Source organism: Anolis carolinensis, unplaced genomic scaffold, assembly GCF_035594765.1.
Source record: "Anolis carolinensis isolate JA03-04 unplaced genomic scaffold, rAnoCar3.1.pri scaffold_10, whole genome shotgun sequence".
NCBI classification, from domain to species: Eukaryota; Metazoa; Chordata; class Lepidosauria; order Squamata; family Dactyloidae; genus Anolis; species Anolis carolinensis.
This window is the reverse complement of record NW_026943821.1, coordinates 14,952,610-15,174,506: the sequence shown is the minus strand read 5'-3', so window position 1 is coordinate 15,174,506 and position 221,897 is coordinate 14,952,610. Positions and strand designations below refer to the sequence as shown.

General features: G+C 40.3%; 9 protein-coding genes, 1 long non-coding RNA gene and 1 other non-coding gene across 14 annotated transcripts in view; 5 read left to right on the top strand and 6 right to left on the bottom strand.

Moving 5' to 3' along the window:
• Window positions 1-8,745: 8,745 nt before the first annotated feature.
• LOC107983258 (synapse differentiation-inducing gene protein 1-like) lies at window positions 8,746-15,463 on the bottom strand. Its single transcript, XM_016996087.2, has 2 exons — window positions 14,545-15,463; window positions 8,746-9,214 (listed from the first exon to the last, which is right to left on the bottom strand). Exons 1-2 carry the CDS (start codon window positions 14,878-14,880, stop codon window positions 9,080-9,082), a joined length of 471 nt encoding a protein of 156 aa, XP_016851576.1. The 5' UTR covers window positions 14,881-15,463; the 3' UTR covers window positions 8,746-9,079.
• A 6,376-nt stretch (window positions 15,464-21,839) lies between these two features.
• LOC100563944 (uncharacterized) lies at window positions 21,840-28,859 on the bottom strand. The gene is made up of 2 exons (XM_003225071.4): window positions 28,248-28,859; window positions 21,840-22,613 (listed from the first exon to the last, which is right to left on the bottom strand). Exons 1-2 carry the CDS (start codon window positions 28,530-28,532, stop codon window positions 22,458-22,460), a joined length of 441 nt encoding a protein of 146 aa, XP_003225119.2. The 5' UTR covers window positions 28,533-28,859; the 3' UTR covers window positions 21,840-22,457.
• Window positions 28,860-45,855: 16,996 nt separating this feature from the next.
• Window positions 45,856-58,419, bottom strand: LOC103279936 (uncharacterized). The gene is made up of 2 exons (XR_507064.3): window positions 58,207-58,419; window positions 45,856-46,088 (listed from the first exon to the last, which is right to left on the bottom strand). It is a non-coding gene; the product is annotated as an uncharacterized LOC103279936 (transcript).
• On the top strand, window positions 47,692-92,813 carry LOC100567477 (neural cell adhesion molecule 2). Of its 2 annotated transcripts, none has more exons than XM_062962365.1 (9): window positions 47,692-48,219; window positions 77,238-77,327; window positions 78,150-78,365; window positions 79,995-80,141; window positions 81,244-81,378; window positions 82,480-82,670; window positions 86,739-86,832; window positions 88,706-88,886; window positions 92,289-92,813. In XM_062962365.1, exons 1-9 carry the CDS (start codon window positions 48,105-48,107, stop codon window positions 92,347-92,349), a joined length of 1,230 nt encoding a protein of 409 aa, XP_062818435.1. In that variant the 5' UTR covers window positions 47,692-48,104; the 3' UTR covers window positions 92,350-92,813. The 2 variants fall into 2 exon arrangements, with proteins under 2 accessions (XP_062818435.1, XP_008115498.2); XM_008117291.3 differs by lacking the exon at window positions 47,692-48,219 and adding an exon at window positions 76,661-76,904.
• A 12,224-nt stretch (window positions 92,814-105,037) lies between these two features.
• Window positions 105,038-124,629, top strand: LOC134293743 (B-cell receptor CD22-like). 2 transcript variants are annotated; one of them, XM_062962269.1, is made up of 11 exons: window positions 105,038-105,935; window positions 107,133-107,190; window positions 108,587-109,000; window positions 111,016-111,303; window positions 112,616-112,888; window positions 115,487-115,750; window positions 117,775-118,173; window positions 118,295-118,591; window positions 120,849-121,116; window positions 121,238-121,292; window positions 122,841-124,629. In XM_062962269.1, the coding sequence occupies exons 2-10, from the start codon at window positions 107,157-107,159 to the stop codon at window positions 121,281-121,283; spliced, it is 2,283 nt and encodes a 760-aa protein (XP_062818339.1). In that variant the 5' UTR covers window positions 105,038-105,935; window positions 107,133-107,156; the 3' UTR covers window positions 121,284-121,292; window positions 122,841-124,629. The 2 variants fall into 2 exon arrangements, with proteins under 2 accessions (XP_062818339.1, XP_062818340.1); XM_062962270.1 differs by lacking the exon at window positions 115,487-115,750 and having other exon boundaries at window positions 105,042-105,935.
• A 1,781-nt stretch (window positions 124,630-126,410) lies between these two features.
• LOC103279952 (B-cell receptor CD22) lies at window positions 126,411-155,461 on the top strand. Of its 2 annotated transcripts, XM_008117318.2 has the most exons (14): window positions 126,411-126,563; window positions 129,119-129,176; window positions 134,570-134,980; window positions 136,840-137,136; window positions 137,446-137,706; window positions 138,864-139,127; window positions 139,805-140,074; window positions 142,117-142,380; window positions 143,726-143,989; window positions 144,786-144,885; window positions 146,667-146,730; window positions 147,959-148,116; window positions 148,574-148,658; window positions 153,854-155,461. In XM_008117318.2, the coding sequence occupies exons 1-14, from the start codon at window positions 126,489-126,491 to the stop codon at window positions 154,013-154,015; spliced, it is 2,733 nt and encodes a 910-aa protein (XP_008115525.2). In that variant the 5' UTR covers window positions 126,411-126,488; the 3' UTR covers window positions 154,016-155,461. The 2 variants fall into 2 exon arrangements, with proteins under 2 accessions (XP_008115525.2, XP_062818337.1); XM_062962267.1 differs by lacking the exon at window positions 129,119-129,176 and having other exon boundaries at window positions 126,497-126,563.
• Window positions 155,462-155,517: 56 nt separating this feature from the next.
• Window positions 155,518-156,632, bottom strand: LOC134293744 (uncharacterized). Its single transcript, XR_010000706.1, has 2 exons — window positions 156,432-156,632; window positions 155,518-156,011 (listed from the first exon to the last, which is right to left on the bottom strand). It is a non-coding gene; the product is annotated as an uncharacterized LOC134293744 (long non-coding RNA).
• A 6,548-nt stretch (window positions 156,633-163,180) lies between these two features.
• Window positions 163,181-164,176, top strand: LOC100567674 (free fatty acid receptor 2-like). Its single transcript, XM_003225090.4, has one exon. The coding sequence runs from the start codon at window positions 163,181-163,183 to the stop codon at window positions 164,174-164,176; it is 996 nt and encodes a 331-aa protein (XP_003225138.1).
• An 11,288-nt stretch (window positions 164,177-175,464) lies between these two features.
• Window positions 175,465-182,463, bottom strand: LOC100567872 (free fatty acid receptor 2). The gene is made up of 2 exons (XM_003225091.4): window positions 182,135-182,463; window positions 175,465-179,765 (listed from the first exon to the last, which is right to left on the bottom strand). The coding sequence occupies exon 2, from the start codon at window positions 179,752-179,754 to the stop codon at window positions 178,738-178,740; it is 1,017 nt and encodes a 338-aa protein (XP_003225139.1). The 5' UTR covers window positions 179,755-179,765; window positions 182,135-182,463; the 3' UTR covers window positions 175,465-178,737.
• Window positions 182,464-190,839: 8,376 nt separating this feature from the next.
• On the bottom strand, window positions 190,840-192,437 carry LOC100568064 (free fatty acid receptor 2-like). Its single transcript, XM_016996093.2, has one exon. The coding sequence runs from the start codon at window positions 192,175-192,177 to the stop codon at window positions 191,212-191,214; it is 966 nt and encodes a 321-aa protein (XP_016851582.2). The 5' UTR covers window positions 192,178-192,437; the 3' UTR covers window positions 190,840-191,211.
• Window positions 192,438-205,231: 12,794 nt separating this feature from the next.
• Window positions 205,232-221,897, top strand: part of LOC100568262 (free fatty acid receptor 2) — a 19,382-nt gene continuing 2,716 nt past the window's right edge. The window contains exons 1-2 of the mRNA XM_062962754.1: window positions 205,232-205,333; window positions 220,578-221,897. The exon at window positions 220,578-221,897 is cut by the window's right edge and continues 2,716 nt beyond it. Of these exons, the coding sequence (XP_062818824.1) occupies window positions 220,595-221,608 (1,014 nt within the window). The 5' untranslated portion in view covers window positions 205,232-205,333; window positions 220,578-220,594 and the 3' untranslated portion in view covers window positions 221,609-221,897. The remainder of the gene's footprint in view (window positions 205,334-220,577) is intronic.

The following is a 221,897-nucleotide window of genomic DNA, read 5'->3' as shown; positions in this document are numbered from 1 at the left end:
AATCAGGGCAGCACTTGCCACGTTAATAAACACCTTATCATTTCTGTTTCAGCAAAGTGTTCTTTTGTGTTCTCTTACTCTCCCTACAACAACCGACACTCCTATCCCTGTTCATGGTTAAAGGTGAATAATACCTCTAGAGACCAACCTGAGTGGCCTTAGGAAGAGATTTTAAAAATGTACAAAGTACAGAGAGATTGTTGATAACTATTCAGGAACTTGAAATATGAAGTTTACAAAGGAATTTGTTAATGCTCATTTTTTTCATGTCAGGAGCAATTTGAGAAACTGCAAGTCGCTTCTGGTGTGTGAGAGAATTGGCTGTCTGCAAGGATATTGCCTAGAGGACACCAGGATGTTTTACCATCCTGTGGAAGGCTTCTCTCATGTCTCACATTGATTGTTGGAAAGGGGAGGGGGATTCCTTTGTTGTTTTTAACTGAGGATGAATGTAAATTTTATTTGTTGTGAAAAATATGCGTTCAAATGGGAAGTGGGGGGATTTTCATCATGCTTTTGCTTTTACTCAGAGCCAGTTTAGACCCAGTAAACTGTTTGATCCAGAAAATGAATCGGAGCTAAAAATCATCCACACTTGTATTTAGAGCATTTTTTGTGTGAAGATGTGATAGTGAGGATTTAATTTTCCAAGATCTTAATGGGGATCAGTATATGCCTTCCATACAGTGGCACTTATCTCCCATGCCAGTAAGGTAATGCTCAAGATCCTGCAAGGCAGACTTCAGCAATACATGGAGCGAGAGCTGCCAGATGTCCAAGCTGGGTTTAGAAAAGGCAGAGGAACAAGAGACCAAATTGCCAATATCCGCTGGATAATGGAGGAAGCCAGGGAGTTTCAGAAAAACATCTACTTCTGCTTTATTGACGACTCTAAAGCCTTCGACTGTGTGGACCATAACAAACTGTGGCATGTGCTTGGTGGTATGGGGATACCAAGTCACCTTGTCTGTCTCCTGAGAAATCTGTATAAAGACCAAGTAGCCACAGTAAGAACAGATCACGGAACAACAGACTGGTTTAAGATTGGGAAAGGAGTACGGCAGGGCTGTATACTATCGCCCTACCTATTCAACTTATACACAGAACACATCATGCGACGTGCGGGTCTTGACGAATCCAAGGCCGGAGTTAAAATTGCTGGAAGAAACATTAACAACCTTAGGTATGCAGATGATACCACTCTGATGGCCGAAAGCGAGGAAGAGCTGAGGAGCCGTATCACCAAAGTGAAAGAAGAAAGTGCAAAAGCTGAGTTGCAGTTAAACGTCAAGAAAACCAAGATCATGGCAACCAGATCGATCGACAACTGGCAAATAAAGGGAGAAAATGTGGAGGCAGTGACAGACTTTATATTTTTAGGCGCAAAGATCATTGCAGATGCAGACTGCAGCCAGGAAATCAGAAGATGTTTACTTCTTGGGAGGAGAGCAATGGCCAACCTCGATAAAATACTGAAAAGCAGAGACATCACACTGGCAATGAAGGTCCGCATAGTGAAAGCAATGGTATTCCCCATAGTAACCTATGGATGCGAGAGCTGGACCATAAGGAAGGCTGAGCAAAAGAAGATAGACGCTTTTGAACTTTGGTGCTGGAGGAAAATCCTGAGAGTGCCTTGGACCACAAGAAGATCCAACCAGTCCATCCTCCAGGAAATAATGCCCGGCTGCTCACTGGAGGGAAGGATATTAGAGGCAAAGTGGACTGGTCCATGCCGTCACAAAAAGTCGAAAACGACTGAACAAGTGAGACGACGATATGCCTTCCACGTTTGCCCACTCTTGTTGAAGTGAAAGAACAACAAGCTGGCAACCAGTAGTTAAATGTAACCAGTTTTTCTGCAACCTGGTTTTCTTCCTGTATCAGAGATTGGATCGCTTTCAGTGCCAGTTGTTAAGATCATGAGCAAGAGAATGCTATTATGTTCATATCCTGCTAGGACGCTTCCCATATGTTATCGGTTGCCCACTGTGCAAACAAGATGCTGAAGCGGATAGGTCTTTGGTCTGATCAAACAAGGTTTTCCTTTGTTCTTATGCAGGCACTCCTTAAGACCTGTTTTCTCAACAACCTTGTGCTTCCTTAGAAAAGAATATAGGTGTGACATGACTGCCATATTTAAATATCTGAAGGGATGTCATGTAGGAAATGTAGTGTTCTTTTAATTCTAGAATGCATACCAATAGACACTGGGCTTTGGTATCTGATGGGATTTGGTTCCAAGACCTTACCATGGATTTCAAAATCTCTGGATCCTCTTATGTGCTGTGGCATAGTAAACTGATCTCCGTTATATAAAATGGCAAAATCAAGGTTTAAATTTTTTGGGTTTTTCAAGTAACAGATGGCTGAATCCATGGATACAGAATGCATTGGTAGGGAGGTCTGTCTGCACAAGAAAAAGGATTCTTGCTAAACATTTGGAAAACTTATTGACTGCAAGTGGATAAGGTTACCTGTGGTACCTGGCTATGAGTTCTCCATCTTTGGAGGACTTTAACCAGACACTGCATTGGCATCTTTCAGGAATACTTTAGTTGTGTTTTCCTGCATACCTTGTGGTCCTTTCCAATTGTGTTGCTGATTCCTAGCTGTACCTCCCCAGCTCAATATAAATACATCCCACCAGTACTTGAATTATTCAGGAATAGGCTATTCAAAGAAGTACTGAGTCAACCCAGATCAATATAGTCTCCATAAATCTATTGAAAACAGTTTCCATGGAGCTATCTGATTTTTTAAATTTCTTTCTCATGATCTTACAGGAACTATTTTGTTCTTTAATAAAGGGATGAATAATTAGAGTAGTTCTTCCTCTTATCCTGTCTATAAGACCTAAATATCCTAGAGCATTGGTTCTCAACCTTTGATCCTCTAGGTCAGGGGTCTCCAAACTAAGGCCCGGGGGCCGGATGCGGCCCTCCGAGGTCATTTACCTGGCATGCAAATGCATGCAGGGGGTTAATGCCTATATATAGCAGAGATTAACAAATACCATATATACTCGAATATAAGCTGACCCGAATATAAGCCGAGGCACCTAATTTAACCACAAAAAATGGGAAAACATTGACTCCAGTATAAGCCAAGGGTGGTAAATTTCAGAAATAAAAATGATACCAATAAAATTACATTAATTGAGGCATCGGTAGGTTAAATGTTTTTGAATATTTACATAAAGCTCAAATTTAAGATAAGACTGTCAACTCTGATCAAATCAATATTCTCATCTTCTTCAATGTAAATGTGCTTATGTATCCTTTTAATAATAATAGAGTAAAATAATACATGTAATAACAATAATAATAAATATAGGAAAATAATACAAGTAATAATAAATAGAGTGAAATAATAAATGCAATAATAATAATAATAAGATCAGAGTGAAATAACAATTGTATTATTATTAATAATAAAAATAGAAATGTAATAGTCGCAACAATAATAGAGAAAAATAAAAAATGTACCATATATTCTCGAGTATAAGCTGATCCAAATGTAAGCCAGCCAGGACCCTCACCCAAATATAAGCGGAGGGGGGCTTTTTCAGTCTTAAAAAAAAGGGCTAAAAAATAGGCTTATACTCGAGTATATACAGTATTTCAGGGGGAAATGCTTTTATAAGATTAATGGGTATATATATATTCTTCTTCCTGACTTGCAAGGGCTTCTTTCCCTTTTCAAAACATTCTCTTGGTTAAGAGTGAGGAAGGCTTTGGAAAAGAAAACACTGATAAGGGAGGGTAAGATGAGAGATAAATATATCATATATTGCAAGGAATGGCCTCCAGGCTTCGGCTGCTCGGCTTATCTTCGAGTATATACGGTATATGGTGGTTGGAATTTGACTATCTCTCAATGTTTGTTTGTTTTTGCCAAAGTGTGCAGTATTATGGACCTGTCGTTCAACTTTTTTATGGTCCCGCAACTGCAACAATTAGCTGATTTCTGATCCTGTAGCTGTAATCCATTTTCATTTTGAGACTTTTGCCAGCAATGCATGTTCTTCCTCACAGAGCTCCAACTACATCAAGTTGGTACATGCATCTATTTCACTACAAAAGTATGTGAACATAGTGTTTTAGGTTTCCATGTCTGTGTGGGTTCAGCATCACAGTCTGGAGATTTTATTTAAGATAAATTTTTTCCCCTGACATTAAGTCCAGTCGTGTCCGACTCTGGGGGTTGGTGCTCATCTCCATTTCTAAGCTGAAGAGCCGGCGTTGTCCATAGACACCTTCAAGGTTGTCTAGGCTGGCATGACTGCATAGAGTGCAATACTTTTCCGACAGAGCAGTACCTATTGATCTACTCACATTTGAATACAGTAGAGTCTCACTTATCCAACAGGGAGCTGCTCGACGCATGCGCACTCCGTTGTCATCTAAAATATATACAGTAGTCTCACTTATCCAACGTTCTGGATTATCCAACACATTTTTGTAGTCAATGTTTTCAATACATCATGATATTTTGGTACTAAATTCGTAAATACAGTAATTACTACATAACATTACTGCATACTGAACTACTTTTTCTGTCAAATTTGTTGTATAAAATGATGTTTTGGTGCTTAATTTGTAAAATCATAACCTAATTTGATGTGTAATAGGCCTTTCCTTAATCCCTCCTTATTATCCAACATATTCGCTTATCCAACGTTCTGCCGGCCCGTTTATGTTGGATAAGTGAGACTCTACTGTACTTTTGAACTGCTAGGTTGGCAGAAGCTGGGGCTGACTGCGGGTGCTCACTCTGGATTTGAACTGCTGACCTTTTGGTCAGCAAATTCAGCAGCTCAGTGGTTTAATCCGCTGTACCACCGGGGGCTCCAATTCCTATAATCCACCTGAGTTCATTTTGCACTATAAGTCCCAAAGTCCATTAGCCACAAGGACAGTGAAGGATTCTGGAATTGCACCAAGACTACCATATAAACCATGAGTTTGAATTGGTAGAAAAAGGCAGGGTAAAAAAAATGCAGTAATACCAGTATCTACCAGACCATAAGATTGACAGGAAATAAATAAGATTCCTTATTTGACAGGTAATTTGACATTTTTTAGTGTAGGGAAATTTCTTCTGACCTTCGGGAGGAAGCTAAGATCTGTACATTTCTGTTGAGTTCAAGGCATGCTTGGTATAAGAAGCATGCTTTCAAAAGCAATTTAGAATAGATAATATCTCCCATGTAGCAAAGTCTGTGTCTTTCTTGCTACTCCACTTTCTGTGAAAATGAGATTATCAGATTTTCCCCTTCTTCACCTGAGAGATCGGATCCTGGAGTAATGAACATTTCTTAAGTAATTAATTTATGCTTCATATTATGCACGTCCAAATAGACTATGTAACACCAAAATACATCAAGCTCCATGGATTGACTTCCAAGGAACTTCCAAGGAACTCATATCCTAGAGAATATTCCAACTCGTAAAGGTTTCACTGCTTGACAAGCTGAATCTCTTATATAATTATGTTAAAAGGTAAGGTTGCCAACTTATCAACAGTGAACTGAAACTGCCTTTCACCTAAGTCCGATCTGCAGCAATGATAATGCTTCTCCTGTTGTAACCACAACTGTAGATAAAAGCACAAAAATAAATGTTGATAAAGGACTTAGGATGCATCTATACTGTAGATTTAATGCTGTTTGATGCCACTTTGACTGCCATTACTAAATGTCGTGAAATCACGGGAGTTGTAGTCTTTCAAGGTCTTTAGAATTACTGGTACTTTCATAGCCTTGAGCTATGTCGGTTAAAGCGGTGTCAAACTGCATTAATTCTACCGTGTAGATCAATGGTTCTCAACTTGTGAGTCCCCAGATGTTTTGGCCTTCAACTCTCAGAAATCCTAACAGCTGGTAAACTGGCTGGGATTTCTGGGAGCTGTAGGCTAAAACACACGGGGACCACAAGTTGAGATCCACTGGTGTAGATGTATCCTTAGTGTTTCTACACAGAGTAGGTGGAGGAATTTCCATCAGCTCAAGAAATTGGTTTAGAAGAAGAGGAAGGAAAGGGAAGAATATGGGATGCTTGGATCTCACAATCTATCTATATATAGAAAAGGGTAATGAAATTTAGGCCAAGGACAAAACAACAAAACTACACATCCCAGAAACATTAAACTTGGCAGCACAACCCCTCATCCATGCCTCTACGTTCATACAACAAAAAGAAGAGAAAAATAAAGTCCTAATTAGAGAGAGAGAGGAATAATTGTTTTTATCCAATTGCTGCCAGTTAAAAGGCCAAGCTCCGCCCACTTGATCTCCTAGCAACCCACTCAGCCCAGGGGACAGGCAGAGTTAGGCCTCACTTAGGCCTCTTCCACACTGCCTATAAAATACAGATTATCAGATTTGAACTGGATTATATGGCAGTGTAGACTCAAGGCCCTTCCACACAGCTATATTACCCATTTAGAATCTTATATTATCTGCTTTGCACTGGATTATCTTGACTCCACACTGCCATATAATCCACTTCAGTGTGCAGTCGGACACAAATGGACTTAATGTCAGGGGAAAACCTTTACCCTTTACCTTAACTACCACCAATTTCTCAATACTTTATTTCCCATACCACCATACTTTGCCACAGCAACGCGTGGCCGGGCACAGCTAGTCTATATATATAAAAGGGTAATGACATTTCGACCTAGGACAAAACAACAAAACTACACATCCCAGAAACACTAAACTTGGCAGCACAACCCCTCATCCATGCCTCTAAGTTCATACAACAAACAGCTCCAGCTACTCCAGAAAACAGCCAGGCTTTGAGTCTGCAAGGCTATTCACTGCTATTCCACCTGGCCAACAAAGGATTCCCATAAGCCACAGCAATGCGTGGCCGGGCAAAGCTAGTCCTTTCTATTTTCTTTTCCCTAATTCTGGCAGAGGAAAATTGGAAATGTAGAGTTTCTTTATTGGGGGAAATGTACAAAACATGTTCAGTTTTGAATTATTGAAATGCTTGTTAGACACAATATTTCTCATTCCAACAGGTTTAATAATAGATGCACCTAGTGATGATGTGGATGTGTAACAGTGCCATGAATAAAACAATGCAGCTGTTGAAAGCTTGGAAGAGTTACTTTTTTGGACTAGTAAAGGTAAAGGTTTTCCCCTGACATTAAGTCTAGTCATGTCCAACTCTGGGTGTTGGTGCTTATCTCCATTTCTAAGATGAAGAGCCGGCGTTGTCCATAGACACCTCCTAGGTCATGTTGTTGGCATGACTGCATGGAGCGCTGTTACCTTCCTGCTGGAGCAGTACCTATTGACTTACTCACATTTGCGTGTTTTCGAACTGCTAGTTTGGCAGAAGCTGGGGCTAACAGCAGGAGCTCACCCTGGATTTGAACCGCAGACCTTTTGGTCAGCAAGTTCAGCAGCTCAGTGGTTTAATCCACTGCACCACCGAGGGCTCCAACTCCTACAATCCACATAAATTGTAACTGAAGATATACTGTTTAGAGATCTTTTGGGTCTTAAATCCTACTTGTAGGCTTTCAGGTAGAATGGGTTTGGCTACTGTGGGAATGAAATGCTGGAATAGATAAACACTGATTAAACAGGGTTCTTGTGACATAAAAAAGATTGTGTAATCCATTTGCTGCCAGAGCTTGAAGAATTATTTAACCCGTTCCTGCACACTTCACTCTATGCATCTGATCGAATAGACTTAAGTCTGTGAAATATTCTTTCTCTCAGGCCCCTTCTACACTGCCATACAATCCAGATTATCAAATAAAAAATCCAGATTATCTGATTTGAACTGGATTATATGAGTCTACACTGCCATATATTCCAGTTCAAAGCAGATAATCTGGATTTTATATAGCAGTGTAGAAGGGGCCTCAGTTCATCTCATACTTTGCAATACATTGGGATACTTCATTGCTATTAATACTAACGGAATGCATATAGACATTTTTAACCATCAAGTGATTTTTTAAAAGTGTCCGTATTTATATAAAAAAGAGAAAAAAATAAATCTGAACAAATGGCGATATAAAAATGCAAAAGTACTTGGCAAAGAAACACACCAAAAAGCAAAAGCAAAAAGCATTAGCACTGGCATTAAACACTTCAAATAAAATCGCTAGGTTAGAAGCAGCTGACATTGGAAATACTCTAACAAAGAACTGCCAAAAACTGTTAAAGTTAAACTAAACAATCCTTGTTGTTCCAGTACGACAGTTGGAAAATAAAATAATAATAATAATAATAATAATAATAATAATAATAATAATAATAATAATAGGTAAAGGTAAATGTTTCCCCTGATGTTAAGTCCAGTCGTGACCGACTCTGGGGGTTGGTGCTCATCTCCATTTCTAAGCCGAAGAGCCGGCGTTGTCCGTAGACACCTCCAAGGTCATGTGGTCATAGGCATGACTGCATGGAGCGCCATTACCTTCCTGCCGATTGATAATAATAATAGTAGTAGTAGTAATAATAATAGTCAGGATTTCCAAGCAGTACGTCATCAAGAAATGCTCTGACTCACTGCCTGCATATTATACTTTATTATGCTTTATTTTATTTAATAAAAGAACCATCAAGTGATTTTGATCATTAATCTTAATTTCCACATGACTCTGGTCCCCAGTGATTGACCCAAGCTTCATGGTTTGTTGGGGATTTGAATCTATATTGAGCAAGACCCAGTCCTAAACAATAAACCACATAATCACTGACCAATCATACGCTTTCTTTTGTTGTTTATTATAGAAGTAAATTACATTTGATGTTCACCCCTGAGCGTAGATGGATTATTCCAAGTCTCTTGTTTGGTGGAAGTTTCGTCCAATCTTTTCACGTTGCCTCAAATGAAAATGCTTTGAAGTTCACATGTTCCATTGTTGGTTTTCAACGTCAAATGGATTTCAATCAGAAAGCGTTGATACAAGTGTGAAGCATCCTATAGCACATTGTTTTATGGTGTGATGACAGAAGGAAATGAAGGCAGGCGTTAGCCTCAGAACATCATAAATGCGTAGTTAAGTTCATTTTGTTTGTGAAGTCTGGTTGCCTAGTTATCAAGGATCACCACAGAAATATTGTGAGCAATATAATCCAGAGGGCCAGCCCGACACCGAATGCTGTGTTGGCCAGAATAAGTGCCATCCTGGAGTTTCGCTGAGCAGTTGTGCCATCACCACTGTGGTTGGCTATTCGGGTCTGGGGAGGAAAAAGGCGACAAATCATTAATCAGTGGAGGGAAAGTCAGAGGGAACAAAGTTGTATTGTGTTGGCTAACAAAGAACCCTTTGTCTCATATTATCCATAACTAGAAACTCCAGTGATTTTCTACTGGAACATAGGAAATGTTAACATCCAGACTTGAGCATGGGTAGTATGCTCTAAGGCAGGGGTCCCCAAACTAAGGCCCGGGGCCGGATGCAGCCCTCCAAGGTCATTTACCTGCCCCCCACCCTCAGTTTTATAATATTTTAATATCATTTTAATAATATAATATATTGTATATACATACAAGCTGTGCCCGGCCACGTGTTGCTGTGGCAAAGTATGGTGGTATGGGAAATAAAGTATCTTATATTATCTGCTTAGAACTGGATTATATGAGGCCCCTTCTACACAGCTATATAAAATGCACACTTATTTTATATATTATATTAAGGCAGGAATGAAGGGGTAGGAGGAAATGGCCATATAAGGAGGTACGAACAGGCCAGATACACAGCCGATGGGTTATCACATGATTTCCCCGAAATCATGTGTTTTGAGAGAAACGAAAGTAATGAAATGTAATACTGCACCACAAATATGCACCAATGGTTTGATATGTGGGCGGTCGTAAACCGAACCCATTGAATTGTATAAATAGACACTTGACCCTGTCGGCGAGGTTCTCCCTTTTCAGCACCTAGTTGTGCGTGGGATGAACCTCTGCAGCTGCATGAATTTTAGTAAACTGCTTTCTTTGGAAAAAAACTCCAGTTGTCTGTCTCCTACTTCCACTGCGTCCACACAGACACACGAGAAGCCGAGAAGAGGGGAAGTCTGGCTTCCGCTACAATATGGGAGTGTGGAGTCAAGATAATCCAGTACAAAGCAGATAATATAAGATTATAAATGGGTTATATAGCTGTGTAGAAGGGCCTTGAGTCTGCACTGCCATATAATCTAGTTAAAATCAGATAATCTGTATTTTATGGGCAGTGCAGAAGAGACCTAAGTGAGGCCAAACTCTGCCTGTCCCCCGGGCTGAGTGGGTTGCTAGGAGACCAAGTGGGCGGAGCTTAGCCTTCTAACTGGCAGCAATTGGCTAAAAACAATTATTCATCTCCCTCTAATTAGGACTTGATTTTTATTTTATTTTTGTTGTATGAACGTAGAGGCATGGATGAGGGGTTGTGCTGCCAAGTTTAGTGTTTCTGGGATGTGTAGTTTTATTGTTTTGTCCTAGGCCGAAATTTCATTACCCTTTTATATATATAGATAATATTGATAATAATATTATAATGTTATACAATACTAATAATAATGCCATATAATATTAATTATACATTATATATAATATTACAGTATAGTGGTATAGTTCAATATAGTAATATATAATGCTAATATTATGCTATGCTAATAATATAATATATTGTATGTACATACAGCTGCTCTGAGTCCCCTCCGGGGTGAGAAGGGCGAAATATAAATGTAATAAATAAATGTAGTAAATGAATAAATAAATAATTTTAGACTTAGGCTCGCTCAAAGTCTGAAATGACTTGAAAGGCACACAACAACAACAATCCTAATTAACTTGACTATCTCATTGGCCAGAAGCACACTTCCCATTGAAATCCTGATAGGTTTATGTTGGTTACAATTGTTTTCATTTTTAAATATTGTATTGTTCTTGTGGTCCCAGGTTCAAATCCCGGGAGCGGAGTGAGCGCCCTCTGTTAGCCCCAGCTCCTGCTAACCTAGCAGTTCGAAAACATGCAAATGTGAGTAGATCAATAGGTACTGCTCCGGCGGGAAGGTAACGGCGCTCCATGCAGTCATGCCGGCCACATGACCTGGAGATGTCTATGGACAATGCCGGCTCTTCAGCTTAGAAATGGAGATGAGCACCAACTCCCAGAGTCGATCACGACTGGACTTAACGTCAGGGGAAACCTTTACCTTTACCTTTTTTATTGTTCTTTCACTGTTGTTGTTGTTTTGCACCACAAATAAGACATGTGCAGTGTGCACAGGAATTTGTTAGTTTTTCCCCCAAATGATAATTCGGCCCCTCAACAGTCTGAAGGATTGTGGACCGCCCTCGGATTAAAAAGTTTGAGGACCCCTGCTCTAAGGCCACAGCTACACTGCCATTATAATGCAGATTGAACTGTATTATAGGGTCAATGTAGTCATATAATGCAGTTTATGCCCTTTCGAACATATTACAAAGTATGTATTTATTTATGTCATTTCTATCCCGCCCTTCTCACCCGAGGGGACTCAGGGCGGCCTACAAATCTGGCAAGACTCAATGCCAATAAACAACAATACAATAAAATAAAACATAGAGAAATTAAAAACAGCTAGGCATTAAACAAATAAAAATAATATACAAAACTTAAAACATCTAAAGTTTTAGAGTTGGAGAGATTAAGCCTTGTGCATAATCCTTGATCCAGACCATGTCAAGCCGTAAAAGCATTATTTTTACATAGAAGTATTCCTTGGTAACCTTCTGACCAGGCAACTTTTAGGTTGCTCTTCAATGAAGAGCTGCCAGACCATCAGATGTTGAGGTAGATCCACACTTGGGGGACTGGAACAGGGATATAATCAAATCTGATCTCTGGGGGCCCATCCAGACAGGCCCAAAAACTGGGATCTGTCTTGGTTTTACTGGAGGCGTCCAAACTATGTCTCCAGAAAAACCAAATTAATTCGGAACAAAGCATATTTCCTCACACCAGGAGGGTATGTGCAGCAATATAATGGCAGCCTGGGTTTGTGTATGTGCGTGTGTGGACTAAAATCCACTTGTGCCAAAGCGGGTTTAAAAAACCCGCTTTGGAGTGGATTTGAGAGCAGTTTGGAAGCATCCTTAGGTGTCTGGTGTATAGTAAGCATATGGTGAGTGGCCTTGAGTCCTAGGTTTTTTTTTTGTTTTTTTTTTAAAAGGTTAAAGTATGATTATGATTGCTGCAATCTTATATGACACATCTATATATATAAAAGGGTAATGAAATTTCGGCCTAGGACAAAACAACAAAACTACACATCCCAGAAACACTAAACTTGGCAGCACAACCCCTCATCCATGCCTCTACGTTCATACAACAAAAAGAAAAGAAAAATAAAGTCCTAATTAGAGGGAGAGGAATAATTGTTTTTATCCAATTGCTGCCAGTTAGAAGTCTAAGCTCCGCCCACTTGGTCTCCTAGCAATCCACTCAGTCCAAGGGACAGGCAGAGTTAGGCCTCACTTAGGCCTCTTCCACACTGCCTATAAAATACAGATTATCTGATTTTAACTGGATTATATGGCAGTGTAGACTCAAGGCCCTTCCACACAGCTATATAACCCATTTATAATCTTTGAACTGGATTATCTTGAGTTCACACTGCCATATAATCCACTTCAGTGTGCATTTTATACAGCTGTGTAGAAGGGGCCTCATATAATCCAGTTCTAAGCAGATAATATAAGATTATAAATATAATATGTAATAATTACTGTGATATAATAATACAGAACAATATAATCTCTAAAATCAGGACAGTAAATAAAGAACAACACTCTGAAAGCATAAGCCACAGCAACGTGTGGCCGGGCAAAGCTAGTTATATTATATAACTTTACATAACTAATGCTCATTGGGCACTTTGCTGGCTCTGCTACATAGTAATATAACAGCAGCCCTCTACTGTCTGTTCTGCAACTCTGCAATTTAAATTCCCGCAAAAGGAAATCCACTTGGAAAGTGATGGTGATGATAACAACGACAACAACAATAATGAGCAATAATGTTTTAGTATAAAATAGAAGCTGACTGCCTAACATTTGAAAAGCTGGGCAGGATATTAATGGACAGTTGTGTTGCTGAGTGGAAACATGTGCAGCAGGTATGACAGGTTGCCCCTCAGCAAAAGATGATCCATTTTAAGAAATCATATGATATTTGCAAACTTTCCAAACACCTCTTGGGTTCATTAACAGAGCAGAGGCATGTTATTGAGGCTCCTGTTAAACATTGTTGTAACCCATTGAGTGGGAGGGTGGAATGTCATAATAAACCTGTCAGAAAAAAGTCCTGATTTTTATTGAACCAGTCTAATGCTGGATCTAAAGGTAAGGTAAAGTTAAAGGTTTCCCCTGATGTTAAGTCCAGTCATGTCTGACTCTGGGGGTTGGTGCTCATCTCCATTTCTAAGTCGAAGAGCTGGCATTGCCCATAGACACCTCCAAGGTCATGTGGCCGGCATGACTGCATGGAGCGCCGTTACCTTCCAGCCGGAGTGGTACCTATTGATCTACTCACATTTGCATGTTTTCGAACTGCTAGGTTGGTAGAAGCTGGAGCTCACACTGTTCCCGGGGTTTGAACCTGGGACCTTTCGGTCTGCAAGTTCAGCAGCTCAGTGCTTTAACACACTTTGCCACCGGGGCTCTATGCTGGATCTACACTGCCCTATATCCCAGGATCTGATACTAGATTATCTGCTTTGAAATGGATTATATGAGTCTACACTGCCAGATAATCTGGGATAAGTAGACAATCTGGGACTGGATTCTGGGATATAAGGCAGTGTAGACCAGCCTCAGACGGCTAACTTTTTTCGATTGCCTTGGAGAGAACAAGATTCACATCTCTCTACCCTGTTTCCCCGAAAATAAGACATCCCCAGAAAATAAGTCCTAGTAGAGGTTTTGCTGAATTGCTAAATATAAGGCCTCCCCCGAAAGTAAGACCTAGCAAAGCTTTTGTTTGGAAGCATGCCCGCTGAACAGAACACCAGAGCATGCAGGATCAGTTAATGTACGTACCATAGAGTATTGTACATGGAAATATTGGTAGTAACAAGAAATTCTTGATAGGATTCACAGTTTGTCTGGTTATGCTGGTTTATGATGACAACTACAGTACAGTATATAATAAATGTTCATTTTTTTGTTCAACAATAAATATGAATTCTTCTTCATGGAAAAATAAGACATCCCCTGAAAATAAGACCTAGAGCATCTTTGGGAGCAAAAATTAATATAAGACACTGTCTTATTTTCGGGGAAACACGGTATAGCCAGTGCTCACTGTATGCTTTATCATTCTTTCCATTTTGTTGAATCTCTTCTCATTAGTAATGCAAATCTCACATCACTAATGCTTAAATGATGAAGGAAACAAGCCCAAAGTCAGTCCTGATTCTCCCCAGTTTTGGACAATCCCTAAAGCCATCATGAAGAGTAAGAGACCAGCAGCCCCTTCCTTGCATCGTTTCAGAACTAACTCAGTTTACATTTCTCTATTTCTCTCCCTCCAACTTACCATTATAGAGCAAACGAAGGCAGCAATACCCAGGGGTAGAAAACAACAAACCATATTAAAGATGGAGTAGCCCAAGTAGTCAGGCACACTGGGTGGAAGGGCAGTCGCGATGAAGATGGCCCGTGAAGGATAGAGGACCGCGCCAGGACTGGATCCTTCTCTGGGCAAACCATAGCAAGGCTGGTATTCGGGTGGCATTGCAGGGATGGCTTCATAGCCCAGCGTGGGCAACGTCCCAGTGGAAGGTCCCAGTGGAGGAGCTTCTTCGGAGTAGGGGGGTGGATTCAGAGAGGCAGAGGAGTGACCATCAATTTTCTCATAGTATGCATTGCTCATAATGCAGGTCTCCTTTGAGGGTCTGTAAGTGCTTGTCTTCCGTCACTTCTCCAGTTCCTTCTTTTCGCTTCCCAGATGAGATGGGGTTTGCTGTGCTCTTTCTCCTTCGCTGTTATCTTCGGTTCTTTCCCCACCTTTTGCTTTTCTCCTACTGTGGTACTTAACGGATCCTACTGAATCTTTTTTTTTTTTTTTTGCTTAGTACTCACTTTACAAAACAAGGCATTCTGTTCCATTTCTTCCCATAAGGGACTCCTAAGTATTGTACTGGCTCACAGACAAAACCGCTGTGCATTATTGCTGAGAAAAAGGAGAGGACAGACCATAGAACAAGGAAATCAATAAAAAAAGGAGGATGGACCAGGGAGGAAAAAATAAATAAAATGACTGTAGGAGCGCCTTTAAGATTAAATAGTGTTTATTTTTGCATGAGCTTTTGTGGACAGATTCATAAATGGACTGAGAATTCCAGTAAGGATTTCATTTCCCCCTTTACTGTAGGGATAGATGAGCCCTTGGACTTGGCAAAACTTGCTTCTTCCATTTCACTTTCTAAAATTGGAGTTTCATCTTGTTTAACTTATTCATGGGAGAGATCATCCGGGGTTTTGGAATTGGGTGTCATCTGTATGCAGATGACATCCAACTCTATCACTCCTTTCCACCTGCTGCTAAGGAGGCTGTTCAGGTCTTGAACCAGTGTTTGGATGCTGTGACGATCTGGATGAGAATAAATAAATTGAAATTAGATCCAGACAAGACTGAGGTACTCCTGGTCAGTTACAAGGCTGAACAGTATGTGGGGTTACAACCTGTGTTGGATGGGTTACACTCCCCTTGAAGACACAGATTCGCAGTCTGGGAGTGATCCTGGACTCATCATTGAGGTTTCAGTGGTGAGCAGCGGAGCTTTTGCTAACTAAAGCTTGTGCGCCAGCTGCACCCATATCTTGGGAAGTCTGACTTGGCCACGGTAGTCCACATTCTGGTTACATCCCAGATAGATTACTGCAATGCGCTCTATGTGGGGTTGCCTCTGAAGACTGCTTGGAAGCTTCAACTAGTCCAGTGTTTCCCAAACTTATTTGGTGTTGCACCCCAAGGCAGCGTGAGCACTGGAAACCAGACAGAGACCAATAATCATATAATATCTTTATTAAAACTATTAGTAATTCAGGAAAGAATAAGTGGAAAGGTTGTGTGGATAATAGTCCTTTGTAAAAAGGTATGAATCAGTCCAAAGAGTTAAAGAGAAATGTCCAATATTATTGTCCAAAGTCCAGAAACCGAAACACGTTCAAAACTGTTAGAAAGTTCTTGAGCGGGGAACAACAAGGAAGCAAGACTGAAGTATTAAGTCCAAAGTCACTTGGAAGTCTTTGATATCAAGGCAGGAACGAGATGAGGCTGAGGCCAAACTTGATTCAGGAACAAGGCAAGGAAGTAGATTTACTCCGGGTCTACTCGGAAGTTGCGGCTCAGCTTGGCCTCCAGGATCAGGAAACTTGGCTTGGAGAAACAGGAACTGGAGTTGGTGAATCTTACTCAGGAAATCACTATGTTGACACCGCCAAGTGTTCACGGTGCAAGACACTTTTATGGAACTTAGATCTGATCACAAGAAGGAAAGCCAAACTCCCTAAAGGTTCCCAAGGGAAAATCTTCTGTCCATTATCCCCTCGAGATGCCAAGCGGTTACTCCTAAGGAGCCCTTGCTTTTCAGATCTCTGGCGATGCAGAAACTCCCTTCTGTTGAAGGACACATTCTCTGGGGAACTAAGAACATCTGGTTCAGCCATGGGAGTAATATTTCCTTCTTCTCTCCCAATTAAGGAAGCATCCGAGCTATCAACATCTGGGAGCTGTAATTGGAAGGAGCTCTGCGGACTAGGTAAAAAGTCAGAATAAGCTTCATCCTGGTCAAAGTTCATTTCTGAATCAGGTTCAGAAACCAAAGGTGGCTGGGGTATGACATTTGGCCTACTGCCCCCTGTAAATTTTTTAAATTTTTTAATAGCAATTAAACAGAAAGATATATGTATTAATGCATATGGCAAATGCACCTGTAGCCATCAGCGCCCCCCTGGATCACTGCAGCGCCCACCAGGGGGCAGTAGCGCCCACTTTGGGAATCACTGAACTAGTCCAATGTATGGCTGCTAGATTGCTAACTGGAGCAGGGTACCAGAAGCATACAATTCCTTTGTTACACCAGCTCCTCTGGTTGCCAGTTTTCTTCCAGGCACAATTCAAATTGCTGGCCTATAAAACCCTAAATGGTTTGGGCCCATCTTATCTGTCCAAACGTATTTCCCCCTATGAGCCCACCCGAAATCTAAGATCATCTGGGGAGGCCCTGCTCTTGATCCCACCTTCTCCGCAGGCACAATTGGTGGGGACGAGAGACAGGGTGGTGACCCCCAGGCTGTGGAACTTCCTCCCCAGTGACATCAGATCTGTGCCCTCTTTCATGGTCTTTAGCAAGAAACTAAAAACCAGGCTGTGGGGCCAAGCCTTTATTCAACAGCAATAAGAAACATACATGCAATGAAGAATTGACATTATACTGGCCTTGGATTGATGCTTTCAGATTGTGTGATTTTAACTGTTTTGACTTGCGATGTTTTAATCTGTTTTTGACTTGGGATGTTTTAAATGCTGTGGGTTTGACCATTTTTAACACTATGTTCATTGTTTGTATAGTATGTTGTAAACGGCTTAAGTCAATGTGACTTAAGCAATGTGCAATCATTAAATTCTTGACATCAGAAGGTGTCACCCCAAAGGAAATTCATTATGGTGACTGTGTTGATGTGAGTACTGTGCGTCGTTGGGCAAGTAAATTTAAAGATGTTGAGATGGGAACATCTGACTTGCGTGAGAAACAAAGAGTTGGACATCCCGTGACAGCAACTACTGAATTTCACAAGCAAAAGGTTGACAGATTGATTCAGGATGATCGTTCTATCACTCAGAGAGAAATTTCAAGCATAATCAGCATTTCACAAGAATATGTGGGTCACATTATTGCTTGGCTTGGCTATCGGAAGATCTGTGCGCAATGGTTACTGTGAGACACTGGTTGCGGAAACAGAGTGTCGATGTCTTCTGTGACGGCTTTAGAAAACTTGTTCATCATTGGCAGAAATGTATCCAATTGTCTGGTGATTATGTGGAAAAGTGAATAGTGGTAGTTAAAGAGTACCTTCTAAGGATTATTTCTGCGTTTGATTTATTAAAATATTCCCATTCAAACCCAAGTAACAAAAGTGGAGGGATTACTTTTCATTCAACCCTCGTATCAAGGCTCACTTGATGAAATCCCCACCTCAATACTATAGACTCTTGAAGAATACTTGATGGCTTCAAAGATGTGGCAGGATTAGGACTATAATGGCCTGGATAAAAGTGTTTTGAGTGATCAACGTGAGCTTTTTTCTGGATCTATTTATAAACTTTTCATTCAAGTCCATGTCAATATATTCCACATTATGCAATGGATGGAAGATCCTCTATGTTAGCACTCTATCTCTTTTTATCAATGTTAATTTAGCAAGGTTTTCTACTGGGCTCCACCTACAAAGGCAAGGCTTGTGCCAGGCATGAACGAGCACTTTATGTAGTGCCCCCAATTTGTTTGCTTGCACTGCTGCTGCTGATAGGTCTCCATTGTATTACAGGATGGGAAAATGAAGATGGGCGTCTTCCCAGAACCAAATAAGAGTGGTGTGTCTGCTTGGTCCAAACAAAGTGCCACACTGCTGCCAACCATAGCATTTGGCAGCATGCTTCAACCTAGCAGGCAAGTGATAGCCTGGCTTGGTCTTGCCAGAATGTGCTGTCCCTGGGAACTGCAGAGTGCTGAGTCTCCCTAGAACTTTCTGACTTTGCCGCTCTGCCTCATTCTTGAAATTCCCTGTTCAACTGCCTTTTCCACAGATGCAGCCAATAGAAATGAAGCAACATATAGAGCAGAGTTTCTTAAACTGAGCACCTCCAGATATTTTGGACTTCAGCTCCCACAATTCCTAACAGTTGGTAAACTGGCTGGGATTTCCAGGAGCTGAAGTTCAAACCACCTGAAGGAACACAGTTTGAGAAACACCAGTGTAGAGAAAAGCCACTGGCAACATTTTAGAAAAATTGGGAACTTTTAATCACTTTTTGGAAAGAAAGGAGAATTGTAGGATTTGATAAATACAGTAGAGCCTCACTTATCCAACATAAACGGGCCGGCAGAATGTTGGATAAGCGAATATGTTGGATAATAAGGAGGCATTAAGGAAAAGCTTATTAAACATCAAATTAGGTTATGATTTTACAAATTAAGCACCAAAACATCATGTGATACAACAAATTTGACAGAAAAGGTAGTTCAATATGCAGTTATGCTATATAGTAATTACTGTATTTACGAATTTAGCACCAAAATATCACGATGTATTGAAAACATTGTCTACAAAAATGCGTTGGATAATCCAGAACGTTGGATAAGCGAGTGTTGGATAAGTGAGACTCTACTGGAGTTTCTTGTCGAAGGCTTTCATGGCCGGGATCACAGGGTTGTTGTATGTTTTCTGGGCTGTATGGCCATATTCCAGAAGTATTCTCTCCTGACGTTTCGCCCACATCTATGGCAGGCATCCTCACAATCTCTAAGGATGCCTGCCATAGATGTGGGCGAAATGTCAGGAGAGAATACTTCTAGAACATACAGCGCAGAAAACATAAAACAACTCTGATAAATAGTTGATTTAGTAAAACAGTAAAAATACAGTCAGCTCTCCACATTTGGACAGGCCCTCTATGAAAGTGAAAAACTGTGAATGACACAGGGCATAAATAGTACTATAAATAGGTACTACATTTTGGTTTCTTCCAAAAGGCAACTAACATTTTTTTTCTTTCACCGCCATCTACTTTTCCTATAGTTTTCATTTGGGTAGCCAATCTATGCGTATGTATGAATGAATTTTATTGTGATTGATTTGCCCTAGAGTTGAATGCACACAACAATTGATTCAGAGATGTCCCCACCTTTTGGTAAGCTTCTAAAACAGGTTTCCCTTGACATTAAGTCTAATCATGTCCAAGTCTGGGGTGTGGTGTTCATTTCCATTTCTAAGCCGAAGAGCCGGTCTTGTCTGTAGACACCTCCAAGATCATGACTGCATGGAGCATCGCTACCTTCCTGCAGAAGTGGTACCTATGGATCTACTCACATTTGCATGTTTTCCAACTGCTAGGTTGGCAGCAGCTGGACCTAACAGCGAGAGCTCATCCTGTTCTCCGGATTCAAACTGCCAACCTTTTTGGTCAGCAAGTTCAGCAGTTCAGCAGTTTAAACTGCTGCACCACCGGAAAGTGTTCAAGATCTTTCTGTTTAAGAAGGCTTTTAACTGAATCATTGGTGAATAGGTTGGAGTTTTAAGGTTTAATGTCTGTATATAGGTAGGGCTTGTTCAGGGGAGGCAGTAATGGATTTTATTGAATACTAGCTGTGCCCGGCCACGCGTTGCTGTGGCTTTTTTTAGGTGGTTCTGTGTCTTAGATGGGGGAATCCTTTGTTGGGAGGTGTTAGGTGGCCCTGATTGTTTCCTGGATGGAATTCCTTTGTTTTCAGAGTGTTGCTCTTTATTTTGTGTTTTGAGATGAAAGAGTGATGAGTACCGAATGGGTTTGGACCTTCAAAGAGTGGGTGTTTCCCTGTTTGGGGGGGGGGGGGGAGAATCCTTTGTTGAGCGTAAGAACGTAGAGACATGGATGAGGGGTTGTGTTGTCAATTTTCTAGGTTGGGGGGCCTTTAGTTTTGTTGTTTTGCCCGGTGGAGTGACACCATTATCCTTTTATATATATAGATATGATTTTACCATGTTTTTACCTTTGTATCTATATTTTAACATTTGGATTGTGCATTTACATGTTGTAAGCCGCTTTGGGTCCGCTTGTGGAGAAAGGCAGAGTACAAATATCTTAAATAAATAAATAAAATATTCTAGTCCACTTTGAATTTACATAGATGTTTGCATTATAGAGCACCATGGCTTTGAGGTGTGCCAGAGCACGTTCCTGTTCTCCAAAAAGGAACTACTAGACTGTTGCTGCATTTCTTAGAATAATGGAGCTGAATGAGACCTCATGGGTCATCCAGTCCAACCTCCTGCCAAGAAGCATCTCTAGTCATCTCTCTTTGGTCCCTGGAAGCAAAATCTCTGAGTCGGTATCAGTTGTGGTCTTTATGTTGTGTTTTTGTACCTATGTATATAGGTGACTTCAGAAACATAACCATTAAGGTGCCCTGTTATGAGTCGAAATTGAGAATTTTGTTATTTGAAATTTTTGGTTACTGACTGCAAAGTAATTATATCCCTCCCCAGGTATATTTTTTCACCACAAGGAAAGTATCTTGGCATTTGAAACAAGCAAACCAATCTACAGTAGAGTCTCACTTATCCAAGCTAAACGGGCTGGCAGAAGCTTGGATAAGTAAATATCTTGGATAATAAGGAGGGATTAAGGAAAAGCTTATTAAACATCAAATTAGGTTATGATTTTACAAATTAAGCACCAAAACATCATGTTTTACAACAAATTTGACAGAAAAAGCAGTTCAATACGCAGTAATGTTATGTTTTAATTACTGTATTTACGAATTTAGCACCAGAATATCACCAGAATATTGAAAACATTGACTACAAAAATGGCTTGGATAATCCAGAAACTTGGATAAGTGAGGCTTGGATAAGTGAGACTCTACTGTATTGCCAATTGAGATAATGCATCAGACAGAGAAAGGAGAACTAGAGAAAACTGGAGCCTAACCAGAAAGGCTGGAAAATAGAGCAATTCAGAGGACGTCTGTAAAATTACTGCAAACTAGAGGAAGAATTTGGAATTAGGCAGAAGGGATAGTAACACTGGGTAGGTGTTCTCTCTGTTCAGTGATTGAAAGGCATGGATCATATTTTGATTTATTTCAATTGATAGTATTTATTTACATAGATGTTCACACCATTCCATATGTGATTTAATGAATTTTCATTGGTTGGGACAACCAACAAGAATATTTTTTTTAATCTCTGGCAAAGGCATGAATATGGAGACTGTCTCATTATCGAACAAGGCAATATTTTACATGGGATCTTTGGTGCTTCCTCCTGCTTTTATGGTTTTGGTTTGTGATATCTCTGTTCCGTTTTGAAGGTGGATCATATGCATTCATGATCTGATGGGAGCAGTCCATCTTTCAGAGAGTTGGTGTTTCATGCCATCTGACAGTTGCATTTGATGCTGAATCAGATGCCATTCACATATTACCTATTTTGTTTATGGTCATCAAGTCAAGTGTATGAAAGTCACGTACATGTATGTAGCAGTTCACAGCAAGTTGGAGAATAGTTCAGAGAGCATAATCCCAAATCATGACTTCTCTGTCTTGTATATCACTGATGTTTCTGGGATGGAAGGTAAGGTATTTTAGATGGAAGGTTTTAGGACATGAACACCCGGTTGGATATGGTGGGGTTGGAGGTTCAGTTTCCTATGTGCTTGGAATTGATCTTGGGGCTGTTGATGGCTCAGTTTCCCATCTTGGTAGAATTGATCACAAAAAGAATGATATACACAATCAGAAATGTAAGGCCAATCCCTAATGCAGAGTGAGCCAGGTTGCGTGCCATCCTTGAATTCTTCTGAGCAGATATGCTGTTTCCAACACGATTGGCTTCTTGAGTCTGGGGAGATAAAAAAGATAGGTAGTGGATTAGGAGACATGAGGAATGGAAACGTTGAACAACATCTCTGGCTGGGAGAGATACACAATGATACACAATAAATCCATTGACTTGGCTGTATGATATTTGCTTCCAGAAAACCCATTGGCCTGGACTCAAACCATTGCCTTAAGCTTCTAGAAACCTGCAGGTTATGGAACTTGCTTTCAAGGAATAGATCAGGGAGAAAACCAAAGGGGGAAATCATTAACCCACCATACAACCTTGTACTAGTCTGGTTCAGAGTCATATGCCTTTACTTTAGAGGTTTGTTTTTTTAAAAAGGATACTTAGATGCATGCTTATCATAGTGTACACTACAGTCTAAACCTCAACCTGTGTATTAGGGCGACAGCTGCCTCTCCAAGTTTGCAGGTTCACATTTGCAGATTTGATTATTTGTGATTCTCTCTAGGAATCTCTAGGTCTTCCAGGGTAGCTCTATGGTCAAAGTATGCTAGAGTTATGATGGTGGACTTAGAGATTCCTAGAGCGAACACTTCTCTAGGCATTGCTAGATCCTTCAGTGCAATTCTATTGTCAATTTCTAGTGGAAGTTGACCATAGTGACATACCTTTGGTGTATTTTGACCAACTTGTGATCAGAGTTTGTCCCTGAATTTCAGTTTTCGTGGGTCATTTTCAGGAAAAATCTCTACTTTTTTTGGAGATGGGAGTGGGGGAAGCTCAGCTCAAGGCAAGAGAAAAAGCGTACAAATCTCCATCGAATACACTAGAAGCTTATTGCAATTTGCAAAAATGGATTGATTTGTTTCTGCAACTTGCAGAGATTCTTGTATCTAATTACACCCTAAGAATTTGGGCTAACGTGTACCTGCCTGTGATATTTACTTATTTATTTATTTACAGTATTTATATTCCACTCTTCTCACCCCAAAGGGGACTCAGGGTGGATCACAACGTACACATATATATGGCAAACATTCAATGCCATTAGACAAACAACACAGAGACAGACAGACACAGAGGCTATTTAACTTCCCAGCTTCTGTCAGGACCCAGGCTGCAGAGCACCAATAACCTTACACAGAGGCCAGAATCTATCTAATATCTTTATTAAAGAAATATATAAAATCAATAAAAACAAGTGAAGAATATAGTTCAGAAGCAGACCTTTCAGATAAGGTCAAATATAGTCCAGAAATGTATTGTCCAGTATAAGATATTAGAGTTCAAAGTTTTAATCCACTTGACCGAAACACACACTTTGCCAAGCAATAGTGTGGGGAAATAACAGAGTCTTTAAAGTCCAATGAAGCTTGACAACAAGGCTGGAATAAACTTGATTCTCGACTAGATCCTTGACTGGAGGCAAGACGAACATGAAGCATGAAACATAGTCCGTGGTAAAAACGTGAGACAAGGCAAGGCTTGAAACTTGATCCGGGAAGCAAGGAACTGGGATTACGAAGTCCACACACGATCTCTCTCCTCAAGCTGATCAATTGACTCCGCAAAGAATCCCTCGCGCTAAGCACCTATATTGGGTCTCGTTTTCCCGCCAACAGAACTCTTTCCCTAGAGAACGAGAAGCGAAACCCAACTCTGTCCAGATGCATGACTCCTTAGAATTTCCCAAGGGAAGCAGACCTAATCAGCCATTTGTTTGGCAGCGATTCTCAGGCTTCTGCGATTAGCCTCCCTGGCTCCCCTATCTTTAGAATAATTTTCCCTCCTGGAAAACGGGGGGGAGTTCTGCCCAAGGCCTGTTTGGCTGAATTCTTGTGGACAAACATCAACATCCTGCAGGTGAAGAGGCTCCGGTTCTTACTGAACCGGCGAAAATCCCATGTTTTCCTCTTTGTCTGCCACAATAGTACTAGGAACAGGACTACAAGGCCAATGAGTCATCACAGCTTCTGGCTTTGTGAGAGTATATTTGATTCCCGCCACAGGAGAAGCTGCTGCTCCATCCTTTTTGATGGAGTACTTCCTCATCCAGTGTTGTAAATCAGTTAAATTAGCCTCCCTGCATAAGTGGTTCCTAAATTTTCCTACTTGACAGATGCAACTGTCTTTCGGGTTGCTTAGGTCAACAATGAGCAGGGCTATTATTTTATTTTAATTGTCGGGTGCACACTCGGACTACTAACCTGCCTGCGCCACAGCCCGACTGTGAAGTTGACAAGTATTTATAGTAACTAACTATCCTCCTCCTTCTCAGGGCCCATCCTCTTCTTTCTTTGGCATCTGCCTTCTAGCTAACAGTAGGTAAGTTACATTAATTGTCCCATTGCCCTATATAGGTCAGAAGGAATAGTCCCACATTTCACCTTGACCTGGAAACAGCCCTTTGAGCTAAGATTTCTGCCTTGATGTTGAAATAGGAAAATACCTTCTTTCTCTGTGTGTGCTTGAATGGCAAGCTGTGAGAAACTTTGTGTGTTAGTTGATGCATATCACCGGTGAAGCCTCTATGTGCCAGACTTTGGTCTCAAGAACTAAGGGCCTGGGATACTGAGTGTGCAACCTTATAACTTCCTGTTTTACAAAACTGTTCATGAAGAAAGGCTTTTAATAATGTTCTGCATTGTTGGTTTTTTAAAAGGTTTGTTTTAAGATTGCTTTTACTTCCATTTATGGCTTATTTATCTCTTAACTTTTGCATGTGAATGCTTATCTGTGCTTGCTAAGATCAGTTACTTCATTGCGTCTCAAGGCTGCAGTAAAGAGGGTAGAATATAAAGAAAGCACAATAACTCACAAGTTGTTTGATTACGGACACCGAATACAAACAATTGTAAAATAAAGTTTAAATAATATTTCCTGATAAATACTTAAGCCATTATAATCTGTGGCTACATAGTTTCCAACATGTTCTAGGAGATTCCTCTATAAATCTTTTTCATTATATTTTCCACTAAGATGTCAAGTAACTCTTTTTTCAGACTAATGCTGAAAGCCGGTTTAATACCAGTAGAAAGTGAAGTTCTGCAAATCACTTATACTGGAAAATAGGGCTACTTGCCCCTTGGGAGCAAGTTCAATGGTAGTTTAATTGCTATACTGGCTATAGGATTGCAGTTGAAGGGGAACAATAAATGTAAGAAGTTAATAAAGGCACAACTAGACTTTGAGAGCCAATGTGGTTTGAACGTTGGACTAGATTAGTGGTTCTCAACCTTTTTTTTTGACCAGGGACCACTTTCCAACATTAGTACCAAAAGAATTATGATTCAATTTTTGGTCAACTTTAGATTCAGTTTGGTTATTTGGGATGCTGATGCAGACAACTGGATAGACTACATCAGCTTTAGTTTCTGATACAGAACGTATGCTATCCAGTAGTTGCCATCTGCTTGCCCACAGACAACCCTATTTAATAATCTAGAACTCATGTTCTCTATCCAAGGCAATTTTCTGAATCAGTACCCCAAATAACCCCAGAAACAGGCCTAAAGACGAAGACACCAAGGCACCCTGCTTTGGCGCCACATGGACCAGCTTCTTTCAGAGGGAGGGAGGAGGAGAAGCAGCAGTCAGGAGCCTTGTTGTGCCTTTCATGAGTAGTTGGCTTCTCCCCTGGCATCCCCTTTGCTTTGGCACTATAAGAGGGTTTCACAAGACCAGTCACTCCCATTGCAATGGTGTAGTGACAGTGAGGCCGTGGACCATACTTTAGTTCTTGGGAACCACTGGTGGTCCACGGACCACAGGTTGGGAACCACTGGACTAGACTCTGGAGGCTAGGATTCCCTGCTTGGCCATGGAAACCCACTGGTTGACCTTAGATAAGTCCCACATGCTCAGCCACAAAATCTCCCGTGGTATACTCTGCTTTGGGTCACCATAATATGAAACGACGTGAAAGCACACAATGACACAAAATGCCACAGCAGACTTCACATAGCTTGCCTGGAAATTACTATTTAAGACTCAACACACCTTAGACAAGCCATTCACACTAGATAATTAGATAAAGCTTATGAAATCATGGGAGTTTTGTTGAAGGCTTTCATGGCAGAATCACAGAGTTGTTGTGTGTTTTCCGGGCAGTATGGCCATGTTCCAGAAGTATTCTCTCCTGAAATTTCACCCACATCTATGGCAGGCATCCTCAGAGGTAATGAGATACCTCTGGGGATGCCTGCCATAGATGTGGGCGAAACGTCAGGAGAGAATACTTCTGGAACATGGTCATACAGCCTGGAAAACACACAGCAACCATGGGAGTTTTGTTTAGAGAACAACTTTTAGGAATCTCAATGACAGAACTCTAGTGCCTCCCCATACTACAAATACCAGGATTCCATAGGGCAGAGCTGCATAGTGAAAGTACTATAATAGTCTAGTGCAATAAGACCCTTGGTAAACTATTCATTCTGTTTTCTCCTGTTGTCTTAACAATAATTTCCCTCTTTATTAGCTCTTCTCCTGAATTAGATCAAATGACTACGTTTGCTGCTATATATACTGTACAAACCAGACAGTATATGGCTGTCTCTCAAAGTTACTGGGGTGAAGGTTAACTACAGGATAACTCATGCGTACTGCCACTATCTTCTTTACTCTCCATACTTATTATCCTGGGGAACATAAGAACACCAAATATTCTGAACAGTTAGTTTCCTGTGTTGTCAAAGGCTTTCATGGCCGGAATGACTGGGTTGCTGTGAGTTTTCCGGGCTGTATGGCCATATTCCAGAAGCATTTTCTCCTGACATTTCAACCACATCTATGGCAGGTACCTCACGACCTCTGAGGATGCCTGCCATAGATGTGGAATACAGAAACTGTGTCGGCGGCTTAGTGGCCATTTTATTATTATTATTATTATTATTATTATTATTATTATTATTATTATTATTTTGAGATGCCCACCCAGCACTGAATTTTGTTTCAGGGCATTGTGTTTGTGTGTGCAGGAAAGTAGAGGACTCCACCATGTGAGAAATATTCAGGCAGATTTCTGAAAAGTGGGTTTCTATCTCAAGTGGGGAGGCTGGGCATGGAGCAAAAACAGACAAACCCCCAGATCACTCAGAAAAAAGTATCTGAGAAATTTCAGCACAATAAGCATTCATAGGAGCTTATTATTACATTATTATAAGGAGCCCCGGTGGCAAAGGAGCCCCTGTGCATCAAAGCACTGAGCTGCAGACCGAAAGGTCCCAGGTTCAAGCCCCGGGAGCGGTGTGAGCGGCCCCTGTTAGCGCCAACTCCTGCCAACCTAGCAGTTCGAAAACATGCCAATGTGAGTAGATCAATAGGTACCGCTCCGGCGGGAAGGTAACGGCGCTCCATGCAGTCATGCTGGCCACATGACCTTGGAGGTGTCTACGGACAACGCCGGCTCTTTGGCTTAGAAATGGAGATGAGCACCAATCCCTAGAGTCAGACATGACTGGACTTAACGTCAGGGGAAATCTTTACCTTTACTTTAAGCATTCATAGAGTTGGAAGAGACCTAGTGGGCCATCTAGTCCAACCCCATGCCAAGAAGCAGGAAAACTCCATCACTTACCTTAATATTCTACTCCTACTGAAATAAGTCCCTAGCATGTTCCGAGAAAGTTGAATGTTAAAGTATGTGAAGGCAGGGGGTGGTGCTAGAACATAAGAACACACACTAACCTTAACAGAGTAGACCAAGGCAGCGATCCCCAGAGGAAGACAACAGCAAAGAATAGTGAAGATGGAGTAAGCCATGTAATCGGGTTCAGAGATGGGCTGACCATGAGTGATGACAATGGTCTGGGAAGTCTGAAAGACCGGTTCATTGTTGGTTCTTGCGCCAGGTGGATTATAATACGGCTGATACTGGGGTGGCAGAGGCCCATCAGAAGCATTACAGTATGGAGGTGGATTCAGAACATCAGAAGTATCATCTTCCATCCGCATGTACTTTGGTTGGCTCATGGTGCAGTGTGCTCTTCTTCCTTGGTCTTTCGGCTTTTCTGAGTTCTCCACAGCCCTCTTTAACTTCACCCTTTGTCTGCAGTTGTGTGTCTTGATTTCTGTCCTTGGTCTTAGCTTCAGTGCCTTCTTTGCTTTCCTTCTTTGACGAAACTCAGGATCCAAGTAGGGCAGCTCTTCCCCCCCAGGATGCTTGCCTTTGCAATACAGCTGTTCTCCTTAAGAGCTCAAGGGAGTCTGAAAGACTGCTCTCGCTTGTGAACAGAATGATTTCACTGTGCTTTGCAGCCTGGAGGAATGAGGGGGTAGAATGAGGAATTAGGCAATGAGTAACTCTGACCAACATGTTTGTACCGGTTGGGGGAACTCCTGCAAGAGTTTAATACACAGACAGGCATTTGTCTTCCACCACATCACAGCTACAGCAACTCAATCCTGTAATTTTGCCAAGGATAATGTTGTATATCTTGCCGTTTCTGTAGTTGAAGGCTTATCACTGCTTACTGCTTGCATTGGCCCTTTTAAGGGTAATTTCTGGTTGAAACAGAGCAAAAAGATTACAGTTTGTTCTAGGACAAACTAGAAAAACACTTCCACCCATTATCCTATGGTATCCATTCTTGAATAGAGTCTCTTAGCAATGTAAAATGTGAAAAATGGTAGATTTTGTCCAGCTTCCATGGTGCTTTAGTGCTAAATAGCCACTTCGAGTCTTCTTGCAGAGAGAAAAAAGCAGTGTAGAAAAAGTAATGGTAAAGGTTTTCCCCGGACAGTCTAGTTGTGCCCAACTCTGTGGGTTGGTGCTCATCTCCATTTCTACGCCAAAGAACTGGCATTGTCCATAGACACCTCCAAGGTCATGTGGCCGGCATGACTGCATGGAGTGTCATTACCTTCCCTAGCAGTTCGAAAACATGTAAATGTAAGTAGATCAATAGGTACCATCCTAAGCAAGGCATACATTTAAACCTGAGTTATGTTACTAACAGGTTTCTAACCATTATGTATAACTTATCCTTCCTTGCTAAGATTCCAAGGTAACTTAGGGCTCTTCCACACAGCCATATAACTCAGAATCCCAAAGCAGAAAATCCAACAATATCTGCTTTATTTATTTATTTATTTATTTATTTATTTATTTACAGCATTTATATTCCGCCCTTCTCACCCCGAAGGGGACTCAGGGTGGATCACATTACACATATAGGCAAACATTCAATGCCTTTTAACATAGAACAAAGACAAACAAACATAGGCTCTGAGCGGGCCTCAAACTCATGACCTCCTGGTCAGAGTGATTCATTGCAGTTAATTGCACTGGCTTGCTCTCCTGCCTGTGCCACAGCCCGGGCCCAACCTAGCTTTGAACTAGGGTATCTGAGTCCACACTGGAATATTCCAGTTCAAAGCAGAAAATGTGGGATTTTATTCAGCTGTGTGGAAAGCACCTAAGCCATAGTAAACATATAATAAATTGGCCGCAATGGCACTTTTCTTCTTTTACATGCCACATAAGATCAATTGCAACCAGAGCAACAAGGAATAAGGGCTCTTCCATTATCTCCTTGCTTATGAGTTTCTTAGAGTCTTCTGACTGACTGCTTTTTGGAGGAGAATTTTGGACAAGTTCCTACTGGCTTATAAACCTCTGGAAGTGACATTCTTATCTGACATGATGCAAAAGGTCTGTTTTTACCATGGCTGTTACAAAATATGTTTTTCCAAGCCCAGGGTCAAAGACTTGTGCTGTTTGCAATTTTAAACATTTACCAATCACAAAGCTCTGGAATAAAGGCGGAGAAGTGATGCTATGAGATGACAAATGAGGTTTGGTCAAAACGGAACGGTCTTTCCCCACCCCCAGATGTGGCAAGTCTGGATCTTTTCAGGTCAAAACCTGAGACTTTGAATCATTACAAGCCAAAGTGTACAACTTCCAATAGTATCTTTATAGAGCTATAACAAGCTATGCGAGCAAGCGTTCAAAGAATAAGTTTCGTTGGCTTCGACTCGGTCTGGACTAAGGTTTATGTACAAGGTTTTGTGGATGAATGGCTCAAGTATTTTGTATTATTTTAAATCTGTGTTTAATTGCTTATGTTTTATTCTTTTGTATTGTTGTATATTGGCATCGAATTCTGCCAGTTTTGTAAGCCGCCCTGAGTCCCTTCGGGTGAGAAGGGCGGGATAGAAATGATGGAAATAAATAAATAATAAATAAATAATAACATGGATAAAAATGATTGATATCAATACAGTAGAGTCTCACTTATCCAAGCCTCTCTTATCCAAGCTTGTCCTAGTTTCCAATATACAGTAGAGTCTCACTTATCCAAGCCTCGCTTATCCAAGCTTCTGGATTATCCAAGCCATTTTTGTAGTCAATGTTTTCAATATATCGTGATATTTTGGTGCTAAATTCATAAATACAGTAATTACTACATAGCATTACTGCGTATTGAACGACTTTTTCTGTCAAATTTGTTGTATAACATGATGTTTTGGTGTTTAATTTGTAAAATCATAACCTAATTTGATGTTTAATAGGCGTTTCCTTAATCCTTCCTTATTATCCAAGATATTCGCTTATCCAAGCTTCTGCTGGCCCGTTTAGCTTGGATAAGTGAGACTCTACTGTATTTTAAATCTGTTTTTAATTGCTTATGTTTTATTCTTTTGTATTGTTGTATATTGGCATCGAATTCTGCCAGTTTTGTAAGCCGCCCTGAGTCCCTTCGGGTGAGAAGGGCGGGATAGAAATGATGGAAATAAATAAATAAATAAATAATAACATGGATAAAAAATGATTGATATAATATTAGGTTCAAGAATTAGTAGAGTTATGTTTATTAGAGATGCTTAGTTAAGAAGCCCTACATGTGGTATGTAACAGGATTGTAACTAATGGGGGAACTACACAAGAAAAGAAATAAAGATTCCTTTTAAAAGAGAGGCTGAGTGGTTTTTCTCTAATAGGCCCTTGAGATGGGTGTTTTAGCTCTGGATTATCTCTTCTTTGACAACTAAAGGAGGGTATAAACAGAGATAGAAGTTGGTACCAGGCAGGAGATAACAACAGAGAAACAAATAATGGGACTGCAGCCCATAAATAGGTAGATTTTGAACTACCATAAACTAGATATCTTTTTAATGCTAAAAATCATATCGAAGAAGATTTTAGTATGGTAATGCCCACTTCACTGATTATTATGGGATGTGAACAGTAATCCACATGTGCAAAGATGTATGAGCTTTTCGCAGTGATGTGATGTAGGTGTAATAGCTATTACTGTTCCCAAAATTTTAAAAGAATATCTATCTATCTATCTATCTATCTATCTATCTATCTATCTATCTATCTATCTATCTATCTATCTATCCATCTATCTATCTATCCATCCATCCATCCATCCATCCATCCATCCATCCATCCATCCATCTAGCTGCTGTTCTGCTGACTTTATGCTAGCGCTTTAGTCTGCATAGAGAAAAATAAAAATGACGTGGATCTCCACTTTGGTGTCTTTTCCATTGAGCTAAACCAGTGGTTCCCAACCTTTTTTTGACCAGGGACCACTTTGACCACGACATTAGTACCAAAAGGGTTACAAATCGGTTTTTGGTCAGCTTTAGAATTGGTTTGGTTATCTGGAGTGCTGATTCAGATAATTGCATTGGCTAGACCACATCAGCTCTAGTTTCTGATGTGGACAGGATTTAATAATCTCGAGCTGATGTGGTCTATCCAATGTAATTTTCTGAATCAGCACCCCAATTAACCCCAGGAACAGGACTAAAACGAAGACAGCAAGGCACCCCCGCTTCCAGGCTCCACATGGAATGGCTCCATACAGGTCAGGGAGGGAGAAGAGAAGCAGCAGTCAGGAGGCTTCTTGTTGTGCCTTTCGTGGGTAGTCAGCCTCTCCCCTTCCGACATCCCCGTTGCTTGATAGAGGGAGGTCATCCGTGCTCTCCCTGGGTTGGATTGAGAAAGGAATCAAAGGCCTAAACATAATTGAAGAAGAAACATATTCCTACCAAGTTCTTTACTAACAATCGTGCAAATGTTTGATGTTTCTACACTGACTGTTCATGTCAACCTTGCTTGGTGGTTCAAATGCGTGGGACAAGGTGAGCTCCCATTGCTAGCCCCAGCTTCTGCCAACCTAGCAGTTTGAAAACATGCAAATGTGAGTACATCAATAGGTACCACTTTCGATGGGAAGGTAATGGCGCTCCATGCAGTTCATGCTGGCCACATGACCTTGGAGGTGTCTACGGACGCGACTAGACTTGATGTCAGGGGAAAACCTTTACTTTTACCTTTATCTATGTACAATTGTCTGTCTTGTCAGTGTATAAACAGCATTGAATGTTTGCTGCATATGTATGTTCTGTGATCCGCCCTGAGTCCCCTCCGGGGTGAGAAGGGCAGAATATAAACACTGTAAATAAATAAATAAATAAATAAATAACCCATATAAGCCTGGGCTGTGGTGCAGGCTGGTTAGCAGCCAGCTGCAACAAATCATGATTTCGAGGCCAGCCCGGTGCCTGCATCTGTCTCTGTTCTATGTTATGGCATTGAATGTTTGTCTTATATGTGTAATGTGATCCGCCCTGAGTCCCCTTCGGGGTGAGAAGGGCGGAATATAAATACTGTAAATAAATAAATAAATAAATAAATATGTCACCAACATTATTCTACTTAAAATATGTAGAAAAGTATACTGAAGGTGCACTAATTCATGGTACAAGCTTAGAAGAAAAGAATCTCTATTTTCATGACATGTTTCTGAGAATGTGGGCAGACAAAAGGAAGTCTGGAAACTTAGGTAGGAAAAGAGGTGGTTGGTGGAAGGACCAGGAAGGATCTGTGGGCAGCGCAAAGAGAGTGTGCAGAGAGAAAAGATGCACGTAGTAGAGTCTGATCTAACCACATATCATGATGTCATAGTAATTATTTCTGGAAAATAAGAAGTCCCCAAAAGTGAAAGAATGTGCATATTGTAGGCCCAAAAAGACCTTTCTCAAGCGTCGTCATCTTTACAGAAGGATGATAATATAATTCCATTGACAATGCCAAGCCAATCAATAGCTGTGCTGTTCACTCAATAATAGTAATAGTAATAATAATAATAATAATAATAATAATAATAATAATAATAATAAAAATCCAGTGTTCCTACTTGCCCTTTGACACCAGTCAGTTTGCCTGCACCTGTTGCAATGTTTTAGTTTGAGATATATAAGTATTTGACGTTCATCACTTGTCACCAATATTTTAAGATAATCCTATATGATCTCAAGCGCAAGGCTTGGCAGCATATATGTCCTGTTTCCAGTCCTTTTGCCTCTGGATGCGTTTAACATGTGTGGAACAGCCCTCTGCATGCCGCTTTGCTGAACAGTTCCAAGAGCATGATGTCAAACCAGCATCCTTCAGACGTGTACATTGGTGGAGTGTGATCTTCTGGCTATGAATGTTAAGGCGTGCATCCTCAGTCTGCCCTTTTAGCCACAGTCATTTTCAAGAGCAGGTACACAATCAAAACTATGACCCCAAACAACACTGCTAAGTTGGCATAAAACAATGCTCGCCTAGAGTTTCTTCGTGCAACTGTGGTGTCCCCATCACCGACGGCAGCACGGGTCTGGAAAAGAAGAGAAACACACATGATGGAGTCATGAAAAAACAGTAACTGGAGGGGATTTCTGGCAGGAGGAAAATGGGGCTGCTTGTGTCATCTAAACAAGGCCTAAATTCTGTTGTTTGGACAAGAGTATGGCCATTAAATCAATTAGATTTGCCTATATCTTGACTCGGAGCCCACGGTGGCGCAGTGTGTTAAAGCACTGAGCTGCTGAACTTGCAGACCAAAAGGTCACAGGTTCGAATCCAGAAGCAGAGTGCCATCATGTCGGCCACATGACTTTGGAGGTGTCTATGGACAATGCTGGCTCTTCGGCTTAGAAATGGAGATGAGCACCAACCCCCAGAGTCAGACATGACTGGACTTAACGTCAGGGGAAACTTTTACCTTTACCCCCTGGTGGCGCAGTGTGTTAAAACGCTGAGCTGCTGAACTTGCGGACCAAAAGGTCCCAGGTTCAAATCCCGGGAGCGGCTTGAGCGCCCGCTGTTAGCCCCAGCTCCTGCCAACCTAGCAGTTCAAAAACATGCAAATGTAAGTAGATCAATAGGTACTGCTCCGGAGGGAAGGTAACGGCGCTCCATGCAGTCATGCCGGCCACATGACCTTGGAGGTGTCTACGGACAATGCCAGCTCTTCGGCTTAGAAATGGAGATGAGCACCAACCCCCAGAGTCAGACATGACTGGACTTAACATCAGGGAAAACCTTTACCTATATCTTGACTCACAATGTAACAATTGGTTGAATTGGATAGTGTAGTCAGATTTAGGCTGCATTGGCACTAAGGCTATAACTCAGTTTTATCCCTGCTCTAGTTTGACCCTATGCCACCCAGTAGTTGCCATCTGCTTGTCCACAGACAGCTATATTTAATAATCTGGAGCTGATGTGGTCTAGCCAATGCAATTTTTTGAATCAGCACCCCAAATAACCCCAGGAACAGGCTTAAAAATGAAGAGTTTTACTATGTCAGCTGCTTTTTCTAACCTAGCGATTTTACTCGAAGTGTTTAAAGCCAGTGCTAATGCTTTTTTGCTTTTGCTTTTTGGTGTGTTTGTTTGCCAAGTACTTTTGGATTTTTATATCGCCATTTGTTCAGATGTATTATATATAAGGGAGCCCCGGTGGCGAAGTGTGTTAAAGCGCTGAGCTGCTGAACTTTCAGACTGAAACATCCCAGGTTCAAATCCCGGGAGCGGCTTGAGCGCCCACTGTTAGCTCCAGCTTCTGCCAACCTAGCAGTTCGAAAACATGCAAATGTGAGTAGATCAATAGGTACCGCTCCAGTGGGAAGGTAATAGCGCTCCATGCAGTCATGCTGGCCACATGACCTTGGAGGTGTCTACGGACAACGCCGGCTCTTCGGCTTTGAAATGGAGATGAGCACCAACCCCCAGACAGACATGACTGGACTTAACGTCAGGGGAAACCTTTACCTTTTACTTATATATATATATATATATATATATATATATATATATATATATAGACACTTAAAAAAAAAGAAGAGTTTTTTTCCCCGTTGGGCTGTGTTATTATCTGTAGTAGTAGCAGTGAGGCCGCGGACCATATTTTAGTTCTTGCGATCCACTGGTGGTCCATGAACCACAGATTGGAAACAACTGCTCTATATTGTAGCTTAGCTAAAACACCAAAGGGGATTCTGATTGACAAAAATGTCCATCACCAGGGCTGCCTGGAAGGAGTTTGTGATGTTGTCCTACATAATAGCACCTGCTCAGTTTGTGTGTACTTTTGAGCCCAGCCCCAACCCAAGTATCCTGCTTGCCAAAGCACCTCCCATTTCCACATGAAAATGACAAGGCCTTCTATGGGGAAGTTCTTTGTTGCCACCTCAACATCTTTACAGAAACCCAGCTTATGAATTAAATAATAAGTTTTATTATGAAATGCATTTCAGGCTTAAACCTTTCCAGAAAACTATTTAGATGGGAGTGCTTGGCTAAAAGCCTGTACAGCTTTCCCCTAACAACAAAGTCATTCTACAATACAAACAGCGCATAGGCGAGAGGTACTTTCCAGCTAGAAAAGCAAAGAAAACCATCAGGAACTTTCCTGCTACAGCTCTGGGCACCAGAAACCCATTGTGTACTCATAGTTTTTACAATAAACACACAATACTGTTATATTATCCAGGTGGGCTCCAAAAGGGAGCCTAGACAGAGAAGGAAAACACCAAAAGACTCTTGCTTGTATTTATTTACTGCAACAAACTCAGAGAGCTAACCCTGCAGATGGCTTGGTTGTGGTCTAATCCTACATTTTTTGCACCTTCCCCCATTTTTCATGTCAATAGACCATTTCCTGTAGCAATCCTCTGCCCTCCAAACTTAAGGAAGAGGAAGGAAGCCTCAAATGAAATCCAAAAGTTTAACTACATCCTTCTCCAACACATATTTTTTTTCTCAAAGCTGGGAAAAAGTAGGTTATCACAAGGGGTTCTACCACAATGGCTTGTGGCTGATGCAAATAAATGCTCTAGCTAAGTTATCGTAACAGGCAAAAAAGGGAGTCTCTCTTCTCTGTGTTGTTGAAGGCTTTCATGGCCAGAATCACTGGGTTGCTGTGAGTTTTCTGGACTGTATGACCTTGTTCCAGAAGCATTCCCTCCTGACGTTTCACCCACATCTATGGCAGGCATCCTCAGAGGTTGTGAGGTACAGTAGAGTCTCACTTATCCAAGCTAAACAGGCTGACAGAAGCTTGGATAAGTGAATATCTTGGATAATGAGGAGGGATTAAGGAAAAGCCTATTAAACATCAAATTAGGTTATGATTTTACAAATTAAGCACCAAAACATGTTATACAACCAATTTGACAGAAAAAGCAGTTCAATACGCAGTAATGTTATATTGTAATTAATGTATTTACGAATTTAGCACATAAATATCACGATACAGTAGAGTCTCACTTATCCAACACTCACTTATCCAACGTTCTGGATTATCCAACGCATTTTGTCGTCAATGTTTTCAATATATCATGATATTTTGGTGCTAAATTTGTAAATACAGTAATTACAACATGACATTACTGCGTATTGAACTACTTTTTCTGTCAAATTTGTTGTATAACATGATGTTTGGGTGCTTAATTTGTAAAATCATAACCTATTTTCATGTTTAATAGGCTTTTTCTTAATCTCTCCTTATTATCCAAGATATTCGCTTATCCAACGTTCTGCCGGCCCGTTTATGTTGGATAAGTGAGACTCTACTGTATATTGAAAACATTGACTTCAAAAATGCGTTGGATAATCCAGAAACTTGGATAAGCAAGGCTTGGATAAGTCAGACTCTACTGTATATTGGAAACTAGGACAAGGGATGTTTGTATATCTGTGTAAGGTCCAGGGTGGGAGAAAGAACTCTTTGTCTGTCGGAGGCAAGTGTGAACGTTACAATTAATCGCTTTGATTAGCATTGTAAAGCCTTGCAGCTTCAAGGCCTGGCTGATTTCTGCCTGGGGGAATCCTCACAACCTCTGAGGATGCTTGCCATTGATGCAGGTGAAACGTCAGGAGAGAATGCTTCTGGAACATTTATTTATTTATTTACAGTATTTATATTCCGCCCTTCTCACCCCGAAGGGGACTCAGGGCGGATCACATTATACACACATAGGGCAAACATTCAATGCCCATAAACACGTCAAACAGAGACCGAGACAGACAGACGCAGAGGCAATTTAACCTTCTCCTGAGGGGATGTTCGATTCTGGCCACAGGGGGGAGCAGCTGCTTCATCATCCACTCTGACGGCACTTCCTCATTCCAGGTCATAAATTAGTTAACCTTGCCTCCCCACTTTTTTTATAAGTGGTACCTTATTTCCTACCCTGTTTTCCTGAAAATAAGACATCCCTGGAAAATAAGACCTAGTAGAGGTTTTGCTGAATTGCTAAATATAAGGCCTCCCCCGAAAGTAAGACCTAGCAAAGTTTTTGTTTGGAAGCATGCCTGCCAGCGCATGCAGGATCGGTAAATGTACGTACCATAAAGTGTTGTACATGAAAATATTGGTAGTAACAAGAAATTCTTGATAGGATTCACAGTTTGTCTGGTTATGCTGGTTTGTGATGACAACTACTGTACAGTATCTAATAAATGTTCATTTTTTTTGTTCAACAATAAATGTAAATTCTTCTTCATGGAAAAATAAGACATCCCCTGACAATAAGACCTAGAGCATATTTAGGAGCAAAAATTAATATAAGACACTGTCTTATTTTCGGGGAAACACGGTACTTGATAGATGCAACTATCTTTCGGGTTGCTAGTTCAGCAACGAGCAGGGGCTATTTTTATTTTTTATTTTTAATTGACGGGTGCTCACCCCGCCACGGGCTGGCCTCGAACTCATGGCCTCATGGTCAGAGTGATTTATTGCAGCTGCTCAACAGCTTGCGCCACAGCCCGGCCATATAGTCCTGAAAACTCACATCAACCCAGTTTCTCTTCTCTCTTTGGAGTTTACAGTGACACTGCCTCTCTCTCTCTCTGTCTCTGACACACACAGAGATAGACACAGACACTTACCAGCATAGAATAAATAAAGGCCACAATGCCCAAAGGAACGCAGCAACAAAGCATGGTGAAGATGGAGTAGGCCAGGTAATCGGGTACATAGGTGGGCTGGACTGGCGTGATGAAGACGGCCTGCGGTGGATGAAAGAGCGCTCCCTCACTGGGTCCTACCACCCCTGGTGAAGCGTAGTAAGGTGGACACTGACTCGGCAGAGGAGGCACTGCCCCATAACCCATAGGGGGTGCTGGCCCCGATGGAGGCTTCAGTAGATCAGGTTCTTCATAAAGCTGATATTCAGAATACGGAGGTGGATTGTCTTCGGTCTTCTCACTATTTGGGTGACTCATCATGCAGGTCTGTTCTCCTCCTGCCTTTCTCTCTCTCTTCGCAGCGCTGCAAGTGCAGTGTTCCTTTCCTTTCTCACTTCTTCATGTCTCTCTTTTCAGCTGCCTGCATTAGCTTTGGGTTGCCTGTCTTTTCTCCCTTTTTGCACTCTCGGTGCTTTTCCACACCTTTGCTTAAATGCTTACCCGTTCCTGGGCTACCCAGATGCTCACTCGCAATATTCCTTTGGCTCAAAGCATCCCTTGCAAATCAGGCTACTCTGTCCTGCTTCTCTGCAGAAAGGATGTGGTTAAGGACTGCTTTGGCTCATGAGCAAAACTACTGGGCATTACATCAGAGAGAGAAAATGACTGGGTAGAATTTAAAAGCTGGCAATCAATAAACCCCGATTAGCTGCTGGATGTTCTGTTTTCTCTGTCTCTCTTTCTCTCTCCTTTGCCCATCCTTTGTTGCCTTCTTCCTCCCCTGGTGCATTCCTCTGCCTGCTGAAGCTCCTTTTTCAATTTAGATGCTTGTTTTATAATGCAGGTCGCTCCACTCTTCTGTACTTAAGGGACTACAGTATTATTTATTGCTCTTGATTTAGGCAGAATGACATCACTGGGTCTTAAAGCCCGGAAGAATGACTCAGGTGGAATCAGGAATTCACCAATGAAATCTTCAGATGAGTATATTGATACCGGATGTATCTGTTCTGCAAGAGAAGATTGTTGGATTGAGATTCTACACTGCCAGATAATTCAGGTTATCAACATCCACATTATTTATTTATTTTATTTACAGCATTTATATTCCGCCCTTCTCACCCCGAAGGGGACTCAGGGTGGATCACATTACACATATAGACAAACATTCAATGCCTTTTAACATAGAACAAAGACAAACAAGCATAGGCTCCGAGGGGCCTCGAACTCATGACCTCCTGGTCAGAGTGATTCAGTGCACTTAATTGCAGTTGGCTTGCTCTCCTGCCTGCGCCACAGGATTGAGCAGGATTGTCTTAATCTACACTGTTTTATAATCCAGTTCGAAGCACATAATATGGATTTTATACAGCTGTGTCGAAGGGGCCTGCATTATCACACCAGTGCTTTAAAGTGGGTAGCCTCGCATTTCTGCCGCCTGCAAAATTCTTGGAAATGTAATTTGGGAAGGCGAGGACCTCTGTAGCTAAGAATTCAAAATATCTTGCCCTAAACTACATTTCCCAGGATTCTGCAGGCAGAAGAAATGCAATGCTGCCTGCTTTAAAGTCCTGATGTGATAATGTGGTTAGATCAGTGGTTGCCAACCTTTTTTGACCAGGGGCCACTCTCCAACATTAGTACCAAAAGGATTACAAATCAACTTTAGATTCGGTTTGGTTATTGGGCCGGGCTGTGGTGCAGGCTGGTTAGTAGCCAGCTGCAATAAATCACTATGACCAAGAAGTCATGAGTTCGAGGCCAGCCTGTGTTGGAGTGAGCACCCGACAATTAAAATAAAAATTAGCCCTGCTCGTTGTTGACCTAAGCAGCCCGAAGGACAATTGCATCTGTCAAGTAGGGAAATTTAGGGACCACTTATGCAGGGAGGCTAATTTAACTGATTTACAACACCAGATGAGGAAGTACTCCACCAAAAAGGACTCGTCATCACAGTAGATGATGAAGCAGCAGCTCCTCCTGTGGCCGGAATCGAGCCATACCCTCACAAAGCCAGAAGCTGGGAAGTTACATAAATAGCCTCTGTGTCTGACTGTCTCTGTGCTGTTTGTCTAATGGCATTGAATGTTTGCCATATATATGTGATCCTCCCTGAGTCCCCTTCGGGGTGAGAAGGGCAGAATATAAATACTGTAAATAAATAAAAATAAATAATATTTGGGGTGCTGATTCAGAAAACTCATAGGATAGACCACATCAGCTCTAGTTTCTGATACAGAACATGTGCCATCCAGTAGTTGCCATCTGCTCGCTCACAGAAAATCATATTTAATTATCTAGAGCTGATGTGGTCTAGCCAATGCAATTTTCTGAATCAGCACCCCAAATGACCCCAGGAACAGGCCTAAAAATGAAGACACCAAGGCGCTCCCACTTCCAGGCGCCATATGGAATGGCTTTGCTCAGGGGGACGGAGGGAGGAGGAGAAGCAGCAGTCAGGAGGCTTGTCACGCCTTTCGTGAGTAGTCAGCCTCTCCTCTCCCAACATCCCTGTTGCCTTGGCACTATAAGAGGGTTTTGCGAGACCAGTCACTCTTGTTGCAACTTTGAGACCACAGGTTGGGAACCACTGGGTTAGAGGATCTAATTCTGGAATCTGACTTGAGCCAGGCACTCTCTTTCAGGGCTCTTCCAGACAGACCCTATACCCCAGGATCTGATCCCAGATTATCTGCTTTAAACTGGATTATATGAGTCTCCATTACCAGATAATCTGGGTTCAGATCTAATGTGGTTGTGCCCGTAAAGGGAAGGCATCTCTATGGGAACATTTACTTTTGGGTCCCAAACCTAATTCTTCAGGTCCTGTTATTTTCACTTACTTACGTTTGCTTCCTATAGATGGGCTTGGACCTGAGAAAGATCCTTGTGTTCCAGAAGTAAGTCATACTGGGTGTAGCTACTCCTGGCAGCAGGTAGCATTGCTGGGTCCAGTCCCAGTTGTGAAGTCAAACTGACTCATCCTGTCTTTCCAGTTTCTCTTCCATTCTCTTTTAAACCATCCTTCAAACATCTTTTGCAAGATAGCTCACTGCAGCCTCGCCCATCAACTGCTGCTGATACTGCTCAGGAGAGTTGCCTTCCCTCTTCTCCAGCATTTTTGGTTCCCCTGGGACCCTTTCTCTCTATACGATTCTTGCACTGTCATTCTGAATTGAATTCCACTTTAACTATCATAGCCAAATCTTACAGAATCATGGGATTTGCAACTTAAGGGAGCTTTCCAATTGCCAGCAGAAAAGGCTTCTTTTGAGGGTCATGCTTGGTGTGGTCTCGTGTGTATTTTGTTATATGTATTTTAATAGTATTGTTTTTTATTTCTTTGTCTTAACCCTGTTGAACTACAAGAGAGGCAGGTAATACATCATTATTATTATTATTATTATTATTATTATTATTATTATTATTATTATTACAAAAGCCTTTTAATGCCCTTATGTGATCCTAGGATTTTTTGATTGCTATATGCGATATATATATATATATATATATATATATATATATATATATATATTATTTATGTCACCATTATTATATACTAGTATATTATATTATAGAGCCCTGATGGCAAAGTCGGTTCTTGTAAGCCGCTCTGAGCCCTAGGGGAGTGGCGGCATATAAGTTTGAAAAATAAATAAAGAAATAAATAAAAGTGCATTAAAGCGCTGAGCTGCTGAACTTGCAGACCGAAAGGTCCCAGGTTCAAATCCCGAGAGCAGCTTGAGTGCCCGGTGTTAGCTCCAGCTCCTGCCAAACTAGCAGTTCGAAAACATGCAAATGTGAGTAGATCAATAGGTACCGCTCCGGTGGGAAGGTAACGGAGGTCCATTCAGTCATGCTGGCCACATGACCTTGGAGGTGTCTATGGACAATGCCAGCTCTTCGGCTTAGAAATGGAGATGAGCACCAACCCCCAGAGTCAGACATGACTGGACTTAACGTCAGGGGAAACCTTTACCTTTACCTATATTATATTATATACCATTATTATATACCTGACAGATAACCTTAGTGGCCGGAGATTACGGATATCTGTAAATGTTGCTTGCTGCAAGTTTTTTTTTAAATTGTTTTATTTGATATGTAAATTGTTTTTTTTGAATATGAGGATATGATGTTTTAATCTGATTATATATTGCAGTTGGATGTATTTGTATATATGTTGTACGCTGCTTTGAATACCACCCACAGGAGAAAAGCAGGATAGAAATAAATAAATAAATAAATAAATAAATAAATATACAGTAGAGTCTCACTTATCCAACATAAACGGGCTGGCAGAATGTTGGATAAGCGAATATGTTGGATAATAAGGAGGCCTATTAAACATCAAATTAGGTTATGATTTTACAAATGAAGCACCAAAACATCATGTTAGACAACAAATTTTGCAGAAAAAGTAGTTCAATACGCAGTAATGCTATGTAGTAATTACTGTATTTATGAATTTAGCACCAAAATATCACAATATATTGAAAACATTGACTACAAAAATGCGTTGGATAATCCAGAATGTTGGATAAGCGAATATGTTGGATAATAAGGAGGCCTACTAAACATCAAATTAGGTTATGATTTTACAAATGAAGCACCAAAACATCATGTTAGACAACAAATTTTGCAGAAAAAGTAGTTCAATACGCAGTAATGCTATGTAGTAATTACTGTATTTATGAATTTAGCACCAAAATATCACAATATATTGAAAACATTGACTACAAAAATGCGTCGGATAATCCAGAATGTTGGATAAGCGAGTGTTGGATAAGTGAGACTCTACTGTACTATCTTGGGTACCCTGCATTGCCTGGGTTATTTGAAAAAGTCATTTTTTAAAATTTTACAATAAGGTTGTGGGTGAACTACAACTCACATCATGCCAGGTTAACCCCCTGAAACTCCATCAGTAGTTAAAGTTTGTCATGTTGGGCAAGTTTGCTCTAGAAGGGCTGTCACAGAGAGAAGGGTGCAATGTGTTTTTTCCGCTGCACCAGAGGATAGGATCAAGTGTAATGTTTTGACTTTTCAATTGAACATTTTAAAGAACTGCTTGACAGTGAGAACAGGTAGGCACCAGAACCAATTGCCTAGAGGGGTGGTGGCGATGCCTCCATCTCTGGATGTCTTCAAAAAGACAGTTTAGCTAGAGATCCTGCATTGAGCAGGGGTTGGACTTGATGCTTTAATTATGGAGAAAAAGCGTCTTAATGAAATCAAAAACTTCCCCCCTTTACAATTTCCTGCAGGAATGATGGAGACAAGGCTCCTTGATGAAATTTAGAAATTCAATTGCCTAATAATTTCCTACCATGAGTCACTGTGAGGCTACTGAAACAAGTAAATGAGTATTCTTCTTCCTTCACTACACCCTCCCATATTGCTCCATTTCATTGTTTTCTCTCCTAGCCACCCAACCACCAACCCAGCAAGGCTCTCACAGGCTTACCATTTTAGAGAAAAGGAAGGCAATGCTATCCAGGAGGAAGCAAGAAAAAAGTACAGCAGCAAAAGAGTAGCCCAGAAAGTCTGGTTCCTCGCTGTCCACACTGTATATGTGTGTGTGTCTCTATCGTCTATCTATCTCTATCTATCTATCTATCTATCTATCTATCTATCTATCTATCTATCTATCTATCTATCTTCCAAGGTCATGTGGCCGAAATGACTAGACTTAATGTCAGGGGAAAACCTTAAACCTGATAGGAATTGCAAACCAACAACATCTAAAGAGCTACACATTGCCCACTCCTGTTCTGAGATGGTGATGGAATTCCCTTCCAAGCCCATGGTCAGGCAGACAGCATGCTTTCAGCATTGGATCAACATCAGTCAAAGAAACCTTGGAGGTAAGAAGGTTCTGAAAATAGCATGATAGTACATTGCTTTGATGTTTAGTCCAAGGTAGTGTTAGCGTTATCTGCATCTAACGCATAAGACTTCACTGAACCAAGGATGTGCCTTGACTTGTGTATCAAGAGTACCTACCTAGAGCCAAATCGTGACCATATATGCAAAGATGTATCCACTGCTTGTCTGTTTTAGTAATAACTAACAGTAGTAGTTTGATCCTTTTATTTATAGTAAAGGAAGAATCATAGAATAATAGAGTAGGAAGAGACCTCATGGGCCATCCAGTCCAACCCCCTGCCAAAAAGCATGAAAATCACATTCAAAGTACTCCCGACAGATGGCCACCCAGCCTCTGCATAAAAGCCTCCAAAGAAGGAGCCTCTACCACACACTGGGGCAGAGAGTTCCACTGCTGAACAGCTCCCACAGTTAGGAAATTCTTCCTAACGTTCAGGTGGAATCTCCTTCCTTTCCTGTAGTTTGAAGCTGTTGTTCCACATCCTAGTCTCCAGCAGAAAACAAGCTCGCTCCTTCTTATGACTTCCACTCAAATATTTGTACAATGACCATCATGTCTCCTCTCAGCCTTCTCTTCTTCAGGCTAAACATACCTATCTCTTTAAGCCGCTCTTCATAGGGCTTGTTCTCCAGACCTTTGATCATTTTAGTCGCCCTCCTCTGGTCACATTCCAGGTTGTCAACATCCCCCTTCAATTGTGGTACCCAGAATTAGACACAGTGTGATTCCAAGTGTGGTCTGACCAAGGCAGAAGAGAGGGTAGCATGACTTCCCTGGATCTAGACTCTAAACTCCTATTGATTCAGGCCAAAATCTCATTGGCTTTTTAGCTGCCACATCACATTGTTGGCTCATGTTTAACTTGTTGTCCACGAGGACTCCAAGTTGAGCATGATGGAGCACAAGATTTTGGTAGTATAATACAGTTATTATCAGCATTGGCCCAACTATCAAATTAACTAGTCTTTTCCAATTTACCTCTTCCATTTTTTTTATTATTTTGAGGTATTGGCTTATCACAGAGCTGCTTTACACTCAATGTCCAGCAATTGACCTAAATTTCAAATGTATCATTATGTTGAACTTTCAAATCCCCAGATGTAGCTTTAGATGAAACACTCTACAACTCACAAGTTCAGATGTGGTCAAGAAAACATAGAATACGGATGTGCAACTTTATAAGGAAGTTCAGACAGGAGGACATTGGTTCATTACTTCTTTATTTTGTGGATCAGTCAGAAGGTCTCTTCAGGCGATGAATCTCAGGGCGCAGCTTCTGAGACACCGAAAGCCAAGTGTAAAACCGACATCACTATGATAATACTCAAAACAATGAAAAAGAGCCCCACTCCCATTGCTGTGTGGGCCAAGTTGCGTGCCAGGCTGGAATACTTCTGAGAAGCTGCAAAGTCTCCCAAGCGGTTGGCTTTCCGGGTCTATAGAGAAATAAAAAGAAAGAATGGCTTCATGAGTATTTGGTATGAAGAGATAGGTGGTCCCAAGGAGTTGTGAAGCAGTTGTGCATTTGTTGGATAAACACACATACGAACAAACAAATAAATAAGTTTGTCTTAATCTTTCAATTAGGTAAAAAGTAAAGGTTTCCCCTGACGTTAAGTCCAGTCATGTCTGACTCTGGGGGTTGGTGCTCATCTCCATTTCTAAGCCGAAGAGCCAGCGTTGTCCGTAGACACCTCCAAGGTCATGTGGCTGGCATGACTGCATGGAGCGCCGTTACCTTCCCGCCGGAGCGGTACCTATTGATCTACTCACATTGCCATGTTTTCAAACTGCTAGGTTGGCAGGAGCTGGAGCTAACAGCGGCCGCTCATGCCGCTCCCGGGGTTTGAACCTGGGACCTTTCATTCTACAGCTCAGTGCTTTAACGCACTTCACCACCTGGGCTCTTTCAAATTACTTTTCACTAACTTTCTTGTTGACCATGAGTGTTCAACAAATAGAGCAACATTTGTATATTGAGCAATGTGCTGCTCTGGTAGAAACACAAAATTGACCATGGAGACATTTTCCTGTCTTCTTGCACACTCATTACCAATGTGTATGGTTACTTTATTCATGTAGATAAAAACTATCCAAAAAGCAAAATTTGGAAAAGTTATTTTTGGATTGCAACTCCCTGGGAGCTGCAGTCCCAAAAAAGTAACTTTCTCAAATTCTATTGTGAAGTTTGAAGTTTCTGGGCTTACACTTTGAAAACATTATCAACAGCCACACCAACAAAATCGAGAGCAATAATTGAACCTTCTTCTTTTTTTTTTTTTGTATCCTGCCCATCCATGGATACTAGCCCAAAGTGACTATCTACCAAATTGTAGCCTCTGAAGTCCTTCAGAGCATCTGATCCCATATTTTGGGAGGAGCCTGTGTCATTTTCTGACCCATACTCTACTCAAAATAGATCATTACAATTGCCAGGTAATGAAACTTGTGATGCTATTAATCATGTTGGGTGCATTAATGTGGTCCAGGAGGATGCAGAGGAAAAAATGATGCATTACCTCTCAAAAGATGCCAGCCAACTATTTTCATTTTGGAAAAAGAGAAAATAAAATGCTATCAAAGGCTTTCATAGAGTTTTCTGAGCTGTATGGCCATATTCCAGAAGCATTCTCTCCTGACATTTCACCCACATCTATGGCAGGCATCCTCAGAGGTTGTCGAAGTCCTTCCCTAATAAAATGTTAATTTATATGTGTAACCAACCACAACGGCAACTTTGGGGTCCACGGGCCAAAAGCTAGAGTTAATCACCTTTAGCAACAATGTTGGAGGATTCCTCCAGATATAGCAAATGAGTTGGAGGAGGTTACAGTATTTATTGCTGGAAGTTTTGGAATGTTTTAAAACGCAACCAAACAATGTTACTGTGAACTCTTTTCTGGCGATTCTTGGCACCAATTGCAACATTTATTCCCATTCTCAAGGGACTTTATTTCCAGTTCTGATATATTTCACAACAATCTGTTCCATTCTTTTTTCTCTTTCTCTTTGATTTTTAAAAAGAAAAACTATTACATCCATGATTAATGTTGTGGTATTTGAGTGGATAAGAAGAACTGAATTTCTGAATAATTTTATGCATCTCTCTGATACAGATATAGATTTAAAAGGTAGCATTTTCCAAATGGAGTCCTTAATGTTTTTTCCATTGTTTGCAACCACGTCTCTAACTCCCAAATGAGTCCCATCCTTTCAAATTCACCAACTTTTGCCTCTTGTATTATCTGATATAGTTTTGAAGCTTGCCATTTTGTTTCATTTATGCTGTCTGTACAATACATTTGAACTAGGGTTGATGTCTGTTCTGTTTAATTTGGCCTGAAAGTAATTTATCTGCATTTGTTGCAACCATTTTTTTTTATTGTGTCAGAAGCGAATTGTGAACATACTGCAAGTCGCTTCTGGTGTGAGAGAATTGACCATCTACAGAGATGTTGCCCAGGGGACACCTGGATATGTTACCATCCTGCTGGGAGGCTTTTCTCAAGCTAGAGCTGGCAAACGGGAGCTCACCCCATCTCGCGGAATCGAACCGGAAACCTTCAGGTCAGCAACCCAACCTTTAGGTCAGCAGTCCATGTTGCAACCATGATGGAGCTATTGGTTCAAGTCTATTTTTAAGTTGTTCTGATTGATGTTTTATAGATATGAATGATTCAAATATTTATTGTAAGCTATTTACTTAAACTTTTTTTTGTTTTAAAATATAGTATTACAGTAGAGTCTCGCTTATCCAACGTAAACGGGTCGGCAGAATGTTGGATAAGTGAATATGTTGGATAATAAGGAGAGATTAAGGAAAAGCTTATTAAACATCAAATTAGGTTATGATTTTACAAATTAAGCACCAAAACATCGTGTTATACAACAAATTTGGCAGAAAAAGTAGTTCAATACGCAGTAATACTATGTAGTAATTACTGTATTTATGAATTTAGCACCAAAATATCACGATGTATTGAATACATTGACTACAAAAATGCGTTGGATAATCCAGAACATTGGATAAGTGAGTGTTGGATAAATGAGACTCTACTGTATAACTCTGTTTTACCCTACCCAGAGCTTCGGGGAGAGACAGACAAGAAGTGAAAACAACAGCAGCAGCAGAAAATCTGCCCTAATCTGTATTTTTCTGCACTAATATGGGAAAGTGTAAGGGAACAGGAGAGGGTCAATTTCTACTCCTACTCCCTGTAGGTTGCATCAATGTGGTGATCAGGAGCAGGAATGATATAATTTCCATATTTAAAGTCCAAAATAGGTGTTAAAGGTTTGAGTTTACATGCAGTCAGAAAGCAAAACGGCTGCATTTTTGGACAATTTCCCAGCATTTGGGTAAGAAAAGAAGAAACAATTAGACATAATGGTTTTTCAGGGAAAGGCATTGGAAACAACAAATCCCCCATCCTGTTGCATATGATTGATTTTGGCCAAATCCATCCTTAAAGTGTTGTTAGAGCTTAGTTTCTACAGGATCTTTTCCACACTGAAATTTCATCTCCACGAAACAATACAAAAGGTAAAGGTAAAGGTTTCCCCTGACGTTAAGTCCAGTCATGTCTGACTCTGGGGGTTGGTGCTCATCTCCATTTCTAAGCCGAAGAGCCGGCGTTGTCCGTAGACACCTCCAAGGTCATGTGGCTCGCATGACTGCATGGAGCGCTGTTACCTTCCCACCAGAGCAGTACCTATTGATCTACTCACATTGGCATGTTTTCGAACTGCTAGGTTGGCAGGAGCTGGAGCTAACACCGGGTGCTCAAGCTGCTCCCGGGATTTGAACCTGGGACCTTTTGGTCTGCAAGTTCAGCAGCTCAGCGCTTTAGTGCACTTCACCACCAGGGCTCCACACACTTTGCCACCAGGGCTCCATACAATATGTGTGATAATATTTGAATTAAAATAGCTATTACTTAGCATTCCTTGCACAACTGCCTAACTAGCCTGTCCGCCTGCTTTAAGTGTCCCCACAGATGTTGTTGGGCTTCCCCCTGTCCCCATAGCCCAGCATGCCCCACTTTCCACAAGAGTCTCACCAGTACGGAGTAATACACAGCAGCCATGCCCAAGGGTATACAGCAGCAGATCGATGTAAATATGGAGTAGATCAGGTAATCGGGTGCCTCGGTGTGCTGGACAGTTGGGATGATGATAGAGTGTGAAGGTTGTATAGATGGACCTGAACTGAATCCTGGACCAGGTGGGACATAGTAAGGCTGGTACTGGGGTGGCATCGGCAGAGTTGCCCCATAGCCCAAAGCAGGAGCTGATCCAGGTAGAGGTTGTAGTGAATCCGGCATTGTTAAGGGCTGCTTTCCATACATGGGAGATGGATTCCTAGTCCACGTTTTCTCTCTTCTCCTTTGCAGTTAGGAGTCTCTCCTCCTTTTTCAGTTCTCCACGTTCCTTCTTTCTGGCCTACTAAGCTGTTGGGTTGCCCAGTTTGGCTCTTTCTGTGATTTATGCTCAGTCTTTCGTTTTCTTTCTTCTGCAGTGCTCAACCAGCCACTTCAAATCTTCATTTGGGTGGGTGCTTCCTTTAGGTTCTTCCCCACCTAATAATTGTTCTGGCTCTTGGAGAGGTGGGCTTCTCTCTCCTTCACAGCCTCAAACCGGCCCTGGGACTGATTGAATCACTTCTTTGTCCTTCACAGCCCAGGAGAAGAAGTGGCCAAGATATGGGATGAGGCAATGAATAACCCAGGCAAACAGACTGTTTTGGGGTGGCAACCCAGATAAGGGGACAAGACATTTCTGAGCAACCAAGGCCTATTATCTCACTGTCATAATCCTTTCTATTGTTCTTGTGTGCCTTTAAATTGTTTCAAACTTACAGCAACCCTAAATAAAACATAGGTAAAGAGGTAAAGGTTTCCCCTGACGTTAAGTCCAGTCGTGTCCAACTCTGGGGGTTGGTGCTCATCTCCATTTCTAAGCTGAAGAGCCATCATTGTCCATAGACACCTCCAAGGTCATGTGGCCAGCATGACTGCATGGAGCGTCGTTACCTTCTCGCCAGAGCGGTACCTATTGATCTACTCACATTTGCATGTTTTCAAACTGCTAGGTTGGCAGAAGCTGGGGCTAACAGCTGGTGCTCATTCCTCTCCCCGCATTCGAACCTGCAACCTTTTGGTCCACAAGTTGAGCAGCTCAGCGCTTTAACATACTGCGCCACCGGAGGCCCTAAAGAAAACATACAATTGGGTTTTTGGCCCATGGGAGCAGGGTGGTCTTTGCTTCCTTCTGAGGTTGAGAAAGTGTGTCTTGTTTAAGGTCAGTTAATGGGTTTTTATGGCTGAGGATGGATTCATGCCCTGATCTCTAGGGTTGTAGCTCAGTGCTCCAAATACTACACTCTACTGACTCTAATTCTCACTATGTATGGGGAGCCCCTGGTGCTGCAGCGGGTTAAACCACTGAACTGCTGAACTTGCTGACTGAAAGGTTGGTAATTCGAATTTGGAGAGCGAGGTGAGCACCCGCTGTTAGCCCCAGCTTCTGCCAACATAACAGTTCAAAAATAGGTACCTCTCTGGTGGGAAGGTAACGGTGCTCCATGGAGTCATGTCAGCTGCATGACCTTGGAGGTGTCTATGGACAACGCTGGCTCTTTGGCTTAGAAATGGAAATGAGCACCAACCCCCAGAGTTGGATACAACTAGATTTAATGTCAGGGAAAAACCTGTACCTGTACCTAGTTGAATACTAAATGATTTTTAAAAGGGCAAGGCAGACATCCCTGCATTTTGGAAGAAGTCTTCTCTAGAAACAAAGGTCTCCACCTTCTCTTCTGCAAACTAAACATTATCTAGAAACAAATTTTGTGAGAAAAAGTGATAGCCATGTTTAAATACTTGAAAAGATACCATAAGGGAGAGGGAGCAGGCTTGTTTTCTGCTGCCCTGGAGACTAGGATTCAGAACAATGGGTTCAAATGGAGCTCACCCTACTCCCCAAATTCAAACCGCTGACCATTTGGTCAGAAGTTCAGCAGGTCAGTGGTTTCAACTGCTGTGCCATCAGAGGCTCTGGCGCATTCAACTATAACAGTCTAAAATCTAAATGAATAAAATCTGACAAATCTGTTGAAAGACCTGGACTCAGTCCCTGAAAACCTGAACATTAAAGGTTAACCGACACAAACTGAGCTGGGGGTGGGAGTAAAGAAGCCTTGGGAATTCCCTGGACACACATCCTGTCTCTGTTTGTCTCTAGCTCCTTCCACTGGCAGGGTTTATTTGCCTTATGCTGTTAAGCATGTGTGCTTTAGTTCCAGGAAGGCATCTGTCAACAATTTAAAAGAATTAAATCTTCCATCTGGTCAATAGCTATCTATGCCCCAAAGCCATTTTGAAAAAAAAAAAGGAGCTTTGCTCTCAAAGCCTTCATTAACTGAGGCATGCTTGGACTTTGCAAGTCTCTTTCTTCCACTGGTGCACTTTGATGGACGCTCTTCATTTGGTATTTATAGACTGAAATAACCCAAAAATTATGGGAAAATGGTGGCAGTAGAGACAGTGGTTCGTTTAAGGTTAGCATTTGGCCTTCCAGATGTTGGGGGGGATCCAAATGGTCTTCATTGCTGACCAGGGCTGATGAGACTTGTAGGTCAACAACATCTGGAGAGCCATAAATAGTCCACCTCTGATTTTAGCATATATTAGGAAGAAGAATCCTTATTTCATATTGCTATTTGTTCATAGTTCCACTTGGTTTCTTTGACCTTTATTTTATGAATAGGAGTCCTATTTTGAGAATTGTGGCTATGAAATATTTAATCTGTGTGGAGCAGATACTGATGATGTCCTGCACTGTGGCTAATACCTGCTTTGAGTCTCCTTGTGGAGAGAAAAAGTGGGGTATAAATAAACATAAACATAATAGTAGTAGTAGTAGTAGTAGTAGTAATCAGAACAAATGCAATTAAGGCCAAGATCGAAAAATCAGCTGATTACCCAAAATGCAGACTGTGCAAGGAAACCGACAAAACCATTGATCATCTCCTCAGCTGCTGTAAGAAAATCGCACAGACAGACTACAAATAGAGGCACAACTATGTGGCCCAAATGATTCATTAGAACTTATGCCTCAAGTACTACCTTCTAGCAGCAAAGAACTGGTGGGATCACAAACCTGCAAAAGTATTGGAGAATGAGCATGCAAAGATACTGTGGGACTTCCGAATCCAGACTGACAAAGTTCTGGAATACAACACACCAGACATCACAGTTGTGGAAAAGAAAAAGGTTTGGATAATTGATATCGCCATCCCAGGTGACAGTCGCATTGACGAAAAACAACAGGCAAAACTCAGCCACTATCAGGACCTCAAGATTGAACTTTAAAGACTCTGGCAGAAACCAGTGCAGGTGGTCCCGGTGGTGATGGGCACACTGGGTGCCATGCCAAAAGATCTCAGCCGGCATTTGGAAATAATAGACATTGAAAAAATTACGATCTGCCAACTGCAAAAGGCCACCCTGCTGGGATCTGCGCGCATCATCCAAAAATACATCACACAGTCCTAGACACTTGGGAAGTGTTCGACTTGTGATTTTGTGATACGAAATCCAGCATATCTATCTTGTTTGCTGTGTCATAATAATAATAATAATAATCATAATCATAATCATAATCATAATCATAATAAAAGCTGGATTCCAATTAAAAGGACATTCAGCTGTTGACATGCTCAAGGATAAAAGAAAAGTCATCAAAAGCTGCCCTACTTATATTACAGAAGCGTTTCTCAACCTGGGGGTCAGGACCCCTGGGGGGGGTCACGAGAGGGTGTCAGAGGGGTCACCAAAGATCAGTATTAATTTCTGTTGGTCATGGGTGTTCTGTGTGGGAAGTTTGGCCCAATTCTATCATTGGTGTGGCTCAAGGGGTTCTTTGATTGTAGGTGAACTATAAATCCCAGCAACTACAATTCCCAAATATAAAGGTCTATTTTCCCCAAACTCTACCAGTGTTCACATTGTGGCATATTGAGTATTTGTGCCAAGTTTGGTCCTGATCCATCATTGTTTGAGTCCACAGTGCTCTCTGGATGTAGGTGAACTACAACTCCCAAATTCAAGGTCAATGCCCACCAAACACTTCCAGTATTTTCTGTTGGTCATGGGAGTTCTGTGTGCCAAGACTGGTTCAATTCCATCATTGGTGGAGTTCAGAATACTCTCTGATTGTAGGTGAACTACAAATCCCAACAACTACAACTCCTAAATGACAAAATCATTTACCAGTATTCAAATTTGGCCGTATCGGGTATTTATGCCATAGTTGGTCCAGTGAATGAAAATACATCCTGCATATCAGATATGTACATTATGATTCATAACAGTAGCCAAATTACAGTTATGAAGTAGCAACAAAAATAATTCTATGGTTTGGGGTCACCACAATATGAGGAACTGTATTAAGGGGTCGTGGCATTAGGAAGGTTGAGAACCATTGTATTATAAGGACATAGAATGTGAGAAGTATGAATCGGGGAAAGCCAGAAACAAGAAATGAAACATTTCTTAAATATTGCAGTAATTGGGATGAGGAAGCTAAACTGAACCCAAATGGGACACTTTGAGTCAGATAATTGCAATGTTTTACTCGGGAAATGAAAAATCTGTGAAGAAATAGGGTGACAATAATAAATGGAGGGGACATGCAGCAAAAGGAGTCAAAGAACCAAATAATATCATAAGACCTCAGGGCAAAGCTATCAATATCACTGTTATCCAAGTTAATGTTTGAACTACAGAGGAAGAAGAAACTGAAAAATTCTGTGCTGGAATTCAAGAGGAAATCGATCAGTTTGGCCTCGGATTAAGAAATCAAGCAGGAGAGCTTCTGGCTGAATTTGGTCAGGACAACTGTCTTTTTCATTGCAAACACATTTTAGAAGAGTTTTCCAACCAGTCTATCAGATATTTATGATCAATTAATGAGTTTTCTATGTAAATATAACATAGGGGTGTTTGTCCAATGCTTTGATGAGATAAAGTTAAATTATATCCACAGTATACCCACCATACACTAATCCAATCATGTAATCAAAGGAGATAAAGAGCTGTCTGGCAGCATTTTTTTAAAAAAAGATGCCCTTGTTAATTATTGCTCTGTTGGCTGCTAGGCTTGATCGATCCACGAAAAATTTGATTCTAAACTCGTTGCAAAAGTAGAGGGGGGCAGCGTTTCGTTTTTGAAGGTATTTCCGAATTTTGCCCCCCAAAAATTCGTTATTTTCGAAATTAATTCGTTAATGGCGGACGCGCATGCGCAATTCCCAAAAACAGCACAGAGGGAGAGGACTTTACAGGACTCTCCCACCCTCATTTTTTGAGTGATCTTCCTCAAACTTGGTACAGTGGTAGAACACATTTAACACTGATAGCTCACCAAAATTTGGAACGTTTCCCTTATCCTCTGATTTTTGGCGAATTTTCATAGCTTTTATAATAAACCATTTTTTAATAATTGCAGAAATCTGTTCCTGGTTTGAAAGTCTTATTTCCTGTTAAATTGGGTTGTCTTTACTGTGAAAGTCATTGTTCTACTTCAGAAACTTTGTTTTTGTGGCTGAAACTTTGTTAAATTGGTGTGTGTGTGATATATACTGTGTATATATATATAGTCCCTGCATATGTGTGTGTGTGTGTGTGTGTGTGTGTGTGTGTGTGTGTGTGTGTGTATAGGTAAAGGTAAAGGTATCCCTTGACGTTAAGTTCAGTCATGTCTGACTCTGGGGGTTGGTGCTCATCTCCATTTCTAAGCCCAAGAGCCAGTGTTGTCCATAGACACCTCCAAGGTCATGTGGCCGGCATGACTACATGGAGTGCCATTACCTTCCCGCCAGAGCGGTACCTATTGATCTACTCACATTGGCATGTTTTCAAGCTGCTAGGTTGGCAGAAGCTGGAGCTAACAGCGGGCACTCACTCTGCTCCCGGGATTTGAACCTGGGACCTTTCGGTCTGCAAGTTCAGCAGCTCAGTGCTTTAACACACTTCGCCATCGGGGCTCATGTATATATAATATACATACACATACACACAATGTGGAGAATATGTGGAAAGGTAGATAGATAGATAAGTTGGGAGCCACAGCGAAGGCACCTTCCTGGGAGCAAGGTCTAATAATAATAATAATAATAATAATAATAATAATAATAATAATAAAAAATCCCTTATAATATCCAAGATGGGTACCATTATTGGCAGAGAAAGCCAAGCTGTAGGAGTTGAAATCCAATCATTTATCCTCCCTATAGAATCAATTTTATATGCATTTTTAGCTACAGAAAAGCTAAAATCAGGACAGTAAAAGAACAACACCCAGAAAATGGGAATTCCAGACAGGAAACAATCAGGGCCAGCTAATACCTCCCAACAAAGGATTCCCCCAGGTAGGAAGCAGCCAGGCTTTGAAGCTGCAAGGCTATTCAATGCTAATCAAGGTGACCAATTGCAACATTCACACTTGCCTCCCACAGACAAGAGTTCTTTCTCCCACCCTGGACCTTCCACAGATATATAAACCCCACTTGCCTAGCTTCGCACAGACGTCAAAACCTCTGAGTATCAGGCCTGAGCTGAGGCGAGGCGGCGGCGGCCATTTCCCCCCTCCGTCTTCCTCCTCCTCCTCGGCCTCCTTCCCCCTCGCCCCCTCCCATTGGCTGAGCCCGTGACGCCCCTTTTGCTGAGGGGCAAAAGGAAAGGGCCTGAATGGTGGGAGTTTGGGTGATTTGCAAAAGCTTTTTTTTCCTAACGAAAAAAACGACGAAATAAGAAAAAACGGCCTCTCGCGATTCGAAACCGCGATATCCAGACGTGTGGACAATCAAGGCCGTATATTGCTTCAAAACAAACGAAAATAACAAATTAATAACGGGTAACGGGGAAATCGAATTATTTGAGCAAGCCTATTGGCTGCTTTATATAATCTGATCACAAATTTCGGGGAAGTTGTTGAGCTATTGAGTAAATCCAATCTTTCTTTTTCTCTCTTTCTCTCATCAATCCATTCACCTTAGAAAACATGTTGATCCAGGAAAAAGGACCCACACATCCCAGTAACAAAATAGATTCTGTCATGTAAGTGCAAAGATCCTGTTGCTCAATAGAATTTCAGGAATTAGGTTCAATCCCTGGACATTGCTAAAAGATTTCAGAATGCAGGGCTGGGATTAACCTTTGCCTCTTAGAGATAACACAGGGATAAATAAAATTTCTATCCTCTTTTGCACTGAGTTCTATAGACAACTGAATATTTTGCTACCTTGTCTTTTAATGTTGAGGGTCATACCTTGAAGAGAGGAGGAAGGCATGGAAGTCTGCACTTCCAGAAAACCCCAGAAGAGATACTGCATCTCTGCAAGAACTGCATTATATTAATAGTAATATTAGAAATCTAATAGGAAGGAACAGTATGTTCTGGGATACTGATGCCATGAGCATCATCTTGTTTCAATGAATATTCGGTAAACATTTTGATCTGGTATTCACATCACTTGTGAAACTAAAGTAATCACCCATAACAGTATTGTATACCTCTCAGGTCCTAAAGTGTTACACCATGATGTGGTGCTTTGTATTTTGTATGTATTCAGATGCTAGTTTGACCAGTGTTTGAATCCCAGTTTGGCCACAAAAACCTAATTTGGACATGTCGCACTCTCTCTGCCTCAAAAGGAAGGCAACAGCATGCCTATTTTGAACAACTCCTACGACAAACACCCATGATAGGCTCACTTTAGGACAGGGGTCCTCAAACTTTTGAAGCAGAGGGCCGGTCCACTATCCTTCAGACTGTTGAGGGGGCGAATTATCATTTGAAAAAAAAATACAAACAAATTCCTATGCATACTGCACATGTCTTATTTGTAGTGCAACAACAACAACGAAAGAACAATACAACATTTAAAAATGAAAACAATTTTAACCAACATAAACTTATGAGGATTTCAATGGAAAGTGTGGGCCTGCTTCTGGCCAATGAGATAGTCAAGTTAATTAGGACTGTTGTTGTTGTGTGCCTTCAAGTCATTTCAGACCTTGGCCGAGCCTAAGTCTAAAAATAATTATTTATTTACTGCATTTATTTACTACATTTATATCCCACTCTTCTCACCCAGAAGGGGACTCAGAGCAGCTGTATGTACATACAATATATTATATTATTAGCATAGCACAATATTAACATTATATATTACTATATTGAACTATACCACTATACTATTATATAATACGTAATATATAACATATAATTAATATTATTATATGGTATTATTATTAGTATTATATTGTATAACATTATAATATTATTATCAATATTATATGTATATACAATATATTATATTATTAAAACTGATATAAAAATATTATATTATAAAACTGAGGGCGGGGGCCAGGTAAATGACCTTGGAGGGCCGCATCCGGCTCCCGGGCCTTAGTTTGGGGACCCCTGCTTTAGGATTTCCACAAGTCAGAATTGGTTAGAAGGAACACAATCACAACAACAGCAACAAACCTTTACATTTCACGGGCTTTGTTCAAATCAGGATTACAATTGGATTTTGTTCCGTGGTGTCTGCTCTTTTTTTCACATTGTGTTATTGACTCTTCCACTCTGCCCCTTTTCCCAGGGGGGTCTTAGATCTTTTCGCAACCAAACACCAGCCCTAGAAGAATATGGGGGAAAGTGGATAGAAAAAAGGGAGTAACTGCTCTTTGGTCTGCATATTTACAGTTCTTAGTACAAAAACCTAGTGTTTGGTAAGTCTCAGGCATGAGGAATGAGCAAATAGGAAGGACAGAGTCTTTATTTCCTGTTGGTTTATGGATCTAATCTTTACAACGTTAATTCGCTGGAACATCAGAGTCTAGTCGGGGCTTCCCCCTTTCAAAGTAATGTTAATGTGCAGCTTTATGGAGCATATCATGTCAGAAGCAGATTGAGGATACAGTTATAACGTATAGAAAAACCACAAAGTTAAAAACTTGGCATGATACTAGATTTCCTTTGACCAGAAGCTGGCCACTTGGAGTGCCTGGTGTCATTGTAGGAAGGTCCTCCAATGTGCATGTGGCAGGGCTCAGGCTGCATTGTAGTAAGTGGTCTGTGGTTTGCTCTTCTCCACACTCGCATGTCATGGTTTCCACTTTGTAGCCCCATTGTTGCACCCCAAGGCAGCATGAACACTGGAAACTAGACAGAGACCAATAATCATATAATATCTTTATTAAAGCAAATATAAATTCAGGAATGCATAAGCAGAAGGGATGTGTGGGAAATAGTCCTTTGTGATGAGGTATGAATAAGTCCAAAAAGATGAAGGAAAAAGTCCAATATTATTGTCCAAAGTCCAAAACCGAAACACGCTCAAACTGTTGGGAAGTTTGAGTGGAGAACAACAAGGAAGAAAGGCTGAATAACAAGGTCCCCCGTCACTAGGCGATCGTGGATATCAAAGCAGGAACAAGACGAAGCGAAGATCAAATGCAGGAACAAGGCAGGGAAGTGAATTTACTCCAGTTTAAATCGAGAGTCGCGGCTCGGCTTGGCCGCCAGAAACAGGAGGCTTGGCTTGGTGAAATCAGGGAACTGGAGTTGGTGAAGTGTTCTCAGGAAAATGTTATGTTGACACCGCAAATTGTCTGTAGTGCCAGGCACTTTTATGGAACGAAGATCAGATCCCAATGAAGGGAGACCAAACTCCCCAAAAGTTCCCAAGGGAATCTTCTTATCCATAATCCCCTTGAGATGCCAAGCGGTTACTCCTTCTAAGCCCTTGTTTTTCTGATCTCTGGTGATGCAAAAACTCCTTACGGTTGAAGGGCACGTTCTCTGAGAAACTCTGGACATCTGGTTCAGCCACGGGAGTAACATCTCCAGTATCTCTCCCAATTAAGGAAGCATCTGAACTATCAACAGTCGGCAGCTGTAACTGAAAGGAGCTCGGAGAACTGGGCAAAAGGTCAGAATAAGCTTCATCTTGGTGAAAGTTCATTTCTGGATCAGGTGCAGAAGCCAAAGGTGGCTGGGGTATGACACCCATTTCTTAAGATTAGCTCTGCATCTCATGGTGTCTGTTCAGCACCTTCCTACTGCCTCATCACACAAGAGCATGAATCTGTTAATGTGGGATTTGTGTATTGATAATGTTTAAATGCAATTTGTGTCTTGGTTTGTATTGCATACTGATTGAATCATCCAGAGTGTACTATAGTCTGTAAAGAGTTAATTACTGAGAAGCTGTGATGACCTTGATGTGTGGTTGGAACTGGGGAGTGTCCAGACACAAGTGTTTGTGCATTGCTGATTGCATCTGTTCTGTTCTGTTCTGCTGTCTGTTGAGAAGTCAAGTCCTGTGTCCATTGTCTTCAAGTCTGTTTGTCTTTATTACTGAAGTCAGTAAAACTTGTATATAGTTTTACCAACGTCTCTGGATGTCACTTCATTCTGCGTCCCTCTGACTCCATCTACTGCTGCGTAAACTACTCTGACAGAATCCACTTTAAATCCGGTTTCTGCCTCCTACAGAATTCTTTTATGATATGCTGAGCCCCGGTGGCAAAGTGTTTAAAGCACTGAGCTGCTGGATTTGCAGACCGAAAGGTCCCAGGTTCAAATCCTGGTAGCGGAGTGAGCGCCCGCTGTTGCTCCAGCTTCTGCCAACCTAGCAGTTCGAAAACATGCCAATGTGAGTAGATCAATAGGTACCGCTCTGGCAGGAAGGTAACGGTGCTCCATGCAGTCATGCCGGCCACATGACCTTGGAGGTGTCTATGGACAACACCGGCTCTTCGGCTTAGAAATGGAGATGAGCACCAACCCCCAGAGTCAGACATGACTGGACTTAATGTCAGGGAAAACCTTTACCTTTACTATGCTGAGCATAGCTTTACCTTTACCTTTACTATGCTGAGCATAGCTTTACCTTTACCTTTACTATGCTGAAACCCTGTTAACGACACAGGGCTGTGACAATATTTGTCTTATTTGCCCCAGGCACAAAGGGCTGCTACTAGACCCTTGGGATATTATCATATTAAAATGAGAACAGAATGCCATTTGTACCCCATCCCTCCTATGCTCCCTTCAGTAGAAATGTGGCTGATAAATACACCTTCAAAAGAGCACAAATAACCGATAATTTGACCCTGAAAGGAGGAGCAGAACTTTGAAGAAGGCCAGCTCCAGCAACTCACACAAACAAATAACAAATAACAAATTAGAGCAAAATCAAGAAGTCCTATTAAACTATTTAATAACTACGGCAAGAATTGGTTATGCAAGAAATTGGAGATTGAAAGAAATTCCAACAATACAACGATGGGAAATTAAGATACTGGAAATATGAAATATGGATAAATTACGGACATTGCTATCAAGACGACAGGCCCTAGCAAGAGAAGGAACCGATTGGAGCTCAGTGAGAGACTATTTAACTCAAAAGAGCAAGAAAATAATAATTTAGAAAGAATATTTTCCTTTTTTCTTTTTTCAAAAATCTTTTTTAAATCAGGAAATATCTGCTGAACAAAAAAAAAAGGGGGGGGGGAAGCAAGAATGGATAACAAGAGAAGGATTAAATGGAAGAAACACAAACATGAAGAAGATCGGGGATGCAGCAAAACAGGGTTTGTTCTTGCACCATTGGAACACATACTCATTTATATATTCATTTTTGCTTGTTTATCTCAAACTGTTCTTGGGCTGTTTATAAGAAAAAGACAGCCAGCATATAAAAGCCAAAACTATAAAATCCAGATGTGGCAGAAAGCAAGTAAACGTAATAAAACTGGGGCAGCTCCCAGAAATCCACAACGTGTAAACTCTGAAGTTGTTTGGGAAATGTTAAACTTGGGGAATGACAACTCCCAATAATGCTCAGTCAACATGATTATGGTTGAGGAGTTCTGAGAATTATGGTTCCAAATCTTGGTTGGATTGCAGGGTTGTTGTATGTTTTCTGGGCTGTATGGCCATGTTCCAGAAATATTATCTCCTGACGTTTCACCCACATCTATGGCAGGCATCCTCAGAGGTTGTGAGGTATGGAGAAACTAAGCAAGGAAGGTTTATATATCTGTGGAAGTTCCTGGGTGGGGGGAAAGAACTCTTGTCCGTTGGAGGCCAGTGTGAATGTTGTAATTAATCACCTTCGTTAGCATTAAATGGCCTTCCCAGCCTCACATCCTGGCCTGGGGGAATCATTTGTTCAGAGTCATTAGCTGCCCCTGATTGATTCCTGTCTGGAATTCTTCTGTCTTCAGAATGCTGCTCCTTATTTACTGTTCTGGTTTTGGATTTTTTTTTCAAATACTGGTAGCCAGATTTTGTTCACTTTCATGAATAAAAGCAGCTGAAACAGTGGGATGACAAAGGATTAATTGGGTCACTTTTTGCCAAAACAGGACAATTGGAGGACATTTCTTTCTCTCCTCTCTTTCCATAACAATTGGCTATCTAGCAACTATCATCCTCAAAAGTAAATGATTCCTAGCTATAAAGTTCATTTTTTCAAGGTTTTGGCATGTGGCTCTAACGCATGACACAAACCAAAAGGTGTTGCAATATCTAAACAGTCAGCTTTTTATTGCTTTGGGGAAAATTCTTGCTCAGTCCCCTAAATAAAGTTCTCAGCTCTGCTATGCAAATGAACAACCCAATGCACAGGATCACAAAGAGGTTATGTGAGTCATTGTTTCCTTTGTGATATGTGCTGCTTTCTCCACGGAGGAGGCCTTGAAATACAAAAGTGTTGATATCAAGAAAGAAAAGGGGTGTAGAACTTCAGAGATAACACCCTTATCCAGAATTGCTGGAGAGATCCTAGACAGATCAACAGAAACTCATGGACGTAAAGGCAAATGTGTCTGCAGGAGTTTGAAAGTTTAATTGTATAAGTATTATACTCTCCAACATTCACAGGGGAAATATTTTTATTTTAGTTGATTGCACATGAAGATAGTCTGTTGTAATGCCTTTTATTTTCCTATTCCTTTGACTCAGAGTTTTCCATTTGAATCCCAGTCCTTAATAATAATAATAATAATAATAATAATAATAATAATAATAACAACAACAACAACAACAACAATATAGAGCTGACAGCTGGCACAACAAAACATTGCATGGAAAGTTCCTTGACAAAATTGAAGGAAAAGCTGATAAGGAGAAGACCTGGCTATGGCTCACGAATGGGACCCTGAAGAAGGAGACAGAAGGCCTGATCCTTGCAGCCCAGGAGCAAGACATCAGGGCAAAGGCAATTAAGGCCAAGATCGAAAAATCAGCTGATGACCCAAAATGCGGACTGTGCAAGGAAACCGACAAAACCATTGATCATATCCTCAGCTGCTGTAAGAAAATTGCACAGACAGACTACAAACAGAGGCACAACTATGCGGCCCAAATGATTCATTGGAACTTATGCCTCAAGTACCACCTCCCAGCAGCAAAGAACTGGTGGGATCTCAAACCTGCAAAAGTATTGGAAAATGAGCACGCAAAGATACCGTGGGACTTCCGAATCCAGACTGACAAAGTTCTGGAACACAACACACCAGACATCACAGTTGTGGAAAAGAAAAAGGTTTGGATCATTGATGTCGCCATACCAGGTGACAGTCGCATTGACGAAAAACAACAGGAAAAACTCATCTGCTATCAGGACCTCAAGATTGAACTTCAAAGACTGGCAGAAACCAGTGCAGGTGGTCCCGGTGGTGAGGGGCACATTGGGTGCCATGCCAAAAGATCTCAGCCGGCATTTGGAAACAATAGACATTGACAAAATTACGATCTGCCAACTGCAAAAGGCCACCCTGCTGGGATCTGCGTGCATCATCCGAAAATACATCACACAGTCCTAGACACTTGGGAAGTGTTCGACTTGTGATTTTGTGAAACAAAATCCAGCATATTTATCTTGTTTGCTGTGTCACACAATAAAATAATAATAATAATAATAATAATAATAATAATAATAATAATATAACAACAAACAACAACAACAACAACAGCAGCAATACTTTATTTTTCTATCCCACCACTATCTCCCTGAAGGGACTTGGGGTGGCTAACAGGCAGCCAAGCCCAAAACAGAAACAAAATATGACAAATTAAAACCATTATGAATAGCTAAGAAACAATGATCACAACAATCAAATAAAACAAACAATTAAATGGAACAGCCATTTGTGTATTTGTTTCTCCTTTCAGAAATATAGTCTTGAAACATATAGATATTGAATATGTCTGTAGGATATCACAATTCACAATCAGATCACTGAAAAGTCAGAAGAAATAAACAGACAACAATTTTCTATTAATTTCTCATACATTTTAGTATATTCTATTCTATTGACATTTCAAATTCCATACATATCTACTATGTATATAAATCCCTCTCCCTCGCCTCCTACCCTCTGGGAACAGTTGTACAGTATCTCTACTTGTGATATCATACATACATATTCAATAAAAATTTAAACTGTTCTCAAAGTTTGTGAGATCTTCTAAATGTTTCCTAAATAAAGGAAACCCAAGGAAACTCCAGAGCATCCCCAAACTTTTCCTAACTGATTTGACTTGGGGATGTTTACAAGAAGTGAAAAAATGTTGGGGCATTCAGGAACGAATTCAGTGTAAGTCAGGTTTATAATCCACATATAGATGAGTTCCAAGAGGATGTACATATGTGCACACACAGATGTTCCAAAACGTTTACCTTTACCTAAGTAGGTAAAGGTAAAGGTTTTCCCCTGATATTAAGTCTAGTCGTGTCTGACTCTGGGGGTTGGTGCTTATCTCCATTTCTAAGTCGAAGAGCCGGCATTGTCCGTAGGCACCTCCAAGGTCATGTGGCCAGCATGACTGCATGGAGCAGTTATCTTCCTGCTGGAGCGGTACCTATTGATCTACTCACATTTGCATGCTTTCAAACTACTAGGTTGGCAGAAGCTGGGGCTAACAGTGGGAGCTCACTCTTCTCCCCGGATTCGAACCGCTAACCTTTCAGTCAGAAAATTCATCAGCTCAGCAATTTAATCTGCTGCGCCACGGGGGGCACCTTTTACCTAAGTACATAAAAAAATAAATACACTCCAAAACTCTTGAATCCATATTGTCTCCCCTTTGAACTTGCCAAAGGTGCTGATGATCCATGATGCCAAAAGATCCTGTTTAATATTTTGTCTTGGGTGGTGGCCACAATGTGGACTGTTGAGAGACCCAGGGCTGATTTCTGGCTTGTAAATCACAATGCTCTGACATTGTAAGGATTGGCAAAGAAGGAGAGTCATTGAGAAAGTTTAGAGAAATTGAATGGATTGCTCTTCTCTCTCCATGGCTTGTCAACTCTACTTTTTCTGCAGCAGGAATGAGAGCAGGAAATTTCCATCAAAATGTGTGGCTTTCAACTTATGTTAAAAGTCCAGCAGGAAATAAGTGGCTTGTTTCTCAAACAAGCCATGCTTGAGGTCAGCAATCCTAGCATGTGAACTGGAACTCATTTCCCCAAAATTCACAAGCACATACAGGCAGAATGTGGTTTCCTGTTGCCAGCTATATTCTGAATCAGCTGCTACATTTTTCTTTAACTTTCGCTGAGCAGCAACAATTCGCTCATGTTACAGCAGAGGGAGACAGGAGGCAGGCTTTTGCTAAACTACTTTTCTCCTGGTGCTCCTATGAAGAATTTACATTCACTTTTTAAAATTGGTTATGGAGTTTACATAATATTTGTACTCTCTTCTTTCCTCAGTATTTGAAGAAGAGGAAGAGAAGGGGAAAAAGAAGCTAAAAGGGTGACTCTCATTCTAGTCCCAAGCCCCTAAATGTGTGTATATGCACCCCACCCACCCATCGCACACGTCCCTATACCCAGTCAGTTCCATTAAATAAAAAGAATCCAGAAAATAAAGGAACAGTGTCGGCAGGTTTTTGAGTAATTACATTGGACTACCGCCGATTTCTGGGCCTGAAGATATTGCACAAGATTTCCCTAGCCTAAAATGATACATTTTAATATATTGGTTTTATGGGCTCGGGCTGTGGCGCAGGCTGGAGAGCAGCTGCAATCAATCACTGCAATGAATCACTCTGACCAGGAGGTCATGAGTTCGAGGCCCGGCTCGGAGCCTATGTTTGTTTGTCTTTGTTCTATGTTAAAAGGCATTGAATGTTTGCCTATATGTGTAATGTGATCCGCACTGAGTCCCCTTCGGGGTGAGAAGGGTGGAATATAAATACTGTAAATAAATAAATAAATATGGTTCCTGTCCCCTTGATCTGGTCATGTAAGTGTGTTTTATTGTTATAATTGTATTATTTTACCTTGTTTAATAATGTGTATTATGTTGTTATGTAATGTTTGTGTTTGCTTTTATGACTGTAAACTGCCCTGAGCCCCATCCGGGAGATAGGGCGGTATAATAATAATATAATAATAAAACTTTATATATACCCCACCACCATCTCCCCAACGGGGACTCAGGGCGGCTTACATGGGGCCTTGCCCAGGACAATACAATATAACAAAATATAAAAAACAGCAAATCATAATACAATTAACCAATACAATTGATAAAATATACAGTACAACACAAAATCAAGAAAGCAATCTAACAGGGGTGAGCCGCATGAAAACTAAGTTTAAAAACTCGGGGTGAGAAAGGGATCAAAATAAAAACCTCGGGGGACAGGGACATCAGATAGTGAAACAGTCTAGAGGATAAATGTTGAGGGGAGTATATAAATAAAGCTATTATTATTATTATTATTATTATTATTATTATTATTATTATTATTATTATTATTATTATTATTATAGCAAAAAGATTCAAGAGAGGCCAAGCCAAGCCATTAATCCAAGCTGAAAAATCTAGCTGAGAGTGAGTGGTGGCAAGGCAAGACAATTGGACTGAAGCATGAGGATGCAACTGAGAAAGCAATGGAGGCGGTTGCTCATTCATAGACTCAGCTTGCGTAAGACATATCATGGCATTCTTCTATGTCAATTGGCCCAACAAGCAGGGCTTCCAGGGAAACCCAATGCAATGAGCAAGAGACAGTGTCTTTGTGTGCCATGTCCTCCCAAAAATTGGAAGAGGAGCCATGATTGGCTGCCATGTGGTCCTGTTACGGACAGGAATCCATGATGGCTGGGCCTTTGCTATTATGGCCAACAGGCCAGGCCGAAGAAGCTGAAGGAAAACAGCTAAAACGAATCTGTGCACAAGTCTACAGTACAGTATTATTGGCTGAAGATGGCAGCACTGTTAGAGAGAAAACCAAATCAAAAGAGACTGTCTTATTAGCCACTGGTGTCTGAACATTTGTGCTCAAAGCCACGGGAGCAAAAGTTAGGGCTGAACGCCAATTGACGTTAGCCACACAGATGTTTCTGTAGGGTGTCACGACTCAGATTAAACTCAGGTGCCCCCTGCCTCCTTGCTGCCCTGTTCTAACCTCTACTTGTCATTCTCTCTTCCAACATTAGTATTTGGAGCTAACTTCCTTCCCTTCTTAGGTAAGGTAAAGGTTTTCCCCTGACGTTAAGTCCAGCCGTGACCGACTCTGGGGGTTGGTGCTCATCTCCATTTCTAAGCTGAAGAGCAGGTGTTGTCCATAGACACCTCCAAGGTCATGGGCCGGCATGACTTCATGGAGTGCTGTTATCTTCCCGCTGGAGCGGTACCTATTGATCTACTCACACTTGCATGTTTTCGAACTGCTCGGTTGGCAGGAGCTGGGGCTAACAACGGGCGCTCATTCCGCTCCCGGGATTTGAACCTGGGACCTTTTGGTCTGCAAGTTCAGCAGCTCAGCGCTTTAACACACTGAGCCACCAGGGGCCCCTTCATAGCTCCCACCTTATCTATCCCCAGTTACTCACATCTAGTTCTTGTTCAAGAGTTCCCTTGTCATTGTCAAAAAGAAACACAAAATCTAAATAATTTACCTCATCTGGGACTCTGCTGTCTCTTTCCTCTGACTCCACCCATCCATACGTTATCTGCCATCCACAAAGGTTTGAAGGGAGCTGGGGAAGTAGAACGCAGTCTAGTAGTAAATGACCATGTTCCTGGAAATGCTATTTTTACTTGCAAGGCTGAATACAATGGAGAGAGCAGATGCTAGAAACAAGTGCCTCACAAACACAAATATTTAGAAAGGAAGAAGTCAGATAAAGAAGGGTCAAAGATGTGATGATGCTGGAAATGCAGCAATGTTTAGATTTGAAAAGTGAAGCAGTAGCAAGTAGTAATGTGGTTAGATAATTGGAATGACTTGAAGCATCCTCCATCTATGTCTGCCCATCCTGACCCCTCTGTTATGTAAGCTAATACTTAGAGCAGTGGTTCCCAACCTTTGGGCCTCCAAGTGTTTTGGACTTCAGCTTAAGTTGACTGGGATTTCTGGGAGTTGTAGTTCAAAACATCTGGATGTCCAAAGATTGGGAACCACTGACTTAAAGGGATGTTTCTTCACATCTTCTTCCCATGAGTCTTGACCTTCCAAGATGCTAGCTTAGATCGGCAACTGTGTAACTTTCCTATCTGACAACATAGTTCCTGTAATAAAGCATAGTTTCTCCCAGCTATTGGATTGTTTGCTCCTTAAATCAGGATGTTTCTCTATTAAATGCACTCTAATAGATTAAGACAGCATTTCTTGGAATTCAGCATTAGACAATTGTACCCATTGCAATTTTGCTTCTGCCCAAGAAAATAAAAGGTTTCTAAACGAATGTGTTTGAAGGACATACAATTAGCCCTCTACATTTGCTGGAATTAGGGGCACAAAACCCTCATGAAAGTGAAAAACCACAAATATCTGAGAAAGTTCATCTCTAAAAATTTCCGTGCAGAAATATCAATTCCTGCATTAAAAGCCATTTATTTCTGTGCAGAAAAAAGAGTGCAATTGAGGGTTTGTTCTGTGTAAAATTTGTACATGGTTGGTTAGCATTGGAAAGAACATTGTGGAGAGTGCACAGGGATCAATATTTATGTGCTGAATTATTATTTTCTGTACCCAAAAAATGCAATTTCTGTACAAAACTTCTGGCAGCAACAATGTGTGATGTCTTGACATTTAGCACACCTGTCTTCCAACAGTAAAAAGATTCTTATGTTGGTTGAGTAGGTTTCCATGCTTCGTTTTTTCGTGTCGGGAGCAACTTGAGTTGATTCTGGAGTGAGAGAATTGGCCGTCTGCAAGGACGTTGCCCAGGGGACGCCTGGATGTCTTTGATGTTTTTACCATCCTTGGGAGGCTCCTCTCATGTCCTCGCATGGAGCTGGAGCTGATAGAGGGAGCTCATCTGCGCTCTCCCCGGGTGGGATTTGAATCTGGCAGCCTTCAGGTCAGAAACCCAACCTTCAAGTCACAACGCTTTTATCCCCTAGGCCACCGGAGTCTCCGTTTGGTTTCTATGCTGTCATACCTGATTTACTACCAGGGAAAGTCAGAACATGCCACCTTATCACATTGAGAAATTTCCCAGCCGTAGGACACTTCAGCCTCTTTTCAAGCATGGAGAGGCACGGAGCTCATCACATGAATTAAACTACTTCCAGCTGTAATGCATAGGCCTCCGTGGTTTAAAAGAGGCAAAATTTCCTGAAAAGAGGGAACTCTGGCAATCGACCTCATCACATTGAGAAATTTCCCCCTCGTAGGACACTTCAGTCTCTTTCCAAGCATGGAGAGGCATGGAATTCATCACGTGTTCCGGGGTTGAAAAGAGGTAGAAATGTCCTGAAAGGAGGGAACTCTGAACATAGGCCAGAGCTCCTACTTCTTATAGTGCTTTACTCCCATGTTTATAACTGAAAAACAGGTGTGATGGGAACCATCAAAAGTTTCCCATCCTATTTCATTGCCCAACATCAGCATTCTCTTGTATCTTACGGGGTTTGATGCAGAACCATAGGATCCCATGGAAAGAAATGGTTTTAACCTGGATCACTGTCTCTTGTATCCTATGGGCTTTGGTGCAGAATAATAGGATCCCATGGAAAGAAGTGGTTTTAAGCTGGTGTCAGTCTCCTTTAATGAAAGATACTTTGGGCAGGGCAAGGGAACTCTTGGTTTTTGGATATTGTTGTTTCTCCTGATTAAAAACAAAAAAAGTAATACTGACCTTGTGATGAATGTAAGATGAATGTATTGCCAGTTCTTAAGTTTCCATGTGTGAGTGTGATGTGGAGGTAGAACACGAAACAGGTCTGCTGGCAATATAGGTAAAGGTAAAGGTTTCCCCTGACGTTAAGTCCAGTCGTGTCTGACTCTGGGGGTTGCTGCTCATCTCCATTTCTAACCCGAAGAGCTGGCATTGACCGTAGAAACCTCCAAGGTCACATGGCTGGCATGACTGCATGGAGTGCTGTTACCTTCCCGCCAGAGCAGTACCTATTGATCTACTCACATTTGCATGTTTTCGAACTGCTAGGTTGGCAGAAGCTGGAGCAACAGCGGGTGTTCACTCCGCTCCCGGGATTTGAACCTGGGACCTTTTGGTCTGCAAGTTCAGCAGCTCAGTGCTTTAACACACTTTGCCACCGGGGCTGACAATATAAGAGAAGTGATTTTCTACTCTTAAAGGGATGGTCACCCCGAATTAAGGTACTATTATGATTTGAGAAAGTCGATTGTTGAAGAAACATGGAAAAGAGGGCTAGTTGGGAGGTGACTATTGAAGTGTCCTCTTTGCCCTATTGAACAAAATCCAACTGTTCAGCTAGCCTTTGTTCATGCCTATGGATGGGTTGGCAACTTGTTCTGAGCCAGCAAAATGTTTGGGCATACTTCTAGTTGTGTTTCATGTCTCACAAGTCTGAGTGGAACGTGCCCAAGGAAGAATATAGCCATTGCATTAGGAACGCCTTTGTCAAAAGGGGGAGACAGGAGGGTCATATCTCTTTGGGATGTGTGGAAGCTATTTAAAACCACAATAACAGCAACAGATCATGACCACAGATTGGGAAAGTACAAAGGGGGAAAAGGAAGCTAGTGTTGTTTATAAGCAGAGCGAAGGAAACTATAAGAGGCAAAGAGGTTTCCTTTAAAACAGATGGGTGGGGAACGTGTCCAGCATGTAGGAGTTTACTTTCAAAAGTAATTAGTTCTAAGCCTCCCCATAAATTAGGTAGGACAATTATAGTTACATCTCAAATTAACCTTTTCCCATTTGTTAACCTAGCAACAAATGGCTACTGTTATTTTCTTTTCCAAAGAGTGTTCTTTTCCAAAATGTGGTAAGAAGTGCTTTCCATCTTCTTGCTGCATGGACAGCTACAAAAGACCACAAAAGTCAACAGTTTGAAGCAAAACATGAGCCAGCACTTGAACGATGAGGAATCCTTCATCTTAATTCTGTGACATCATACTTCTCAAACATTATAAATAAAAAGGTACAGTTATGTCACAATATATTTTGTTGTAGTGTAATATTGTTTTCCATAAATATTTCCCATAACAATAGCAATACTCAAGCAGTCAATTGATAAAGCCTCCCTGCTCTTGTCCCAGCAAAGTGGTAGGATTGCTACATGTGACTGGCATGACTGCATGGAACACTGTTACCTTCCCACCGGAGCGGTACCTATTGATCTACTCACATTTGCATGTTTTCGAACTGCTAGGTTGGCAGAAGCTGGAGCTAACAGTGGGCGCTCACTCCGCTCCCTGGGTTTGAACCTGGGATCTTTTGGTCTGCAAGTTCAGCAGCTCAGCACTTTAACACACTGAGCTACCGGAGGCTTCAATTTCCCCATCATGGATCCATCATGGTTTTATCATGAAAGTTACATAAAGTCTTGCAAGGAAAGCTTAGTGTTGTTCTCTGACATCAACAGTAAAGCATTAATGAATCTTGGGAAAAACATTAGCTAAGCTTCTTCTAAATGAGACAAGAACTGTGTAATTTGTTGACTGTAAGAAAGAACATGACTGCATCTTGATTGAGCTGAGAGAAGAAACCAAAGGGGTTTAAAGCAGGTTTAAGTTCTAAGTGAAGACTGGGTTGTGTATGTCTTTCGGGCTGTGTGGCCATGTTGCAGAAGTATTCTCTCCTGACGTTTCGCCCACATCTATGGCAGGCATCCTCAGAGGTTGTGAGGTATGGATAAACTAAGTAAGGAAATAAAAGAATATATATCTGTGTAGAGTCCAGGGTGTGGCAAGAGTCCTTTGTCACTGGGAGCCAGCATTAACGTTTCGGTTAATCACCCTCATTAGCATTGGAAAGGTTTTGTCTCTTGCCTGGGGGCATCCTTTGTTCAGTCATTAGCTGCCCTCTGCCCTCAGAGTGTTGGTTCCCATCTACTATTTTGATTTTAGAGTTTTTTAATACTAGTAGCCAGATTTTGTTCATTTTCATGGTTTCTTCCTTTCTGTTGAAGTTGTCCACATGCTTGTGGATTTCAATGGCTTCTCTGTGTAGTCTGACATGATAGTTGTTGGAATGGTCCAGCATTTCTGTGTTCTCAAATAATATCCTGGCTGGTTCATCAAATGCTCTGCTATGGCTGATTTCTCTGGTTCAGTTAGTCTGCAGTGCCTTTCATATTCTTTGACTCTTGTTTGGGCAATGCTGCGTTTGGTGGTCCCTCTGTAGACTTGTCCACAGCTGCATGGTATCCGGTAGACTCCTGCAGAAGAGAGAGGATCCCTCTTGTCCTTCGCTGACCTTAGCATTTGTTGGATTTTCTTTGTGGGTCTGTAGATAGTTTGTAGGTTGTGCTTCTTCATCAGTTTGCCTATGTGGTCAGTGGTTCCCTTGATGTATGGTAAGAACACCTTTCCTCTGGGTGGATCTTTGTCTTGACTCTCATGGCTTGTTCTTGGCCTTGCAGCTCTTCTGATGTCTGTGGTGGAGTCTCCATTGGCCTGTAGAGCCCAGTTGAGGTGGTTTAGTTCACCTTGGAGGAGGTGAGGTTCGCAGATTCTTTGTGCACGGTCTGTCAGGGCTTTGATTGTGCTCCTTTTTTGACTTGGGTGATGGTTGGAGTTTTTATGAAGGTATCTATCTGTGTGCGTAGGTTTTCTGTAAACTGTGTGGCCCAATTGTTGATTGGGTTTGCGGATGACCAGAACATCTAGAAATGGCAGTTTTCCTTCCTTTTCTTTTTCCATGCTGAATTGGATGTTTGGGTGGATGCTGTTAAGATGGTCCAGGAACTTGCTGAGTTCTTCCTCTCCATGGCTCCAAATTGTGAAGGTGTCATCTACATATCTGAACCAAACAGTTGGCTTTTTTGGTGCTGTTTCTAGGGCCTGTTTTTCAAAGTATTCCATATAGAAATTTGCTACTACTGGGCTGAGAGGGCTCCCCATGGCCACTCCATCCTTCTGTTCATAGAATCCAGTGTCCCACTGAAAGTAGCTAGTGGTGAGACAATGATGAAACAGGGCTGTGATGTCTTCTGGGAAGTTTTGTTTGATTAGTGTGAGGGTGTCAGCTAAATAGGGAACACCACATCCTTGGTGCTTAGATTGAGGTTGCTGATCTTTTCTATGAAGTGTGTTGAGTCCTTGATATAGTGTGCAGTGAGACCAATGTGGGTTTGTAGCTGTGTAGCCAGAAATTTTGCCAGGTTGTAAGTCGGTGATCCAATGGCACTTACAATGGGTCTGAGTGAGATGGAGTCCTTGTAGATTTTGGAAAGTCTGTAAAGCCTGGGTGGGAGGGCTTCTGATTTGCACAGCTGTTGGCGTATGTCAAAGTGAAGACTGTCAGACTTTTCAAACCTTGGAATTGTCCAGGGTGCTGAATTCAGGCTACACTTCAGTAATTGAAGTGGAGAATGGGTTACATGATTTACATCTCCAACATCTGACAAAGCAAACTCTGAGATGAAGACTAATAGCATTCTACTGAAAGGCTATTATAAGCTCATGGTGTCATTACAGAGCATGACCTATCCTCATGTTTACTTGCTTGATAATCTGTTTTGTTTGAGCATTTACTGGAGCAGTATGGTCAAATCAGCAAGAATACAGTTGTGTTATGCCTTATCCTTCCTCTTTCTGCCCCTTACAGTGCTAGGCATTAATTCTTCCTAGATACTAAAGATATTTGCCATTTGGCCTCTTACTGTTTAACATGCCTACAAGGGTGGGTTGTGTGCTCAACTTAGAAGGGTGGTTTCACATCAAGGATTTACAAAATCAACATTTTCCAGTTCTACCCACTAGAATACACGTAGGCAAATTCCAAATGGGATCCTTTGGGAATGGATGCTATTTGGACCAAAGTCTCGGGAAACAATGGTCTCATCTCTTCCAGGTAATGCAGATTCTCTTTTGAGCTTGGATGAAGAAACAGATTGGAAAACCATTATCTGTTTCTTTGAGCAAGGTAAACATGGAAGAGGGGACAGTGAAGATAAATAAAGCACTGACTACACCATGGTCTTTGTCAAGAGACAGAAACATCCTGTCTTGTTTTCCCCCTTCACTCTGTATTCTTGATCTTATTGTCCTGTCCCTGCATCCACACCCAATTGTAAGGGGACAATGTCATAGGGATTTCAGTGACGCAAGGAAAAAACTGCTCTTGTAAATAAATTTGGCACCACATATTCAGGACTGGAATGAAATCAAGGCTCCAAACTCTGGCCCCATTTCCTCCTCCTAATTTAGAAGCAAACTTTAGAGTTCAGAGAGCACCCTACCTTCTCAGTGATGTTCTGCAAATGCTCTTTGCATCTCAACCTCCTGTTTCTGTTGAGATAATAGTCAAGCAGCTTTAGTGCTTTTAAAAAATGGCAATATTTTGTGCCCTTATCATATTTCAAAAAATGATGAGCTAGGCTTCCTATATTTCATTAACAGCAGAAAAAGGAGAGCAATGGAAAGAAGGATGTTTGACGTGACAGTAAGAGATAAAGTCAGCACCAAGGGCTGCATCAAAGAACTGGGATACGCAACATGGTCAGTGAGATCTATGAGTCAAAAAGAAGATGGGCAGGGCATATAGCACAAACAAAAGGCAACCAATGGACATGGTGAACTGGATAGCAAAAGACCACAAGCGGCCCTTGGGCAGACCTCATACTTGATGGGATGAACCAAATAGTTAATCTGGCCAGAAATGGAACCAAATTTGGCCAGAAATGGAAAAGAAAAGTACAGAATATATTTCATATATTTTGGCAAATGATAGATTTGCATGAAGCCCAAAAGAGTGGATCAACAACAAATCAAAAAGAATAGAATAGCATTAAGAGTTCAAGTTCATCTTGTTTCCCAAGGTTAACTTGTTGGGCTATTCTCTCCGAATAAACTTTGTCCTATCCAAATACAGTCTCCCTCCTCAAGACAGCTCAGTTTAAAGCCCTCCTGATCAGATATGTAAGGTGCTTAACAAAACCATTCCCGAAGTGCAAGCCATCCTTTGCCAGAAGCCCAACTTCATTAAACTACAAACAATGGTTCAGGAAGCCAAATTGTTCCTGGTGCACCATTTCCCTTAACTTCAGTTTTTCTGTTGTTCATGTCCTTCTGTGAGATCTTTTGCTAGTTTGTGCAAATCTTTAAATAGGTAAAATAAAATAAATACAACACACTTTTGAGCATTACATGCACAAGAAAAAAGTGACCGATCTTTGGAGCTGTGGTTACTTTTCCCATTCCTGTTCATAATGCTATAACATCAATGTGTTGCTCAGAAAATTAGTAGAATGAGCATTTTTTTGTATCACAATAAATAACAGATCAGGTGATCACATTTCTGTGTCCTCCTGACTCTGGCAGAAGAACATGGTGGCTGGTAGCACCCATGGCAGTGATTCTGATTTTTCAAAAGTGGCTAATATAAAGTAATCTGAAAAGTTTGTAACAGCAGAAAAGGTGATTAGCAGGTGAACCTGCAAAAAGACCAAAAAAATTGTTAAATTTATAGAGAAACTGGCCAAAAGAAACTCAAATTCCTTATTTAAAACTAATTAATGTATAGTTTTAGTTATAGATAGAGGGCCGCAGTGGCACAGCAGGTTAAACCACTCAGCTGCAGAATGTGGTGACCAGAAGGTCGGTGGTTCGAATCGGGGTGAGCTCCTGTTCTTAGCCCCCACTAAACAAGTAGTTCAAAAACATGCAAATGTGAGTAGATCAATAGGTACCACTCAGGCAGGAAGGTAATAGCACTCCATGCAGTCATGCTGGCCACATGACCTAGGAGGCGTCTACAGACAATTCTGGCTCTTCGGCTTAGAAATGGAGATGAGCATCACACCCTAGAGTCGGACACAACTAGACTTAATGTCAAGGGGAAACCTTTACTTTTTAGAGATTTATGTTTGTTAGATAATTGTTTAAGTTATTGCTGTTTTCAAATTGCTTAGATTTTAGCTTGTTTTGTAAGCCACTCCGAGCCCTGGGGGAGTGTTTTTAAGATGCTTTTAAAAGATGTTTAAAGATGTTTTTAAATTGTTAGATTTTAGCCTGCTCTTGTAAGCCGCCCTGAGCCCTAGGGGAGTGGCGGCATATAAGTCTGAATAATAAATAAATAAATAAATAAATATGTTTATGTTTATGTAATCAAAAGTTTTGTTGCTTTTTTGTGTTTTTAATTGTAAAAAATAATTAAAATATTGGGGGGAAAACACACAAACATCAGTAGGGAAAACCAGGCGGGAATGGAGTAGTGAGACATCCTATTGGAGAACATGGCAGACTGTTTGGAGCTGAAGAAGAATTCTCCATACTTTAACAGTTCAGATCTCACTTGCAAATTGTATACAGAGAAAAGTTTATATGACAGACTCCAAAGTGCAAAATCATTGGTGACCAAGAATGTAGAAAAAGTAGTCTATACAAATGTTCATTTGAAAATGTAGATGTTCAAGAACACCCACAGACCACGTCCCCTCCTTATCTATTAGGACATGTTTACATTCAGTATTTTCTGTCTTCTCCCCACCCAGCCTAGCTTCCTCTTTCAGGCTTCTTCATGCTTCAGCCCTCTTTTCCCTACTTTCTGCTTCAACCCTATGCTTTCCCCTCCCACAATTATTTCCTGCCACAATACAGAGTTGGGAGGAGGAAAGGAAAAGTAAGATGGGCAGGTGGGTGGAAGAGAAGCTTTATAAACAACTCAAGACAACCTGTCCTCAACTGCTGGTCCTGAGAGGCAAGGACACTCAGTATATCCAACCCACTTTGTATGATGGGACCGGGGAGATTTCTCATTTTAATTTTTGCAGCAGGTAAGACAAATGGCTCAAAAGGTCCCTGTTTAGGTCTGTTGAAGTTACAGCATCCCATTCAATTAATCTGTCACATGTTATATTGATTAATTTAATGTTGTCTTCTTCAATACAATGCTTTCAATGACAACCTTTCTCACTTCCATGCAACAGTCATACTGGTTGTGAGGTTGTAGTCTATGGATAAAGGTGATTTATGTAAAATATTGTTCCCTAGCATACTAAAGAAAGAATGCCACTCTTCCACATCAGTCTGAGAGATATAGATAAAAGGACCTTACTATTTATTGGGAGCCAGGCATTTATGTTCCATATTTTTTTCTTCTTTTCTAGGGAGTGTCCACTGTTCAAGAGAAGCTCTGGAGATTATCCCAAGCAATGGGGATGTGGAGCTGGGCGATAAGATGTATTTCTTATGCAAAGGTGAACATTAATAACCACTGAGGGTATGTACAGGGATGCATAGAAACAGGAGCCAGTGGAATATTTTTGTCATTGTTTGATGAACTCAGAAGAAGGCAAAAATTTTCATGGACAAGGTCCTGGATCCAGCCTGGGGATGGAGTTTTACATTTCTGGTTTGTGTATGTGGTTTCTCATGTTTCTAAATTTAAATCTATTTTTGCATCAGTTTAAACTTTTATAAAACTAGTCAGCATGAAAATATATACATTTCTCCAAACAGACACACCAAGGTTTAACAAAGTTTTCAGTAAATGTGTTGGTCAAAACATATAGGCAAAATTGGATCCAAAGATGTATATATTTGGAGGAATGTACAGGGATGTGCATAGCATTTTTAGTGGTAATAGCGAAAGAATTCTGAAAGACAGCATCAACAGAAATAAAGTTTATATATCCCTTTTTTTTCCAGATATTTGTTCAGGATGTATATGAGTTCACATTAAAATTCAAACAAATTCAGTGTCACTTAGCATTATTAAAGAATGCAGAAATGAGGGGCTTTCACTGCAAAATGTTGCAAAGCCATTGGAAAGCTTTGGCACAGGTTTGGAATGACTTTATAAGGAATGTTAAGTTGATGTGCCTATTCACAAGTTTGGGAATATTGTAACAACAACAAATCTCTCTCTCTCTCTCTCTCATCATTTATTAATACTGCCATTAGGCACCTTTCTGTTTATCTAATAGATTATTTATCTTTATTATTTTCTGTTTCCAACCAGACTGGGCAATTTGCCATTCTCCTTTTTTTTCTTTAATAAATTCTCCTCTACTTGACAGTAAGAAAAGGCGGGGAGGCCACGTTGACATGGATTGACCCCGAAGGCACTGACATTGATGAGGATTCAGAGCCATACAAAGAGGTGCTAGTTGACGAACTCTCAAAGGGTCTGGAGATGACCCTGACCGATCCTAAACAGGAAGGCATCTTCACATGCAAAGGAGATTTTGATTCTGGAGGGACTGTTACCGTCCAGATCAGAATCCATGTGATCCGTAAGTGACTAATTCATATTCTGTGTGTAATGCATATCTCAATGAGATATGGAATTCCTGTGTGTAATAATGCCTAAAATGGATTGGAGCAGATCCCAAAGCACATTCTTCAAACCATGCTTAGGTTAATTAATTGATTGATTATTTGTGGAGCCCCCAGTAATGCAGCGGATTAAACCCTTGTGTTGGCAGAACTGATGACTTGAAGGTTGGGTTGCTGACCTGAAGGTTGCCGGTTCAGATCTAACCCGGGGAGAGCACGGAGGAGCTCCCTCTATCAGCTCCAGCTCCCCATGCGGGTACATGAGAGAAGCCTCCCACAAAATATCAAAATATCCGGGCATCCCCTGGAAAACATCCTTAAAAGGTAAAGGTAAAGGTTTCCCCTGACGGTAAGTCCAGTTGTGTCTGACTCTGGGGGTTGGTGCTCATCTCCATTTCTAAGCCGAAGAGCTGGTGTTGTCTGTAGACACCTCCAAGGTCATGTGGCCGGCATAACTGCATGGAACGCCGTCTGCAACATCCTTGCAGATGGCCAATTCTCTCACACCAGAAGTAACTTGCAGTTTCTCAAGTCGCTCCTGACATGAAAATTTTTTGATTTCACAACATGCCTTTTCTGGAGATATTCTGCATTGCTTTAAGTTCAGAGCAAAAGTGTGGTTAAAGGGGAGGGGATGGGACAGTGGTCATTTCAGTTTCCATAAGAACTCTGCTGCACCAAATGAAAATTTCAGTTCATCTCCAAATTTCTAACGTTGCAGAGAGTGAAAGTTTTTTACACTTGGAATTTGTAGATTCAAGTGCCCCTTGCTACTGGATAGCTAAACTGCCCTTTGAAATCTTTGGACTGGAGGTAAGTTTTTGGAGAGCAAATATGTCACCCTCTCTCCATAGTTCAGTGGTGTCAAACTTGTAGCCTTCCAGGTGTTTTGGACCTTAGCTTCGAGGATTCCTAGCCATGGGACAAGCTGGCTAGGGCTTCTGAGAGTTGGAAAGCCAAACATCTGGAGGGCCACAGGTTTGACGCCTCTGCCTTAGCTACATCCATGAATCAAGGAAACTTGCAATTCAGGACAACTTCCAGTTTACTTCTTCATTTTCCAATCTATTATATACACTCTGAGTTGTTAAACAGCTTGGTAGGGTGCAAAAACATAGGGATATCACCCAGAGAAAATCATGGGTCTGGGGGGGGCATGGTGTGTGTGGGATGGGATGGGAGGAGGGATATATCCGTCTTAAGTACAGTCTATGGTATTTAAATCTTATTAGCCTTGAATATTTACTTACAAAGCAATAAGGGTCTTTTGACTATAATAAAATGTTGTTGTTGTATTTATCCATTTGACTTTGGCTTGTTGTCAATATTATATTTTATTACATACTAGCATACAAGTGAGTATATGCATATATTTGTACATTGTGTATATATTTGTTATTGCTTCCCCCAATTATAATCTGGTTAACGATACTTGGAAATGGACTCTAGATCAGTGTAATCAATGTTTGGTATGGACAATGTCTGATACATTACATTTCTTATTAAAAGGATCAGGTCTCAGTTTAAGTGCCATAATTTTTTTAGTAATCCTGGAAACTGCTTCTAATTCTCATTATGATCTATAGAGAAACCCAAATTCGTGACCAAATTGGAGCCCGTGAAGAATGTTCCTGAGGGTTCAAGTGTTGATTTCAGTTGCCAGGCTACTGGGATCCCATCACCAACCATCAGATGGCTATTTGAAAATCAGGACCTCAGTGCTACCGAGGATGGTAAGTGGGAAATACAGTAATTCTAAGTAGAGGTATCCATTTTTCTAGAGTGCGGAAAGTATTGGAGTTGGCTGATGGGCTGGATCTCCAATCCATCTGGCACAACTTGTCTCATTCCTTTCCATTGTGTGGCAGTTCTTTGCTGTTGTCATTAAAATTTGACTGCAGATTCAGTATCATTGCAGTCAAATTGCAGGTGAGTACCAGAAATCATTGCTGAATCATAGGGTGCATCTACACTATAGAATGAATACAGTTTGGCCACATTAACTGTCATGACTCAAGGCTATGGAATAATCAGAATTGCAATTATATAAGGACTTTAGCCTTCTATGCCAAAGAGTATTGATGCCTTCACAAACTGCATCTACCAGGGTTCCATGGCATTGAGCCTTGGCAACTAAAGTGGTGTTAAACTGCATTAATTCTACAGTATAGGTGCATCCATAGAGTCCTATCAGTGCACAGGAGACAACAACAACAACAACAACAACAACAACAACAACAACAATAATAATAACAACTTTATTTTTATACCCCGCCCCATCTCCCCAAAGTGACTTGGGGCGGCTTACATGGGGCCTTGCCCGATACAACAATCAAATAACAATAACAGAGCAATAACACAATTAATGTGTGGAGGTAATTAATGCAATTTTTCACCACTTTAACTACATTTCTCATAATTTCATAGCATTGATCCATGGCAGTTAAAGTGATGTCCATATGCATGAATTCAACAGTGCGGATGCAATCCTGGTCTTCTTTCCTTTGAACAAAGAAAAGACATGAGACTTCTTTGTTTCTGTGGTACTGATAGTGTTGGCAGCAGTTTGCCAAAAGTGGTGGCAAATGATGCCACAAAATGGCCAGGGAAAGGGCTATGAACAGTTCCCATAGTGCCCATTTCTGCTCACTGTCGCAAGTTGCCAGTCACCGCAACTCCTTCTCCTCCTCTGTCTTTGTCTTCATCTTCTATTTATTTATATCCTGCCTTTTCTCCCAATGTTGGGACTCAAGGAAATTAATTTTTTTTTTTTTAAAAAAAAGCAATACAACAGAAAACTTGCAAATAGTGAATCTCCTCCATTTTTGTTGGCAGGACGAATCTCTGTTGAACATGGGACACTGGTGATAAAAGAAACCAGGCCTGAGGATGCTGGTGTCTACACCTGTGAAGCCAGGATTGATGAACGGAATGAAGTGGCTTCTACAAATGTTTCCCTCAACGTTAAATGTAAGATCTGCATTTCAGTCTTTGTTCTGTGTTTTATAGAAATATGTTTTAATTTGTGTATTTCACAGAAATGTGTATTAGTATGTATATTTTATAGAACGTTTACGATGATAATGTGTTTTAACTATGTTGTCACCCGCTTCGAGCCATGAGGAGAGATGGCTAAGAAATAAAATAATAATTTATTTATTTATTTATTTGTGACATTTATGTCCCAAAGGGGACACAAGGTGGCTTACGAGTTATACAATATATTATATTATTAGTATAGCACAATATTCAGGAGCCCCAGTGGCAAAGTGCATTAAAGCACTGACCTGATGAACTTGCAGACTGAACGGTCCCAGGTTCAAATCCTGGGTGCGGCTTGAGCACCCGCTGTTAGCTCCAGCTCCTGCCAACCTAGCAGTTCGAAAACATGCCAATGTGAGTAGATCAATAGGTACCGATCCAGTGGGAAGGTAATGGCGCTCCATGCAGTCATGCCGGCCACATGACCTTGGAGGTGTCTATGGACAACGCCGGCTCTTCAGCTTAGAAATGGAGATGAGCACCAACCCCCAGAGTCAGACATGACTGGACTTAACGTCAGGGGAAACCTTTACCTTTACTTATAGCACAATATAAGCATTATATATTATCTCCCTTATGGGTAAGTAGGGCTAGATATAAGTATTGTAATAAATGAATGAATAAATAAATAAATTGTTAGTAATATTACATGTAATATATAAAATACAATAATAATAGTGTATTATTATTATATTGTATTACATTATAATATTATTATCATCATCATTATTATTATCACCATCTGTTTGGTGTTTCTCATACCATCCACACTGCAGAATTACAGCAGTTTGATTACATTTTATCACCCTCTGCTCCATTCTATGGAACCCTGGAAGGCATAGTTTCTTGTGGAAACAGAGTTCTCTGATGGAAACTACAGAAACACAAATCCTAGAAGTTTTTAGTATCCTGTTTAAAGACTATATGTGATCCCAGAGGTGGCAGCAAAAGCAGCAGAAGTTGCAAAGATACAATAAAATGTGAATTTCTTTCAGCCAAACTAATGCTAACCTGGTTTGCTTTTTTCAGTCACTCCAAGGATACAACTCCCCACCGGCGAATCCTTTGTCACCCAGATTGGGAATCCCTCTCATTTCAACTTCACCATCCTATCCAACCCTTCCCCAGATGTCTCCATTTCTTGGAAGGGGAAGGTCTTTGAGGATGCTGATATCAAAAAGACAGCAGAAAGTGAGGATAAATATATGTACTTCTTTGAGGTGAGTGTGGTATGGTATACCTTAGTTTGGGGTCCTCTATGTTAGAAACACATGCACCTATAACTCAAAAAATACACACATATGCTTATTTATGATGTTCACTTCATCGTCATACAATGCCAGGAATCGAGAGATAGTGAGGTAGCACTTGTCCTGTGGTCAATACTGCTGCATACAAATGCAGGTAGTATCCTGTTAGTGAGAGATGCAGATCTAAGCCAACCATACACCTGTGTGCAACTATTTTTGCTCACTTGGGACATTGGTTTTCCTTTCCTTCTTCTGCAGTGATTGATACCATGCTCTGGACCACCATAAAACTGCTGAAGTCCTCCTTCCAGACTTTCCATACTTAGAAAATATTAGGGAGTCACAGAAATGTCTAGTTCTGTCCCTATAGCTAGATGCAAAATCATTACATCAGCTGCTGAGACTTCCAGAAGACCCTGGCATATCTCAGTAGAAGATGGAATTGGTTTTCATCTCACTACATGGAAATAGCCAGGTGTGTCTGTTATGGCCCTCACCCAAAATGTCCACCAGACACAGAATAGATGGGTTGCTATGAGTCTTTAGGGCCCGGGCTGTGGCGCAGGCGGGAGAGCAAGCCAGTGCAATTAACTGCAATGAATCGCTCTGACCAGGAGGTCATGAGTTCGAGCCCCACTCGCAGCCTATGTTTGTTTGTCTTTGTTCTATGTTAAAAGGCATTGAATGTTTGCCTATATGTGTAATGTGATCCACCCTGAGTCCCCTACGGGGTGAGAAGGGCGGAATATAAATGCTGTAAATAAATAAATAAATAAATAAATAAATATCACCATGTTCCAGAAGTTTTCTCTCCTGATGTTTCACCCACATGTGTGGCAGGCATTATCAGAGGTTGTGAGGTCATAAACTTTGTCAGGAGAGAAAACTTCTGGAACATGGCCATACAGCCTGAAAGACTCACAGAAACCCAGTGATTCTGGGCATGAAAGCCTTCAACAATACATTAGACACAGAATAGTTATGAGGAGTGGGCTGCAGTGGCTCAGGGAGTGGCCAAAGTGCTACATAGTGTGTGTAAAACTATTATGCTATGCTAAATCAGAGCCTCGGTGGTGAAGTGTGTTAAAGCACTGAGCTGCTGAACTTGCAGACCCAAAGGTCCCAGGTTCAAATCCCGGGAGCGGCTTGAGCTCCAGTTCCTGCCAACCTAGCAGTTCGAAAACATGCCAATGTGAGTAGATCAATAGGTACCGCTCCGGCGGGAAGGTAACGGCGTTCCATGCAGTCATGCCAGCCACATGACCTTGGAGGTGTCTACGGACAACGTCGGCTCTTCGGCTTAGAAATGGAGATGAGCACCAAGCCCCAGAGTCAGACATGACTGGACTTAACATCAAGGGAAACTACCTTTTTTTACTAAATCAGGCAGGATTACATCTGCAAAGTGTAATCTTCTGTTTGCACTGTTTTGGTCTGAGCTCTCAGCCAGAGACACTTACATTGCAGAAATTGGGCAGATTGATGCCATGTTAACTGCCATGGCTCAATGCTATGGAATGTAGTCTGGTGAGCACCTGCACACATTGGCAGAGAAGGATGAGACCTTGCAAAACTAGAACTCGATAGCATTGAGCCACAGCAGGGAATTCTACAATGTAGATAAAACCCTACAGCAATGATAAAGACTTTCCACTTCAATACAAATTGGATTTAAGTTAGGAACAGATACGTCTCTGGAGAGATGGACTAGTCTCAATCACAATCGGACGGAGTGACATCAAAGCTGGCATATTTGTTTTGTTGTATGTTCCATTTTTAAAACCCCTCAGTTTCTTTTCAGTAATGTGTAAATTGCTTTCTGGGAAATTGTGAAAAGTTCAAAAAGTTTTTCGCCCTGAGTTCTGGCCTTGACAAATGATCTATACATCCTGACTTCCTCTGACTCCCCACCCCACTTCCAACAAAGTCCTGCTTATATGCTATGGATATAGATACAGTTGGCAGTTTCTACTTTTTCATCCAGCCTGGTGATTGGGTTGTTGTGCACACATCGCGTCATGGATGGGACAGTTCTTTCCTTCTTGGCATTCATGACAAAAATTTAGAGAGATAAAATCTACAGTAATGTTTTCTCTAAGCATAATATACCTGCTTTTTTCATCCTTTTTGTCTTTGTTAAGTATTCTGAACTCATTACCCTCTTTCTTACTACCCTTGGCTCGTAAACATGATGCACCCTTTTGTTTGGTTATTTTTATATTCCTGTTCCCTCAATTATGCATATTAGGGCTGTGCAATGGATGAAAAAAATGTTTCAAAACACATCACAAAATTAGGCATTCTGTTTCTAAAGTATCAGTAGTAAAATGTTTGTTACTATAATGAGAGTAAAGTAATTTTTAGAGCCTCTGGTGGCACAGTGGATTAAACCACTGAACTTTTGAACACGCTGACTGAAAGGTTGGTGTTTTGAATCTGGGGAGTGGGATGAGCTCCCACTGTTAGCCCCAGCTTCTGCCAACCTAGTAGTTTGAAAACATGCAAATGTGAGTAGATCCATAGGTACCGCTCCGGCGGGAAGGTAACGGCGCTCCATGCAGTGGCCACATGACCTTGGAGGTGTCTACGGACAACACCGGCTCTTCGGCTTAGAAATGGAGATGAGCACCAACCCCCAGAGTCAGACACAACTAGACTTAATGTCAAGGAGAAACCTTTACCTTTACCTTTACCTTTACCTTTACCTTTACCTTAATGTAATTTTGTTACTTTTAAAAAGTACAGTAGAGTCTCACTTATCCAACACTCACTTATCCAACGTTCTGGATTATCCAACGCATTTTTGTAGTCCATGTTTTCAATGCATTGTGATATTTTGGTGCTAAATTCGTAAATACAGTAATTACTACATAGCATTAATGTGTAATGAACTACTTTTTCTGTCAAATCTGTTGTATAACATGATGTTTTGGTGCTTAATTTGTAAAATCATAACCTATTTTGATGTTTAATAGGCTTTTTCTTAATCTCTCTTTATTATCCAACATATTCGCTTATCCAACGTTCTGCCGGCCCGTTTATGTTGGATAAGTGAGACTCTACTGTAATTGAGCAAGTGGGGAAACTTCAGGGGCTCATTTCTCTCTCATTTTTAGAGCTTATCTGTTTGAATTTTATATACAATGCACAAGATAACCAGGGCACCAATCCCCCCAATTTTCAGAAAGAGTCACACATCTACTGATTTTAGAGGATTTTAAAAAGTTTAGACAAAAATATCCCCCCCCTCAAAAAAAAAAAGCCACAACAGCAATTCATTTGAATGTCTGTCTAACGGTGTGTCTGACACACAACCACATAACTTCAACTTAGCATAGATTTATACTATTACAGTAGAGTCTCACTTATCCAACGTAAACGGGCCGGCAGAACGTTGGATAAGCGAATATGTTGGATAATAAGGAGGCATTAAGGAAAAGCCTATTAAACATCAAATTAGGTTATGATTTTACAAATGAAGCACCAAAACATCATGTTAGACAACAAATTTGGCAGAAAAAGTAGTTCTATATGCAGTAATGCTATGTAGTAATTACTGTATTTATGAATTTAGCACCAAAATATCACGATATATTGAAAACATTGACTCCAAAAATGCGTTGGATAATCCAGAACGTTGGATAAGCGAGTGTTGGATAAGTGAGACTCTACTGTACTTACTTTAGTCCTCTTTGCAGATTCAATAATTTCATTTATTATTATTAGACTCATTGTAAACAGCTGGGTGTTTGCTTTAGCCTTCATTGGAGTTTTCTGATGCTGAACACTACCTTCCGGGAAATGTAGTTTAGGGCAGAGCCTTTTCAATTCTCTGCCACATGTGGCCTCACCTTCCCAAACTACATTTCCCAGATTGCCGTGTTTTCAGTCTCTTAGGCAATCCTAAGCTGAACGTATCATGGTGTGTTGACTGGCTCTACACTGGAGAATTAATGCAGATTGATAATATCTTGACACAATGCTATGGAACCCGTATCAGAGAAGGACATTATGGTTTTTTAAATGGTTTGATTTTAGTTCACTCCAACATCCCAAGAAGATATTTCAGAGTTCTTCATAACAGCTACCAATGAAGTGGGAAGGACAGAGAAGTCGGTTGCTCTTCAAGAAGGTGAGCTAGAAACTTCCCATCTTTATTTGTTGGGAAAGGACTCCAGATGTTTACTTTGAAATTTAAACAAGAAATAGAAACATAGAACTCTTAGATGTATCATCATTCCTACTTCTACTATTGTCCACCCTTTTCCCAGTCTCAAGCCAGCTTGCAAAAGTTCAAAAGAAATACTGTATATACCCGAGTATAAGCCTAGTTTTTCAGCCCTCTTTTTAAGACTGAAAAAACCTCCCTCGGCTTATACTTGGGTGAGGGTCCTGCTTGGCTTATATTTGGGTCAGCTTATACTCGGGAATATATGGAACATTTATTATTTTTCTCTATTATTATTGGTATTACAGTAGAGTCTCACTTATCCAACGTAAACGGGCCGGCAGAACCTTGGATAAGCAAATATGTTGGATAATAAGGAGAGATTAAGGAGAAGCCTATTAAACATTAAATTAGGTTATGATTTTACAAATTAAGCACCAAAACATCATGTTATACAACAAATTTGACAGAAAAAGTAGTTCAATACGCAGTAATGTTATGTTGTAATTACTGTATTTACAAATTTAGCACCAAAATATCACAATATATTGAAAACATTGACTACAAAAATGCGTTGGATAATCCAGAATGTTGGATAAGCGAGTGTTGGATAAGTGAGACTCTTCTGTATTACATTTATTATTTTTCTCTATTATTGTTGCTAGTATTACGTTTATTTTATTCTATTTTTATTATTATTAATACATTTATTATTTCTCTCTGATCTTATTATTATTACATTTATTATTTTACTCTATTTATTATTATATGTATTATTTTCCTGTATTTATTATTATTATTATTACATGTATTATTTTACTCTATTATTATTAAAAGGATACATAAGCACATTTGCATTGAAGAAGATGAGAATAACGATTTGATCAGAGTTGGACAGTCTTATCTTAAATTTGAGCTTGATGTAAATATTCAAAAACATTTAACCTGCTGATGCCTCAATTAATGTAATTTTATTGGTATCTATTTTTATTTCTGAAATTTACCACTCTCGGCTTATACAGTAGAGTCTCACTTATCCAACATAAACGGGCCGGCAGAACGTTGGATAAGCGAATATGTTGGATAATAAGGAGAGATTAAGGAAAAGCCTATTAAACATCAAATTAGGTTATGATTTTATAAATTAAGTACCAAAACATTATGTTATACAACAAATTTGACACAAAAAGTAGTTCAATACGCAGTAATGCTATGTAGTCATTACTGTATTTACGAATTTAGCACCAAAATATCACAATGTATTAAAAACATTGACTACAAAAATGCGTTGGATAATCCAGAATGTTGGATAAGTGAGTGTTGGATAAGTGAGACTCTACTGTACTTGAGTTAATGTTCTCACAGGTTTTTTGTGGTAAAATTAGGTGCCTCGGCTTATATTCGGGTCGACTTATACTCGAGTATATACGGTACTTCAAATTTACATCATATGAATGACCAATAATATTAGAAACAGTGAAAAATATAACAATTACAAAGATCAACAAAAACAAAGAACATAGTGCATAAAAGGCCATTTCTCCAGAACAGCCAGACCTAAAAGGCTTGTCAAACAATAAGATCTTTGCCCGTTCTGGATGGCACATCCTATCTCTGCTTTATTGGCTAGATCTGGCGGGATTTGCAGCACAGCAACATCCCAATTTAAAGTGATTTTAATGTAATTATCTTCCCCAGAGAACCTTGGAAATTATGGATTGAGACATATGTATATGGATCTCTAGAGATTACTATCAACTGCCCCCCAACTGCAATTCCTAGGACATGTTATGAAAAGTTTCTGCATTTGCAAACAAAGGTTCTTCTCCTGTTCCAGACACTCCAGACAAGGCTTTGGGCATAGGTGCCCTTCTGGCCATTGTATTGGCAATCCTCTTAGTCATCTTTCTGGTGGTGGATGCCTCTTGCTATTACAAACGCCGGCGTGGCTTGCTGATGTACTGCAGAACCAATATCCTAGACAGAAATTCATCCAGGGCAACTGTTGAAAACAATGGGTGAGTTAATACGGAGGCAACGGAAAACGAAAGCCAAGGGAAGAAAGGGCAATGACTGGGAATTTCATTTTGTCCTTCTTTGCAAGGGTGTAGGGTTGCTATATATGTCCCTTATTGCAAGGGATGTTTCTTATTTGAGGACTGGAAAGTTTGTCCTTCTGGGCTGGCAAGCATCCCTTATTATGAGGGTTGGGAAATCTTCCCTTTTTATAGACAGAACAAGATGCCAAAAATCCTACATTTTGGGGCATAGAACTTTCATAAAGCTAAGTGTACATCATGTAATTTGTATGGTCAATATATTTATTTTACAGAGAAATATATAGTTAAATAAACTTGTTAATAGCTACTTCCTGATTGTCAGCCCTGCATGTCATGAATTTTGACTGTCCTCTATTGTTATTTTGAAAACCCAGCAACACTATAAGGGTGCCCTACTCCTCATCTCACTCTCATATCGAATAGAATCATAGAATCATAGAATCATAGAATAGTAGAGTTGGAAGAGACCACATGGGCCATCCAGTCCAACCCCCTGCTAAGAAGCAGGAAATCTCATTCAAAGCACCCCCGACAGATGGCCATCCAGCCTCTGCTTAAAAGCCTCCAAAGAAGGAGCCTCCACCACGGCCCCGGGGAGAGAGTTCCACTGCCAAACAGCCCTCACAGTGAGGAAGTTCTTCCTGATGTTCAAGTGGAATCTCCTTTCCTGTAGTTTGAAGCCATTGTTCCGTGTCCTAGTCTGCAGGGCAGCAGAAAACAAGCTTGCTCCCTCCTCCCTATGACTTCCCTTCACGTATTTGTACATGGCTATCATGTCTCCTCTCAGCCTTCTCTTCTGCAGGCTAAACATGCCCAGCTCTTTAAGCCGCTCTTCATAGGGCTTGTTCTCCAGACCCTTAATCATTTTAGTCGCCCTCCTCTGGACGCTTTCCAGCTTGTCAACATCTCCCTTCAACTGTGGTGCCCAAAATTGGACACAGTATTCCAGGTGTGGTCTGACCAAGGCAGAATAGAATAAGGGGGAGCAGGACTTCCCTGGATCTAGACGCTATTCCCCTATTGATGCAGGCCAGAATCCCATTGGCTTTTTTAGCAGCCGCATCATATTGTTGGCTCATGTTTAACTTGTTGCCCACAAGGACTCCAAGGTCTTTTTCGCACACACTGCTGTCAAGCCAGGCGTCCCCCATTCTGTATCTTTGATTTCCATTTTTTCTGCCGAAGTGAAGTATCTTGCATTTGTCCCTGTTGAACTTCATTTTCCATCTCACATATTTGCTGGATTTTATGAAAATGAGGAGGCTTCATCATGAGTCTTTTACAACCTGTATAATCTCCTCTGATGCTCAAACTATAAAGGGATCTTGAAGCACCTTTGAGAGCAATGCTTGCAGGATAAGCTTTTGCAGGCCCAATCTACTTCATCAGATACAGATAGACTAAATTTGCAAAAGCTTATACTACAATCATCATAAGTCTTGGAAATCACCAACACAGGGTGCCTGCAGCAGCCTCTTGGAGCTACAATGCTTCCTGGCAGCAGCAACAGTAACAAGGAAAGTCAGATGACAGTCCAATCAGGCTAAATCTATTTTGATAATGATAATGATAAATACACACAAATGTCTATACTAGACAATGTCGAAGAGATAAGAGTTTTGGAGACAGAAGAAAAAAATCCAAATATTTTGCCAATGGTTCTAAAATTGAAAATGTGCCTGATACAATAGGTCTACCTGGAGGGGGTATGATATCTTTATGTATTTTAGGTAAGATATAGAAGACAGGAATTCTGGGATATGGGTTTTGTAGAAAGTTAAACGTCTGCATTGTAATATAGTTCAAAGCTAATCCCTCCGCACACACTGTTTTGATCAAGGATCTGATTTTATTGGTGGGATCAGATGGTATTGGTTTATAGTAGGAGTGATCTGACAAATGTTTATTGACTTCTGCGATATAGTCAGATAAATTTAGTAGCACTATGGCTCCACCTTTATCAGCGGGCTTCCAAATAAGTTCAGGCATCGTAGATAATCTATTTAAGATGTCTAATTCAGATTTAGACATGTTTGGGTGTCATCTATTATTTGATTTAGATAGTCTTTCAATGTCTCTTGTGACTACCTTTTCAAATGCCTTGATCATAATATTGTCAGTATTGGGGACAAATCTACTTTTTGGTTTAAATGGATCTTGTTGTATGTAGTCTGTTCTGTGTCCAAAAAGATGTTTCAATCTGATAGTTCTGAACAGTTTGAAGATCTCGATTTTAGTTCTGAATAAATTAAAATGCGGGGTAGGTTGTTAACTCTCAGGTAATATTGTATGTATATGGTGCTCTGAATTACATAGTGCAACTTATGTTTTGAAACTTTATAGTATTCGCTTATCCTTTTTACATAGAAGGAAGATAGCTTTATACTCAGAGAGGCCTGACTATTTCTGTGGCCTTTGCAAGATGCTCTAATATACACATCTCTTTTTATGTTTTGAACCTTTATAGCAGGGGTCCCCAAACTAAGGCCCGGGGGCCAGATGCGGCCCTCCAAGGTCATTTACCTGGCCCCCGCCCTCAGTTTTATAATATAATATTTTATATCAGTTTTAATAATATAATATATTGTATATGCATATAATATTGATAATAATCTTATGTTATACAATATAATATTAATAGTAATACCATATAATAATATTAATTATATGTTATATATTACATATTATATAATAGTATAGTGGTATAGTTCAATATAGTAATATATAATCCTAATATTGTGTTATGCTAATAATATAATATATTGTATGTACATACAGCTGCTCTGAGTCCCCTTCGGGGTGAGAAGGGTGGGATATAAATGTAGTAAATAAATGCAGTAAATAAATAATTAATTTTAGACTTAGGCTCGGCCAAAGTCTGACATGACTTGAAGGCACACAACAACAACAACAATCCTAATTAACTTGACTATCTCATTGGCCAGTAGCAGGCCCACACTTTCCATTTAAATCCTAATAGGTTTATGTTGGTTAAACTTGTTTTCATTTTTAAATATTGTATTGTTCTTTTGTTGTTGTTGTTGTTGTTGCACTACAAATAAGACATGTGCAGTATGCATAGGAATTTGTTTGTATTTTTTTCCAAATGATAATTCGGCCCCTCAACAGTCTGAAAGATTGTGGACTGGCCCTCTGCTTAAAAAGTTTGGGGATCCCTGCTTTATAGTGTTTGTTTATCTCTTCGACATAAATCTGTTTTGACCCAGAGTCTGCTCCTCTGTATGTTAGACATAGTTCTCAATCTTTTTAGTGGCAAATGTAATATCCATCAGAAAGAAACGGATTGACATACCTTCTGATCAAACTCTTTATTTCATGTTTATCCCCTTCTTTCTATAGGAAGATGCTTTCAAAGTCTGGAAAGAGCACCGTGGTGAATGTTTCTGGCATTGAAGCCTAATGAGCACAGAGTAATGACCTTGGATTAAGAAATTATATGATTGTTTAGTGAAGTATGTACGGATTAATGGGAAATAGGAAAAGATTCAAAGAAACCAAAAGCTTCTCCTTTGCCATGTGGTCCTTCACACCCTTCATCCTTACTAATCATCACTTGCAGGATCTCTTTCATCAGATATCAGGCAGAATCCATGGCATGCTAATTTTTGCTATCCTCTAGAACCACAGTATTTCAGATATCAAAATAGTTCATTATCCCATCCTCAGGTCTTCACTGCTTCAACAATGTTGCTTTTAAAGCATAAACCTTCATGTGGACATTTATGGCAGGAATCCTGTTGATGTCTTACCAAACATAATGCCAGCTTTATTTGTGTATATATAGTTTTGGACATGATAGAAGAAGGTATCCTGTACCTCCTTGTGCAATACCCGTCACTGTAGTGTACAACAGCAGCTGTCTTTTTTTTAAAAAAATTTTTTTTATTAAGTTTTGCACATAATAGTGTGAGAGAAAAAAGAACAGAAAAATAAAATAAAACAAACAGCAAAAAACAAACCTATAATAAAATTAAAATGAGATACCACAAGAAAAATACAAAGAAACCCCCTGATACTTAATACCAAAATAAATCAATATAAGAAAATATAAGAACACAAAACAATTGAGATGAATAACAGGTCGTAAAAAGCATCCCTAATCCCTGGGCCTGGGCTGTGGCGCAGGCGGCAGAGCAAGCCAGCTGCAATTAACTGCAATGAATCACTCTGACCAGGAGGTCATGAGTTCGAGGCTGCCCGGAGCCTATGTTTGTTTGACCTTGTTCTATGTTAAAAGGCATTGAATGTTTGCCTATATGTGTAATGTGATCCGCCCTGAGTCCCCTTCGGGGTGAGAAGGGCGGAATATAAATGCTGTAAATAAATAATAATAATAATAATAATAATAATAATAATCCACCGTGAAGTCCTATAGACACAGTAGAAGAAAGCAAAAATAAAAGAAGAAAAAAGATGGAAAGACAAGAAAGAGATTGAATGAAAAGGAAACAACAACAAAAAAAGAAGGAAGAGATCCTAATACTAAAATGACTTCCATTTCTTTGAATGGTGTATTTAATATTTTGCCATCCGTTATTCTTTTAACGTTGTCTCCGGGAGTCTCTAATCTATATGATCCAGGGAAGTTCCAATTCTTGGGCCCTTTCCATAGTTTTCTCAAATTATTATTTTAATTTTCTCTTTTTTAAAGTAATTTAGTACCGGCTCCCAATTAGTCTGTTTCCTTAATTTATATGTGTTGTTGGCGAGGAAGTAGGAAAGAGTATCCATATTCCTAATCTCTAAAATCTTATTAAACCAAGTATTAATTTCTGGGATTCTTATATCTCTCTACTGCTTTGCATAGATCATTCAGGCTGCAGTTACTAAGTAGTTGACAACAGCAGCTGTCTTGATTTGGCTGCAGCTATATTCTCATGCTACTAAATATGTTCTGACTAGTCATGTGCACCCAGAGAAGAAAGAATTATGCTTGGAGAAACTGATATATAGCCATGCTTTCCTCTGTAGCTAATAACTAGCTGAGATAACCAAATATTGCCAATGAAACCCCTAGTTTCTGTTGTACAAACAGGGATAGAAGGGGAAAGAGGAAATAGCCAACAATAGGTAAATAAATATTCTGCACCACACAGCTAAGGGATTCCAAGATTGAATTCACACAGCAATATATTTATTATTATTCCAACCTGTGGTTTACACGGAGGAACACCACAAAAAAAAGGAATGGCTTGAAAATTATATATGGAATAACTCTTGCAACAATATAATAATAAACAAAAATGTGGTCCAATGGAAATGATTTCATAATAAAGACAAATATGGATTGAACAAATATTTCATTCAGTGATGGCTTGTCCACTAACATGGATGCATTCCCACCCCCATCAGTTGTTTGGAGATGTTTTCAGATTTTTTTCCCCCGGAAGTTCATTATGAAATAAACCATTCTGAAGAAATTGAATTGTGTGCTGGATGTGAGAAAATCTATATTCCTTCTGTATGTTACAGATAGTTTTGTTTACCCTGTTTCCCCTAAAATAAGACATCCCCAGAAAATAAGACCAAGTAGAAGTTTTGCAGAATTGCTAAATATAAGGCCTCCCCCAAAAGTAAGACCTAGCAAAGGTTTTGTTTGGAAGCATGCCCGCCGAACAGAACACCAGAGTATGCAGGATTGGTAAATGTACGTACCATAGAGTGTTGTAAATGGAAATAATGGTAGTAACAAGAAATTCTTGATTCTTCACAATTTGTCTGGTCATGCTGGTTTGTGATGACAACTACTGTAAAGTATATAATAAATGTTCATTTTTTTGTTCAACAATATTTATTTACAGTATTTACAATAAATGTGAATTCTTTTTCATGGAAAAATAAGACATCCCCTGAAAATAAGACCTAGAGCATCTTTGGGAGCAAAAATTAATATAAGACACTGTCTTATTTTCGGGAAAACACGGTAGATCACCTTGCCTCTTATCTTTATAGTTACCAAGGACCTGTATGTATTCTGTAATCATAATTGTGCTAGATCATGGGTTTTGCAGTTGGCCTTCAAATTTTTTCAGACTTACACACCACTCATTCAGATTTGCACTGTGCAAATATAATGCAAAGCACACAATACATCATAGCCATGTTGCGAATAAAATATGTTACTCTGTAATGCAAAATGTTCAACCAGAACATGACATGCAAAGAGAAGTATACCAGCGTGGATATCATGTAGAACAGGTCAGAGACTCATATACAGTATAGATTGGAGCAACAGGAAACAGAAACAACCAACAATCCCACATAAAATTTGCACCCTGCAGCTCCCAGGGAACAATTCTTTCCAGAGGAACATGCCTTCCCACACTGTCTGATCATTGCAAAGAAATGAGCTAAGTATGATCCTCCCAGAGGTATACAGCTCACTCCAGGATGAACTCCAAGGACATCCTCTGGGGTTGCTGGATGAGGAACAGGACATCCTGCAGTATACATTTGTGTACATTTCACAACCAAAAATACTGCAGAGGAGACACAAGACTTGGGATTCTAAATGTAACAAAGGAAGGCAAGCCACCAGACATTTATTTATTTATTTATTTATTTATTTATTTATTTATTTATTTATGCACAGTATTTATATTCCGCCCTTCTCACCCCGAAGGGGACTCAGGGTGGATCACATTATATAGATATAGGGCAAACATTCAATGCCCATATACACATAGAACTGAGACAGAGACAGACACAGAGACAATTTAACCTTCTCCTGAGGGGATGTTCGATTCTGGCCACAGGGGGGAGCAGCTGCTTCATCATCCACTGTGACAGCACTTCCTCATTCCAACATCGTAAATTAGTTAAATTTGCCTCCCCACTTTATAAGTGGTACCTTATTTCCTACTTGATAGATGCAACTATTTTTTCGGGTTGCTAGGTCAGCAACGAGCAGGGGCTATTTTTTATTTTTTAATTGATGGGTGCTCACCCCGCCACGGGCTGGCCTCGAACTCACGACCTCATGGTCAGAGTGATTTATTGCAGCAGGCTACTCACCAGCCTGCGCCACAGCCTGGCCCCTGTGACTTGTCTTCAACCTGGTGAGTTGGTTTCTCAGTCCTACTTATCTGGTTTAGTATACATTTGCCTGTCACGGACTCTTTAGCTGTGGTCCTAGCTAAGATGGGGAACATTTTTCAGCAAAAGGCTGGCTTCAGTTTCAGAAAGGTTCTAAGAGTTATATGCCAGGAGTGGATACGCCAAGGGCTAAAGCATAGTACCAAAACACACTAGCTCAGAGTCCTTATGTCTGTAGCTCAGCTTTAGGAGAGGCATTTCAGTCTTCTGGTCGAGAGAAAACCCCTTACCAAAGCTGGGAAGCCCCAATTGATAATGTTACCAGGAAGGGACTGTTGGGAAGTCCAGAGGGTTAGATGGGGAACCCAGGAGATCTGGATTGTCCTATGATTAGGGGAACTCATAATCTAGCACTCTGCATTGGAGTTCATTTGGACTGGATGGCTGTTGAATTGGATGGCTCTTGTGGTCTCTTCCCAAACTATGATTTTATGATCCTGTGGTATGCTGAGAAGAGGAGGCAGGCTGGTGCTGGGCAAAGTTCTAGATTGGCATGTCTGCATCATTATGCTAGCTGGAGCTCATGGAATCTGCAGTCTGCTGGCTTTACCCAAAGCACCACTGCTATGGTTCTGTTTACATAGAAAACATCTCTGCTCACCAGCCTGCACCACAGCCCGGCCCCAGCCCATCACCCAATGCTTGTATTACAATACGCCACAGCCCATCACCCAATGCTTGTAGTACAATGCTTGTATTAAAAGGATACATATGCAAGTGAAGGGCTAGACCACAATATGGAGCAGATAAGAAATGAGAAACCACAACGGCTAGGCTTGTAAAATGCTCAGGAACCTCTTCCAACCCAGCAGAATGTAATCATAGAAGCAGGTGACTGCCATAGGTAACTCTGCCAAAGTGGATCAAAGAACACTCCACCAATCTTCTCACATCACCCTGGCTCCCCAGTTAGGCCTGTGCCCAGTGGCAATGGGCTTCAATTCTGTTGTTATCCTGGTGCAGGCCTCCAGATTATTGCAGCTTGAGCCATGACACCTCTGCAACATTCTTGGTTGCCACAGCAGAACCGTTGCCACATCTGCTGTGTCTGACTTTTCCACTGCCCTTATACCATTCACTGTGGGCTGCTGCTAGCCCATGGGAACATGGAGCTATGCGTGTAGGAAAGTGGCTGCAAGGAACACATCTGAACGCTCAGGGACACTTGACATCACTGCTATTACATTTCCACCACAAAGGGAGACAAAGACATCTGGACTGCCCATCCACATCACCATCATCAAAGTGCTGCGTTTTTGTGGAGTTGCTCATCATATGCAGTTGAACACCCAAAATGTATCAGCTCAAGGGTGGGATGCTAGCCAACAGGCAAGGTGCAGGCAGGATGCACTGAAGAGACAACACAGATCTTGGGCTGTGCAGGTATGGGCTATGCATCAGGCCCAAATGTGTTTTGATCTAAGATGCCATTTCCAATGACTACCTGCATAGGGTGCATACATTCTATATAGGATTGAAGTGTAGTTCATATGGGGCACAGTGTTCTGAAGTGAAGTAAATGATGCAGAAAGCCAGAACTCATTTGAAATCCGGTGCTGGGAAAGAGTTCTATAGATACCATGGATGGCTAAAAATGACAACTGAATGGGTCCTGGAGAAGTAAATCTCAGAAAAGCCCACCCAGTGTTTTGGACTTCAACTCCCAGGAGCTCCAGACACTTTGGCGAATGGCCAGAGATTCTGGGAGACACAGTCCAAAACACCTAGAAGACCAGAGTTTGGGAATCACTGTTCTAGAGCAAATCAAGACTGAGCTCTTCCTAGAAGCCAGGAAGACTGAACTGAGGCTCTCATATTTTGCCTACATTTCCCCAGATCTTATGTTTTCAAGGAGCCTCTGGTGGCCCAGTGTGTTAAAGCGCTGAGCTGCTGAACTTGCAGACCGAAAGGTCCCAGGTTCAAATCTGTTAGCTCCAGCTTCTGCCAACCTAGCAGTTCGAAAACATGCAAATGTGGACTTCCGGTGAGCGCTGAATGGCGACAGGCGTGCACCATTGGAGTTCCTGATGGTTCACACGAGATCGCGCTTATTTTGAGCCATTGGCTCTACCCCTCGCCGCGGATCGACACGGGAGGGTTAGCAAAGTCCGTAGTGACCACTGATGGCCCCAGAAATCAGCCGCCCCTCAAGGGTGGAGGGTTGAGAGGGTCCGGATGGCCAGGACAAGCATGGCGCGATTTGTGCGATAGAGGGGCACCTCTATACAAGCTGTTTGCCGCGCTCGCCTCAAGAAAGAATAGAAGCGAAGTGATACGAGAATCCAGACATGGGGGAGCTGGAATAGGAAACGTAAGTTCCAACAAATTATATTGAGCTCACTATCGGCTGAGGAGTTGGGCGGATAGCTGGTAATGAAGTATAAGATTATAAGGTTATGTGTCCATTTCTCTAGAGGCTATGAGGCAGATTTAAGACAGTCCTCCTAAGCCCGATGCAAAAGTATAAAGCACAAAAAGAACTCTCTTAGCAATCGGTAAATATCCAGTTGGAAAATAATCCAAATATTGGTGATTTTTATTTGACTAATTTGTGAGGGTGCCGGTCTAGGATATCGGAGAAAGAGGCGGAGTATATGTGTTCTGGATTGGATTTATTGATGGTGGATATTCAAAAAGAACTCGTAGCGAGGAAAAATCTCCTCTCTAACTGTGCCTTAAAAGCAGCCTTTTTCAGAGGACATCAAAGAGAGACTGCCCCCCAGAGCACAACTCCAGCTCCTGAACTGGGATCTGGGAGGTTGGAAAGGTTGGAAAATTACTGACCTTGGGGAAACGTTGGTGTTGTGTCTACGGAAACTCCCAGCAGATAGGCATACACTCGCGAGAGCTGTGGGGGAGCCCGCAGCCCAAGCGAGAACTGCCTCAAGCAAATGGAAGGAACACGGAGGGAAGGCTTTAACTGACGCACACAACGAGGAAGGAAATACGCAGAGGGGGGACGGCGACATAAATCACCCGACTGGAAACAAGCTGGATCAAACCAGTCCGGAATCTAATAAAGCCCATAATAGAGGCTAGACTCGACCATAAATTATAGAAAAGGCCGGACAGAGTAAGTAAAATAAGGGCGCACCGAGCAACAGGCTCCCTTTAAAGACAGGCCGGGGGATATAGAGTCTATCGGCATTATAGGCTGGCGGAGTTATCCTGTTACTTAGAGGAGATTGGGCTCTGTGAGCAGCAGTGCCTGAGTAGAGAGATAACGGAGATAACGGAGATAATGGAGTGGAGGCCACTGGTACAATATTGCTAATTGCTAATTGATCAGCAAGCTGTGTTTCTATTACAGGGAACACTCGATATAGCTCCCTAAACAAAAGAAGTGGAGTTTCCAGGTATTGGCAAGAGAGCCTGATGATTTAATCAGAGCACTCAGTGCAGAACCAGAGACTATAAATAAAGATATTCTGGTGATACAGAGATCTAGAAATTGTAACAGCCAACGTAAAATAGACCAGACTCAGTACAATTGGTTACATACATATACTTATATATTAAATCAGAAATATAATAAGTCAAAAATAACAACACGCAAAAGGAAAATGGCAACCTTTAAGGGAAAAATGGACAAAGACTGGAAAGAACTGAAAACAATTCAAAGGAGGAATTCGACCTCGGCACCAGATGAAGTGAATTTGAAAGATCTTTTAAGAGAGATCCAACGGGTCTCGGAGAAACAAGACGTGCTTCAAAAAGACATCCAAGCCATCGCATCTAAACAAGACTTGCAGCAAAAATTATTTCAGGAAGAACTGACTGAGATAAAAAAAGAATTGAGAGAGGAGATGAGCATAATTAAAAGTGAGGTGCAAAAAAATACAAAGGACATTCTTGAATTGAAAGATGAGAAATTAAAAGAAGAAAAGACACGAAACAAAATACAAAGGAAAGTAGAAGTGATTGAAGCAAAGAACATTAAACTAGAAAAACTACAGGAAAAAATGGAATTAAGTGAAACCGAATTTCAATTAAGATTTCGGAATGTCCAAGAAGAAGCTAAAGAGAACATAAGAAACACCATAACCAAATTGGTAGCAAAGTCTATGAAAAGCAATGAGCAGGAAACCAGTGCCCAAATAGATAGAGCATACAGAATAAATACAAACTATGCAAAAAAATAATAAAGTGGCTAGGGATGTAATTGTCCATTTTGCAAGGAAAATTATAGAGATGAAGTACTGAGAAACAACAAAAGTAACCCAATTTTTCATAAAGAAAGAAAAATTGTCGTTTTGAAAGAGTTCCCACTGTCTATACTAAACAGGCACAGAAAGTATTTCTTCCTCACGGATGAATTAAAAAGGCTACAAATAAAATTTCGGTGGGAGAAATACGAGGGCATCATGGTGACCTACAATGACGAAAAAACCTGGATCACCTCAGAAGAGAAAGTGGACGAGTTTTACCGAAAACTAAAGAAAGACCTGTCTCAAAAAAAACATTTGGAGTCTGCAGAAAAGGAAAAAAACCCTAAAGACACAAAAAAAGAGAAGATTTGACTCCCCCAAAGAAGACGAGGAACTACTTATCCAATTTCTTAAGGACAAAGAGACAGAGGAGCCGACGGACAATGTGGAGGAAGAAGAAGAGGAGGAAGCGGTAAATGAATGATTTTAATCAACCAATAAAGTTTTTTTCAAACAATATCAACGGACTGAATTCGCCCAATAAGAGGAAAAGAACGTATAATTATTTAAAAAAGAATAATTTTGATGTTATCGCCCTACAAGAGGTACACATCACACAAAAACATTCTAAATATTTAATTAATGATAATCTTGGTAAGATATACCACTCTTTAGACCGAGAGAAAAAAAAAGGTGTGGCCTTGTATATTAATAATAAATTAAATTCATCCTTAGAATTCAAAGACAATGATGGTAGAATAGTAGCTGTAAAAATCGAATTAAATTCGGAAATAATATTAATTTGTAATATTTACGCACCCAATGGGTCGAAAAGAAAATTTGTTAAAACTCTAAGAAACCATATTAATGAAAGTAATTTTAGTCATATCATTATTATGGGGGACTTTAATGGAATACTGGACAAAAATTTGGACAAAAAAGTAAACCAAAAGACCAAAATAAGCAATACACTACCGCAGAATTTCATAGCATTAAAGAATGAATATGATCTATATGATTCGTGGAGATTAAGAAACCCAACACAATTGGATTACACCTTTTATTCAAATCGCCATAGATCTTGGTCAAGAATCGACATGATCTGGACGTCTAAATTAATAGCTACAAAAATAAACAAGGTAGAGATTCTAACTAGAGATTTATCAGATCACTGTCCTATTATCATGGAAATCAACAGGAAAATTATAAATATGAAGTGGAGGCTAAATGATAATTTGATTAAAAAAGAAGAGGATATTATAAAAATTAAGCAAATGATGAAAGAATATTTTAAATTTAACAATATTCAGGAGACCGACCCCCTAATTATATGGGACGCCTATAAGGCGGTGGCTAGAGGGTTTTTTATCCAGCAAAAGAAATTGAAATTGAGAATTAGAAATGTGAATCTAAAACAAATACAAAGCCAGATAGAAATAAAAGAAAAAGCTTTAAAAGCCAACCCCGGTAATAACAAAATAAAACAACAACTTGGAATCTTAATGAATCGGAAAAAAAACCTTGAATTAGAAAACTTAGCAAATCAGGTAAAGTGGGCAAAACAATATACATTCGAAAACGCTAATAAGCCCGGAAAGTGGCTAGCTAGAATATTAAGGAAAAAAAGATATAGTCAACAAGTATTAAAAATAAACTCGCAAGGAAAAATAGTGTACACTGATGAGGAGATAAAGGAAGAATTTAAAAACTATTATGAGCGATTATATGAAAAGGAACAGATTAGGCAAGAGGAAATAGTAGAATACTTATGTAAGCAAAAACTGCAAAAGATAACAGATGAACAACGACTGGAACTAAATAGAGAAATAACGGCAGAAGAAGTGAAATGGGCAATAAAAGATCTAGAAGCAAATAAAGCGCCTGGAATAGATGGGTTTATAGCAGGGTTTTATAAAATTGAACAGGATGAGGTAATCTCACACCTAGTTAAAATAATGAATTTGGCTCTAACAGAAAGTATTATTCCAAAGACATGGAGGGAAGCAGAGATCATAATGATACAAAAGGAAGGGAAAAATCAATGTGATGTCAAGAATTACTGACCCCCACTGTTCCCCCACTTTTTAATGTATTACTTTCACAATAAAAATCTACAGAACAAAAAAAAAGAATTACCGACCCATTTCGCTGCTAAACTCGGATTATAAAATCTTTACAAAGATCCTAGCAAAAAGGCTATCAAATTTTCTAAACACTTGGATTGCAGACGATCAATCTGGTTTTCTCCCAAACCGTAGTACAAAAGATAATATTAGAATAATAATCGATGCAATTGAATATTATGAGCAAAACCATCAAAAAACAGTCGGCTTTCTCGCACTAGATGCAGAGAAAGCTTTCGATCAACTGAATTGGGACTTTGTAAAACTACTACTAAGAGAACTAGATATAGGTACTCAATTTCTAAATAGTATAAATGCCATATATAATCAACAAGAAGCCTTAATTAGAGTGAATGGACAAACGACTGGAAATTTCAAAATTAATAGAGGTGCTAGACAAGGATGCCCGCTCTCGCCCCTAATTTTTATTTTGGCACTAGAAATCTTATTGAGATCAATTAGGGAAGATAAAAAGCTAGTAGGAATAAAAATAGAGAAGCAGGAAACAAAAGTCCGAGCATTTGCGGATGACGTAATCTGCATAATAGAAAACCCCAAGGTCAATATTAAGCTTTGGCTAAATAAAATTGAAGAATTCGGTAAACTAGCAGGGTTTAAAATTAATAAAGATAAATCGGTAATCCTGACAAAGAACATGACATTACAGGACCAAGAAATATTAAAGAAGCAATCGGGACTCCAACTAGCAAATAAAATTAAATATCTAGGCATTTGGATTGCGGCAAAAAATAATTGCTTACTGGAGCTTAATTATATGAGGAAATGGAAAGAAATAAAAAAAGATTTGGAGGAATGGAAAAATTTAAAGATATCTCTTTTAGGCAGAATCGCTACAATTAAAATGTCAGTCCTTCCAAAGATGCTCTACCTGTTCAGAAATATCCCTATAATAAGAAACAATCAATTATTTAATAATTGGTATAAGGATATAAGAAAGTTCATATGGAATAACAAAAAGCCTAGGATTAAACTATCGACGATGTTAACCCCCAAAGAAAGAGGCGGGCTGGACCTGCCAGATCTTAAACTATATCATGAGGCCTGTGCACTGGATTAGATTAGGGATTGGGTGAATCTAAAAAAAGTGAAAATCTTATCATTAGAAGGCTATAATTTAAGAAGGGGCTGGCATGGATATTTATGGCACGATAAACATAAAATAGAAAGAAATTTTGGTAACCATTTCGTTAGATCGGCTCTATTAAGAATTTGGATCAAGTATAAAAGATTCCTTCATGAAAAGACACCGCTCTGGCTTTCGCCGCTAGAAGCGAATCAAAGACGAGAATTAGGATGGTCTTCCTGGCCAACTTATAAGGAGGTACTAAACTGGTCAAATACAAAGGAAGGACAACCAGAGATCAAGAAATTAGAAGAAATTCAAATTAATTATAAGAATGTGTCATGGTTTCATTACTATCAATTAAAAGAGAGTTTCAATGTAGACAAAAAGTGGGATTTAATTCAAGTAATGAGTTTTGGGATATAACACTACAAAGAAATAAAAAGGTGATAACTATTTTATATAATAAATTAGTGGAGTGGGCCACGGAAAAAGAAGTAACAAAGGAATCGATGTTAAAATGGTCAAGAGACTTAAATAGACCAATTCTAATAAATGAGTGGGAGGAGTTATGGAATAAAAAAATTAAGTACTGCCGGGCTACCGACCTTAAAGAAAATTGGATTAAAACAATTCATAGGTGGTACCTGACGCCTAAAAAAAATGCCACAATGTATAAAAATACAGATAATAAATGCTGGAGATGTAGAGAACAGGTTGGGTCATATATCCACATGTGGTGGAGCTGTAAAAAAGTTAAAAAGTACTGGTCAACAATTAATTCGGAATGTAGGAAAATTCTAAAAATTAATTTGGAATGTAAGCCGGACCACTACTTACTAGGTTTATATAATATTTATGAAAAAGAGAACAAAGTAGAAGCCAAAAATAAGGAGAATTTAGACAAAATCTATACTTACTTAATAACGGCAGCGAGATTGGTAATTGCTAAACATTGGAAACACCCAGAAACACCTACTAGAGAGATGTGGCTAGACAAAGTAATGGACATTAAGAATATGGATAAGCTAACTTTTTTGATTAAAAAAAAAATACAGGAGGAATAATGAAAGAAACGGATTGGACATACTTTGAAGAATATGTAGAAGAAGAGTTAAGAAGATGAATCAAGCAGGAAGACTAACAGAAGATAGTAGAGCGGAAGTCCATCCCCCCCCACCCCAATTAGGGCTCCTCTCCTACCCCCAATCCCTACCTTTTCCCATGGACTGATCCCCCCTCACACCATCACCCCCTTTCCCCTCCCCAACACCCATCCTATAACCCTTCATCCTTCCTCTTTCCATCCCCTTAGGAGATATTTGTAAAAAAATTCTACAATAAAAATTATATTCAAAAAGAAAGAAAGAAAACATGCAAATGTGAGTAGATCAATAGGTACCGCTCCAGCGGGAAGGTAACGGCGTTCCATGCAGTCATGCCGGCCACATGACCTTGGAGGTGTCTACGGACAACGCCGGCTCTTCGGCTTAGAAATAGAGATGAGCACCAACCTCCAGAGTTGGACACGACTGGACTTAAAGTCAGGGGAAACCTTTACCTTTACATTTACTATGCTTTCAAACACTCTTCATGATACCTTGGGAATGTTTTTGATTGGTGGGGAGGGGAGCAAACTACAACTACTAGTTTCTGGAAGTTTTGGAATAAAAGAGTACACGATGTTATCCTGTACACCATTTAATGGGTAGGTACCAGCTGTCCAAGGTCACTCAGATCCAAACCACTAGCAGCAACAACAAACAAATGTTGCTACTAATGCTAGCCATCTGAGGACAAATGTTGCTCCATCTGATTATGTAGTTTGTTAATGATAAGTTCAGCATTTGTTTTGTCAGGAATCCAACAAAAGGTGTACAAAGAGAGGAAAGATTGCAGTGGCATCATGAAATTCCAGGAGGGTTTGATCAAAGGTGGGCACAAGAGGGCATGGAACAAAGCACAAGAACATCAAGGGGAAAACCTATGAGGGGTAAACCATTTGGCTTTATCCTTTTCATAGCTGCCACCCTGTTTGGACAGAGTGTCAGAGGGTCGTCAGACTCCAGAGGTCTTTTATATTTCTTCCCGACTCCTTGAAATATGGAAACAGCACAATAACAATACCACAATATAGGGAAGAAGTGCCCACAGTAGCCCATGTCTGGAGAGATCCATAGTGGCTTCTTAAACAAAGATTTAGACACAGAAACACCCAACGTTCTACAGTATTCTCATTCTTTGGTTCTCCAGTCCCATGTTGCTACCTGATAATGCAAGGCTGTTTCCCCAGGTACGCAAACAACTTGCTCCGAGGTGGGATGGGGATAAGAACATTTGGCTGTGCAATTCATGCAAAAGGTCTAGATGCCAATAACTGTCCTTGACTTGTCCCTGTACCAGTTCTTCCTTCTCCCACACACACAAACATTTAGTCTGAGTGAAAAACACACCAAAGGAATGCAGAAATAACTCTTCGGACTGAAGTACTTAAATTCCAGCAAAGGAATCACTGTCAGATCTGACCACATTACAGGTGAGTTTGCATCTCAATTTGCTCTGAATAGTTAGTTTTACTTTTCTGGTCATTTTGAGCTGCTGGAGAGGAACAATAATGGTAAAACTTGTTTTTAATTCTGGCATGTTAACCACCAGATCATAGTATTGCCAGCTTATTTTATTTTCTCTGTGCAGCTTGATCTGAAATAATTCCTTAGTGAATATGCTTGTCTCTATGCTGTGAAAATCTTTATCCAGGACAGTGCTTTGCTGGTCATTTGGCAGTCTATACCTCAAACTGATAATAGTACCAATACTTTAATGTTTTTATTGGGATAATTGTGTTATTGCTTTGTTATTGATATTTGATTGTTTTATCGGGCAAGGCCCCATGTAAGCCACCCCGAGTCCCTTTGGGGAGATGGGGCGGGGTATAAAAATAAAGCTATTATTATTATTATTATTATTATTATTATTATTATTATTATTATTATTTTAACCAGGTTAAATTTCTGAGCCTAGGTGAAAGGAAACCATAAAATAAATGGAAAGGAAGAAGTATTTTGGGGATGGGGGGTGCTTTCCCTTACAAGAATGCATGCTTTAAAAAATTATATTGTTGTAATGGAAAGCATGAGAAGGGCTTGTTTGGAATGTGTGATGAAAGTCCATTGGCTTTGCAAAAGACCTGATGCTAGCAGATATGAAAACTATTACACTTGGTTTGCTCATTATGGCTATTTGCCTTTTTGGATTGACTATGTGGATTGTCAAGATGATTGTCTGTTTGCATTTTAAAATTTAGCCCTGCTTTGCCTCTTTTTAAAATTGCAAGTCACTAATATTACCTTGTGATAGATTGCAACCATTGGCATTGTATTTAAGTTGCCACTTTTTTGAAGAGCTTTGCATGCAGCTTATTTGTGAAAGATACGGCACACAAATAAAAAGTCAAATAAATACCTGAATTGTGGCAAGATTCTGCTTAATGCATTTAGGCCATTTATGGGAGACATTTCTGTACACATTCCCATTCTCTGATGAACAATAAAGAGGTTAGGTGTACAATAAAATTTTGCTGTATGGCATACTCATATACGTATCAGCCAGACATTCCCTCTTTGCAGAATAATATAACTAATCCTATCCCATCCTTGGTGTATTTTTTTACTATGAGTATATTGTCTCTGTACAAATGAAAGTTCTAATCAGCAATCTGGTTTTCCTTATCCAGGGTTGGCAATTGCATGGAGCCAAAATGAAAAATTTCTTTGTGCTGTTTTTAATTCATGGTAATGTATGAATAGTTCAGATTTGATCTGTGATTGTTATTGCTCCTTTTGATCTATGGGAAAAAATGGGGTGGAAAAGACTAGTTCATGCTATATATCCAAAATAGGTTCCCATGTGTCCCCTGGGTAGATATGGGTGACATGTCGCCTAATCATTGGCCTAATAATGTGTATTTTGGGTTGTATCATATTTTAAAACAGTTCGCTTGATGCAAGGAGAGACATGAGATCTAGGCTGCATCTATTATGTATACTTAAATTTATTTTAAAATAGTGTTTTGATTTTTTAATGCTTGCGGTCATTTTTTGATTTAACATTTTTGTTCTATATGGTTATTATAAACGAACTCAACTCCAATTTGGGACAGAAAGGCAGGATATAAAGTAAACAAACAAAAGAAGATTGCAATGCTAACCAAATAATACTATATGTAACTTACGATTCAGACCTTTTTGTCTTCAAAGCCAATCATGTTGGGAATTTTAGGAGCTTAAAAACCTGGCTCTTTCAAAAGGCCTTTGACACTTAATTTGTTGTCGGACTGATCTATCTGCCCATTTTATAATAGCCCCATTCTTGAGGTGTTGCCAATGTTATATTGCACTTTTGTCCATTTCAACTGTGAAATTACCTTCCCCATTTTGACCCATTTCAGCACATTCTGCACTTTGCCTGGGTTCTATGAATTAGTCGCCTGTGTTAATATTGTATGTTTTATGTTGATTTTAATGATTGTTTTTACTGATATTGATGTTTTTATTGGATAATTGTTTTACTGCTGTGTTTTGATATTTGATTGTTTTATCGGGCAAGGCCCCATGTAAGCTGCCCCGAGTCCCTTATTATTATTGTTGTTGTTGTTGTTGTTGTTGTTGTTGTTATTATTATTATATTATTATTATAATGTGTTGTTGAAGGCTTTCATGGCCAGAATCACAGGGTTGTTGTGAGTCTTTTGGGCTGTATGGTCATGTTCCAGAAGCTGTCTCTCTTGATGTTTCACCCACATCTATGGAAGGCACCCCAAGAAGCTTCTTTTTTGGAGGCTTTTAAGCAGAGGCTGGATGGCCATTTGTCGGGGGTGCTTTGAATGAGATTTCCTGCTTCTTAGTGGGGGGTTGGACTCGATGGCCCATGAGGTCTCTTCCAACTCTACTATTCTATGATTATATGATTCTGTGATTCTGGAACATGACCATACAGACTGAAAGACTCAGAACAACCCTTTAGAATAATGTATCAGGAGTGCTAGCTGGACCCAATATTGTCACAAATGTATGTTTTAAATTAAGTTTGGAAGACAGAAGGTGTTATGCAGAGAGAGGCCAGCAAATGACCAGGATTTGGGCAGATAGAAGGAACTGACTGGTATCTTTCTTGTGTTTCTCCATTTAGGTTCCCTATGTAATGGAAATCTTTTGAGCATAAACCCTGAAAACCTGGAGACCTGGAAAGGATCCTGTGTGTTGATTCCTTGCCAGATCAATGAAACACTTCATTTTGCTTATCTTCCCCATGCTAGCGTAGCCTGGTATTTTCGTCCTTCTTTGGCTGATGCATTGTTCGACTACAACGTTCAGCCATTGTTTGACAGCTCCAAAACTTTGGAGGACCACGTAAACTTAACAAGTCCTAACTTTCAAGGGCGGGTGAGGTTTGTAGGAGATCTAACCAAAAGAGACTGCAGTCTGATGATTACTGAGCTCCACATGAATGACAGTGGCACATATAATGCAAAAGTAGCCATTTTGGGCGAAAACAATGAAAGGCTACATCTATTGTTCCAGAGTGCAAAAATTCATGTTAGAGGTAAACATTTTGCAGATTTGTTTTTATTTTTTTGGCATCTTATCTCATGACAAAATCTGATCCATCCCCAAACTTGTTTTTGTATGCTCAGCTCACAGGATCTTCCCTAGTCCTACAAGACCTTCATAATTTTTTCTTTTGGGATGTTTGTTGTTACATGCCTTCAAGTCAACTTTGACTTATGGCAGACATTAATAAGAGACCTCCAAGACTGTTGGTCACCAATTGCCTTGCATAGATCCTGCAAACTCTTGGCTGTGGTTTCTTGGAACCAATCCATTTTGGCACGGTCTCCCTCTTTCCCCACTTTATTGCACTATAATCCTTTCTGATTATTTTATGATATACCCAAAGTATGGCAGTTTTAGTTTAGTCGTTTTCGATTCAGATTTGATTTAGTCTTGGACCCATTCATTTGTTTTTAGCAGTCCATGGTATCTGCAGAATTATTCTGCAGCCTGACTTTTCAGATGCTAGAATGGGAAGCTTTTCTGACCAGTGTTATACATAATGGTGTTATGAATCCTAAGATTTTTTATGCATAAATTACTCTACAGAAATAGAACATCAGTTGTGCAATCTATATATATATAAAAGAGTGATGGCATCAGGGCAGCAGACAAAACAACAAAACTACAGGCCCCCCCAACCACAAAATTTGACAACACAACCCATCATTCACGGCTCTAGGTTGATACAACAAAAAGAAAAGAAAAATAAAGTCCTAATTACAGGGAGAGGAATAATAGTTTTTATCCAATTGCTGCCAGTTTGAAGGCTAAGCTCCACCCACTTGGTCTCCTAGCAACCTACTCAGCCCAGGGGACAGGCACAGTTAGGCCTCACTTAGGCCTCTTCCACAGATTATCAGATTTTAACTAGATTATATGGCAGTGTAGACTCAAGGCCCTTCCACGCAGCTATATAACCCATTTATAATCTTATATTATCTGCTTTGAACTGGATTATCTTGACTCCACACTGCCATATATGCACACACTGAAGTGGTGTGCATACTAAACATAAAGACAACCATACAACAGACATTAAATACCACCACTACCTCAACAATTTCTCACCAACACCACCAGACAAAGCCACAGCAACGTGTAGCCGGGCACAGCTAGTAAGAACATAAGAGTTGTATAGCATAATGACACGTTGAAATGTATATAACCCCAATGAAGGACCTCAGCAAATGTCTTAAAAACTATCTACTGAGGGGTTCTGCCATAATAATAATAATAATAATAATAATAATAATAATAATAATAATAATAATAATAATAATAATTTTATTCTTGTACCCCGCCTCTAGCTCCCCGCAGGGACTCGGGGCAGCTTACAAATGCAAAAGAGTATACATACAAAAATATCAAATATTGAAAATGCACAAATGAAAAATTAAAACATACGATTAAAAATCAAACCATTAATAAGACAAAGTTAAAGCACATCAATAAAACATAAGGATGGGCTGATCAAAGTGCACTAAGTGAGAACTTGTAATACATATACAAAAGAAAATAAAGTCACATCAAATAGTTCCAGAGAATTCTTCATCATGACATTCTTCATAAAGAAGTTAGACAGTGTGATGAAAATTTAAATTTTATAATAGTCAAGATGTGAATGTTAAGTTTGTGTTCAGAAAAGGTATTATGTTTAGTTGTCAAGGAAAGAAAGGGAAGGCGGGGGGGGAGAACAGGAAAAAGAAAAAAATATCTAAAGAAAAAGAAATATGTAATGCTATCTGGACAAGCTGGAATGTTACAAAATAAGAAATAAGTGATTCCTGAAAAGGTTAAATATGTTGGAATAATGTTAAAGAAACATTTGATTATGACTTTAAACATCAAAAACAAAAACAAAACTATCTACTGAGGTCCTTCAGTCATTCTAAATTGAGGCCATACTAAATAGTCATATAGAACAGTCCCGAATTTACCAAATGTTACATTTCTCACTATCCCCAAAAATGCACCAACGTTCTCCCTTTTATTTTTGGGATTCAGAAACCCCACCAGAACCCAAGGTGGAAACTCGACGCATACAAACCCCGGGATTGTGGGCGATGAAGGTGATCTGTTCAGTTTCTTACCATTGTCCCAATGAGCCAATGATGTTGACTCTTCGTGGCTTAGAGAAGCATCCACAAAAAAGGAACATTGGAAACAGGACAATCCAGACGATCGTGAGTTTTGAACCAACATGGGAAGAAGAGAGCAAAAAGGTGATATGCTTGCTGACTAACAAGGATGGGTCACACAAATCCAAGACAACGCTGCAGCTGGATGTGAAACGTGAGTGTGTTCAGTGTGACATCCTGAATGGGATTAACTCAAAAGATAATGGCTGAAATCATGTACATACTTCTGGGTTATATGCATGTATGTGTTCTTTTGGATGGGGCACGAAGTACTATTGAATTACCTCAATAAGGTAAAGGTTTCCCCTGATGTTACGTCCAGTCATGTTTGACTCTGGGGGTTGGTGTTCATCTCCATTTCTTAGCCGAAGAGCCGCCGTTGTCCGTAGACACCTCCAAGGTCATGTGGCCGGCATGACTGCATGGAACGCCGTTACCTTCCCGCCGAAGCGGTACCTATTGATCTACTCACATTTGCATGTTTTCGAGCTGCTAGGTTGGTAGGAGCTGGAGCTAACAGCGGGTGCTCACTCCGCTCCCCGGATTTGAACCTGGGACCTTTCGGTCTGCAAGTTCAGCAGCTCAGCACTTTAACACACTTCACCACCGGGGTTCCTAATTACCTCAATATCTGTGTAGATTTTACTACTTTTGGCCATAGTATATTTTGCTGGACCACTTCTGTGACAGGTGGTAGATATAGGGACAGTAAACTGTGAAAATGAACAAAATCTGACTACAGTATTTAAAAACTTGAAAATCAGAACAGTAAATAAAGAACAACACTCAGAAAACAGGGGAATTCCAGGCATGAAACAATTGAGGCCAGCTAGCATCTCCCAACAAAGGATTCCCCCAGGCAGGAAGCAGCCAGGCCATTCAATGCTAATCAAGGTGGCCAATTGCAACATTCACCCTTACCTCAAGCAGACAAGGGTTCCTTTTCCCTACCTGGATTTTCCAGAGACACATAAACCCCACTTGCCTAGTTTCCAACAGACCTCACAACCTCTGAGGATGCCTGCCATTGATATGGGCAAAACGTCAGGAGAGAATGCCTCTGGAACATGGCCATAGAGCCTGGAAAACTCACCTACATTGAATTGCACTCCTCCTAAAAGTTTGGGATTTTGTAGTTCTTGACCCAGTCTTGTAACTTGACGTCTTGGGGGGGTCTAGGTTCTTTCTATTACCTTCTAGTTTGTCAGCTCTTATCATTCACAGATAGGGATAGTTGGAGCATAATGATAGCATGAGATGAAGGCTAGTGTAAAATATTTTAATACATTTCAAAAATTAATTTACATAATTTTTTCCTTATTTTATTTATTCTTTTTTAATTTACATAATTTCCCCCCTATTTTATTTATTCATTTTTAAGCATGTTTCCACATGTACGTATATTCACTGTAATCCTGTTATGAACTTTATCCTCCCTAAAGAAATCCATTGATCTGGTTTTCCAGATAGTCCCCTGGGTGTCCAGCTTGTCCTTTTAAATGATCTGCCCATAAAGGAAGGAGATAACGTCAGACTGAACTGCTCCGTGAGCAGAAGTCTACCTGATGACAACTGGTACAACTGGGCCAAGTCAGATTCCCATACTGTGGAACTTCGGTACAGTGGCCCGAAACTTCTCACCTTCCCTGCATCACCTGGACCGGCAACTTCTTATAAATGTGAAGCATGCAACTGGCTTGGTTGTACTTCATCTCAAGCAGTCACTGTGGATGTTCACTGTGAGTAATGCAATTTAGTACCTGGATATTATATATTATTACTAGCTGTGCCCGGCCACGCGTTGCTGTGGCATTGTCTGGTGGTGTTGGTGAGAAATGGTTGAGGTAGTGGTGGTATTGAATGTCTGTTGTATGGTTGTCTTTATGTTTAGTATGCATTTGGTTGTTTGTGTACTGTGTAAGTGGTGAGGGTAGAGGGGGTCTATGTCCCTATGTAGTATTGTATAGTATTTATACGTTGTCCATGTGTTGTGAATGCTTGGATTGTGTCCTGCTGCATAATAGAAAGGGTTGGGCTGGATGGCCCTTAGGGGTCTCTGCAAACTCTTGGATTCTATGCTTCTATTATTATTATTATTATTATTATTATTATTATTATTATTATTATCATGTTCATCATCATCATTATTATGTAGAGGCTGGATGGCCATCTTTCAGGAGTGTTTGGATTGTGTCCTCCTGCATGGTAGAAGGAAGTTGATCTGGATGACCCTTAGGGGTCACTCCAAACCTTAGGATTGTATGTTGTTGTTGTTGTTGTTATTATTATTATTATTATTATTATTATTATTATTAGTGTTGAGAGGCTGGGTGACCATCTGTTGGGAGTGCTTGGGTTGTGTCCTGCATGGCAGAATTGGGTTGGACTGGATGGCCTTTAGGGGTGTCTCCTAACTGTCTGATGCTATGATTCGATGTGTATTATTATTGCCTAACTCTGCCTGTCCCCTGGGTGAGTTGGTTGCTAGGAGACCAAGTGGGCGGAGCTTAGCCTTCTAACTGGCAGCAATTGGATAAAAATAATTATTTCTCTCCCTCTAATTAGGACTTTATTTTTCTTTTCTTTTTGTTGTATCAACCTAGAGGCGTGGATGAGGGGTTGTGCTGTCAATTTTCAAGGTTGGGGGGCCTTTAGTTTTTTTGTTTTGTTGGTCGCCGGAATTCCATCACTCTTTTATATATATAGATTGGCAGCTAGACCATGTTAATCGCAGAGGAAAAGATTTTATGGGGGTATATCAATAGGTGGTATTTTACATCAGAGAGACTTCATAAGATGTATAATAAATGCAGTCCTAGTACATGTTGGAAATGGGATGACAATGTTGGGACATTTTATCATATGTGAATGTCTTGCAGAAAGGCCTAGAAAAAATATTGGAGTCACCTATGAGGATGGAATAAGTGGTCAATGTTAAAATCACTATGAGACCAGAACTTTATTTCTTGAGAATGCTGCATGACCATCTCAAAAGAACATCTGGAATATTATTACAACATATAATAACTACAACAAGAATTGTTCCTGCTCAGAGATGGAAGGAACCAGTTACCCCAATGCAAGAGGAATGGCTGATGAAGATCTGTGAACTAGCTGAGATGGACAAACAGACAATGTCGATTAAAAAGAAATCTCTGATCAAATTTGAGAAAGATTGGGACTTGTTTATTACCTTTTCACAACTATGGCGACAATTATTCATTGTGGGATTTATGAATGAGAAGAATGGTACCTAATGTAGAAACATGGTTATATAACACCAAGGGTGGAGAATAATAAGAGATATAAACTATCATACAATGAGTGTGAGGTTCATAGAAATGTCTTCTTCTTTGTTTGTTCACTTAGCTTGTGTGTATGTGTGTGTTGCTGTGTGTTCTGTTTCTGTCTTTGTGTTTTGATGTAGTTAGCAGTACTGTAGTATGTAGAATGTAGCTGTGCAGCTTTTGTATTATATATCACAAAATCTCACTTGCCCGTATTATTATTATTGCCATTCTATAATGTTCTTTCTTTTTCAAATAAAAAAATACTTAAGTAAAGCAAAGTCCAGTTGAGTCCCAAACATACAGAAAAATATTTTCAGTGCTATCAAAAGTTCAGGTTGATCTAATGAGTGAGCATTCATCAGAATTGTTGTATGTTGCAGGCATACATGTTTTAAACTTTGTGAGTGTATTTTGATTGCTGAAAAATAAATATAACGCATTACAGTACACTGTAGTGTATGTGCCAGCAGTTCCAAGCCAATCTCAAGAACTAATGAAAGAACAGACTTCTCCTCAAATTAATGGAGGTTGGTTTTCTCCTGACATTAAGTCTAGCCATGTCCAACTCTGGGGATTGATGCTCATGCCCATTTCTAAGCTGAAGAGTCGGCGTTGTCTGTAGACACCTCCAAGGTCATATGGCTGGCATGACTGCATGGAGAGCTGTTATCTTCCCGCCTGAGTGGTTTCCTATTAAACTACCCACATTTGCATGTTTTCGAACTGCTAGGTTGGCAGGAGCTGGGGCTAATAGCAGGAGCTCACTCCATTCCTTGGAGTCGAACTGCTGACCTTTCGGTCAGGAAGTTCAGCAGCTCAGTGGTTAATCCGCTGCACCACTGGGGTCTCCTCAAATTAATGGAATGTGTTTGTAATGTGTAAACATTGAAAGAGTGAGTTGTGAGAAAGTGAGGCAAGCATACATTGTTATTTTGACCTTATATTAATAAAATCATCCTGGAACACATCTTTATTATATGTTTCTTCTTCATTGAGTTGATTCCATATGAACGTGTCTCATTCTGATGTTTTGTTTTTGACCTACAGTTGCCCCTAAGGATGTAAACATTTGGAAAGGAGCACCAGAGTATATTATTGAAGGCAGTGTTGTACAGCTGAGGTGTCAAGTGGGAATGGCAAACCCACGTAATTTTGCCTATACCTGGTACCATGACGGGCAACAGCTGAATGCTACTGATGAAATGCTCATCTTTCCAGATATCGCTTTTGCACAGTTTGGCAATTACTGGTGTGAAGTCAGTAACAGTGTGGGCACGAACATCTCACCTAGAGTCCTGCTTGATGTTATTTGTGAGTCAGAAACAGAGAGCTGCTGGAATTGACAGATGATCAAACCTAAGATCTCAATTTTGCTCTAACTCAGGAGGGCCAACTGTAAAGGAATTTGAGACTATCATCTACTGATTCCCTTCTGGGCAGCAGTGTTATTCCTGGCATAACCAGGAGGAATGTAATATCACTTTGGGGTTTTACCTCAAAGACAGTCATTTTCCATTTTTGGAAGTTAACATAGATACATGGAGCAAGGGGATATGTTCAGCACCTTGGACAGCTCTACTTCAGGTTGCTTTAAAATTTATGATTTCATTTTCCATTTTTGGAAGTTAACATAGATGCATGGAGCAAGGGGATAGGTTCAGCACCTTAGACAGCTCTACTTCAGGTTGCTTTAAAATTTATGATTTCATTTTCCTTTTTTGGAAGTTAACATAGATACATGGAACAAGGGGATAGGTTCAGCACCTTGGACAGCTCTACTTCAGGTTGCTTTAAAATTTATGATTTCATTTTCCATTTTTGGAAGTTAACATAAGTACATGGAACAAGGGAATAGGTTCAGAACCTTTGATAGCTCACTTCAGGTTGTTTTAAAATGTATGACTTCATCAGGCGGGGTAAATTCTAGTGGCAACATCGGTTCCTCTTTAGTTTTGCATTGGTGCCTGCTGGTTCCCACCGACAATGTGCAACTACTTCCAGCATGGCTCCATCAGAAGACTAAAGATGAACTGGCATGTGCTACTGTGGTGGCAACATGGGACGCTTCCCATGTTATATTTGGATATATGGGGGAAGCCAGGTGATGCAGAGCATGGGGCGACTGGTTCCCCATGACTCCCCAGACACCACCGGATCCTGCACAATGTGTGATGATTCCAGGAGCACATATGATAAGGTCCATAGTGTAGACTCATTATCGGCTAGCATAAATATTTTAAATCTCATCAAGGCATCAGATCCTGTCTGATCTTGGAAGCCAAACAGGGTCAGCCTTGCTTAGTAACTGGATGGTCGATCACTAATGAATAGCAGGCCATCAGTTACATTTTAGAAGGAGGAACTGCCAGAACCACCTTTGAATATTTGCTGTATAAGAAAACCCTATGAAATTCATACAGTTGCCATAAGTCAATAGGAACCTTGAGGGCACATTCTCATATAACACAGATGTCATGAATGCCACTGCCTGTTTTTGTATTCCTCCAAATTCAGATTGCCAGTGCCTTATTTGAAACATTTTGATTCAGATTCATTCAGCTACAACAATGTCTTGATTCAATTTAAACATTTGCCAAATCAATCAAAGTCAGTCTGGACAAAGTCTAGTTTCAGAATGTATTTAAATCTGAAGTACACTCTCACTAAGAATGTAAAAAAGAATGTGAAGAAAACAAGAAACTGTATGAAGACATAGAATTTGCAAGAAACAAAATATAAACCTCTTGCCTGAAAAAATATTCCAGTACACCTATCAGGAATGGTGGGATTTTTTTTTTGATGGTGAACAATATGCAGCCTCTCCAGGTCTAAATGGTTTATTGTTCACTGATATCAAAATAATGCAACGAAGTGGTAGTTGTTGTCGAAGGCTTTCATGGTCAGGATCACAGGGTTGTTGTATGTCTTGCTACACCCTGGACTCTACACAGATATATATTCTTTCCTTTCCTTACTTAGTTTATCCATACCTCACAACCTCTGAGGATGCCTGCCATAGATGTGGGCGAAACGTCAGGAGAGAATACTTCTGGAACATGGCCACACAGCCCGAAAGACATACAACAACCCCGGAGTGGTAGTTGTTTAAAAAATGGAAGTCCAGAGAGTTCTGTGACAAAGAAAATTAGCCCGGCTTTTATGCATTTGTACTTTGCATAAATTATTGCAACATTTATTTATTGATCTATCTATTGGATGAATGGACAAGGAGATGAGACTTTCTGAATTCTGGGAGGCACACAGGAGTTTGATGTCTAGAGTGTGGAAAGGAAAAGTAATCTCCTTGCTTCTGACCATTCGCTTCTTTATTTCAGGTGACCAGTGTTATAAAACGCCATTGAGCATAAGACTCAATTCTCGAGCTTCTTGGAAAGGATCCTGTGTATGGATTCCATGCTATATTAATGAAGCTCCTCATACTGTCATTTCCATTTCTGTATTGTGGTATTTTGAACCTGATATTTTGGAGGACTACTATGATCACCTGTTGTATGACAGTTCCAAAACACCAATGAACCAGATGAATCTAACATCTCCACGCTTTCAGGGGAGAGTACACTTCATAGGGAATGTTACCCTTGCGAATTGCAGTTTGATGATCACCCAACTCCAGACAAAGGACAGTGGCACCTACCATGCAAGAGTACTTGCTTCAATTCCAGACTATCCTTGGCCACTTAAAAGATTTATGATTGCTCCGGTAAATGTTACAGGTAAGAACATGTAAGATTGGGTACATGTTATGAAATAGTGACCTTGTGGTAAACACCTTTATTGTGGACAGAATTAAGGGGAAGCCTTCGTGAAATTTCTTTCTTTGTTCTCTGGATACAGAAACACTTCCAGAACCCAAGATGGAAACCGTGCCTGTGGAAATTGAAGAACGGAAGACAGCCAAAGTGATCTGTTCTGCACCTTACCATTGTCCAGAGGAGAATATGACATTGACTCTCAGTGGCTTGGAGGAAGATCGTTTGTCTTCACAAGACACAACAATTGAAAATGGAGTGATCCGCACAGTGTTGAATTTTGAACCCAGTTTTGGGGACCATGGGAAAGTGCTGAAATGTCTTCTAAAGAGTGAGACTGGGTCACAGAGATCCAGGAATACGATGAAGCTAGATGTGCAATGTAAGTAAACAGTGGAGATTGGAGAAGGAACCTTGAGCTCCTTGTTGGTCTTCATATATTGTTGGGCTGTAACTCCCATCATTTTTCATCATTTTCTTCTGGCTAAAGTGTCTGGGAGTTCCAGAACAACAACATTTGGAGAGTTACAAGTTGCCTATAACTGAACTAGACACATTGTGAACAGGGATAGGTACTGTGCCATTTGACATGAAAATCAGCTGGGTTGTTAGAAAAGAACATGATTTATTCCATATTTGATCCAAAGGCCACTCATCCCACTTAAAAAAAAATAATTTTATTAAGCACATGATAACACAAACTGTGAATAGGTAATATTTATTTATTTATTTATTTATTTATTTATTATTTACCACACTTGTACCCCCGTCCTTCTCACCCCGAAGGGAACTCAGAGCAGCCTTACAAAGGCAATGAATCAGTGCCACAAATATACATATCGATAAATAAACAACACATTAAAATCCCAAACAATTAAAATATCAACATTAAAACATCAATTAAAATCATGCAATCCAAATTATACTCCAGGGCCATTCCATTTTTCATTGTGTTATCCGATAGTCCCTTATTGCACTGCTCAAATCCTCTCAAACTATGCATGCTATAATCTCTGATTGGACTTGATCAAACAGGTAATTGTTCCAATTTTCCAAATTTTCCAGATTTTATCTCTCTGCCCCTATGCTACTACTGCCTTTTCTGCTAAAATCATTGCTCTGAACTAATCTTGATTTTTTACATTAATCTTATGATTCCCTAGTACTCCCATTAACATGAAGTTCATATTCACTTGAACTGGTATTTTAAATTGTTTCTACATTATCTTTATAATGGAGAAAATTATTATCTTTGGGCATTCACACCACATGTGAGCATACCAACCTTTATTTGCTCCACAATGCCAGCTTATTCTCATTCCCATATTTGATAATTGGGCTGGTGTCCTGTACCATTTCCAAATAAATTTTCTTTCTAACTCTTTATACTTCTCCATTTTAATTTTCTTAACTCACTTCCTTATTTCCTCTATTGTTTGTTTTGTGAGAGGGCCTTCTTTTTGCCATTTATTTTGGAGTGTTCTTACAATATATTCGTCATCTTTTATCATCAATTGGTATATTGCTCCTGCTAATCTTTTCTCTGATTTCTGTCCTTTTATAAGTATGTTCTCTAGCTTACCTTCTTTGCCTGTACATTTCCCATATCTCCTCATAAGTTTATTATATAGGCCTAATACTTTTATTCGGTATTTATTTCCCATTTTTTCTATTATCCTACTAATGGGGAACAGTTGACCATTTATATCAACTCGTCCCACTTGACTCAATGCTGAATTCAAATCTCCATTTAGAAACATGAAACCATTTAGGATAACTTGAAATTCACAAAATGGCAATGGCATTTGTGAGCCATGCAGCTGAGGTTCACCAACCCAGCTGGTCTTGCCAGCTATCTGTCCATCATCTTTTGAATGGCCACCTAGATTTCAAACTCTCTGAGAAAATGTTCTTGGACATCTGGGTGAACTTGCACCCTAACTCCCTGAACACTACTGCTCTTTCTTGTCTGCCCAATCTCCCACCAATATCATTTAAAGAAAAATATGCATTCAGTCAGTCTTGGCAGTTCCAAACATGATGCAGAGAGTCCCTACATCACTTGCCCAAAACGGATATATGCATTTCAAAAAAGGCCCATGTAGATGATGGGATAAAATATACATGTTGCTTAGGGATGCAAACAACATTCTTGACAAGAAAAGATGTTTCAACACACCAAGGCAACTATCAAAAATGACAGTCAACTTTTACCAAGGTTTTGCCTCAGGTGAAAGCAAAAAGACTTGCACCTTTATTCCAAGTGTTTTTGCTTCAGATGCTTTTTTGTGAAATCTTTCCTTCCCCAAAAAATATTGTCACAAAAAGTTCCAAAATGTAAAACAAACAAACAAACAAAAAGCAAACATAGAAATAAGTCACATAAAGTGCAAAATTCTTAAAATCTTGTCTATCCAAAAGAAAAATAATAATATTTTCTGTTTTTATATGTGAGACTGAAATTAGAGAATATTTATTTCCTGAATGGTGCTTGCAAAATTCGTATCTAATTTGATCCAGAGATATTACATTTGATATGGCTTGCAGGTGTGGCTTCTTTGGGTTCATGTGTTTTGGGATTTTCCATGTCCTTGGACAATGTTTCCTTGGTATATTCTTTTTCCTCCTCTTGCCTGTAGTTGCTCCCAGGAGTGTAATAGCTCTGCCTGAAACAAAAGATGTAGTCATGATGGGCCAGTCCCTTCAGCTGAGATGTGAAGTGGGAAAGGCAAACCCCCAGGAAGTGACTTATGCTTGGTATAAAAAAGAACAGGAGCTGGTTGCGGAAGGTGCTTTGCTGATTATAAGCAAAGCAAGCAGAAAGCATAGCGGCATTTACCACTGTAATGCAACAAATAAGATGGGCTCATCAAGATCTTCGCAGATCGAATTGAGTTATTTCTGCAGGTAAGAAAATGGGAAAATAACTCCACACCAAAAGGGTTTGGAAGTTTAATTATCTCTTTTTTTTTTTTTGCCTTGTACCAATAGACCAAAATAACAAAGGGTGCCATTTTCTTCTTCCTAGTTCATCACAGCCCAAAGACTGCTACCTTAAAGTGTGGAGCCAATAGTGCCTAGTGGTAAGCTGGAAGAGCTAGTCTGGCTGCATGGAAGCTTTTTGTTTGGGTTTTATGTTGTGTGAAAGGCAGCTTTCAAATGATGGAAGCACACTGCTATGTTTATTTATTTATTTACCGGAATTTATTTATTATTTACAGTGCGTTAATGGTGGCGAAGTGCGTTAAAGCACTGAGCTGGAGACCGAAAGGTCCCAGGTTCAAACCCCGGGAGCGGCGTGAGCAGCCACTGTTAGCTCCAGCTCCTGCCAACCTAGCAGTTCAAAAACATGCCAATGTGAGTAGATCAATAGGTACCGCTCCGGCAGGAAGTTAACGGCGCTCCATGCAGTCATGCTGGCCACATGACCTTGGAGGTGTCTATGGACAACGCCGGATCTTCAGCTTAGAAATGGAGATGAGCACCAACCCCCAGAGTTGATCACGACTGGACTTAACGTCAGGGGAAACCTTTACCTTTTATACGAATATATTGCAATATTATTAGTAATATTACATGTAATATAAATGTACAATTATAACAGTGTATTATTATTACATTGTATTACATCATAATATTATCAATATTATATCTATATACAATATATTATACTATTAGTATAGTATAATATGAGTATTATATATTATTATATTGTTAAACTGATACAGATTGGTGCATGATTTGTGCATGGGACGATGGCTCTGGAGACCAGGACTAAGAGGTGTCTAAGTCCCCTCTTAGACATGTAAACACACTTGGGTGAGCCTGGCCAAGTCATATTTTCTCAGTTTCAGAGACACCAAACCCAGGGTTGCCAGGCACCCTGGATTTTGAGGGACAGTCCTGTATTTAAATTAAACGTCAGGGGGAAACCTTTACCTTTTTTACTGTAATTATATCCTGCCTTTCTCTATCCCGAGGGGAATTACAAACAGTGCTTATACAGTGCCTTGGGCATAAAACACAGTCATGAAATAGAATTATAAAAATTAAAACAGACATAAAACATAATTAAAACACATTTCAATATGAGACATGTCATCCAAAGGCAAGGTCTAAAGCCGTTCCAAAATCCATTGCACGATTTCCAGGTAAAAATCTTTTTTTGCACTACACTATTTATCAAAGGCCTGCTCCCAAAGCGAAGTTTTTCCTCTCTTCCTAAAGGTTAGGAGGGAGTGGGCTGATATCATATTGCTAGGGAGGGAATTCCACAGCTGAGGGGCCACCACTGAAAAGGCCCTGTCTCTTGTCCTCACTAGTCACGCTTGTGAAGGAGGTGGGATCAAGAGCAGAGCATCCCCACACGATCTTAGACTCCGAGGTGGTTCATAGGGAGAGACATTAGGACAGGTAGATTGTGCCGGAACCGTTTAGGGCTTTATAGGCTAAAGCCAGCACTTTGAATTTTGCTAGGTAGCAAGTCAGTGGAGCTGATGCAACAGGGGAGTGAGCAACCTGGCTGCTGCCCTTTGCCAACCCCTTTCCTTGCACTTGCTTAATTTTATGGCCAGTGGATGCTTATAAAGCTTTTTTTTCCCCTTCTTTCATGGAAAATATGGACCTTGGAGACTTACTTTCAGAGGGCTCAACATGAAGAAGACAGCGGCACATCAGGACCTCTTAGCAGATTCTGAATGTTTTAGATGGGAAGAATCAGAAGAAGCCCAAGAGGAAAAGGAAGGAGAACCAAAACATTCTTCACACCAGACTGATTCCTCCTTGCCTTCCATTTTCATGTCAAAGTTACTTTGTGTTTCCTTTGCTTATTTTCATTTCCTTAAAGTTTGCGTGCTTCAAAAAATCAAAACGAGAACTAATATTTCTGCACTGATACAGGTGGTATGATGGTAAAAACAGAACCACGTGAAAACATAATTTCATAAAAGACTCTGATTTACCTCTTTTCAGGTGTAAACTCTATCACTGGAATTTTGCAGGTGTATACTCGTGTGCAAATTCCCCTACATAAACAGTTAGGCATTTTTTTTGTCCAAAATGTCCAAATTCAGAAATTGAGTTTTTGCTAGGCAACCCCAACCAGGGATTTCATTATTTTTATTGCTGTGCAGCTGTTCCCCAAGGAAGAATATAAAATATACATCTTGATGGGGCAAGATAAAAATATACATTAAGAAGAAGATGAGGAAGAAGAGGGAGAAGAGGAAGGACAAAAATCAAAACAATATATATATCTATATATCTATATCTATATCTATATCTATATATATATATATATATATATATATATATATATATATATAAGCTTTGCCCGGCCACGCGTTGCTGTGGCTTATGGGAGTCCTTTGTTGGCCAGGTGGAATAGCAGTGAATAGCCTTGCAGTCTCAAAGCCTGGCCATTTTCTGGAGTAGCTCGAGCTTTTTGTTGTATGAACGTAGAGACATGGACGAGGGGTTGTGCTGCCAAGTTTAGTATTTCTGGGATGTGTAGTTTTGTTGTTTTGTCCTAGGCTGAAATTTCATTACTCTTTTATATATATAGATATATTAAGATAGCTCCTGAAAGATTTTTGCCTGTAATTCATACAAGTTATTTCAGTGCCATTAATTCCACACATTCCTGTTATTGTGCATGTATTTTGAGCTTTAAAAAGGGAACAACTGCTACCCTGATGCTTTTGTTCTTTTGAAATGATACACCAAATAAGAGATTTCTTCCTGTCCAGATTGATAGAAAGACAGTTTCCTGAATTTTGGCCTTTATAAGTAAGATGGTCTTTTTGTGCTTTGGACAAGCCGGCTTTCCCATTCTGAATTCTGTTATGTAACTTCAAAGGTGGATCAGTAGGACCTTAAAGGGCTTAATTATAAGATTGTTCTATTTCTATGAAATGTGGAAATATATTCTCCCATATCTTACAGGACATTTAGTTATCAGGCAAAAGGGTAAGTTTCTGAGCCTTATTGTTATAGGAAGACGCTCCTTTGAAAGTATGAAGGTTAGTACTCTAGTGTGCAGACTGTTTTTGGAAAAATCAAACCCATTTCTTTATATCAATCAGAGACCAAAATGTATGCAGTCAAGCTCAGAACCAAATTCTATGGATATTATGGACTTTCCAAATTCTATCAATATCATGGACAAAGGAGGGCAAAATACTTTGAATGAATCACTGTTGTCCCACCAAGGGACAGAACAAAGAGGACCATCAGTTATATTTGTCATACAGGGGGTGTTCATACTGGGTTATTTCTTTAAATTGGCTTACAATGTTTTAGTTCATTATGTATTTTATGTATTGATGTATATGTATTTGTGTTTTTAAAGTTTGTACAGCTCTTCGAATCCCACCCATGGGGAAAAAGCAGGATAGAAATGAATAAATAATAATAATTAGGTCCCATGCATTTTATGAAAGTTCTTTTGTTTGAATGAGTGACCTATCATTGCGCACTCCTCACCACTATGGGATCAATGGGGCAGGGCCAAGCCAGCATTGTGTGATGGAACTCAGTAGTCCCCGTCCCAGAAGAAGAGCAAGGGGCCAAAAGACCCTTGTCGGATAAGGTGGTAGGACACTAAGGACCTTATTTATTTATTTACAGTATTTACATTCCTTCCTTCTCACCCTGAAGGGGACTCAGGCTGGATCACAATGCACATATACATTCAATGTCATTAGACATACGACATATATAGACAGACACAGAGGCAATTTAACTTTCCAGCTTCCGGCTTCATGAGGATATGCTCGATTCCGGCCACAGGGGGAGCTGCCGCTTCACTGTTCACTTGTGACACTGAGTCCTTGATGGAGTACTTCCTCATTCTTCCACAAGCTGCTGGAAGGTTTTATGGTGTTGTAAATTAGTTAAAATTGCCTCTCCGCATAAAGCAGTACCTAAATTTGTTGTCAAAGGCTTTCATGGCCGGGATCACAGGGTTGTTGTATGTTTTCCAGGCTATATGGCCATGTTCCAGAAGTATTCTCTCCTTTTTTATTTTAAATAATTTTTATTAAGGTAAAGATAGATTTCTTTTACATAAAAAGGGGGGGAACAATCTAAGTAAATAGAAAAGTAGGAAATATAGAAACTAAAATAAATAAATAAATAATATAGAAAAATATAGAAATATAGAAAGGAAAAAAAAAACAAAAAAACAAAAAACAAAACAAAAACAAAGGGGTAGTAAGATCTTCCATTCTTCTTTGTGGTGTAGATAAAGAAAAGGAAAAAAAAAGTCCCTTTTCCTTTTTTTCTTCTGTTTATTCCTTAACCTTCTAAGTTTTTATATATCAGAGCGGTGATAGTCTATTTACATTGCCCATTTTAATTTTTTAGTCTTCTCCTATTTCTATATTGTCCATTTTACTTTATTGATTTTTAACCATTCAATGAAGGGGGACCAATCTGTCTCCTTTATAACCCTTCCTTGAGATCTTGCAAGTATCCCTGTCAATTTATCCATATTCATAATATCTACTACTTTGCCTATCCATTCTTCTTTTTCCGGAATATAATTCGTCCTCCATGATCTAGCATAAACAATTCTTGCCGCCAGAAGTATTCTCTCCTGATGTTTCACCCACATCGATGGCAGGCATCCTCAGAGGTTGTACCTAAATTTCCTATTCGACAGATGCAGCTGTATTTTGATCTGCATAGGTCAACAGCAAGCTAGATTATTTAATGGTTGGGAGCTCATTCAGACCCGGGCTGGCTTCAAACCTATGACCTCTTGGTCAGTAGTGATTTATTGCAGCTGGCTACTAACTAGCTGTGCCACCACCAGCTACCGCTGACCATGTGACAAAGTCGTCGGCAGCCAGAGCCAGTTCAATGTTTCCCATTGCTATTGAAGATCCTGGCCCCTACCTAAAGAGCCTTTTCCAGAGGGAAGAAAATATGTCTTTAGTTCAAGGCTATAGATGCAAAATGCTCTCTATGCACCTGAACCTTTCTCACCAGTTGTCCAGCCTTCCTCAGAATGACTAGCATTTTGACATTACCAGAAGAAACCATTTGCACCATCACCAGCGGCAGCAGCAAAACAAGAGGAAGAGGAAGGAAAAGCAAAACCCAAAATTCAAGACACAGATATTTGATTGTGGCCACCATAGGGAAGTCCCTGAAAGGTTTTTTTTTTTTTTACTATAGATGATGCAAATCATATCAGTGCCAATAATCCCCCATCGTCCTGTTCTTCACATATTCTGCGCTTTAAAAAGGGAACTGCTGTCTGATACTTTCATTTAATGAGACACCAACTCAGAGATTTCTTCATCTTCAGATTGATAGCAAGTCGGTTTCCTGAATTCTGGCATATAAAGGTAAGATGGCTTTTTTTTCTGCTATGGACAGGCTGGTTTTTCCATTCTAAACTATTTTGTATAACTTTAGAAGGGGATCAATGTTATCAGGGGAAAAGGTTATATTTCTAGTCATTGTTACAGGAAGACGATCTTATTGAAAGTGTGAAGCACTCTAGCGTGCACTCTGCTTTTGGAAAAAACAAAGTTGTTTCTTTGTTTTAATCAGAGAACAAAACTATGCAGTCAAGCTCGAAACCAACTTCTATACATATCATGGACTGCCAAAAAAAAAAAGTAAATGAGTCTAGGAGCAAATCTCCCTAGAATCCCAAGTGATCAAATCAAATGTTAGACAACAAATTTGGCAGAAAAAGTAGTTCAATACGCAGTAATGCTATGTAGTAGTTACTGTATTTATGAATTTAGCACCAAAATATCACGATATATTGAAAACATTGACTACAAAAATGCGTTGGATAATCCAGAACGTTGGATAAGCGAGTGTTGGATAAGTGAGACTCTTCTGTAATTACTACATAGCATTACTGCGCATAGAACTACTTTTTCTGTCAAATTTGTTGTATAATATGATGTTTTGGTGCTTAATTTGTATAACGATTACCTAATTGGTGTTTAATCTGCTTTTCCTGAATCTCTTCTTATTATCCAACATATTCACTTATCCTGCCGGCCTGTTTATGTTGGATAAGTGAGACTCTACTGTATATTGATAATCTTATATTATCTGCTTAGAACTGGATTATATGAGGCTCCTTCTTCACAGCTGTATAAAATGCACACTGAAGTGGATTATATGGTAGTGTGGACTCAAGATAATCCAGTGCCAAGCAGATAATATAAGATTATAAATGGGTTATATAGCTGTGTGGAAGGGCCTTGAGTCTACACTGCCATATAATCAAGTGCAAATTATTTATTTATTTATTTATTTACAGCATTTATATTCCGCCCTTCTCACCCCGAAGGGGACTTAGGGCAGATCACATTACACATATTAGGCAAACATTCAATGCCTTTTAACATAGGACAAAGACAAACAACAACATAGCTCCGAGCGGGCCTCGAACTTATGACCTCCTGGTCAGTGATTCATCGCAGTTAATTGCACTGGCTTGCTCTCCCGTCTGCGCCACAGCCCCGGCAAATTAGATAATCTGTGAAAGAAGCCTAAGTGAGGCCTAAGTCTGCCTGTCCCCTAACTGAACCCTGGCTGTCCCTTGGCTGAGTTGGTTGCTAGGAGACCAAGTGGGCAGAGATTAGCCCTCTAAACTGGCAGTAATTGGATAAAAACAATTATTGCTCTCCCTCTAATTAGGACTTTATTTTTCTTTTTTTGTTGTTGTATCAACCTAGAGGCATGGATGATGGGTTGTGTTGTCAAATTGCGAAGTTGGGGGGCCTGTAGTTTTGTTGTTTTGTGGGTCACCGTAATGCCATCACTCATTTATATATATAGATTATGGAGGGAACAACATCACTGCTTTGTGCTGTGCTACTTTTGCATGTTAAACTATCTTAAACTAGGAGAGAATTGGGCATTCTTATTTGTGGTGATGGAGTTCGGTATGCTTCGTGTACTGTTATGGAGTCTAACTGTTTTTCAGTCATTCAATGAAATACTGCTTAGTGAGAGAAATACTTACTAGCAAGTTCCTGTTAGGCACCACACCCCCTCTTTGCTCTCTTACTCACATCACTTTGTATGGACATCAGTTTTAACAAAAAATACTTCAGCCTGAACAACAGAGACCTAGCCAGGCTTGACTTTGCTGAAACAGATGTGCTGCTGAGACCCTCTTGGTGCCTGTACAGGATGGTGAAAGGGGAAGTTGATGTGATAGATACAGGGCCTTTGGGCTCCTGGGTTTCTGATTTTGATAGCTTCACAACTTGTGGTCTTCCACAGAATTTGCCAAGGAAGGTTTGTACTACACCCAGAAAAGGCGCTATATGGTTAAACCATAAACCTCACTGAGTCCTCTTGGGAAGATAGGGTGGGCTACAAATTGTTGTTGTTGTTATCCTGCAAGCTCACCTCTAGGTACACCTCAGATTTGCACATATAGTTTACATTCCTAGAAGGCAATCCCATGCATCAGGATTGCCTTAACTCTACTATTTAAACTCACTCAGAAGCAGTTTTGCTTACGTCCCATCCCTGCTGACCATATACCTCTGATTCATAAAGCACATTCCCGCGGTGGCAGAATGGGTTAAAACCCTTGTGTCAGCTGGACTGCTGACTTAAAGGTTGGGTTGCTGACCTGAAGGTTACTGGTTCAAATCCACGAGATGGAGCGAGCTCCTGTCTGTCAGCTCTAGCCTGAGGGGACATGAGAGAACCCTCCCAGCAGAATGGTAACACATCTGGGCATCCCTTGGGTATTGTCTCTGTAGATGGCCAATTCTCTCACACCAGAAGTGACTTGCAGTATGTTCTCAAGTTGCTTCTGATACGATACATTAAAAAAACATTCCAACAACTCGTGGTAATCCTTATGTGATGGCTAATGACATAAATAAAGGCTTTAATCATTTTTTTCTTTTCCCAGGTTTGGCTCTTGCTTGGATGTACAATGTGGTGCTTGCTTTGGATGTTCTTCTTTAAGGGTAATTTTCCCACTACAGGTTGTATGTGTGTCAGCAAAAGCAAGTCCAGTCACCAATTTAGTTATTTTAAGCTCATAGTCCGCTTTAGTTTACATAATAAAATGGGCAGGATGCAGCCTTTGAGAGACAGCATGGTGTAGTGATCAGACCATTGGACTATAATTCTTGGCCATGAAACCCACTGGTGGCCTTGGGTAAACCACACTGAGCCTTGGAGTAAGGCAATGGCAAAGCTCTTCTCAATAAATCATGCCAAAAAAACCCCTGTAGCAGGTTTACCTTTGGGTTGCCATAGGTTGGAAATTAATCGAAGGCACACAACAACAATGGACTAAGACATGTTAGCAGGTGTGTGTATAGCGGAACCAGCAGCGTCCAGTTAACACCATGTGCAAAAGACTCAGACCAGGCAGAGGAATTAAAAGAACAAAGGAAACTTTACTTGTTGAGTTGAAGTCAAATAAATAGTTCAGCAATCGTACAATGTCCTTGTAGTTGCATAGGATCAATAACTAATCAATCAGCATTCAATATATACAGCATAGCATATTTAAAACTGCTACTTGACCGTAGCTAGAGAGCCTGTCTTTCCTGTGCTCTCCCTACAAGCCCAAATTACCAACTGACAAACTCAGCAATCTGCCATCAAACCGATACATTGTTTGAGGCGTGGCTTGCCTCTGCAAAAGAGCTCCCTTTTGCAGAGATCTTTGCAAGGATTTCTTTACACACATACACATAGCAATTTGGCTCAATAAGACATTGAGAGCATCCCAAGCGTTAATGGTAGAACAAGAAGAGGAAAATCTGATGCTTTTGCTTTCTCTGGCATAACCATATTGTTAAAAATCTTAAGCTTTTGGAACCACAGATATGAAGAGAACTACCATCCCTGGGGTCCTGAGCCTGATTCTGTTTGGTATTCAAGCCAACTGTCTCCACAGTCAGGGAAAAGTCCAATTTTTGCCTAATCTATGCTGATCTAAATGGCCAGTATAGATGGGGCCTGAAACACTGTGATTTGTCCATGTATTCAGAGGTAGAATACACATGAGAAAATCCAATTCCAGATTTTTAAGAATTGCACATTCAAAAAGGGTTCCACAGAGGGGTGAAAGAAAATCTCATGTTTCTTTTAATCTAAATACAAGAGCAAAATAATGAAGAATTAAAAAGAAACCAGTCTGAAATGTAATTCCCACCTCCTCGGGATAATTTCTACAGAGAATGATCAATAGAGCTTATTTGAAAGCCAGTCATACAGGGTCACGATCTGAGAAAATAAAAAATAAAATAAAAGTATCAGCTAGAGGGAAGCCTTAAGAAGTAAGAGGAAAAGAAAAATGCAGATGCTTGAAGACATAATTTGATGCCGCTCTGAGAAATTATTCATTCATACTTCTTATGATTTTTAACTTTTTGTGTGTGACAACACCTTCCAATTACAGTAGAGTCTCACTTATCCAACCTTCGCTCATCCAGTGTTCTGCATTATCCAACACACTCTGCCTCCCACCCGGATCCACAGGTGTTTCTCTAGGCAGCAATGCGCAGTGGGCCAACACACCCAACAACAACACAAGAGCAGCTACGCTCCCAAACAAGTGGCAGACTTACTATAAAACGTGATTTTTGGTGCTTAATTTGTAAAATCATAACGTAATTTGACATTTAATCGGCTTTTCCTTAATTCCTCCTTATTATCCAACATTTTTGCTTATTCAACTTTCTGCCATCTCGCTTATGTTGGATAAGTGAGACTCTACTGCAGGGGTCCCCAAACTTTTTATATAGGGGGCCAGTTCATGGCCCCGCAGACCGCTGGAGGGCCGGACTATAGTTTTACAAAAACTGTAAACAAATTCCTATGCACACTGCACATACCTTATTTTGAAGTAAACAAACAAAACGGAAACAAATACAGCCTCAATGTTAATAATAATAATCATCATCATATCATCATCATTATCATAATAAAAATAATAAAGAGGGTTGGAAGAGACCCCTTGGGCCATTTAATCCAACCCCCTTCTGCCTTTATGCACCAAAAGCACAAGCAAAGCACCCCTGACAGATGGCCTCCCAGCCTCAATATTAGTAATAATAATAATAATAATAATAATAATAATAATACATCACACAGTCCTAAACGCTTGGGAAGTGATATGAAATCTAGAATATATATCTTGTTTGCTGTGTTATATTGTGTCTTTGTGTCAATAATAATAATAATAATAATAATAATAATAATAATAATAATAATAATAATATAAATTATAATTATATTATATATAATTATATAAATTATAATTAATAATATTATAAATAATATAATAAAGAGGGTTGGAAGCGACCCCTTGGCCCATTTAGTCCAACCCCCTTTTGCCTTTGTGCACCAAAAGCACTAGCAAAGCACCCCTTAATAATTAATTATTAAATAAATAATAATTAAAGTACCGTTATAAACTAGCAAAGCTTTGGAAGGCACGCGCGTGCCTACCTCAACAGAGGAGAAGGGAGCTGCCACCGCGGGGGCCGGATCAATGGCTTCGATGGGCCGCATGTGGCCCCCGGGCCTTAGTTTGGGGACCCCTGCTCTACTGTATTGCTATAATGGTTAACTAAGTGGAATATATTTTTGAATATAAGATTGTTAAGATAGCCTCAGTGAGAGTAATCGGTTTCATGTTGTATGTCTGTATGTTTTACAAAAGGAATTACAAAGGCTTTATCAGATGAGATTAATAAGCTGCCATGCTCACTGTTTATTAATTACTGGTTGTTTCCACAATGTTTTAGTGGGTATTGCAGGGTAGCCCTGTGTGAAGAAAAGCTAGGAGAAAATCCCAGAGAGACTCCGTGGCTTCAGGGTAACGTGGGGAGCAGGACTGTGTCCAATTTGACTAGTCCGGTGTCAGCACAGACCACTGTTGCTATCTCCTTTTCCCTACACAGGGCCAATGTGGTTTTGGTCCAACTGGATCATCAGAACTCTAACCCATTGCCAGCACAGGTTCCCACCTTGGGGTGTGGGATTAGTCCAGAGCAGGGGTCCCCAAACTAAGGCCCGGGGGACGGATGCGGCCCTCCAAGGTCTTTTACCTGGCCCCTGCCCTCAGTTTTATAATATAATATTTTATATCAGTTTTAATAATATAATATATTGTATATACGTATAATATTGGTAATAATATTATTGTGTTATACAATACAATACTAATAATAATACCATATAATAATTATTATATGTTATATATTACATATAATATTACAGTATAGTGGTATAGTTCAATATGATGATATATAATGCTAATATTGTGCTATGCTAATAATATAATATATTGTATGTACATACAGGTGCTCCGAGTCCCCTTCGGGTTGAGAAGGGCAGGATATAAATGTAGTAAATAAATGAATAAATAAATAATTTTTGACTTAGGCTCGCCCAAAGTCTGATATAATAATAATAATAATAATAATAATAATAATAATAATAATAATAATAATAATAATAATGCAGTAGAGTCTCACTTATCCAACATAAACGGGCCAGCAGAACGTTGGATAAGCGAATATGTTGGATAATAAGGAGAGATTAAGGAGAAACCTATTAAACATCAAATTAAGTTATGATTTTAAAAATTAAGCACCAAAACATCATGTTATACAACACATTTGACAGAAAAAGTAGTTCATTACACATTAATGCTATGTAGTAACTACTGTATTTACGAATTTAGCACCAAAATATCACAATGCATTGAAAACATTGACTACAAAAATGCGTTGGATAATCCAGAACGTTGGATAAGCGAGTGTTGGATAAGTGAGACTCTACTGTAATAATAATAATAATAATTTTATTTTATACCCCGCCCCATCTCCCTGAAGGGACTCGATATGACACAACAACAACAACAACAATCCTAATTAACTTGACTATCTCATTGGCCAGAAGCAGGCCCACGTTTCCCATTGAAATCCTGATAGGCTTATATTGGTTAAAATTGTTTTCATTTTTAAATATTGTATTGCTATTTCGTTGTTGTTGTTGTTGTTGTTGTTGTTGTTGTTTTGCATTACAAATAAGACATTTGCAGTGTGCATAGGAATTTGTTGGGGTTTTTTTTCTTTCATATTTATTTATTTATTTATTTATTTGCTACATTTATATCCCACCCTTCTCACCCCAAAGGGGACTCAGAGCGACTTACAAATTAAATTTACATACAATATTTTATTATTAGTATAGTACAATACTGGTAATAAATTACTATATTGTACTGTATCAATATATTGTAATATTATTAGTAATATTACATGTAAAATAAAATATATAATTATTATTATTATATTGTATTATTAGTATTATATCGTATTACAATATAATATTATGAACATTATATGTATATACAATATGTTATAATTATTATATATTATTGTAAATTATATTGTGTATATCTATATATATAAATGAGTGATGGCATCACGGCAACCCACAAAATAACAAAACTACAGGCCCCCCAACCTTGAAATTTGACAACACAACCCATCATCCACGCCTCTAGGTTGATACAACAAAAAGAAAAGAAAAATAAAGTCCTAATTAGAGGGAGAGCAATAATTGTTGTTATCCAATTGCTGCCAGTTTAGAGGGCTAATCTCTGCCTACTTGGTCTCCTAGCAACCAACTCAACCAAGGGACAGCCAGGGTTCAGTTAGGGGACAGTTAGACTTAGTCCTCACTTAGGCTTCTTCCACAGATTATCTAATTTGCACTGGATTATATGGCAGTGTAGACTCAAGGCCCTTCCACATAGCTATATAACCCATTTATAATCTTATATTGTCTGCTTTGAATTGAATTATCTTGACTCCACACTGCCATATAATCCATTTCAGTGTGCAGTCAGACACAACTGGACTTAATGTCAGGAGAAAACCTTTACCCTTTACCTTAACTACCACCAGTTCCTCAATACTTTATTTCCCATACAACCATACTTCGCCACAGCAACATGTGGCCGGGCACAGCTAGTGTGTATGTATGTGTGTGTGTGTATATATATATATATATATATATATATATATATATATATATATACACACACACACACACACACACACACACACACATATACATATGCATGCATGTATTATCATACAAATGATAATTCGGCCCCTCAACAGTCTGAAGGATTGTGGAGTGGCCCTCTGCTTTAAAAGTTTGAGGACCCCTGGTCCAGAGCATTTGTGACTCCAGATTTTCTGACCAATATAGGAGATGCCTAGGTTAAATTTCCTTTGGGTGGGAGAACATTGTGAAAACCTACTCATTCTTTTTTGTTTGTTTGTTTTCTGGTTGAAATATCTCATGAGCGTTGCCATTGCAGGTGTTATATGTGATGATAATCCACTAAACATCAGTCCCAGTTTCCTGACGGCCTGGAAGGGATCCTGTGTGCTGATTCCATGCCAGATCAAGTTAGGACATCCTATCCCTAAACTCAACAACATCTCTCTGATTTGGTGGTACAAGCCTGTTTGGTATCTTAGCCCGAAAGATTATAATGGTGTCATGTTGTACAATGGCTCTACAACTTCAATAAATCATACAAGCCCAGCAAGTCCCCCTTTTCAAGATCGGGTGAGGTTCACTGGAGATTTACACAATGGAAACTGTAGTTTGAAGATTTCTCAACTCCAGGAAAGTGATACTGCTATGTTTGGAGTAAGACTTTATGTCTTTGCGCAATATCGATCTACCATGAAGTGGTTTCTCAACACTACTATTACTGTTTCTGGTAAGAATCTTTTGGATATTCTCTTCTTGCCTTCTCACAGCATCCCAAAGTGATCACCTCATTGAAAGGAACACATACTTTTTTCAGTGTTCACAATAAAGTTTGAACTGGTGATTTTCTATACTGGAATAATAGTTTCCATTATGTAGCTTCATGAGGAACCCTCATAAAGTTCTCTTAGAGTGAAGAATATGTTCACATTTACGCTGAACATTTAACACAATTTAAAACAGTTTCAAAGGGGTATTGAAAGAAGTGGTTTTATTGGACAGGTAATTACATAGGAAATTCTGGAACCAGTTTGAGGAAAGGATGTGAGGACACAAATCAAAGAGCACTGATACACATTAAGGGCTTTTGATTGTGCACTTTTGTGTGAGTTTGTTGTCTAGCTGTCACAGTTTGAATCTGGCTTTGAACTGTAGTAAATGATTAGTGTAGGCAGAGCCTGATTTTTATTTATTTATTTACAGTATTTATATTCTGCCCTTCTCACCCTGAAGGGAACTCTGGATGGATCACATTGCACACATATAAGGCAAACATTCAATGCCATAACATAGAACAGAAACAGAGACAGAGGCAAGCGCGGGCTGGCCTCGAACTCATGACCTCTTGGTCAGAGTGATTTGTTGCAGCTGGCTGCTAACTAGCCTGCGCCACCGCCTGGCCTTATTTTTCCAAGGACTCCCAATGTTGGGAGACAAAAACACATCTCAGGCTACTGAAATAATCACTGCACACATGTATATTTGTGCCCTTTTTCTATATACAATCTTATATGCTATTTTTAATTTTTTCTTGATATGTTTTATCTTATTTTTCCTAATAAATGGGAAAAAGATCAGGTCAGGGGTGTTGTGGTTTTTAACTTGGAATATATTTAATGGTTTTAAACTGGGAATTTTAAAAATAATGTTTATATTTAATCTTGTTTTAATGTTTGTATATATGTATATTTTAAATTTTATGCTGATTAGGCTTGTGCAAGTTGGCGGGAGTGCAATACGTTTTTGTTATCCAAATTTTGTTGGGTACCCAGATTCATTTTTGGGAGCCTCTTGAACAGGGCCGTAGCCAGAATTTTTTTCGGGGGGGGGGGGTTGAAATTTTCTGGGGGGGGGGTTTAACCCCTTGCACACACCCCTCCCCTCTACAAACCTGTCAATATCTGCTTGAGAGAGTGCCTGGAGGGACTCTTAATGTTTTGTGTCTCATAGACTTAGCATGGGGATTTGGTTAACCAGTTAAAATTCATGAGTAAACCAGGTTTTTTTTTATAACCTGAAAAATTTCGGGGGGGGGGGGGGTTGAACCCCTAAAACCGCCCCCTCGCTATAGGCCTGCTCTTGAATATTGACTAATAGAAAAATCTGTTTTTGGCTAGGCAGCTGAAAGATACAGGAAGATCCAGCCAGCTGATGGCAATGGGGAACTTACAGGGCTCCCCTTTCCATTCCTTTCCTTTCTTCCTTTCAAGAGAGTCTGGGTTTGAGGAATGGGGTTAATGAATCATGCGCCGTGAACTCCCAAATAGAAGGGAAGGGAAGAAGCCATGCCTGGCAGCCACATGGGCAGTTTTGGGCAAGAGAAAGCATGGTGGCTGAGCCTCTACCATTACAACCAATCAAACAAGTCAGATTGGTAGAAGGGACGGACCAAAAGGAATCTATGCACAAGCCTAATGCTGATGTTTTTATGTTAAGCTGCTTTGAGTCTCCTGCAGAAGAGATAGAGTGATGTATAAATATAATAATAATAAATTAATAATAATAATAATAATAATAATAATAATAATAATAATAATTTTTTTTTAAAAAACAGTTGGTCGGCATTTCCCCTTTATCTTCTGGTTTCAGACTCGCCTCCAAAACCCAAAATAACATTTAGCCGCCAGCAAATCCAAGAAAAAGAGAAAACTTATGTGACTTGTTCTGTTTCCTACCATTGTCCTGATGAACCAGTAATGGTGATTCTCACTGGTTTGGAAGAGGGGCGCATGATTCCCCAAAAAGCTATTGAAAGGAAAAGAGTGGCCCAAACATATCTGAGTTTCATGCCAACTTGGAAGGATCACAGAAAGCAGCTGACATGTCTGCTAAAAAGCCATAATGGGACAGAAATTTCCCGGGATGCTGTGGAACTGGATGTGAAGTGTGAGTATCTCTCTGGTGGGGAAGGAGGAAGTGGGACCTGTGAGGCTCTGTGAAAGAACTTTCTGTCTGAAAAAAGTGCAGGAACACTCAACACTTACTACGTTGTGAATGTTGAATGCTGGTTTTTTCTCATTTCAAAGGCAGCTACTTGGATTAATTTGTATGCTGCTGAGAATCATATAGTTGGAAGAGACCACAAGGTCCACTCCAGTTTAAATTTAAGGATCTTACATCCATTTGCTTTCTCATTTTTATACAACATATTTAATTTTAATTTTATTTAATTTTCTGTACATTGTCTTGTTCCAGATGCTCCTCGGGGAGTTCAATTGACTGCTACACCTGGCATCACAGTCACAGAAGGGATGAAGCTATCTCTCAAGTGCTTAGTCAATAGCAGCAACCCAGCTGCGTCTTACCAATGGAAGAAGAATAATGGCATCATCTACTATACTGAAGATAAAATAGAATTTCATTCTGTACAAGAGGAACATTCTGGTCGCTATAAATGTATAGCTGAAAATCAATTTGGAACGGTTGACTCAAATGAACTTAATATAGATGTTCAATGTGAGTTGATTCACTGGTCTGTTGAATGATGCCTCTTGACCCATTGGTTACAAAGTATATATCTACAGTGTAGAATGAATGCAGTTTGATAACAATTTGACGGCCATGGCTAAATGCTATGGATTTATAATTTGTTGAATCACCAGCACTATTTAACAGAGAAGTCCTTGTAAAACTACAGCTCCCATGAAATTGCAGCATTGAGCCATGGCAGTAAAGTGGTGTTAACCTACATTCATTTTACAGTGTAACTCCACCCTACGATCTCTGATGTTGGCCTCTTCTGTTTTTTAGTATCCTTTTCATAATAATAGAGTAAACTAAATGTAATTAGACTAACAAATACAGTCAAATAATAAATGCAATAATAAATAGAGTAAAATACTTCAGAGACTTTTTAATATTTTCTATATCTATATATATAAAAGGGTAATGGAATCATGGCACCGGACAAAACAACTAAACTAAATGCCCTACAACCTCGAAAATGGACAGCACAACCTCTCATCCATGCCTCTATGTTTATACAACAAAAAGAAAAGAAAAGTATAATTAATGCAGGGTAGAAAGCAGATAATCATGGCTAGCATTCTGTATTACCATTAATATTTTCCAGTTTTTAAATAAGGTGCCTCTCCCAGAGGCCTAAAATCACAGGTGGAATAATAGCAAAAATTATTTGCCATGTCCTCTGGTGTGTGAAAGAGCTTTAAAAGTAATAATAATCATCATTATCACTGAAAAATGTGGATGAGGTTGCACGGGGAAAGTACCTCTGTGTGAGAGCAATAGTGAGCTACTTGGGGCACTCTAAATTTATTTATTTACAGTATTTATATTCCGCCCTTCTCACCCCGAAGGGAACTCAGGGCGGATCACATTATATACATATAGGGCAAACATTCAATGCCCAAATACACATAGAACTGAGACAGAGACAGACGCAGAGGCAATTTAACCTTCTCCTGAGGGGATGTTCGATTCTGGCCACAGGGAGGGAGCAGCTGCTTCATCATCCACTGTGACGGCACTTCCTCATTCCAATGTCATAAATTAGTTAAATTTGCCTCCCCACTTTATAAGTGGTACCTTATTTCCTACTTGATAGATGCAACTATCCATCTATGTAAATTCCACCTTTCTTTTTATTCACTCAGATCCACCTAAAGAAACCAAAGTTCAATGTCCATCATGTGGAAACATCAGGGAGAAGAACCCAGTGGTCTTACAGTGCTCTTCGAAAGGCAATCCTTCCATCCGTCGCTATGAATGGTTCAAACATAGTGAACAATCTAAAATCAGCATGCAGAAGGAGCTGCGTTTTAAGGCAGTCCAGCCCAGCGATTCCAACACTTATTTTTGCAAAGCCTACAATGGCATTGGAAATTCGACATCTCTTCCTTTCACGCTGGATGTTCAGTGTAAGTGAGCATGGGTTCTGGAGGTACATGGTTTATAGCTATCTTGTGGGACTTGCAAATGGTTTTGGACTACAACACCCATCATCCTGACCATTAGCCATATTTTCTGGTGAATTTTTTCAGCAGCAGTTTCGTGTCTAGAGATATTATAGTCATAATACAAAGTATTTGTGGCTAGATCTGGAATGAACGCCTACAATCCATTAATATTACAATGGACTTGGTATTGATGGAGACAAAAATTGTTGGAGCTGGCTGTTCCTTTTGAACAGATGAGTGTGAAAAGAAAAATGCATTTTCAGAGAAGGAAAATGCAGCAAGCCCAAACTCATGGGGAGAAGGAATAAGAATATAATCCCAGAAGGAAACACATGGATGCCATTAAGAGGATTCTCTGTCTGGGTGTTTTTTTAAGTGTTTAACTATTCTCACTCGAGAATTTCAAAGTGTAAGTAAATAAATAAAAATGTGAACTAAATTTTTGAAATGGTCCTTAAATTTTTAGAAGACTCTATTATGGAAAAAAAGCATCCATTTTTACCCATAGTGGGCACACCCAGGGTACATCAGGTTGTTTATCTTTATCCTAAAGACTCCTTCCTGCTCATCTCAGGTGGAATATACATTTGCTATAATATTATAACACAAATAAATATATTGATGTGATTTTTTTCCAGATGGCCCCAAGGACGTCCAGATTGACATTTTAAATCTCTTTCCCATAAAAGAAGAAGATATTATCACATTTAACTGCTCCGTGGGCAGCAGTAACCCCAAAACAAACACATACAAGTTGCTTAACTCAAGAGATGTGCCTGTGAAGTCAACGACTGAGTCAAACTTAATAACCTTCCCTGCAAAACCTGGACCTATCACTTCTTACAAATGTGAAGCATGCAATGATATTGCCTGTACTCAATCTCCAGAAATCACTGTGGATGTACACTGTGAGTAATTCTATTTTATTTCCTGATTGTATCATTTTGAAATGCAACATGCTCATAGGGAATTGGGGAGGTCATGGGAGGACAGTTGCATAAATTCAGTATTCAGTGCATGGGGCTATATAGCTTCACTGCCTCATAACATATCAGTCATCAGGTTAAACTGCTTAGCTGCTGAACTTGCTGACCAAAAGGTTGATAGTTTGAATCTGGGGAGTGGAGTGAGCACCTGCTGTTAGCTCCAGCTTCTGCCAACCTAGCAGTTCGAAAATGTGCAAATGTGAGTCGATCAATAGGTACCGCTCCGGCGGGAAGGTAACGGCACTCCATGCAGTCATGCCGGCCATATGCCCTTGGAGGCGTCTATGGACAACGCTGGCTCTTTGGCTTAGAAATGGAGATGAGCACCAACCCCCAGCATGGATCGGCTCTCCTGTCTCTCTTGGAAGGGAGTTCCCACTAACCACGCTTGAGTGGGTGGTGGGACAGATATAATAATAATAATAATAATAATTTTATTTTTATACCCCGCCACCATCTCCCCAGAGGGACTCAGGGTGGCTCACAGATATAAAACAAGCATATAGTGGTATCAAATACAAAAAACACACAAATAAAATTAAAAGGCATAAAATAAAATCTCAATAGAAGGCCCTACCCAGTAGATTGTAGATGTTAACATATTCATAGGAAGAGATATAGCCCTTCAGATAACGTGGACTGGAGCCATATAGGGCTTTGCAGGTCAAAACCAGCACTTTGAATTGTGCCCAGAAATGTGTTAGCAACTAATATTGCTGTTGCAACAGTGGAGTTGTACACTCCCTGTAGCCAGCCCCATTTAGTAGTCTGGATGCTGCTATTTGGACAAACTGAAAATTTTGAGCACTTTTTAAAGGTATCCCCTATGTAGAGCTCATTACAGTAGTCCAACTGTGATATTACCAGTTGCATATTTGCGTTTTGTATGCCTAAACCACCCTGAGTCCCTTTGGAGAGAGAGGGTGAGTTAGAAATACATTATTATTTTATTATGACACAGCAAACAAGATAGACATGCTGGATTTCGTATCACAAAATCACAAGTCGAACACTTCCCAAGTGTCTAGGACTGTGTGATGTATTTTTGGATGATGCATGCAGATCCCAGTAGGGTGGCCTTTTGCAGTTAGCAGATCATAATTTTGTCAATATCTATTGTTTCCAAATGCCGGCTGAGATCTTTTGGCACGGCATCCAATGTGCCGATCACCACCGGGACAACCTGCACTTGTTTCTGCCAGAGTCTTTGAAGTTCAATCATTATTATTATTATTATTATTATTATCATCATCATTTGCAGCAGAAGTGCGGTAGGGTAGGTTTATGAGCTATGTGGAAGTATGTGTAATGCAACCATAAATTGGCAAATTGGTGCAATTATGTGCGCAAAGGGACTTGGGATAGCAAGGGTATTCATGCCAGTATGCAGCTGCTATCAATGACTGTATGGCTTCTGTGGAAAAGTGGCTTTGTGCGATAAAGTCCTGTGGCTCTGCCTAGTGTAGGTCTGCATGCAGAACTATGACACTATTGAGCCATACAAAAATGTAGCTAATGGTCTTCAAGTGCTATAACAATATTTTTGATCACGAAAGTTTTCGATACTGTCTAGCAAAGCAGTGGACATTTTTTTTTAAGCCCTGTGTGAAACATTGATCCATGGATTTACCACAGTGGAATCTTCATGCATTGGATCCCCAAGTGATATTGTTTTGGGAAGGAAAATTCAAGGTTCTGGACAAGTGAGTGTCTCCATGGCCGGGCTGTGGTGCAGGCTGTTGAGCAACCAGCTGCAGCCAGCTGCAACAAATCACTCTGACCTAGAGGTCATGTGTTCGAGGCCAGCTTGGAGCCCCACGTTTGTCTTGTCTTTGTTCTATGTTAAGGCATTGAATGTTTGCCTTATATGTGTAATGTGATCGGCCCTGAGTCCCCTTCGGGGTGAGAAGGGCAGAATATAAATACTGTAAATAAATAAATTTTTTGTCTATTCATTCCCACAGTTGCCCCCAAGGAGGTAAGAGCTGTACGGCAGCCATCAGGACTGATTGACGAAGGCGCCATTGTGAAGCTGAGTTGTGAAGTGGGAAGAGCAAATCCTGAGGAACTTACCTATATATGGTACAAAGATACAGATCAGGTGCTCTCTGAAACACCCATACTGACCATCCAGAAAGTGACTTCAAGAGCTTCTGGCAATTATCACTGCAAAGCCAAAAACAGTGTGGGCATAGTATCTTCCTCAGCTGTTTTGCTGGATGTCCGTTGTGAGTAAGAAAATAAGAGAATTTGGTAGATGTGTGTGCATGTGCATGTGCATTGAAGGACTTCATCAGACGGAGCTGGGGAGAAAAGGGGGAATGAAGGGGAAATTATCTTCTTTGCATGTGGACTCTTCTTCTTTGTGTGGTGCTCCATCTTAAAGTATCTGCGTAGGGGAGATAAGAAATTGTTCTTAAGACAGACACCACTTCTTTCCATGGGGTCTTCTCCTTTCCTTCCCAGTCTCCTTACTCTCAGTTGCAGAAGACTGAAACCTACAAAGCACTAGAACTTACTGGAGTTGTTTTTTTAAAAGGGGTGGGGTTATATAGCTACCATTAGCACAATTTTGAAAGCCAAGATTACTATGAAGGAGAAATAACAAAGTAAGGATATTTTGAAATTTTGGTATTCCTAACGGTTAAATTAATTTAAAAATTCCAGTATCAGGATTTTTGGAGAGAAATGTCAACCACCCATAGGAAAGGCCATTACTCCATGCCACTGAAGCGATTCAACGTGGGCAAATTTGACAAATCCCATTCCATGTGTTCCTCCCCCCTTTTCTTTATACCATTGGTTCTTTACCGGTGGGTCCCCAGATGTTTTGGCCTTCAACTCTCAGAAATCCCAACAGTTGGTAAGCTGGCTGGGATTTCTGGGAGTTGTAGGCCAAAACATCTGGGGACCCACATGTTGAGAACCACTGCTTTACACTTTTTAAACAGACAATGGTTCTTTTCTCCCACCCTGGACATATAGTCCACTTGCTTCATGACCATCAGATCCTCTGAAGAACCCAGCCACAGATACAGGCAAAATGTCAGGAGAAAAATGCTAATAGAACAAGGCCATACAGCCCAGAAACCACACAACACTCTATTTAGATTTTGCTTATGTGCAGTCTAAAAGGGGGAAAGAAAAAGAATTGGATGCTTGAAAGGACAACAGTTTCTACTCCATCCCTCTCCAAAGGTCTCGGAAACATCCTTATCTAAAGTAGAAAGTTCAAGAGCGAAAAAGAGTGTGTTTCCAAACAATCCAAACAATAGAGGGGATCTGAATCCTAGAACCAAGTTGTAATCTAATGCTGAACTCCTGTATCACACTGGCTGTATTTTACCTTGATTTAAATCCTGTTATTAATCCTGATTATAATAGACTCATTCAATCACTCACTCACTCACTCAATCAATCAATCAATCAAACCTACGTGTCAACTGATCATGCAAGAACTTCTGGTGTAGGTCTTCTCTAGTTGAAACTAACCAACTCATTTCATCCTTGTAATCTTGTGGAGAACATAAAAGACAATTGCTCATTTGCAATTCTTTCTTTTCTCTCTGGCAGATGGGCCCAAAGACATCCACGTGTCCCTGAATCTTCAGGAAGCTGTCATTGAGGGAAAAGATGCTTTGCTGCAGTGTAAAAACACTGCCAATCCTTCAGCAAATGTTTATAAGTGGTACTGGAATGGAGAAGAGATGGCTCAGAAGAATACTCCGGTCCTTGAACTCCGAAAAGTCCAGGTTGGGCAGTCAGGAGATTATTCTTGCAAAGTGTCAAATCAAGTGGCAGAGGGGCAGTCACAGCCTATGGCCCTCATTGTATACTGTGAGTAGTTCATAGCAACAGAATGTCAACATTCTTTGTTTAGGACCTGTAATGTTTGAAATTATGATGAATTTATGCCGTTATGCCTTATTGATATATCAATTCTGTAAAGCCATATTGATCCAATTCATTGGGCCCGGGCTGTGGCGCAGGCTGGAGAGCAAGCCAGCTGAAACCAGCTGCAATGAATCACTCTGACCAGGAGGTCATGAGTTCGAGGCCCGCTCGGAGCCTATGTTTGTCTTGTCTTTGTTCTATGTTAAAAGGCATTGAATGTTTGCCTATATGTGTAATGTGATCCGCCCTGAGTCCCCTTTGGGGTGAGAAGGGCGGAATATAAATGCTGTAAATAAATAAATAAATAAATAAATAAATAAATAAGTGATAGATATTATTTATGCACTTGATGTTTCTGAGCGAATGGGAATTTGAATAGAGTTAGATATGAACTGTTGACTTGAGATGGTACAGCTTATCCTTCAAAAAAGGTGCTGAGCTTTAGGAATATTTTGGGACCCAAGGCTTTTCCTACACTAGTCTTGGAGTAGTCTAAAGTCCTGAAAATTACAGCCTATGATAATCTGTACTGTACTTTTGAATACATTTCTTCTATCTTTAAGTGGGACTTATTTTGGAGTTAGCCAAGATTTGTGGCTGGCACAGGGCCAGAACTATTTCTGCACAAAGATATCATATGTGAACTTTGTACAGGTTAAATTGGGAGCAAGAATAAAGCTTTTCAAGGTTATTTCCAGGACTTGCAAACTGTGTCCACTTTTCCTTTTGTATCATATAGATAGCAGAGCTACAGTGCTGAAACGTTCCTTGATTGGTTTGGGCACAGTTCTTGCCTTACTTGCCTTACTGGGATTGCTGGCCTACGTTCTGTGGAGAAGGTAAGTGATGGTTTGGGAGCTATGGGAAGTGAGAGTGTTGGGAGAGGGAAAGTGATGGTACACCCACTATGAATAAAGATAGAGCTGTCTCTAGCTGCATTTCATTTAAAGCAGCGGTTTTCAGCCTGTGGTCTATGGACCACCAGTGGTCCACAAGAACTAAAATATGCTCCACAGCCTCATCATTACTACTACAAATAATAACACAGCCCAACCAATTTTTTTTCTCTTGGTGTTTTTGTTTTTGGCCTGTTCCTGGGGTTATTTGCAGTGCTGATTCAAAAAATTGCATTGGATAGATTATTAAATATGGTTTTCCGTGGGCGAGCAGATGGCGACTACTGGATGGCATATGTTCTGTATCAGAAGCTAGAGCTGATGTGGTCTATTCAATGCAATTTTTTAAATCAGTACCACAAATAACCAAATAAAATCTAAAGTTGATTTGTAACCCTACTAATGTTGGAGCATGGTCCCCGGTTAAGTAGTTTCTGGTCAAAAACGGTTGGGAACCACCAGAGCCGGCCCTAGGTATTTTTCAAGTGTAGGCGAACAGAATTTTGGCGCCCCCCCCCAAACCAATCACTGAAAAATAAAAGTGTTGGATAAGTGAAAATGTTGGATAATAAGGGAGGATTAAGGAAAAGCCTATTAAACATCAAATTACATTATGATTTTACAAATTAAGCACCAAAACATCATGTTTTATAACAAATCAATAGAAAAAGCAGTTCAATACATGGTAATGTTATGTAGGAATGACTATATTTGCGAATTTAGCACTAAACATTGAACAGGGATATAGAGCAGTGTGGACTTAGATAACCCAGATAGCCCTCAGTATTTAAAAAAATCTCTAAAATCAGGACAATAAATAAACAACAACACTCTGAAAACAGAAGAAATCCAGACAGTAAACAATCAGGGACAGCTAACACCTCCCCAAAAAAGATTCTCCCAGGCAAGAAGAAGCCAGGCCTTGAAGCCACAGGGCCATTAAATGCTAATCAAGGTGATTAATTACAACATTCACACCTGCTTCAAAGAAGACTTCTTTCTCCCACCCTGGACTTTCTACAGATATATAAACCCCACATACCTAGCTTCCAAGTTCCCACAGACCTCACAATCTCTGAAGGTCCCAAAGGTGGGCTCACGTGGTGTGAAGGCGGGCCCGCGCTGGCCGGAAGGCCCAGCGCGGGGCAGTGGGAGGAGACTTGAAGGAGAAGGAGGCGGAGAGTGGCGCCCTCCTCCCAGGACGATGGTGCCCCCGGGTCGATGGCGCCACAGGCAAATGCCTAGTTCGCCTTATGGTTGGACCGCCTCTGGGAACCACTAATTTAAACTAATTAAAATCTAATGCTACCAAGGGGAATCATATAGCATGGAATATATTTGATGGAAACTGCTCCTACTGTCTTCCTCAATCATGACTAGTCACTTCATTTCCAATGCTGAGAATTTTCTCTATAGTAGGAAAAAGCTTACTGCGGCCCAGGGCTGCTTGTGGCCTTAGTAGAGCATTTGCTTTACAAAATTCCTTTTCCTGATGGAAACTAAAAAAGGCAAATTAATGGTTGGTATGAAGCAATATAGCAGCCTGCCTTTGAAAAACTATGCTGGACTTTGTGACTAAGACAACTTTCCTAATGGATGTTTGCACTCCTAAATGTACCAGTCACACAATGGGACATCAAAAATGGACCCCTGGCAGTCCTTTAGTGAATTTCTTCACAAACTAACCAACTGGAATATAATCTGTCCTTTTTCTTTCTCTGCAGGAAGAAAAATATTGATTCAGATACTGGTGGAACACAGAGATCTGGTTCATTTTTTGTAAAGAAGGTTAAGTAATCTATTGGTTCAACTGACTTCAGTACAATGTTGGGAGAGGAGGGTTGTGGCTTGAGCTGATCACAAACAGAGATAGGAATAATTCAGTCCACTTGATGTTCTTGGACCCGGTGGGATTAACCAGTCTGGTCTATGGTGAGGAATACTGGGATCTGCAGTCCAACAATATCTTGAGGTCTGTTGCAATCTCACACCAGACCTAACTGGTCATACTTATGCTTGTCTGCCCAGGAAAAAAAATGCTCCAATTTTATCTCTGACAGTGCTACACCCATGGAACCTTTTTCATAAGAATTAACCAAAAAGGTCTCACAATTTGTCAAGGATGGAGTAGGAATGGTCTTGTAATGTTACAACTGGTCGACTTCCCTTTCTGCTAAGCCAAACCTATAATTTATTAAATAGAATTACTCCATGCTTTCCAATGTAAAATTCACAATATGGTGTACAAAATAGATGCATCAATTATCCTAGTAGATGGGTATAAAACAGTGGTTCTCAACCCGTGGGTCTGCAGATCTGGTTAACTGGCTGGGATTTCTGGGAGTTGTCGGCCAAAACACCTGGGGACCCACAGATTGAGTACTATTGGTATAAAAACCCAAACCAAACCACCATGGGCTAAAAATGTGTTGAATCAAGGGTTTCTTGCATTGTTTTCCTTGCTAGGAAGTTGTTATATGCTAGGAGCCCTGGTGGCAAAGTGCATTAAAGCACTGAGCTGGAGACCGAAAAGTCCCAGGTTCAAATCCCGGGAGCGGCGTGAGCGGCCACTGTTAGCTCCAGCTCCTGCCAACCTAGCAGTTGGAAATCATGCAAATGTGAGTAGATCAATACGTACCGTTCCAGCAGGAAGGTAACGGCGCTCCATGCAGTCATGCCGGCCACATGACCTTGGAGGTGTCTACGGACAATGCCGGCTCTTCGGCTTAGAAATGGAGATGAGCACCAACCCACAGAGTCAGACATGACTGGACTTCATGTCAGGGGAAACCTTTACCTTTACTAGAAGAGATTTAGACTATTAATAATGTGAATGTGGTAATATCTGATATTTTAATATAATGCTCTGTAACCTATCTATTTTCTTTAATGTGTGCCTTGCCTTTCCTCATAAGAGTTCATGTTGGTTAATGATAAATTCGTGGACTCTGTGTACAGAAAATAAAACCTATCCCCTCCCTCCTGGCAGAAGAGTAAATGTCATTTTGTTCCCTAGACCAAGGGAGAAAGGTTGTGCAATAATAACAACAGAGAGAATGAAGTGAGAGCAGATGGCTCCGTTGGATTCCTGAACCAGGGTTCGGAAGGTTCCGTTACTTATGCGACTGTCCAGTTCCGTTCCAACCTGTCTGAGGATCGTGTGGTTTATTCCAGGTATAAATTATGCTTTGCAAGGTAAAAGGCCATAGGAAAAGAATAAGTTCCAATTGGATAGACTCAATGAAGGAAGCCTGAGTCTGCAAGACTTGAGCAAATATGTTGATGACAGGGGACTTTGTGACATAATGCTGCTCTCCTGCCCCATTAGTAGCACAATGGCCTTCAATATTGTACATTTCCAACACTGCATTATTGTGAGACTTCCATAATCTTAACTGTTCTGTGACAACACTTCTGGTTGAGTGGTAGACCTCTGCCTTCCCACTTCTGCTGCTCTTGACTTAAGATAAGAAAATCAAATAGTGTCAGTTACAGTCTCAATGGAGCAACCTACATAAAGTAAAATGTTGACACAGACAAATGATCTATTATACCTCCTGGGGTCATCGATAAATCATTTTGCACACATCTTCTAATATATTTCTAATCATAATGTTTTGATTCCTTGTAGTATCAATCAACCCAAACCGGCTGTTGATCCCTCAGATACAAGTGACATCTACAGTGTGGTAAAGAAACCTGGAAACACCACAACGGTATGTATTTAGTTTGCTAAATATTGCGGGTGGCATCACAATTCCTGTGGCCTCCTACTTCCTGTATTCTGCAAAGAGGTGAAATGGGTGGGTGGTCCATGAGGAAGAGAGATCCAAAGTCAATCCTGATGAACATTTTGACATTATATTGTGGTTTTAGTCACTTACATTAACAAGACCAGTTATACATGAACTGGGCAACCTTCTCCAACCCATCACCTTTTAGACATTCAACTCTCATAATCCGTGGTCAACTCACATCCTGGAGGTGATGAAGAGAGTAGTAATCCTGCCTTTCTGGTATTGAGCTGGGGAAGACTGACTTACACTTTGATAAGATCCAGCATTAGATCTGCATATCTCTACCCTGCAGAGAGCACTGAACATTGCACCAACTCTCTATTTAGCAGTGAAAGTTTCATCACTATTGTCTTATTTTTAATATTGAGGTTTGCAATCAAACAAGGAGGAGTAAGACAATGGAATAGGAGACTCCTCCTTTGGAGTTTATTTATTTATTTAATTACAGCATTTATATTCCGCCCTTCTCACCCTGAAGGGGACTCAGGGCGGATCACATTACACATATTAGGCAAACATTCAATGCCTTTTAACATAGGACAAAGACAAACAACAACATAGCTCTGAGCGGGCCTCGAACTTATGACCTCCTGGTCAGTGATTCATTGCAGTTAATTGCACTGGCTTGCTCTCCCGTCTGCGCCACAGCCCTGGGCTGTAAATGGTTCACAATATTTTTCTCTATTGTCTCAAATTTGGTCTGACTGTGGCATCATTTCACATTTCTGGATGAATGAAGGCTGGTACAAACTATGAATGAAACAATGAAAATGGTCCCCATTCCTATTTATTTGTTACTCCTTGCATTCATAGTATTCAGTATTTAATTTTGTTTGAGTAACTCAAACAATGATGATAATACATAAGATGCTGCACTGATTCAGTTTCCTCTTTTTGATGCACTTTGTGAGTGCAAATTACAAGAAACTGGCATCCTTGAAATAAAATCATTTGTCTAAAAAGGATGAACATGTGCTTCCTTTTCACGGCCCAGATAGAATCTCTGCAGAGCGGAACAGGGTCCCAGGGGCCCTGGCTGTTCACATCTTTGCCTGATACATTTGTGATCTTTTATTTTTGTATGGCTGTTGTGTTTTTATTAGTTGTATGAGAAAAAGAAATTCAGTGGGTAAAAATCTTCTCACCATAGAGCAGTGGTCCATGGACCACCAATGGTCCCCAAGAACTAAAATATGGTCTGCGGCTTCACTGTTACTACACTGTTGCAACTAGAGTGACTGGTCTCGTGAATCCCTCTTAATAGTACTGAGGCAACGGGGATGTCAGGAGGGGAGAGGCTGACTACTCCCGATAGATGTGACAATAATCCTCCTGACTGTTGCTTCTCCTCCTCCTCCCTCCCTCTGAGCGGAGCCATTCCATGTGGTACCTGGAAGCAGGGGTCGCCTTAGTGTTTTAGTTTTTAGGCCTGTTCCTGGGGTTATTTGGGGTGCTGATTCAGAAAATCACATTGGATAGACTACACCAGCTCTAGATTATTAAATATGGTTTTCTGTGGGCGAGCAGCTGGTGACTACAGGATGGCATGTGTTCTGTTTTGTAAACTAGAGCTGATGTGGTCTATCCAATGCAATTTTCTGAATTGGCAACCCAAACAACCAAACTGAAACTAAAGTTGACCAAAAACTGTACTTTTGGTACTAATGTTTGAGAGTGGTCCCTGGTCAAAAAAAATGTTGGCAACCACTGCCATAGAGAGATGGAGGAGGGATTTATAATATCTCTTAATGCTGTCATTATTAGGTGCCTTTAGGACAATGTGGATTTATGGTCATCTTATTGGGGCCCCTGGTGGCACAGTGTGTTAAAGCGCTGAGCTGCTGAGCTTGCGGACCAAAAGGTCCCAGGTTCAAATTCCAGGAGCAGAATGAGCACCCGCTGTTAGCCCCAGCTCCTGCCAACCTAGCAGTTTGAAAACAAGCAAATGTGAGTAGATCAATAGGTACTGCTCCAGCAGGAAGGTAACGGCGCTCCATGCAGTCATCCCAGCCACATGACCTGGAGATGATTATGGACAAAGCCGGCTCTTCGGCTTAGAAATGGAGATGAGCACCAACCCCCAAAGTCGGTCATGACTGGACTAAATGTCAGGGGAAACCTTTACCTTTTTTATTGTAGGGTCTTCTTTGAAAGATTTATTCAGAGGAGGTTTGCCATTGTTTTCCTCTGAGGTTGGAAGACCTGTCTGAGACCAGCCGGTGGATTTCTTTGAACAGAGATTGAACCATTATCTTCCAAAATCCTAGTCTAATTCTCAAGCCATTATTTGACATGGCCTGTCCTGTGTTAAGTGCCTATGTACAGTCAGTTCCATAGATTCTGCATCCATGGTTCAAATATTCATGGCTTAAAAATCTTCCAGAAAAAAAATGTTCCCAAAAGCAAACCCCGATCCTGCCATTTTATTATGGCGCATCCAATGGCACAATGGGTTAAACCCTTGTGCCAGTAGAACTGCTGACTGAAAGGTCAGTGGTTCGAATCCAGAGAGCGGGGTGAGCTCCTGTCTGTCAGCTCCAGCTTCCCATGTAGGGACATGAGAGAAGCCTCCCACAAGGATGGTAAAACATCAAACATCCAGGCGTCCCCTGTGCAATGCCCTTGCAGATGGCCAATTCTCTCACACCAAAAGTGACTTGCAGTTTCTCAAGTAGCTCCTGACATGAAAAAGATTATACCTCTGTATATAATGAGACTTGACTATCCACAGATTTTGGTATCTGTGGAGTGTCCTGAAACCAAAAACCCAGTGGATGCCATAAAAATAAAACAATAAAAATATTGGAGAACTCTAAAGCTTTTGTCAAGATACAAAATAACTGGAAATATGCCTATTTTAAGTAGCCTTCATACATTCAAATGAGAAAATCTGTAAGTTTCCCAAAACACAAGCTGCTGTCTCTTTGAAAAGTAAAACTGATTGAAACAAGAAAATGTATACTTCTGCTTTTCTTAAACTAGAACGTTGTTGGTCGTCAGTTTTGCCGAGAAAGTCATGTAAAATGCATAGGGGATGTTTGCTAATGCTATTATCATCACAGGGAAGTAAAAGAATCCCTCAGTGCTGAAATTGTACATTTTGTCAATACAGATTCTACTACCGCAATGAGTATGTGAATAGCAGCTGACACAGACAACTATTTCATATTACCTATACTAGTAGTAAAACTAAATTTACCATGTGACATGTAGCTTTTCAAAATTCTATTGTATAGCACACACATGAAAAATATGTAGCCCTCCAAATCTTAGACTGCAACTCCCACCAATCCTATCCAGCACAGTCAATAGTAACTCCTGATGGGAGTTATCCTTTGGGCTGCTACACATTTTGTGTTGCAGCCAATATTTGAGAAGATTTGATACCTGACAAACAGCAGGGGTCAGTATATGACAAGATCATTTCCACTTGCAATAAAAATCATATTATATTTTATAATTGATTCATTCATCAATCCATTCTGAGTGGTTAAATCTAAAAATCTGAAGTGAAGGCATAAATAGAAGCATTCTTTTGGAGCCAGGGTTCCCACAAAACACTGTGTTGGTAGTTAGTGAAATGCTATGAATGCATCTACATTGTGGAAGTAATGCAGTTTGATACCACTTTAACTGCCATGTTTTGATGCGGTGGAATCATGGGAGTTGTAGTTTTACAAGGTCTTTAGCCTTCGGTGCCTATGAGTGCTTGTTCCCCTCCAAACTACAAATCCCACGATTACATAACATGGATCCATGGCAGTTAAAGAGATATTAAATTGTCGAGGGCTTTCATGGCCGGAATCACTGGGTTTCTTTGAGTCTTTTGGGCTGTATGGCCATGTTCCAGAAGCTTTCTTTCCTAATGTTTCACCCACATCTGTGGCAGGCATCCTCAGAGGTGTGATATTAAATTGCTTTAATTCTACAATGAAGTTGAGCCCTATGTTATGATTACTTGTGTCCCATTAACTTTTTAGAGCAGGGGTCCCCAAACTAAGGCCCGGGGGCCGGATGCGGCCCTCTGAGGTCATTGACCTGGCCCCCGCCCTCGGTTTTATAATATAATATATTGTATATACATATAATATTTATAATAATCTTATAATGTAATACAATATAACACTAATAGTATTACCATATAATAATATCAATTATATATTCTATATTACATGTAATACTACTAATAATATTACAGTATAGTGGTATAGTTCAATATAGTAATATATAATGCTAATATTGTGCTATGCTAATAATATAATATATTGTATGTACATATAATTTGTAAGCCACTCTGAGTCCCCTTTGAGGTGAGAAGGGTGTGATACAAATGTAGTAAATTAATGCAATAAATAAATAAATAATAAATAAATACATTTTAGACTTAGGCTCGCCCAAAGTCTGAAATGACTTGAAGGCACACAACAACAACAACAACAACAACAACCCTAATTAACTTGACTATCTCATTGGCCAGAAGCAGGAGCACACTTCCCATTGAAATCCTGATAAATGTATGTTGGTTAAAATTGTTTTTATTTTTAAATATTGCATTGTTCTTTCGTTGTTCTTGTTGTTATTGTTTTTGCACTACAAATAAGACATGTGCAGTGTGCATCGGAATTTGTTTGTATTTTTTTTTTCAAATGATAATCCGGCCCCTCAACAGTCTGAAGGATTGTGGACCGGCCCTTGGCCTAAAAAGTTTGAGGACCCCTGTTCTAGAGAATGAGATAACAAACATATGATGTTTTCAAACAGGATTGACAAGAGGCTATGGATCAGTGGTCCATCTCTGGTCTTCATTAGGAGCCCTTTGGCCTTTTCTTAAAGATCCAGGATTCACTTTTAGACACAGTGTCCATTGGGAGATTCACATTTCAATAGTAATACCATCTATTTGTAAGATAGTGATTGGTGACAGCTGATAGCTCCCATATCAATAGGGCAGTGAATCCACTCCAGGTTTAGAAGAACTATGCAATTTCCTGAAGGTATGTAGAGAAAAGCTGCGTAAGATATGTTTGAGGATTTTAAAAACTCTAATACTGCGAAATTGATATAATCCATTGTTCTTACCACTAAACTATGGCTTTTCCTCTAAATGTATTTAGGGAGACACCAAGCATGACTATGAGAATGTGGACAAGATGGAAGAGGAACTACACTACTCTTCCTTGGTGAACCTGGCTCCACGACCTGGTCCTACCTATGGAGACTCAGAGACAGAGTCTGAATCAGAGGACAGCATTCAGTACGCTTCACTGAAGCACTGAACTTCTTGACAGTTATGGGTCCCAGATATGTTCTTTCCACAAGAAGGATTATCAGTGGGTTAGAGTTCATTTTCGCTTCAAGTGTGCCTTCAAGTCATTTCTGACTTATGGAGACCTTAAGGGGTTTTCTGGGCTTGAGAGTGTTCGACACACCCAAAGGCACCCATCTTACATTGTGGCTTTTGCAACTCAGAAAAGTTTGAGAGAGAGAAAGAAGATATGACTGTATCCAGAGACAAGCAAGGTTGGGCCTAAGATATCTGCTGTCCTATCATGGTCAGTGGAGGAGATGTGGCTCCTGGGAATGTTGAATTTACTGAAGAGTGTCAGGATCCAATGGGAAAGATCTATCTTCCTTATCCAATCCAATGAGAAACATCTACTGATGCCTTCATTCTACTCAACAAGCAAATCTATTCTGTAGGAACATTAGAAACTAATGTGATATCCATTAGATGCCCATTTATACCAATTTGATTTATGTTGACCAGGAGGAACTCTTCAGGCCAAAGAGCTTTTGTGATCATGTAATGATCTGAACAAGCCACGAGTTGGGCTGGGATCTTCTTCCAGTACTGTGTATGCTTCTACACACCTTACAAATACCTTCAGTTTAGCTACTCCTAGACTGTATCCAACATGCCTGGAGAAGCTAAGATACCACCTCAGAAACCTCTCTTTGTTTCTGAGATCAAAGAGGTATTTTGCCATAAGGATGCATTGTTTCCTTGTAGAAACACAGGCACTTATACTATCCAGTTCAGCATGTGTTTGTAACAGGGGTGACCAACTTTGCAAAGGGAGGTTAATTTGCTCCTTTTCAGTTCCTTCAAGGGCAGTTGTTTCCTCCAAACTCACCCAACAATGGCATGTTGCTCCCAAGAAATTCTCAACCCATTTTACTTTTGGGTTGAAAGCGGTACCCCACCCTTGACATACACTGTACTCATCTTTTAAGCTTTTGTATGAGCACAATCATATTCTCCAAAGCTCTGAACAGCTCTTCCTGCTATTCCTTCTAATGCAGTTCCATTGAGCATGCCAAACTTTGACCTGTAAATCAGATTCTCTCCAACTGACATGTTCCCCTTAAGCTAGGTTTGTAGTGCTATGAGCCCTGGTTTTTCAAAAGCCAATAAAACATCTGGTTCTAAATATAATTATTCCATGTTCGTATTTTCTCTGTATTACAGTGTAATCGTTCTGACATCATGACTATTCACAGTGTTTGCTTTCAACTCCAGCTACAGTATTGATTGAACAAACAGTAATATCCCATGTTTTGCAAAACATGCCCTCAGCCTTCTTCATAGTAACCAAATGCATATTCTTTGTCTCATTTAGCAGAAATGGTAATGATTTGAAAGGCAACTTTGCTGTATGTATTTACTATATATCACATATTTTTCTTCTGATACTTCTAATAAACATGTTTATTTATTGTTAGTTACATTTACATCCCACCTTTCCTCCAATGCTGTCAAGGACAGAACGCCACAAGATCAAAGATAACAGAGTTTATTGGATTTACAGAACTCAAAATGCCCGTAAAAGACAAGGGCAAGGCAACTTTAGCCTTTAAAAACAAAAAGGGGCAAGAAAAACGTTCAAAAGATAAACCGGATTAAACCGGAGTTTAATCCGGGTAAAATCAAAACAGCTTGCTTCAGCCTGGGGAAAAACAAACAGAAGCTGGGAAACAAAGAGTTCAAAAGAATGCAACTAATTGGTAGCAGATGCCTCTCTGCTGCCAGCACTATGTTTTGAGTAACTAGGAGTCACTCCTTCACACAGCAAGGCAAATTTCCAATACAAACTCAGCAGCCAAGGATTGAAGCAGTAGCGTAGTCCCAGTTCGTTCCGTAGGTCGAGAGGCAGAATCAGACGTTTGCAGTTTTCCAAGTTCAATAGGAGAAAGCGAGCCCGTAGTCAGTTTTCAGTCCGTAAATCCAGAGTAGCAGATGGCGTCCGTCAAGAAGACGACGGAAGGTCAAAGCTATTGAGATTAAGCAGAGGTTTTGCACAAACAAAAGCCCACACAATTCCTCCCGCCGTCTGAACCCAAATTCCAAAACAACTTACGTATCAGCACACGAAAACACACCAGTCTTCAGGAAAGCGTCCCACACAGATCCCAAGCGTTCGTCCAGATTACCTTGCCCAACGCAATTTGCAATTGCTCCCAAGCCTCATTTTATGCCAGTTACAAATCCTCATCACTATCAGCTGCCCTCCTTAACCCGGGCGTTTCCTCATCACTTTCCTCATCAGAGCTGGAACACCTCTGACTACGCCCCACAGCATCCCCAGCTGTGGATCCCGTCCCATCCCTCCAGCTTGTCCATGGGTCTAATCCTGAAGGTCCCCATTCATCTTCCATCCCATTATTGCCAGTGGCACCCAACTCCTCCCTTACCCGAGTCCAATCCATCTCATCCTCTTCCGAGCTAACCAGCTCTTCCTCCATTCTCTCCGTGAACCCCTTAAAAGACTCTTCGTCAGATGGTTCTGCAAAGATATCTCGCAGCCTCTTTCTTTCTCGCTCCTCGAGAGTATCTGACTCTCGAGGAGTCTTACGTCCACGTCTGCCAGAAGCAGAGCCATGAGGCTCAATCATAACAAATGCAGTATGTATCACTTCTTATGTATAATTATTTATCTTTAGAGCAGCAACCTTGTCTCAGATCTTTAATGGAGGAATCGTGATTCTCCAGATCTTGTTGATTACCAACTTATAGCAACATGGTACAGTGTGTTAAAGTGCTGAGCTGCTGAACTTGCGGACCGAAAGGTCGCAGGTTCAAATCCAGAGGGTAGAGTGAGCTCCCGCGGTTAGCCCCAGCTTCTGCCAACCTAGTAGTTCAAAAACATGTAAATGTGGGTAGCTCAATAAGTACCACTCCGGCGGGAAGGTAACAGCGCTCCATACAGTCATGCTGGACACGTGACCTTGGAGGTGTTTATGGACAACGCCGGCTCTTGGGCTTAGAAATGGAGATGAGCACCAACCCCCAGAGTTGGTCACGACTGGACTTAATGTCAGGGGAAAACCTTTACCTAGCCTAACTAATGTTGAATAATCCTGAGAGTTGCAGTCCAACAGATGAAAAAATGCATGATTGCTACCCCTTTCCAAATTATTTAAGCCTAATACAATTGTTGGTCCCAACAGAAGTATGTTCATTAAATCATTGTCAATATTTATTTAAACCCTAATGCAATGATTCTCAACCTGTGGGTCCCCAGATGTTTTGGCTTTCAGCTCCCAGAAATCCTAACAGTTGGTAAACTGGCTTGTATTTCTGGGAGTTGTAGGCCAAAACACCTGGGGACCCACAGATTGAGAACCACTGCTCTAATGATTTAATGGAAATACACTAGTCAGTGAGCCCCGGTGGTGTAGTGGATTAAACCACTGAGCTGCTGAACTTGCTGACCAAAAGGTCGGTGGTTCAAATCCAGGGAGTGGGGTGAGCTTCCACTGTTAGCCCTAGTTTCTGCCAACCTAACAGTTCGAAAACATGCAAATGCGAGTAGATCAATAGGTACTTCTCTGGCGGGAAGGTAAAAGTGCTCCATGCAGTCATTCTGGACACTTGACCTTGGAGGCATCTACGGACAATGCTGGCTCTTTGGCTTAGAAATGGAGATGAGCACCAACCCCCAGAGTCGGGCATGACTAGACTTAATGTCAGGGGAAAACCTTTACCTACATTAGTCAGTAATCATTCTGCAGCATATTTTGCTATAGTTTTTCAATGAACATCTCATAGAGTCTCAATCAATTCAACATAGTTTGTGGCAGGTGCCAAAAATGAAGTTTCTGGAATATAACAAGTACTTTCAAAGTACGTACCAAACAATTAAAAAGGAAATAACACTTTCAAACCAGGAACAGATTTTTTTCCAAATTTTGTTACACAACGTTGTATGTTAGGAAAAGCTGAATCAACCTTTCTCTGATGGGCTATTGTAGAATTTCAATTGAATATTTCTGCCATTTTATCTCGTTGCATGAAACAGTTCCTTCCCAAAATACTCGACAATGACATCACTGCCAGTCAGAGCAAACCGTTCTAGAATGAGATGGTAAAAGGTCATAATGCAGTATATTGCAGCACTATGTGAATTAATTTATTGTAAAACATATGATGCCCAACCTTAATAGCATTAAATTTAATGAGATTTAATGAGAGGGAGCCTAGGTGGTGAAGTGTGTTAAAGCGCTGAGCTGTTGAACTTGCAGACTGAAAGGTTGCAGGTTCAAATCCCGGGAGCGGAGTGAGCACCTGCTGTTAACTCCAGCTCCTGCCAACCTAGCAGTTCAAAAACATGCCAATGTAAGTAGATCAATAGGTACTGCTCTGACGGGAAGGTAACGGCGCTCCATGCAGTCATGCCCATGGCCACATGACCTTGGAGGTGTCTACGGACAACGCCGGCTCTTTGGCTTAGAAATGGAGATTAGCACCAACCCCCAGAGTCAGACATGACTGGACATAACGTCAGGGGAAACCTTTACCTTAAAAAGAGGGAAGGAGTCCTTTCTATTTTCTTGGGGGGGGGGCAGGAGAGAGGAGTGGAAAGTTTAATTTTCTGTTCACTTTCAGGAACTTCAGTCATGTCTATTCTACTGTCACAAGAGCATTTGTCTATGTTTCTTAGGTAACAGACATCTTTTGCAACAGGTCTCGCTAGTCTTCTTCAGAGGCCCCTCAACACTTCTGCATTTTGAACGTGAGAGGTTGGGTAACAATATTTTTTTTAAAATAAAGAGACATTAATGAGTTCCAGGAAGCTCCAGAATTGGCACAGCTGGACACATTTAACAAAAATGCAAAACAAACACTTTTTCTTTTGAACTGTGATGCCCAGAATTGGACACAGTATTCCGGGATAACAGAATACAAAGGCAACCATGATTTCCCTTGATCTAGACACTAAACTCCTTTTGATGCAGCGTAAAATCCCATTGGCTCTTTTAGCTGCTGCATCACACCTTTTGGTCATGTTCAACTTGTCCACAAATACCTCAAGATCTTTCTCACATGGACTGTTGTTGAATCAGGCATCATCCATCCTGTATCTTTGCATTTCATTTTTTCTGCCTAAGTGTAGTATCTTACATTTGTCCTTCTTGACATTCATTTTGTTAGTTTTGGCTCAGCTCTCTGTTAAGGTCATTTTGAATTTTGATCCTGTCCTCTGGAGTATTAGCTATCCCTCCTAATTTGGTGTCCTTAGATGTCTTAAACCTAGGCCGTATTGTCTCCCCTCACCTCAAACAGTGACTTCTCAATTGCTAGAATTTTATTTATAAAGGCCCATGTAGGATCCAAAATACTCTTCATATGCTCAGGAGGAAATAACATCATCAATTTTAATGTCTTTATTGAATGGCAATGGTGCAGTTGTCTGAGTTCTGCTTGGTGGAGATTGTCTATGACCACAACCATTCTAAATATTTAGAATGTGTATTTCTTTTAGGTATTGATTTATCATGTCAGAAGTGAATTGAGAATATAGTTATAATTTATAGAAACCACAAACAACATTTAAAACTTGGCATTATACTAAATGTCATTTGACTAGAAGCTGGCCACTTGGAGTGCCTCTGGTGTCACTGTAAGAAGGTCCTCCATTGTGCATGTTTCAGGGCTCAGGTTGCATTGTAGTAACTGGTCTGTAGGAGCCTCCGATGGCCTAGGGAATAAAAGCCTTGTGACTTGAAGGTTGGGTTGCTGACCTGAAAGCTGCCAGGTTCGAATCCCACCCGGAGAGAGTGTGGATGAGCTCTCTCTATCAGCTCCAGCTCCATGCGGGGACATGAGAGAAGTCACCCACAAGGATGGTAGAACATCCAAACATCCTGGCATCCCCTGGGCTATGCCCTTGCAGACAGCCAATTCTCTCACTCCAGAAGCAACTCCGGTTGCTCCTGACAACAAAATGGTCTGTGGTTTGCTCTTCTCCACACTCACATGGCGTGGACTCCACTTTGTATCCCCATTTCTTAAGATTGGCTCTGCATCTCATGTTTCTTCTCGGTGTTTGGCTTATATTACTGAGGCAAATAAGCAGTGTATTAGCTACTCACTCCCAATGTCTTTCCCCCCAGAACTGACCTCAGAGTAGATGTCATGGTTCTAAAAAATGATTTTTGAGAATACATCTGTACGTCTCTTTTTGAGGGCTTCTTTTTGCATCAGTCGACCAACAAAAGCTTTTCTTGGTGAGAAGGTTTGCCTTCCTATAGCCTTCCAGAGCAGGGTTAGGAATATCTTTTGGGCCTTGTTGATGTTTTGGATTATATTTCAACAATATGCTTTACAATTTCCTATATGGGTTGAAGCTTTTTTGCAAGAGAGGCACATTTTGGTCCAAAGCTTATGACTTCTTTTTCTGGACTAAAACCCTGAGAGGTCTCCGGCCAACACAATTACTGATAAGAAACTATGAGCATTTTGATTTCATTTCATTAAGAGGCCCTCTTCATAGAATCATAGAATCGTAGAGTTGGAAGAGACCTCACTGGTCATCCAGTCCAACCCCTTGCAAGAAGCAGGAAAATCTCATTCAAAGCACCCCTGACAGATGGCCATCCAGCCTCTGCTTAAAAGCTTCCAAAGAGCCTCCACCACAGTCTGGGGGAGAGAGTTCCACTGCCAAACAGCCCTCACAGTGAGAAAGTTCTTCCTGATGTTCAGGTGGAATCTCCTTTCCTGTAGTTTGAAGCCATTGTTCCACGTCCTAGTCTCCAGGGCAGCAGAAAACAAGCTTGCTCCCTCCTCCCTATGACCTCCCCTCACATATTTGTACATGGCTATCATGTCTCGTCTCAGCCTTCTCTTCTGCAGGCTAAACATATCCAGCTCTTTAAGCCACTCCTCATAGGGCTTGTTCTCCAGACCCTTGATCATTTCAGTCGCCCTCCTCTGGACGCTTTCCAGCTTGTCAACATCTCCCTTCAACTGCGGTGCCCAGAACTAGACACAGTGTGATTCCAGGTGTGGCCTGACCAAGGCAGAATAGAGGGGGAGCAGGACTTCCCTGGATCTAGACACTATACTCCTATTGATGCAGGCCAAAATCCCATTCGCTTTTTTAGCTGCCGCATCACATTGTAGGATCATGTTTAACTTTTTCTCCATGAGGACTCCAAGGTCTTTTTCACATGTACTGCTGTTGAGCCAGGCGTGCCCCATTCTGTATCTTTGATTTCCATTTTTTCTGCCGAAGTGAAGTATCTTGCATTTGTCCCTGTTGAACTTCATTTTGTTAGTTTCGGCCCATCTCTCTAGTCTGTTAAAATCGTTTTGAATTCTGCTCCTGTCTTCTGGAATGTTGGCTATCCCTCCCAGTTTGGTGTCATCTGCAAACTTGATGATCGTGCCTTCTAACCCTTCGTCTAAGTCGTTAATAAAGATGTTGAACAGAACCGGGCCCAGGACGGAACCCTGCCCTCCTCTGGACGCTTTCCAGCTTGTCAACATCTCCCTTCAACTGTGGTGCCCAGAATTGGACACGGTATTCCAGGTGTGGTCTGACCAGGGCAGAATAGAGGGGTAGCATGACTTCCCTGAATCTAGATGCTATACCCCTATTGATGCAGGCCAGAATCCCGTTGGCTTTTTTTTTTTGCTGGCTTTCTTCCCTTAAACAAGTCCTGACCTTTTGGGGACTTTATTGGCTAATGTGAGCATGTTTACCCTGGTGCCACTCAGCAGTAAGGCATGCCAATCTCACCTGCAGTAAACAAGTTAACCTGTGTAAGAAGGTATTTTGTTGCTGGGGAACCTGGTTAAATGTAGTGTGGCAAAATGGTTTTCACACTGTGGAGCATGCTTACTGGGGCCTCACCTAAAAGCTTCCAGAAGCTGCTCCTTTGCCTCTTTTGGACTATTATATTCCCTTCTATCATTGGTTTGGGTGCAATGACACATAGAAATGGTAAGCACTGCAGGCAGGATTCCCCTAATGTGCAAGATTCTGGGGAAAGCTGGTTCCTTTGTTAATTTTGGAATCTTTTTATAGCTTTGGGAAAGAGTGCAACCCAAATATTATTGTTAGTCTTTATGAGATTAGTTTCACTGAAAAAAGTTCTTTACATGTGTGTCCTTCACCAATAATATATTAGCAGTGAGATGTGGTTATTGGAATTATTTTCCATATTAGTATCATGATGACACCATTGAGCATTATGTCTATTCACATTTGTGAAAAATGACATGACAGGACACTTGTGCTTTCAAGAAGAGTCATTAACTATATATATATCCTTTTCTGGTTGGTGTTCTTTAGAAAATAAACTTTCCAGTAGTTACTGGAGTGTACATCCTTCCTGAATCTCTCAAGCTGTTTTGTCAGCCCCAACGGAAGCGACATCATATGACACATCATTCAAACAAACATTTTTTTTAAAAAAAAGTGTAAAGGTCTGGTTGACATCTATATAGGGTTGATGTTCAAAATGTGGAAAAAAATCATTTCTGAAAGATAGGCTGTAATATATTATTTTTATTGGAGTCATTTTTCATACTCTTAAGTAATGTTTTCCCAAAACTAATAATTAGAAAGCTGCATTAAAACCTATAAATATTAACATATATTGTTGGTGTACAGTAAGAATTACACATTCAGATTATCTCAGCACATCACTGCCAGCACTAGGCTGGATGCATCACTTTGCATCGTCCAAAAGGTCACTCTGCATTTATCACACAACTTGGGCCTGTGTATGCCACCAACAAGATCTTGGACCAAGAATATGAGCTTTAATAACTAACCTTTTCATGCTTTGACCTGTGCTCCCAATTTTGGCCCAATGGTAATACAGTTAGAAAACGCCAAAGAGATCTGTTCCTGTTTTCCATTCCTCTTTCCTGTCCACCTCATCAATCCAAGTGTATTCAGAGCCCAATGGGCCATTCATAATGCCTGCTTTTACAGGGCTTACCGGGAAGTTTATGACTTTATTGCCTTGGTACAAGGTCGTCCTCACTGAACAATCTTTCATGGCCCATTTCACCTTGATTTCTGCTTGCTTCATGCTTTTCACATCCATTCCTTACTCTATCACTCAACTACTTTGAACTAAACCCAATACATCCTTAACACTGCAAGCTGTTGCAGAATGGATAAAGGAGACTAGTAGGAGAGGGGCAAATGAAAACCAATGTCTTGGGCTCAACCTACACTCTGATCCCTGATGCTATGGGAGCCTGGAAGATCATCTCCTTGGTTGTCTATGGGACCACCTTCCTTCTGGGGCTGCCCTCCAATGTCCTAGCTCTCTATGTCATTTATTGCCGCGCCAAGGTACGTGTGACACCCAACCTCATCTACATGATCAACCTGTGCATCTCTGACCTGGTGTTTGTTCTCATCCTACCCTTGAAGATGCTGGCAGTGGGGAAAGGGAACTGGGCCCTGCCAGGCTTCTTCTGTGCTCTTTACAATTTAATCCATTTTGGCACAATCTATGCCAGTGTCTGTTTTCTGACTGTTGTTGGTGTGGGACGCTTTCTGGGAGTTGTTTTCCCTATCCAGTATCAGATTTACAAGAAGCCTTGTTACTCATGTCTAGTTTCTCTCGTGATATGGACCATAGTAGGATTCCATGGGATTCTCCTCTTTGTCCTGGAGAGCACCAAGGATCTTAGTCCCAGACTCTTTGCTGATGACACCTTGACTTGTTATAGCAACTTTACTGAGGAGCAGATGACCTTGTTGCTTCCTATTCGGCTGGAGCTGTCTGTAGTACTGTTCTTCCTCCCCTTGGCCATCACTTTTTTTTGCTATGCTGCCTGCATCTGGGTCCTGGTTGGATCACATCTCCATGTGCAGAAGAAGCGCCGTGCAGTGCGGGTGGCGGTGGCCACTCTCTCTGTCTTTGTCCTCTGCTTTGGCCCTTACAACATATCCCACGTCGTGGGCTTCGTCCTCAGAAGAGATCTCTGGTGGCGTAGCGTGGCTCTCCTCCCAAGTGCCTGCAATGCTTTCCTGGATCCTCTTGTATTCTACTTCCTATCTACTGCTGTGGATGATGGGATAATCCAAGTGTGGCAATCCCTGAAGGGAAAATGTAGTTCGCTTAGGATGAAAATTTCTTTGACCCATGGAAAACAAGGAAACCAACAAAAAGCTTTGAGCATTGCCTGAGTGACTGAAAATTCACTTTCTTTACCATTCTGTCTCACTCTTGTGGTCTCCAAAATATTAGATGGGAAAATTACACATGGAACAATATATCATCAATTAATCATACAGCTGTCACTTTGTAAAGGATATTAGGAGGTGAGATGTCAAGAGGAACAACAATGAATTATGGTGAACATGGATGTAGCATGTTTTAAGGACATCATCTCAATAACTGAATGAGGTAGGAAACCAGGGCAAAAGAAGATGCAGTTTTAGAACTACAGGTTTTATTTATCACAGTGAACCATCTGTTGTACTGAAAGACTAAATTGAAATGTGGGTAAGGATTTGTTGTTAATTTTCAGAAAAGTTACATGCACTGATCATGGATTCATGGTGGATCACCAATCTTGGATGACACATGAGTTTCACATTAATTTGGGGCCAAATGTCACATTATGCAGGGTATTTGTTGTTGAATCTTTAAGAAGGAAGGAAGGATATGTACCAAATAAGAACTGAAGCATTATCTTACAAAGTATAGAGGAATATCCCTAAGGGAACCTGAGAACATTCAACTAAACAATGCCTACTTCTGGAACTAAATGAAAAAGATCTTACTGTTTTTATGTAATCAAGGGCTACGATGACCATCCTTACTATGTGATCAACTACATGTTAAATGTATGTTGGTTTGTGTATGTGTGTGGGTTCTATACATGGAGATCCAAACTATAGAGGGTGCTTCTTTTTTTCAAAAAAGTAATTACTATTTAGCATGATCTTTATGGGAATGAAATAATCTGTCCCAAACATGAGGTTGTCTACATGGGACAGCAATTGAGCTGGGGTTGTTGCTGTTGGTGTCATTCTTTTATGTAAGTAGAGCAGTTAATCCTCCCCAGATTTCACTAACATTTATGTCATTTCTTCCTCCTGTGATGGCTCAAAGGTGGAGATAGATAATGTTACCAAAGTACTAAGTTCTCCCTTTTAGAATGAGAAAGGAATGCCTTAAGAAAGTATCTATCCTATTGCTCTGCTTTGCTCAGAAGGAAAAGACAGGATGAGACACAGGAGCCTGGAGAAAGATTCCCAAAAAGAATGTTGGAAGTTGGAATCTGATAGAAATCCAAAATATTTCAGTATGAAGTAGTCCTATAAGCTGAGCCAGATATCCATCTCTGTCCACCACCATTCATAATGTCCTGTAAAATAATATGTATATTCAGTCCTCATTTACCTTCCTTTAGGTTTTTCCTTTTTGAAAAAAGTAACTTGCAAACTTGGTCTTGTAGGTGAGTGGCTTGTGAAGGTGACACACGGGAAAAATAGAAATAGAAATAATAATTGTTTCCATCTCCTAAATGTTGTAAAAGCAATACAACATTTAGGAGGTGGAAACAATTATCATTTCAGTAGACTTAAATCTTCACCCCGGTGGCGCAGTGTGTTAAAGCACTGAGCTGCTGAACTTGAAGACCGAAAGGTCCCAGGTTCAAATCCCGGGAGCGGAGTGAGCACCCGCTGTAAGCTCCAGCTCCTGCCAACCTAGCAGTTCGAAAACATGCAAATGTGAGTAGATCCGGTGGGAAGGTAACGGCGGTCCATGCAGTCATGCTAGCCACATGACCTTGGAGGTGTCTACAGACAACGCCGGCTCTTCGGCTTAGAAATGGAGATGAGTACCAACCCCAGAGTCAGACATGACTGGACTTAACATCAAGGGAAACCTTTACCTTTACCTAGACTTAAATCAAGGAAAAGTTTCATGAAAACCACCACTCCTCTAAATGTTCCTCCAGCAACAGAAAGAATATTCCTTTGGGCAGCAAAATCAGGCAATTCCAACTGGATGGCTCCCCACGAGGGTCTTTCTCCAGGGGCAAACCAAGAATGGGCAACTTGGAAGTCTCTGAACAGACTCAGAAATGGTGTTGGGAGATCAAAAGACAACCTGGCTAAATAACACTACCTAGAAGAATCCTCCGCCTTGTGCTACTGGAGCAGAACAAACAACTCCACATTTGTATGCTTGCCCACAATGCCCTGCCTCATGCACAGAGGAAGAACTGCTTAAAGCTACAGGCAATGCAGTCACTGTTGCCTGCTTTTGGTCTGAAACTATTTAGCTGCTTGTGATCCCTTTATTCATCAGTTTTAAACTTATTTATTTATGCAATTCTTTTGACACAAAATAAATCAATCTCCTAAATTACATTTTCCAGGATTGCTTAGTAAGATAATTAGTCCATTGCAATTTCATGTGTAAATGTTCCCCATTCAGATACTTGTAATTAACTTGAGTGCAAATCATGTCACAGCTTTGTCTGGCTTATTTGATCTATAAACATCTGTTAACCTATGGAGTCTTGTATTAATGTTAGATGCACAGATTGTTATCATCATCATTTGCTTGTTCATAAAAAAATCTCAGCCATTTTTTCTTTTTTCTTTACTTGGGTAAGTGCTTATTTATTGATCGTGTCAGAAGCGAACAGAGGGTACAAGTTGTAATGCATTTGAAAATGCAAAGTTTAAAAACTTGACATTATACTAAATGTCCTTTGACCTGTAGCTGGCCACTTGGAGTGCCTCTGGAGTTGCTGTAAGAAGGTCCTCCATTGTGCATGTGACAGGACTCAGACTGCATTGTAATTCCAGACAGGAATCAATCAGGTGCAGCTAATGACTCTGAACAAAGGATTCCCCCAGGCCAGGATGCAAGGCTGGGAAGGGCATTAAATGCTAACAAAGATGATTAATTACAACATTCACACTGGCCTCCAACAGACAAGAGTTCTCCCCCCCCCCCCCCCACCCAGGAACTTCTACAGATATATAAACCTTCCTTGCTTAGTTTCCCCATACTTCACAACCTCTGAGGATGCGTGCCATAGATGTGGGCGAAATGTCAGAAGAGAATACTTCTGGAACATGGCCATACAGCCTAGAAAACATACAACAACCCAATAGGTGGTCTGTTGCTCTGTCTTTTCCATGCTTGTATGCCGTAAGTTCTGATTCAACTATTCAGGGCCAACACTGAGCTACACTATCAAATTAACTATCATATTCATCAGCCACTCTGGGCAATGTTTTGGTTAAAGAGAAGGTTATACATTCTGTACTATACATACATATTAGGACTCTAAAGTTCTACAATTCAGCAAGAGCAGCATCCTATGATTTTGCCAATTGCACTACTTCTCAAAATGTCCAGGTGAGAAATTAGCCCATCTATATATATAAAAAGGTAATGAAATTTCGGCCTAGGAGAAAACAACAAAACTGCACATCCCAGAAACACTAAACTTGGCAGCACAACCCCTCATCCATGCCTCTACGTTCATACAACAAAAAGAAAAGAAAAATAAAGTCCTAATTAGAGGGAGAGGAATAATTGTTTTTATCCAATTGCTGCCAGTTAGAAGGCTAAGCTCCGCCCACTTGGTCTCCTAGCAACCCACTTAGCCCAGGGGACAGGCAGAGTTAGGTCTCACTTAGGCCTCTTCCACACTGCCTATAAGATACATATTATCTGATTTTAACTGGATTATACGGCAGTGTAGACTCAAGGCCCTTCCACACAGCTATATAACCCATTTATAATCTTATATTATCTGCTTTGAACTGGATTATCTTGACTCCACACTGTCATATAATCCACTTCAGTGTGCAGTCGGACACAACTGGGCTCAATGTCAGGAGAAAACCTTTACCCTTTACCTTAACTACCACCAATTCCTCAATACTTTATTTCCCATAACACCATACTTCGCCACAGCAACGCGTGGCCGGGCACAGCTAGTTTCTTTATAACACAGTTTTCCTTCATCTCTGTTTTAACAAATGTGTATCCTATTCTGATCACTTAGGTTGAGTCGTTTGTAATTTTTTTAAAAAAATTAACAAAGGAGAGTTTGCAAGTTGACAACAATGTTTTCAATATGGAAAAGATTTCTTGGATGTTCTAGTGATAATTTGTGCCCTATGAACTCAAACGTTCAATGCAAGACAGATCATCTACCCGATCTTGACTGCACAGTCATTCTTTCTCTCCCACCTCCTAAGCATGCTTCTTTAAGTCCCACCATCACCACAAGCTGCCTTCTCGGTGGCTGCCTCTCGACTACCAGGAATTGCTGTGTTTTATGTAGTTTGATGATTTTATTGGTTTTAACAATGTATTTTTTTAAATATTTGTATGTTTAATTCTATTTTAATGTTTATATGTGTTAGGCTTTAATTCACATATTGTTATGGTTTTAATGTTAGCTGCTTTGAGTCTCCTTTGGCAGGAGCTACAAATAAGATGGGAGCTACAGTGCAGCAACATCTGGAGAACTACAGCTTCCACACACCTGCTTTAAAGGTGTGTTATTCCGATGCATTGCAGCCTTATGTTTACTTCCTTCCCTTACTATAAATCTAGTAAAGGGGAAATGGGAAATATGATGCTGTCACCCTTTGGAGTGTCTCTCTTGCCTAGTATGGAATAAGAGAACCTAAAAATATATAACCGGTGATGATGTAACATTGCAGACTTCTCCAACATGACGTATGGTAAGAAGAGGAAAAAGTAGATGGGTTTCTCATAAGGTACGGTGGTGATGGTAGATCTCATGAGAGTGGGGTGGCCTTAGTCTGAACTTTGAAGGATTTATCCAAGGCGCAAGTCCTATATTGGTGATAAGAATCCTGCCTATCCCAACTGGTTAGTTGGAAATGTATGGATGTCCCAGGTTTGAATCCCGGGAGTAGAATGAGCGCCCGCTGTTAGCCCCAGTTCCTACCAACCTAGAAGTTCGAAAACATGCAAATGTGAGTAGATCAATAGGTACTGCTCTGGCAGGAAGGTAACAGAGCTCCATGCAGTCATGCCAGCCACATGACCTTGGAGATGTCTATGGACAATGCCGGCTCTTCAGCCTAGAAATGGAAATGAGCACCAACCCCCAGAGTTAGTCACGACAGGTCTTAATGTCAGGGGAAACCTTTACCTTTACTTATGGATGTCCCTGTTTGACTTTTCCTCTGTGTAATCCATTAGTAACTAAATGGCAGCTGTTATTCATAGTTATCCATTCTTTCCCTGATATATTGACATGGGAGTTTCATGAATTTGACTGTAAAGCTCATACATGCAAACCCTTTATACATACAGCCTCAGTGCACACAACTCTGCATGTATTTATCAGTGTCTGATCCAAATTAAAGTGGTGGATATATATGAAATACATTGGTTAGTCTTAAAGATACTACAAGATGAGTGCTTTATTTTGCCACCACCCTCCTTTTAATACTGCAGATGAACCTAAATTCCTTTTTCAAGTCAAATAACAGGAGCTATGTTTAACACTACCTCCGGTGGCTCAGTGTGTTAAAGCACTGAGCTGCTGAACTTGCAGACCGGAAGGTCCCAGGTTCAAATCCGGGAGCGGAGTGAGCGCCCGCTGTAAGCTCCAGCTCCTGCCAACCTAGCAGTTTGAAAACATGCCAATGTGAGTAGATCAATAGGTACCGCTCTGGCGGGAAGGTAATAGTAATAATAATAATAATAATAATAATAATAATAATAATAATTATTATTATTATTATTATTATTATTATTATTATTATTTATACCCCGCCACCATCTCCCCAACGGGGACTCGGGGCGGCTTACATGGGGCCATGCCCCAAACAATACAATATAAACAGCATATAAAAGAACAGCACATCACAATACAATAAGCAATACAATAAATAATGTAATGGCTTTCCATGCAGTCATGCCAGCCACATGACCTTGGAGGTATCTATGGACAACGCCGGCTCTTCGGCTTAGAAATGGAGATGAGCACCAACCCCCAGAGTCAGACACGACTGGACTTAACGTCAGGGGAAACCTTTACCTTTACTTATGATTAACACACATACATTTGTGCATAATACAGTGTGGGAGAATCTCATTGAGCTGAGTGGCATGTTATTTCCCCCAAATAGGAGTTATTTCCCTCCTCTTGTGCAAATAAGATCCAGAATTGCAAATGTTAAGGTGAGCATACATAGAATGATTGTGAAACAGGGTTGGCAACGTTATGCTGCCAGTCAAAAGTGAAACTTGTATTAAGTAACAGCAGCAGCATGTGCTAAATGTATTATTCATTAATTTCCCCATCCCAATCTTTTATCCTAACTTTGAAATAGACAGATGTTGGCCTGATATACAATGTAGTTTTGGGCAGAAGGGGGTTGATACAAATATATACAATGAATCTGAGGGTCAAATATCAGAGTTAGGAAGGGGATTAAACCCAACCAGTTTCATTATGGAGTGCCTACACAGTCACCCCAGGAACCGGTTTGAGGTTGGGATGTTGGTCAATGGCCACAGTATCTACTGACTGTGGACTGGAACTGAATCTAGAAATTGTTTTGTTTTTTAACCTAATACCCTGATATGTGCTGATGCACATTTCCATGTTCATTTGAGATCAACACTAGACTGTGACAAGGCACAGAAAATGAGAAAAAGCGGCAGTAAGTGAGTGTTGTCATGGGAATGATATGGTTTACTCTGTCAGGTGAGTAATTGTTTTCCTTCTGGCCAGGTGTTTCATTGTTTTCAAACATGTGTCAGCAGTGATGGTGTCCTGACAAGCACCCCACATATTTCATTTTCAGATTTGAACCATGCATGGGATGTACTCTTCTCGCATATTGCAGACTTTCAGGTAGGTTTTTAAAAACTGTTTCTGGCTTAATGCAGCAGCACACACTGGGGATGTATATTTTGTGTACATTCTTCTCTGAAACAGCCTTTGAACTGTATTATAGTGTCAGTGTAGAGCTGACTAGAGATTTTGAAAGAATGGGAAAAGTGGTCTGTGTACAAGCAGATATATGAAACAGTTGGCATTTGTTTATAAACATATAATTGTTGGTTGGAGCCTCCGGTTGTGCAGCGGGTTAAACCATTGTGCTTCTGAACTTCCTTCCTGAGGTTGGCAGTTCGAATCCAGGGAGCAGAGTGAGTTCCCACTGTTAGCCCCAGCTTCCACCAACCTAGCAGTTCAAAAACATGCAAATGTGAGAACAATAGGCAGAAAGGTAATGGCGCTTCATGCAGTCATTCCGGCCACATGACTTTGGAGGTGTCTATGGACAACATTGGTTCTTTGGCTTAAAAATGGAGATGGGCACCAACCCTCAGAGTTGGATGTGACCAGACTTAATGTCAACGGAAAACCTTTACCTTAATTGTTGGTTGTTATATACCTTCCACTTTTCATTGTATTTCAAGACTATCATTGGGGATTTTTTTGGTGAGATTTATTTAGAAGAAAGATGTGTTGTTACTTTCCTGTTAGCATGAGAGCATGATTTCCCAATGGGTTTTCACAGTTGAGTGGAAATACAAACCCTGGTGTTCTGCAGTTGTAGTCCAACACTCAGATCATTACATCACATCGACTTTTTCAATAAACACATAGATACTTAAACTGAATTTGCAAAAAAAAAATGAAATACCATTCTAAAGAAAAAGAAAAAAAATGTTTCCCTTGAAAACTTAAGTACATTTCTACTAGGGCTCTCCCAATATTTAGGACTTCAAGCCTTCCATGATCCCCATACAGCATGAAGGGGTTTTCTTTATAGTACGTGCTTCACACCAACACCTAGTGATCTTTTTCCTCTTTCAAAATATCATCATTTTGGTTGTAAATCTGCTTCCTTATTTGGTCTAAACCTCAAAGGATTCAGCAGACCTCAGTGGTGTTTCTTGGTGCAAGGGTTTGCAAAGCATTCTCTAGAATGTCTGGGAGACAAGTTATTGCAGAAGTTATTTATTTATTTATTTATTTATTTACCGTATTTATATTCCGCCCTTCTCACCCCGAAGGGGACTCAGGGCGGATCACATTATACACACATAGGGCAAACATTCAATGCCCATAAACACATCAAACAGAGACCAAGACAGACAGACGCCGAGGCAATTTAACCTTCTCCTGAGAGGATGTTCGATTCTGGCCACAGGGGGGAGCAGCTGCTTCATCATCCACTCTGACAGCACTTCCTCATTCCAGGTCGTAAATTAGTTAAACTTGCCTCCCCACTTTTTTTAATAAGTGGTACCTTATTTCCTATTTGATAGATGCAACTATCTTTCGGGTTGCTAGGTCAGCAACGAGCAGGGGCTATATTTTATTTTTAATTGACGGGTGCTCACCCCGCCACGGGCTGGCTCGAAATCATGACCTCATGGTCAGAGTGATTTATTGCAGCTGCTCAACAGCCTGCGCCACAGCCCGGTCCTATCTTGCTATGGCAAGAATTTAGTTTTTGAATTCTGGGAACATGTCCCCTTTAGTTTTAAGGTATGAGCAGACCTATTTTTATTTGATTATTATACTGTCATTGTTATTGTTATTGTTATTGTTTTTGCTTTATATTTTAACTTGTTTATACCTGTTTACTTTTGGGCCTGGCCCCATATTAGCTGCCCTGAGTCCCTTTGGAGACATGGTGGCGGGATACAAAAATAAAGTATTGTTGTTGTTGTTGTTATTATTATTATTATTATTATTATTATTATTATTATTATTATTATTATTATTCTAGGGCAGAACTTGGAAATGTACTAGTTTAGGCTCCAATATCCAGAATACCAGGCAGCATGGCCACTGGTTTGGGTATTCTGGAAACTATAAAAAAAATGGGATTGTTCCAAAAAAGAACGTTGGAACAATCCAATTTGGGATTATATTCCCCCCAACTATAATGTTTGCTATTGATGGCCATGGTTGGAATAGGCAGTGATCATGCTCAGAGCAACAGGTAAGTATCATTTCACACTACTGAATTATACCCTGTTTCCCCGAAAATAAGACAGTGTTTTATATTAATTTTTGCTCCCAAAGTTGTGTTAGGTCTTATTTTCAGGGGCTGTCTTATTTTTCCATGAAGAAGAATTTACATTTATTGTTGAACACAAATTGTACATTTATTATATACTGTACAATAGTTGTCATCTCAAACCAGCATAACCAGACAAACTGTGAATCCCATCAAGAATTTATTACTACCATTATTTCCATGTTCTACGATCTATGGTACGTATGCTTCCAAACAAAAACTTTGCTAGGTCTTACTTTTGGGGGAGGCCTTATATTTAGCAATTCAGCAAAACCTCTACTAGGTCTTATTTTCTGGGGATGTCTTATTTTCGGGGAAACAGGGTATATAATCTTATGGTTCCACTTTAGTTACCATGGTTCCATTCTATAGAATTCTGGGATTTGGAGTTTGTGTAATACAGTAGAGTCTCACTTATCCAACACTCGCTCATCCAACGTTCTGGATTATCCAACGCGTTTTTGTAGTCAATGTTTTCAATACGTCGTGTTATTTTGGTGCTAAATTCGTAAATACAGTAATTACTACATAGCATTACTGCGTATTGAACTACTTTTTCTGTCAAATTTGTGGTTAAACATGATGTTTTGGTGCTTAATTTGTAAAATCAGAACCTAATTTGATGTGTAATACGTTTTTCCTTAATCCCTCCTTATTATCCAATATATTCACTTATCCAACGTTCTGCTGGCCCGTTTATGTTGGATAAGTGAGACTCTACTGTATTTGAATTTTAAGCCATAGAATCTAGTACCTATCCAAACTGCAAACCCAGATTTCCATAGTATGCAACCCTAGCAGATGTAGTTGAATATGGTGCTAAGGCATTGTGAAAGAGTCACAGGCTGAGGGGCTATAATTGCTGAGCCATTTTTCTAGTTGACAGCGACACAAAAGCCTTTAGATTGAGTGACAGATGAATATTGGACCTGGGACCTTTTGTAGCAGAGTTAGGCAAAGGTGGTAGGACCATACCTCCTGGTGATCCTTGTGTGGGCTGCACTGTTGCCCTAAGTTTTGTTTCTCAGCTTCTTTTGATTTGTTTCCTTATGAAGGTATGTGTGCATGTGTCCTTGTGGTCAAAATGAGAGAATGTGGGAATGCTGTTTAAATGTAATAGTTTAAAGCTCTTTGGGGCTTCTTATCACCCAAGGGAAAAAGTACTGTATTTACTGAAATCTATCACTCACCTTTTTTTGGCTAAATTGCCTTGCCAAAATTATGGTGCACATTAGATTTGTATAAAATGATCATCTTAGTGCCGAGCCAAAGCAAAAGCGGAAGCTATTTCAGGAGCCCCTGGAGCTCCTCTCTGAGGGACATCACCTTTAATTTAATTAACATGGCTTAATGCTATGTGATCCTAGGATTTGTAGTTTGGTGAGACATCCACTCTCTTTGGCAGAGAAGCTTCAAGGCCTTGTTAAATTACAGCCCCCATGACTCTATAGCATTGAACCAGGACAGTTAATGTGGATTCATTCTACATCATAGAACACCCCATTGTTTTCTTTTCCATCACTGGAAGCTTTAGTGTTCTAACACTTTTGTTTTTAAAGAAGGAATTATAATGAGGCATCAACTGTAATGGCTAAATTACAAAGAGTGCACCTTTTGGTGCTGCTCATTATATTCGTCAGCAAATACTTTTTTTTGGTTTCAGGGTTTTGAAAACTGAGGTGCACGTTAGATTCAATGGTTCATTAGACTCGAGTTAAAACCTCAGCAGACTGAAAGCCAAAACCAAGGTCACAACAACATCTGTTATAGAACTCCAACATGCTGATGACAGTGTAATCTGTGCTAATTCAGAAGAAGACCTACAAGCCACTCTAACCTCCTTTGCAGAAGCAAATGAAAAGCTTAGCTTCTCACTGAACATCGTGAAAACCAAAGTGCTCTTTCAACAGACACTAGCCAATCCCTCTGCAGTGCCAGAAATACAGTAAAAGTATATAATTAGGTTTCCGATAAAATTAGGTTTCTCTTGACTGGGTGGTTGCTTTCTTGCCTATGGACTGGGATTCTCAGGTCTGACGTCCCTTCTTGTTCCTCCTGTCCTTGCAGTCTTGTTGTAGTCGAATAATCATAGCTGGAAGACTCCATATTTCTCTACTTATAATATACTAGCTGTGCCCGCCGGCCATACGTTGCTGTGGCGAAGTATGGTGGTATGGGAAATAAAGTATTGAGGAATTGGTGGTAGTTAAGGTAAAGGGTAAAGGTGTGGAGTCCAGATAATCCAGTTAAAGCAGATAATATAAGATTATATGGGTTATATAGCTGTGTGGAAGGGCCTTGAGTCTACACTGCCATCTAATCCAGTTAAAATCTGATAATCTGTATTTTATAGGCAGTGTGGAATAGGCCTAAGTGAGGCCTAACTCTGCCTGTCCCCTGGGTGATTGGGTTGCTAGGAGACCAAGTGGGCGGAGCTTAGCCTTCTAACTGGCAGCAATTGGATAAAAACAATTATTCCTCTCCCTCTAATTAGGACTTTATTTTTCTTTTCTTTTTGTTGTATCAACCTAGAGGCATGGATGATGGGTTGTGTTGTCAATTTTTGAGGTTGTGGGGTGTTTAGTTTTGTTGTTTTGGAGGTCGCCAGGATTCCATCACTCTTTTATATATATAGATGTTTATTTGTTTTTATAATAAATAATTTTCCATCTTGCATTTCTTCAGTCCATGGCTCAACAAATTGAAAAAAGTGCAACTTAAAAAAAACCCCTCCAGTTTGGACAAAAGCATTAAAAAGCCAATTAAACAATTATATGTACACAAAGTTAAATAAGTCTAAAATACATTTAAAACATATTCAAAAGCTACAAACACAACAAATCCATTGCACAAAATCTTCCTGCCTTAAAAGTTTTAACCAAAGGTTTGCCTCAGTGAAATGTTCTTTGCTAGTCAAAAACAGCCCCCCCCCCCCCCCGTTTACTTATGACAGTAACTATTCAAGGCACCCATCTCATATACAAAACCAACAAGAGACTTTTGGTACTAAGCCAAGAAGATACAGAAATTGTAACTCTTAGCTTGTAACTCTTACAAGCGGATGAAAAAGGAGATCTCCATATTCTGAGACCCTCCATTGGTTTGATGCAGTCTTAGGCATTTTGACAACTTTTTTGGTTTAATTATTTATTAATGTCTTTATCACATTTCAAGGAATTTAAAGGAACATGTATGGTTCTTTATCTCATACAGGCACATATCGTAACCATACACCACCCCTGTGAAGAAGGTTGGGCTAAGAGAGCTGGCATGAAAACACCTATGGACTTCATGGCTCACTTTAGTTACTGTTGTTCCCCAAACACTCACAAACATAGCTTCTCTTTACAAAACAAATGAGGAATAGCTTATGAAAATAATAAAAATATATATAACACCATATAACAATTCACGTTACTGTTAAAAAGACTAAAATCAAGGTCATCGTCCGGGCTTCTTGGACATCTATCCCCTGCCCCATGGATGTTCTTTTCCAACTGAATTTGTGTTTTGGCTTGATCCAACTCTCTTGAGCTAACAGGTCTATGTGTGCTCTGTGTGGCCACAAGAAATAAAAATCAGATGTTGAATTGGTTTAAGAAATGTTATGGCTGATCCAAAACTCCTCAAAAAAGACCAAGACACCTCTCCAAATGATAATTTGCCCAACTGGCTCGAGACAAATTGATGTAACACAGTAGCTTGGCTTGCAAAAATCAGCTAGGAATGTTTTCAAGGATTTTTACTTTTCAATATTTCTTGAAAGATATAGGAAGAGATGGAGAGACAGCTTTTAAAAACAAGACATATTCGGTATTGTGGGTTATTTTATGGCACGTACACTCAGTTTATGTGACGCATTGTTGAAGACAGGTTAGACCTGGCAAGTAATTCATCTGAATCAATATTGTGTTCACAGCATAACACCACCACAAGATCTTCCAGTTTGTAAGAGACCCTTGGCAAACAGTCTGACGTGGAAAGGGTTCTTTAAAGGAAGAAACCCCCCGATAAACACAATCTTCTGTTTGTTGTCGATAAAAAGAGTCAAGAGAACAACCAGTCATTGAAGGCAACAGTAGCCAGATTTCTCATTCAAAAGGCAGATCTGAATGTCTCAGTGCATGATTTCAAATGTTGCATTTACATACAGAAATAAGTACATTTGATAGGTTTGGGATTTGAATATTTGTTTGACAGTTTCTTTCAGGTGTGCTCTTGAGCAGAGATGAACAGGAAGCAGATTAGTTAAACGTACTGGTAGATCCTGCAATAATTAGAAGGGCTCCAATAGTTTACAAATATCAGTCATAGCCAGAAATCTCTATATTCTTATTATATCAGAGAAATTTTCAAGCAGTAGATCCTTGTAAGGAAAAACTGAGAGTGTCACTCAGTTTTGGCACTGAAAACAAATGCCTAGCTGAAAAGGGTTGAATGAATAGTAATGCCTCCACCTTCATTACTTGAGTTTGGATGGGAATATTTTAATAAATCAAATGCAGAAATAATCCTTAGGATGTGCTCTTTAGCTACCACTATTCACTTTTCCACATAATCACCAGAAAATTGGATACATTTCTGCCACCGATGAACAAGTTTTCTGAAACCATCATGGCAGAAGTCAACACTCTGTTTCCGCAACCAGCGTCTCACAGTACCCATCGTGCACAGATCTTCCGATAGCCAAGCAAAGCAATAATGTGACCCACACGTTCTTGTGAAATGCTGATTACACTTGAAATTTCTCTCTAAGTGATACGACGATCATCCTCAATCAATCCGTCAACCTTTTTCTTGTGAAACTCAGTCCAACTGTTTGTCACGCAAGTCAGATGTTCCCACCTCAACATTTTTAAACTTACTCGTCCAACAACGTGCAGTACTCACATCAACACAATAACCATAAACAGCTTGCATTCTCTGATGAATCTCCTTTGGGGTGACACCTTCTGCTGTCAAGAATTCAATGACTGCACGTTGCTTAATTCGCATTGACCGACTGTCTGCATGGGGTTCCCTACTTCGCACTTTAACAACACAACCGTTCAATGCTAAGGCTTCCCCATCTGCGCAGAGTTTCATACTTTGCACTTTAACAACACAACCGTTTAATGCTAAGGCTTCCCCGTCTGCGTAGGGTTTCATACTTCGCACTTTAACAACACAACCGTTCAATGCTAAGGCTTCCCCGTCTGTGCAGGGTTTCATACTTCGCACTTTAACAACACAACCATTCAATGCTAAGGCTTCCCCGTCTGTGTAGGCTTCTCACCAAATGGAACTGTAGAGGAGAGTCTACTGAACAAGTCAGTACCTGCCACATACCAGAATAGCCATCTGTTTAGGAATTACGAAGGTGGAGGTATTATTTTTCATTCAACCCTCGTATTAAGAGAGTATCTTTGTCTCCGAGCAGTCATACTGGCCACATGATTGAGGAGGCATCTACAGACAACACCGGCTCTTTGGCTTAGAAATGGAGATGAGCATCACCCTTCAGAGTTGGATCCAACTAGACTTAATGTCAAGAGGAAACCTTTACCTTTAACTATCTTTGTCTCTGGATAGTGGGCCCCAGGGTTCTACTAACAAACCACAAAATAGATCTCAAAGCCCTTAATGTTGCTTTGGAGTCCAGATATCTTGCATTGTTTCTGACACTTATCACAAAGGGATTAATTCTCAGATATCCCAGATCTTGTATAAGGAGTCGGTGTGCTGGACCCAGCCAGCATATTTGAAACAGATGCCTGGCCAGCTCCTTCATCTTTCGCTTCTGGATTTGGAGACTTGCAACAAATCAGGCAACATGGAGATCTAATACTTGAGCAGATACGGAGCCAGAAGTCAGTAAAGCTTCGGCGGATAGTGGCAGAAGAGAAGAAAAAGATCACAGGGTCCAGGGTGGTGTTGAGGGAAGTGAGAAAAAAGGTCTCCACTCTCCAGGGAGGATTCACACCTTCAATAAAACCTATGATGTGGGATATATTGTAGGGAGCAAAAGCCAGGGAGAAATTAATGACAGTGGCCAAGGCTAAGGCCACAGCCCGTTGCTTCTTCTGGGGTTTGATGTTGGGCATGGAGGTCAGGATGCGGATCACACTGATGTAGCAGAAAAGGGTGATGATGAAAGGGATGAAGAAGAGGACAATGCAGAGCTCTAGCCGGAAAGGGAGGACGATGCTTAGCTGTTTCTCAGTGAAGTTGTCATAACATGTTTTGTTGGAGCCACTCTTCTTTGCAGTCCTGTCAGAGTATTCGACCCCATAGACAATGCTTAAGCAGTGGGAGCAGGCTAGAAACCAGATGAAGAGGCTGGCCACTTTTGCATAGGTCGGCCTGCGGTTTAACTTGTGCTTGACAGGGTGGGCAATGCAGAGATAGCGCTCCACGCTGACGCCCATGAGGAAGAGGGTGCTGAGGTAGATGCTGCTGTAGAAGATGAAATTGGCCAGCGGGCAAAGAAACTCAGGGAGAATCCAAGTGTTGTCTAAGGCAACCTCCACCATCTTGAGAGGCAAAATGAGCAGAAGAAAGAGGTCGGATATGGTCAAGTTGAGCAGAAGGATGTCTATGGGAACCGGCTTCTCTCTCACTTTCCTCAGGAATGAATAGAAAGCCAGGAGGTTGGATGGGAGTCCAGTCACAAAGGAAAAGATGTAAACAGTGAGGACCACACTTTTATCGGCCATCCTTTCAGAGTCTGGAAGTGAAAGGAGATAACATTAGAAAGCAAAATATCAAGCATGTTGCTTCTCAAGTAATAGAAAGATATGCTTGTAGTTCTTCTTGTCTCACTTTCTCAGGGAGTGTATCTCCATATGTGTTGGATAACAAATTCCGCAATTACTAGCCAATTAGCCCATAGGCATGTTGATTAAGGGTGTATCTACACTGTAGAATGAATGCTGTTTGACATCACTTTAACAACCATGGTTCAATACTATGGAACCTTGAGATCTATAGTTTGGTGATACACCAAACAGAGAACAGATTGACAGACTTTGTAAAACCAATGAGATCCTTATGAGCAACTAATGACTTTGCAAAACTACAATTCCAATAATTCCATAACATTGAGTCATGGCAGTTACATTGGTGTCATCCTAAGATGATAGCATTTATCATATCTCGAGGATACATAGTTGAAGATGAGTTTAAATACAGTAGAGTTCCAGTTATTCGACATAAACGGGCGGGCCGAATGTCGAATAATGGATCTGACGGATAATAGGGAGGCCCTATTATCCAGCAAGCCGGTTGAAGGAAGTGTCCCGTGCACATTGCTAGGTAGCTAGCAAGCTACCTAGCAAAGTGCATGAGCGCCTCTCAAGGGGCCTGGGACGTCGGATAATACGGAGTGTCGGTTAACCGGAAGTCGGTTAACCGGAACTCTACTGTACTGTCATCCCTGACAATAGCTGGAAATGATGAAATCTGACTTCAGAGAATGGGAAGAAGCCTGAAATCTAGGAGCTCATGGCGAGAAACCAGAATTGGGCCTACTCAATAACTGTGATGTCTGTATCAAAGCTTTGAGTTCTATGTGAGCTCCAATTATTTCCTTGTACCTGACTGCTCTGGGTGAAGATAGATCCTTATGAGCAACCTGTCTTTCAAGGACTTCTAATCAACACCCCCCCCCCCTATTTCTTTGAATCACCAATCTGTACATCATAAAAAACAATAATGTCCAGTTATGATAAATATACCAGTCAGTGGTTTGTAACTCTGTGTCAGTGGGGTAGCTAGAAATATACATGAATATAAGGTGACCACATTTCCTTGAACTTCGTGTCTATTAAATATACATTAATATACAGTTAGATGGTAAGATCTTTTGACCATTAAACAATGAATTGTGATTGCCTATCTTTTCAAACTTGGAATAAAAGTCTTGTTGCAACAGGAAAATCACAAAGAATCAAACAACATTAATTTTCAACTAATTGTAGCATCATGTAAACATAATTTAAAATGTATTGTCAAAAGCTTTCATGACCAGAATCACTGGGTTGCTGTGAGTCTTTCGGGCTGTATGGCCATGTTCCAGAAGCTTTCTCTCCTGATGTTTCACCCACATCTGTGGCAGGCATCCTCAGAGTTGGTGAGGTCTATTGGGAGCTAGGCAAGTGGCTTTTATATAGCTTCTGGAACATGGCCATACAGCCCGAAAAACTCATAGCAACCTAATAATTTAAAATTATCCACCTTGAAGGAGCCCCTTGTGGCACAATGGGTTAAACCGTTGTGCCAGCAGGACTGCTGACTTGAAGGTTGGGTTGCTGACCTGAAGGTTGCCGGTTTGAATCCAGGGGGAGCGCGGATGAGCTCCCTCTATCAGCTCCAGCTCCCCATGTGAGAACATGAGAGAAGCCTCCCACAAGGATGGTAAAACATCAAAACATCCAAGCATCTCCTGGGCAACATCCTTGCAGAAGGCCAGTTCTCTCACACCAGAAGCAACTTACAGTTTCTCAAGTCACTCCTGACATGAAAAAAAATCCAACCTGAGATTTAGTCCAGCCTCTAAAGGAGTGAGCCAAAGTGCTGAATAGCTTCAACACATCAGCTGTCCCATGTTTTATCATAATTTAAACACAAATTGGCCATCGATAATTATTTTGCTCAAACTCTATCAACTGCTTCTCAGTGGGAGTTAGTTCTGTGCCTTGGATGAAATACCTTTCTTATGATTATCATCTAAATTCACAGTAATGAATCGCTCACTACTGAATTTCAAAGGATGGGAAACTTTTGCAATTCTATCTGCTTTGATTCAGAACGATTATCAAATTTTAAATTTGTGTGCCGTGCCATTTGAGCTTTTTTTTGCGTAGTACAAAAGAGTCACACGGAAATGACAATCTTCTCCAACTTTTCCCTCTAAGGCTGTTAGGAATTGTGGGAGTTGAAGTCCAAAACACCTGGAGGGCCCAAGTTTGCCCATGCCTGCTCTAAGGCTTTTACCCATTTCTCTTCGGATTCAGTTCTGACAATTTTACAAGAAATATTGTCTTAATATTTTCCCCTAAATATCACAACAATTCATGCACTATGCTCTCAGCTTACTTGTATTGTAGTAGAATGATCACTCTGTTCAATCTCCACAGAGGGTTGGGTTCCAAAATTCCCCGAGAAGGTCCCGTGACAACTCTGAATTTGATCCTCACACAGCATGCAGTTGGATTCTGTGAACTGATAGAAGTGATGCCTGGTTACATGAAAGGGAGAGTCCTGAAGGAAGTGAGCTCAACAGCTGAAAAAGGAACCTATTACCCGTGGAAACAGTTTCACCTGGGAAATGACTTCGGAGAGTGGGAGGAAGTCGGTGATGCTGCAGAAGTCCAGTATTGTGCAAAGTTACCACAAAAGCCAAGCACAACCAACCCCCTTCTTGAGTTGAAAACCCTTTCAATGTCTTTTGTCCTCATCCTCATAATATGGAACTTTTACTCCCGTAGTCATAACTGAAGGAACAATCAAGATAGTGTTCCTAATAATGTCCAAAGAGGAAATTAATACTTCTTTATTACTAGGTCTGTGTGATGAATTCCCTCTACCTAAGGTTCCCTATCTGCACCTCCTGGAATTGCGCATGAATGGTGTAATAATGTGCTATGGGGAATCTATTGATTTCTTCATCTTCTATATGAACTTGGCAATGGACACATTTTTTTTGAAGGTATACATACTTTATAAAATTACAGTAGAGTCTCACTTATCCAACACTCGCTTATCCAACGTTCTGGATTATCCAACACATTTTTGTAGTCAATGTTTTCAATACATCATGATATTTTGGTGCTAAATTCGTAAATACAGTAATTACTACATAGCATTACTGCATATTGAACTACTTTTTCTGTCAAATTTGTTGTATAACATGATTTTTGGTGCTTAATTTGTAAAATCATAACCTAATTTGATGTTTAATAGGCTTTTCCTTAATCCCTCCTTATTATCCAACATATTCGCTTATCCAATGTTCTGCTGGCCCGTTTATGTTGGATAAGTGAGACTCTACTGTATAATATTTTAACATATAGATATATCATAGCATATGTAATATAATTACACTAAGAATGCCTTTCTTCTTTTTAATCAGATGGCAGCAATGATATTCAAAAGATCACTATTTGAATCAAGAAGATGACCGAAAGGTGTTTTCCGACCAAGAGTGAAAGCTAATCTGAAAGATATGCAACCTGTAAGTTTTATTTTTTTTAAGTTTTTTATTGTTATTATTATTTGAGAAAAAGTTACAATTATATAAACATATTCTATACATTTCCAGCTCTTTTATTTACATTCACCCCTGTGCTCCCCTTCCCCAGAGCCATCTCTTCTTCTGTAGTCCCACCAAAAGTTCAATTCTTCATTTGGAGGTAAATCTTCTTTTTTCCAATAATTTTTCTAGAAATTTTCTCCAAATACTTTCAAAATCATTTTTTTCCCATAATCCCTTCTTTACTTTTAAATTTGATGTTAGCTTGTCATTCAGTGCCATTCGCCAAACTTCTTTATACCATTCATTAATTTGTATTTTCATTTCTCCTTTCCAATATTTTGCAATTAGTAATCTAGCTGCTGTTAATAGCATGTCTATTAATTTTTTTCCTCTCTTATCTTTCTCATCCTCCTTTTCAACTAAAAGTAATATTTCCACTGGATTCCTTTTAATTTTTATATTCATAATATTTTCTATTTCCCTTATGACCAATTCCCAAAAACCTTTTACGTGTTTACAATCCCACCACATATGGATGCATTTTTAAATGATAACGAAAAATGCACACAACTTAAAATGCAAGCAAACATGCTTTAATTAATGGGTGCATCTATCCAAAATTACAGTAAATTAAAAAAAAGCAAGCAAAATGTTCAGATTACTCTGTACATATATGTGGGGGATATATATAGAAATGAGACAGAAGGGAGACAAGATGCTGAATGAGGTTAGTCCAAAAGGATCTAAACCATCATAATGCATCTTGGATGTAATGTCTTCTGTATTCCTGGCCTGAACTTGCTTATGGAATGCAGATATACTCCATCCTATCTGGAGGAGGCCTCCTCAACTGAACAAGGAGAAGAAGAGGGTTTTTTTTCTGTGTCAGGAGCAACTTGAGAAACTGCAAGTCACTTCTGGTGTGAGAGAATTGACCATCTGCAAGGACGTTGGCCAGGGAATGTCTGGATGTTTTGATGTTTTTACCATCCTTGTTAGAGGCTAATCATAGAATCATAGAATAGTAGAGTTGGAAGAGACCTCATGGGCCATCCAGTCCAACCCCCTGCCAAGAAGCAGGAAATGGCATTCAAAGCACCCCCGACAGATGGCCATCCAGCCTCTGCTTAAAAGCCTCCAAAGAAGGAGCCTCCACCACAGTCCGGGGGAGAGAGTTCCACTGTCGAACAGCCCTTCTCACTGTGAGGAAGTTCTTCCTGATGTTCAGCTGGAATCTCCTTTCCTGTAGTTTGAAGCCATTGTTCCGTGTCCTAGTCTCCAGGGCAGCAGAAAACAATCTTTCTCCCTCCTCCCTATGACTTCCCTTCACGTATTTGTACATGGCTATCATGTCTCCTCTCAGCCTTCTCTTCTGCAGGCTAAACATGTCCAGCTCTTTAAGCCGCTCCTCATAGGGCTTGTTCTCCAGACCCTTAATCATTTTAGCCACCCTCCTCTGAACGCTTTCCAGCTTGTCAACATCTCCCTTCATCTGCGGTGCCCAAAATTGGACACAGTATTCCAGGTGTGGTCTGACCAAGGCAGAATAGAGGGGAGCAGGACTTCCCTGGATCTAGACGCTATTCCCCTATTGATGCAGGCCAGAATCCCGTTGGCTTTTTTAGCTGCCACATCACATTGTTGGCTCATGTTTAACTTGTTGTCCACGAGGACTCCAAGGTCTTTTTCGCACACACTGCTGTCAAGTCAGGCGTCCCCCAGTCTGTATGTTTGATTTCCATTTTTTTCTGCCGAAGTGAAGTATCTTGCATTTGTCCCTGTTGAACTTTATTTTGTTAGTTTCGGCCCATCTCTCTAGTCTGTCAAGATCGTTTTGAATTCTGCTCCTGTCTTCTGGAGTGTTGGCTATCCCTCCCAGTTTTGTGTCGTCTGCAAACTTGATGATCGTGCCTTCTAACCCTTCGTCTAAGTCGTTAATAAAGATGTTGAACAGAACCGGGCCCAGGACGGAGCCCTGCAGCACTCCACTTGTCACTTCTTTCCATGATGAAGATGCATTTGTGAGCATCCTTTGGGTTCATTCGCTTAGCCAATTACAGATCCACCTAACCGTAGTTTTGTCTAGCCCACATTTTACTAGTTTGTTTGCCAGAAGGTCGTGGGGGACTTTGTCGAAGGCCTTAATGAAATCCAGGTAGGCTACATCCACGGCATTCCCTGTATCGACCCAACTCGTAACTCTGTCGAAAAAAGAGATCAGATTAGTCTGGCATGACTTGTTTTTGATAAATCCGTGTTGACTATTAGCAATGACTGCATTTGTTTCTAAGTGTTTGCAGACCACTTCCTTAATGATCCTTTCCAGAATCTTGCCTGGTATCGATGTGAGGCTGACCGGACGGTAATTGTTTGGGTCGTTCTTTTTTCCCTTCTTGAAGATAGGGACCACATTTGCCCTCCTCCAATCTTCCGGGACTTCTCCTGTTCTCCAAGGACTCTCAAATATGATTGCCAGTGGTTCTGAAATAACTTCCGCTAGTTCCTTCAATACTCTTGAATGTAGCTGATCTGGCCCTGGGGACTTGAATTTGTTTAGAGCAGCCAGGTGTTCCTGGACAACTTGTTTCCCTATTTGGGGTTGGATTTCCCCCAATCCTTTGTCCATTCCATGTTGCTGAGGTCCCCGCATGGAGCTGGAGTTGATAGAGGGAGTTCATCCATGCTCTCCCCAGGTTGGATTCGAACTGGCAACCTTCAGGTCATCAACCCAACCTTCATGTCATCAGTCCTGCCAGCACAAGGGTTTAATCTGCTGCTCCACCAAGGGCTCCGGAAGAGAAGATGGTAATAATAGGTTTCATTGGGTGTCAGAGGAAGCTGACAGCCCTTCTCTGGAAGCAAAGCCAGGACCGTTCTGTAGAACTTCAAGAACAGGAACAAGAGGCTAAGAAACTCCAGCCTTTAGGATGTTACAGATTGAAACCACAGCAACAAAATACCGGAAGAGGCCTTGGTCTGATTTAAAAGGATAACTCTTAGATAATTAGGCCAACTGTGCTTATTTGCGACTTTTATAAACTAGCATAGCCAAGGCTATTGAGTTGCTGCTAAAAAAACAGCACCAAAATATTATTATTTTGATATTCTGTGTTCTCTTATCTCCAGAACTCTGGCTGGCTCATTGTTTCCTTTGGTGACTCAGTTAGTGGCATTTGACTCCACTCAGATTGCTATTTGTTCTTCAACCCTGTACTGCCTTGACCACATTTCTGTTCTTGCTAACTTTCTTTGTGTCACCTTGGATTTCCTTATGTCTTTGTTGTTTATACACTAGAATTACAGGTGGTCTAGGATATACCCTAAAGGTAAATAACTTGTCTGATCTTGAACACTAAGCAGGGTCAACACTAGTTAGTACTTGGATGGGAAACCCACAACCAATACCAGGGGATGTAGGCTATATTTCAAAAGAAGGAACTGACAAAACCACCTCTAGGCATTTCTTATGAAATTCATAAGTCCACAGGTGACTTGAGGGCACACACACACAGGATTGTAAGTACTCAACAGAGTACTTTTGAATGGTTTACCACCATTCATAAGAATACGATATTGCATTCCCTGAGCTCTACATCCAGACTCACATCACCCTAAACCTGTTCTGATTTGCTACCTGACCTTGTCAGCTGCTTTTAACATGTCCAATTTTTTCCCCTTTTCATCCTCTTGCTTCAATGGCTGCAAGTGAGCTCAAAGTGCAAAAACAGCTGGAAAAGTGTGACAACAAAAGATTAAAGAGAACAGTTGGAGGGCATGCCAGGGCCTTAAATCAGATTTCAACAGATGACGATCTTGCATTCTCACCTCCTTTAAGACAACACTCCCTATACTCTTGGTCTTTTAACAGACACTTTCTCTTCCTTCTGCTTCTTTATACACACAGATTTCTCAGTCAGTCATTTCCTCAACTGGCCTATAATGGATAGAGAATGAATAATTATCTGGGTCTCAGTGAGTTTCATTTGCCATCTCTACTTGTACTTATGTTGTAGTAATTTCAGGCCATTGTTCTTTCTACTTCTGAGTGCTAATATATCACTTTCTCCTCCCCTGAAACACACAATATGGGAAGTGTCTGCAGACTTAGGGAACTTTTAAGATTTGCAGAAGTACAAAAATACTTCTGAAAAATCCTAAGAGTAAAAACAACGTCAAAATAGTCCAAATAAGGACTGGGCATTCACAAAACCGTTGACAAAAGAATAGGACTGTTGATGGGCTTACATTCATGTTGCCACAAGCTTCAATTTAAGAGAGCTCAATAGTGCAACATACGCAGTAAAACCACTCTCTATTTTGCTGCATTTATTTATTTACAGTATTTATATTCCGCCCTTCTTACCCCGAAGGTGAGATATATAAGGCAAACATTCAATGCTATAACATAGAACAGAGACAGAGACAGATGCAGGCTCGGGCTGGCCTTGAACTCATGACCTCTTGGTCAGAGTGATTTGTTGCAGCTGGCTGCTAACCAGCCTGTGCCACAGCCCGGCATTTCACCAAATACCATCCCCATTCCTATCTTATTCATTTCTCATTTCAGATTGAGCAACCTGGCTTTTATTTCCCATGTGGAAAATGAATGAATGTTTTTCACGTGTATTTTCCCCAAATCAGTACATTTATTTACATACTTTTCTAGCATGCACATTTTGTTCACATTTTCCCCGCTGACTAAAGAAAGGACCATGTCTAATGACCCAACGTCCAATGGTCTGCAATCTGTCACAGGGCACTCCAGATGCATAAATACACCCCACAAGAATAATTCAAGCCAGTGTGTTGTGTCGATTCCTATTTTATAGGGTAACTTTTAGGGGATATGGGTGGTAGGGAGCCATATCATGTCACTTATCGTTTCATAAAAAATGTCGTCTATCATTTCGTGTAGATTAATGGTTGACATGAAATGATAGCATGAAGGAAACCAAGGAAAAATTGGGGTTGTTGTGTGTTTTCTGGGCTGTATGGCCATGTTCCAGAAATATTCTCTCTTGACGTTTCACCCACATCTATGGCAGGCATCCTCAGGGATTGTGAGATATATAACTTCTGAAACATGGACATACAGCCTGGAAAACACTAAACAACCCTGTGATTCCAGCCATGAATGCCTTCGACAACACAAAGGAAAAATTTTGCGGACATCTCCTACTCCAGTGCTTAGATCTTTTCCATCCAACTTCTTCAGCTCAGTGAATCAGGGATTGGTAGGCCACAGGAAGTAACAAGTAGAAAGAGTATGGGTTCTATTATAAGAAACTCTGGGGGATTATACGAGGGTTGAATGAAATGTAATGCCTCCACCTTTGTAACTCCTCAATAGATGGTAGTCCTGGATTGCGGCAGGTACTGTCTTGTTCAGTAGACTCTCCTCTACAGTTCCATTTGGTGGGAAGCCTTAGCATTGAACGGTTGTGTTGTTAAAGTGCAAAGTATGGAACCCTGCGCAGACGGTCGGTCAATGTGACTTAAGCAACGTCCAGTCATTGAATTCTTGACAGCAGAAGGTGTCACCCCAAAGGAGATTTATTAGAGAATGCAAACTGTTTATGGTGATTGTGTTGATGTGAGTACTGGGCAAGTAAGTTTAAAGATGTTGAGGCGGGAACATCTGACTTGCATGACAAACAAAGAGTTGGACATTCTGTGACAGCAACCACCAAGTTTTATATAAAAAAAGATTGACAGATTGATTGAGGACGATTGTCGTATCACTCAGAGAGAAATTTCAAGCATAACTGCCATTTCACAAGAATGTGTGGGTCACATTATTGCTTTGCTTGGCCATCGGAAGATCTGTGCACGATGGGTACTGTGAGACGCTGGTTGCGGAAGCAGAGTGTCGACTTCTTCCATGATGGCTTCAGAAAAGTTGTTCATCATTGGCAGAAATGTATCCAATTGTCTGGTGATTATGTGAAAAAGTGAACAGTGATAGTTAAAGAGCACATCCTAAGGATTATTTCTGCATTTGATTTATTAAAATATTCTCATCCAAACCCAAGTAACGAAGGTGGAGGCATTACTTTTCATTCAACCCTTGTATATAACAAAACTCCAGAGAAGTGAAAAGATATCTTGCTGCACAAAACACATGCCTTTTTTCCCTTTCACACAACTATTGTGGATTTGATTATTCATGAATTTGATCAAAGTGTTCTTTCTAGAAATGTCTAGGTCCTATAGTGCAACCCTGTGGTCAATGTCCTGCAGTCATGCTGGAGGACCTAGGAATCTCTAGCTCAGAATTTAACTTTGGGTTTTGTGCATTGCAGTACAGTGCCACACAGTGGACTAAATCCTATTGTTCAATTCCAGTGAATTAATTGTTTAATGGTCACTGGACGTGTGATAGATCAAATGGGCCTGACCTAGCTGGAGTTAATAACAGCATGTGGTCCAACATGTGACAGATCTGCATACTGAACAATATTACAAAACACAGAGTGAAATTCAATACGACAAATTGCTTAAGGAACAATAAAGTTGCCAAGTGACCAAAAAACAAAACATTTTCATAGTCTACATTTATTAAACTTTTGTCACTCTCACCACAAATTTAAACTACAGAAATCAGTACATAAAGCCTTCCGCAAAGTCTGTGAAAACTAGCCACCACCAATCCACAACTGAGAAGTGACATTTTCAGCAGCTAACCTCAATGCATTCAGTGTTTCTTCTTGGCTCATGACACTTTTTTTTGTTCCTTTCCTGGAGCCAGCCAGTGTCACACATTTTAAGAATGCAAAATATTTATGGATATTTTGATACACCTTATTGAAAATGATCATATCAATAACAGCAAACTTATTAACTGATATTTAATAATAATTTCATATTATTGTCAAAGGCTTTCATGGCCAGAATCAGTGGGTTGCTGTCAATTTTCCGGGCTGCATGGCCATGTTCCAGAAGCATTCTCTCCTGACATTTCATCCACATCTATGGCAGGCATCCTCGGTGGTTGTGAGGTGTTGGAAACTTGGCAAGTGGGGTTTGTATATCTGTGGGAAGTCCAGAGTGAAGAGACTCTTGTCTGTTTGAGGCAAGTGTGAATGTTGCAATTGGCCAGCTTGATTAGCATTGAATGGTCTTGCAGCTTCAAAGCCTGGCTGCTTCCTGCCTAGGAGACTCCTTGGTTGGGACTACAAATTCCAGGTTTCCATAGCATGGAAAGTGGTGTCAAGCTACATTCACTTAGGTCAGTGGTTTTCAACCTAGATGTTTTGGCATTCAGCTCCCAGAAATCCTAACAGCTGGTAAACTGGCTGGGATTTCTGGGAGTTGTAGGCCAAAACACCTGGGGATCCACAGGATGAGAACAACTGACTTAGGAAAATTCCACTTATTAAATGAGTCTATTCTATATTAATAATAATAATTTTATTTTTATACCCCGCCCCATCTCCCTGAAGGGACTTGGGGCAGCTTACATGGGGCCAAGCCCAAACATCAACAATATAAAAACAAAGCAATAATACGAATGAATCAACAACAACAATAAAACAATAAAACAGGTTATAAAATCACATACAAATATAATGATAAAATCTTGAGTTTAATCTTTGGACTAATAGTTAAATTCAGGCAGTTATTTTTTACACAGTACATGCTGATATGCAATTTTTTGATCTGGCCATATTTTTCTTTGCAAAAAAAATAGTGTTGAAATATGACCAAAAACTACACAAATTTAACACACCATGTGAAGAAAACATCTTTGTTTTAAAAATACCCCAAACCCTTTAAGACTCAATGATGATGATGACAACAGACAAGAAGATCCAGAGTCTGGTTTTAACCTAGCTTTGGAGTCTGAATATCTTGGACCATATAGGGCACTTCTTCCAGAGGATATCCCAGATCTTGTTTAAGGAGTAAGTGTGCCAGATCAAGCTGACATATTTGAAACAGATACCTGGGCATTTTCTTTTCCTTTGCCATTTGTGTTTGGAGCGTTGCAGCAAATCAGACAACATGGGGATCTAGCACTTGAGCAGATGCGGAGCCAGTCAGTAATGGTTTGACGGATGGTGGAAGAAGAGAAGAAGAAGATCACAGGGTCCAGGGTGGTGTTGAGGGTGGTGAAAACAAAGGTTTCCACTCTCCAGGCTGGATTCTCACCCTCGATAAAACCTACGATGTGAGATATATTGTAGGGAGCAAAAGCCAGGGAGAAATTAAGGACAGTGGCCAAGGCTAAGGCCACAGCCCGTTGCTTCTTCTGGGGTTTGATGTTGGGCATGGAGGTCAGGATGCGGATCACACTGATGTAGCAGAAAAGGGTGATGATGAAAGGGATGAAGAAGAGGACAATGAAGACTTCCAAGCGAATAGGGAGGACAATTTGGAGCTGGCTGGGAGAGAAGTTGTCATAACACGTGGAGTTGAAGCCACCTTTCTTTGCAGTCCTGTCATGGTATTCTACCCCATAGGCAATGCCTAAGCAGTGGGAGCAGGCTAGAAACCAGAAGAAGAGGCTGGCCACTTTTGCATACGTTGGCCTGAGGTTTAACTTGTGCTTAACTGGGTAAGCAATGCATAGATAGCGCTCCATGCTGATTCCCATGAGGAAGAGGGTGCTAAGGTAAATGCTACTGTGGAAGATGAAGAGGACCAGCGGGCAAAGAAAGTCAGGGAGAGGCCAAGTGTTGTCCAAGGCAACCTCCACCATCTTGACAGGCAAAATGATTAGAAGAAAAAGGTCAGATATGGTCAAGTTGAGTAGCAGGATGTCTATGGGGAGTGGCTTCTCGCGTACTTTCTTCTGGAATGAGTAGAAGGCCAGGAAATTGGAAGGGAGTCCAGTAAGAAAGGCAAAGATGTACACAGCAAGAACTACAATTTTCTGAGTCATCTTCTCTAGGCCTAGAAGTGAAATGAGACAAAATTAGAGAGAAGAACAGCAAGAAGCAAAAAGCACTTGTTATATTTTAAAATTACTCTTTGACCAAAATCCAAAAAAAAAATTCTGGATATATAATTAATATTATATTTCTGCTTACTTGCATGACCGTATCTCCCACTACGAACCAGTGCAAGCTCTTAGATCCATCAGGGAGGCCCTTCTCTCACTCCCGCCTCTGTCGCAAACACAACTGATGGGGATGAGGAAGAGGGCCTTCTCGGTGATGGCCCCCCGGATCTGAAACATTCTCGCCAGGGAGATTAGATTAGCATCTGCCTTGGCCACATTTCACAAAAATTTGAAGAGTTGGATGTTTCAACGTGCTTTCAAACAGTAGGTCCATTTTTATCACCATCCAGTCTTAACTATTTACTGCCCTAACCCTCAGCACTTTATTCCTGAATCTCATTGCCTTGTGTTTTTGCAAATGCCTGCCTTCCCTGTAATTTCTTAATAGCCCCACTGTTTAGTCCTGATGCTCACTGATTTATTTTATGAATGTTATTTTACTGTTTTACTTTTGGATCATTCTTTGTTTGCCCTAAATATGATAATATACAGATGAAATACAGGAATTCCATTTTTGCACAGTGTTTTCAATTGCAAGTGTGTTATAAAATTCTGTCATCTTCTGAACAACCCTGGAGGCTGTTTCAACAACCATCCATTTGGGATTTCCTGGTTTAGCTGCCCAGAGGGATACTCTTGATGTTGCTGGGGGAACATTAAGAAATGTGGTGGTTCTCATGAAACTTTGAAACTTCATGTATGCCAATAAAGGTTGTGTGGGTATGTGAATTCTAGATGCCATTTCTTTTTAGCATTGCTTTGGGTGGAACAAAAGAAATCCTTCAAAAGCATCACTCAAGAAGACACGTTTCCTCCCAAAGATCTAAAGCGAATACATTTTTTGGGCTTTCACCCACAGTTCCTGCTATGAGCAATATCAGATACAGTATATACTAGGCCTGTGGGATTGATGAAAAAAAATGTTTTAGTACTCATTCCAAAATCAGGAGTAGTTTCTAAAGTGTTTCTAAAATATTCTAAGTGTCCGTTTCGTTACTATAATAAGAGTAATGAATTTTTCACTTCTATTTCTTTAAGTAATTGCATGTGTGTATATGGAGGGGCTGCCTCAAACAACTTGTGTGGTTGTGGCAACCAATGCACACAAAATAGGCTGGCAGTCCTTAGAAGATATTCTCAAAATGTTGCTGCATATTTACAGTACTTACTATGAGTTCATGAATAAGTAGACCCAGATTTATTTAGTCAATATTTTCATGGAAAACTCTTGACTTATACACAGATAGATAGATAGATAGATATATATATATATATATATATATATATATATATATATATATGAGAGTAATCATATCAATAACTTAAATTGTAACTTTTAAATCTGAAGTATTTTGTCAATATATATCATATCAATTCTTGCAGTATTTTAAATCCTTACTTGTATTGTAGTAGATTGCTTGCCCTGCTTGACCTTTACAGATGGTCCTACTTCAAACCTTCTGCAGATGATCTGGTGACAGGATTGGATTTTCACTCACCAAAGTAACTGATGTCTGTCTGGTTATATGACAGAGAGTGTCCTTATGTTTTGGAAAAAGTGAGTTCATCAGTTTAGAAAGGTAATTATGACCAATAGCACCAACTGCTGTGTCACCGTTATGCAAACTTCCCATGAAAACCAGGTGATTATAATGATTTCACATGTCTCTTCTAGATAACATCATACCATAGAACTATTACTTCCATATATGCAAATGTAAGAACCTTTTAAAAGGCACACAAAATCATTTTCTCCCATGGGTGCATGCTTCCAATAATTGCATACAACCGAAAAAGCACAGGCTCTCAGCTTTATTTGCAAAGATTTTTTTTCATGTCAGGAGTAACTTGAGAAACTGCAAGTCACTTCTGGTGTGAGAGAATTTTCTGTTTGCTCAGGGGATGCCCATTTGCCATTCTGTGGGAGGCTTCTCTCATGTCCCTGTATGGGAAGATGGAACTGACAGACAGGAGCTCACCCCGCCCAAACAGATTGCTATCTAGCTTCTGTTTAAAACCTTCAGAGAAAGATTAACAGAGACTGAGATACTATATCACAGGTGTAACTTCATATTGTTGCCTGATGTGACCCAATAAACTTACCTGAAATGCCAGCAGTCACCTTGAGTGATAGAGGAGAGGCCTGTTATGCTGGTGAGCAGGGCATCGAAATATGTTTCCAGTCTTTTCCTGCCAGCAATCTGTTGTAGGATGAGGAACTGCAACACTCCACCAGGATTCCCAGTTCCTGATCTGCCTTTCAACTGACTGCATTATGCATCTTTTGCTTGACACAACACACAGGAATTTAGATAAATATCAAACATGGCAAAAAATATATTGGAGATATTTCTTCTAGCTCTTCTTCTTTTGGCATATATTTGCACTACTGTAAACATTTCAGTTCTTCAAAGCTAATACAATATCCAATAATACCATCCTACAAGTGGAAATAACATCTCATGGAGAAAGATGGCACAATGAACCGACAGAGTATAATTTTTCTGTCACTTACTTCTGTGCCATCTTTCTGCCCTGGCAAATATCAAGGTCCAAGAAAGACTACTGCTTGGAAATGTAGGTGCACTTACAAAGTAATTCTCCCTCTTTTTACTCCCCTTAGTAAAACACAGAAAGACTGTTGTGGTTCAGCCTGATCAGCCTGATGATGAAGAAAGGGGAATGGGAATTTGGACATTTCTAATGATGAAGAAAATGGATTTGGGAATGTGGACGTTTCTGAAATGCAGTCTGTTCCTGGGAATGTTGATGTTTCTGAAGTGCAGGTGGATTTGGAAAGCGTTGATAGTTTAGAAAAACAGAGGTCTGTGGATGCCTCTGAGTCTAGCAGAGATGCTGCCGAAGTGTGTGATAAGGATGACCTTTCACTGAGTAGATGTTTGGGGAAGAGACTTTAGTCAGAGCAACCTCACTTTTGGAGAATCAACTTTTGCCTTGTTCAAGCCTTTAATCTGTGTTTGGATTACTTTTGAAGCTCATGTATTCATGTTACCTTGGATTTACTTTGCTGTTTTGGATTTTGGACTAATATCTATGAATGTCTTGAACTGTGTTTAAGGATTGCACTTGCAATTGGTTTTTTACTTATATTTCTGCCTTTTAATAAGTTTTGCAATCTTTCTTCAATAAACTGAAAAGACCCAAGCCTGCTGTGGTGGAATTTGTGTGTGGGAGAAAGGTGAACCAACACTGAGGGGTGACAAAGACCGACAAATTTTGCCAAGCCCAAGCAATTAATTTCTCCAGTGCCTTCCTTTCTTTGTGGCCATTGGTTTCTATTTTGAGACTTGAGTTTGACTAGATTGTTTTAAAAAAGCTAATTTAATTTAGCCTTACTAGGTAAGCATACTTTTATTCTGAAGTACTGAGTATGGCAAACAGTGCAAACCGGTAGTGTTAAACTTGTGGCCCTCCAGGTGTTTTGGACTTCAGCTCCCAGAATTCCTGGTCATTTGACAAGCTGGCTAGGGCTTCTGGAAGTCAGGGACCCAAACATCTGGAAGGCCACAAGTTTGACACCTTTAATGTAAATGCTATAGCCCAAATCCACTTGTTACTCCCAAGTTGAGAAAGACTACATCAGCATCCTTTCGAAACATCCTATTTGTGTACTGTTTGGAAAGCCTTCTCTCAAAAATAAATAGATTCATCTTAAAGGGAAAAAGACTCAGAAGCTTCATAAAAAGATCCAGCTATTTGAAACTATCATCCATAATCAAGCATATGCATTTGAAGTATAAGGAAATTGAAGCATTCTATTAAGTATAGCTGGTTTTGGAGGAAGTCGGTAAACCAACCTACTCCTTAAAATAGAAGCAGAAAATAAGAAACATTGCTAGTCACAATCATTTATGTGGAAATCACTTGCAGGGAGAGAGAAAAGTAAATTGTCATAAATGTTGCAAAAATATAATGTCTTGCAATTTTTCCCCCTGAAACCAAGCTTAACCAGTTTCTTAGCCTGTTCATGTGATTGTTTGTTCCCCATGTTCTTTACTGAAAAATAATAATCAGATTATGTATATTATTCTATCTTGAATTACAAATGAGACTATAGCAACAGGACAATTTTGAGTTTATACTAGATTTATAGATATCTGTTTAGTAGCTATATTAGCATTCCCCAAATTAAAGCTCTCTATCTATCTATCTATCTATCTATCTATCTATCTATCTATCTATCTATCTATTGTATCTTCTGCAACATCATATCAGCTCTCCATATGGAGCTCTTAGCGCTTGACACCTGATGTCTATATATCATCAAAAGAGGAGGAGAGAATGATTTTCTGAGAAATGGAGGATTTGGTTTGGAGTATTTTATACTAGTGAGACTAATTCTAAAGAAAGAAAATATGATATTATTCTACCTACACATGATGGGCTGGACTAAGTGTGAAAAGTAGCTTTTCTTTCATATACGATTTGAAATCAATAGCAGCTTGGCTATGAGGAGCAGAGATTGCTGCTCAAGGTTATGAACCAGGAGGGTTATCTCTCTCATATCAATGCACTTTAGCATAACCCCGCACCAAATGTGAATATACAAACCCCCAGAATTGTCACTGATTGTCACAGATAGTTTGGCTGTCCATTACAGTCTTTCAGGACCCTGGATAAGGCACATTGTTGGAATAACTTTTCCACTCAAGAATGCCTAAAATGCTTGTTTCCAATCACATGCTCTGTAAGGTCATTCCCTGCACTATGCACATTTGTTTAATTTTTTTGAATGCAGTTAGAATGACCAGGGCTCCAACCCTGCTATGAAGAAAGAGAGAAGAGAGTAAGCATAGGCTATCAAATTAGGAAATTATCTACCAACAGTGAGGTGGATCCACTCATTTCAGGCACAAAGCCCCCAGTGTGTTTGTTCAAATCCAAGTAAGTCCTTGCTCTGAAGAAATTATTTCTTTCCAGGTGAACTGATTTGGGGAACATCTTAAACTGAGCCACAAAAGTTTTCTCATCCCACCATTGGCACAATCTTATCTTGAATGCCAATGACTGAAATACACCAGCTCATGAAAATACAATAATTTCACTTTTGCTATTTCAACTTCACAATTTCTTTCAGCTGAGTTTCAGAGTTCATGTACTGCATGATCTTGCTGGCATTGCTATTGTACAACTTCAACAGTGTCTAGACCTCTGATCTTCAAGACTTTTGCATTCAAAGAAGATTTTTGCAATGCAAAGAATGTCAACCCACCTGGGAGAATAGATCTTGAAGACTGACCAGCTACGGCTTCATTGTCATTGTCACCATTTGCTTTACAGCACAGCAAACAGTACTGGGAATCTGCTGCTTATACTAACTCAGCTATCAGAAAAGGTTTATTGTGGCAGAAAAAAAATAGAAAATAGGAGGATCCATTCTAGTGTTGAAGATGCTGAAGATTCTCCAGGATGAACACAATTTCTGGGCAAATCCCATGGTGTGAGTGATGTTGAAGAGTCCAAAGCAAATAGCAAAATCGAGAAAAGTAGCTATGGTTCAATACTACCTCTGAACATAGACATTAGGCACTGAGGTCAAGATGCCAATGACATTAACATAACAAAAGGTAGTCACGGCAAAAGGAAGGCAGAAGAAAACAAGGGAAAGCTCCAGTCAGAAAGGGAAGAGGATGCTAAGTTGAGTGGAAGAGAAGTCCTCAAAACTTGTGAAGTTGTCAAGCTTCAGCTGAGTTGAGTTGTAATATTCGGCTATGTAGATGATGCTACAGTGACAGTAGGCTAGCAACCAGAAGATGAAACTGACCACAATTGGACAGACTGCCCTTCAATTCATCTTGTACTTGACAGGATCAACAACAGAGGCAGCACTCCATACGTACCTCTTTGGGTCCCCCCAGGGATGAGAAAGGGGATGTAAATACAGTAAATAAATAAAACAAATAAATAAACTTCCTCAAGGTAAGAGTTCTTTGACAATCAACAATAATGCTGCTGCCTCAAAATGTGATGGAAATTTTTAAACATAAGCTGGATGGCAATCTGCTGGGAGTGCTTAAATTGGCTATTTCTGCATGGTCGAAGAGTTGAACTGGATGGCCTTGGTGATCTCTTCCAACTCTATGGTTCTAATACAAAGTGAATTCTACTCTGGGGTACTTTTGGGATTATACAAACATAATTGCAGACACGAAATACCGCAAAGTTACCAGAATCATGATTTTCACAGTCATTTTCATCATGATTATCACTACCATTAAGCAAAGAAGGGATTTTTTAAAATGTCTTTGACTTTGTGCACCAAAGAAAGATACATAGGCACCATGTGATCTTACCTGAGAAGAGAGTTCCATAAAGAGGAACCACAACTCAAAAGTCTCTACTTGTGGTCTCCAACTCAGATGTTAACTTCAAAAGATTGCCTCTAAAGAGGAATGCAAATTCATGGTCAGGTGAGAATGAGACCAACTTTTCCTTCAATAATTTGGTTTGCAAACTATAAGTAAGCACACACACATGGAATGGTGCCCAGAAGTGACATCAGATATATTTAAAAACTTGCTCAGTGAACTAATCCAAACAATTAGAACTTTTGAAGGAATTGAGTTCCCAAGCTCTGTGTGCTACTTCTCCATTTTAGCCATTTACTCTGGGAATAAGCTTCTCTGGAACATCAATTAGATGAAATGGAGAAGGGATGTTTATAGTGCCTAAACTTCTTCCTAAACAAATAGCTCAGGAAAAGGCTGGGCTTTAAATGATGCACAGATCTTTGAATCATGAGCACTTAATAGTCATTGAATCACTACCAATAGCCTCAGGAGTAACTAAATGGCATGTCCCACCCCCCACCCCCCACTCATAAGTGTCTAATACAACAATGGAGACAATATCCACTATGCTGATGATTGTTCCAGGAATTCAGTTAGCATTTCCATCCCTCACGGCTTAGCGAAACCTCTGCTTTGAATTGACACACCCCTTAACTGGAAACTTTATAGACTCAAAAATTTAGAAGAGACCGCAATGCTCATCCAGTCCAACCCTCCTACCATACAACATCTTTGCATGTTTTACAGCCCTGGGAGGATTGCTAACTTCTCTAAGCTATTTCTCCCCCACTACCTTCTGGCAAACAAACTAGTAAAATGTGGGGTAGATAAAACTACAGTTAGGTGGATCTGTGATTGGCTAAGCAAACGAACCCAAAGTGTGCTCACCAATGTGTCGTCTTCATCTTGAAAGAAGTGACGAGTGGAGTGCCATCCGCAGGGTTCTGTCCTGGGGCCGGTTCTGTTCAACATCTTTATTAACAACTTAGACGAAGGGTTAGAAGGCACGATCATCAAGTTTGCAGATGACACCAAACTGCGAGGGATGGCCAACACAAGACAGGAGCAGAATCCAAAACGATCTTAACAGACTAGAGAGATGGGCTGAACCTGACAAAATGAAGTTCAACAGGGACAAATGCAAGATACTTCACTTCGGCAGAAAAAAATGGAATGCAAAGATACAGAATGGGGGATGCCTGGCTCAACAGCAGTACGTGTGAAAAAGACCTTGGAGTCCTCGTGGACAACAAGTTAAACATGAGCCAACAATGTGATGCGGCAGCTAAAAAAGCCAATGGGATTCTGGCCTGCATCAATAGGGGAATAGCGTCTAGATCCAGGGAAGTCATGCTCCCCCTCTATTCTGCCTTGGTCAAACCACACCTGGAATCACACTGTGTCTAGTTCTGGGCACTGCAGTTGAAGGGAGATGTTGACAAGCTGGAAAGCGTCCAGAGGAGGGCGACTAAAATGATTAAGGGTCTGGAGAACAAGCCCTATGAGGAGCGGCTTAAAGAGCTGGGTATGTTTAGCCTGCAGAAGAGAAGGCTGAAAGGAGACATGATAGCCATGTACAAATATGTGAGGGGAAGTCATAGGGAGGAGGAAGCAAGCATATTTTCTGCTGCCCTGAAGACTAGGACACGGAACAACAGCTACAAACTACAGGAAAGGAGATTCCACCTGAACATTAGGAACAACTTCCTCACTGTGAGAGCTGTTCAGCAGTGGAACTCTCTGCCCCGGAGTGTGGTGGAGGCTCCTTCTTTGGAGGCTTTTAAGCAGAGACTGGATGGCCATCTGTCGGGGGTGCTTTGAATGCGATTTCCTGCTTTTTGGCAGGGGGTTGGACTGGATGGCCCATGAGGTCTCTTCCTACTCTATTATTCTATGATTCTTCCTTTACTATAAATAAAAAGATCAAACTATTACTGTTAGTTATTACTAAAACAGACAAGCAGTTGATACATCTTTGCATATATGATCACGATTTGGCTCTAGGTAGGTACTCTTGATACATAAGTCAAGGCACATCCTTGGTTCAGTGAAGTCTTATGAGTTAGATGCAGATAACGCTAACACTACCTTGGACTAAACATCAAAGCAATGTACTATCATTTTCTGTTTGTGTTGGTGAATGTTCTCCAGATGTTGATCCAAGGATCACCCTGGCTGGTTGAGGTTTGAAATCCAGGTCTTCCTCTTGGCAGGTCAAGGGTAGTAGATTGTTTTTAAAGACCAGATATTTAAGACTAAAACCCTATAGTGCCTATGGTGGGTGAGGCAACCCAAGATGCACAGAATTCTCCATCTCTTGTTAATGTGGGGTTTGTGTATTGGTAGTGTTTAAATGCAATTTGTGCCTTGCCTGTATTGCATACTGATTGCATCATCCAGAGTGTACTATAGTCTGGAAAGAGTTAATTACTAAGAAGCTGTGTTGACCTTGATGTGTGGCTGGAACTGGGGAGTGTCCAGACACAAGTGTGTATGAATTACTGTTTGCATCAGTTCTGTTCTGTCTGCCTAGAGTGAGAGTCCTGTGTCTATTGTCTGCAAGTCTGTTTGTCTTGTACAGTAAAACTTTATATATAGTTTTACCATCGTCTCTGATGTCTCTTTGTTCTGCATTCCACTGACTCCATCTACTGCTGTGCTGCAAATTACTCTGACATATCTCTCCCTCTAAGAGTGTGTCCTTGTAAGAGAGGTACAATCTTGTAAGAGAGATTCATCCTGATAAAACCTATGGCTGCAGAAACAAGCAGTGTTTCAATGATGTTACAATCTGTGATGTGAAAATCTCTCGATCTCCATGAATGTATTCTCATGCAATGATTCTCAAACCTTGGCCTTCCATATCTTTTAGACTTCAGTTTGTAAAATTCCCAACCATTGGCCAGGCTGATGGGGCTTTCTTGGAGCTGAAATCCAAAACTAATGAAGGAACAAAAATGTAAGACTGACTGCCGTAGTTCTGTGCAAGGAAGTATGAACTGCTACTTTCCATAACATTTTCCCCAGGCCATATAATGTAACACATCAGGCATAACCCTTCAGGTCTGCCAACAAGACACCAAAATGGAGCAGAATGATACCAGGATGATACACAAGACTGAAAACTTTAGTAATCCCATTCCTGACCTAATCCAGTAGCTGTTTCCATGTCAGTTAGGCAGTGAATCCATTCTGAGTTCATCCTGATGCTGATAATTTGGAAGCTTTTTTGGGCCTCTTCTACACAGCCATATACAATCCAGATTACTTTATTTAAACTAGACTATATGAATCTACACTACAAGTTTTGCTTTCTTTCATGGTCAACTTGGGTTACTTTGCTTCTCAAATTCATTCCAACCCACATTTGAAGAACTATGCAAATGCTGATAAAATCTTATCAAAAACCAGGTAACACAATCCTCGCCCAGCCCTGAATGAAATTCAGGGGAAAAAAACCTTTGATAAATGTGTGGTTTTCAGTGGAAGAGTCAATACTACATGCTTTTATAGGCATGCCACAGTTAATTTTGTCCAGCACTTTGAGACAACAGGAATGTCTGAAATGTAATACAGTAGAGTCTCACTTATCCAACATAAACGGGCCAGCAGAATGTTGGATAAGCGAATATGTTGGATAATAAGGAGGCATTAAAGAAAAGCCTATTAAACATCAAATTAGGTTATGATTTTACAAATTAAGCACCAAAACATCAGGTTATACAACAAATTTGGCAGAAAAAGTAGTTCAATACGCAGTAATGCTATGTAGTAATTACTGTATTTAAGAATTTAGAACCAAAATATCACGATGTATTGAAAATATTGACTACAAAAATGCATTGGATAATCCAGAACGTTGGATAAGCAAGACTCTACTGTATAAGAAATGTAGGTAGATTTGAAATATGACCATAAGGATCACTCTATTAGGCATGACATTTTGCAGATATGTGATACAATAGTCACACTGGAGGACTAGACAGATATAATTTGTTAAAGATAGATAAATTAAACTTGTACTGATAGGAAACACTGCAAATTTTATTGCTGAGTTCAGAAGATGAGGCAAATTTCTAATTGTTTATGAATTGGACTCTCTCATCTTCTCAACTCAGCAATAAAATTTGCAGTGTTTCCTACCAGTGCAGGACCATCCATGGTTTCATTTATCTATGTTTAACAAATTATGTTAATGATATTAAACTGACATTGTCCGTAGTCATGTGGTCGGCACAGCGGTACCTATTGATCTACTCACATTTGCGTGTTTTCAAACTGCTAGGTTGGCAGAAACTGGGTCTAACAGCAGGAGCTCACTCTTCTCCCCAGATTCGAACCGCCAACCTTTTGGTCAACAAGTTCAGCAGCTCAGCGGTTGTGCCACCGGGGGCTCCAATCAACAATTATGTGTTTATAAACAAATACCGTGGAGTTCCCAGTGGTGCAGTGCCTTTAACAGTGGTGTTAAAGCGCTGAGCTGCTGAACTTGCGGACTGAAAGGGGAGTGGAGTGAGCGCCCGCTGTTAGCTCCAGTTTCTGCCAACCTAGAAGTTTGAACACATACAAATGTGAGTAGATCAATAGGTGCCGCTCCAGTGGGAAGGTAACGGCGCTCCATGCAGTCATGCCTATGGCCACATGATCTTGGAGGTGTCTACGGACAACGTCGGTTCTTTGGCTTAGAAACGGAGATGAACACCAACCCCCAGAGTCGGACATGACTGGACTTAACATCAGGGGAAACTTTTATCTTCACCTAAACAAATACCAACTGTGTCATATATCTATTGATCTACTCACATTTGTGTGTTTTCAAACTGCTAGGTTGACAGAAGCTGGAGCTAACAGTGGGAGCTTACCCCACTTCCTGGATTTGAACCGCTAACCTTTCGGTCAGCAAGTTCAGCAGCTCAGCAGTTTAACCCACTGTGTCATTGGGACATTTACCATTTATGTGTTTTAAATGCAATTTTTTATCCTGTATTTTTGTTTTAATTGATATATTGTATTACTGTTTTATCTTTTTATAGTGTGATTTGTATTATGTTGCCTATATTTTGTCCTATGTTGTTTGGGCCTCTGCCCCATGTAAGCCGCCCCGTGTCCCTGCAGGGAGATGGTGGCAGGGTATAAATATAGTTGTTGTTGTTATTGTTATTATTATTATTATTATTATTATTATTATTATTATTATTATTATTATTATTATTTTATGACACAGCAAACAAGATAGATATACTGGATTTCATATCACAAAATCACAAGTTGAACACTTCCCAAGTGTCTAGGACTGTACGATGTATTTTCGGATGATGCGCGCAGATCCCAGTAGGGTGGCCTTTTGCAGTTGGCAGATTGTGATTTTGTCAATGTCTATTGTTTCCAAATGCCGGCTGAGATCTTTTGGCATGGCACCCAATGTGCCGATCACCACCGGGACCACCTGCACTGGTTTCTGCCAGAGTCTTTGAAGTTCAATCTTGAGGTCCTGATAGCGGCTGAGTTTTTCCTGTTGTTTTTTGTCAATGCGACTGTCACCTGGGATGGCGACATCAATGATCCAAATCTTTTTCTTTTCCACAACTGTGATGTCTGGTGTGTTGTGTTCCAGAACTTTGTCAGTCTGGATTCAGAAGTCCCACAGTATCTTTGCGTGCTCATTTTCCAATACTTTTGCAGGTTTGTGATCCCACCAGTTCTTTTCTGCTGGGAGGTGGTACTTGAGGCATAAGTTCCAATGGATCATTTGGGCCACATGGTTGTGCCTCTGTTTGTAGTCTGTCTGTGCGGTTTTCTTACAGCAGCTGAGGATATGATCAATGGTTTCGTCAGTTTCCTTGTACAGTCTGCATTTTGGGTCATCAGCTGATTTTTCGATCTTGGCCTTAATTGCCTTTGTTCTGATGGCTTGCTCCTGGGCTGCAAGGATCAGGCCTTCTGTCTCCTTCTACAGTGTCCCATTCGTGAGCCAGAGCCAGGTCTTCTCCTTATCAGCCACCCCGAGTCCCCGCGGGGAGATGGTGGCGGGGTATAAATAAAGTATTATTATTATTATTATTATTATTATTATTATTATTATTTTTATTATTATTTTTATTATTATTATTATTATTATGGGGCTTCTACTGTGAGAAATAGCAGTAAAATTTCTCCTCCTACAATATAAATCCAATGAAATGGTCTTCATAGCTTCAGCACAAATAACGAAGGTGGATAATCTTGAAAGACAATTTGCTGCGAGTGCAATTTAACCATATCTAAGTAAGTATCTGTGCATTCATTTAACATCTTTTACCCATGGAGGGGGAAAAAGAGGGAGCGATTTGAATGTAGTGAATTTGGAGCACATTTGCCTTAAAACGAAGATTAGACACTTTGTGGGTGGCACCCAGAGCACAACACTGAAATCAAATGCCTTCTCCGCCTCTTCTTGCATCCCAGAGTTTGTTTCCCTGTTTGAAAAAAATAATCCTCTCCGGCCACATGAGGAGACCAGCAAGCTTCCTGCTGCTGCTGCTGCCGCTGTGTGTTCCTTGTCCTATCAAGGCACACTGACAAGGAATGATAGCCAGCACTTCTGTCACACTAGACGTACAGTCTTCAGCTCTACTTCGGGGCATGGGCGTCAAGTGAAGCCTCTCAACTTCTGGAAGGACTCTGCTGTGTCCATCTGGGAAGAAATCCCTCCCTTTGTAGAGAGGGCCACAAAGCCGAGGAGAGCGGTGAGAAAATGCATCTGCTTTTCCTTGGGGCTGGCTTATGATGAGATGATTTTAGAGGAGCCTGTACATTGGTTATTGTTAAAGTTACAGGAGACGGATAAAAATAGTGTGGTTCAATTAGTATCAGAAATTGAGATCAGTGAGGCTATAGATAAATTAAAAGGAGGAAAGACCCAGGAATGGTTGGGCTGGGATCGGGATATTATAAAACACTAGCTTTGCCCGGCCACGTGTTGCTGTGGCTTATGGGAATCCTTTGTTGGCCAAGTGGAATAGCAGTGAATAGCCTTGCAGTCTCAAAGCCTGGCCATTTTCTGGAGTAGCTGGAGCTGTTTATTGTATGAACGTAGAGGCATGGATGAGGGGTTGTGCTGCCAAGTTTAGTGTTTCTGGGATGTGTAGTTTTGTCCTAAGCCGAAATTTCATTACCTATTAAAATCAATTTTGGTGCCAAAATTAAAAGAACTATATAATAGGATAATGAAAGGAGAACAGATCCCACCATCGTGGCAAGAATCAAGGATCATATTAATTCTAAAAACAAATACAGATCCTACAGATCCTGGTTCATATAGACCTATTGCCCTTATAAACCAAGATGCTAAAATCCTGACAGCAATAATGGCAAAGAGAATAAATAGCTTCATATATAACTATATTAAAAAGTAACATTGGTTATTGTTAAACGTGACAGCTTCATGGCTAGTGGTCTTGGTGTCGCAAAAGTTGTTCCAGGATGGAAATCAATGATTCAGTTCCACAACAAGTTGGTGCTCTGCCATGTGAGAGGGAAGAGTATGTAGATGCACTGATCTTATCTGATGTTATTTAAATGACAGAAATAGTATGTCTGTGTGTGTTTGCATGTATGAAAGCAAGAGAGAGTAATGAGGAGATGGGGAGAGAAATGGGAGGAAATTATTGAATGGCAGAGTTGGGCAACTGTAGCAGTCCTTGGATCCAGCATTTTCTCATTGGCATCTGGGAAAATGGCCACACAGATTGCTAAAATGCCAAAAATCCCCAAAAGCACAAGAATTGAAAGTGTGCAGAAATCTATTTTTGGGTTTCTCTTGAAAGGAAAATGTACAATGTTAAATAGAAGCTATTTACAAGAAAATTCCAGGAGAGGCAAGCCAACATCCCCATTGTTTTGTTACTAAAGAAAAGTCCATGAAGTCCAGCAATAACTGATGGTTGTGAAAATAATCCATGGGTCCCCAGAGTTCCTTTTGCCCCACACTGGTGTACAGGAATTGGGGCCATTGCACCTTTCCCCACATGCTACGATCCCAATGAAAATCCCGTTTACCCCTGAATGAATGCTAACATTGGCACCAATCTATCAGAGATATGAAATATTATCCACAATTGGCATGAACAATATAATGGTTGATCTCATCTATCCATATATAGATACACCTACATATTGATGGGTGTGCACATGGGTAAAGGGGAGAAATGTAAACATAAACTAATGGTAATGGTAAATGCATCTGACTTAGTCTGGGAAAAGGCAGATTGCAATCCTTATACTGTTAGGAAGCCACACATATGTTTTTACTTATTTTTAATCCGGAAGTTATAAAGCAGCGAACATGACCTAATATTCCCAGGAACAGAAGGGACGAGAGTGCATAGAATTTAGGTGATGATGATGATGATGATGATGATGATGATGATGATGATAATAATAATAATAATAATTTATTTCTAGACACTTTTGGGTGGTCATTTTCTACTTTAGAGATGCAATTCTTCAATAGGTTGCTGTGAGTTTTTCGGGCTGTATGGCCATGTTCCGGAAACATACTCTCCTGACGTTTCACCCACATCTATGGCAGTCAACCTCTGAGGATGCCTACCATAGATGTGGGTGAAATGTCAAGAGTGAATGCTTCTGGAACATGGCCATACAGCCTTGGGAAACTCACAGCAATCCAGTGATTCCGGCCATGAAAACCTTCAACAACAAAATTCTTCAATAATTTCATTTTCCGAAGGAATAATGAGCATTTTAATCATTTTCTTCCTGTTGTGAGAAAGTTCAAAACTGCACAACAATATTTTCTAAGCCAAAGACTGTTCACCACACAGAAAATGTTGATATCTTTGCAAAACAATCACATGCAAATTGGGAATGTAGCAAGTCCTGAATTGCAAATACTATAGTCTTCAAGTACTACACAGTTTCCAAACACTTTCTTGCAGTGGGAAGAAGTTCAAAGAAGACATACATCCCTATATCTGTTCCAAATCACCTCATTCCAAAGTTGAGAGGGGAGGGTTTGGTAGGGAGATTTTATATTTAAGTTATGTTGGAAGACATCTTCTTTAACAGTTGTATCTCACGTTCTCTAGTATTGTGTCCTTCATCCCTGGCCACGGAGTGCCTGGTGGCGCAGTGGGTTAAACCCTTGTGCTGGCAGGACTGATGACTTGAAGCTTGGGTTGCTGACCTGTTCTAATCCAACCCGGGGAGAGCGTGGATGAGCTCCCTCTATCAGCTCCAGCTCCATGCGGGGACATGAGAGAAGCCTCTCACAAGGATGGTAAAAACATCAAAACATCTGGGCGTCCCCTGGGCAATGTCCTTGCAGATGGCCAATTCTCTCACACCAGAAGTGACTTGCAGCTTCTCAAGTCGCTCCTAATACACACACACCACACATAATAACTGGCCATGGTCTGGAAGACATCAGGGCCAGAACTCTGTGAGTTTGATATACATGTGAAAGTTGTCTTATAGATGTAGTTATAATTCAGTGGAGCTTCTTATAAATATCATAATTTCATATGGACCAAAATCCTATTGTTAATCCTAACTAGAGAGGAGCTATCAAAGCAATTAAAGTTACTAACAAAATGACTCACTATTTAAAAATTGATTTGATAGGTCTATTCTAGTTGGAACTAAACAATGGGATTCCAACAAAGAAGTTGCACATTTTGCGATGGTATTGGTGCCTCCAGTGTGCCACGTTATTCCCTGTGATTGTAGAAACAGCTACTGTGCATTGCCTCCTGTACAGTGGGATAATAAGCAGACACTCTGGCAGCTATTAAACTGATTTACTCAATGTTGATACCAAGCAGAAGGGTGAAGCATCAGCGTCACTGCGTAACTACGCCATTATAGTTTGTCTTTGCGATTGTGTCATTTTAAACCACAGTGAAATTATCATGGAATTTTCCTGGTGATATTTTTTTTCAAAAGGGGATTTTCTTTGCCTTCTTCTGCAATTGAGGGCTTTATCAGGTTAATGCTTTAAAGCAAGTAGCCCCAAGTTTTTGGTGTCTTCTGCTGTCTGCTAAATTCTGGAAATGTAGTTTGGGAAGGCAAAGACCTCTGTAGCTGAGAATTCCAAAGGCTCCATCCTAAACTACATTTCCCAGGATTTTGCAGGCGGCAAAAGATGCCAAAAAATGTGGGGCAGCCTGCTTTAAAACACTAGTCTGATAAAGTCATTACATCACCCGGGGAGAGCGCAAATGAGCTCCCTCTATTAGCTCCAGCTCCATGCGGGGACATGAGAGAAGCCTCCCACAAGGATGGTAAAACATCAAAACATCCGGGCATCCTCTTGGCAACGTCCTTGCAGATGGCCAATTCTCTCACTCCAGAAGCAACTCCAGTTGCTCTTGACATGAAAAAAAAATTACAGAGTGTGCCATGCCTAGTACATGGCTGAGCAGGGATTCAAACTCTGGTCTTCACAGTCCAAGTCCAATGCACTAACCACTACACCACCCTGCCTTACCTTACACAAGAAAAACAGAATTTGGGCCACATTGTCTGTTTTTGTTGTTGTTGTCAGTCACTAACTACTGCAGCAAGAATGGAAAAGGTGTGCCTTTTCTGCCCAATAGCAGAAATAGAGGCTCCGTGGGCTTGAAGCATTCCCCTTGTCCTCAGCTGCTACCTGGTAAGATTAAATCTGCATCGTGGAGATATTCGGGTTTGGCCCCATGTAAGCCGCCCTGAGTCCCCTTTGGGGAGATAGAGGCGGGGTATAAAAATAAAGTTGTTATTATTATTATTATTATTATTATTATTATTATTATTATTTTATTATGACACAGCAAACAAGATAGATATGCTGGATTTCATATCACAAAATCACAAGTCGAACACTTCCCAAGTGTCTAGGACTGTGTGATGTATTTTCGGATGGTGTATGCAGATCCCAGTAGGGTGTCCTTTTGCAGTTGGCAGATTGTGATTTTGTCAATGTCTATTGTTTCCAAATGCTGGCTGAGATCTTTTGGCATGGCACCCAATGTGCCCATCACCACTGGGACCACCTGCACTGGTTTCTGCCAGAGTCTTTGAAGTTCAATCTTGAGGTCCTGATAGCGGCTGAGTTTTTCCTGTTGTTTTTCGTCAATGCGACTGTCACCTGGGATGGCGACATCAATGATCCAAACCTTTTTCTTTTCCACAACTGTGATGTCTGGTGTGTTGTGTTCCAGAACTTTGTCAGTCTGGATTCGGAAGTCCCACAGTATCTTTGCGTGCCGATCACCACCAGGACCACCTGCGCTGGTTTCTGCCATAGTCTTTGAAGTTCAATCTTGAGGTCCTGATAGCGGCTGAGTTTTTCCTGTTGTTGTTGTTGTTGTTGTTGTTGTTGTTGTTATTATTATTATTATTATTATTTATTATTATTATTATTATTATTATTATTATTATTATTATTATTATTATAAACCTGGCCATGGCTTTCTGCTGTTTCTACCTGAAATGGCAAACAGATTTCTACTGCCTCGTAAAAGAGGACATTCTCCATATTACCATATGACCTTTGTGGTGCCATATTGGTTTGCAGTACTAGCACATGCTGCCCTCTCTTCCACCAACGTGAAAAAACAACAACAACAAATGTTCTTATTTTCTTGTTACACAGTACTATACAACTAGCCACCTCATCAAAACAATGTCTGGACTGTGTCTAATGCACTTGGATTGTAATTCAGTAGGGGAAAGTGAGATATTTGGTAATGCCTGCATAGTTTAAATTGTTCAATTTGCCAACATCTCTTGATTGTAAAGGCAGAACTGCAGTACTTTTTCCAATATTAAAAGAGTCTTTCTGCCTTGTAGGTCTAGAGATCCATGTGGATCCCTCTGGTTTGGCAGTTAGTGAACCCCACTCCTGACTATAGGCTTTTGACTTTTTTGAGCACTAGAAACCTCTGCAAGGGTTGTCATAAATTATAAATGGCCTGAAGGCACACAACAAGAAGAGCAATTTAAAGATCATGTCCAGGTCTTTGCAGCTGCTACTGCAGCATCAAATAGTGAAGAGAAACAATTATTTCCCATCGATTCTGTTATGTAAATATTGACATCTAATGCTTTCTATATGAGTGTATTTCCAGGAAACATATTCTCTTTAAATAGATATATGCTGTCATAGTTATTGATCATCTATTGCTGATATTAAATATCAAGCAGTAATCCCCAACCCCAAATTTATTTCTGAAATCGTCATCATCATCATGATGGGTCGGGCTGTGGCGCAGGCTGTTGAGCAACCAGCTGCAGCCAGCTGCAATGAATCACTCTGACCAGGAGGTCATGAGTTTGAGGCCAGCTCGGAGCCCCGTGTTTGTCTTGTCTTTGTTCTATGTTAAGGCATTGAATGTTTGCCTTATATGTGTAATGTGATCCACCCTGAGTCCCCTTTGGGGTGAGAAGGGTGGAATATAAATACTGTAAATAAATAAATAAATAAATAAATAAATAAATAAATTATCATCATCATCATCCTCTATACCTTTCCACAGAACACTTGGAATTGTTGCATGGAGCACATAGTGCTCCGCAGAGCACAATTTGAGAAACTGTGGTATAAAAGGCTGAGAATGTTGTTCTTTTTCAATGGAATCTTATTCAACTTCCCTTTTATTCCTCCCATTTTTTAATGGAAAGAACTTGAGATTCTTTTAAAAAATCAATATAGGAGAAAGTAAAACAATTTTCCTATTTCTTGGGGAATGGTAGAAATGCTTGGTGTTGGGAATCAAAGGGGTGCTGACGATCTTTCCCAAAATTCAGTAATGATATTAAAAGTGTCATTTGCATAAACTGATAAAGGTGAAACATACTCTGATCTCTGTCCTTTTGTTTAACTGTCATGGCTGGTTCCATGTCAATTGCAACTACTTCCCTTTGAGGAAAAGAGCACTCACGCAAATCTGGCAGATGGTGTGAACTGTCGGATGCTAGGAAGATTATTTTGCATGCCCATGGCCACCATTATGATTAGACATGTTGTCTTCTGGGTAGAGTGGCTTGCTTGTTTCAACAGAAAATATCATGCATCCGAGGTCCCTACGGATTCATGGCAACATTATTTCCATCATTTCCAAACACAGTATCTAAATATTCAAAACAGGCACACATTTCCTTTGCCAAAGCATTGATGGGCTGTAGCCAACTTTATCTGATGTTGTCGGTTATATCTTTGTTTAATATATTTTACAGTTCCACTATTTATTTATTTTTAGTTTCTTCATTGCCCTGGAGATTGGTGGCTTCCTTTTGCCAAAAACAGCACCTAAATATTCAAAGCAGACACAACACATTTTCTTTGCCAAAGCATCAATGGACTGTAGGCAACTTTATCATCTAATATTCAACTACAGTAGAGTCTCACTTATCCAACATAAACGGGCCGGCAGAACGTTGGATAAGCGAATATGTTGGATAATAAAAAGAGATTAAGGAGAAGCCTATTAAAAATCAAATTAGGTTATAATTTTACAAATTAAGCACCAAAACATCATGTTAGACAACAAATTTGACAGAAAAAGTAGTTCAATATGCAGTAATGTTATGTTGTAATTACTGTATTTACGAATTTAGCACCAAAATATCATGATATATTGAAAACATTGACTACCAAAATGTGTTGGATAATCCAGAACGTTGGATAAGCGAATGTTGGATAAGTGAGATTCTACTGTTTTGTTTAGCTTCTTCTTTGCTTCTTTGTTCCTTGTTCATGTCCAGGTTGTAGAACTACCTGATATTGACTCTTCTCCATCAAATAGCTTGGATAGCTCCTTTCAAGTTCAGACTAGGTACCGTATATACTCGAGTATAAACCGAGACACCTAATTTTACCATAAAAAACTGGGAAAACTTATTGATTCAAGTATAAGCCGAGGGTGGGAAATGCAGCAGCTACTGGTAAATTTCAAAATAAAAATAGATACCAATTAAATTACATTAACTGAGGCACCAGCAAGTTAAATATTTTTGAATATTTACCGTATTTCAAAGAAAAACAGTAAACTAGCTCTGTAAGTGGAAAAGTAGGGTCAACAAAAACAATATGGTATTAACAATAACTTAACAACAACAACAACAACAAAACTTCATTTGTACCCTGCCCTATCTCCCCATGGGGACTCAATGCCTATATAAACAATGCAGAGCTAGATAAAGATTTATAATTATATCAGCAATATAATTATATCATATGGGGAAAGGGGGAGTAAACTGTGGGTAGCTTAGTCAGAGCTCCATTTGTCCATGCCTGTTCTATAGCATTGGCCATGGCAGTTCTAGCGGTGCCAAACTATACGAATTCTACACTGTAAATGCATCCTGTAAAGGGATTTTGCATCTTTTTGCAGATTTTGATAGCATGATATTTTTCCAGATTGGTCATCAATGAGTATATATCTCATATTTAACCCAAATATTTACTGTCCAGTTATTTCACAGTAGCAGTCAGAATTTGAGAGGGCCGTGCACTTTGCAACCAACTTTTGACAGTTGTGTGACAGCTGAGCTGCCAAAGCACACAGTTAAATCTCATGCTGTTTTCATTCCTACATTTACAAAGGACATTCCTACACATGTTTATGTAGAACTAAGCCTCTCAGACATCAACACTAATTCATTCATTGGTGTTGATATTTCTATTGCTTTGTAATTGGAGTGTATCTTCATTGCAAAGAATTAACTTCTTGAGACATGGTGGAGTTATCTGGTGAACGACATCTTTTGCAATTCACACTAAAGGAGTCACAATGGTTTAAATGGTGCAATGGTTTAAACCCTTGTACTGGCTGAACTGCTGATCTGAAGGTTGATGGTTGAAATCTTCGAGACGGGGTGAGTTCCTATCTGTCAGCCCTAGCTTCCCATGCAGGGACATAAGAGAAGCTCCCCGCAAGATGTTAACACATCCGAGCATCCCCTGGGCAATGTCTTTGAAGGCAGCCGATTCTCTCACAACAGAAGCGACTTGTCTCAATTTGCTTTTGACACGATAATAATTAAAACTAAAACATTTTAAATATGGAGTTCAGAAATAAGCAAAATTACGTTCAGCAATTTATGGTACCAGAAACACCAACAATCTCATTAATTTTAACTTTATTTTTATGTCCTTTTAAGAAAAACCTTAAAATTCCTACAGGATAAAAAACCTCTGAGATTGGGTTTGTTTATCCCAGCCTAATGAAAGCTTTGAATGGGTAACTTTAAAAAGTTTGGGCTTCTATCTCTTGTATTCATCCATGTCCATTATCCTATCAAAATCATATTTGTAAGCAATTTTACTAATATTTTAGTCCAATACTGAAAGGCTATATTTGGTTGAAGGTTTTCGAAGCAAAGTCTCACGTATGATGCCATTTATTTTACAAACAGGCTGTTGTTTGTTAACATATACAGCTGTATCTCACTTACTAAATCCTCTGAAAAAATACCTTCTTTATTTTGTAAAGGCGTTTTATACTCCCCACCTTTTCTTCTTTGTCCTACACTTGATCTAGTCAAAAGGCTAAGAAGCATGTTCTGTTTTGGTTGTTATTTTTAGCAGCATTTACTCTAGGAGCTTAGTGAGAGAGAGCTGGTGAAACAGAAGAACATTTTGGTGTAGTAAACAATGCAATAAACAAAGCTGGAGGAAAGTGAGATTCTCTGTAGTTGAGCCTTCTGTATTTATACGTGCCGACCTACAACAAGCAAGATGAGCAGTAAAAGCCTCCAGAATCTCTACCAGAGAGGAAAAGAGAGAACATTCCCAGGAAGTTTCAAAATAGATCTCTATATCTATAAATTGGGCCACCAAATTCGACAGCATAGGAAAGTAGAAGCTGATGAAACTGATGTATTTTGGAAGGAGTGTCCATGTAGTCTCTAGAAGATTCAACATGTTTTTTGTTTATTCATATGTGGCTTACATGAGCTGTTGTTTAATTTCATGTTTGTTGAAAAATGTTGAACTGCTCTGATTTGGATGCTGTGTATGTCTGTAGGAACCTGTCCCTATTATTTCCATGTTATTTCTGCTTCTGGTACCAAATTATCTGTTGAAGAAATTATGCCCAGGAAGACATTTATTTTGCTAACTGAAGTCTATCTGTATGTATCAGTTGGGTACAATACAGTCCTCTCCATGCTGGCAGTAGGTCCATTTGTTGAATTTGACTAAAGCTAATCTTGTTTTTGGAGAAGATACAAATGCTTGCCATTGACTTTTCGCAACATGGGATTTAAAAATCTATATGCAAGAGAAATCCAATGAGACACTATCACTGCTCCATAGTAATGGTAGGATGGCATGCTGTCTTCTTCTCTGGCAGGTGAAAATGGCAACCGGCAGTTAAAGTCCATGTTCTGCCAAGCATCTAAAAACAAAAAGGGGTCATGTACTCTGGAACAATTTTTACAAGCAGGATTTGAGCCAGGATCAGAGAAAGGAGAGCTATTACCAGTCCGTTTACATTCAAGCTCCTGGTTTTTCACCTTCCCCCCAGGGAATGTATTAAGTTCTCAGTCTATGATTTATTCTTCCAAGGCACTAATGGATAAATAATTCCCTCACTTGGGTGGCAGCCCTTGCCTCTTTCACCCACACACTATTCAGAATGGAAACATGAAGGTTGCTGGCAGAAAGATGCATTTGTGAGATGTGCATGAGCATAAAGGGAGGCATACAGAGCAGTTGGAGTGGTTATTGTTTAGGACAAACATCCTTTAGATCAGTCAAAGTATAAGGGTTGACTGAAAAGTAATGCCTCCACCTTCGTAACTCCTCAACAGATGGCAGTCCTGGTTTGCGGCAGGTACTGGCTTGTTCAAAAGACTCTCCTCTACAGTTCAATTTGGCAGGAAGCCTTAGCATTGAATAGTTGTGTTGTTAAAGTGCGAAGTATGGAACCCTGCGCAGATGGTCAATCAATGTGACTTAAGCAACGTCCAGTCATTGAATTCTTGACAGCAGTAGGTGTCACCCCAAAGGAGATTCATCAGAGAATGCAAAATGTTTATGGTGATTGTGTTGATGTGAGTACTGGGCAAGTAAGTTTAAAGATGTTGAGGTGGGAACATCTGACTTGTGTGACAAACAAAGAGTTGGATGTCCTGTGACAGCAACCACCGAGTTTCACAAGCAAAAGTTTGACAGATTGATTCAGGACGATCGTTGTATCACTCAGAGAGAAATTTCAAGCATAATTGGCATTTCACAAGAACATGCGGGTCACAGTATTGCTTTGCTTGGCTATCAGAAGATCTGTGCACGATGGGTACTCTGAGACGTTGGTTGCAGAAACAGAGTGTTGACTTCTTCCGTGACGGCTTCAGAAAACTTGTTCATCGTTGGCAGAAATGTAGCCAATTGTCTGATTATGTGTAAAAGTGAACAGTGGTTGGTAAAGAGGACATTCTAAGGATTATTTCTGCATTTGATTTATTAAAATATTCCCATCCAAACTCAAGTAACAGAAGGTGGAGGCATTACTTTTCATTCAACCCTCGTCGTGGCCTGTGGCCTGGTATCAGTCTGTTAGCCAATGGATATAAAGATGGTGCCAGTCCCTGGCACATCAGGAGAGGGAAACTATTTGTCTCTTGCATCAGGCATCTTAAGGAGGACTACCCTAGGTAGCTTAAGATGCTTCAATTTCCACTTTATAAGGCTGTTGTGAAAGGAGGTGTCCCGTATTTCTTTGCACAATATCTTTGCCCTAGGTGTGCAAGGGCAGGTAGTGGATTCCAGGTGAAGCTCTTTCTACCCACTGTGTGAATGAATCCAAGAGTTATCCCACATCTTTTTTTTTGTCAGAAATTGAAGAAGCAGTTTTTATCTTTGTTTGGGAGTGCAACTATTTCTTTGACCCACTTGGGCAGCCGTGGGGTTATTGAGCACATGCCAAAGGTTAAAGAGTGGCCAGGGCTGGAGCATTGCTTCTGAACAGAAAGTAATGTTTTCTGCATTAAAAGCCCTGTATGATTTTGTGCATGCATGTGAAGAACAAATTCTGAATTACAAATAGTCTTCTGGAATTGCACAGTTCTCAACCACTTTATCCCATTGAAGCAAAACATAATAACATTTTTTTGATCTTGTCTATGAGACCCAGGGGCCCTTGGTGGCACAGTGCGTTAAAGCGCTGAGCTACTGAACTTGCGGACCAAAAGGTGCCAGGTTCAAATCCCGGGAGCAGAATGAGCGCCCGCTGTTAGCCCTAGCTCCTGCCAACCGAGCAGTTTGAAAACATGCAAATGTGAGTAGATCAATAGATACTGCTCCAGCGGGAAGGTAATGGCGCTCCATGCAGTCATGCTGGCCACATGACTTTGGAGGCGTCTACGGACAATGCCGGCTCTTTGGCTTAGAAATGGAGATGAGCACCAACCCCCAGAGTCGGTCACGACTGGACTTAACGTCAGGGGAAAACCTTTACCTTTTACCTATGAGACCCAAATCCAGAAAGTTTTACTTTACTGTCTTCAGATGCCCAGCACCTCCTTAAAGAGATGCAACTTTCATGTTTCTCTCAGGCAATGAACCGCCAACATCCAAATATTGATTTTGTTTCCCTTCTTGGGCCTCCTCTGTCCTGATAAAACCATCCAGTGCCCAGCTGTTATTCACCTGCCTTGAGCAAAAGAAAGGACATAGCCTAGGTCTTTCCCATTGGCCCAGGCGAGGGACCATAACAGGCTCATTAAAGCAAGATGAAAGCCATGGCTCTCAGTTATCATCTTAACTGCACAACTTTATGATGGTTATATATTGCAGTGGCGACAGAGGCTTACAGCATCAGACCATACATGACTACTCGTGCTTATGTAAGATGTGTGGGAGGTTAGGTCGACTCGCTCTGAGATGGCCGTCCTTCTCAAGAGGCCCTTTCACACTGTCCAGTTATAGTGCTATGATCCTAGTTTTATCTGCCATGCTTCCATCCCATCGAACATTGGACTGACAGTTTAGGGGGATTACTTAGGAACAATCTGCTGATGGTGTATCCAAATATTTGCATTAGTTAACAATGTCCTCAATTGAACTGAGAATGCCTTTCTACCCTTCTTGATAAAGACTGCCTTCTGTCTTCTATTCCTATTTTTACCTTCTTTCACAATTATGAAAGTCACAATCCCAGAAATAAGCTTGTACAGAAACATATGAATTGTTGCCGATATGTGAGGCTGCTCTGAATCCCCCTCGGGGTTGAGAAGAGCAGGGTCCAAATTGGCAAATAAATAAATAAATCTATATATATAAAAGGGTAATGAAATTTCGGCCTAGGACAAAACAACAAAACTAAACATCCCACAACCTCGAAAATTGACAGCACAACCCCTCAGCCATGCCTCTACGTTCATACAACAAAAATAAAATAAAATAAAGTCCTAATTAGAGGAAGAGGAATAATTGTTTTTATCCAATTGCTGCCAGTTAGAAGGCCAAGCTCCGCCCACTTGGTCTCCTAGCAACCCACTCAACCCAGGGGACAGGCAGAGTTAGGCCTCACTTAGGCCTCTTCCCCACTGCCTTTAAAATACAGATTATCAGATTTTAACTGGATTATATGGCAGTGTAGACTCAAGGCTCTTCCACACAGCTATATAACCCTTTACTCTTTACCTTAACTACCACCAATTCCTCAATACAGTAGAATCTCACTTATCCAACACTCGCTTATCCAATGTTCTGGATTGTCCAACGCATTTTTGTAGTCAATGTTTTCAATACATCATGATATTTTGGTGCTAAATTCGTAAATACAGCAATTACTACATAGCATTACTGCGTATTGAATGACTTTTTCTGTCAAATTTGTTGTATAACATGATGTTTTGGTGCTTAATTTGTTAAATCATAACCTAATTTGATGTTTAATAGGCTTTTCCTTAATGCCTCCTTATTATCCAACATATTCACTTATCCAACATTCTGCCGGCCCGTTTATGTTGGATAAGTGAGACTCTACTGTACTTTATTTCCCATACCACCATACTTCGCCACAGCAACGCGTGGCCAGGCACAGCTAGTATGTATATAAATTTGCTTCACATGTATGTACAGTTAGTGTTACTTTTTACTTATTGCTGTTGCTATTTAATGACTAACCCCATGCAGTAGATATTGATGATAGATCCCAGCAACTTCTGGCCAGTTCTTACAAAATGCATATGAATTGCTGAACCTCATTCTGTATCAAAAACAGCTTATAGCATCCAATGCCCCTCTGTATAGTATTTAAATATCATATAAAGCAATGTATCATGTAGAGGATATGCTTCTTTATAACATAATGCAGTAAATATACAAGATGTAACATCCTGCTTGCACACATATAGTAGTTACATGGTGGCTTCACTCTACATCGTCCTGTTGCTTAATACCAACATGTTCAACCAATTGTATATCTAACTAGCTTTGCCCGGGCAAGCGTTGCTGTGCCTTATGGGAATCATTTGTTGGCCAAGTGGAATAGCAGTGAATAGCCTTGCAGCCTCAAAGCCTGGCCATTTTCTGGAGTCGTTGGAGTAGCACCCTCAATCAAAGAGCCACTTTGAAGCCTGGCTACTTCCTTTGTAGGGGAATCATTGTTTGGCCAGACTGAATTGCACTGAATAGCCTTGCAGCTTAAAAGCCTGGCTGCTTTCTACATGGGGCATCCTTGCTAGGCCATGTTGAATGGGATGGAGTAGCCTCGTGGCTTCAAAGCCTGGGGGTTTTTCACCTAGGGGAAATCTTGGTTGGCCAGGTTGAATAGCACTGAATAGCCTTGGTGCTTGCAAGCCTGACTACTTTCTACCCTGCGGAATCCTTTGTTGGCCAGTTTGAATAGCAATTAATAGTCTTGGTGTGGCAGGTATGAATGCTGTGTGTCGTTGGGCGAGTAAGGTGCACGGTGGATACTGTGAGACACTGGTTGAAGAAATAGAGTGTCAACTTCTTCCATGACAGCTTCAGAAAACTTGTTCATTGTTGGCAGAAATGTAACCCTTTTGAGTTTTAGAAAAGCCTTAAAAACATGGCTATGTGCCCAGGCTTTCAACGAATAAATGATAAAGACGACCCAGACTGTTATATGGATAAAGTTGGAGTATATTGGACGAACGGATTTAAAATATATGTTTATGTTTTATATTTTATACTGTATTTAATTGGTTATAATATATTTTTATATGTTGTTGTTTTTAATGATGTATTGACATCGAATTGTTGCCAATTGTACGCCGCCCTGAGTCCCTTCGGGTGAGAAGGGCGGGATAGAAATATTGGAAATAAATAAATAAATAAATAAATATCCAATTGTCTGGTGATTATGTGGAAAAGTGAATAGTGGTAGTTAAAGAGCACATTCTAAGGATTATTTCTGCGTTTGATTTATTAAAATATTCCCATCCAAACCCAAGTAATGAAGGTGGAGGCATTACTTTTCATTCAACCCTGGCATGTGTCCTTCACCTTTCCTGTGCTCAAAACTGATCTCCGATGTCGTGGTCAACTGTGCTGGGGATGCTTTTAACTAATAGTGGTTTTTTATATCCAAGGTGTTTACTGCTTGGGTTTTAATAATGCTGTACTTACTTGGTTTTATCTTGTTTTTAATTATGTTGGTGCTAATCCATGACATATGTAGTATTTGAAGGGCATATCCTGACATTGATATTTGCAGCATTTTAATGTTTTAATGATTTATATAGGGTTTTAATGGCATGTTTTATATTGTATTTGATGATCTGGCTTTTGTGTATTTGTTTGTTTGTCTTGCATGCAAAAGACCTATGGTCTAAGCATTAAATAAATTTGGATTTGGATTTGGATTTACTTTCCTGTGCTGCTATTGAGTATTTTGGTTTAGAGCAGGACTGCGGGAGAACATGGAGGAATGGGAAGCCAATACAGGGAACTGGGAAGCCAGGGTTTGCAATTTGTCTTTTCCATTAATACCATTTTTCCATTTCTCTTTGCAGAAGCCCAAAGGGTAGCTATGAATGCAGAGAACTCTGTCGTCCTTGCTGTTTACATCTTTGCCTTCTTGGCCGGACTCCCTGCCAACCTCCTGGCCTTCTACACATTCCTGGTGAAGGTGCGCCAGAAGGCAGCCCCCATAGACATCCTCCTGTTCAACTTGACCGTGTCTGATGTGATCCTCCTGCTCTTCCTGCCCTTCAAGATGGTGGAGGCTGCCTCGGGCATGACTTGGCCTTTGCCTGACTACCTCTGTCCCCTTACTGGCTTCTGTTACTATAGCAGCATCTATATCAGCACCCTGTTTCTCACGGCGATCAGTGTGGAGCGCTACTTAGGTGTTGCCTATCCCATAAAATACAAGTTGCATCGTAAACCAATCTATGCAGTAGTGGCCAGCTTTCTCTTCTGGTTGCTTGCCTGTTCCCACTGCAGCATTGTCTACATTGTCCAGTACCAGGTGGTGGGAATCAACGAGACTATCTCAACCAACGTCTCCAAATGCTATGAAAAATTCTCCTCCAGGCAGCTTGACATTCTTCTCCCTGTCCGACTGGAGCTCTGCGTTTCTCTCTTCTTCGTCCCTTTCTTTGTCTCCCTCTTCTGCTACGTCAACTTAATCCGCATCCTGACCTCCTTACCAAACATCCAAGCCCGAAGGAAGCAACGGGCTGTGGGCCTGGCCGTGGTGACGTTGCTCAACTTTGCCATCTGCTTCGCTCCTTACAACATCTCCCACATTGTGGGTTTCATTAAGAACGAGAGCCCTGAGTGGAGAGTCTATGCTTTGCTCCTCAGCACCCTCAATGCGTCCTTAGACCCAGCAATCTTCTACTTCTCCTCCACTGCCATCCAAAGAACTTTTTCTGATTGTTTTGCTGGGATGGGTTGCAAGCTGCAGGCCTTGATGCCCACGTGCTACAAGCTTTGTTTGCCCTGCTGCGAGGCTGAAGTGGATGACAATGCAGTTGACAAGTCCTCTCTATCACGTTTTGGGGAGAGGCCTTCAGAAAGGCTTGGGAGAGAGAGGTAGCTCTTGAAGAGTTTTGTTTGAGTATACATCAGGTTCTGCGGTGAAAGAGGTTGTCTCTGTGGGATAATGGAAAATGTATTCCTAACAACTCTTAGTACCTACAAGTCCTTCACAGAGTTTCAGACTAGCTCCCAAGCAAGGTCTGCATGGGTCTTCTCCACATCTGTTGCAACTCTTCTTATGGTTGGCCTAAGTTATGAGTTTCAATGAATACTAAATATATTGAATTGGTTCGCTTTGACAGAAATGTTTTATGTGGTCCAAAAAAGCCTGGGAAAGATCCGAGCAA

Excerpts from the sequence above, each read along its gene's own strand:
- LOC107983258 (XM_016996087.2), bottom strand. The coding sequence starts at position 14,880 with ATGAGCAATGCATACTATGAGAAAATTGATGGTCACTCCTCTGCCTCT. Across the intron at positions 9,215-14,544 it reads CCTTCGTTTGCTCTATAATG|ACCCGAATAGCCAACCACAG; the intron begins GTAAGTTGGAGG and ends TTTCCTCCCCAG.
- LOC100563944 (XM_003225071.4), bottom strand. The coding sequence starts at position 28,532 with ATGAGCCAACCAAAGTACATGCGGATGGAAGATGATACTTCTGATGTT. Across the intron at positions 22,614-28,247 it reads CCTTGGTCTACTCTGTTAAG|ACTCAAGAAGCCAATCGTGT; the intron begins GTTAGTGTGTGT and ends TTATCTCCCCAG.
- LOC100567477 (XM_062962365.1), top strand. The coding sequence starts at position 48,105 with ATGTTGCCCAGGGGACACCTGGATATGTTACCATCCTGCTGGGAGGCT. Across the intron at positions 82,671-86,738 it reads AATATATGTACTTCTTTGAG|TTCACTCCAACATCCCAAGA; the intron begins GTGAGTGTGGTA and ends GTTTGATTTTAG. Across the intron at positions 88,887-92,288 it reads GCAACTGTTGAAAACAATGG|GAAGATGCTTTCAAAGTCTG; the intron begins GTGAGTTAATAC and ends TTCTTTCTATAG.
- LOC134293743 (XM_062962269.1), top strand. The coding sequence starts at position 107,157 with ATGAAAAATTTCTTTGTGCTGTTTTTAATTCATG. Across the intron at positions 107,191-108,586 it reads TGTGCTGTTTTTAATTCATG|GTTCCCTATGTAATGGAAAT; the intron begins GTAATGTATGAA and ends TTCTCCATTTAG. Across the intron at positions 118,174-118,294 it reads TGCTCCGGTAAATGTTACAG|AAACACTTCCAGAACCCAAG; the intron begins GTAAGAACATGT and ends CTCTGGATACAG.
- LOC103279952 (XM_008117318.2), top strand. The coding sequence starts at position 126,489 with ATGAGACACCAACTCAGAGATTTCTTCATCTTCAGATTGATAGCAAGT. Across the intron at positions 137,137-137,445 it reads TGTGGAACTGGATGTGAAGT|ATGCTCCTCGGGGAGTTCAA; the intron begins GTGAGTATCTCT and ends GTCTTGTTCCAG. Across the intron at positions 148,117-148,573 it reads GATCGTGTGGTTTATTCCAG|TATCAATCAACCCAAACCGG; the intron begins GTATAAATTATG and ends GATTCCTTGTAG.
- LOC100567674 (XM_003225090.4), top strand. The coding sequence starts at position 163,181 with ATGAAAACCAATGTCTTGGGCTCAACCTACACTCTGATCCCTGATGCT.
- LOC100567872 (XM_003225091.4), bottom strand. The coding sequence starts at position 179,754 with ATGGCCGATAAAAGTGTGGTCCTCACTGTTTACATCTTTTCCTTTGTG.
- LOC100568064 (XM_016996093.2), bottom strand. The coding sequence starts at position 192,177 with ATGACTCAGAAAATTGTAGTTCTTGCTGTGTACATCTTTGCCTTTCTT.